The sequence below is a fragment of the Streptopelia decaocto genome, assembly GCF_964273445.1.
Source record: "Streptopelia decaocto genome assembly, chromosome: 7".
Classification (NCBI taxonomy): domain Eukaryota; kingdom Metazoa; phylum Chordata; class Aves; order Columbiformes; family Columbidae; genus Streptopelia; species Streptopelia decaocto.
In genome coordinates, this window is record NC_138661.1 from 67,112,757 (window position 1) to 67,372,563 (window position 259,807).

Sequence of the window (259,807 nt, forward strand, 5' to 3'; positions counted from 1 at the left end):
CCGGTGCACCCCCCAGCGTGTCCTGGTACCGAAAAGTTGGCAAAAAGGCTCCTTAACACTGCTTGGAAAGCGTTAAAAAGCGGCACTTTCATTGCTGGCCGCTCCAGGATCGGTTTTCCCACCGAGCGTGCGCAGGATTCGCGCTTCTTGGCATTTATTACATGTAGCTATTGCGTATTCATTTGTTTCTACTGCTTAGCTCATGCATTAAACATAAATTATCTCCATAACCATAAATTATCTCCATAACCCCACCCTTTGCCCGCAGGCCGCGTGTATTCGAGGGTCTCCAAATTAAAGTATGGTGTGATTAAGTTATGAAAGACGCGCCCATCATTAACCAATTGACGCGATAAATGCTTCTGACCGCCTGGAAAAACACGTGATATTTTTCAACTTTCAGATCCTCCTGCATGACAAGAGGGGGGCAGAAGATTAAGTAACACATTGTTTAGAAGCAGAGCGCTTAGTTTATATTTAACTAATAATTAATAGATGTATTGTAAGTGAGAAACTAAACAGTCATAACTAACATCATCAGTTATTTCTTAGTATAGATGTATGCCAAAATTTTCAAAAATTGTAAAGCATATGTAATAATTATGTGAATATAAGCAACACAAGAGCGTCCAGTCTTTGGAGCACTGATGGAAGATGATCCCCAGCTCTGATAAAATAAAAAACACCGCTTAACAGTAGAATGGACTCTGCTGTTAAGTTTGTTTCTCCGTTTCAGAACATTCCCCTTTTCCAGCTCGCAAACCAAGGCCATCCCGCTTCGCCTCTTGTCCGGTTTCTGCAGAGCTATTGTTCCTCTGTTAGGTTTCTGTTGCGTTATTCCGAGTCTCGCTGCTTTGTGCCCGGGGGTTTCCACAAGATTCTTGTTGTTCTTATCGGTCCCCGCTGCGGGACCGCGGGGCCACCGCTGTGAGCAGCACCGGCTGTTGCCGGGAGGCTGTTGCCACCCCGGTGTCCCCAGGGCCACCCCAAAGCGTGGGCTCAGCGGGCACTGCGCTAGGGGGCTCTGGGGACACTGTGGGGGTGGCACAGGGGTGTCCTGGCTCGCGGAGGGTGGCAGGGCCAGCCTGGGAGGAAGGAAAGGGGCGCAGACATCATGTCTGTGTCCCTGCCTGTCCCCTCGCCTGTGACAGTCATTAATCAGCCCCCAAGGTGGGGCCCAGGTAAACAGGCAGTGGGGACAGACCGCAGGTGGCACCGGCACTGTCACCACCTCCGCTTACCGTGCCGCGCTGTGCCACGCCGTGCCATGCCACGCCGTGCTGTGCCACACATGCCGTGTGCCGTGCCAAGCCGCGCCGTGTCGTTCCCTGTGTGCCACGCCATGTGCCATTCCCCATGTGTCACGCTGTGCCATGCCGTGCCATTCCCCCTATGCCGTGCCGTGCCATGCCACGCTGCGCGGTCGGGAATAGCTCCCCGGGGGGGTGACAGCCGCCTGGCCCCAGCCCTGACATTTCTGCTCCGCGGTGTCAGTTTTACAGCCGGCCCCGGGTGACCCCGCTGGGCTGTCCCGGTCCCCTGCCCCCCCGCAGTGGCACCCCGGCCCCGCTGGCTCCAGCTCCCCGCTGCCTCCTTGTCCCAACAGCCCGGTACCCCCCGGCCGAGGCTCCGCACCCCGCACCCCGCTCCCCGTCCCGGGCCCCCCGGGCCCCCCCGGCCCCGCCCCGATCGTCCCCAGGGCCGCCCCGCCCGGGCGGGAGGCGACACCGCCACCGCCGGGACCGCAGCGGGGACAGTTGCTGTGCGGGACGCGACAGCACCGGACACACCGACTGCCACTGTCACCGCAACTGTCACTGTCACCGCCGGTGGGTGCTGGCGCGGGTGGGAGCGGGGGGGATCCGGAGGGGTGTGCGGCGGGGGGGGACGGTGCTTTTTTTGGGGAGAGTGTATATACACACGCTGGGGCTGCTGGGGGGGGAGCAGAGCGATCGTGGTCGGGGTGTGTGTGCGTGTGCATGTGTGTGTGCATATCTGTGGCATGTCTGTGTGCATGTGTGTATGTGCATGTGTGTGCATGTTGGTGTGCACGCCTGTGTGCATATGCATGTGTGTGTTCATGTGTGTGCACGTCGTGTCGGTGTGCGTGTGTATGTTGGTGTGCATGTCTGTGTGCATATGCATGTGTGTGTTCATGCATGTGCAAGTGCATGTGCGTGCATGTCTGCACGTGTGCCTGCATGAGTGCATGATGTTTGTGTGCATGTCTGTGTGTGCATGCATGTTTGTGTGCATGTCTGTGTGCATGCGTGTGTGGGTATGTTGCATCTGTATGTGCACGTCTGCATGTGCACATGTGTGTGCACAGTGTGACAGTGCAGGGGTGCAGGGGTGCAGGGGTGGGGGTGGCTGTGCCAGGGGTAGCTGGGTGGCAGCGTGTGGGTGGCAGCGTGTGGGTGGCAGGGTGCGCAGGGCTCCCCGGCGTGGTGGCCGTGCTGGTGGCTCCGTGCCTGCCGGTGACGGTGACAGTGACGCCGTGGGCAGCCGGAGATAAGCCGGGGGACGTGCAGCATGGCAGCTCTGCCATGCTGGGGAGAGGGGGACGGGGCGGGGGGGCCAACTTTGGGAGGGGACGTGGGACAGGGACACCCCAGCACGCTGAGCCACCACACTGCAGCAGCGCGTCCCCACGGCCTCCCTGCTGTCCCTCGCTGTCTCTGGAGATGGGGACAAAGCCGGGGGCAGAGGTACAAGCCCGGCTCAGGGGGAGGGTGCCAGCGCCTGGCGCGAGGTGCCCGTGCCCCCCCGGCCGTGGAGGGGACAATGGGGCTCTGTGTCGCCCGCAGTGCCCAGCGCCTAATCCGGGGCACGGGGCCGGGGGCCGGGCACCCCGGGGTGGCGCGGGGGGGTTTAAAGGCCAGAGCTGACCGGTGTCCCCTGTGCCAGGCGTCCCCGAGCCCTCGTCCCCTGCGCGCTCTCAGGCCACCAAGGTACCCGGGGCAGGCGTGGGGGACACAGCTGTCCCAGCTTGGGGACCTCAGGGCCATCCCCCAGCGAGGGGCGGAGCGGGCACAAGGCGGTCCCCACGCTGGTGACAAGGGACACACAGATCTGCAGGGATCCCTGTGGCTGCCCCACGTCTGTGTTTGGGGGGGTCCTCGTGCTGGGTGGGCATGGGACAGAGCCATATGTCCCTTAACCCTGTCACTGGCTCCTGGCCACCCCGTGGGGTCACCCCACAGGGCTGGGGGACCCTGAGTGGGTGGCTGCAAGTGGGCAGCGCTCAGCTCTGTGCCTCAGTTTCCCTCCGTGACCAGGTGTGCCAGGCACCCTGCTGGGAGCTGGGGCACCCCACACGGGGGGCAGGGAGGCCCCGGATGCCTGGGTCCGCACCCGCAGGACACTTTGCCCCCCCTGGGCAGGGGCTGCCCCCCGGCTGTGCTGAGCTGGCATGGGATTATGCTAATCCCTGCTCGGACTCAGCCCGAGCTGCTGGGGTCACTGGGGCTGGCACCGAGGGGACAACCTGGGGTCACTAAGGGGTGCCCTGCGGGCTGCGGGGCTGGGGAGGGGGTGACGGGGGGGTGACACGTCCCCAAGGAGCCCCACTGACTCTGCTCATCCATCTCTTGCAGCCCCTCAGTCACCAGGATGGTGAGTGGCCCCCGGGTGGGGGGGTCCAGGCCGAGGTGGGTGCCCTGTCCCGCGGGGCACAGCCCCGGTGAGCCCCGGCAGTGCCGGGCACGGCCACGGGGCCGCGGGCAGCGTGGCGAGCTGTGCCCACCCGCCGCGTGACCCCACGGGGACAAGGGGACGCTTTGTCCTGGAGCTGGCGGCCCCGGCAGCTGGCACAGCCCCGCGGCCCCGAGGAGGCGGCTCCGAGCCCGGCACTCGCAGCCCCCCAGCACCCTGACCCCCACCCACGCGTGGGCAGCCTCACTCTGCACCCCTCTGCCCCGGGACAGACCATTAGCCACATGCCACCCCATGCCAGGCTCATGGCTGTCCCTTAGCTCTGTGTCACCCTGTGCCAGTCCCATACCCATGTCTTAGCCCCATACCAGCTCCATGGCACCCCGTGCCAACCCCATGCCAGTCCCTTAGCCCTATGCCACCCTGTGCCAGCCCCATATCAGTCCCATAGCCCTATGACAACCCCATGCCATGCCACGCCAGCCCCATGCTAGCCCTCAGTCCCATACCAGTCCCCCATACCAACCCCTGAGCCCTGTGCCACCCCATACCAGTCCCTTAGCCCCATACCAGTCCCTTAGCCCCATGGCAGTCCATACCAGTCCCTTAGCCCCATACCAGTCCCTTAGCCCCATGGCAGTCCATACCAGTCCCTTAGCCCCATACCAGTCCCTTAGTCCCGTGCCACCCTGTGCCAATCCCATACCAGTCCCTTAGCCCAATGCCACCCTGTGCCAATCCCATACCAGTCCCTTAGTCCCGTGCCACCCTGTGCCAGCCCCATATCAGTCCCGTAGCCCTATGACAACCCCATGCCACGCCGCGCCAGCCCCATGCTAGCCCTCAGTCCCATACCAGTCCCCCATACCAACCCCTGAGCCCTGTGCCACCCCATACTAGTCCCTTAGCCCCATACTATTCCCTTAGCCCCATGGCAGTCCATACCAGTTCCTTAGCCCCATACCAGTCCCTTAGCCCCATGTCACCCTGTGCCAGTCCCATACCAGTCCCTTAGCCCCATGACACCCTGTGCCAATCCCATACCAGTCCCTTAGTCCCGTGCCACCCTGTGCCAGTCCCATACCAGTCCCTTAGCCCCGTGCCACCCCCTGCCACCCCTGTGCCAGCCCCGTCTCTGCCCCCCGCAGCTCTCGGTGGAGCAGACGAATGCCGAACGGGCACCGATGGCGCAGGAGCAGGAGTGGGCAGGGCCCGAGGCGCTGTGCCCGGGCTGGCTGGAGGACGAGGCCCCCGATGGCGACCTGCCCGAGGACAGCGGGGACCCCGACGCTGCCACCCAGGCCTACGAGCTGCTGCAGAGCACCCTGCGCCAGGAGGGGCTGCCCCACACGCTGGATCGATCTGCAGAGCCCCGCACGGGTGGGGACACGGGGGCGGCAGGGACAAGGGTGGCACTGGGGGCATGGTGCCAGGCTGGGGACATGGAGGTGGCACTGGGGACAAGGGTGGCACTGGGGGCAGTGTCAGGTGGGGTCGCAGGAGTGGCATGGACTGGGGTGGCAATAGAGTCACGGTGTCAGGTGGGGACATGGAAGTGGCAGGGACAACGGTGGCACTGAGGACATAGTGCCAGTCTGGGGACACAGGTGTGCCAGGGACAAGGGTGGCATTGGGAGCACAGTGCCAATCTGGGGACACAGGTGTGCCAGGGACAACGGTGGCGCTGAGGGCACAATGCCAGTCTGGGGAGACAGGTGTGCCAGGGACAACGGTGGCACTGAGGGCACAGTGCCGGTCTGGGGACACAGGTGTGCCAGGGACAACGGTGGCGCTGAGGGCACAATGCCAGTCTGGGGACGCAGGGGTGCCAGGGGCAGGATGGCACCAGGGTCCCCGTCCCTTGCCGGCAGGGTTTGGCCCTCTGGACATGACCGTCTGCATCCTGGGCTCCCCCACCGCCTTCCTGCCCATCCTGCTGGAGGGTGGCACCCGCTGCCCAGGTGGGTTTGTCCCCCTTGTCCCCACCCCGTACGAGACACCCATGAACCCCCAGCGGGTGCTCCCCACGTCCCACTTGGATGCCCCAACCCTGGGCCAAAGGGTTTCCCCAACCCACCTGCGCATGATTGGGAGGGAAACTGAGGCAGGGGGTGAGGGTGGTGCCAGCTCCCCCATGTCCCACAGTCCCATTAACCCCAGTACACACCAGTACCAGCGGCAAATGCCAGCCCAGGGTGCTGGGGGGTGTTTTGGTGCAGGGGACAGGTGACGAGTGCTGCCCACACCCCTGCCCACCCGCAGGTGCCATGGTGCTGTGCCTGTCACCCACCTGGGCCAGCCGGGTGCCCTCGGAGACGTCCCCAGGCGCCTGGTCCCTGCTGCTCTCCCGGGGGGTGTCCTTCGAGGCGGGGGGCCACAGCACCCTGGACACCTTCGCCCCCCCCCGCCGGGCCAACTATGTGACCGGCACCTTTGCAACGGGGGGTCCTGAGGGGGGCTGGGTGGGCGAGCTGGCCCGTGACCTCGACTGTCCCACGGGGGGCTCGGTCCCGCTCGCCCACTGGCTGGAGGACCCGCTGGTCACCCGCTGGGTGCTGGCGGCCCGCGCTGGCCTGCCCGTGCCCCCCACCCTGGCATTTGTCCTGGCACCGAGGGGGGACATCCCCACGGAGCCGGTGGCCCCTGGCGTGAGGCTGGTGCGGCTGAAGGACCCCCAGGGCCAGGAGAAGCTGGTGCAGGAGGAGGTGGGCGCCTTTTTGGGGGGCGCCGCCATGGAACCCTACAGCCAGGTGGGCATGGGAGGCACCCACAGGGCATGTTTGGGGTGTAAGGGTCAAGGTCACGGGCATGGTAGGGTGTGCGGGGGCATCCATGGGGCACAGCGGGGACATAAGTGTGGGGCAACCTGTGGGGCACATTGGGGCATTCAGGAGCACCTGTGGGTCACACGCTAGTAGGGTGTCACTGGGGATACAGGGTGGCTGTTGGGGTGGTGGTGGCACAAGGTGATGCGTGCAAGTGGTGGGATGGCAGAGGGTGGCATGTGGGGGCGGCTGTGGCATGGGGTGACATGGAGATGTCCGCAGTTGGTGGGGTGGCATGGGGTGACACGTGTGGGTGGCGGGGGTGGCCACAGCATCGGGTGACATAGGGATGTCTGCAGGTGGTGGGGTGGCACGGGGTGATGGGGGTGACCATGGCGTGGGGTGACATGGAGATATCCGCAGGTGGTGGGGTGGCACAGGGTGACACGTGGGGGTGGCCACGGCGTGGGGTGACGGGGATGTCCGCAGGTGGTGGGGTGGCACAGGGTGACACATGGGGGTGGCCACGGCGTGGGGTGACGGGGATGTCCGCAGGTGGTGGTGCGGCCGGCAGGGTGGCGGTGGCATGGGACGGGCGCCCGCAGCACCCACGGGAAGGAGGAGGGGACAGCGGTGGCACAGGCGGTGGGCGCGCGGCTGGGCGGGCTGCGGGAGGAGGACAGCGTCCTGCTGGAGGCCCTGGTGCCCACCGCCCGCCTGCCCCTGCCCCCCCCACGTAAGACCCCCGCCCTTGGGCGCCCACCACCCTGGGATGGGAGGGAACGGCCCCCCCGGGCTCCCCTGGATCCCTGTGGCTGTGCCGGCCACGTGTCCATCCCCGGGGATGGGGGGGTGGTGGCCAATGGGGCAACCAAACTCCTGGGCTCCTTGGGCAGGGCATGAAGGTGTCTACCCTGAAGCCCCAAAGTCCCCTGGGTTGGGGAGAAGGTCACCCTGGTCCCCCATGGTCACCTGGAGTAGGGGTGGGAGAGAAGGTCACCCTGGACCCCTGTGGTCCCCTGGGGTGTGTGTGGGGGGAAGGTGGCCACCTTGGTCCCCTGGAGCAGGGCAGGGTGGTGGGGTGACAACCTTCAACCCCTTACAGTCTCATAGGTCTGGGGGTGACAGTGGCCACGCTGGACGCCGCAGTGCCCTGGGATTGGCCAGGGCCACCGCGGTGCCACTTGGGGGGGGTCCCAGAAGCCCATGTGGGGGTGGGGGTCAGGCAGGGTCCCCCGTCCCTGGCCTGCCCTGTCCCTCGCCCCCCAGGCAGCCCAGCCCCGCGGCTGCCGATGTCCCTGCGCATCTGCACCCTCGTCTGCAGGTCCTGGGGGGACCGGCCCCAGCTCTGCCAGGTACGGCCCCGCCTGCACAGGCTCCGCCCCTTCGGGTGGGTGTGGCAGGGTGGGTGTGGCGTGGGTGTCCCCACCCGCAGGTGGGGCACAGCTGGGTGTGTTCCATCGGGTTATGGGGTGGTGGCATGTGTCCCCATGGCCTGATGGCCGTGTGTGTCCCTGGGCTATGCTGGCCAACCATGCCCCCATGCCCTGGTGGCCATGTGTGTCCCCAAGCCCCGGATTAGTCTCTGTCCCCTTGGCCTGGGTTGCACCCTGTGTCCCCCCAGGCTATAGGGTGGTTATGTCCCCATGCCCTGGTGGCAGTCCATGTCTCTGGGCTACAGGGTAGCAGCCTGCGTCCCCATGCCCTGAGTCAGTGTGTCTATGTCCCCATGCCCTGGTGGCAGTCAGCAACCCCAAGCTACAGGGGGGCAGCCAGTGTCCCCATGCCCTGGTAGCAGCCCACATCCCCAGGCTATGGGGTGGCAGCCAGTGTCCCCATGCCTTAGATCAGTGTGTCTATGTCCCCATGCCCTGGTGAGAGCCCATGTCCTCATCCAACGCAGTGACAGCCGGTGTCCCCATGCAGGTGGCGTGTGGCGTGGGGCGCGCGGAGGCTCCGGTGCGGCATGGGGCAGCGCTGCCCCAGGGCCTGGACTCCAGCCTGCAGCAGTGGGGGGTGGTGGCCCCGGGCCAGCGCCAGGCACTGGCCAAGCGGCTACAGGTGGCTGCCGAGGCCGCCATGACTGCCCTCCTGGCCACTGAGGCCAAGCTGAGTCCCCAGCAGCGCGGTGGCACCCGCGCCCGCACCGACCTCCTGGGTGAGTGTTGGGGGGACAGCACCGGTCCCCAAGGCCCACGATGGTGGCACTGACCTGGGGTGCTGAGTGCGGTGTCCCCATCCCTGTCCCCAGGTGTGGACTTTTTGCTGGCGTGCGTGGATGACGCTCTGGAGCTGGTGGCCTTGGCCACCAACAGCCAGCGGTGCCTGGAGACCTGCTTGCTGGCCGAGAACATGGGGCGTGCCGTGGGGGAGCCCCCCGGTGACCTGCCCCGGCTGCTGGCCGAGGCCATGCTGCACCGGGCACAGTGTCACCTGGTCGAGGGCAAGGACATTCTGCTCATTGGGGCTGGTGGCGTCAGCAAGAGCTTCGTCTGGGATGCAGCCCGTGACTACGGCCTGAGGGTGAGGAGACTGGTGGGCGCTGCCGTCAGTAGGTTTCAGAGTGAACACTAGGTAGCAGTGCCCACGCCTCGGGTGGTCCCTCACTGTCCCAGTTGGTGGGCTGGGTGGCACAGCCGCAGCACCAGGTGTTGTGTGTCCCCACTCTGCCATGGTGACACCTCTCTGGGGACACAGATCCACCTGGTGGAGTCCGACCCGGAGCACTTTGCGGCGGGGCTGGTGCAGACCTTCCTGCCGTACGACAGCCGCGAGCACCGGCGGGACGAGGAGCACGCCGAGCGGGTGACAGAGCTGGTCCGCGCCCGGGGGCTGCGACCCCACGCCTGCCTCTCCTACTGGGACGACTGCGTGGTACTGGCGGCACTGGTGTGCCAGCGCATGGGGCTCCGCGGCTGCTCCCCCTCCGCCATCCGCGTGGCCAAGCAGAAGAGCCGGACCCACCAACACCTCCAGCGGTGCTGCCACGGCCGCCCACCACCCGCCGCCTTCGCCGTGCCGTGCCGCCGGCTGCAGAGCCACGGGGACGTGGAACGGGCGGCCGGCTCCGTCCCCTTCCCCGCCGTGGCCAAACTGGAGTTCGGGGCGGGCGGTGTGGGGGTGCGCTTGGTAGAAAACACCGGGCAGTGCCACCAACACGCCGCCCGGCTTTGGCGTGACCTCCGGGACGACGCCGACCACCCGGGGATCGGCTTGGGCTGGGGGAATGCCATGTTGCTGATGGAGTACGTGCCGGGCACCGAGCACGACGTCGACCTGGTGGTGTTCGAGGGGCGGCTGTTGGGCGCTTGGGTGTCCGATAACGGCCCCACGCGCCTGCCCGCCTTCCTGGAGACCGCCGCCTGCCTGCCCTCCTGCCTGCCCGCCGACCGGCAGGCGCAGCTGGTGCGGGCAGCCCTGCAGTGCTGCCTGGCCTGCGGGCTGCGCGACGGCGTCTTCAACGTGGAGCTCAAACTGGGTCCCGCCGGCCCCCGCTTGCTGGAGATCAACCCCCGCATGGGCGGCTTCTACCTCCGCGACTGGATCCGGGAGGTGTACGGTCCCGATTTGCTGCTGGCGGCCGTGCTGGTGGCGCTGGGGACGCCGCCGGTGCTGCCCGCTCGCCCCGCGCCCCGCGGGCACTTGGCCGGGGTGATGTGCCTGGGCTCGGAGCACGGCTGGACGCTGGGGGGCGGCGGGGGGCTGGCGGCGCTGCAGGCGCTGCAAAGCCGGGGGCTCGTCCGGCTCAACCGGCTGTTCGAGGAGACGGCGGGGGACGGCGAGTACGAGGAGCCGTGTCTGAGCGTTGCCTGCAGCGGGGAGACGCGGGCAGAGGCTTGTCTGCGCCTGCTGGGGCTGTGCCAGGCGCTGGGCATCGACTCCCCCCGCTACCCCGTCGAGCATTTCTTGTCCCATTTTAAATAGCCACGGGCAGGCAGCGGGGCCGGCGGGGGAGCGGGGGGCACAGGGACAGACCCTCTGCCCTGGCACCCCCTCCCGCAGCCCCGCCGCCCCGCTCCCTGGCATCCCCCTGGCACCCCATCTCCTGCCATCCCCCGACACCCCGCTCCCTGGCATCCCCCTGGCACCCCATCTTCTGCCATCCCCTGACACCCCGCTCCCTGGCATCCCCCTGGCACCCCATCTTCTGCCATCCCCTGACACCCCGCTCCCTGGCATCCCCCTGGCACCCCATCTTCTGCCATCCCCCGACACCCCACTCCCTGGCATCCCCCTGGCACCCCATCTTCTGCCATCCCCTGACACCCCGCTCCCTGGCATCCCCCTGGCACCCCATCTTCTGCCATCCCCTGACACCCCGCTCCCTGGCGTCCCCCTGGCATCCTGTCCCATGACATCCCCCTGCTCCCCCTGGACCCCAATTCCCAGCCTTGACACTCCACTCCCCAGCATCCCACCCCCCCATCTTGGCATCCCATTCTCTGACATCCCCCCTACTCCTCTGGCATCCTATGTCCTTGTCCTGACACCCCATCCTCTGGTACCCCCCCACGCCATCCTGACACCCCATCCCCTGACACCCCATCTCCTGGCGTCTCCCCATCCCCTGGCACCTCATTTCTCTGTTCACCAACATCTCCCCGGCTCCCCTGACGTCCTCCCCACTCCTTCCTTGTCCTTCCCCATCCCCCTGCACCCCATCCCTGGGCTCCCTGTCCCCCCCCTGCCCTGGCACCCCCAAACCTTGCTCCCAGTGTCCACTTGTCCCCGGAACTGGGGGGTTTGGTGCCCCTCCCATGCCAGGGGACACACAGGGGGACACCAACCCCCGATAGGGGGTAGGCAGGGTCCCCCCTTAATGAACCTTTGCTAATGGGGGGAGGGCAGCCCCCCCAGAGGCGCCCAGGCCACCCCACCAGAGCAGCAGGTGCAGCCTGGTGATGGGGAGACCCTACAATAACAAACCTGCCTGGAGACACCCTGCAGTAATAGACCTACGTGGGGAGACCCTACAATAACAAACCAGCGCAAGGGAGACCCCACAGTAACAGACTGAAGTGGGGAGACCCTGCAATAACACACCTTGAAGGGGAGACCCCACAATAACAAACCAGCACGGGGACGCCCCGCAATAACAGACCTGTGCAGGAAAACCCTACAATAACAGACCTGCACAGGGAGACCCTACAATAACAAAGGAATACCCGGGGACTCCCCGTGGTAGCAGAGCAGCTGGGAACACCCTCCAGGAAGAGCCTTGTATGGGGAGCCCTTGTGATAAAGGGCTGTCACTAGAGAGACCCTACAACAACATTAGTGACCCTACAATAACACCAGTGACTCTACAATAACACACAGCCCCTGTAGTGCCCAAGACCCTACAACACTAGTGACCCTACAATAACACCAATGACCCTACAATAACAGTCCCTGTAGTGCCCGTGACCCTACAATAACACCAGTGACCCCACAATAGCACGCAGCCCCTGTAGTGCCCGTGCCCCTACAATAACACCAGTGACCCTACAATAACACACAGTCCCTATAGTGCCCACGACCCTACAAAAACGTCAGTGGCTCTACAATAACACACAGCCCTTGTAGTACCTGCGACCCTACAATAACACCAGTGACCCTCCAGCAACACGCAGCCGTGTCAGCTCCGCGGTACCACTAGTGTCCCCCCCAAAAAACGCGCGTGAGCCCCGAGGACTCTCCGTCTCTTCCACGGGCGCTCCCGCCCCCTTCAGCTGTCGTCACGGCGGCGCCGATGATGTCACAGTGACGCAAGGGGGTGTGGCCGGGCGGGGGTCCTCAGTAAAGGCTGTGAGCGGCCACCCTGGCTCTGTCGTTGTCCCTACGCGCCCCCCCGGGATCCCCCCCGTTCCCCGGGATCCCCCCGTTCCCCGCGGGACTTCACTTCCCGGCGTGCTCCGCGCCGGGGATCCCGGGGTACCCCTGGTGACGTAGAGCGGGGCGGGGCTGGAGGGGCGGGACCGGGGGCGGGGCCAGCGGGGCGGGTCCCGCCGGGGTCCCGGTGCGGCGCCGTCATGGCGGGGGTGTTCGATATCGACCTGGAGACCGAGGAGGGCAGCGACGGGGACGAGCCCGAGCTGGGCGCCGTGAGCCGCCACCGGGGCACCGGGACCGGCTGGGGACGGGGAGCGGCTGGGGACGGGGGGGGACACCGGAGCTGGCGGAGCGTGGAGCGGGGATGGGGACGGGGCGAGCGGGATAGGGACGGGGACACCGGGAGCGGCTGGGAACGGGGATCGGGACGGGGACGCTGATGGGGGGTGAGCGGCGCCGTGACCTGGTGAGGACGGGGGGATCGAGGGCAATGGGGGAATGCGGGACAGAGAGGGGACAGGCGGGGGACAGGGGACAGGCAGGGATCCCGGCGCAGCTCCGCCGGTACGGGAGGGCAGAGGGAGGTTCCCGCTGGGCAGGGCCCGATCTCAGCCCAAAAACATCCGGCTGGGCCGGTGCGTGGCACCTCGCCCCGCTCTGCCTGCTGCGGGCGTCCTGCCTGCCTGCTGACTGTCCTGGGTCCCTGCCTGCCCCCTGTCCCCTCTCTGCCCTGAATCCCCTGCCTGCCTGCCATGTGTCCCCTGCCTGCCATGTGTCCACTGCCTGCTGTGGGTCCCCTGCCTGCCCTGAGTCCCCTGCCTGCCTGTCCTGGGTCCCCAGTTTGCCATGTGTCCCCTGTCCGCCCTGGGTCCCCTCCTCCCCATAACCCCCTGCCTGCCACTGACCGTGAGTTCCCTCCTGCAGGAGATGGAGCTGGAGCCCCGGGGGAACGGCCTGGAGTAAGTGAGGGACAGGCAGGGGACAGGCAGGGGGCAGGCAAGGGGGTCTGTCCCCACTCACCCCCTCTCCCTCCAGGCCCGTGGGGCACTACGAGGAGATTGAGATCTCGGAGAGCAGTGTCAACAACGGCCCCGAGCACATCGGTCCCCACTGCTTCGAGCTGCTCCGCGTCCTGGGCAAGGGTGGCTACGGCAAGGTCGGGGGGGGCACAGCAGATCAGGGGGTGGCTTTTGGGGGTGCTTGGGGGGGACCCAGCCTTGCCTGATGTCCCCGGCCACATCAACTCCATCCTTCTAGGTATTCCAGGTCCGCAAAGTCCAAGGCACCAACACAGGGAAGATCTTTGCCATGAAGGTCCTGAAGAAGGTAGTGCCACCCTGGACCCCCCCAAGACCCCCCCGGGGAGCCCCCCGCTCATTGCATGTCTCCTCCAGGCAAAAATCGCCTGCAATGCCAAGGACACAGCGCACACCCGGGCCGAGAGGAACATCTTGGAGGCCGTCAAGCATCCCTTCATTGTGGACCTCATCTACGCCTTCCAGACGGGTGGCAAGCTCTACCTCATCCTGGAGTGCCTCAGCGGTCCGGGAGGGTCTGGGGGGGGACACAGTGGGGACAGGGATGGCTCAGGGGGGTCCCACTTGGGGTTGTCACCTTGCAGGTGGAGAGCTCTTCATGCAGCTGGAGCGGGAGGGCATCTTCCTGGAGGACACTGCCTGGTAGGGAAGGGGTGAGGGGGCTGGGGAGGGGGGTTGTGGAGGGGGGCAGGACCCCAGTGCTGCTCACAGCTGCCCCCCCACTCCCCAGTTTCTACCTGAGCGAGATCACGCTGGCACTGGGCCACCTGCACTCCCACGGCATCATCTACCGCGACCTCAAGCCGGAGAACATCATGCTCAACAGCCAAGGTGGGCTGGGGGCTTTTGGGGTGGTGGTGGGGGGTCCCCAAGGGTGACACTCACCCCGACCTCCTCCTTCTGTAGGTCACATCAAGCTGACAGACTTCGGGCTGTGCAAGGAGTCAATCCACGACGGGGCTGTCACCCACACCTTCTGCGGCACCATCGAGTACATGTGAGCCAGGTTCAGCGTGGGGGGGAATATAGGGGACCCCCTCCCACTCAGGGACCCCCCCCGTGTCCCCCCAGGGCCCCTGAGATCCTGGTACGCAGCGGGCACAACCGGGCGGTGGACTGGTGGAGCCTGGGCGCCCTGATGTACGACATGCTCACAGGATCGGCAAGTCCCACTCCTGCTCTTTCCTTCCCCGGGGAGGGGGTTAACGTGACCGGGGGGGTTCGTGGGTGTGCGTTTGGGGGGGTCCCCAGCGGGGTGATGCTGAGCCTTCCTCGCAGCCCCCATTCACTGCCGAGAACCGCAAGAAAACCATCGATAAGATTCTCAAGGGGAAGCTGGTGCTGCCGCCGTATCTGACGCCCGACGCGCGGGACCTGCTCAAAAAGGTGCCCCCCCCTCACCCCATTTTATTTGTGTAGGTCCTACCATAACACACCCCCCCGTGCCCCACTCTATTCCCCTTTCTCTTCCAGTTCCTCAAGAGAAACCCTAACCAGCGGGTTGGGGGTGGCCCAGGCGATGCGGCCGATGTGCAGGTACAGGGGTGGGCACGGGGGGGGTGCCAGGCGGACCCTCCACCTCCCTGACCCCCCTGCCTGCAGAAACAGCCCTTTTTCCGTCACATCAACTGGGAGGACCTGCTGGCCCGCAGGCTGGACCCCCCCTTCAAACCCTGCCTGGTAGGGATGGGGCGGGGGGGAGGATAGGCAGGGTGGGTGTTGGGGAGCACCCATGGGAGCATCTATTGCCCCCCACCCCGCAGCAATCGGAGGAGGACGTCAGCCAGTTCGACACCCGCTTCACCCGCCAGACGCCCGTTGACAGCCCGGACGATGCCGCCATCAGCGAAAGTGCCAACCAGGCCTTCTTGGTACGGGGGGGACAGTGGGGACCCCTCCCTGGGTGGGGTTGGGGACCCAGCCCCCCCGTGACCCCCCTCTCTGCCCGCAGGGCTTCACCTACGTGGCCCCCTCGGTGCTGGAGAGCATCAAGGAGGGGTTCTCCTTCCAGCCCAAGGTGCGCTCCCCCCGCCGCCTCAACAGCAGCCCCCGCACTCCCGTCAGGTACCTGCTCATCTGGGGGGGCACGAGGGGACTGGGGGGCTGCTTTGCAATGGGGGCATTGGGGTGGGGGGTGTTGGGCACAAGGGGACAGGGCTGATGGCACAGGGGTGCCCCCCTTACCCCACCATGTGTTCCCCCCCAGCCCTGTGAAGTTCTCCCCCTTCGAGGCGTTCAAACCAGGGGAACCGATGGAGCTGGGGGGCAGCCTGCCCCCCCCCCAGCCCGAGGGCACGGCCCCGCTCCCCATCAAGACCCCCGTGGGTGCCAAGAAGCAGAAGGGGGGACGGGGGCGGGTGCCCAGGTAGGGATTGGGGGCGGGGGGGTGGGTGTGACCCAGGGAAGGACACCGGGTCCTGGTGGCGGAGGGGCCCGGTGCCCCCCTCATGGGGTTGGGGGGCGCACAGGTGGGCCCCCCTGCCCCCCGCTGCCAGGCAGGACTGGTTTTGGGGGTGCGGGGACACCCTGGTGTGGTGATGGGGGTGTGGCCCCCTGGGGTGTGGCCCTCGAAGGTGTGGCCCCCCCAAGGGTGTGGCCCCAGCTGCTGGGTGTGTGCCAATTAAAGGACTTGATGAGGTCACGGTGGTCCTGTGCTGGGGGAGGGCAGTCCCGGGGGGGCGTGGGGGCGGAGACTGGCTGCCCCACCCGGGGTGTGGGGGGGTCAGGCTCCACCCCCTTGCACTGTGCCCCACCCCTTCCCCAGGCTCCTCCCCTTCCCCATGCTCCACCTCTTTCCATTTGACCCACCCATTTTCTTTGGCCCCACCCACTTTCCCCCAAGCCACGCCCCCTTCACCCCCTAAAACTGCCAGCCACAAATGGGCAGAGCTTTTTTTTTAATTGGTCAGTCTCCAGGCTTGTGCAGCCAATCAGGAGGCGGGCAGGGAGGGGTGTCACAGGGCAGTGATGTCACAAGGCAGTGATGTCACAGGGTGGTGATGTCACAAGCCAGTGATGTCACAGGGCAGTGATGTCACAAGCCAGTGATGTCACAGGGCGGTGACATGGGGCCGCGTGTCCCCCCAAGCTGCCGTCCCCGAGAAGGCGTGGAGGTCACTGAGCAGAGCCTCGGCGCTGCCCCCCGCCACCTGCCCCCCACTCGGGGGGCTCCCCCCGACCTCAGGGGCGGCTTCAGCCTCTTCATCCTCCTCCTCCTCTTCCTCCTGCTCATCCTCATCCTCCTCCTGCTTCTCCTCTTCCTCCCGCGGCCGCTGCTCCTGGCTCCAGGGCATCAGCTCTTCCTCCTCCTCCCTTGTGGCCACCGCCGCCACCTCCCCGTCCCCAGCCTCCTCCGTGGTGTCACCTTGTCCCCGCAGCCGGTGCCACCGTCCCCGCAGCACTGCCAGCGCCCGGCGGCCCAGGGGCCGGGGGTGGTACCGTCCGGCCGAGAGCCGGCAGAGATGGTGCCAGGCCAGCGCCAAACCCACCACCAGGCACAGCAGGACCCCCAGCAGGGCCCCCACCGCCCGGTCGTTGCGCGTCCCCGCCGGTTCCCCCGCCGCCACCAGCCCGGCCACCGCCAGCAGCGCCGGTGCCAGCGCCGCCGCAGCCTGCGGGCGAGGGCAGCGGGGTCAGCACCCCATCCCTGGCACCCCGCCCGGCGCCTTCCCGCTCCCGGGGCCGCCACCTCGTCCCGGAAGGTGGGGTATGGCCCGGGGGCGAAGGGCACGTGGGGCCCTGGGCTGTGTCACCCGCGTCCCCGCCCCGGCGGCGGGTGCTGCAGCACCTGTGGGGGCTGGGGGAGAGGAGCCGGGTGCTGCCGCCCCCGCGCTGCCTGTGGGGCTGCCCCATAGCAGCTCTCTTCCTGCTCCCTTCCCACAGAGCTGCAGCCCCATAGCACCCCCCATGGCTCCAGGCTCCCCCCAGCCCCACCACGCTGCCCTCCCCCCTCCCAAAATCCCCCCCTACCAAGCCCTGCACCCACAGTCTCCAACCTGAACCCCTAGCACCAAACCTTCCCCCCAGTACCCCCCCCAGACCCACCATGGTGCCCTTATCCCACCCAAAATCTCTCCCCACCAAGCCCTCCACCCACAGTCTCCAACTTGGACCCACCACCCGCAAACCTGCCCCCCAGACACATCACATTGCCCTCACCCCCCTCACATGCCCCCCTGGCCTCGCTGGACTGCCCTTGTCCCCCCACCGCCAAAAACTTGTCCCTCACCCCCCACATGCATCACTGTGCTGCCCTTGTCCCTCCAACCCCCCCCCCCAAAACCTGCCCCCCAGCTCCAGCACCTCCAGGCCCTGCTGCCCCCCACCCCAGCCCCGCTGTGGGAGGGGGATCTACCCCAGGGACCCCCCTCCCCGCCACCTCAGCCCCTCAACCAGGAGATGCGGGGAGGCCAATTTGAATGAAGCACAGCCACCCCCCCGAAGATTCAGCAAGGAAACTGAGGCTGGAGAAGGGCCTGCCCCCCCCCAGCTCGCTCTCATTTTAGAGGGTGGCCCCCCACCCAGGTCTCAGACTCCCCCTGCCCCACCCTGCCCAGTTTTGGGGTGCTCACCATCAGCGGGTGCTGCCGAAGCGGGTGCTGGTGCGGCGGGTGCTGGGGGGGCCCCTGCGACGCTTCCTGCCCCCGCGCAGCGGATGTATCAGTGCGGGGGGAGGCGAGGTGCTGCACCCCCCGCCTACCGAGACAAACCCAGAAAACCCAGGGGGACTCCCAGCTGTGGGGACCCGCTGTGACCACCCCCAGCTGTCCCCTGCTCCCCATCACAGCCCTGGGGTCACTGGAGCACCCCCCCCCATCCTGGGAGCACTGAGCCCCCCCAGTGAGCTGTTTAGGGGGGGCATCCCCTTGCAGACAATCTGTTTGTGCTGCGTCCCCCCGTTTCCTGCGCGAGGCGGGTGAGCTGGTACCCGTGACCGCTGCGCCTTCCTGTCCCCCCCGCAGCCGGCAGAGCTCCCTGGCCCCACAATGCGCCCCCCCAAACCAACAGCAACCCCACACAGAGCCTCCCCCCCCAGCATCTCTGCCCCAGCCCCTGGCCTCACACAGCACTTTTCTTATAAAGTCCTTTATTTGGAGTGAAAATATAGTTTTTGACCCTGCACTGTAAGGTGGGAGGGGAGAGAGGGAGAGGGAAGAAGCCCCCAAAATATAGGGGGGACAATATTCCACAGTTTGGGGATGGGGGGGGAGCAGATCATGCCCAGTCCCACAGGAAGGGGGCGAAGACCCAACCCCACCCGGGCGGGGAGGACAGGGTGCAGGGGGTGGTGTTTGATCCCAGGAGCAGCCCCCAGCCTGAGGACATGGCGAGGAGCTGGGGGGAGAATGGTCCATGATTTTGGGGGGGGAGATAATGGTCCATGATTTTGGGGGGGCAGCACCCAGTAAGGCAATGGGGGTGAGGGGGGGAGCTGCCAGAGGGGGCGGCCAGCCCTCCGACGGGAGAAGGACCCGGCAGTGGGGTGGGGGGGGACAGACCCCAGTTGTTGGGGGACAGACCCCAGGGAGGAAGGGGAAGGCTCAGGGGACCCTGGGGTGCAGGCGTGGTCCCTGGCAGGTGGGGGCGTCCCTGGGGATGGGGGTCAGTGGTCCCTGGGTGGGGTCAGTGGTCCCTGCTGGGGGTCAGCAGTCCCCGGGGGGGTCCCTAGACATGGCCGTTCTCGAGGCGGCTGAGCTGCTCCTCCAGGCGGGTGATGCGCTGTCCCTGCTCCGCCACCAGCGCCCGCAGAGCCGCCACCTCCTGCAGCACCTCTGCCAGCCGCCCGCCCCCCTGCGCACCCGCGTTAGCCACCCCCACCGCCACCACCCACCCGTCACCCCAGGCTGGCCCCGCCCACACTGACCACACCCACACTGACCACACCCACCGTTCCAGCCTGACCCCACCCACATCACAGACCCCACCCCTGCTTAGACTCACCCACTGCCCCACCCACAGAGACCCCGCCCACCACCCTGCCTTAGCCACACCCATTACCAATTGCCCCGCCCACCTTCCCCAGCTTGGCCCCACCCACTCCAAGGAGCCCACCCATTGCCCCACCCTATAGACCCCACCCACTGAGACCCCACCCACCCACAGACCTTACCCATCTAAAGACCCCACCCAGAGAAACCACCCACTGAGAGCCCACCCCGCACATACCGTGGGCGCAGAGGGGCCGGTGCCCAGGGCCGCGGGGGCGCTGAGGCGGGTGGGCGCGGGCGCGGCGGGGGGCGCGGCGGGCGGTGCGGCGGGGCTGGCAGCGGCGGGGGGGCCGCTGTCGTGCAGCAGCGAGCGGCGGTTCACCTTGAGGTCCCTCTGCTTGCTGGGGACATAGGCCTGGCGCAGGGACACCAGCACCGGCCCCGCCGTCCGTCCCGCCACCCACTCCTCCGCCTCCATCGCCGCCTCGGGGCCCGCTGTGTCGGGGTACAGGTCATCCTGGAAAAGGTCCGACTGCACCCCCCCCCCCCAAAAAAGAATGTCAGAGGGGCTGGTGGGACCCACCTGGGGATCCTCACAGGGACCCCCACCCAGCCCCCATATCCCATCCAGGGACCCCCACACAGCTCCCCCAACAGGGAGCCCCACCCAGCTCCCTGTCTTGCTCTGGAACCCTTATCAGGACCCTTGGGGACGACCCCCTACCTAGCCTGATTAGGACCAGGCACCCAGCACCCAGAGACCCCCACTCAGCCCCCATGTCCCACCCAGGGACCCCTATGAATGCACTTGAGGACCCCCCCACCCAACCTGATTAGGAACCTCCACCCAGAGACCCCCACATCCTACCCAGGGACCCTACTCAACCCTCAACCAGCCTGGTTGGGGACACCCCCTCAGCCCCCTCCCCCTGCCCAGGGACCCCCACCCAACTCTCATGTCCCAAGGAGTGGGGGGTGTCCCTGTCCCCCCCACCCCACACCCCCCAGTCCCCACTGACCTTCCTTGGCACCGTCATGATGATGGGCTCACACTTGCGCTCGTGCAGCTTGTAGAACCTGCCAGGGGGCGCACAAAGGGGGTCATGGGGGGTCAGCGGGAATGGGGGCACCCCGCTTGTCCCCCGCCATGTCCCCACGCCCACCTGGCGATCTCGCACTTGCTGACGTCCAGCCCGCGCTTGGGCATCCAGCCCATGCCCCGCTGGGGCTCCTTGCTGGTGAAGGTGTTGAGAAAGTGGATGTAGGGGGGCTCCTCCGTGATCTCAAAGTACCGGATGCTCGAGTCACCCTGGGGACACGGCATTGGGGGGGTTCACAGGCTGGGGGGGCGGACACAGGTGATGGGGGGGTCACTGTGAGGCCGTACCTTGCCGCAAACGTAGACAACGTTGGTGTCGGGGTCGTAGAAGGGCAGCAGAGCCCCATTGCTGGAGTCCAGCTCCTGCAGCCCCATGGGCTCCTCCAGGTTCTCCTGTGGGGCAGGGTGTCAGCGCCGAGGGACAACGACCCCATGGGACCCCCCCGACATTGTCCCACGGACCCTGCGGGGCGCTCCTCACCGTGTCCCACAACGCCAGCTGCCGCTCGCTCATGCGGCTGAAGCCGGTGGTGAAGATCTTGCCGTCGGCCAAGAAGATGGCGCGCATGGGCCGTGCCCCCTCGTGCGCCCGTTCCTTCTCCTGGGGAGGGGACACAGGGGTCGGTGACACCATCCTGGCACCCCAGGGAGGAGCAGGGGACAAGGCCACCCAAGGGACAGCGGGGAGCACCAGGGGACAAGAGCAGGGCTGGGGGCGGTTCTCCCCCTGAGGACCAGGGCAGGATGGCGCCTTGGGGACACAGGCACGGTGACAGGTCCCCCGGGGACTCACGGCCACCACGGTGCCACGGCGGGGGTCGATGACGCGGACGCTCTTGTCCTTGCAGGCGGTGCAGAAGCGGGAGCCGTCGCGGCTCCAGCTGACGCTGTAGATGAGGTCGGGGTGCAGCCCCTCCAGCCGGTACAGCTCCTCCGCCGTCCCCACATTCCAGATCAGCACCACGTTGTCACAGCCTGGGTGACAACACGGGAAGGGTCACCTCGGCCACATACCCCCTACAGAACACCCCCCGGTCCCGCAGTCCCCCCCATACCTGCGCTGAGCAGGACGTTGCGGGCGGTGGGGTGCCAGGTGACAATGCCCACGCGCTTCGAGTGTCCCTCCAGCACCACCACCGGCTCCGTCAGCGGCTGGCTCAGCCCGTTCTCGGGGATCTGCCACACCTGCCAGGACACAGGGGACAGTAGGGACAGTGGAGGGACACCTGCCAACGCCCCCAAACCCCCGCCGTCCCCTCACCATGACAGTGCAGTCCTCCGAGCCGCTGGCGATGACATAGTCGTTGTGGGGACACCAGTCGATGTCAAGGACGGGACCCGTGTGCCCGCACACCGTGGGGTACGACTTGTCGATGCGCCCGGTCTGGGGACAAAGGGACAAAGTTGAGGCGGGGGGTCACCCACCAGAAAGGTCCCCAAGTCGGCACCCCCCCGGTGTCACCTTGTGCAGGGGGAGGACGAGGAAGGCGCCGCCGCCGCTGGCCTCCACGATGATGGCGACGAAGGAGGGGTTGACGGCGCAGAAGGTGCTGTCCCAGGTGACACGGGACACGCGGATGTCATCGTAGCACTGCTCCGTCTTCACCGGCTGCCCGAAAACGTGACGGAACTTGCTCTGCCGCACCACCTTCCGAAACGACATGGCTGGGGGGCACCCCCCTGCGGGGTCAGCGCCGGGGGAGCCCGGCCAGGGACAGGGGAGGTGGCACTTGGGTCGCCAGCCCTAAGGAGTGGGGGTGTCCCCCGCTAGGGGTCATGGGATGTCAGGGGGGGTTGTCCCTGTCCCCCGCCCTGGGTAAAGGGCGGCTCGGCCCCTCCCGGGAGCGGGAAGTCGGGGTGCCCTGTGCCTGCCGGGCAAACAAACCCCGCCCTGCCCCGCCCCAGTGTGGGGGGGACAAGGGACATCCCTCCCCGGATGGGGACAGGGGTGGCCCCTCCAGAGATGGGGACAAGGACAAGGGTGTCGCCATGGGTTGAGGGATGGGGATTAGAAAGGAGGACGGGGACAGCGCTGGTGGGTCAGGGGACAAAGACAGGGATGGGGACAGGGATGGTCCTGCCGGGTAAGGGGACAGGGATGGGGATGGGGACAGGGATGGTCCCACTGGGTGAAGGGACAGAGATGGGGACAGGGATAGTCCTGCTGGGTAAGGGGACAGGGATGGGGACAAGGATGGCCCTGCTGGGTAAGGGGACAGCGATGGGGACAGGGATGGTCCCAGTGGATAAGGGGACAGGGATGGGGACAGAAAGGAGGAACAGGAACGGCTCCATCAGGTTAGGGGACCAGGGGGACAGGGGTGGGTACAAGGACGGGACAGGGATGGCCCCACTGGGTAAAGGGACAGGGATGGGGACAGAAAGGACAGAGACACGGACGGGCTCACTGGGTAAGGGGACAGGGGTGGGGACAGGGAGGGATGACGCCCAGGGGACGCGGATGGGGGGGACCCCGGGGGTCAGGGCTGGGGACGATGATGGGGATGGGGCCGGGTGGGTCCCCCCAGGCCGGGCCCCGGGGTCGCCCCATCCCCGCGGTGGGACAGCGGGCCCGTCCCCGCACTCACCGGCGGGCGGGCGGGGCCGGGCCGGTGGGAGCGGGCGGCGGCGCGCGGGGCCGGTGCGGCGGGAGGGGGCGGGGGCAGGAAGTGACCGGAGCCCCGCCCCGCCCCGCGCGTGCGCACCGGCACCGGGAGGGGGGGGCGAGGGGGGAGCCGGTACGGGGGGCGGGGGGAACCGTGGGGATCCGCGATCGTGGGGACAGCGGGACCCGGCGCGGCACTGGGGACAGCGGGGTCACCCCGTGGGACACGGTCACCCCGTGGGATAATGTCACCACGTGGGACAGAGTCACCCTGTGGGATAATGTCACCACGTGGGACACGGTCGCCCCGTGGGCACGGTCCCCTGGGACACGGTCACCCCGTGGGATAATGTCACCACGTGGGACAGGGTCACCCTGTGGGACACGGTCCCCGTGGAACACGGTCACCCCGTGGGCAGGGTCACCCTGTGGGACACAGTCCCCATGGGCAGAGCCGCCCCCTGGGGCACAGTCACCCCCTGGGGCAGGGCCAGCCCCCCACGTGGTGTCCGGGCACAGGTCCCCCGTGAGGAACAGTGCCACAGGTCCCCCATGTCCCCACAGGTGGCTGTGCCCCACCGAGGCCCCATCTGCGTGCGTGGATGAAGGGCTCAGCCCACACATGGGGCCACGGTGGGGATGTCCCCAGCTGGGGGCACAGCGGGGACATGGGGAACATGGCCCCATGCCACCCCACAGCCGGGCTGGGTGGGGACAGGAGGGACAGCTCATGGAGATGTTGGTGGGGACCCTACGGGTGCTGGTGGGCGGGTGAGCGTGGTGGGTGGCACAGAGGTGATGGCAGCAGGTGGCACAGGGGTGACAGTGGTGGGTGGCACAGAGGTGATGGCAGCAGGTGGCACAGGGGTGACAGTGGTGGGTGGCACAGAGGTGATGGCAGCAGGTGGCACAGGGGTGACAGTGGTGGGTGGCACAGAGGTGATGGCAGCGGGTGGCACAGGGGTCAGGGTGGCAAGTGACACAGGGGTGATGGCAGCGGATGTCTCAGCGGTGACAGAGGCAGGTGACCCGGGGGTGACAGCAGCAGGTGACACGCAGGCAAGGACAGCCCGCGGCATGTGGGCCAGGTGGTGGCTGGCGCGGGTTCCCAGCAGCAGGTAGAGCCAGGGGTTGACGCAGCTGCTGAGGTTGATGGCCAGTCCCAGCAGGTACAGGAGGTGACCGAAGTGGTCGGGGGCCACCAGCTGCAGCAGCTGGGTGACCTGGAAGGGCAGATGCAGCAGCACGTAGGCGCTCAGTGTGGCTGCCACGATCCGCTGGAAACGGGTCAGCGGGCGGCCGCGCTGCCACCGTGCCACCACCAAGGCGATCCCGTGACACGCCACCACCACGCCGAACGGCACCAGCCCCTCCACCATCACCTCCAGCCACCGCAGGGGCTCCTCCCAGCTCCCCCTCTCGCTGCGGCAAACGGCCCCGCCGGGCCACAGCTCCACAGCCGACGACATGGCCGTGTCCGGCACGCCGCACACCGCCGCCGCCACCCACGCACCCACGCACAGCAGCACCGGTAACCGCGCTGGCCGCCGGCACCGGTACCAGAGCGGGGCGGCCACCAGTAAGCACCGGTCCACGCTGATGGCCGCCAGCAAGAAGAGCCCGCTGTAGTAGCCCAAAGCATAAAGAAACTGGTGGAGGCGGCACAGAGGTGTCCCCAATGTCCACCGGTCACCCTGGGCCACCGACCAGATCTGCAGGATCGAGTTGGTGAGGAAGAGGAAGTCGGAGGCGGCCAGGCTGAAGATGAAGGTGGCCAAGCCCCGGCAGCGCAGCCGCCAGCCCGTCAGCCAGAGGGTGAAGGCGTTGGCCGGCAGCCCCAGCACCGCGCAGACCACCAGCAGCTGCCCGTCCCACGGCAGGGGACCAGGGGGCGGTGGGGACGGCAAGGGGGACAGGGTGACATTCGGCAGCTCCATCACCCCGGCTCCTGCGGGCAGCACGGGCAGTTCAGGGCTGCGGGAAAGAGTGTTACCCTCCCCGTGTCACCCCCTCCCGTGTCACCCCCTCCCATGTCACCCCGTCTCACGTCACCCCCTCCCGTGTCACCCCCTCCCATGCCACCCCCTTCCATGTCACCCTGTCCCATGTCACCCCCTCCCATGCCACCCCCTTCCAAGCCACCCCATTCATGTGGTGACCACCCTGATCCTCCTGACCTGGCTTTCTCCTGCCCTGCCCTCACTTTTGGGGTTCCCCCCACTATGGTATCCCTGTCCTCGACTGGCTGTGTCACCCTGTCCCCACTGTGTCCATCATGCCCCTAGGGACACCCCACCAGTCCTGCCCCGGGGGGTAAATAAAGTAGGACCTACTTGAATGGTGGGGAGCGCTCGGTTGGAGGCGGCGGGCGGGGGGGACCTGGCTGTGGGGTGCCCTATATGTGGGAGGAGGGGGGAGGTGCTGCGGGTTTGAAGCTCCACCCACTATCTCACCCCCCTTCCCCTGGTAGTGAACCCCAAATCTCTCACCCCCCAGCACTGACTCTGTCCCTGTGGGGAGCTCTGGGGCAGCACCTTGGGGTGGCCCCAGCTGTGTCTCAGTTTCCCCCCCTGGTACAGGGCGGGTGCAGGGGGGCCACTTCCCATTGCTGGGCAGCGCAGAGCGGAAGGGGCCCCACTGTCACTGCCCAGGGACGGTGACACGGGGCAGGGGGGCAGCCATGGAGCAGCCCCCCACCTCACCCATTTCTGACCCTGCCCCGGGGCATTGGGTTGGGGGTCCCAGGGCAGCAGGGACCCCCCTGGGTGGGGACATGGGGACATTGGTGCTCGGACAGCGAGTGTGAGCAGGGGCCAGAGTGTCCCCACGATGGCATCTCCCGCCATGCACTGACTTCCTGCTGTCACCCGCCCGCAGCTGTTGCGTCTGGCGATGGTATCGTGGGGACACGGGGGCCACGGGGGGGCCCTGCACCTGCCATGGCACCCACGTCTGTCACGTCCCCGCGGGGGGGACAGGTCCCCAGGCTGGGGATGGGGGTCTGGGCTGGGGACACAGGTGGTGGCCATGGGGTGAGAGCACTGGGGACATGGGCTGGTGCTGGGAACACGCTGGTGGCCACGGGGTGAGTGTTGGGGACATGGGTTGGTGCTGGGAACACACTGGTGGCCACGGGGTGAGTGTTGGGGACATGGTTTGGTGCTGGGGACACCTGTGGTGGCCATGGAGTCAGTACTGGGGACATGGTTTCGTGCTGGGGACATGCTGGTGGCTGTGGGGTGGCAGTGCTGGGGACATGGGCCAGTGCCAGTGCAGGGACACAGCGGGTGGCCCCGGGACACTCCCTGGGGACCCATCCGGTGGCTGGTGGCCAGTGGCCGGTGGCTCTACCCGGGCGTGAGGCCACGGAGGGTGACAGTGGCCATGGGGGGTGACAGTGGCTGGTGGCCGGTGGCCATTTCCTGCCACTAATCAGCACTAATTGGCTTTGCCCGGGAGCCCGCGGGGGGGCCGGGGGGTAAGAGGATTTCCCTGTCACCTCCTTCGGGCTCGGCCGCCGCGGGGTCCCGCTCCCTGCCCACCCATGCCACGCTCCCGCGGGGACAAGGGGACCCCCAAGGACACGGAGACCCCCAGCAAGGGGAAAGGTGGGGGGGAGGGGGGTGAGAAAACCCCCAAACCCTCCGAAACCGGCAGCCCCCCCCCGGCTGGCAGCAAGAGCCCCGGCTCCGAGTCCCGGCACGGCGGCCAGAAGAGCGGCAAGAAGGGACAAGGGGACCCCCACGCCGCTGCCACCAAGACCTACTCGCCCTTCCTCAACACCGTCTTTGGCAAGGTGGGGACAGCTGGGTGGGGACACTGGGTATGGGGGGACATGGTTGGGGATGGTCGGGGAATGGAGGGGACATGGGGGTTCTGGGGTTGGGGACGGGGACAGTCCAGGACCCAGCAGATGGAGGGGACATGGGGACAAAGTCAGGGGTGCTCTACAACCCTGGGGATGGAGGGGACATGGGGGCACCGGGGATGCGGACAGGGACGCTCTGGGATCCTTGGGATGGAGGGAACTTGAGGACAAAATTGGGGGTGCTCTGGGATCCTGGGGATGGAGGGGACATGGGGACAACGTTGGGGGTGCTCTGGGATCCTGGGGATGGAGGGGACATGGGGCCACTAGGGATGGGTACAGTCCGGAACCCTACAGATGGAGGGAACACGGCGACAAAGTTGGGGATGGTCCGGGAGTCTGGGGGTGGAGGGGACACAGGGCATTGGGGATGGTGCTGGGGACCCCCCAGGGCCCTGGGGATGGAGGGGACACCCATGGGGACACGCTGGCTGTCCTCCGCAGGGGGACACATGGTGCCTCCCCATGGGGCACCCTGGGCAGCACCCATGGGTGCTGGGCAAACCCTGGGGGTCCTGGGCAGCTCTGGGTGTGGTGGCAGAGGGGACACAGGGGACAGGGGTGCGCAGGGGGCAGCGAAGGGCTTTGCCTCCAATCCCTCTAATCCCTCCCGCCGGAGTTAATTTTGGCCCCCGCTTAACGAAGGTGACACTGCGGGTTGTGGGGGGTTGGGGTTGAGTTGGGTCTGATTCTGTCCCCACCCCGTGTGTGTCTGTCCCAGGAGCGGGAGCTGTCACCAGAGGAGCTGGATGGTGAGCAGGGGAGGGGACAGTGGGACATGGGGGGCTGGCGTGGGCTGGGGGCATGGGGGGAGCTGACATGGGGACAGTGCCATGGGGACATATGTTGTTGGACAGATCCACCATGGGGTGCAGTGTCATGGGGTGCAGTGCCATGGGGTGCAGTGCCATGGGGACACATGCCAGGAAGGGAAGTGACATGGGGACAGTGCCATGGGGACATATTGTCATGGAGGGATGTGACATGAAGACAGTGCCATGGGGGCACGTGCCACGGAGGGATGTGACATAGTGGCAATGCCAAGGGGACACGTTGTTGGACAGATCTACCATGCAGTGCAGTGTTGTGGGGACACATGCCAGGGGGGAAAGTGACATGGGGAAAGGGCCGTGGGGACATGTGCCATGAAGGGATGTGACATGAGGACAGTGCCATGGGGATATATTGTCATGGAGGGATCTGCTGTGGGACATGGTGCCATGGGGACAGGTGCCATGGAGGGATCTGCCATGGGGTGCAATGCTGTGGGGACACATGCCATGGGGACAGTGCCATGTGGCACAGTACCACGGGGACCCCTCTCATGGTGGGACATCCAGGGAGGAACCTGCCCTGGGCTGATGCGGTGCCGGGGTGACCCCCACACCTGACGGTGTCCCCGCGTGTCCCCAGAGCTGCTGGACGCCTTCAAGGAGTTTGACACGGACCAGGACGGGTACATCAGCTACAAGGACCTGGGCGCCTGCATGCGCACCCTGGGCTACATGCCCACCGAGATGGAGCTCATCGAGATCTCCCAGCACATCAAGATGAGGAGTGAGTGGCTGCCATGGGGACAGGGAGGGGACCGGGGGGACAGGGGACGGGGTGTGGGGTGCTGAGGGTGTCCCTGTCCTGTGCGCAGTGGGTGGCCGTGTGGACTTCGAGGACTTTGTGCAGATGATGGGGCCGAAGCTGCGGGAGGAGACGGCTCACATGGTGGGCGTGAGGGAGCTCAAGATCGCCTTCCGGGAGGTACGGCCACCGCCGCGGGGACCGCGGCCACGGGAGGGACCGTGGGCACGAGGGGACCACGGGGGTGGAGGGGACGGCGGCCCTGGAGAGACCATGGTGGGGACAATGACCATGGGGGTGACCACAGCTATGGGGGGGACAGTGACCACAGGGCAATGGTGATCAAGGGGGTGACCACAAACATGGACGGGACAATAACCACGGGAAGACCATGGGGTGGCCATGTTCACGGAGACGTGGTGACCGTGAAGGTGACCGTGGGCATAGAGGGGACAGTGACCATGGGAAGACCATGGTAGAACAATGACTATGGCGGTGACCATGAGAAGACCATGGGGTGACAGTGACCACAGGGAAATGGTGACCATGGTGGTGACCACAGGCATGGAGGTGACAGTGACTATGGGAAGACCATGGGGCTGACCACAGGCATAGAGGGGACAGTGACCATGGGAAGACCATGGGATGATGGTGACCGTGGGGCTGACCACAGGTGTGGAGATGGTGACCACAAGGAGATCAGGGGGTGACTGTGACCACAGGGAAACAATGACAACGGGGGTGACCACAGGCATGGAGGGGATGATGACCACAGGAAGACCAGAGGATGACAGTGACCGGGGGGAACAGTCACCATGGGGGTGACCATGGTTGTGGAGGGGCTGGTGGCCACAAGAGGACCACGGGGTGGCCGTGGCGGGAGGGGAGGGTGACCCCCCGCCCATGACCGCCGCAGTTCGACATGAACGGGGACGGGGAGATCAGCGGGGCCGAGATGCGGGCGGCCGTGGCGGCGCTGCTGGGGGAGCAGCTCAAGGCGCAGGAGGTGGACGAGATCCTGCAGGACGTGGACCTCAACGGGGACGGGCACGTGGACTTCGATGGTGAGGGGCCCCCACAGTTCCCTGCAGCCCCCCCTGCCCTCCCATAGGGGCCGTGAGGGGGACTCAGTACTGGGTCCCCTCACACCCCCATCCCTCCTCCCGCAGAGTTCGTTATGATGCTGTCATCCCGGTAACGAAGCTTTGGGGCAGGAGGAGGGGACCCCCCACCCCGTCCTTGTCAGGAGGAGGGGACCCCCCCACCACCTCATCCTTGTCAGCAGGAGGGAACCCCTCCACACACCCCATCTTTGTCAGGCGCTCCCTGCTCACACAACCAGCCCAACCTCTCTGCCACCATTAGGGTTCAGAGTGAACAGCCAGAGCTGTGCCCGTGTCTGGGAGCTGGGCAGACACGAGACCCCCCCACCCCAACAGCCCCCGGGGGTGGCGGCAGCGCCGGGGGGGCGCTGGGGGAGCCAATAAACCCCCTTGATCAGAGCCGGAGGTGTCTGTTGGTTGTTGGGGGGGGGACACGGGGTGGGACGTGGGGTGGCACCGTTCCCAGCCCTGACACCCCGAGTCACCTCTGCCCAGGGCTGAGCACGGGGGGGACACAGGGGAGGTCCCAACTGGGGATGCCCACAAAAGGGGGTCCCTGGGCACCCCCAAAAAGCCACATTCAAGCAGGGAGTTTTGGCTCCACTGGGGCTTGAACCCAGGACCTTCTGCGTGTAAAGCAGACGTGATCACCCCTACACCATGGAGCCGGCCAGGGGGGGCTCCCTCAGCCCCCCAATCCAGCAGGGGACCTGGGGAGATACTGGAGACACCCCCCAAAATCCCTGCCACTTTGGGGTCCCAAGGGAAAGTGTGTTGGGTTCTTAATGGGGGGGGCAAATGTTGGGGGTTCGAGTCCACCAGCCTTTGCTGGGGAGGGGGGGACACACACAGGGACCGCCAGGACAGACCCCCCTGGGTCAGCACGGGGGGACTGGGGGACAAACACCCCAGGGGCTGTGGGGTCACCCTGTGGACAAGTGTCCCGCCATGGGTTTGACCCCCACGGTTCCCTTTTTTGGGGGGGAAGTGGCAACAGCGCCAGGGAGCCCCCAGGGCAGGGTGGCACTTGGGGGGGATGGACAGGGGGTGCTTGGGGGTGGAGCCATGTCCCCAGGGTGGGGGGCAAGGTGGCACCTGGGGACTTGCAGCGATGGGGGGGACAAGGACGCTGGGCCCCCACAATAGCATTGGGGGACACATTTTGGGGGGGCCCATGATGGCAGCACATCTATGAGAAGGAAGGAGGATGAAGGCTGGGGAGTATGTGCCCCCCCAGACACCCCCAGAGCTGCCTGAGTAGCTCAGCCAGCAGAGCATCAGACTTTTAATCTGAGGGTCCATGGTTCAAGTCCCTGTTTGGGTGCTGCTCCCCCCACTTTTTTGGGGGTGCAGGGGGGGCCCTCAGCTCCCCCCTGTGTCCTGGTAACATGGCCCACCTCCACCCCCCCCAATCAGCACCCACCCCCCCAACAGAACAGGCACAGCCAGGCTGGGGCATTCACAGATTTTAATTTAGTTGTTTTCCTGGAGGGAGGTGGAAAAAACCAAATAAAAAGAAAGAAAAAAACAAAAAAAAAACCAAAAAAAAAGGCATCATATCCCCCCCCACTTTTCAAGTTTGGGGGTGCAGAGTCACCCCGCCCAGCCTTCCCCCCCTCCCAGCCCCTGTAGTGTTTGGGGTGCAGGGGCCCGCTGCTCCCCGGAGATGGATGGGAGAGACCCCCCCAAAAAAACCCAGGACCTCCCCCTGCCCTACACAACCTCTGGGGAAGGCACCTGGGGGGGGGGACACCCCCAAAGTGTGTGTGGGGGGCCGGGTACCCCCTCCCCGGAGTGCTGCAGGAAAAGGGGACCCTGGTTGCTCTCTACATATATATAATATACACCTATAGAACAGACTGTGGGGCGGAGTCTGACCCCCCCCCCCCAGCACCCCAAAGCCTGGGGGAGGGGGGCAAAGGGGACATGAAAAGAAAAGGGGGGGGCAGAGACCAAGGCCAGCCTCGGGCTCACCCCGCTGCACCCACCGCCCAGGGGGGCCGTGCCCCCCATCCTCGGGGGCTGCTCAGGGAGAGAGACACCCCCCCCCCCCCCTTAAAAATCAGGCCGGGGAGCAGGGGGGCTGTTCCACCACGGCATCAAGGTCAGTTTGGATGGGCTAAGGCAACCCCGGCAGGCGCTCGCGGCCACGGACAGACGGACAGAGTGGGGGGGCCGCAATGAGCGCCCCCCCCCAGCATCCGCCTGGCTTTTTTGTGTGTCCCCCCCCCCCAGCTCAAAAAATGTCCGGACACAAGCTCCAGTCCTGCTTGTCCTTGCTCTCCCAGTACCCCCCCTTGTAGATGTGCGCCAGCTCCTGCGTCACCGGGTCCTTCCTGCGCTCGAACCACAGCGGCTTGTAGGGGTCGTAGGGTGTCCCTGGGGGGCACAAATTGGGGTGAGCGCCGGGGGGGCACACAGGGAGCTTGGGGAGGGGGGGAAGCCCTTTTTTACCGTCCTCGGTGGCGCGGGCGGCTTCGGCCTCGCGCTTTTTGCGGGAGAGCCGCTGTTTCTCCTCCAGCCGCTGCTTCTCGGCGTTGGCCTCGTCCCAGCGGCCGTTCTCCATCAGGCGCTGGTCGGGGCGGCGGCGGCTGTCGGTGGGGGCCGTCCCGCTCTCGGGGGCGTTCAGCGTCAGCGCCAGCTCCGAAAAATAGTACATGTTCTCCGCGTACTTCCTATGGGGCAGGGACGGTGACAAAACTCAGCCTCGGGGACAAGTCTCACTCCCAAACAAATCTCAGCGCGTCCAGCAGCAGTATTTACACCCAAACCATCCAAACCAGCCCGCCGCCGCAGCTTTGGGGACACTTTGCGTTGTGTCCCCAGCACTCACGGGAGGGGGTTTCTCTTCCACAGCAGCACCCGGGTGTCCTCGGCGTCGTGGGGTCTCTGCCGTCCCTCCACTGCGCTGTCCCCAGCGCCCATCGGTACCTTGTAACACTCCATCTTCTCGTCCCACGTACCCATGAGGACAAAATGTACCTTCCCCGCGGGGTCTGTCACCTCCCCGGTGACCTGCGGGGACAGGGGACAGCCTGAATGGGGACACCCAGGAGCCAGCAGCACCCCGGCGCGTCCCACGTTGTCCCCCCGTCCCTACCTTCCTCGCCACATCCCGTGAGAAGTAGCTGTAAGGGACAAACTTGAGGTTGCACTTGTCACCCGTCTTGTGGTTGACGATCTCGATTTCCCCCGACTGTGGAAGAGGAGACGCTCAGAGAGAGGAAACTGAGGCACAGGGGGAAACTGAGGCACAGAACCAGCACAAAGGGGTTCCCGGGAAGCCTCATCGCCGCATTTTTACCCCACCTGGTCTATCCAGAGCTTCCCCACGATGATGTTGTGCACGGTGGTGGTGACTTTTTTCCACGTGTAGTGGTTGCCCGAAGAGTGGAAGACGCAGTGGATGGTACCTGAGGAGGGACGTTGAGTTAGGGACAGTCCCTTCAGTCCCCAAACCCTGACATTTCCCCCTCCTGAGTGTCTCCCCGCTCACCCAGAGGCATGATGGAGAGATATTTGCCCCGAAATTTGCTGGTGATTTTAATTTCCTGACGAAGCGTCCAACCGTTTTTGGAGTCGGCGTGATGAGCGGCGGCTGGAGGGTGGTGGCTCACCTGGGGGGACAAGGGGACAAAAATCAGCGCTGGCCACCCCCATGGCAGCGGAGGGGGTGGGAGAAGCATGTTTGGGGGTACCTGCTCGCACAGGGAGCGATAACCGTTCTCCTCCAGCCGATCCAGCTCAAAAGTTTCCCCCAGAAGGGGGTTGAAGGGTTTGCTGGTGCGGAAAACCGTGGTGGAATAGGAGGAAACGGTGAAAGCCGCCACGTAACACAGCTGCTCCAGAGAGCTCTCGCATTTGGCCGCTCGGTCCAGCAGCTCGTGGTACTCCAGGTCCTCGGTCAGACGCTGCAGCATGGACAGGGGCTCGTTGAAGTTCACCTGGAGGGGACAAAGAGGTTAATGGGGGGTCTCTGTGTGCCCCGTGCCCCACCAAGAGCCCCCGCTCCGCTCACCGGCATCGGGATTTTGGACAACTCCTTCCCGATGCAGTTTTTCATGATGCTCCAGAGGTTGAGGCTGTAGTTGGGTTTGTAGGGGATGCGGGTTCTCTTCTCCTTCTTAGTGTCTTCTACCTGGTGCTTGTACTGGGGACGGGGTGGAACAAAGGCTGTTGTGACCCCCCCACGGGAACTGGGGCTCCCCCCGTTCCTCTGCGACCAGCTCTGCTCACAGCACCCCCGGTCCCACCTGCTCATCCAGGCTGATGTCGCTGCTGGTGCCGCTGATGTTGCTGCCGGTGCGTCTGGGGGGGGTGAGAGGGGCAGAATCAGTCCTGGGGGGGCAGAATCAGCCCCGGGGGGGGGTACAGAATCAGTCCTTGGGGTGCAGCCCCACAAACCACCACTTACTTGTGGCCCATGCTCTCCGGCATGGGGATGATCTCTGGGGCATCAAAGAACTCGTTGTCATCGTCCTCGTCGCTCAGGTCTCCTTTTGCGGCGCAGCACGGATCTGGGGAGGGGGGGACAGGGGCAGGTGAGCTCAAAATTCCCCCCAGAGGGTCCCCTGTCACCTCCCGCCAGCTGAGGGGACACTGAGAAGGGACAAAGAATGTTTAAGGAGGAGCGAGAGCAAAGTAAATGAGGTTTTGCAGCTGTAGGTGCCATAAGCCATGCGGGAGGGACCGGACAGCCCTGTTGCTTGGGGACAGCGATGTGACAGCAGCTAAGCTGCGCTCAGGAGCAGGATGGGGAGCAGCCGGTACCTTTGGCAGAGCCGGCGGTGCCGGGCGCGGTGGCGGGCAGGACGGTGGCGCCGCGGAAAGCCCTCTCCAGGTGGTTGTGCTGCTTGGCAAGTTGCTCCAGCGTCTCCTCCAGCCAGATCCGCTGATCCCGTTCGTGCTGGAGCGATTTTTGCCACTTCTTGCTGTGCGTCTGGGCCAGCAGCAAAAAATCCCGACAAGCCTGCGGGGAAACGGAGCCGCGTCACCGTCTGGTCCACGTTTTAGGGGTGAAACCCCCCCCCAGGGCCCCCGTGGGGCGCGGGACTCACGTTGATCATGGCGTTGGAGGTGATGCGGAAGAGGGTGGCTCGTTCGTTGACCTGTTTGATCTTCTCGGTGCTCTCGGCCGGGAGGCGCAGGGTCTCCAGCTCGCTGAGCGAGCGCTGCAGGGCCGTGCCGTGCTTGGCGATCAGGTCGTTGCAGGTGCTCAGATCCTCCACTTTGCTGGACAGGGTGCGTAACGTGTTCTGCAGCTCCGTCTTGTCCGTCTGTGACACCGACTCGTCACCGGAGTCATCTGCCAGCGGGAAGGGATGTTAGCGAGGCTGCATGGGGTATATCGGGAACAATTTCTTGCCCAAAGGGCTGTGGGGCATTGGAACAGGCTGCCCAGGGCAGTGCTGGAGTCACCATCCCTGGAGGGCTGGACAGATGGACATGAGGTTCTCAGGACATGGGGCAGTACCAGGGGTGGGGGAACGGTTGGACTCGATGGTCTCGAGGGTCTTTTCCAACCAAAACACTTCTATAATTCTACGGTACTCTTTTCCCAACAAAGGGGGAAGAAGGAGAAGCTGCACACTGGGAAGAAGAAGCCCCCAAATTCCCCCACCGAGGGCTGGGAGCCACACGTGGGTGCTCCCGGTGACTGTCACAGCGTCCTGAACGGCGATGCCAGAGCAGGGAGTGCCAGCTCGGAGCAGATGGTCGATGTCCTGGCACAGCAGTGATTGCGCCAGCGAGCAAACATGTGCCAGGGCTGCCGCGGCCAGAGCCGGGCAGGGGGAAGGCGGCTCCGCACCGGCGGGCAGGAGAGCCCTGACAAACCGTGCGGGAGGGGCAACGGGGGACAACAGGTTTGGAGGAGGTTTGGGAACAGAGAGGGGACATGGGGACATGTCTGGAAGCAGAAAACAGCCCCCGTGTTCAAGGAGAGGGACCCACCGGGATGTCTCTCTCTACAACTATCTGAAAGGATTTTGGAGCCGGGGGGGTCGGGCTCTGCTCCCCAGGAACAAGAGATGAGAGGAAATGGCCTCAAGTTGCGCCAGGGGAGGTTGAGGTTGGATCTGGGGAACAATTTCTTCCCCAAAGGGCTGTGGGGCATTGGAACAGGCTGCCCAGGGCAGTGCTGGAGTCACCATCCCTGGAGGGTTGGACAGACGGACATGAGGTTCTCAGGACACGGGGCAGTGCCAGGGGTGGGGGAACGGTTGGACTCTGATCTCGAGGGGCTTTTCCACCCAAAATGATTGTGCCGCAAGGTCTGACACACTGCCCGGCTTCGGGGGAGCAGGGGACACCCCGGGGTGGTGGCTGTACCTGACTCCTCCAGCATCTTGACGGCTTTGGCCTTGGCCAGCTCCAGGGCGGTGACCCAGCGCTGCCGCTCCACCTCCGAGCTGGCCTTCAGGTGGTAGGTCTGGGCCCCCCCGTTGGAGATGATGAAGTTGCAGGAATCCTCCACCGTGATGTTGGCCGTGGCCAGGTTGATGGTGCCGCGGCAGGTGTGCCGCATCTCCGCCTTGGAGCTGCGCGCAACGGGGGGACGGTGAGGGACGAAAGGGGGGAACCAAACCCCTGGGGGGGCCCTGGCGCTCCCCACCCCATCCTGGGGCTATTAATAGAGCAGCGGCGGGTGTGCCAAGGCGTGGGGTTTCACGGCCGGAACGTGGCCAAGGTTCCGGCGCCGCTTTGGGGGGAGAACACGGAGAGGGGGCACAACCCTGACCCCCCGCGCTCCCCCCGGTGCCTCCGTCCCCGTCCCGTCCCCCGGCGGAGGGCGCAGTCCGGGCGCCGCGGGGCCGTGCCGGCCCGGCACACCCTTCCACGTCACCGCGGCCGCTGGGACGGATGCGAAAGAGCCGCCCGGGACCCCCCAGCCCGGCCCGGTGTCCCCCCCGCCCGCGGGCCTGTAACCGGAGCCGGCAGCTGCTTCAGGGCTCCGGTTCCCTCATAAATAACGGAGGAGCCCAGAGCGACCGGGCTCGGGTGTCCCCGCGGGGACCGAGCGGTGACACGGGGCGGGGGGGCCGGTAACGCTGCTGCCCCCCCCGCCTGGTTCCCACCCCCGGTGTCCCGGCGGGCAGGGGATGCGGGGAACAGCCCCGGGACCGCCCGCTCCGCCCGGGCACGGAGGGACCGGCCCTGCCCGCCCACCGGCACCGGCGGACACACCGGCCGGGCCCAAGGTCACGGGGGAGCCCCGGGGGGGCGGCGGGGCCGGGTCCCGGTGTCGGGGCGGGTTCCCCCGGTTCCGTACCGGTAGTAGCTGAGGAGGCCGTTGCTGAGCACGAACCAGCGGCGCTGGTAGCCCTTGATGTAGTTGGTCCATTTGAAGAGCCAGCCCTCGCGCGCCGAACCGGACCCGGTACCGCCCGCCCCGGAACCGCCGCCGCCCCCCGCCGCTGCCACCGCCCCCGGGCCCGCCCCGCCGCCCGCCGCCGGGGAGGGCAGAGCGGGGGCCGCCCCCGGGGCCGCGGGCAGCGCCATGGGCCCGGGCAGCGCCGTGGCCGCCGCCGCCACCGCCGGGCCGGGGCCCGCGGCCGCCGCGCGCAGCTCCGCCATCACCGCCGCCGCCACCGCCCCGCCGGCGTCACCGCCCCGCCCCCCCGGCCGCGCCCCATTGGCGGAGGCGGCCGCCGCTCGCCCCGCCCCGACGGGAGGATTGGTGGAGTCGCCGGCGCGGGGCGGTGCTTGAGTTTCTATTGGATGCTGTCACGCCTGCGCTGAAGGCGGCGCGGCCGCGCCCCGCCCCCGCATTCTCACTGGTCATTTGGCTTGTCTGTCTCCTCGGCGCGCCAATGAGCTGAGGAGCGCGGCGCCGCGCGTCACTGACGCGAGGACGCCGCTCGGCTGGGCTGGGCGGCTCGACGGAGCGGTGACTCATCCCACGCCCCATTGGCCGCGGGGGCGGGCCCTCACGCTGCCATTGGCTGAGACAACGATCTGTCACCTGGAGGTGGGGGGGGCGGTGACCTCTGCCCTTTCCCCGTGGCTGTGGGGGATTCCCGGGGGGTGACTGTCCCGTGTCCCCCCGGTAAAGGAGCGGAGGATTCCCGGCAGTATTACACAATTCATCTTTATTTACAATCCCCTATAAAAATGTAAATTTTTTAGAAACTTTTTCTTTTTTAATTCTCATTTTGCCAGAACCAAAAACTGGAGGAGGGGGGGGGAAAGAACTTTTCACTTGATCAGTGGGGATGGGGGGGGCGCTGGTTAATGCCAGGGAGGGAGTTACCGGTTGTAAAACCCCTAAATGTGCAAATCTCTTGGTTTTTCTTCTTTTTAAAAGCCAAAAAAAAATTAATTAAAATCCCCCCCCCCCCAGCACATTCCCATAGAGCAGAAACAGCAGAATCCACCCGACTGAGCCCCCCCCGGCACTGCTGGGCCTGACCCCGCGGGGGGGGCAGCAATTTTTGGGGAAGACAGAGGCAAATGTGCAAAAAAAGGTGTGTGCGGGTGGGGGGAACCTCAGTGCTCGGGGGGGGCTGGGGAGGGGGTGCGGGGGGGCTTGTCCCAGACGCCCCCAACACCTTCCTCAATGGTGGGGGGGGAGCAGCAGCGTTTGGGGGGGATGCAGCACTTTGGGAGGGGTGGGGAGCAGCCAAACACCCCCAAACCGGATCACTGAGGGGGGGACACACCGTCCCGCCACGCTAGGTGTTGGGGGGAGGGGAGAAGTGTCTGTTCCCCCCCCCCCAATCCATCTTCTGGAACATTCCGGAGCCGCAGCGATGTCCTACCGGATCCCGTGCACCAAGCTGGGACCGGGAAAAAATTAAGGGAGGGGGTGTCAGTGGGGCCCCCCACCCCTCTTGTTTCACCCCTTTATTTTTGGAAGGGCGGGGGGGAACTTACTGCAATTTCGTCTCCAGCAGGTTCAGCTTCTGGGGGTCGACGTAGCGGGAGAAGAGGGCGAGCAGGTTGGAGGGGGGGGCCACGGGTTTGGCCAGAGCCCCCGCCGGGATCCGCAGCAGCTCCCGAGTGGCCATGAGCATCAGCTCCGTCCTGGCGGGGGGGGGTGACACACTAATTAACCCTTTTTCTTCGTTAATTCAGCCCCCCCCCCGCGGAGTGAGGACTCACCACTGGTTGTCCCGCAGCAGCTCCGCGTTGGTGTCCGAGCTCTGCAGTTCCTCCCCCCGGCTCAAGGTCAAGTACAGGAGGGACAGACCAAACTGGGGGACACACACACATATAGGGGGGGTTAAAATGTCCCCCCGGGGCTGTCACAAGTCACCACTGTCACCCCAAGGTGACAGGGAGCTTTTCTCCCGCCCCTCCGAACGTTTTTTTGGGGGAGCAAAATGAGGAGCGGGGGGGACAGGCAGCTTGGGGGGGTCAGCACCTTATTTTGGAGCACGGCGGTGAGGTGGGGGTTGGGGGGGGCCGTTGCCCCCCCCTTCTGAGGTAGGTTGGTTAACTGCTGCACCAGGCTGGTGACCGTCCCCAAGGGCAGGTGATACAGAACGTGGGAGAAGGGTCTCAGCAGGCAGGGCAGCACCTGGGGGGGGACAGGAGATGTGACACAAAGGGACACCCCGGACACCCACAAAACACCACAGAAGCTTCCAGCCCCCGCCACGCTGGGGTGTGACCTTCCCCCTCCTCCCCACAGCGGCTTTGAATTCACCCAAGTTTCTTTATTCCTCCTTAAATCCTCATTTTTCCTCAAAATAAGCTGTGATTTATATTGCAGATACCTGCATTTTCGTTATATATATTAAAAAAAGGGTCTCTGGAGTCAAAAAAATGCTCACAAAAGAGCTGGGCTCATTCAAAAACATGTATTATCTATCAAAAAATCCTCTGTGGTGACAGCGTGACAGTGACAGCAGCCCAGGAGAGGCAGAAATAACCATTTTTTAACACAAAACGCTGTTTTTTCCTGCTAAGAAGAGAAAATTTGGGTCCAAACCTTCCAGAGGTGGGGATCTCACCTCGTCCTGAGCGTCTTTTTTGATGAGGAAGGGCAGGTTTCGGGCGGTGGCCATGAGGACGTCGGCCGCTTGTTCGGGTGACAAGAAGGGGACGATGCGGGCGACGAGGCGTTTGCCTTTGCGGATGCACATGATCTGCATGAAGTGATCGTCGCTGGGCCTGGACAGGGGCAAAAAACGGTGCTGAGGCTTAAGCCAGGCATAAAACATCCCTCCTGCCCCAAAAAATACCCCTGGGGAGAGAATAATAACACAAGAGCGACACCCCCAGCCTGATATTCTGCCCAGCTGCGGGTCAGGGAAAGGGGTGACAGGCTTGAAACCAGGTATCTAGAGATGGGACAGGCTTAACCAGGCACCTGGAAATGGGTCTGGCCTAAAATCAGGCAGCTGGGGATGTGCCAAGCTTAAAACCAGGCACCCAGAGATAGGAGACACTTAAAACCAGGCACCTGGAGATGACCCAGGCTTAAAACCAGGCACTCCAAGATGGAACAGGCTTAAAACCAGGCACTCCAAGATGGAACAGGCTTAAAACCAGGCACCCACAGATGGGCCAGGCTTAAAAGCTGGCACCTGTGGGTATGCCAGGCTCAAAACCAGGCACCCAGAGATAGGAGACACTTAAAACCAGGCATGCAGGGATGAGCCAGGCTTAAAACCAGGCACTCCAGGATGGAACAAGCTTAAAACCAGGCAATCCAGGATGGAACAAGCTTAAAACCAGGCACTCCAGGATGGAACAAGCTTAAAACCAGGCACTCCAGGATGGAACAAGCTTAAAACCAGGCACCCAGAGATGGGCCAGGCTTAAAAGCAGGCACCCAGAGATGGGCCAGGCTTAAAAGCAGGCACCTGGGGATATGCCAGGGTTAAAAGCAGGCACCCAGAGCTGCAGGGTTCAAAGCTGTTATAGTATCATAACCACAGCAGGTAATCGCATGGGGAAAATGGCTAGAAAAAAGGAAAGAAAGGGCTACTTCAGCTCTCAATGCAGCCCTGGAAGAGCCAAGTCTAACCCTTCCTCGGCAAACAGCGCCTGGAAAAGCCAGTTTTAGCAGGTGTGAGTGCACACGGCCCCTCGGAGCTGCGCTCACCTCTCCTGCCCGGGCGCTTTCCCCCTCAGGTTATCGTACATGTCGCAGATTTTCTGCTTCCTCTCGCCCATGAGCGCCGGCCGGTCGCCTTCCAGGCTCAGGAGGTAGCGGCGCTCGTAGTCCTCCACGTCCAGAAGGAGACTGTACGTCTGCAGAAGGACAAACGTCACCGTGGGGATCCCTAATCCTGCTCGGGGACATCCCCAGACCCCCCTTGTCGCCTTTGCCACTCCAGGACGCCCCCATCCCATAAACACGACCCTTTGTCCCCAATTTGACATCCAGAGGAGTTAATCGCCACCACATCGTGGTGTCCATGGCCAATCCTTCCCCCCAGCCCACCTGCTTTGCAGAGTAAGTCGAATCAAACAACCTTTTAAATTAAATTCTATTATTTTAGCTGTATTTTTTTGTTTGAACAACCTATTTTCAGCAAAAGGAGCCAAACTTAGCGAGCGGGCCAGGCTCGCTGGAATTCCAGGCTGTATATCATGAACTTATCATGACCTGAGTGCTGCCTGAAGGATGGAGAAAGAGAATCCAACAAAAATAAACCAAAAAACCCCAGACCAGAATTAGCACCGGACCAAAAGGTGCATGGGCAGCACAGGAAAGAGGTCGCGCAGATATTTTGCGGGTTTAAAAGCCCAAATCTCTTTTGTTCTGGGTTAACAGGCACCCAGTCCTGACTGTTTGTTTGCTGTAACTTTCAATGTATTTATTTTTATTTTGTCTTTTTATCAAATTATTTTTTTAAGATATCTGAGACTGCGCTACAGGTCAAGAACGTTTCCTTAACAGCAGAATTTTGAGGTTCGCCACGATCTCCCCACCTCAAACTCACCTTCTCGATGGTGACGAGGGTTTGCCGTCTCTTATCCCGAACCTGCTTCTCCTTCGTCTCCTACCGAGGAAGAAGAAGATGTCAGAGATGCAGCGGGGGAATCCCATGGAGTCAGGACGGGGGGGACAGAGCCCCAAAACTCACATCATCCTCCCCACGGGACGTCACCACCGCGTCGATCATCTTCCGAGGGTTGTTGACGCTGGAGACCGTGAGTTTCCCGAGCGAACCCTCGAACTGCACTGCAGGAAGGGGCGGAGGGGGGAAGGAGAAGCAAAAAGGGTCAGTTGGAGTCCAACATCCCCTTTATTTCACCCCCGGGGGGCTGCGGGGAGCGAGGAGCCGTTACCTGGCTTGTAGGTGTGCTCCAGCTTGGCCACCTGGGGGGTGATGAGTTTCGTCCGTTCCTTTTTGGGGCCATCGCCCTGAACTTCCTCGGCCGCAGCCAACTTCTCCAGCTTCTGGAAATAATTCTGAGAGGGGGAGAGGGTGAGACCCTCCAAAAAACACTTGAGGGAGGATGGATGTGAGATGTCCCCCACCCCGGCCTGTGCTCCAGCCCTCGCCCAGCGCTTACTGGTCTTCCCAGCGTCACCAGCAGCATTTTAAACCCTTACTGGTCTTCCCATGGTCACCAGCAGCGTTTTAAACCCTTACTCGTCTTCTCATGGTGACCAGCAGCGTTTTAAACCCTTCCTGGTCTTCCCATGGTCACCAGCAGTGTTTTAAACCCCTACTGGTCTTCCCATTGTCATCAGCAGCGTTTTAAACCCTTACTGGTCTTCCCATGGTCACCAGCAGCATTTTAAACCCTTACTGGTCTTCCCATTGTCATCAGCACCATTTTAAGCCCTTACTGGTTTTCCAAGCACCACCGGCATCATGTTAAACCACGGTTCTTCCCCACAGTACACAACAGCATCCTCCTCTCATCATCCCTCATGACTAGTGCTCGACGTTCCTCCTCAGCCCCCTCTTTCTCAACAAAATGCCGGATCTGCTCTCCCTGCAAGCTCCCTGGCTCCCAGTCCCTCCCAGCACACACCAGTTAGCCCGCCTTGCCCTGCCAGCACTGTGTGGCTGGAGCCTTCCCCATCGCTGCTCACGTGCTTTTCCCGGCCAACATTTGGACTCTTGTGCAACACCAGAGCTTTGTTGGCTCACAGTCTGGCTGCAGCTGCACCAGTTCCTCTTGTCTACTGGGAACCAGTTCCTCTCCTCTACTGGGGACCAGTTCACCCCCCTGCCAGGCCCTCCTCCTCCTCCTCCTCCTCCTCAGGTAGCTGTTCCCGATGCTTTTTACACTCAGTGGCTTCCCCATCGCCCATTCTTGGTGGTCTTATCCAACCGCTGTCACACACAGCCACTAAATCTGTCCTGCCAGTGTCCCCCCCAGCATCTCCAGTGACCCCTGGGGATCTCATCTGAGAAAAGGAAGACAGTTCTTCCCCTGCTGCTGCTCCATTTCCTTTTTCCTTTTCTTGTCTTTCCTTTCCCTTTTCCCTTTCCATTTTCCTCTCCTTTCCCTTTTCCCTTCCCTTTTCCTTTCCAGGACACTCACTCCACGCCATCCTTCCACCTTATTCCTCACGATTTAATCTCAAAATGCTTCCTCTGCCACATCACCCTCAACTCCATCACCCCCTTCCCACCCAGCACCCCTCGGCACAGCGGCCACATCAGGAAGACACCGGGACAGGCAGGGGAGCAGGTTTGGCCCCCAAATACCTGGTAATAATAATCATCCAGGTAGGGATCAGTGCTCTGCAGCTGCATCATCTGGATTTTGGCCACCCAGTCCTTCTCCCGCTGCAGCATGAGGTTGGCGTAGGGGTCTTTCCGCGCCTGCTCCTGGTGACCGCTCCGGTGACCCCCTCGGTCCCCCACCGAGCCGTTGAGGCCGCGGTGTTGGCTGGCAGGAGGCAAGAAGGGCACCCGTGAGCACACCGGAGCTACAGGAAGGGACAGAGAGTGGTGGCACAGGCTGGTGTCCCCCTCCCAGCAGCCGAGGGGACGTGCCACCCCCCTCCCCTGTCACCAACACTCACTTTCGGTTCTGCTGCTGCCGCTGGTGCAGGAGCCGGCGGTGCTGGGGGTGCAGGTGGGTCGTGTCCGGCCGAAACATTTGGGGCTGCGGCCTGGGGAAGAGGCGCGAAGGTTCAGAAGTGGCGGCAGAGAGCGGGGAAGGGGATTTTGGGGGGAAAAACACCCACCTCAGGCTCTGCAGGTGGGATCCGGGGCCCGGCGGGGGCTGCGAAGGAGGCGGAGCAGGGGGAGCCCCAAAAAAGGCACGAAAGCCGCTGGCCGGAGACATCATCTGCCCGACTCTGCCCTGGAGTAACTTGGGGTTGACGGAGGGGAGGGGGTTCCCAACCAGACCGGAGACCCGGGCAAACTGGCTGGGGGACATTCGGCCGGCCTGGGGGGACACAGAGGGCACCCCGAGTCAGCTGGGGCAAGATTTAGGGGGGTCCCTGCCCATGGGGGGGCCGGGAGGGAGTGAAGGAGGGTTTGTACCTGGGCTCCTCCAAGCAGCTGCGCTCGCTGCAGGTGGGTGAGGACAGGAGAGACGCTGTGGGGGAACGGGTGGCCCAGGATGGAGGAATTCTGGGGAAAAACAACAAAAAAGAGGGACCCGGGTCACCACTGATGATGGGGGCGGTTCTGGGGAGGCTGGAGACCCCAAATTCAGCCCCCACGAGGAGGACTGTGGGGTCAGTGGGTACCGGTACGTTGCAGAGCTGGTTTGGGGACATCCTGTCGCCGTAGGGAGGGGGATAACGCTGCTGCACGGCCGCTCGGATGTGGACGGGCTTTGGGCACAGGATCTGGGGGGAGGGAAGTGGCACAGACCCCTCGTTAGTCCCCCAGGGACAAACCTGCAGCCGTTGGGCCATGAGTGGGGCTGGGGGGAAGGTACCTGCTGGTTGAAGTTGGGGGCAGCAGCTTGTTTGGGTGGGGTGCCGATGGGGACAGCCCGGACAGGGGGGCTCCCGATGACAGGGGACGAGGACCGGCGGGGTAAGGCTCGCTCCGAGGGGTCCCGCTCCTCTTCTCGAGGCTGGGGGGGTCTCTGGGGCAGAGCATAGTCCAGCACGGACACCGATGGCATCTCCTGCAAGCGGGAGGGGAGAGAAAGGTCCCCTCAGGATAACGGGGACACTGGGGACATTCCCAGGAGGTGACAGCCACATCCTCCCTCCTGCCAGGTCTCCTTTGCATCCCCGGGAGCCGCACACGATGGTGGGGGTTCCTGGGGACCCCCAGAGCACACATCACTGCCAGGACACCCGTCTGGGGTGACAGCGTGGGGTGGGAGCTGTGTCACCGCCACGCAGCCGCACGCACGCTCGGTTCCCGGCCCTCGTCAGCCCTGCGGAGCCGGCAGAGGGTTGGCCGCACACTGCGCTCCGCTTGCACTTAAAACCCTGACTCTTAATTAAACCGCAACAAAAAAAATCCTCTGCCTGGAGGCGCTGACATTCCCACACCCTGACAGGAGCGCCGGCGTCTCTCAGACAACGCCACGAACTGCGGATCTGCGAGAACCCCCCGCCCGGCTCTCTGGACCCCGAGTGGGGACAGGAGGTGACACCTAGAGGGTCTACAAAGAAGCCAAACAGTGGCCACCCAGACCCAGCCCAACCAGCAGAACCCCCTCTAGTCCCAGGCTGATCTGGGGGTGCTCCCCAGCACCAATAAACCCACAGGAGTCCAGCACATCATCCCTCAGGGCCCAATTTGCTGCCACAGGGGTTTAGGGAGGACATTAGGGAAGCCACCCGCACCCCAGCACCCTACCTGAGTGAGGAGCGGCCCCCGGATCCGCCGCAGGACGGCTGAGCTGTCCCAGATGCTGGAGTTCAGCCCTCCAGGCTGCTGGAAAACCAGTCGGGGAGTCAGCATGGAGCTACCGGGTCCTGTTGTGTGCCCACCCAGCCCCAGTCCCACCTGTGCAGGGACCCTGGTCTGCACGGCCTGCATGATGGCGGGGTCCTCCAGCTCGCTGTCGATGACCAGCCTGGTCAGCCGCTCCGCCAGCACATCCTCGGGATCCCCCAGCAGATCCGCCTCCTCGTTACCAGCTCCATCCTGCTCCCTGGTCACCGCCGGTTTCTCCTCCAGCTCCGCCAGCCGCTCGTGTGCCTCCTGCCAGTCGTCGTCTGCGAGGGACCGGCGGTGAGGGAGACGCTTCAAGAGGGTGGGAGGGGAACAGCGAGGCGGGGGGAGGCTACAGGAGGGGTTTCACTCACCAACAGCCCCGGCTCCAAACGTGTCATCGTTAAACTGATCAATATCTTCATCTTCCTCCCCCAGGGCCTGGAAAGCGTCTTCGTCCTCGTCCAGCGGACAGTCCTCCAGGGACTGGGGGGAAAGAGAGAGACGGGAATGGCGGCGGGGGTCAGATCGGGCATTACAGCTTCACAGTGACCCCCCCCGTCTTCCACAGGCCCCGGTTCCTCCTCAGGCCTGCGGGGGGGGCGGCGGGCCGGGGTGGGGAGGGGGCGCGACGGGCCGGTTCCCGGCCCGTCGCGCCCCCTCCCCACCCCGGCCCGCCGCCCCCCCCGCCTCCCCGACCCCATTTGACCCCCCTCCCCACCGACCTGGTACCGGAACATGACGGAGGAGGCGGCGGCGCCCCCCGCCCGCAGGCTCCGTCCGGGCCGCTCCGGTCCCGGGCCCCGCCGCGCATGCGCCGCCGCGGGCGCAGACGCATGACGTCACCCCCGCCCCCTCCGGCGGGAAGGCGCGTGCGCGGCAGCGAGGCGCGAATCGGGGGGGGGCGTGGTCAAGCGTTTAGCCACGCCTCCTTGTGGAATTAAAGGCGCCGCACCGCCCCAATCCCGGCTGGTCTTAAAGGGGCAGCGTGACCTTTTCTCCCCGAGGGTGTTGACACGGCGGTCGCAGCGTTGTCCCTGTCCCGGCGGTGTCCCCAGCCATATCGCGGATCTGGAGCTGTGCCCCCAGCTCTGTGACTCTGACGGGTCCCCTATCCACAGCCATGTCCCCCCAGCTGTCACCCCATGCATAGCCATGTCCCCCCAGCTGTGTCTCCCGTGATGGGTCCCCTATTCACAGCCATGTCCCCCCAGCTGTCACCCCGTGCATGGCCATGTCCCCCCAGCTGTGTCCCCATGACGGGTCCCCTATCCACAGCCGTGTCCCCCCAGCTGTCACCCCATGCATAGCCATGTCCCCCCAGCTGTGTCCCCATGACGGGTCCCCTATTCACAGCCATGTCCCCCAACTGTCACCCTATCCATAGCTATGTCGTTTCTGCTGTGTCCCTGCTGTGTCCCCAGCTGTGCCCTCCCCAGCTGTGCCCCCTGTCCCCAGCAGTGACCCATAGCCATGTCCCCCCAGCCATGTCCCCTACACCCCATGTCCCCCAGCCATGTCCCCAGTCATTCCTCCCAGCTGTGTCCCCCAGCTGTGACCTTTACCCCCAGCTGTGTCCCCCATCCTCAGTCATGCCCCTCAATTGTGTCCCCTGTCCACAGCCATGTCCCCCAGCTGTCCCCTATCCCCAACTGTGACCCACCAGCTGTGACTGCTATCCGTAGCTGTGTCCTCAGCCGTGTCCCCCATCCTCAGCTGTGTCCCCCCAGCTGTGACCCTTATCCATAATTGTGTCCCCCAGCCATGTCCTCTGTCCCCAGCCGTGTCCCCCATTCCCAGGCATGTCCCCCATCCCCAGCCATGTCCCCCAGTGAAGCCACCCACAGCAGGGAAGGACACGTTGGCGCATGACACTCATGGGGACAAACTTCCCCATCGCTTCCGAGCTGGGGCCACCCCACATCCGCCCTCACCTCACTGTCACCTCCTGGGGTGACAGGGGGCACCCACAGCCATTGCCGGTGTCCCCAAGTGTCCCAGGTGAAGGGTGGCTCCAGATTGTCCCTCCCCTCGGAGCCTTCCTTGTGCCCATCACAGGGGATTAGCGCAGGGACAGCCCCGGGCTTGGGGACAGGGACAAGGGACAGGGCCACCCGCCACCTCGCCTGGATGTAGGGAGGACCAAGGGCGACACCCCCCATCCCTGCGGTGGGCGAGGACGGGGACGCCCCCCGTGCCCCGCCAGCCCTTGGGGACACCATGAAGGACCGGCTGGAGCAGCTCAAGGCGGTGAGTGACCCCGAGTGGGGTGAGGGGACAGGGGACACCTCGGGGGGTGGTGGCGGTCCCCAATGGAGCTGGGTGTCACTGGGATGAGGGTCCCTGAGACCCCATCCCATGGTGAATAGGAGTGTCATGGGAATGGGGGTCCTCAAATCCCAGGTCTGTGGTGGATAGGGACATCACAGGGATGGATGTCACCAAACCCCCTCCCCACGGTGGATGGGGGTGTCACACGGATGGGGATTCCTGAAACCCAGGTGGATGGGGACATCGCAGATGTGGATGTCATGGGGACAGGGGCCCTGGGACCCACCCCACGGTGGATGGGGGTGTCCTGGGGACAGGGGGACCCTGACACCCCCAGCCAAGCTGGATGGGGACACCACGGGACTGGGGGGTCCTGAGAACCCCCGCAAGCTGGATGGGGACATCACAGGGCTGGGGGGTCCCTTAGAGCACCCCCAAGTTGGATGTGGACACCGTGGGGACAGGGTCCCCTGGGACCCACAGCACAGTGGATGGGGGTGTCACAGGGATGGGGGTCAAATGGACACACCAGCACCCCCCGGGCTGTGTGGGGTGGGGGAATCTGTCCCTCAGGGGGGGTGGGAGCAATGTGGGGTCCCCAGGGGGCCAGCACCCCATCCTGCACCCCACACCCCTTCACCCCCCCGCCACCATTGCCACTTCCTCCTCCCTCTGCCTGCCCTGCCACGGGGCCCCACTGTCCCCCTGGCTCCCGGGGGGGTCTCCACCTCGTGAGGGGGTCCCCAGCCGGTGGGGGGTCCTGGCAGCCCCCCACCCTGCACCCCAGCCGCAGTGTGGGGCGGGCGGCCGCGGCGGGAGGCTTGGCGGGGATTTAGCGCGGATTACGGAGCCACCAGATAAAACCCTTGGGGGGGAGAGAAGGGATTAATTTTATTTTTACTCCAGTAACAAGGTGGGGGGGGGGCGCTGGGGCTTGTCCCCCTCCCCAGGGACACCGCAGTTGGTCAGTGGGTGTGCTGAGGGGGGCCAGGGGGGCGATGGGGCTGGGGGTGACACCCCAGGAAGGGACAGAGTGGGGAGCCCGTGGAGGGGGGCAGGCGTGACACCGGGGTGATGGACCCCCCCAAACCCCAGTGCTGCTCAGACCTGCACAGTACGAAGGTTGGGGACACAAAACCGTGTCCCTGTCCCCATCCCTGTCCCCTCCCTCCAGCCAAGCCCAGCAATCCCTTAATTCCCCGGCCAGATGTGCGATGCGCTCGTCCCCCCCTCCAGCTGCAGATGTCCCCCCCCATGCCACCGCGTCCCCACAGCTCCTCCCACCGCGTCCCCCCCTGACCCTGCAGAGCTGGTGGCCCTGCTGACCCCATGCGGTTGATGTCACTTGGGGTGGTCCCTGGGGATCCCCCTGAGTGCTGTGTTGTCCCCCCCCGCAGAAGCAGGAGGCGGACGATGACAGCGAGGAGCTGGAGATCGCCATCGACAACACAGCGTTTATGGACGAGTTCTTCTCGGAGGTGACAGTGTGGGGACACACACACAGGGTTGGGGGTCTGGGTGTCCCTTCTCTGTCCCCCCCTCATCCTCATCCCCCATCTGGCTTGTCCAGATCGAGGAGACGCGGCAAAACATCGACAAGATCTCTGAGAACGTGGAGGAGGCCAAGAAGCTCTACAGCATCATCCTCTCAGCACCCATCCCCGAGCAGAGTGAGTGTGGTGGCTGCGTCCCTCCCTGTCCCTGTGTCCCCTTCCTGGGGGTGTCTCCAGGATGTCCCCAGCTCATGTGTTGTCACCCTGCAGAGACCAAAGACGACCTGGAGCAGCTGACGACAGAAATCAAGAAAATGGCCAATAGTGTCCGCAACAAGTTGAAGAGTGAGTGGCCGCGACCCCACCGCTGTGTCACCCAGCCCTGCGGGTCCCCCCTGTCCCCACGGGAAGGGCGGGGTGTGCTGGGGACACGGGGACCGTGGGCTCTGAGGGGCTGGGGTCCGGCTCTCGCCAGGCATGGAGAGGAACATCGAGCAGGATGAGGCACGATCCTCCGCTGACCTCCGGATACGCAAGTCCCAGGTGAGCCCTGTCCCCAGGACCTGCCACCGGGGATGTCCCCTCCCAGCACCCCCACGTCCTGAGCGCCCTGTCCCACCTTGTCCCTGCGGGATGGAGATGTCCTGGTTGTCCCCAGGTCTCCCATCTCTGTCCCAATCAGCACCACGACTGGGTGCTCCCCGGCTTTGTGTCCTTCTGTCCCATCCCCAACATGCTGTCCTGTCCCCCGTGGGCTGGGACATGCCATTTCCTGGGTCCCCTGCGTCTCATGTCCCTGTCCCCAGCCCCAGCACCTTGTCCCGCCCTGTCTCCTGGGGCTGGTGACGTGCCATGCCCAGAGTGTCACTGGTCTGACTCCTTGTCCCCATCCCCAGCATGTCACCTTGTCCCCTGGGCTGGGGCTGTGCCGTGCTGAGGGTGTCCCCAGTGTCACACCTCTGTCCTTGCTTCTGTCCCCCAGGGCTGGGCTGTGCTGTGCCCAGGGTGTCACCATGCCCCGGGTGTCCCAGCTCACACCCCTGTTCTTGCTCTTGTCCCCTGGGAAAATGGCCCACGGGGACATGCCATGCCTGGGGTCTTCCATGTCCCCACCCCTGTCGTCAGCACTGGGTCCTGTCCCCTGGGGTTGGGACATGCCATGTCTGGAGTGTCCCATGTCCCTGTCTCCATCCCCAGTACTCGGTCCTGTCCCCAGGGGGTGTGCCATGCCCATGGCGTCCCCATCCCCATGTCCTTGTCCCTGTCCCCTGTCCCCTGTCCTCAGTCCTGTCCCCAGGGGGTGTGCCATGCCCGGGGTGTTCCTAACCCCATGTCCTTGTCCCCAGCACTCGGTCCTGTCCCGCAAGTTCGTTGACGTCATGACCAAGTACAACGAGGCGCAGGTCGACTTTCGGGAGCGCAGCAAGGGCCGGATCCAGCGCCAGCTCGAGATCAGTGCGTGCGCCCCGCCCCCTCAGGCCCCGCCCCTTGGAAAGAACTGGGCGTGGCCTGCCCCATAGACCCCGCCCATTTAGTTAAGTGGGTGGGGCCAGCCCCTACAGCCCTGTTCCATTGGCAAAGTGGGTGGAGCCTGATCATACAGACCCCACCCCTTTGGTAAAAGTGGGCGGGGCTTGGGACTAAAAACCCCCGCCCCTTTGGCAAAGTGGGTGGAACCAGCCCCTACAGATCCCTTCTTTTTGGTAAAATGGGTGGAGCTGGGCACTGAAGACTCCGCCCCTTTGGCAAAGTGGGCGGAGTCAGGTCCTACAGGCCCCGCCCCTTCAATTGAGTGGGCGGGGCTTGTTCCTACCACTGGTCCCACCCGCAGCCGGCAAGAACACAACAGACGAGGAGCTGGAGGAGATGCTGGAGAGTGGGAACCCCTCCATCTTCACCTCAGGGGTGAGCACCAGGGGGGACCGGGAGGGGACATGGGGACAAGGACACCCACCCCTCTGATGGTCCCCACCCCGCTGTGTTGCAGATCATGGACTCGCAGATCTCGAAGCAGGCGCTGAGCGAGATCGAGGGGCGGCACAAGGACATCGTCCGGCTGGAGAGCAGCATCAAGGAGCTGCACGACATGTTCGTGGACATCGCCATGCTGGTGGAGAACCAGGTGTGGGGACAGCGGGGGACCTGAGCATGGGGACAAACAGGGACCAGAGCTTGAGGATGAATGGGGACAAACAGGGACCTGTGCAAGGGCTGCATGGGGATAACCAGGGACATGTGCACAGGGACAAACAGGGACCAGAGCCTGCGGATGAATGGGGACAAACAGAGACCTGGGAATGGGGACAAATGGGAACAACCAAGGACCTGGGCACGGGGACAAACAGGGACCAGAGCTTGAGGATGAGTGAGGACAAACCTGTGCAATGGCTGCATGGGGACAACCAAGGACCTGGGTGTGGGGACAAACAGGGACCAGAGCTTGAGGATGAATGGAGGCGAACAGGGACCTGGGAATGGGGACAAACAGCGACCTGAGCATGGGGACAAGCTGGGACATGTACAAGGGGACAAGCAGGGCACCTGGGCATGAAGCCACGCAGGAACTGGCAGGAAGGGCAGCACAGGGACCCATGGGGACACAGGGTGGCACGGGCTGCACGGAGCCACCCAGTGTGGCACAGGGACACACACAGGGACACCCAGGCATGGAGCCACACAGGGCTGGGTGGTGACAGGTCCCCATGGGGCCACCCAGCACCTGAGCCTGTGGGGGTCTACAGGGAGGGACACAGAGAGGCACCCACACTGTGGTGGCTCCGGCCACTCTCTCTGTCCCTCTCTGTCCTCGTGTGCCCCCCAAACCCCATAGGGATCCATGATCGATCGCATCGAGAACAACATGGACCAGTCCGTTGGCTTCGTGGAACGGGCTGTGGCCGACACCAAAAAGGCCGTGAAGTACCAAAGTGAGGCCAGGAGGGTGAGATGGACTGACATGTCCTCAGTGTCCCCCAGTGTCCCCTCTGTAGCCCCCAGCATCCCAAAGGTACCCCAACGTCCCCTTCACATCTCCCAGTGCCCTCAGTATCTTCCTGTATCTTCCAGTGGCTCTGAGACCCTCTTGTGTCCCCGAGCCCCTTCTTGTGACCCTCAGACACCCCTTGTGTCCCTTCATAGCTGCCAGCATCCCAAAGCCACCCACAGTGTCCCCTTCTTGTCCCTAAACATTCTGTCACATCTCCCAGTGCTCCCAGTACCCCCCATATCCTCCAGTGGCCCTGAGACCTCCTCATGTCCCCAGCTACCCCTTGTGTCCCTCAGCCACTCCTCATGTCCCCCAGTGTCCCATCCACAGCCCCCAAAATCCCAAAGCCACCCCCAGTGTCCCCCTCTTGTCCCTCAGCATGCTGTCACATCTCCTAGTGCCCCCAGTATGTTCCCATATCCTCCAGTGGCCCTGAGACCCCCTTTGTGTCCCCCAGCCACCTCCCATATCCCACAGATGTCCCAAATGGTTCCTACCTGCTCCCAGTGTCCCCCAGCCACCCCTTGTGTCCCCAACCTGCCCCTCGTGTCCCCTGGCTGTCCCCAACAGCTCCCACCCACACTGGCTGTCCCCCTGCTCCCACCAGCCAGCCACCCCAGCTGGTCCCTTGCTCCTCTCTTGTCACCTCCATGGGGCTATCAACTCTGTCCCTCCCTGTCCCCCCCGCACCAGCCCCAGCCCTGAGCCCCCTCCTGCCCTCAGGTGTGATGAGCTGGTGGGGGCTCAGCCCCTGGGTCTGCAGCTTCTCTGGCTCTTCTGGGCTCCTCTGTGCCCACCTCTGTCCCCTGTCCCCCTGCTACACCGGGCAGGTGTCACCGACCCCGCTGTGTCCCCTCTCGTCCCCTCCAGAAGATGCTGGTTTTGGTGGCGGTAGTGCTGCTCGCGCTGGGGACAGTTGCACTCATCATCGGCCTTTCCCTGGGGCTAAAAAAGAAATAACCCCCCCCGTGGCGGGGGCTGTGGCCTGTAAGTGTCAGGGGGGGCAGGGGAACCCCCTGTGGGGACACGGGGACCTTGGGAACACTGAACAGGGACGGTGGCCTTGGGTCTGCAGGCTCTGTGATGCTCAGGGGTCTGCAGTGCTCGGGGGGGTCTGGATTTCAGCTGCGTGTCTCTCCCACCTCCCCCACAGCCCCTCGTCCCCCTCCCCGCTGTCCCCTCTGCCTGGGGGGTGACATCTTCCCTTCTCCCTCCTCCAGACACTGTCCCAGCGGCGACGTCACCTTGTGGGACCCCCCCAGCACCACGGCTCAGTCCCCTCCTCTCCCTGCGTCCCCCCGGCACCGACTGTCCTCCTGTCACCGGACGCTGTCCCCCCGCCGACTGTCCCCTGCTGTCCCACCGGTCCCCAGGCTTTGTCCCTTGTGTCCCCTGTGGGAAGGCGACAGGACTCTATTTATTTTTCTTGTCCTCCCCATCTTTTGGAGGGGGCCACCGTGGCACAGTGACACTGCAGGGATGTGGCAGCTGGTGCCACATTCCCCGTGAGAGGGGACAAGGTGACCTGGTCACCTGCGTGGATGTCCCATGGGGATGAGGGATGGGAAAACGGACAGGACAGGGGGTTTGGTGGCACCAGCAGCTGCTGGTGGCTCTGGCCACACTTTGCTGTCTCCACAAACAGAGCCACCAGGGATCTTGTCCCCTTGTCCCCTTCTGGCTGTGATGTCTGAGGCTGGCATGTCCCCAGGAGGGGAGGACGCGGCCATTGTGGTTATTTGGTTATTTAATCCCCACTACAATAAAATCCCGGCTGCCGCCCACCTTGCGCCTCTCTGCTCCATGCACAAGGTGAAACTGGGGACAAATGGGGACAAGTGGGGTGCTGGTACCCTCAGACACCTGACATGGTGGGGCTGAGGACAGCTCAGCTCGTGACGGTAGTGACATCGCAGCCGCATTGGTGGCTTTGGCCAAGGTTTTCAGGGCCTGTAGTGACACCATCCCTCAGGGTGGAGAGGTGACAGCGGACAAACCACCTTTCCCTGTGATTTTGGGTAAGTCACTGTGACGGGGACGTGTCCCCTTGGCCATGGGGACACTGGCACAGCCACATCCCAGTGCTGCACAGGGCCAGCTCACACCTGCCCCACCAGCCCCTGTCCCTTGGCCACCCTCCCCAGTCCCTGGCCCTCATCCCCAGCCCCTGTCCCTTGTCCCCAGCCCCTGTCCCTTGTCCCCAGCCCCTGTCCCTCGTCCCCAGCCCCTGCCCCTCATCCTCAGCCCCTATTGCCTCTGCCTGGCCCCTGTCCCTTGTCCCCTCTCCCCAGTCCATCCTTTGTCCCTTTTCCCCACTCCCCAGCCCCTGTCCCTTGTCCCCGCTCCCCTGCCTCACGTCCCCTCTCTCCCCTCGCAGAAGAAGATCATGATCATGATCTGCTGCATCATCCTCGCCGTCATCCTGGCTGCCAGCATCGGGAGCATCTTCGCCTGAGTCCTCCCCCCGCTGCCCTCCAGGTGACAGGGGATGTGGCAGGAGGGTGACCTTGGGGTCCCCGGTGCCACCCCTCACCCGGGGGGTGGGTTTGGGCCACGCTGGGTGGGATTCACCCCCCTTGGATTTGCCAAAAGGCACTGGTGTAGAAGGGGTGTCCCCAGGGGACACACTGGGGAGGGACTGGGATAGCCACGTCCCCTTCCTCATCCTCATCTTTGTCCCTGTCACAGGTGGCCTTTCCCCCTCCTGCCCAGACGATCTTGAGGGTCTCTTCCAACCAAAATGATTCTATGGTTTGGTGATTCTACGATTTCTCTGCCTCGCTACCCACGCCGGAGCCTTCCTCCCGAATAAAGAGATCCCCCACATTCTGCTTTGGGGAGCTGTGTCATGTACGGGGGGTCTGTCACCTCTGGGATGCTCCCAGCCCCGTCTTTGCGCCTCCGAAAAACCAACACGATCAACACAAGTTCTTGTGAGGTTTAATTAATGCAGCTCCCAGCCCCGCTGCTCATTACACCCGGTGTTTTAGGAAGAATTTCCCCCAGTAACGTCCCTGGAACTTCACGTCGTAGGGGCTGAGGTACCGGCGCATCCCCAGCATGTTGGCGGTGACGATGCGCTCGAAAGTCCAAGGGTTTTGGTTGTTGAGCTTCTTCTCCTCCTCCTCGCGCCGCAGCTGCTCGAGGCCGTCGCGGCTGATGGGGACGGCGGGGAAGGGCAGTTTTTTGGCCACTTGCGTGAGGAAAGGTTTCACCTCCTCGAACTCGCAGCGCCCGCCGATCTCCACCACCAAGCGCCCTGTCTTCACCGCCGTCACGTAGTGGTCGATGGGGCCTTTGCCACCTCCCATGCGGTGGCCCAAGCTCTTCCGCGTCACCGGTTTGTACGGGGCCGGCACCCGCCAGATGGCAAACATGGTTTTGGGGTTCATGCTGCGGCCGATGGTCAAGCGGATCATCTCAAAGTGGCCCCAGTGGAGGTAGCCGCCCCCCAAGGCCTGCAGGGGGAAGGACAGGGTTCCTCAGGGACAGACAGAGGGACAAAGGGTCCCCTGTCCTGTTCCCCTGGCGTCACACGTGCTTTTCGGGGATGTCTCAGAGCCTCCTATCCAATTTAAGCTCGGTCTTACATTCCTTATCCCCTCGCTGGGGAAACTGAGGTACATGCCGTGAGCCTCAGTCAATCCAGCTTTTTGGAGACAGTTTGTCACTGGTCCCCTCCGGCCACTGCTTTATTTGGTGGCTTTACCACCCAGGGGAGAGCTCAGCGCCAGGCACGGGGGTCCCCACACCTGTCCCCCTCGTCACCCCCGCTCACCAGGATCCCGTACTGGCCCTGGGTGAAGTCGGTGGCCTCCCGGGACGGCCCGCGGATGTCACGCAGCTGCCGGGGCTCCCGCTTGACCTTGGGCACCGCCGGGACCTTGTCCATGAACTTCAGCTTTGTCTTCTCCGGGAGGGTGACACCTGTGGGGGGACACGCATGGCGGGGTCACCCGGGACACCCCGGTGTGGGGGTGGCAGATCGGGGGGTGTCCCTGCCATCCTGGGGGGTGGGTTCTCCCTCTTACCGCTGTAGTCCGGGGGGATCACCAACTTCTTGAGCCCGGCCCGGGGGACGGTGACACCGCCGGGACCTGGGGGACAGAGCGGGGGTCAGTGCAGGAGGGATCCGCGGGTAGCATGGGGAGGGACCCCCCGCGGGTAGCAGTGTCCCCCCGAGACCCCAGTGTCCCCCCACGGAGCCCAATGTCCCCCCCCGGGATCCCAATGTCCCCCCCCGGAGCCCAATGTCCCCCCCCGGGATACCAATGTCTCCCCCTGGAACCCAATGTTCTCCCCCCGGGATCCCAATGACCCCCCACGGAGCCCAGTGTCCCCTCCCGGGATCCCAATGTCCCCCCACGGAGCCCAATGTCCCCCCCCGGGATACCAATGTCCCCCCATGGAACCCAATGTCCCCCCCCGGAACCCAATGTTCTCCCCCCCGGGATCCCAATGTCCCCCCACGGAGCCCAATGTCCCCCCGGGATCCCAATGTCCCCCCACGGAGCCCAGTGTCCCCCCGGGATCCCAGTGTCCCCCCACGGAGCCCAATGTCCCCCCGGGATCCCAGTGTCCCCACGGCCGCCACAGCCGGCCGGTAATACAGACGGCCCCGATCCCGGCGGTGCCCCCCCCGCTCCCCGGGACACGCTCCCCGGGAAGGGGCGGCCCCGCGAAGCGCCGCCCGGGCTGCCCTGACCTGCTCCGGGCCGGAGCTGCAGCGGGAGCCGCCATGGCCGCATCGCCCCGGCCGGAAGTGCCCGCGAGGGGCCGCCATGGCGGGGACACGTCCGGTCCCGGTCCGTCCCCAAAGCGCCCCCGGGAAACGCGGACCCGGGGCTGGAGTTACAGAATCACAGACTCACTTTGGGTGGAAAAGCCACTCGAGATCATCCAGTCCAACCGTAACCCACCCCTGGCACTGCCCCGTGTCCTGAGAACCTCATGTCCGTCTGTCCAACCCTCCAGGGATGGTGACTCCAGCACTGCCCTGGGCAGCCTGTTCCAATGCCCCACAGCCCTTGTTCTTGCAGAGCCGTTTTGGGTGGAAAGACCCTCAAGATCGAGTCCAACCGTTAACCCAACACTGTCACTAACCCACGTCCTTAAGAGCCTCATCCCTGTGTATTTTAAACACGTCCCAAGGAGCCAGCTCAGACACACACGCACATACACAGAGGTTTGTGCTACAAATGGCTCTTTATTGACTCCATGGTGGTCCCTCGGTGGCTTCAGTAGGTGCTGAAGACGGCCTGGACGTGCTCCCTGTTCTGCGGCTTGTAGGTGCCAACCCCTGCGGTGGAGGGACGGGGTGAGGTTGGGGTACCATGGACCCCATCATGGACCCCCGTACTCCCCACCCAGCTCCCCACCTTCCTGGAGGGGGACCCCGCCGCTCAGGAACTGCCAGTAGGTCCTTCTGTTCTGGTTGGCAGCCAGCCCGTGGATGGAGACCACCATGGGCCCCCAGGACGTCTGCTCTGTCTGGAAGCTGCCGGGGACACGGGTGGGCTCAGGGGTGGGTTGAGGGATGCCATAAACCCCCAAAAAACCCCAAAACTGCCCAGCTGTCACCTAAAGATGTCAGGTTCCTTGTCCTGTGCTACCTGCAGCACCTGGAGCAGCACGGAGCCGTCTGGGACCTGCACCTCGGTGGTGTAGCTGAAGTGTCTTCCCTGCAGCGTGTTGGTGATGGAGTAGTGAACCGTGATGGTGGCTGCTGGGAGGGGAGAGGGGCAGGGTGGGCACCCGCCACGGTGCCACGTGGGTCTGCGAACATCATCCCCACGGGGTCGGGGGGCAGCGATACCTCTGTGAACCGCGGCTGTACCCAGCTTGGGGGACAGGGACGGATGTAGCTTTGGGGACAGGGTTGACTGTAGATTTGGGGACATCCTGGTGGCGCAGTCCAGGTCAGCCGCGTCCAGGTAGGACCTGTCCACCAGCGCGGGCAGGACCTGGGCGATGGCCATGGGCAGGCGGTAGTCGTGGCGGGACACCGCGGCGAAGGCTTGGGCGCAGTCCCACACCCGCGGGGCGTAAAACTTGCCCGTGGCCACCAGCGCCTGTGGAGGGGACAGGAGGTGGCACCAGCAACTCCAGGAGCAGGACCAGGTGGCCGCGGTGGCACAGCCTGTCACCCTGTACCTGAAGGGCCAGCCCTGTGCTGTAAATGTTCCCGATGACACCGTCCCCCTCCTCCTGCTCATCGAGGAAGCCGTTGGCCACAGCCGATAGCGCTTCCCACAGCAGCTCCTGCAGGTCCTGCAGGTCCGTCTGTCCGTACGTGCACGTCATGGCCAGCGCCGCCATGGCACGGGTGTCTAAGGGACACTGGTGTCACTGCCAAGGTGGCAGAGGGGGGACACAGCGGGGCCGGAGGGGTCCCTTACCCACGGAGAGGTGGCTGTCGGGGCTCAGCACCTGCTTGGCCAGGATCACGGATGCCCCTTGGTAGCCACCTGCCCCGGCCAGGCACAGGGCCAGGGTGCCCAGGCTGACACCGTACAGGGTGGTTTTGGGGATCCCCTCCTCCTCTGCAAAGCCAAGAGCGGTGAGTGAGGTGGGGACAAGGGACTGGTGTTGGGGACACCTCCCCGGACACCCCGCTGCCTCCCGCCGTACCCAGCATGGCCATCTCCTCATCCATTTTCTGCTGCAGGACCTGGACCAGGTCGACGGTCAGTCCCAGCGCCTGGACGTGCCGGGGGTCCCGGCAGGAGGAGAACAGGGACAGCACAGACAGAGCCACCTCCCCCGACGTCATGTCTGTGGGGACAAGAGAGCAGCCGGCACGCCGGGAACTGGGGAGAACCGGGGGTGCCGCAACAGGGGAGACACCCCCCACCCATCCTACCTCTTTGGGCTCTGGTCACAGCCTCCTCCTGGATCTCCTGCAGCAGCCATTTGTGGGTGTTGCTGCCTGTGGCCCCAGCCAAGTTCAAGGCCAGCAGGACACTGGGGTTCGGCGTCCCCTCCGCCTTGATCGAGTCGTCCATGCGCTGCACCAGCTCCGAGACCAGTTGCTGTGGGGCGACTGGGAGGAGAGAGGATGGACACCCCGCGCCGGGAGGTCACTGGGGGTGTCCCCTCCGTGTGGGGACACCTGTCCCTCCGCAGGAGGGCTGGCACTCACCGCAGCCCCGCACAGCCGTGCCACCGGACAGGGCCAGCAGGACCCCAATGCCAAAAGCCACGTTGAGCATCCTTGTGTCCTCAGGGCCACTCAGGCCACCAAAATCTCGTGGACACTGGTTTCTCCACTTGTCCCCTCTGCTTTTAGCTTTACCCGGTGCCCTTCTCCGGTTATTGACCCTCCCGCAGCCGCCCCGGCACCGCCAAGCGCCGCTGGTGTATCCAGACCAACACACACACACACAAATAGGCTTGTAAGTTCCAGGAAACTCCGGCCCCGCTAGTGTCACCTCAGTGCCAGGAACAAAGGAGTGAGGAGGTCACCCAGGGCGGTGGTGGAAAGAATTTAAAGAATAAAGCCATCACTGGTGGGGATTAACCGAGGGAAAGTCCCGTTGAACTGGTTCGATATCCTGGTGCGGGAAGGTCGCCCACCTCCGGGGTGACGGGAAGGAGGCGGGTGGTGTTTTTTTCTGGATTTTAGGAAGGTTTTGGAGCCTGTTCCTCAGCATCCTTCTGAGCCCCATCCCGCGGCCGTGGGATGAGCAGGGACAGGGTGACAAACCAACTGGACGTGGCTCAAAGGGGTGGTGGGAACAGGGCTGCAGCTGGCTGGAAACCAGCCCCTGCGGTTGATGCCAAACTGGGAGGTGCTGGTGGCTCTGTGGGGGGACAAGAGCCCCGCAGAGGGATCGGCCTGGCTGTGCCTCAGTTTCCCCAGAGGCTCTGCAGTGGGATGGTGCCCCAAGGACACCCTGTGTGCAGGGACCAGCCTGGTTTTGGGGTGAGGAGGGTGTCACATAGCCAAAGATTGACACTCCCCAGCTTCTCCATCACCCCCCAGGCAGGGACAGGGACCAGGAGCAGGGCTGGGACAAGGACAGCGACAGGGGCTCTTGTTCTGGCCCCGGGAGGAGGAGACGAGCCCCAGGTGGGTGCGAGGGGGTGGGTGATGACCCTGGCCCAGGTGTTAAAGCCGTGGGGGAGGCAGCTCCTCCTCTTCCTCCCCCCACGCGATGAAGGCTCTTGAGGGAAGGTGCTTTCTGCTCTTTTTTGTCACCGCAGCCTGGGCACGGGCTGCCTGGGGTAAGGAGTTGAGGCAGGATTTGGAGGGAGGGGAGCCCCAGGGTGGCTCCTGCATCTCTCTGTGTCCCCATTGGGACCCTTCAGAGGTCACATCGGTGCCCTGGGGTGTCAGCATGAAGTGGCTCAATCCCCCAGTGCTACCTCCTTCTCTGTCCCTAAAGCTGTAAATGCTAAAATGGGGGGATTTTGGGGGGACACTGGTGCTGGGGGTAGCCTGGGGGTCCCTGGCAAGCTGGCTCAGGCTCCCTCTCGTTTCCCCACCAGTCTCAGTGACATGTGGCCACACGTGGCTCTCGGTGACGGTGCCATCCAGCCTCCTGGGGAGCCCAGTGACTGATGGGGAGCTGACGCTGGGACACAGTTGTGGGGTGACCAGCACTGATGGGGACCAATACCAGCTGGAGCACCCTCTCGGGGGCTGCGGGACCACCCTGGAGGTGAGGAGCCGGGGGTGACAATGTGGGGTGTCCCCCTCGGGGGGCTGTAGGGCATCCCACAGGGGAGGGACAATGCTGGGGTGTCCTTGGCTGTGGTTGCTGAAACTTCTGCAGTGGGGGGAGGAAACCATGTGGGTGCCAGTGCCATCATTGTCACCGAACCCGTGTGGTGGGGGAGCCCCAGGTCCTGCTGTCCCCATGGGGAGGGTCCCACCTTCATACTAGGGTGGGGGCACTGATTAAAGCGAGTGGGGCTGGTACTGGTGAAGTGACACCAGCTCTTGCCATGTCACAAGGAGCTTTCTGGGTGCTGGGGACAGGGAGGTGACACCTGCTTGGAGCCAGGTGATACCTCCAGCCCCATGTCCCCCCCCAGCTCCTCCCAGACAGAATCCACTACAGCAACGTCCTCCATTACCGCCCCATGCTCGGGGGGGCCGTGGCTCGTGCTGGACCCTTCACCCTCCCCATCCACTGCTACTACCCCAGGTATGTGGGTGCCCCGTGGAGCCCCCTGGGTGTCACCCACCATGGGACCCCTTGGTACTGGGTTCGTGGGGGCACATGGCAGGCAGGGGTGTCCCCAGGAGGTGTCACCCCACTCAAGGACGCTCTGCAGGACGGGCAGCGTTTCATCCGGGGGTGTGCAACCCACCTGGGTCCCCTTTGGCTCCACTGCTGCTCACCGGAGACGCCTGCGCTTCGCCCTGGATGCGTATGACAGTGAGTGGGGGACCCCAAACCCACCCATTCCCCTGTGTGGGGGTCCCCTCTGCCTGGCTGGGGCTCTGGGATGATGTCCCCAATGTGTCGCCCAGGTACCTGGTCCTCCCACCAGCACCAGGCCACCTATTCCCTGGGGGACATCATCAACATCGAGGCGTCGGTGAGCCCCGACCCGCCCGTGTCCCTTAGGGTTTTTGTGGATGAGTGCGTGGCCAGCCCCAGTGTAGTGACACAGCTCAAGTTCAAGGTCATCGGTGACAATGGGTGAGCACCAGGGCTTGGGACAGGGGAGGAAAGAGCCTGGCTGTCCCCAGCGGGGTGACAGTCCCGTGTCACCCTGCAGGTGCCTGCTGGATGGGCAGTTTGGTCGCTCCCGCTTCCTCCCCCGGCGCGGTGACGGTTCCCTCCGCTTCCAGCTGGACACCTTCCTCTTCCTCAACGCCTCCGGCAGCCAGGTCCGTGTCAGGGGTCTGGGGGTGCGGGTGACCCCCCACACCTGCCCATGTGGTGATGGGGTGGCTGTGTGACCAGAGCCACCGGGCAGCTCAGAGGAGGTGGCAGGAGGATGTTTGATCCCGCAGATCCACCTCCGCTGTCACCTGAAGGCTGTGGCGCAGGGGACCGCTGACACTTTTGGCAAAGCCTGTTCCTACGACGGCACAGCAGCCGCCTGGCACTCCCTGGACGGGGCCGACTGCTCCTGCTGTGACTCCCCGGGGGGCTGCGGGGACCGGCGACAGCGACGGGCGGCTGGTGGCCAAGGTGAGACCCCCCCTTGGTGACACCCAAGAGCCCTGCGGGTGACAGCAGTGCCTGATGGGTGTCTCCTCACAGGGCTCCTTGGTGAAGCCACCGTCCAGCTGGGTCCCCTGGGGCTGCTCTCGGCTCTGCCCAGCTCGTCCCCTGTCCCCTCCAGTGTCCCCACGGCACTGGCACCCAGCACAGCACCTCCTGGCCACCCCTCGGTCCCCGTGGTGCGGGGGGAGAAGAGGGACCCAGGTGAGTGTGTGTGTGTGTGTGTGTGTGTCCCCTGGGGCTGGGGGTGGCTGGGGTGACCCTGCTGTCCCCCTCACCCCTGTCTGTCCCCCCAGGACCAGCTGTCCCTGGCCCCACGCTGGCCATGGTGGCCATGTGCTCCATCCTTGCCGCCGTGGGCATGGCCGGCTGCTACTGCTCTGTGCGGAGACACCGGAGCCAAAACCGGCTGGAGGGGGGTCCCGAGGCAGCCCCCGGGGAGCCCCGAGCTGTGGCCATGGGCCCCACCGCCCCAGGGACACCCCCTGCTCCTCCGGTCCCTGCCATGGTGTGAAAATCCTGGTTTTAGAAATAAACCTGAGGCAGAAAAGGCTGTGCCAGGTCTGTGGGGGTTTGGGAAGACCATGTACCCCCCTGGGTGTGAAGCCACCGCAGTGGGATGGGGGACAATGACACCAGGACTTGCTTTGAATCCCCTCTGCCTGTCACCTCCTGCAGCTGGGGACAATCCCTGTCTGGGGAAGGGGGGCATGGGGGTCTGCTCCCCACGATGTGGGGGGATCCTGCAAGACGCGGCTGTGAGGGTGAGGGTCCCCATGGGGGCTGTGTGGGCATCTTCCCCCCCACCCCTTACTGTGCGGGGTCAAAACTCTATTTTCACTCCAAATAAAGGACTTCATAAGAAAAATGCTGGGGGGGCTGAGGCAGAGGCAGCCTGGGGAGCTCTGGGGGGGTTGCTATGGGGTTGGGGGGCTCGTTGTGGGGCCAGGGAGTTCTGGAGGCTGCGGGGGGGCAGCAGGGCACAATGGTCACGGGAATGGGGCACCCCCTCCCTCACGTGTCCCTGCTCCTGTGCAGGGAGGAGGCGTTTGTGCCTAATGGCCTCTGATGGATCTTTTTTCCAGGAACTCGCTGCAGAGAGGCTTTTAATTTCTTTTCTTTTTTTTTTTTGGTTCCTTTTTATTCTCCTTCTGAGCTGCTGTAAACAGGCCGGGGGCGGGGGGCAGAGTCTGTGTATTGGGACAGTGCTGCCCCCCCGACACCCCACTTTCCTCCCCCACTTTGCTGTGGGTGGGGGTCTGAACATCCTGCCCCGTGGGGCCACAGGGCACTGGGCCCCTTCCCTGAACTGGGGGAGCAACAGTGAGCAGCCCCCCCTGCAGCTGGGGTGTCTCTGTGAGGGTTGTACCCACTTTCCTCTCCCCACGGGGGCTGCAGCCATGGGTGGGGTGGGTTTGGGCGTGTGGGGGCTGCTCTTCTTCCCCCTTGGCACCCCCTTTTCCATCTGTGTCCCTCGGCCACCGGTGAGTGGGCAGAGCTGGGGAGGGGGCTCCACCTGCAGGTCATGAGGATATGCATGAGTCATGGGGACACCTGTGGGTCTTGGGGACACCTGTGGGTTATGGGGTCCAGCTGTGTCTTTGGGATACCAGTGGGTTGTGGGGTCTAGCTGTGGGTTATGGGGACATGCATAGATCGTGGGGGACATGCATGAGTTGTGGGGTCCACCTGTGGGTCATGGGGACACCTGTGGGTCGTGGGGACATGTGTGAGTCTTGGGATCCACCCGTGGGGATAGGTGTGAGTTGTGGGGACACCCGTGGGTCATGGGGGACATGCATGTGTTGTGGGGTCCACCTGAGGGTCATGAGGACACCCATGGGTCGTGGGGACATGCATGAGTTGTGGGGTCCACCCGCGGGGACACCCGTGGATCCTGGGGTCATGAGGACACGCGTGAGCCTTGGGGTCCACCCGTGGGGACACGTGTGAGTTGTGGGGGCACCCGTGGATCCTGGGGATGTGCATGAGTCATGGGGACATGCATGAGTCGTGGGGTCCACCCATGGGTCATGGGGACATACATGAGTTTTGGGGTCCACCTGTGGGGATGCACGTGAGTCGTGGGGACGCCCGTGGGCCTGGGGGTCCAGCCGTGGGTCGCGGGGCCACCCGTGGGCTGGGCGGTGGCCCGAGGATGCTGCAGGCTCTGACGTCAGCCGCGCGGAGCCAATGGGAGGCCGCAGGGGCGGGGTGGGGCGGGGTGGGGCGGGGGCGGCCCCGCGGGGACCGAGCGGGGCAGCTCCGGGGGCCGGGGCGGGCGGGGGGTCCCGCTGCCCCCCGCCACCTCCATGCAGGGGATGGGGAACCTGCGGCTGGGCAGCCGCGCTGTCATGTACACGGCCGAGACGCTGCCCAAGGGCAAGAACCGAGTGATGGGGGTGAGTTGTTTTTTGGGGGGGGGGTGACTTGGTAGGGGGTGGTACCCCTGGAAAATACCCCCCCTGCCCCTTCCCCGGGGGGTTCTGCCCCTTCCCTGGGGATTTCTGCCCCCCCGGACAGGCCCTGGAGCAGCGGGGGGACAGGGACACCCCCATCCCCAGGGCGGGGCGGGGGAAATGTCACCCTGTCCCATCCCCAGACCATCCAGATCATGACGGGCTTCATGCACATCGGCTTCGGCATCATCCTCACCACGCTCACCAAAGTCTACACCTCCGTCTTCGTCATCGGCGAGATCCCCTTCCTGGGCGGTGTGTCGGTGCGTGGCACGGGAGGGTGTCCAGCGGGGTGGGATACCCACGCGGGGGGATGTCCACGAAGGGGGATGCCCACTGGGGAAAGATGCCCACGGGGGGGGATGCCCACGGGTGTCCCACAGCTCCCAGGGATAGTGGGTTCTGGTCCAGCAGCCTTAAAACTCCAGGACTGACAATGCACAAAGTGGGGGTCACCGTGCCCCCAAAAGCTGTGGGCAGGTTGTTGATGTGGGTGGGGTCTTGGGGGGCTCGGGGTGACCTTGGTGGCAGCTGATTGTCCCCGTCTCTCCTGGCACAGTTCATCATCTCCGGCTGCCTGTCCATCGGGGCGGAGAAGAGCCCCACGGAGTGTGCGGTGAGTGTCCCGGGGGGGACACTGCGGGGGGGTGAGCGGGTGGGGGCAGCTCATCCCTGGGTAAAACCCATCAGAGCAAACCCAAATGTAAAGCTCGCGCAGGGGTTATTTCTGTCAACGAGCAATGGGAAAGAGAGAAGGAAAAAGACCTTGAGGGCAGCCTGAGCTGTGACCTGTGTCCAGACTCCTGGGGGGGTGTCCCCACGGGTTTTGGGGTCTGCCATTGTCCCCAAAACCTCTGGGCACCCACAGGTGAAGGGCAGCCAGACCATGAACGTCATCAGCGCCATCTTCGCTCTGCTGGGCATCGTCGCCTTCATTGTAGACCTCAACCTCAACGGGCTCTACCGCTCCGGCCTCGACTACTACAGCTACCTGGTCCTGGTAAATGGGGGTACAGCCCCCCCAGTCCCTGGGACCCTCCCCTTCTCCATCCCTGGCCCCTTCTCCATCCCCACCGAGGGCTGTTCTTCCTCCCCCTGAGCCCTCCAAGGGGACAAGGGAGCTTTGTGGGGCTCAGCCCCATCACCCCTGGGGATCAGGGACCCCATGGCCAGTGACACCCCGACCTGGGCCCGTCTGCCGCCGCGGTGCCGTGCGCTTGACCTATTTTAGGCTGGTACCTCGGGAGATGACTCACGCCCTGGAAATGCCCATTTCTCTCTATAAGCCGTAAAAACAGTGAGGTGGGGGGGTCTGGGTGAGACCTCAGCATCCCCAAAGCCAGGGCTGCGGTGCTTAGGACTTGTGGGAGGAGGTGAACCCCAAAATCCTTGCCCCAAAACGTGAGGGGGGTCCTGTCCTGTGGGGTTTCCTCCTCCTGTGTGCTGCTGATGTTTTGTGGTTTGTTTTTCCCCCCCCTGGAGCTCGCAGGGAACGGCATCTCCATCGTCTTGCTCATCTTCACCATCCTGGAGTTCTGCATCGCTGTGGCCACCGCCAACTTTTGGTGCCGGGCCACCCGCCTCAGCTCTAACGAGGTAGGGCAAGGGGGGCACGGAGGGGCTGAGCCCCGACCGGACCCCCCCCCAGCACCGTCCCAACCCCCTGCTGTCCCCCAGGCCATGCTGATCGTCCCCAGTGCCACCCAGGGGGACCTGGCGGTGCCGCTGACGGAGCTGCCACAGCCACCCAGCTACACCGAGGTGATCTACGACCCCAAAGAGCAGCCCAGTTAAAGCGGAGCCGCGGCCGGGCTGGTTCCCAGCAGCATGTCACACCTTCTCCCATTGCCACCAGTGCCTCCCGCCCCGGGAAAGCATGTCCCCCCCAGCCCTGACCCCCCCAAAAAGCAGCAGCTCTTGGGTTTCTTTGCATCCCCAAAATCTCGCCAGGTGCTGGCGCTGAGGATTTGGGTACGGGGTCCTGCTTCTACTCTCCCCAAACCATCCCCAGCGCTGCAGCATCCTCCTCCCGCCACGCTGCAGGCTGGGACATGCTGGTACCCCCCAAAAAGCCAGCGAGCACCCCAAATTTGCCCCCTCCCTGCCCATCTGCTGTGTCTCAAAGCGGGGCTCTGCCTGCCGGCTGCTTTGGAGAAGGGATTTAGTGGGGGATGCTTCATGGGGTGTTTCTGCCCGTAAATCCCCGGTTGGCTGCTGGGGTTTGTTCATTTTGGGGTTCAAGGGCTTCTCGGGGTCTGGTGGCCACGTTGCAGACACCCCATAGAGCCCCTGATGTGTGGGGGCAGCTGGAGCATCTACCTCGGCTCCTACCCGCCCAGCTTGAATTATCTTCCAAATAAACGCTCTGCCCAAGCCTGTGTCTCCTCATTCGGGGGGTTTGGGAGCTCAAAACCACCGTGCAGAGCCACTGTCCATCCCATTCAGGGGGTCTCTTATGTCCGTCACCCTCATCTGGTCCCACCTACCCCCCTAATCCCCCCCCCATACACATCAGAGCACATCTGGCTATATATAGCGCTGCTGGAGCAGCTGGGCAGCCGGCGGCGATGACGGTGACAATGATGATGACACCAGCCCAGGAGTTGTCCCCAGGCTGGGGCTGCTCCTTGGGGTGACACGGGGACATGGGTGACACACGGTCCCTGTTCCCCACGTGACGGGGACAGAGCCGGGGGGCACAATGAGCGCTCACCCGTGCAATGACCCCTCACAAATCACTTATTTCGGGGGGGGGAATTGAGCCCAAAGAGCTCTCGGCCCATTTTTAACCAGCAGAGAGGTTTGACAAGCTCGTTACTGACTCCCATCATTAATTACCCCACAGTGGGGGGGATGTTTGAGGAGCTAACGAGGAGTAAGGGCGGTGATGAGCATCCAGCAGGTTATTTACAGAGCAGCCCGAGAGTTTGGGATGGAGATGAGGAAGGAGAAGCCGGTGCCGATTTTTCAGAGGGGTGGGAGCATCTGGTGAGTTATCGATACCCTAAGGGGGGGTCTCTGGCTGATTTTGCTCCCCCACCACCATTTGGTGACAGTATCCGCCCCCAAATGTCACCTCCGGCCCCAGTGCAGGGAATGCTTGTTGGAACCATCTCTTTAGTTTTTGGGCCAAATTAATGTGTGTGTGTGTTTTGTTTGCTTGTGTGTTTAGTGTTTTATTTTCTTTAGCTTATTTTTAATTTCTTTATTATTATGCTATTTTTCCCGTTCCAACAGCCCCCGCCCTGCCCTGCCGGCGCTCGGGCTGCTCAGCCAGAGCCTCATGGATTATTCACTCGCTGTCAGTTATTTCTGGTCCCGGCTCTGAAAAAATAATGAGGCGGTTGGGTAGAAAAAGCCCCAGAGATTGGGGGAGCGGGATGAACCGGCTCTTTCTGCTCACCCCAAGTTCACGGCCCATTATGGCTCCACACTGTCCTGCATCTCCAAGGCAGACGGGGGGTTCTCCAGCCCCGGAGGGGTCACCATGTAGCCCTGACACCCCAAATCCAGGCTGGCGGGTCCCTCTGTGGGGTCCCCTCCTGGCTCATCCCCTCCCAGCATCGGGGTCTATTTCCCCCCCAGAGCATCCCCGTTGTGGCTTCAAAATGCCCCTTCCCGGGAAATGGGGTGTTAGGATGACGATAACCCAGAGCCCCTTAAGCTTTGAATCTAAAGCTCCTCAATCTTTAAACCTGGAGCCCCTCAATTTTTAAACCCAGAACCTCCAAACCTTTAAACCCAGAGCCCCACTAGTTTTAAACCCCAAGCTCCTCAATTTTTAAACCCAGAGCCCTTCAATCTTTACACCCAAAGCTCCTCAATCTTTAAACCCAGATCCCATCAATCTTTAAACCTGGAGCCCCTCAATCTTTAGACCCAGAACCCCTCAGTATTTAAACTCAGAATCTCCCAATCTTTAAACCCAGAGCCCCTCAATATTTAAGCCCAGGACCCCTCAGTCTTTAAACCCAGAATCTCCCAATCTTTAAACCCAAACCTCCTCAATTTTTAAACCGAGAACCCCACAAGCTTTAAACCCAAAGCTCCTTAATCTTTAAACCCAGAACCTTTAAATCCAGAGCCCTTCAGTTTTTAAACCTGGAGCTCCTAAACCTTTAAATCCAAAGCCCCCAGTTTTTAAACCCAGAGCCTCTCAATCTTTAAACCCAAAGCTCCACAGTCTTTAAACCCAGAACCCCTTAATTTTTGAACCCAGAACCTCCAAACCTTTAAACCCAGAGCTCCTCAAGTTTTGAACTCAAAGCTCCTCAGTGTTTAAACCCAGAGCCCCTCGCTATTTAAACCCAAATGCTCTCTCTCCTGGATTTCAAGGTTTTCTGCTGCTTCATTGGTTTTAGGTGCAGTTTTCCCAGGAAATGCAGGAATTGGGTGTTTTAAGTCTCTGTAGAAACAGGTTTATTTTCTATATGTGTATTTCTACACAGCCCTGAAACCTCCTATGGGGGAGCGGGTACCGCTCAGGGTTGGGGACAGCAGGTGACAGGGACCAGAGAGGGGCTGGGGGCAACGCCTGGGGACACTTGTCACCTTCACGCCCCAAAAAACAGTATAAACCCCCCCCAAAAAGCCTTTAGGGGGGTTCACAGGAGCCGTGTGCCCCAGGGGTTCCCCATGGCACAGCACAGGGAAAACGCAGCTGCTTTTTAATAGTAAAAACCCCTAAAAAACGTGTTTTTTCTCATTCTGGAACCAGTACGGTGAGAGCCCTGTGAGAACCAGAAACATTTGGAGGCAAAGCACAATGTTGACTTTGGGGTGTTTTTATGGGGATATAAAGTTGTTTTCCTTTCCACAGGAAGCACAACTCGCTCTAAGAACCATTTCTGTTTTCTTTGGGAAAAAAAAAAAGGGCTTTTTTGGGGTTGGAAAAGGACTGTTTGGTTCCACCAGGCTCATAAACTTGTGCTGTGCTGGTGGGAAGGGATTTGGGGGGGGGGGTTGCTGAACGCCCATGAACCTCAACACCCCGCCAGGCTTCCCCCATCCATCCTGTGACATCCTGAGGGACAAGGGACACTTTTGCTGGTGCCACCGCTGTGTGAATCCGCAGCCATGGGGGGGTCATGCCAAAAATCGCGCTGGTGGGGTCGAAGTTTCATCCGAGCGGCTCCAGGGGGGATTTAAAAGCAAACCCAGAAATATTGATAAAAATCTCATTGTTGGGAGAGCAAAACTCAACCTAAAGAAGAAATCAAACCCCAAGGAACGTGTTGTTTATATCAGCGAAGCCAAAAATTCCTGCAAACAAAGGGCTGGACGGCTCCAGCTTTGCCACTTCCCGCGTCTGCTTAAAAGCTTCAGCTCCTCTGGCATCTGCTTCCAAAATAAACTATAACAACCTGCCTTGGGCTCCTGCCACCCCCAGCTGGACCTGTCTTCGTTTGGAGGAGAGAAGGGGGCTGTTTCCACGGATACCTCGCTCGGAAAGGGGGTTTTCGCTCCCACGACCCGGCCACGGTCACGGCTGTTTCTGCCTGAAAAGCTGCGGCTTCGGGAATGGTTCGGGAACCCGAAAAAAGCGGATTTGGGAGGAAAATCCCTCCGTAATGCTTTTGGCTGGGAGCATAAACCCATTTCTTGTCTTAAGAGGGGATCTCGGTGTTACCGCGGGGCTCAAGCGTTCGTTACCCGCGGGGGTGGAACGGGGGACGCAGTGATGAGAAATGGAAGATGAAAAGGTATCTGGGTTCAGTCTCCTCCGGCTCTGGAGGAGGTTTGTCCCCCAAACCAGGTGTCTCAGCTCCCTCTAGGGCCGCAGGAAAGGAAAAGGCGATGCCCAAAACCTGCTCCTAAAATGCTCAGGTGGGACCAGCCTGGGGCTGCAGCGGGGACAGGTCCCTAATCCTGGTGACATCTGCGGTGGCCACACTGAGATACCAGGAGCCTGGACCGGAAATATCCTTTTTCCACCAAAAAAAATGATGGTCGGACAACTGATGCACCCAAGGGAGGAAAAAAACCCAGTGCTGCATCCCCAAACCACCTCCTGTGTCCAGGTTGTGTCAAAACTCGTCCCCTTTGTCCCTTGTCCCCTTCTCCAGCCCAGCAACTGGGGGGACCCACAGGAGGAGACCCAAGTCGCACAGAGGAGGATGAGGATGAGCGGGGACGGCACCAGCACCCACAACATCCCACCCCGTGCCCCTTGGGCGTCCCGGGGGTCCCCGTGGAGACCCCCAAACCCCGCTGAGCAGATGGGGACGGCGGCCACGAAGGAAACGGCCGTTTTCTGGCAGGGGTCGGAGGGGCCCCGGGGGCTCCGGGCCATGTGCGGTGGCTCCGTTCCCAGGCTGAGCTCTCATTTCCTATTGGAAACCACTGTGGCTCGGTTCGGCGCCCCACACCGGGCTGTCACCCCAGACCGCGCTGTCACCTCCCCCGGGCTCGCTCCTGCGGGGGGGATGTCCCCACTGGGGACAGATCCATGGGATCCAGGCACTCACACAGGAAGGAAAACCCCAAAGATAATAAAAAAGGCAATAAAATAGTTTTCTTGAGACCTTTATAGAGCAGCGGGGTTTATAATATTTGTGTTGTGTCCTGTTTTCCTCCCTTTATTCCCCATCTTGAGGTACGCCCGCCCAGCCCCTCGCGGGGTGTTTCCCAAACTCTCTCCCCTCCGTTGGCAAAAATCCCTCGTTGAGCAAGAGGAGCCTGACGAGATTTCCATCAAAGGAGCAAAGGGCGGCGGGATCGCGTCCCTGCCGGCCACCACCTCCCGGGGACACTCGGGGAGCGAAGGGGCCGCTATGGCAGCCGCGGCGGTGACCGACTCGGGCGGCGTGAGGATCATCACCGAGGTGATCCCGGCCAGCGATCCCCGCGCAGCACAACTGGCCGCCGGCTCCCAGCCCCCCGCGCCCGCCGGGACGTCGTTTCGGGTCCGGGGCTTCCGCAGAGCTCAGCCCAAAGTGCTGGGGGTGAGATGCGGGGTCCCCTGCGGGGGGACGGGGCACCTCGGGGACAAAACGGGGACTGAGGATTGTCCTGAGGTTCTCCCCGGCGGGTGGTTCTGGAGGTTCTCCTGGGGAAGATGGGATGTTTGGGAGCAGCTCGTGCTGCCGTGCCCAGTGTCACTTGTCCCCGGTCCCTTCTTGTCACCGTGGTGTGATGGTGGCATCGGGGTGGGACACGGCCAACAGCAATGGTGACATCCAGACGGGGGGGCCCTTCTCACTCGTCCTTCCCCCAGATCATCCACATCTTCAGCGGGATCGTCCACATCTGTTTTGGGATCATCCTGACGCTGGCGGAGCACGGGAGCCCGTCCCTGCCCGTGGCCAGCGGGATCTTCTTCTGGCTCGGGCTCCTGGTGAGTGGGGACATTCCCGGCTGTCACCCCCTCACCGTCCCATCGGGGACCAGATCCTCTCATCACCAGGGTGTCCTCTTACCCCACATCTTCTGGCTGTCCCCTCCGGGCAGCCCCAAACACCGGGAGGGTGCTGGGATGGGTGTCTCGCTGCTGACCCCCTTCTGTTTTCTGAGCAGCTCCTGGTCTCAGGCTCTTTGCTGGTGGAAAGTGAAAAACGAGAGAACATTTTGCTGGTAAGTGGGGGGACAACACATTCCCCTGTTGCTTCTACCACCTCTGTCCCTTCCCTTCCTACCTGAGGCCTGTCTTACCCTTTGGAGGTGCCCGAGTCCCCCCCATCCAACAAACCTTCATGCTTCAGGGTCTCCACAAGACACTTGGGACCCTGTGGAGCCACTCGCGGGTGATGGGAGCAAAAGGTGTCACAGAGGGTGGCCGCCCCAAGTGGCTTCTCCCCGTGTCTGTGACACCTCGCAGGGGTTGGGGTGGGTGTCACGCTGTCACCCGCATGGCTCCCAGCAGAAAGGACGGAACCGCTGGTGGCTGATGTGACACGAGGTGACACCCCCGCCCAGGTGAAGACTTGCTGTGCCGTCAACGCAGCCGTCGCGCTCAGCACGCTGGTGGCCATGCTCCTCCACGCCACGGCCATCAGCCGCAACGTCCCCGGCTGCGACAAGATGCTGCCGTATCAGCCAAAACCCGAGTGGTGCTTCAACCCAGAGAACAAGGTGGAAACTCCCGGTCCCTGAGCCTTGTGCCACTGTGGGGATGTGGCCGGGGAAGGGGACAAGGGATGCTGGCAGCAAGTGGGATCCATGGGTCCTTTTCTTCTTCCTTCCCCTCTATTCTGCTCTGATGAGACCACACCTGGGATATTGTGTCCAGTTGTGGCCCCTCAGTTCCAGCAGGACAGGGAACTGCTGCAGAGAGTCCAGCGCAGGGCAACAAAGATGCTGGAGGGAGTGGAGCATCTCCCGTGTGAGGAAAGGCTGAGGGAGCTGGGGCGCTGGAGCTGGACAAGAGGAGACTGAGGGGTGACTCATTCATGGGGGTCAATATGGAAAGGGGAGTGTCAGGAGGATGGAGCCAGGCTCTTCTGGGTGACAACCAGTGACAGGACAAGGGGCAATGGGTGCAAACTGGAACACAGGAGGTTCCACTTGAATATGAGAAGAAGCTTCTTCATGGTGAGGGTGGCAGAGCCTGGCCCAGGCTGCCCAGGGGGGTTGTGGAGTCTCCTTCTGTGCAGACATTGCAACCCCCTGGACACCTTCCTGTGTAACCTCATCTGGGTGTTCCTGCTCCGGGGGGTTTGCACTGGATGAGCTCTCCAGGTCCCTTCAGCCCCTGGTGTTGGTGACTCTGTGCCTCCTCCTCTCCTCCCGGCAGATGCTGAGCAGCGGGCTGGACTCCATCTTCGTCCTCTTCAGCCTCCTGGAGTTCTGCGCGGCCGTGGCGGCCGTGGCGTTCGGCCGGGCCGCCGTCCAGCAGCACAGCTACACGCGCATGGTGAGGGGGCGACGGGCCGGGGGGTCCCTCTGCATCACCCCAAAAATGGGATTTGTATCTCCCTTTTTGCTCCCCCAGGCAGTGTAGCCCGGCCCGAGCCTGCAGCCACGTCCTGCCCAGAGCCACCGCACGCACACGAGGGGCCGGAGCCCGGGGGGACCTCCCCGGGCCTCACGGGAGAACCGGAGCCCGACACCCCTCCGGTGCCCCCCGGCCTGAGGCGCCCCCGGTGCCCCCGGGCCTGGTCCCTCTCCCCTGCGTGGCCCCCAATAAAGGCCTCTCCCCCCAGCTCAGGCCTCGCGTCTCTCCGGGGCTCCCCCACGGGGGCCGCACCGGGTGGGAGTTGCGGGGAGTGGAGGACACCGGGCACAAGCCGCGGTCGCAACGGGATAACGGGCACCGGTACACGTCTGCCCGGAACAAGCATGGCGGCCTCTGCCCGGAACAAACATGGCGGCCACCCGCCCTGCGCCATCGGGAGGGAGGGAGGTGTTGCCCGATACCAAAATGGCGGCCAGGGGCTCGGCGTGGCCGCGCTTCCGCTCTAAGCATGCGCGGAGGTGGTGTTGGTGCGGCGCGTCTGTGATGTCATCGCGCTGCGCCGTCGCGGGAAAGGGACCACGTGGAAAATGGAGGGGGAGAGCGGGGCGGCCCCGGGGCCCGAGGGACCCAACGGGGCGGCCCCGGTACCGGCCCCGGCTCCAGCCCCGGCCCGGCGGCGTCGTAAAGCTGCGAAGAATCGAAAGGAAGCGGCAGCGGCGGTGCCTGCGATCCCGCGGGGGCGGCCCAAATCGGGGAGGGTGTGGAAGGACCCGGGCAAGAAGAGGTGGGAGCGGGGGGTATCGGAGTTCGGGGGCGGTTTCCAGTGTTCGAGGGGGGTCTCCAGAATTCGGGGGGTATTCAGGCTTGTTGGGGGGGGTCTCCAAGTCTGTGGGGAGGTCTCCAGGGTTTGGGGGATCTCCAGGCCTCTGGGGGGTCTCTTTTGGGGGCAGGTCTGATGGGGGGTTCTTGGTCTCCTGGGGGAGGCTCTGTGGGGGGACAGTTTTGGGTAACGGGGCTGTTTTGGGGGTGGGTTGAGTTGGGCTGCGTTGATGCGTTCATAGGGTGGGTCTGGGGCTGTGAATAGGTTAGCGGAAGGGCTGAGCTGGGGGTTTGTGGGGGGTTCTGCCCTGACGTGGCCTCTCTGCCCACCCAGGTTCTCACACATGATCCAGGACAAGGCCCTTCGCTCCTCCTGGGCGAGGAAGATGAAGGAGCGGCAGGAGAAGAAGCTGGTCCAGGACCTGGCACGGCAGCTGCAGGAGGCGAAGCAGAGAGAGAGAGAGGTAAGAGGAGTCAGAGAATCGTGTTGGTTGGAAAAGACACCCAAGATCATGGAGTCCAACCGTTCCCCCACCCTGGCACTGCCCCATGTCCTGAGAACCTCATGTCCGTCTGTCCAACCCTCCAGGGATGGTGACTCCAGCACTGCCCTGGGCAGCCTGTTCAATGCCCCACAGCCCTTTGGGGAAGAAATTGTTCCCCAGATCCAACCTCAACCTCCCCTGGCACAACTTGAGGCCATTAGATGATACATCAGAGATATAAATATATTTAAAACCAAAGCTACAGGCATCAGAATTTCACCGTGGTGTTACCGCGGTGAGCACAAACCCCAGCTGGTTTATTCCTCCTGCCAGATCCCGGCTGCAACACTCACATGCTGCGAGTCACCGACTCGGAATCGACTCGCTCGGGCAGTTCAGACCTCGTGCCAGGGAAACAAAAGCTGCTGCCTTGGCTCTGTGCAGCGGATTTAACGCTCGGGCGGGTGTTGCTGGTGCTGCCGCAGCCGCGGGGCGACACTGGGTTGGGTTTGAGCCCAGAGGGACCCGCGGGGAACGTTTTGGTGCCGTTTCCTGCAGGAGAAGAAGCGTCGCCGGGAGGAAAACCTGAAGCGGCGGCTGGAGAACGAGCGGAAAGCAGAGATTGTCCAAGTGGTGAGTGCCTGGGGACACCCCGCTCATGGCTGGGGACACCGTGGTGACCTCCAGAGCCTGGGAACTGGGCTCCAGTTTGCTCCAGTTCCTTTCCCTGTCGAGCAGCACTGGGAGAACTGGGGAGTTCCAGCTACAGCGGGGGGTTCGCTCCTCTGCCAAGGGTGCAGTTTCTGTGCCTGAAATCCCCTTTTTTCCCCTCCTCATGCAGATCCGTAACCCGCTGAAGCTCAAACGGGCCAAGAAGAAGCAGCTGCGGCGGGTGGAGAAGCGGGACACGCTGGCCCTGCTCCAGAAAACGCCCGTGCGGCGCAAAACAGCCGCGGATTGAGACGGGGAGCGCGGCACCACGGGTTTCGGCGGGTCACCCCGCTCAGTGTTGGATGGACATTGGGGCAGGAACCGGCTGCTGGACCCCCCTGCCCTGTGTGGGTGACAACCGGGGGCTGGAAGAACTGCTTCACCTGCCCAAATCTGCTTTTTCTTCATAAAAATGAAAAGGAACTGAGCTGGACTTGCCTCCGAGGACTTAGGGGGCTGGTGGCTCCACTTTGGGGCTCCCTCAGCCATCCTGGGGTCACAGAGCCTCAGGTCCCCTTGTCCCCTGAGCCTGTTACCCCCTGTCACAAGGAGAGGGACACCTGTCACCTTCTCTGGGAGTGCAGGCTGGATTTCTGGGGGGGGGTGCAGCTGGAAGGGACTCGGGAGGGGAAAACAAGAAGGATTTCTAAATTTTCCTGGTTTTTCTTGTTTTCTAAAGGCCCTTTTCTGCATTCCTGCTGAGGGCTGTGTCTGAGCTGGCTGGGAGCCTGATGGGTGGGCCGGGGTGGACAAGGGTGTCACTTTGGGGGGGCAAACAAGGCTGATACGTGGGCCCAGAGCTTCACCGTGGGTGGGGGGGACACAAGCTGGTGGCCCCAGGGTGAGCAGCAGCCATGGGTGGGGTGGGGTAATATCCTGATAACCCGCTGGGCAAGAATTGGGGGGTTCCCAGTGAGCGGTATCCTGGGCAGGGTGGGGGGAGTTGGTGGAACTGTGGGGGGGCCCAGCGGAGCCGTGGGGGGGCAGGCATTCCGGTCACAGGCCAGGAGGGCTCTGCCCCCGCCACCCCCCGGGTTAATGATTACCGAGGCGATAACAGCAGCGGGGGGCGGGCAGAGTCCTGTCCCCCCCGTCCCGCCCAGAGCCGCGGCCCCAGCCCAGCCTGCGCCTACCGGGTAAGGGGGGGCGAGGGGCCCGTCCCCGTGGGCTTGGGGCTCCGGGGGGCTGTTTTCCTGCTTGGGGGGACGTGGGGGAGCGAGGTGTCTCCTCCCGGACTGGACTCGGGCCAGGGCTTTACTGGGATCGGTCCCGCGGCCTGGCTGCTGAAACGGTGAGTGTGTGGGACTGGGGGGGGTCCTGACCCCCAAATCCCTCCGCAGGTCCAGCCCTGGGGTGCAGAGGGGGAGGACGGGGTGGGGGAACAGAAGGAAAAGGGGTGTCAAGTTTTGGGGGGTGTGGGGGGAGGGTCGGGGATGGGGGTGCTGGGGAGGGTGCAGTGCTGTGTGTCCTTGGGGGGGAGCAGGGAGGGAGAGGCGGGTTATTAACTAAATAATTTATGGAATATTATTTACCTTTATGAGCTGCTGCTTCAAAAGTAGCGTTGGCTGGTTTAACCCACTGTAAATTCAGGCCTGAATTGCATCTACAATGGCTTACCTTGCTGGGCTTTTTCTACAGCAGCCATATAAACATTTCTAGACATTATCCTCGAAGAGGTATAGATATCCAATCCATAACTGTGATTAAGATAATTTACATTTAAAGGAAAAATCAACTAAACATAATAATGAGAATAACTGAACACGACAGCCATGTCAATGTAGAACAAACGGTGTTTAGACTCTTGTAGTTGTGATAAGAAACAGACACCCCAGATTTTTATGAAAGACTGAAAAATGATTACACGTAGCAGAATTAAAGAGTACGATGTGAAAGGTGACTGAGTACCCAGTTGTGAGCCCCGTGGTGTGCTCGCCGTGTCCCCAGCGTCCCTGGGGAGGAAGGGGGACACCCGACCGCGCTCCCCGAGCGGTGACACCCGCCTCCATCCCCAGGTGCGCCATGGTGGAGGTGACGGTGACACCGCGCTCCTCGCTGGCCGACCGGCCGGTGCAGCTGCACGTTCGGGGACTGTCCCCGTCCCAGCTCGTCACCCTGCGGGCATGGCTGGCGGACGAGCAGGGCGACGTCTTCCAATCTCGGGCTTTCTTCCACGCCGACGAGGCGGGCGAGGTGGACCCCGGCCGCCACCCCGCCCTGGGGGGCAGCTACAGCGGCATCTGGCCCATGGGGCTGCTCTGGTTCCTGCAGCCCGACACCCTTTTCCGACGGCTGGTCAAGCGCGACGTAGTCGGCAGCCCCTTCCTGCTGCACCTCGAGGTCTTCGATGGCCTCTGCTTGGTCACTGGTCCCCAGGACCGGCCGCTGGCGTCCTGCGAGGCCGAGCGGTGGTACGTGGGTCCCGGCGTGCAGCGGGTGCCCATCGCGGAGGGACGTGTCCGCGGGGCCCTCTTCTTGCCACCTGGTGAGCGTCGGGGTGCGGGTACCCTCGGTTGGTTGTCCTTCTCCCCAGCGGTGACACCCTGGGGTGGCACCAGTGGCTCCTCTTCCCCCTGCAGTCACGGTCTCTCCCGCAGGACCAGGACCCTTCCCGGGGGTGATCGACCTGTTTGGGGGTGCGGGTGGCCTCATCGAGTTCCGCGCGGGGCTGTTGGCCACCCGGGGTTTCGCCGTGCTGGCCCTGGCTTTCTTCGCCTACAAGGACCTGCCCCGCATGCTGGCCCAGCTCGACATGGAGTATTTTGAGGAGGCGGCTGAGCTGCTTCTGCGGCAGCCCAAGGTGAGCCCTGCGGCACAGCGGCTGGTACCGGCAAGATATGGGGACATCCTGGTGAGTGGGATATCCTGGTGACCAGGGACATCTTGATAAGCAAGATGTTCTGGGGACATCCTGGTGAGTGGGACATGCTAGTGACCAGGGTTGTTCTGGAGAGCAACATGTCCTGGCGACGTTGTGATGAGTGGGATGACCTGTGGATATCCTGATGAGCAAGACGTCCTGGGGACATCTCAGTGAGTGGGATGTCCTGGTGATGGGGGATGTCCTGGTGAGTAAGATGTCCTGGTGAGCAGGGACATCCCAGGGAATGGGATGTCCTGGGAACATCGTGATAGATGTCCTGGTGACACCCCAATGAGCAGGATGTCCTGGTGACCAGGGACATCCCAGGGAGTGCGATACCCTGGTGATTGGGGACATCCTAATGAGCAGAATGTCCTGATGACCAAGGATGTCTTGGTGACCAGGGATGTCCCAGCCGTTGGAATGTCCTGATGACCAAGGACGTCCCAGTGAATGGGATGTCCTGGTGACCAGTGGCATCCTGATAAACAAGATGTCCTGGTGACATCCCAGTGAGCAGGACGTCTCGATGACCAGGGATGTCCCAGCCAGCGGGTTGTCCTCGTGCCTGGGGACATCCCGGTGACGTGCTGGTGAGCGGTGCTGCCAGTTGGCTCCATTTCCCCGCTGCCACAGGTACGAGGCCCCGGCCTGGGCGTCATCGGAGTTTCCAAAGGCGCAGAGGTGGCCCTGGCCATGGCCGCCTTCCTCACGCAAGTGGTGGCCACGGTGTGGATCAACGGCACAGCCTTCCTCCATGGCAACCCCCTGCTCTACAGGGACCTCCACATCCCCTCCATCCCCTACTTCACCGAACGCGTCGTCTTCACCGAGATGGGGGCTATGGACAACTCAGCCGTTTTTGGGGACCCCCAGGACCCCATGTACAGCTCCTCGGCCATCCCCACTGAGAAGATCCGCGGGAAGGTCCTTTTCGTGGTGGGGGAGGCCGACCGCAGCTTCAACAGCAAGCTCTTTGCCCAGCTGGCCATGGCGCGGATGTCACCCGCGAGCTGCCGCCTCCTCTCCTACCCCGGGGCCGGGCACCTGATTGAGCCCCCCGGCTCCCCGCTCTGTAGCGTCTCCAGCATTCGGGGCACCCCCAAACCGGTGATTTGGGGGGGTGAAGCCCAAGCCCACGCCAAAGCGCAGGAGCATTCGTGGCAGGAGATCATCCAGTTCCTGGAGCTCCAGCTGGGTCCCACCAGCACTGTGAAGCTGTGATGGCTGCGGGGGGGAAAGGGGCCAGGGTCACCCCGTTTGTCACCCTACTCAATAAAATGCACCCTGCTCATGGCGCTGCCTGTGCCCATGGGGTGGGGACAGCAGGTGACAGCACGTGGGAGGACCCCAATGTGTCTATAGGTACATCTATAGGCGCGGGGCGGGTTGGGGTGCCACTGAAGCTGATATCGCTTTTAATGAGGCTGTTAAGATTTTTGGGGGGGCTATAGCCAAACCCCCAGCTCTGCACACCCTTTCGCTATAAACCGGGGTTCAGCACCAAGAGATGGTGGGATTGGGGTGGGTTTTTCCCCCCAAAACACCGAGGACAGTGACTCCCATGGGGCAGGGGGATCGAACCCCCCAAAACGTTGGGACAGGGGATGGCACAGGGTCACGGGTGGCACGTGCTGGGGCAGGAGGTGGCCGTGACCGTCACAGCGGCACCGGGGCAGGGGGTGACTTAGTTTAGTCTGTAATCAAGATAAAACCCAGAAAGGAAAGTTCTGGAAAACAGGGGGAGAAGAAACCCCCAAAGCAGCCACCCCAGGGGACAGAGGTCCCTTCTCCCGGGGGACAAAGGGCCCTGTGGAGGATATTCTGTTCCCGGTGGCACTGCCAGCAGGGTGTGCAGCCACCAAGGGGGGGAATTGGGGACAATTACCCCATTGTCTGCCCACAGACCTCACCGGAGACGTGACGTGCTCCAGATGTCCCCCGATGCCATCGCTGTCCTCACCGGCTCGTGGCAAGGCGGGGGGACACACAGCAGCCCCGTCCCGGTTGGTGCGGTCCCCGGTCCCCGTTTGCAGGACAATCTCTCCCGCCGCGGGACAAACAGCTTCGTGTCCCTCCCTGGTGACCCCGGCACGGCCACGGGAGGTGACAGCGCGGTCGGGGGCACCGAGGTCGCCAGCGGCAGGGGAGCGCGGAGCCCTGGCCGGGCACCGTACCGGCACGGCCCTCCGGTCATCTGACCCCCCCGCCACGTCCCAGCCCTATAAATCCCCGTCCCCAGCGCCGAGTCACAGACCAGCCCCGGTGTCACTGTCACCGCCATGGGACGGGGCTGCTCCCTCCTCCTGCTGCTGCTGCTGCTGCCCCCGCGTCCCCGAGCCGCCGTCTCGCTCCTGCGCTACCGCTACGACTGCGGGGACCACGGGATGCAGCTGCTGGCGCATCCCCCCCCCGGCCGCACCGTCCGCTTCAAGGTCCTGGGTGAGAAACTGCCCCCCCAGGTCTCCTTTTGGGGTGACATGTGCCAAAACCTTTAGGGTTACCCCAAAACCTGAGTGCTGCGGGGTGCTGGCGGGGAAGATCCCATCCTTGAGGGGATCAGCCTGATGGGTTGGGTGTGATTTTTGGCATGGGGGGGGGGGTTGTGAGCATCGCGCCGCGCGGTTGTGTCACCTCACCTTCCCACCGTGTCCACGCAGATGAATTTGGGACCCGCTTCGACGTGGCCAATTGCTCCATCTGCCTCCACTGGCTCAACACGGGGACAGACGGCACCGTCACCTTCTCCTCCGGCTACGAGGGCTGCCATGTCCTGGTCAAGGTGATGTCCCCGTCCCTCCTGTTGTCCCGTTGTCCCCTCCCTTTGCCAGCAGGCTGGGGGGTGACAGCCCCTCCTGTCCCGCTGCAGGAGGACCGGTACGTCCTGAGGGTGCAGCTGGAGGAGCTGCTGCTCAGCGGGGTCCTGGTGGCCTCCTACCAAGTCAACATGACGTGTCCGCAGGCGGCGGACGACGAGATCGTCAACACCCGCACCGAGCACCGGCCCGGCCGCGGTGACACTGGCCACCGGCCCCAGACCAATGTCCTTGTCCCCCTGTCCCAGCCTGGCCTCCTGCACCACGTGTCCCAGTCTGTCCTCGCCCACCAAGGCCCCCAAATCTCTGCCCAAAGCCACTCGGAGCGGGGACATCCCATAGCTCAGACCCAGCCTATCCTACTGCACCCAGGGATCCAGTCCCAGCCTAGCCAGGCTCGCCCAGGGCTCCAGCCCCATGGGGGCTTCATACGCCCGGGCATGCAGCTCCCAGCCCAGCCTGGGCTTCAAAACCCAAACCGGGCTGGTTTGGTGCGCCCTGGAGCTCAAACCCAACACAACTTCCTTCGCCCAGGGGTTCAGACCCAAAATCAGCTGGGACTTGTGTACCCTGGAGCTCAAAACCAACCAGGTTTTCTTCGCCCAGGGGTTCAGACCCAGAATCAGCTGGGACTTGTGCACCCTGGAGCTCAAAACCAACACAATCTTCTTCGTCCCGGGGTTCAGACCCAAAACCAGGCTGGTTTGGTGCACCCTGGAGCTCAAACCCAACATCTCCTTCGTCCATGGCTTCAAAACCAAATCCAGCCTGGGCTTGCGCACCCTGGTCCCCAAAACCAACACAATCTTCTTCGCCCAGGGGTTCAGATCCAAAATCAGCCTGGATTTGTGAGCCATGGAGCGCAAAACCAACCAGCTTTTCTTCGTCCAGGGGTTCAGCCCCAAAACCAGGCTGGTGTGGTGCACCCTGGTGTCCAGTCTGGCTTAACACATGCTGGTGCTCAAACTCAAACTGGCTTTGTACGCCCAGGAGCTCAGCCCCCAAACCAGCCTGGTTTAACTCGCCCCAGCCTTCAGACCCAGTCCCAAACTGGTCTCCTCCACCCTGGGCCCCAGAGCCAAACTGGGCTGTCTCACCTTAGTCCCCAGTCCGGTTTAGTCCACTCAGCTCTGCAGAGCCAAACTGGGCTGGTCCATTCCCAACCCAGCCTAATGCACCCGGGTCTCCAGTCCCGCCCAGGTTTGGTCCACCCTGGGTTCCAGGCTCAGCCTCAGCCGGGTTTAGTGAGTCCAGGACTCCAGCCCCAAGCCCAGCCTGGCTTACTGCACCCTGGGCTTCAGTCCCCGCCTAGGCTGCTGCAGTCCACGGCTCTCTTCTACCCCTCTGCAGGGGCAGGTAAGGACACCGAGTGGGACAGAGGGGACACTCTGGTAGGGGGATACTCAGGGTGACAGTGTCCCCTCTGTGCCACCGCAGGGACGCAGCTGACGCGGGAGCAGTGCCAGGTGACGGTGGGGAGGATGGCGTGCGTGGCCCCCCCGGGCCGGGAGCCATGTCTGCAGGCGGGATGCTGCTACGATGACATGGACCGCGTGGCGCCCTGCTACTACGGCAACACAGGTAGGACGTTTGCGGGGGTCCCTGGGGACACCCCGTCTTCATCAGGGGGTGACAGGTGCTCACAGGTCACCCCCTCGTGTCACAAGCCACCGTGCAGTGCCTGCTGGACGGTCACTTCGTGCTGGTGGTGCCGCGGGGACTCGTCACCCAGCCCTACAACCTGGACAGCGTGCGGCTGGCCAGCGCGCAGCCCGGCTGCCAGCCCCTGCGCGTCACCGACGCCTTCGTCATGTTCCGCTTCGCCGTCACCCAGTGCGGCACCACCGTCCAGGTACGGGGGTGTCACCCCCCCAAAAAGCCGCTCAGAGCGTTCTGGGGACACTGACACGTCGTGCGTGTCCCCCCCCAGGTGATCGAGGACCAGCTGGTCTATGAGAACCAGCTCATCTCCACCATCGACGTCCAGGGGTCCCCCCGTGGCTCCATCACCCGCGACAGCACCTACATGTAAGGGACGGGGGGGAGTAAAGCTGGGACCCCCCCCTCAGCAAAGCCTGTCCTGTTCCCCATCCACCTGCAGCACCCCCAGACCTGTACCCCCACTTGCTGCCACCAGGACCCCCAGGCAGGTCCCCCCTTCCTTGGGGACACTGCGGGGTGCTGGAAGATGCCGGGGGGGACACCCAGTTCTGCTCTGCCCCCCCAGCCTCCACGCTCGCTGCATCTACAACGCCAGCGACCTGCTGCCGCTCCACATGGAGGTGGCCGTCCCCCCCACCGTCACCCCCCTGGCCATGCAGGGGCCGCTGGGGCTGCAGCTCCGCATCGCCACCGGTGAGCACCCACCATGTCCCTGCCGTGTGTCCCCTCCATGTCCCACTCACCCCCTCGTCGTCCCCGCAGACGAGAGCTACAGCTCGTACCACGCCGAGGGCGACTTCCCGCTGGTGCGGGTGCTGCGGGACCCCGTCTACGTGGAGGTTCGGCTGCTGCACAAGACGGACCCCAACTTGGTGCTGGTTCTGCACCAGTGCTGGGCGTCCCCTGGCACCGCCGGCACTGCCGAGCCCCAGTGGCCCATCCTGGTGGATGGGTGAGTGGTGGGGGGGCAGGAGGAGGGTGTGGGGGGGTCACTGTTCCAACCGAGGGTCCTTCTCGCACACCCAGGTGTCCCTACACGGGTGACAACTACAGGACGCAGCTGGTGCCGGTGGGACCGGCCACGCCGCAGCTGCCCTTCCCCAGTCACTACCAGCGCTTCGTCATCTCCACCTTCACCTTCGTGGAGCCGCCGTCCATGGCCGCGCTGGAGGGAGAGGTGGGGGGCCCTGCAGCATCGCCCCGGGGGTGGGCAGGGGCTTCAGATGTCCCCGTTGTCCCCTGAGCCCCCCGGTGTCACCAATCCCCCGCCCCACCACATTTTCAGGGTGCCAGTGCCGCGTCTTCCTCTCCCAACTCCACAACTGCAATGAGGACCCCACTCTTCTTTTTTTGGGGGGGGGTCACAGCCCCTTCTCGGGGTGGCTCCCAGCCCTGCTGAGTCCCACCCCCCGTTCCCAGGTGTACATCTCCTGCAGCGCCTCGGTGTGTCACCTGGCCCAGCCCGAGCCCTGCCGGCCCTCCTGCCAGCTGGGAGTGCCCTCGCGTGAGTCTGGGGGTGCCTGTCACCCCCCCGCCTGTCACCCCCTCACCTGTCACCCCCCCAGCTTCCCACACCCACCCCCTGCCCCTCCGCAGGAGCCCGCCGCTCTCTGGGTGACAACAGGACAACTGAGGCCATCGTCACCTCGCAGGGACACATCATCTTCCCCAAGGTCCCCAAGGCACAGAGAGGCTGAGGCCAAAGGGACGGGGTGAGTGTCCCCTCCCCTCTCAAACTGTCCCCCCGCTTCATCCCCACTCTAACTCAACTCTTCCTCCTCCTCTTCCTCCAGCCAGACACCGCTTGACATCCCCCAGAGCAAGCTGGAAAAATAAATCGGTTCATACCGCGGTGGCTGCGGTGGTGGTTTGTCCCTTGGGGACAGTCCTTTGTCCCCATCCCAGAGCTGGTGGCACCCAGAGCTCCTCTCAACCCCCCCGACAGCCCCCCCTCTGCCTTCCGTACCCTGCGGACGACACAGCGCTCCCGCGAATCTTTCTTTTATTTCCTTACCGAAACTAGATCACTGCTTACAAAACCTGCACGGTGTGTCCCCCCCGCCCCGAAATTCCACCCCCTGCCCCCCTCCCTGGCCACAAACACCCCCCAGCGCTGGGGCTGGAACCTCCCGGTGCGCGTTACAACTGCAGAACAGAAACTAAAAGCAGAAAAAGACACAAGCGAAACTCAAAAAGGAGAAAACTAAAAGGAGAAAGCGCAGAAGGTGATGAAGAAGCAATAAACCACTTGCCCCCCTCCCCACCCCAAAATTCCCTCCCCGACCCCCAGCGTGGCAGCGAGACCTCCCCGCAGACCCCGTTACAGGCTGTAGAACTTGAGGCTGCGGTCCATGCCGGTGGAGGCGATGAACTTGGCGTGGTGGCCAAAAGCCACTCCCGTGGTGAGGCCACTGTGCTCTGGGGGGGGGGAAAATAAAACACAAACAATCCCGTGGTGTCTCTGCAGTGATTGGGGACACCCCCCGCCCAAGGGTCTTGCTGCAGGCAGAGGCACTTTTCATCCCCACAGACCCCAAAAAGCTATTTTCTATCCCCCCAAAAGCCACTTTCTGGCCCCAAAAAGCCATTTTCTAGCCCAAAAAAGCCATTTTCTGGCCCAAAAAAGCCATTTTCTGGCCCAAAAAAGCCATTTTCTGGCCCAAAAAAGCAACCTAGAGGGCCCCCCCAAACCTCTGCCCCTCCTCACCTGTGAAGTGGAGGATTTCCGTCCACTGCTTGCAGATGTAGATCTGCACGTCTGTCCCGCCCAGCGCCAGGTAGGTACCGCTCTGGTCGAAGATGAGAGACTTCACCTGCGGACAAGGGAGTGGGGCTTCAAATTTGGGCCAAAAAGCTCCAAAAATATGGGTTTTTTTGGGGTGCTGGGGGGGTAGCACCACTGCATGGGGCTCCCCCAAAGCAGAAGACAACGGTCAGGAGAAATTCTGGGGTGGTGGAGAGCAGGAGAGCAGACCCATCACGGGGACAAGGGGACGGTGCCGCACCTCGAAGTTGTTGTCCAGCTGCAACGTCTTGAAATTCTTGAGTTTGCGCAAATCCCAGAGTTTGACGGAGGAATCGTCGGCCGCCGTGGCCAGGTAGTAGCCGTTCTCCGAGAAGGCGATGCTGGTGATGGGGCCCGAGTGGCCAGGGAAGTTGGCCACGTTGGTGCGTTCCTGGGGATAAAACATTTAAAAGGGTGAAGCAACCAGTGACAAACCCTCCTTTCTGTCACCCCTTCTCTTGGGGATGCAGCAAACGCTTTATTGTCGCTTGACAAGACCAGAAGCAGCCGCTCTTGAGCTGAAACTTTGTATTTTGAGAGAAAAACTCATGAGAGTTTCCCCAAAATGTTGTACCAGCGTCACACCTCGGCCTCGCCGCTCTGCCGGGCACTGAACCCCCAACATGTCACCTCCCTGTCCCCCCCATCCCTCCTACCTTCAGATCCCAGATCTTGATCTGAGAATCCATCGTCCCTGTTCCAAAAATGAGCCCGTCCGGGTGGAACTGGGCACAAGTGAGAGCTGCAAAGACACGGGGGGGAGATTGGGAGGGTTGGGGAGATTTTCTGATTTTTAGCAGCCCCCCCAAAGCTATTTTGAGCTCTGAGCTCAGAATAGCCCCCCCAGGGTGGGGAGACTCATCTTACCGCAGCCAGAGCTCTCGTCTGTCACCTTGGTGAGGACACGGCCTGTCTGGATATCCGAAAAAGCCCAATACTGGAAAAAAAAGAACAAAAACGTTGAGCAGAGAGAGAGGAGAAGGCGGGAGGGGGGTCTGTGACTCCGGGAGGGTCTCACCTGGTCGTCGGAGGAGCTGAGGAGATAATCGCCCGTGGCGTGGAGGCTCAGCCCCGTGACAGAGCCCTCGTGGGCACGGACGACCTGCACGCAGGAGGCGTTGGGGACAGACCAGATGCGGATGGTGGCATCGGGAGAAGCCGAGAACACCAAATCCTGAAGAGGAATGAGGCAGAGATGTTGTTAACACACACAAAAAAGTCATCTCTCCGTCTGAGGGAGGTTTTGACAGGCCCAGCACCAGAAATGGGCCCAGAAAAGCAAATCTGGTTGTGATGGAAGAGGCAAAACGCTGGGCTAAGCGCACCTGAGATGGGTGGAAGACGACGCTGGTGACCTTCTTGGTGTGTCCCTTGAGCGTGGCCAGGATCTGCTCCGAGCTCTTGTCAAAGACGATGACGTTTTTATCAGCCCCGCCTGGAAAACAAAGCAAGAAGTGGTGAGAGACGCATCCGTGGCAACCAAGACCAAGTTCACCCACTTTTCCTGGCAACCACCATCCCCAGCAGCTCTGCCCTGAGCCCAGAGAATCCCTCGCGCCCCTCTGCGCCACCTCTGTCCCCCAAAAAAAGCACAAAGGGACCCACTCCCAGGCACACACAAGCTCTTGGTGACACCACGTGAGTCCCCGCAAGCGGAGGAGCTTCCCTTACCGGTGAGGATCTTGTTGGTGTCGGAAGGACAGAGGTCCAAGGCGAGAATTCCCGGGATGCTGGCGCTGTGCAGCCCCTGCGCGACGGAGGAGGATGCCAGATTAATGCCACAAGCAAGAAAATTCATGCCAGGAGCAAGAAAACTAATGCCACAAGCAAGAAAATTAATGCTGGGAGCAAGAAAATTAATGTCATGAGCAAGAAAACTGTGGGCTGTTGCACAGAGTCACCAATCTGTCACTTATCGACGCTGCGAAGCGGCACAGAGGGGCCAGGGGGATTTTTTGAGCCCCTGACTGTGTCACAGCACTCACCACGTGCGAAGCAACCTGCCGGTATTTGCTGAGCTCCTCCGGTTTCACCAGCTCCTCCGGCACAGTCTTGCCTCTCTGCAAAAGGAAAACAGCGCAGAGATAAACACTGGGGGCTCTCGCAGCACAGCTCGGCCACCACGGTGTTTTCGGAACAAAAAGGGGTCACGTACCTTCTTCCGCTCTGTGGTCAGCACCGTCGCCTTGTCTTGAAGCTGTGAAACAAGAAGGGGGTCACAGTGGGGTTTTCATGCGGGGAAGAGGGGAAAAACCACTGCTGGGGGCTGGAGTGGCGCAAGTAAAGAGCTGTTACCTTCTGGATGATCTCGGGGGTCATGCCTGCGAGCTCACCCAGGTCCATGGACTCGCCGGCTCCCTGCGCGGATGGAAATGGGGCTGGTTAAACCCAGAGAGGGGACGAGGGGACATCGGCAGCCAGAGGGAAAGCACCCAGAGGGGCAGTGGGGACTCACCGGCACGTTGGGCTGCGAGGACGGCACCGCCTGCGGCACGATGAGCCCGGCCTGTGGCTTCAGAGTGGCCAAAGCTGCGGGGGAAGAGAAAAAACACGAGTTCACAAGGTGCTTGGAGGGGAAAGGAGATGGTGTCTGCTGCGGTGACAGCCACCGAGACCACCCACATGCCCGAGACCTGCAGCCCCCACCCCGTGTCACCCCACGTCACCTTCTCTGGCAGCGGTGACCTCCTTGGTGAGGCGGGCGATGACGCGGCAGGCGGCGTCGTGCTGGTAGAGCGCGTGGGACAGCTCCTGGCGAGTGGTCTGGAGCTGCTGGCGCAGCGTGAAGCTGTGCAGCATGACGGCGTCCTGGGGAACACGCACAGTCAGGAAGGGAAAAGTGCGGGCAGGGAGAGGAACAGGCTTGGGGACGAATCCTGGGGTCAGTTTTGGGCCCCTCACAACAAGAACGCCCTTGAGGTGCTGAGTTGAGAGAAGGGAACGGAGCTGGTGAGGGGCTGGAGCACAAGTGTGATGGAGCGGCTGAGGGACCTGGGGGGTTCAGCTGGAGAACAGGAGCTGAGGGGAGACCTTCTGATCTCTGAACTGCCTGAAAGGAGCTTGGAGCTGGGGGGGTCGGGCTCTGCTCCCCAGGAACAAGCGCCAGGAGCAGAGGAAACGGCCTCAAGTTGTGCCAGGGGAGGTTGAGGTTGGATCTGGGAACAATTTCTTCCCCAAAGGGCTGTGGGGCATTGAACAGGCTGCCCAGGGCAGTGCTGGAGTCACCATCCCTGGAGGGCTGGACAGACGGACATGAGGTTCTCAGGACATGGGGCAGTGCCAGGGGTGGGTTAACGGTTGGACTCAATGATCTCAAGGGGCTTTTCCACCCAAAACACTCCTGTGAAAGCCCCAGGCTGCTGCTGCCCCCGTTACTCACCCATTCATCCTGCAGAGCCTTGAGGATGGCCGGGATGCTGGTGGCGGATGGCGGCTTGGGCCGGATCGGGTGGGCAACTGGCAACGAGACAACACCGTCACCCTCCCAAAAACCACCTCCCGCACCCCCCGGTCCCCGCAGGGCGGGAGAACCGGCACAACCCCCCCTCCCCAGCGGTACCTTTGATGTCGATGAGCTGCTCCTCGGACAGGGGCTGGTTGTTCACGGGGTCGGTGCCGTTCTCCGCGATGTATTTCTCAATCAGCCGCCGCTCGTAGACGTGGTTGGAAACCGGGGAGACGCAGGGGTGCTCGGGGACCTCGTTGGAAACTGCGGCGGGGGAGGGGGAGGGGGGTTACGGTACAGAACGGGGGTTTCGGTACCGAGCGCAGGCTCACGGTACAGAATGGGGATTACTGCCCGGGGGTTACGGTGCCGAAAGTGGGGTTACGGTATGGAACGGGGGTTACGGTACCACCCGGGGGTTACGGTACCGAGCGGGGGGCTACGGTATCCCCCGCGGGTTACGGTAGGGGATGGGGGTTACGGTACCGCCCGGGGGTCACGGCACCGAACGGGGATCACGGTAGCGAACGGGGCCTCCCCGCCCGGTGCCCCGTCCCCCGCTCACTGGAGCAGATGAGGGCCATGGCGGGGCCCGGCGGCCGCGGGGCTCGGCCTGCGGGCCGCGCCGCCTCCGCTCGAAGCTCCGCTGCTGGTTCCGGTTCCGGGCGGCGCTGGCGACGCTCCCACCGGCTCACGCGGGCGCCGCCGCCGCTCCGCCGCCACCGGAAACGGAAGCGCTCCCGGCGTGCCCCGCGCCAACGCCCCCCAACCCCCCCGAGTAACGACGCCTCCCGGCGTGCCCCGCGCCCCGCCCGTTGTTATGGCGACCGTGTCCCAGAACGCACCGCGCGCGCGGCGGTTCCCCCTCCCTGCGGACTACAGCTCCCGGCGTGCCCCGCGGCGGCTCCCGGACTACAGCTCCCGGCGTGCCCCGCGGCGGCGGCGGCCGGTGGGTCTGTGCGCGCGCCCCGGGCCCGCCCCGCTCCGCAGCGCCCCCGCGCGGCGGCGGTGAGCGCTGCCCCCCCCGGGGGGCCCGGGCGGGTGGGGAGGGGGCGGGGGGAGCGCGGGGGCGGGGGGAGCGGGACTCGGGCGGGAATACACAGGGCAAAGGGGACGGGGGGCTGGGGGGGGTCCCAGAGTGGGGGACACGGGGGTCCCGGCGGGTTTGGGGGTGTCCTGGCGGGGGGAGCTCGGGGGGACGAAGAGGGAGGGGGGGACTGGGGTGGTAATGGGGGGGGAAGGGGTGACACCCCGCTCGGGGGGACACCCCGGGACCGGAGGCGGACGGGGCGGGTGGGGGGGCGCAGAGCGGGGGTCCCGGGGGTGCGGGGTCCCTGGGGGGACAGCGGTGGCTGCGCCCCGTCCCGCAGCCCCCGCGCCCCCCGCCGGGACGGGGGGTGTCACGGTGTCCCCGTGTCCCCCCCAACCCGGGCCCGTGTCCTTGGGCAGGGCGTCCCGGTGACGTCCGACCTAAAGATAGCCGGGTGGGGGGGACACAGGGGACAGCGGCCCCAAAGCCGCCCGGAGGTGGCCCCGCCATGGCGGGGGGAACGTGTCAGCAGCGCGGGGGGGTCCCTGTCCCCACAGAGCCCCCGGCCCGGCGGCGGGACACACGCGATGGGGGGTGACACGGGGCGCCGGGCCCTGCTGGCCGTGCTGCTGTGGGTCCCCGCGCTCGGGGTGACAGCGGGGGACAGCCAGCACGCGGCTGGGGGGCCCAGCGCTGTCCCCCCCGATGACCTGTTGTCACGGCTGGGCCGAGCCGCCTGGGACACCCTGGAGAGCTGGGTGGGTCCCCAGCCCCTGCGGCTGGTGGCAGAGGTGAGGTCTGTCCCGGTGTCCCCTCCTCTAGGGACACGGCGGGGCTGCCACCCACCGCCACCCCTTTTTGTCCCCGCAGAGCCTCTCCGCCACCCTCTGGCTCGTGTCCTCGGGGATCTCGGTGGCTTTGACCACGCTCTGCGGGATCATCGGTGACCTCCTGGCCGCCTCCGGTGTCACCGGTGAGCGTCGAGGGGACTGGGGGGGATCACCCCGGCTTCATCACCCGCACCGGTGACACCGGTGACACTTTCCCGCAGGTGACCGGCTGGTGCGTGCGGCAGCGCTGGCTCCCGGGGAGGTGCAGCGGGTGCTGCTGTGGGGTCTGGTGGCCCTGGTGGGGTCCTGGGTGCTGTCACGGGTGCGGGGGCTCCTGCTCCCCACCCTGCGCTGGGTGACACTCTGCTGCTTCCTGGGCGCCTTCCTGCACGTCACCGCGTCCCCCGAGAGCCCCACGGCGCAGGCGGGGATGCTGCTGGGGCTCTGGGTGCTCTACACCCTTTTGGGGAGCCTCTTGGCCCCCTCAAGCTCCAGCGCCCGCCTGGACGCCGCTGTGCGCAGCCTGGAGTGGAAGGTGGAGGAGCTGCGGCGGCGGCAGAAGTGGGGGGGCCCTCGGAACCAGGAGGAATGACGCCCCCACACCTTGGGGCGTCCCATCAGCTCTGTACCCCCAATTTTGCGTCCTCCATGCTGAGCACCCTGTCCCCCTATCTCTGCCCACTCCCGATCCCTGCCCTTGTGAGCCCCCCCCACCCCGCGGTGCACACCAGCCTGGGAGCCCCCCAATATCACCGGGGGTCCCCTTATCCTGCTGGGGGCCCCCCCCCCAGTGCAGCACCCCAAAAACTGGAGCTCCCCTCCTCGCACACACACCACGGTGCCTTAACAACAGCCACGAGTGCCTTCCCCTAGGGGGGGTCGTATGGCCCCTGTGTTCCCCCAGCCCCAAATCCAGCCTTACCACGGTGGGGGGAGCACCCCATTCCCCCCTTACCACAGTGAGGGGGTTACAGGGACACCCCAATCCCCCCTACCATGGTTGGGGGAACAAGGACACCCCAATTCCCCTTCACCCACCCTGGTTTCTGTTGTGCCCATCAGAGGGGACCCAGCTCCTCACTCCAGGCATCACCCCAGCCTAAAATGGGGGGGGTCTCTGCTCATTTGGGGGGACTGCAGCCCCCACCCCGGGCCTCATGCTGTCGGTCCTTGGGTTTTCAGCTGCTTTTTGGACTGTTTTGATATGCGGTTCTGAATAAAGGTGGTTTCACCGTGGCCTGGTCGTGTGCTGTCCCTGTGGGGGTTCCCCTTGGAGGCTGCCTGTCCCCCCACACCCCACTCAGGCTGGGGGACACGGGTGGCACATTTCAGGGGCACAGGAGGGTGTCACACTTGCCCTACACTTGTCCCTCTCCCTCTGTTTGCTGAGGAGGAGGAGGGGTGGGGGTTGATCCGTGCCAGGATCCGTCCCCTTCTCCGTGTCCCCATCGCCCTCCAGTTGTCCCCGCTGCCCGCTCCGCCTGTCCCCAGCAACAGCGACCCTGCGGTCCCTCCCGTGTCCCCAGTGTCCCCCAGTTGCCCCAGCTGGGGTAAGACAGGGAAGGATGGACACGAACTGGTGTGGGAGCCCCCCTTGTGTGTGCGGGGTCCCACCACATGGCCAGTTGTGTCACCTGGGGGGGACGGGGACAGGGTTAGAGATAGAAATAGGGAGAGGGACGGGGACAGGGGTGGGGAATGGGATGGCGACAGGAATGGGGACAGAGGTGGGATGGGGACAGGGATGGGGACGGGGACAGGATGGGAGTGGGAATGGGGATAGGGAAGGGGTCGGGGACAGGGATGGGGTCAGGAATGGGGACAGGGATGGGGCTGGGGACGGGGACGAGAGTGGGACAGGGACGGGGACGGGAGTGGGACAGGGATGGGGACAGGAAGGGGGCCGGGGCGGGAGCCGTGCCCGGCGCTGCCCAGGGCCGGTGTTTAGGACCCGGCGGGACGAGGCGGCGCCGGTGCCGGTCCCGCCCCGGCCCCATTGTCTGGGCGCGGAGGCGGAGGGACGGGAGCGGCGGCTGCCGCTGGCACGGAGGCTCTGCGGAGCCAGCCCCGGCCATGGCCCCCGCACCGGCCCCGGTACCGGCTCCGGTACCGGCCCCGGGGACGCGGCTGGCGCTGCTGGCCGCCGCCCTGCTCTGCGCATCAGGTGAGTGCGGCGGCACCGGGACCGACACCGGGACCGGCACCGACGCTGGCACCAGCACCGGGACCGGCGGCAGCCCCGCGCCGGGTTCCGCACCCGATCGCGGGGGAAATCCCCGCCATCCCGCCCGGATCCGCTCCCACCGGGGGTCCCGCGGTCCCGGGCGACCTGTCTCGCCGCATTCGGGATCGCCGGGATCCGCTCCCCCCGGGTCCTCCCCGCCTCCATTTCCCCGGATCCCCCAAGATCCCGAGGGGATCCGCTCCCCCTCTGCCACATGCGATCCTCCGAGGAACGTGGGATCTGCTGTGATCTCAGGGGGTGGATCTCCCCGCCATCCACACGGGATCCCTGCGGCCCGAGGGGATCTGCTTCCCCTGCCCTGTGATCTCCCCACTCACCCGATCCCCCGCGATCTGCCCGCGGGGGGGAGCCGCCCCCTCCCCTGCCCACGGGGAGCTGTGGATCGGGCGAGATCTGTCCCCCGTGGGGAAGGGGGATCCTGGCGGGATCTGTTCCCTGCGCATGGGGAACCCGGTGATCCGGATACCCCGATTCAGGATCCCACCCTGGGGGACCTGTCACCATCCCTGTCCCCAGGAGGGGAGCGGGTCCCCACCCCGCTGACACAGCCAGGGCAGCATAACGAGTGCGGCTTCGTTAGTGGGGAGCAGCCAGGCATGGGGGGGAACCACGCTGCACCCCCCAATGCTGACCCTGGCATTAGTGGGGTGTCACTGGAGGGGCACAGGGGTTGCGATGGGGCAGAATCCTGGGGTGCAGGGTGTCCTTGTCCCCAAGAGCGCAGGGGTGGCCAGGTGGGTCCCGGAGTGGGTCCTGAGGGCAGAGGGAGGGAGATGGTGGGGTCTGGAGGGGTCCTGGGTGCAGAGCAGCTCTCACCAAGCTGCAGCATCAGACTGTGGGCTCGGAGACCCCCACTCACCACCCCCCGGCACCCCTTGCCCTCCGAGGCCACCGAGGCCAGTGACACGGCCCCTGTCCTCGCAGCAAGAGGTGATGGGGACCCCCTCGACCCTGTGTACCTACCGGCGGATCTGGAGGTGCTGGGGGTGCCCGAGTATTACCGGCTGCAGCGGGCGGACCAGGACGTGCCCCCCAACGCGTCCCTGCACACCCACACTGAGACCTTCCTGCTGCTGCAGCGCGGCCCCCCCGCGCACCCCCTCGTGCGGGCCACCTACCCCCCCTTCAGCACCCGCCAGGTAAAACCGCCCCCACCGCCCCCGCCGACCCTGGGGCAGCCCAACCCCCCAACTCCATCCCTGGATGTTTTTTGCAGGAGTTGCCCACGGAGCCCCCCCCGGGGAGGGACGGCCCCTCGGCAGCGTGGGCCATCCGCGCCGTGTCCCTCGAGAGCGCCGTGTCCCCCACCGAGCCCGTCGCCCGCGTCCTTTTCCATCTGCAGGGTCCCGACTGGCTGCTGGGGCAGCGGGACCACCCCTGGGACCACCTTGGGGTGCAGGAGCACCCTGGGGAGCACCCTGGGCAATGGGAGCACCCAAGGGAGCGTGACCACCCTGGGCAGCGGGAACACCATGGGGTGCGGGACCACCTTGGGCAACAGGAGCACCCCAGGGAGCACCCCAGGGATCGGGACCACCCCGAGGAGCGGGACCTCCCCTGCGTCGCCCTCCATGCGCACCACCGTGGCCGGGTGGCCCGTGGGACATGTCGCCTGCAGGTCAGTGCCACCCACCGGGGCAGGACCCCCCCATCCTGGGGACCACCCCGCTCATTCCCTGCTGACCTGCGACACTGTTTTCTGTCTCCTCCAGGCACCCCTGGGCGTCTGCGTGGTGGAGCTGGAGATCCCCCCGCGCTGGTTCTCCCCATCCCCACGGGCAGCCGATGCCCCCGGGGAGCCCCCCGAGCCCGTTGAGCTGCACTACGGTGTGGTGGGAGCGGGGGAGTGCGGCGGCGGGGGGGGCCGGGAGCGGAGCCGCCGCGGAGGGGATGCACCCCAATACCTGGGGGCTCTGGAGCTGCGGGCGGCCGAGCCGGCGCGGCGGCAGGAGGTTCGGCTGGATGACAAGGTGCTGCTGCGGGTCCCCGATGCCACCTTGCGCCCGGGACAACGCTTCACCGCCACCCTCGCCCTGCGGAACAACTTCACCGCCGACCAGCTGACGCTGCGGTGAGACCCCCCTCCATGGGCAGGGGATCCCCCGTGGTGGGTGACGGGCCGTCGTGTGACAGGGGTTTGGTGACAGGATCAAGGCGAAGAAGGGGCTGCAGGTGGTGGCCGCCCGCCCCGGTGTCCCCAGCGCCTGGAGCGCCCAGCTGGAGCGCACGCGGGGTCCCAAGCACTCCACGGCCGTGGTGACGTGTCGGCGCAGCAGGGACAACCGCGGCGGATGGAGGTGGGAGCGGCGTGACACCCCGGGGGTCCCCGGTGTGGGAGGGGGCTCCTGTGTGGGGGCCCAGTGCAGCGCAGTGGTGCCCAGTTAGAGCAATGGGGTCTGTGCATGGCACTGCCTCCATCCCAGTATGGCCCAGGTGGAGGGAGGTGACCTGTACTGTGCACTGCCTCCATCCCAGTATGGCCCAGTTGGAGCAGGGGGAGCTGTGCATCACACCACTCCCATCCCAGTATAACCCACGGGGACCTGTGCATTGCACCATTCCCATCCCAGTATAACCCACGGGGACCTGTGCATTGCACCACCACCATCCCAGTATAACCCACGGGGACCTGTGCATTGCACCACCACCATCCCAGTATAACCCACGGGGACCTGTGCATTGCACCGCTGCCATCCCAGTATAACCCAGAGGCATCTTCATGTTGCGCTGCTTCCATCCCAGTATGACCCAGCCAGTCCAGGGTGACCTGTGCATTGCACCAGTCCCATCCCAGTAGGTCCCAGTGGGGGAACTGGGAGGCACAGGGCAGCCCTGACCCCCGTGCGGTGACACAGGGTGGCCGACTCGGCCACGTTCCTGCACCTGGAGCTGGCGGTGGAGAACGGGACGGGGGGGCTGGCGCCGGGGGGGCTGGCGCGGCCCCTCACCTGGCAGGTGGAGTACCCGGGCCAGGACCCTGAGGCCCAGAAGGACAAACTGGTTTGGGAGATCCAGGTGTCGGAGCGGGACGTCCGCGCACTCGTCCCCCTCGTACAGGTGGGTACCCGCAAACCAGACCCCCCCACCCCGGTTATGGGGGGACCACACACTCACCCCCATTTACCCACCAGGAGCTGGAGATCCTGAATACTGCCCTGCTGACCGGGGTCCCCCGTTCCGTACCGGTCAAACTGGTGATGGTGGAGGCGGGGGGTGGCGTGACCGAGCTCCCCGAGCCGCCGGGCTGCGAGTCGGCCGACAAACAGGTGCTGCAGGTGAGTGTGACCCCCCTGTGTCTCCCCATTGTCCCCTCGCCCCTCTCGGGCTGCCTGCTCCCCCACTGCGTGTCCTCCCCCAGGTTTCGGACGCCTGCGACGCTGTGTTCGTGGGGGGCAAGGAGAGCCGTGGGGCGCGGGGGGCGCGGGTGGATTTTTGGTCGCGGCGCCTGCACGCTTCGCTGCGCTTCACCGTCTGGGCGCCGCTGCTGCCGCTGCGCGTCCAGCTGGGGGACACGGCGCTGGAGCAGGTGCGGGGCTGGCGGCTGCCCGGTGGCCCCGACAGGTGAGAGCAGTGACTGGGGGGGACGCTGCTGCCACCCCCTGTCACCGTGGCAGTGGGCGAGGGGGGAGCTGGGAGCGGGTGCTGAGTCCCACCGCGCTCGTGACGCGTGTCCTTGTCCTGCTGAGCCCCAGGGTGTTTGGGAGCATGTCCCCTGCCCTGCTGAGCCCTGGGGGACTTGTGACACATGTCCCTGTCACGCTGAGCCCTGTGGGACTTATGACATGTGTCCCTGCCCCACTGAGCCTCATGGCACCCATGAGATGCGCCCCTGCCCTGCTGAGCCCCCATACACTCGTGACACATATCCCTGCCCCCTTGAGCCCCCACATGCTCGTTACGTGTCCCTGCCCCACTGAGCCCCATGGCGCTGTACACCCCAGCCCCTCCGAGCCCCCACGCGCTCATGACACCCCCCAGCAGCCCCGCGGGGCTGGTGACACCCGTGTCCCCGCAGTGTCCCGGCGGAGGCAGATGAGCCCGGGGAGGACGGCGACCGGCGGGCGCGGAGCTGCCACCCTCAGTACCAGCGCACGGCGCTGAGGGTCCTGGCGCACTTTGTCGCCCACCCCCTGGACGGTGGCCGTCACCTCGCCTACCTGCCCGGCCCCCAGTGGCTCCTGGATGTCACCCACCTGGTGGCCAGCCGGACCCGGGTGCAGGACCCCCGGGTGGCCACACTGGAGGGGGACACTGTGATCGGCCGGGAGCCGGGGGTTACTTCGGTGGAGGTAGGTTTGGGGGGGGTGTCACCTTTTGGAGGGGTGCAGGGGTGGCCCTGGGGGGAGATGGGGGATTGGAGGGTGTCCTGGGGGCTGGAGAGAGGGACAAAGTGGGGCTGGGGACCAGGACAGGGTGTGGAGAGGATGGGGACACAGAGGCCATGCAGTTTGGGGCTCACAAGGTCCCCCCCGTGTCCCCCCAGGTCCGCTCCCCACTCTCTGACTCCATCCTGGGGGAGCAGATGCTGGTGGTGTCAGAGGAGAAGGTGACAGTGACAGCGCTGCATCCCCAGCTGGTGGCCGGGCTGTCCCTGACGCTGCGCCCAGAGCCAGGTCACCCTGGTGTTGTCACTGCTACCGCCTTGGGGACAACCACCCTGCGTGCCCCCAAGCAGGTGAGAGGCGTGGGGGGAATGCTCGATGTGCCCGGTGTCCCCAAACCCCAGTGTCACCCACCTGGTGTCCCTGGCAGGAGGCGACACTGTCCGTCTGGCTGTCCTTCTCCGACCGCACGCTGGCCCCGCTGGAGCTGTATGGGCAGGACGCAGCCTTGACCTTGACCTCGCTTGACCCCGCTGTGGTCACCGTGTCACCCGGTGTCCCCGCCACCCGCCCGCGGGTGGTGGCAGAGGGCGCGGGGCGGGGGGCTCTGCTGCAGCTCAGCCTGCACCCCCCGGACGCTTGTCGCCGCGGCCGGCACCGCGTGGGCGCGTTGGCCACAGCCACCACCTGGCTCGAGGTGGGGGACAACCGGCGCGTCCCCACGCCCCGCGGCGGCCGCCCCCCCCGGCCCAGCCCACCCTTCCCACGCGCCGAGGGGGCCATGTCGGGGGAGGCGGTGACGGTGGCCACCGAGCCGCGGCGGAGGGTCCCCGCTGGTGTGGGACCTTCCTCCACCAAGCTCCAAGGGTTGGGGTCCTCCTCCGAGGAAGAGGAGGAGGAAGGTTACGGCCACGGCCGCGCCACCGGGGACGAAGAGGAGGAGGAGGATGAGATGGTGAAGGCTCCACAGCGGGTGACTGACCTGGAGATCGGCATGTACGTCCTGCTGGGGGTCTTCTGCCTCGCCATCTTCATCTTCCTCGTCAACTGCATCTTCTTCGTCCTGCGCTACCAGCAGAAGGAGCTGCCGGACGCTGGGGCCACCTCCCCGGCCCCCCAGCCCCACAACTGGGTTTGGTTGGGCACCGACCAGGAGGAGCTGAGCCGGCAGCTGGACCGGCGGCAGCCCGAGCCCCCGGCCGCCCCCGCCGCGGCCACCGACACCGGGCGCTGCTGCTGCGACGCCCCTGACGCCAACACCGCGCCGGGTGACCAAGCGGGCGTCCCCCCAGCTGGCACCGCCACGCCACGCAAAGACACCCCGGGGGGCGGCGGGAGGAGGAAGCGGGTGGAATTTGTCACCTTCGCCCCACCCCGCGTCCCTGAGGAGCCCCCCCAGCCTGTCCCCAACGTCCAGTCCATCCTGGTGGCCGGTGACGATGACATCCGCTGGGTGTGCGAGGACATGGGGCTGCGGGACCCTGAGGAGCTCCGCAGCTACATGGAGAGGATCCGGGGCAGCTCCTGACCCCCAGGGGGGGCAGCCCCCAGCCCCCCAAACCAGTAAGGGACCCACCTCCTCCTCGTGTCACCTCGGGAGGGGACATGTCCCCCATTCCCCAGGACCGCTGCACATCCCTCTTGGTGGCCTGAGCCACCTGAGGGACCAGCCCCACATGGCGGGGGGGTCTCCACCCAGCTCGGGGTCCACACCAGCCCCCCCAAACCTCAGTGACGTCGGTGTCCCTACTGCTCGGGGTCTCATTGCGACATTGTGTTCATAGTGATGATGATGATGATGGTGACGAGTCCTGTGGTCTGATCCCGGGGAGGGGCCCGTGCCCCCCCCACCTCACCGTTTTGTACGACTGACATTTTCTGCGCCCCGCCGCGGGGGGGCGGCCGCCGGGGGCTGCTATTTATGGCAGGTTTTTAAAATTCTGACGTTGTTACAAAAAAATTAAAATATTTAAAAAAAAAAGACAAGTGTCCTGTCATTGTCCCCGGGCTGGGGGGGGGAGTTGGAGACACGGTGAGGGGACCAGAGAGGTGACAGAGATATATATAGATATAGATATATATATCTAAAATGGGTAGGTGAGAAAGACAGGAAGCTCAGAGGAGGCAGACGATGGGCAGGGACCCTGCCAGCCCTCCACACCCCCCAACTTCCCCCCCAGACTACGTTTTCTTTCATGATTTTGGGTGAAAACAGGTGGCACATCTTTGGGGTCACCATGGGGTGTCCCCTGAAGGTCCTTGGCCATGATGTCGCAGCTGCCGGTGGCCACAAGAGCATCCTCCTGCCCCAAAAAACAGGGGAGATGGAGGGAACCCCATGCTCTGCGCCATCACCCCACGGAGCTTGGGGGACCCTGAGGTGCCACTGGGGATGTTGTCCCATGAGGTGCCACCGCTGATGTCCCAAGCCCGTGACATGGTGACTCACCAGGAGCTGCCAAATCATGGCTCCCATAGGATCCATGTCCCCCAAGGGCTGAGGGTGACCTGGGGTGGCACCACCAGGTCCCCAACGGCTCCCGTGACCCCCAGGGACAGCGCAGACTCATGGCGTGTCCCCAAACGGATCCCACCCCGCTGTGACGGTGCAGGATGGGGCCACCCCATCGTCACCCCCGCCCCACGGCGCTGAGCTGCTTCCTGCAGCCACCACCCGGGAGCGGGTGACAAGCAGCGCACGGAGACACCTCCGAACCATGTCCCCAGGCTGCTGACAGAGGTGGCAGGAGGACAGGACCCCCCTCAGCCCCCCAGCTGCTATGGGGCTGCCCCACGGCCGCTGAGCAGGATGGGGGGGCTCTGCCTGCTCTGGGTGGCTCTCGCCGCTGTGGCACCTGGACAAGGTACGTCAGTGTCACCTCCCTGTCCCCTCGCTGTGTGCCAGGACCCCGGGGTGACAGCTCAGAGCCGGGTACCTGTCACCCCCCCGGGCTGGGGGTGCTGGTGCGGGGACATGGGTGGTTCAGCACTGAGGATGCTCTGGAGGTAAATCCGCAAATTTGAGCTTTTCCCCCCAATGCGAGTGAGGGCAAAATGTCCCCGTTGGGGACTGGGGACACTAAAAAGGGCTCTTGGGGACATCCCACCCCCCCAGCTCCCACCCTCATGGGGAGGGGGTGATGGTCTCTGGGAACAGGGTGATGCTTTCCTGGTACAGGACAAAAACTTACCGACCCGCTCGTGTCACCAGCGTCACCCGGGAGGGTTTTGGGGACAATGCCACCTGCCCCGCAGGGTTTGGGGTGGTTTTTGCAGTGAAATGGCTGCCAAGAGCAGCCCCGAGGCCTTGGACGGAATGGGGAACCAGCGCCATCGTTTCTGCCAACGTCACATTCACCAACACCAGGACCTGCCAAACTCACCCCCATGTCCCCCGCTCCCGCACTCACCCCTCACCTTCTCCTTTAATATCATTTTCCTTTAATATTTTAATTTCCTTTAACATTATTTTCCTTTAAGATTTTTATTTCCTTTAATTTTCCCTCTAAGATTTTAATTTCCTTCAATATTTTTTCCTTTCAGATTTTAATTTCCTTCACTACTTTCTCCTCTAAAACTGTATTTACCTATAGACATTTGATTTTCTGCATCCTCAGCCATTCTCCTTTGCGCCCCGATGCGCGAAGGTGCGAGCGGGTTCGATCGGCACCGCGGGGCTGACGTAGCGCTTGCAAAAAATAATGCCCTTTTTTGGTCAGAAATCGTTATGGCAATAATTACGTTATTGCAAGAATTGCGTTATCAACCCCGTGCAGCTGGGGGTACAGAAAAAGCCGTAATGTTGGAAGCGACGATGTTAAACGCACCTCATCTATGGGCAGTGAATCTTTTGCCCTTGAATAGCCAAGTAATTAATTTTTGGGGTGATAACCGTGGGAGATGGGGGACAGGGAGGGTGGGACGCTGGGGTGCAGGCGGGAGCAGACAGACCCTCTCTGTCACCAGGGGCAGTGAGCCGGGGGGTGACAGCGACAGTGACACCCCCGATCCGCGATGTGACCCCGCCGTACCGCGTCCCCACCGGTGAGTTGTGTCCCAAAAATCGCCATATTTAGGCCCAAATTCTGCGTCCCCCATCCCGCCAGCAGACCCTGTGCCAGGAAGTGTCCCCAGGGCAGGTGTCCCCCCCAAAAAGGGATGATGTGGGGACATGGGGGTTGGTTATTAGGGGTGTCCCAGGCTTGGGGTGGGTCCCCATTTTGTGGCAGCTTGGGGACGCCATTTTGGCTGTTCTTCCCAAAATCAGTGTCACTTTTCGGGGCACTGGGGTGTACATTTCTGCCCCCCACCCTCTCTGTGGCCACATGCTGGGGTGCCACATCCCCCCAGTTTGTCACCTGTGAGCAGCCGGAGCTGGTGGCAGTCTGTCTGTCTGTCCTGCAGTTGTCACCCCCCTCAGATCACAGAATCACGCAGATGGGACATTTGGTGCCAAGGGGGGGGGTCTCGGTGGGCTCAGCCCCTCATACCCCCCACCTCTCCCCCCTTGCAGCCCCCACGGAGCTGACAGGACCCCCCAGCGCCGCAGCTGGAAACATCTCGGTGACACCAGGTGAGGGTCGGGGACCTCCGTGCACCCCCGTCTTGGTGGGGACCCCATCCTCCCGGAGCCGGTGGTGACACTGGGGACAGCACCACGGTCACCCGTCCCCCGTGTCCCCCCAGGGCATGGCTTAGTGCGTCTGTCCGGCGGGCGCAGCCGGTGCGAGGGCCGCGTGGAGCTGGAGCAGGGGGGCGTCTGGGGGACGGTGTGTGACGACGGGTGGGATGTCACCGATGGGGACGTCGTGTGCCGCCAGCTGCGCTGCGGCTGGGCCGTGCGGGTCCTCGCCAACAGCGCCTTCGGCCGCGGCACCGGCCCCATCCTCCGCGACGACGTGGGGTGCGAGGGACACGAGCAGCATCTCGGGGACTGCCCGGCCACGCAGGACCACGACTGCAGCCACAAGGAGGACGCCGGCGTGGTGTGTTCAGGTGCGTCCGGCACACACTTTTGTCACCATCAGGCATCGGTGGGATGTCCCCAAACCCTCCCTTTTTCCCCCCAGAACACCAGGAATGGCGGCTCACCGGTGGCATGGACGGCTGTGCCGGGCGCGTCGAGGTGTTTTACCATGGGACGTGGAGCACGGTGTGTGACAACGCGTGGTACGCGGTGGAAGCCGATGTCCTGTGTCACAGCCTGGGGTGCGGGGTGTCCCTCTCGCGTCCCTCCTTCGCCCACACGCTGCCCACCAGGATGCTGTACCAGTGTGGGGGCCACCAGCCCTCCCTGGCCCATTGCCACTGGGTCTACAATAAATCAGCTCCGTGTTACCAGTCCCAGGCGGCTGGAGCGGTTTGCAACGGTGAGTGACCCCCCTGGGGTGTGGGGGTGCCCTGGAGACGAGCTGTGACCCCATTTCTTGTGCCCCCCCCCCCACCGCCAGGCTCCCAGGGCTTGCAGACACCCACCCCGACAGCCACGGTGACAACGAGCAACGTCACCCTCCTGAGCAGTGAGTGTCCAGAACCATCACCCGGGTTTGGGGGGAGCACCCACCTCACCCCCGCCACCCGTTACCTGGAGTGAGGTGTCACGAGCTGTGACCGCTCTCCGCCCCAGCCGAGGTGTCCCCAGCCGCAGGGACACTGTCCCCTCAGCACACGCTGCTGTTTGCGCTGTGCCTGGTGCTGGCAGCGCTGCTCCTGCTCACCGTGCTGGCCTTCACCGCCGCCCTGCTGAGGGTGAGGAAGAGGAGTGGTAAGGACCCCCCGCGGGGGACATGGAGGGGGTGACACCACCAGTGGGGACGTGGCGGGGGGTGACACCACCAGCCCATTGTGGGACGTGGCAGGGGTGACGCTGCCACCCCACTCTCTGGGCTGAGCTGTGCCGTGGGGCAGCTGAGCGGGTGCACCCCCTGTGTCCCCGCAGCCCACGCCGTGTCCCCCCTGGGGCTGGCTGTCCCCGTGCTGGTGACCCACAGCGCACAGAGCCCCGACGTCCCTTCTGCGACCCCCAACGACTACCGGGAGATGCCCCCCAGTCTTCCCAAAGGACCAGGTAGGTCTGGTAGGTCACCGTCCCATCTTGAGGGGCTGTGGGGGGCAAGGGGTCCTGGCTGGAAATGGTCCTATCCCCATGTCCCCCCCAGACCCAGCTGTCACAGCCCATCCCACCACCAAGGACTCCAGCTCCGACTCTGACTACGAACACTACGATTTCAGCAGCAAACCGCCCGTCGCCCTCTCCACCTTTTACAGTGAGCACCCCAAAGGGCCCCGGGACCCCAACACTCAGCCGCGGGGTGTCCCCACTGATGTCCCATCCCTGTCCCCTCCCCCACAGACTCACTGCGCCGGCAGCCCGGGGACCCTCTGCTCCCCAGAAAGGACGGGATGGAACCGTTCCCTGCCAAAGGTGCCACACGACAGGGTGTCCGTCTGTCCGTTCTGCCCGTGGCAGGGTGAGGGGCCATCCTGACGTGACTTCCATGTCCCATAGTGCTGGGCCCCCCGTCTTGCGGCAGCTCCTCCACCTCCTCCTTCTCCTCCTCCGAGCCCTATTGCAACGAATCCGGGCCCCCCCCGCACCCCTGCCCGTCGCCCCCCACCCATGGCACCCACCAGCACACGGCACCCACCGCCCATGGCTGCACCAGCACAGGTGGGCAGCATCAGAGGGATGTGGGGTGCCAGGGACCGGGGCAGGGGTGGGGACAGCCCTGGGGACACCAGCAGGGACGGAGAAACCCCCAAGGGCAAGAGAAAGGGACAGAGAGACTCCAGGGAGAGGGACATGGATGGGGACAGCCCTGGGGACAGGAACAGAGGTGAAGAGACCCCAGGGATGGGAGAAAGGGATGGAGAGACCCCAAAGACTGGGGCAGGGATGGGGACAGCCCTGGGGACAGGAACAGGGGTGAAGAGACCCCAGGGATAGGAGAAAGGGATGGAGAGACCCCAAGGACTGGGGCAGGGATGGGGACAGCCCTGGGGACAGGAACAGGGGTGAAGAGACCCCAGGGATAGGAGAAAGGGATGGAGAGAGCCCAAGGACTGGGGCAGGGATGGGGACAGCAGCAGGGATGGAGAGACCTTAAAGATGGGAACAGGGATGGAGAGACCCCAGGGATGTGAGCAGGGATGGGGACAGCCCTTGGGACAGAAGACACTCCAAGGACAGAAGCAAGGGATGGGGACAGCCGTGGGGACAGGAACGGGGATGGAGGGCACCAGGGGGTGTGAGCAGTGACAGAGGCACCAATGAGCCACCCTGCTTCCCCCAGTTCCCCCAGCAGCAGCCAGCGTGCCCGCCCCAGTGCTGTCCCCACCGGCGCCCCCAGCAGAGCCCGACCCCACCGACAGCTCCAGCACCTCCTCGGGGGAGTGGTACGAGAACGTCCAGGGCATGGAGCCCCCAGGGGACCTGTCCCCAAACCCTGGTGAGGACCTGTCCCCAAACCCTGGTGATGTCCCCATGCTGTGGGGGTGACACAAGGGGGCCCAGAGCTCCTCTGTCCCTCAGCATCCTCCTTCCCGTCCCCGTCAGCTCTGCCTGATGGACTCTGTCCCTCGCAGGGTGGCCAAACCCCTCCTGTCCCTCGGGGGGACACACACAGGACCCCGACTCCTCCGAGGGCAGCGACTACGATGACATCCAAGGCTCTGCCTACTGAAGCTGCCAGGGACAGAGGGACACAGCAGGGGGACCCGACACTGTGTGGCCGAGGACGTGCCATCCCACTGCTAACATCACCTCTGGACTTCTTGGCCACCTCCTCCGTGCGGAGATGTGGGGACCGGTCCTGGTGGCACCTGGGGGGATGTTTAGACATTAAAAGCTTTACCCAGTGGGTCACCGTGTCCCTTGGCCATAGAGGTGGCTGTCACCTGCCCCGCAGCGAGGCTGGGTCACCAAGAGTTACCCAAGGGATAAGTGACCCAAAGATGTCCCTGGTCTCGGCTGCCAGCAGATGTTGTCCCCTCTTCCCACAGAGCTGTCCCCAAGCTGGGCAGGAGCAGCTGGAACCCCTGTCCCCAGGGAGGGGGGTGGCAGGGCCCCATTTGGCTACACGGCCCCGTGGCTGGGGGTGACACCCCCCATGGCTGGCAGGGGGTGGTGGTGTCCCACAGCTGTCCCCAGCGCCCTGTGACAACACAGCAATGGATATAGAGTCTCAGGAGCTTCCCTGCACTCCTCCAGACCATGGTCCCCCAAATCCTGGTGACATGCTGGCCACTGTCCCCATAAACTTGGGGCAATGGTAGGGAGGGGTCCTGGACCTTCTCACATATCAACCTGGGAGGTGGGACAAACCGGGTTTGTCCCCATCCTCCAGGGGTGGGATACAGCCCCTGATGGGGAGAAAGCATCCCCCATTTTGGGGTGGAAGCTGATCCAAACCCCACGATGCATCTTCCCCCCCCAGCACGTTTCCACCCCCCCGGGCGCAGCGCCGTGGAACCTCAGCGGAGATTGGGGGTTCAGCCCCACCCCCGTGGAAAATTCACCCCCCCGCCACATCCTCCAGCTGTTTATACCAAGGCGAGAGGCTCCAGCGGCCCCGAAACAAAAGGGGCTGCACCGCAACAAGGGAGGAAACACCAAAATAGCAACCAAACCCCAGACAAAGGGGAGAGGAGCGAGGCGAGAGCAAGGAGCTGCTGCTGTGAGCAAAGCAGGGATGGGGGGCGGCACAGGGGGTGCCCCCGGCTGCATTCACAGCTCCCTGTGCCAGGGGAGGACATGGTGACACTTTTTTTGCAAGGGGACCATGGGGGATGCTGATGCCTGTGGGTACCAGTGTCCCAGGGGGGATAACCCAGGGAAGGGGGCGAAGGGTCCCTGTGTCACCTTCACAAGACAGGGACATCAGTGGCAACCGTCACCGCTCCCGCCCGCGGTGACAGGCGCCGGGGAAACGCCACTTCCAGCATCATTAGGGCTGACAGCGGCATGCCCGCAGCTGACAAGCCCCTTCCCGCTCACACCAAAGCAGCTCCTGCCTCTTCAAAATGCTTCTCACATCAGGCGGCACATCCCAGCGCTCCCCCCCCCACCCCCCCAAAAAAAGAAATGAACCCTGCGGAAAGATATTACAATCAGGCGTATCTGTCGCAGCGGGCAGAGGATGCTGAGCTGACGCACAGAGATGCTCAAACCGAGCTGCAAACCTGCAGACTCCAGATGTGGCTCATTTGGGGGGGGTCTGGACCCCCAGCACCCCCATCCGTGGGGGTCAGACACCCTGGGATAGCAGGGGGTGCATCTGTCTGAGGGGTGAAGCATCCCAGGATGAATCACTGATCTCGTAGTGATTTGGGGTGAGGGGGCTCAGCTGAACCCCCCAGCAGAACCCCCAGAGCCCATGGGTGGGTGGGAGGCAGCACCAGGACCCACAGTGTCCCATGGAACAGAACTGGCTCCCATCACAGCACCAGCCTCATTTTGGGGGTCGGTGGGACCCCCAGAAGGGGATGGGAATGGGGGGGTGCAGGCAGCAGCCCCAGCCCCACCTGCCCCCCCAGCATCCCTGGTGCACCAGGCAGCCCCGGCTGCCTGCAACCCCGGCTGCCTGCAACCCCCCCACCCCAACCGGCTTCCTCTTGAGTCATGGAAAATCTGCAACCGGAGAGAGATTTGGGGCAGGAAACTCCCGGCGGAGCTGAACCCCCACCCTGGGGTTGGGCACCGGAGCACCCTGTGGCTCTGGGGTTGGGGACAGTGGCACCTCACCCAGCAAGCCCAGCCTCACCAACACCAGTGCCCAGGCCCTCTCAGCAGAAATACCGGTGGAGTCAATGGAAAACAGCTGCCTTCGTTAGCATGCATGACCTGGATTTGCAGGAATTAATTAGGACGCAATCAATTAACGCTTCGTCCATCACCGCCTGTGCCCCACGTGCCCTTGCAGGGATACACGGTGGCCCTGGGGTGGCAGAAATGGGGATTGTGCTGGCATGATAGTGCCCCGGTAGCCATCAAGCGGGACATCACGGTGCTGCCGCGGGCACGTGGTGGCTCGGTGTGACATGGCGGAGAATCACAGAGCTGTTTGGGGTGTAAAAGCTCCTCGAGATCATCGAGTCCAACCGTTCCCCCACCCCTGTCCCTGCCCCATGTCCTGAGAACCTCATGTCCGTCTGTCCAACCCTCCAGGGATGGTGACTCCAGCACTGCCCTGGGCAGCCTGTTCAATGCCCCACAGCCCTTTGGGGAAGAAATTGTTCCCCAGATCCAACCTCAACCTCCCCTGGCGCAACTTGAGGCCGTTTCATCACTTGTTCCTGGGGAGAAGAGACCCGCTCCACGCTACAGCCCATGCATGGTGTGACACGGTGTGACAGTGCGACATTCACCATGTCCCTTGCAGGTGCCAGCAGCCGCGTTTCCTGCCCCGCTGCAGCGGTGCCGCTCGCCCGGTGACCGCAGCGGCCGTGCCGGTGCCAGTGCAGCCGCGGCAGAGCCCGAGCAAGCGGGCGAGGAGGAGGAGGAGGAGGAAGGAGCCACCGCTGGCACCAGGAGGTTATTTTTGGCAGGTTCCTTTGGGTGCCCATCCCGGGGTCTCGCTTGGCCACGCCGCCTTCCAGCTTTGTGGGGACACAAGGGACAGCTAGGCTCCCCCCAGCCTTGGAGACATTGACTGTCCCGCCGGCATCACCCCCGCTGCAGAGATGAGGGTGATGCCACCATGGGGGTGCGGTGGGGGCTGAGCCCCCCGGTTTTCTGTCCCCGTGCCGAGGAGGCAGCTGCCGGCTCAAAGGGCTTCAAACGAGCGTAGACGTGACGCAGAAAACCACAGAGGGAGGAAAAACAGCCTGTTCCTGCCCGGCCCCCCCCCTCACCCGAGCCGGGGAGCAGAGGCGGCCGTGCCCCCGCCAGCGCCGGGACGGACGGACAGACAGACGGCCGCTTGTGCCCATGGCTGCCCGCCCGCCCGCTCTCAGCCTCCTGCTGGCCCTGGGGCTGTGGGGTGAGTATGTTGGGGGCTCTGAGGGGTGGGGGGTGCCAGGGCCGCGCTCGGGGGGGACCCCATCCCGCCACACCCTGCAGATCCCTGAAATCCCATGGCGAACCCCCCCTGCTGCTGGGAATGTTTTGGGGCGCTCAGCCCTGTGCCCTTGGCCATAGGAGCAGTGGGGTGTCCAGCTCAGTGCCGGGGTCCCATGTGTCCACCCATGTTTTTGGGGTCCCTGAGATGCTTGTGACACCCCAGGAGTGATTCTCAGGTGTGGGGGGGCCACCAGCTGTCCCCCCATCCTTGTCCCCTTGATCCTTACGGCACCGCGCCGGCTCGCTAAGGTGATAGTGGCACCATCCAGGACCGCTTGGCCATGTCTTCTTCCTGGTAACGATGCTGGTTAGTTAGCGGTAATTAGCTGGTGGCCTTGCCTGTTTTTCCTTCAGCCATAATGATCACTGGCAGAGGGGTGGGCAGGCAGCGCTATGGCCAGTCACATGCGTTCATTCATAACTATTAATTTTAATTAAAGGTGTGAGGAGGAGGAGTGAGAGCAAATCCCCCGAGAAAGCCAGAAAATGCTCTTTTCTTGCCAAAAAAATACCCAGCCTTGTCCTCTGGCCCCTGTGGACACACAGCCAGCTCAGGGCTCTGTCCCCAACGCTGAGCTTTGGGGACAGAAGTGTCCCCCAGTGTCACAGAGCGCGGCATGGCCAGGGACAACCAGCAGCATCTCTGCCCTGGCCTGCGCCCCAGAATCGCCTTTTTTCCCCAAAAATAACCAGCGACAGCCCAAGGGCCAGGAGCTGCTGCCCCAGCCTGGGGGGACTGACACTTTGTCCCCCTCTCTCTTGCAGTTGTCCCCAGAGGAGCCACCCTGAGCTCTGGAGGTGAGTCTGGGGGGCACAGCACCTTGGGGACCCCCCCAGTGGCTTCATTAACAGCTCCTTGGCCACGGCTTCATCACTGTGGCGGCTGCCTGGGTGGAAATATCCCACAAAGGGAAGGAAAACCCCGAACTCCCGTGTTTTTCCCCCAGAAGCCAGCGTGCGGCTGGCCGGCGGCGGCTGCCGCTGCACTGGGGTGCTGGAGGTGCAGCTGAAGGGCCGGTGGAGCCGCGTGTGCCGGGACAGCGTGAGCGAAGCCAGTGCCAAGAGCATCTGCCAGCGGCTGGACTGCGGCCCCCCCGTCCCCAGGCCCCCCCGGCTCACCGTCACCGGTGGGAAGGAGCTGACACACACCCGGACGCTGCGGTGTCCGGGGCCAGCGGACACGCTGGCGCAGTGCGAGTGGGTACCGGCGAACTGCACGGAGCACGCGGTCCTCGTGTGTAGCGGTGAGAATGGACCCCCCGCCACACTCCCACACCCCCACACCCCAACCACCCCAACCTGGCCCCGTCTTTTTGTTCTAGAGCCGGTGAAAACCACCCCCGAGCCCCCGCCGGCACCCCCGACCACCACCCCGGAGCCCACTGGTAAGAGCCCCATCCCTGCGGCAATGGCTGAACTGGGGGGCACACACAAAGCGAACTGTCCCCCAGCCTTGCCAGGTGGCCTGGTGTCATTGATAGTGATTGTGGCGTCAATTAAGCTTTGGATGTGGCGGGCTCAGGGACTTTCTGCTCAATAAGAGAAAGAAAAGTTGTCCTGGTTTGTAACGAGATGGTTTTATGACTTTTCTCCCCCCCATCCCTCGGCAGGACCCCCCCGGCTGCGGCTGGTGGACGGGGACATCGGCTGCTTGGGCTTCGTGGAGCTGCACAGACAGGGGCTTTGGGGGGCTGTGGCGGCCACCCCAGAGGTGTCACCGGCGCTGGCCACCCGCCTTTGCCACGCCGTCGGCTGTGGCGTCGCCATCGATGGCCATGGCCACCCCACGCCGGAGCGGGGGAGCCACTTGCCGGTGCGGTGGGAGGTGGCCGAGCCCTGCAAGAGCGATTTGGTCCTCGACTGCTTCAACAGGACCAGCGCCCGGCGGGGAAATGCTCCGGCCTTCATCGTCTGCTCGGGTGAGAGCTCTTCCTCGCACCCTCGGCGCGGGGATGCCCGGCTGGTGGCCCCAGCCCTGAGCAGGGTGACAGTTGTGTCCCCAGCCGCCCCACGCACCCCATCCTCCCGCTCTTCCTCTGCTGCGTGCGAAGGCAAAACAGAAAACCTCCCCAGCGCGCCGGCTTCCCGGCAGCAGCACCCGCGGCCCCGGGGCTTTGAACACAGAGGAGGAAAAGCTGGGCAGTGCACGGCAAGCGCCGTGTCAGCACCCCAAAAATCAACATGGGCGTGCGGGGTGTACTGGCAGGGCCCAGCACCCTGCTTGTCTGCGTCTCTTGGATGCTTGACATGAGCATCGCTTGCCCTGAGCATCTCCGTGCTACAAGAATTGCCCTGTACCGAGCATCCCTCATCCCGGAGCATCCCCCCTCCCCGGCATCCCCCATTCCGGAGCTTCCTCGTGTTCCAGGGATCATTCTATGGAGCATCCTCCTACGGAGCTTCCCCCATTCCTAGGCGTGCCCCATCCCCGAACATTCCCCATCCCCGAACATCCCCCTGTCCCCAAGCACCTCCATTCTCTGAGCACCCCCTTTCCCTGAGCATCCCCCATCCCTGAGCATCCTCCACCCCCGATCATCCCCCCGCCCTGACCATCTCCCCACGGAGCATCTTGGTGCACGGCACGAAGGCCCAAACCACACGGTGAGGAGCCAGTTTGCCGCGGGTGCCGCCATCTGCCCGAGCTCGGAGCCCTCCCGCGGGATTCGGGGGTTCGACGCCGGGCAGCTGGCAGAGCCGCCGTCCCCGCCACATCCCCCACGGGGACAGCACAAAGCCCCTCAACGCGTGGCGCTGGTACGGTCCCCGTGGCACAAGGGACACCGTGAGCATCCCCGTGCCGCGAAGGACCGTGCGCTGCAGGACGCCGAGCCGCAATGTCCCCCCGCGAGTCTGACCCTTTCTGTCCCCCAGGCTCCCGTCCCCAGGCCCTGCGGAGGCTGGCGAGTGGCCCCACGCCCTGCGAAGGGGACATCGAGGTCTTTGCCGAGGGACAGTGGCGGGTGCTGTGTGACAACAGGGCACAGCGAGCCAAGTGGGGCCAGCAGCTGTGCCGGGAGCTGCACTGCGGGAACCTCTCCTCCAGCGCCGAAATCCAGGACCCCCCCTCCATGGGTGTCACCTGCCGTGTCCCCACCCTGCACCTCTGTCACGACAAGCTCGGGGTCCCCCAGACCTGCTCCCGGACCAGGGTCACGTGTAAGTCACTGTGCCGGGTGTAAGACCTTTTGGGGCTCTCTGCAACCCCCCCAGCTGGGCGGTGGGTGCTCAGGCTCCCAGCCTGGGGACAAGGGGCTCACCCGGTGACACCCATCCTGTCCCCAGGCCAGGACTCAAAGCCGCAGCCCCCCGGTGTGGCGGCCGGCACCATCGTGAGCATCTGCCTGGCCCTGCTGCTCTTCGCCATCCTCTTCCTCATCTGCGGCCCCCCCGCCTACAGGAGGCTGATGAAGAGAAGTAGGTGCCGAGCTCTGGAGCTGCTTCTCCTCCTCATCTTCCTCTTCCTCCTCCTCATCTTCCTCGGGCTCTGCCATCGCCACACTCCCTGCATCCATCCCTGCTGCTCCCCCCATTTCCTCGAGGGGAACACATGCTGCTCAGTGTGACAGGCCCCCCCCGCCCTGCTGTCCTCAAGCCTGCCTTGTCGTCCGTCCCCAAGCATGCCCTGTTGTCCCCAAGCCTGCCCCATTGTCCCCAAGCCTGCCCCACACGCTGTCGGCACAAAGAAGGGGATGCCGCAAGGGGGGATTAGGCACCGAACAGGCACAAAAGAGCAGCTGGAGGGGCTTGTGGGGGGGGATTATCGGGTGGGGGAGATTATTTGGGATGACATATGGGGTCGGCGGGGGGGGACACATCCTCGGTAAGAAAACCCCCTGCTTGTCACCCCCCCCTTTGCCTTCCAGTCTCCAAAAAGAAGCAGCGCCAGTGGATCGGCCCCACGGGACTCAACCAGACGGGTGAGGAGAGTGTGGGGTAACCCCCCCCCCCCCCCAAGGCTGGATTTTTGGGGTGGGGGGTGCTCACCCCCCAGCAGGCAAAGGTGTGAGCGGGCTGGTCCCCAGCCCCGCTTCTTGCTTCCTGCCACTGCGTTGACTCAGCGTCGCGATATTAACTCACCCGGGAGCACAGAGCCCCGTCTCGGGGTGCGGGAGCGGCTCCCGCTTTTACTCAGCTCCCCCCCCAGCAGTGGGGGGGGGCCCATCACCCCAAACCTCTCGCTGCAGTCCCAAGATCCTCATTTTTCTCCAACTCTTCCAGTCTCCTTCCACCGCAACAGCACGGCCGCCCCGCGGGCGCAGGGGCAGCGGGCGCAGCGCGGGGACAACGACTACGCGCAGCCCCCCCAGAGGAGCTCCCAGCTCTCGGCGTACCCGGGTAAGGCACGAGACACCGGCAATGTCCCCTCTGTCCCCAAAACCCATCGGGGGACAAACCGCCCCGGCAAGAGCGTCACAACGAGACGTTGCCAACGCCGGGGCGGGGGTGACCCCTGAGCCCCCCAAAAAACAAGCCGTATCCCCCCCAGCCCTGGAAGGTGCTTGCAGAACGTCCATCCCCATGGACAACTCCTCCGACAGCGACTATGACCTGCACTCCACCCGCAGACTGTGACCCCCCAAACTGTCAGAGCCGGGACCCCCTTGTCCCCTCCCCATCACCCAGCACCGTCCCAGGCTGCTGCAATTGCTGAATTAGCGGCTTTTCTTGCACTAGTTTTTTGCAAGCCACCTCGTTTCCGTCACCAGGCCCCTTCCCGCCCTGCAGGCAGCCCAAAAAAGGTACATTTTGAGCAACCTGGACATTTTGAGCAGTTTAATCTCGCGAAAGGCGTCCCCGCCCATGGTGGGGGAGAACAAGGTGATGTTTGAAGGTTCCTTTCCAACCCAAACCCTTCCGCGATTCTGCACAACGAACTAAACAGAACTGACGGAAGAAATGACACAAACCTGCGCTGCTCACCTCGGAATAAACCCACCTGTGACCCCCCCAGTGTGATGGGGAACCTCCAGGACCCCCAAACCCACCTGTGCTACCCTGTACCAGCACCCAAAAAACCTTCCTCCTGCTTTTTTCTTGCAGCGTGTGAGGTGGGAGATGTTTTAAGCTATTTGTGTAATGGGAGCGGCAGCTGCGTGGCAGGGGGGTTGGTACCCGCACGGCGAGCGGAGCAGCTGCGCTCGCGGCCGTTCCGAGGGGGTTTGCCGGCTTTTCCCCCTCTGAAAATGGGATAAACCCCATTCCTCGTCCTACCCGGGCCGGGCTGAAAGCGAAATCGGGTGCTGCTGGGCGATAATCGGGGTGCTGAGCATCACAGAATGACTGCGACATGTCTACGTGGGACGAAATGAGATTCGGAGAGACGTAAAGAAGCAAAGCGAGGATGCGAGGAGCACAGAGTGGGTAGAAATACTGAGAAAAAAGACCTGAGATATTTAATAAGCAATAACTGTTGTAATAAAATGGATTTTTTTCTAGTAATTACGTCTTGTTCTCTTCCTTCTAACACTCCCAGTTCCATTCCTTAGGCCATTTACTTCTATCCAGGGAGGGAAAACTCAGGACGGTGCCAGAGAGACGAGCTGATCCAGAAGAGCCGCACGCAAATGGGCCCCTTAGGAAAGACGAAAACCAGCAGGAAGGATGAGCTGGAAGAAGCTGGTCCTGCAAGACGGTGAAAGGTTTTATTGACAAAAACCAAAAGGAATTTAGTGTCAAGACGCCAGTACGGCATAAAAAGATCAATAGAAAGCACCGTTTCCGAAAGCAACCACTGCCGTGACCTTGCGTGCAATTCATCAGGTTTTATTACTGTAATTAACCGCCGCTACGGAATCGTTCCCATCAAACGCCACAAGCATTTGCCTTGTCCTAGTCCATTAGTAAATCTTTCCTTATAAATAACTTACGGAGATACAGGCAGGATTTGTAGGATAAAGTGCTGAGCAAAGCAAACCCCGTCTCTATTAACGTTAATTTGTCGCTCCTTCCGTTATTTAGTGTTTCCTGAGAAGGGGGAAGGCCGGAGCCCCCTGCACCCCAAAAAATAAATCACCAGACGTGCCCCCAGAGCAGCCGCAGCCCGAGACGTCGTGCCAGCCCAGTTTACTTCAAATAAACCTGAAATATCCACATGTGGAACTCTGGGGAGTTACCAGAGCCTCGGTGAGCTCCGTGCTGGAAAGAAGCAGCAGCAGAAAGGTTTTTGTATCCCCAGTGAGCTGGGAGCAGCTGAATCCTGAAGATTTGGGGAAAAAACCCTGTGTTTTGGAGCACGCTGGGACTCACGGCGCAGGCGGAGCTTGCAGACAGCCCGGAACAGCTCAGACGGCGTGAAAATGCAGAAATCTCGGGGCTGTGCTCAGCCGAAGGGTTTGAATCACCCACACGCTGGGCCGGCTCTGCCTCCGGCTTCCAGGAAAGTCCTCGGGAAGCAGCGAGTTCTGATTTTGCGTCAGAAATATCGCCCAGAGATTCTCGTCGTGTCTTTTGAACGGCTGTGAGAAGGCTCAGAACGACGCGAACGACGTTTGGCGCTCGCCCGCGCAAACGAGGGGGCCGCAATTAGCGACCGTGGTGACTTACGAGGAGACGATTTGGAAGCCAACGTTTCAAACCCATCAGCCACCAATTTAAATCGAACCTAAAGAGTCCCAGCTCGCCAGGGCGGCGGCGTCCTGCCCCAAGCCTCTGCGCTTCTGGGTTGAGAAACGACGCTCTGGGCTCGCTCTCCTTCCTCAGTCCACAGAAAATGAGGGGGGAAGAAGAAAAAATGCCCCCCAGGAGTCCGGTTTTAGTAGCCAGGCCAAGCAGGACGCTGAGGATTTGGGGGTGGGGGGTACCCAAAGGGTGGGGGTGCTCCCGGAGGGTAGGGGGGCTGCGGGGGGAGAGGGAAAGCGGGGAGAGGGGGCTGGGTGGGGTAGGGGCACGCGGGTCTCCCGGCCGCGGGGGGGATGTAGGGGGGAAATCCGGGTCTGGGGGGGGGAGGAGAGGGCTGAGAGGCAGCAAATGGGGGGGGCTGAGGTGGGGCCCGGGATGGGGACCAGGAATAACCTGGAGTTGGAGCAGAACCCCCTGAGGGGGGTTGGGGATACCCCGGCACGGCGTCGGGAGGTGGGTAGGGAAAGGGGGGTTGGGGGGGGGCAGCGTGTCCCCCTGGGAGCGGGGAGGCGGAGAAAGGAGCGGGAGGGAGAGCCCCGCGCGCCGTGGGGCCGAGAGGCGCGTTTGGGGCCGGGCTGTAGGGCAGGGGGAAGGATGGAGCCCCCGGAGGGAAGGGTTGGGGTTTGGGGGGGTCGGCGGGTACGTGAGGAGGCGGCTGAGGGTCCCCCCCGGCTTCCCGCGACGTTTCCAGCTTCCTCAGGATCTCCTGCAGCTTTTCCACCCTCACTCGGCGCAAATGGGACAGTTTCCTCATAACAGAAAACTGCTCGAGAAACGTCTCCAGGGGCACTTCGCCCTCCAGGAACTTCTCAGCCATTTTCTGGAAGAAAAGAGAGATTTTGGGGTTGAGCGCCGCGTCAAGCCCGGCTCAGGATTTACATCTGTCCTGCACGACCACAGCACCACACGCAAACAAACAAAGCAGAAGCCTTTGTTTTTGTTTTTTTGAGAAATAACACCAAACTACAAAGAGATAATCCTTGATTTAAGGGATTAAGCTTGGGAGCGTAACCATAAGTCTTTTCAGCCTAATTAGTTGACTTGCTAATGGATTTAAAGCTGAAGCTCACCTCAGACTCCTCTTCGATTTTCTGGCTTTCCACCTGCAGGAGATCCAGCAAGGTCTGAGGATGCATCGCCGCGGCAAATTTCTCTGGGGAAACAAAAGAAAGCAGTAGAATGAAATATTAAACACAAAACGGGGGAAAATCAGGAGCGTCCTGGAAACTCCTGATGTGAGGAGAAAATTCAAAGAGGGAAGAACTTTAGTCACTGCCGCACTAGAAAGGTTTTTTCCTGGGACGATGTCTTCATTTTTCCAATAGAGTTGGACCAGAAAACAGGAAGACAGAGATTTTTATAAGCAGCAGAGTCCTTTCTGCCACCACCCCAAAGGGTTTTTCCGCTCGGGCAGAAGCAAAAGGGAAGGATGTTGCGTTAAACTCCAGCCCACGTGACATCAGGTTGCCCAACGCTCACCCAGTTTGGCTTTCTGCTCCTTGCAGCGCTCGGCCAACTGCTGCAGCTCCTCGTATTTACTGGAGAGGTCGGTCCGACCCGTCTCCAGCGGCGCCTGGAACTTCAGGTTCTGCTCGGCCAAGCTGCGGTTGGAGGCCAGGGCCATCTCGCGCTCCAGCTGCAGCTCCTGGACCTGTGGGGAGGTGACAGTGACCACCAGCGAGGTGACAAAAGCCCCGGGGAGCGTCGCGATGTCCCCACCTACCTCCTGCGACTCCAGGGCCAGGCGCTCGATCTCCTCGGCGTTTTCCTGCAGCTCCCGCAGCTCCTCCACCGTCCGGTTCCTCAGCGTGTCCATCCTGCCTCGAGAAGCCGCGGACGCCTATGACGGGGAAATGAACTCAAATAAAGCCGAGGTTTATAAAGCCCAACTGCAAAGAGGCAATAATCCTATTAAGGATTTAAAACCAGACTGCTTGAAACACAGAGATTCTCCCTCTGCTCTAAAGAACCAGCGAGACTGAGAAGGAAAACACAACATTTCCACTCATTCCTGCTTTGGCAACGGATTTCTTTCCTTTTCACAGCATTTTTGGAAGGATTTCTCATGTGTGCTGGGCAGTTTTGTCATGGAAACACCTACTCAGAGCCACTCGATGTCACACTGACTCTCCCTTCACCGTCTTGTTCCATGTTCCTCCTCTGCTGAGCAAACCTCACGCATCTACTCACGTCCAACTGTCCCCACAGCCACCAGTGGGATCGTGGTCCCCTCCCATGTGTCCCCAAACCTTGTCACCTCCCTCGTTCCTCAGCTCCCGTCTCTCTGTTGCATTCAATTTCTACGTATTTCCCTTTCTAGCCACACTGTGTCAACTATTTCCCTCAACTATCACTTAGAAAACATTAAGTGATGGCATTAATGTGGATTTGATGCAATACTTGTGATTCAAAAAGTCAGTTAAATATTACTAAAATCAGCAAAATAACGGATTTTTCTGCACTGCCCATGGCTTATTCCAAATAACCCGGGCTGTCTGTTAATATTTATCAAATATCACACATTGATGCCCTGGGTTCTAAGAGGTGGGACGCAATGATGTGGGGGGAAAAAGGGCAATAATAATATGCTGAAAAACAGAAGAGAAACAGGGGAGGGGTGAACCCTACGGAGAGGGAAAGGGACGTACCCAGTGGGCGACAGGGATTTCGGCAGCGTTTGAATCGTTTGTGGCTCTTCTACCTCCGCCCCGGGCAAAACATCCCAAGGGTCTCGTGCTCAGAAGGTCCCGTCAGTCTCTGTACGAATGCAGAACGACACGGGAACATTCAGAGTTACCCAATTGCTTCTCCCAGGATCCAGCTGAGCGTGTCTGACTAAAAAACACCTAAAAAGCAGGAAACTAGGTCCCCTGTCACACAGGTGCGTAGATAATTTCAGTACTCTGCAAGGAAAAAGAAAGTTATATTCTTTAAGTCCCTTTTCCCACAATAACGTTGAGTTTTAACCCATTTATCAACCCCTTTATGAACAAATTGTCCTTGATCGGACCATAAGCTCCCTACACATCCTACCTGTGTCATGCCCTAACGCACCATCCCTTTTAATTGACTCTTAACCAGAGTTTTGTGCCTTCCTGGAAGAATTGTCTTATTCTGCTTAGTTATTTTGTGTTATTATTGATATTATTCATAGAAGATACCTGAGTGTGTGCTGAACTTGAGCACTGCAAGCAACAGATTTGTCACATCCACCTGTCAGTTCTGGGTGGGTTTTTTTGTTATTAATAAGGGTCACAGAGGGTATGGTTTTCACAATAAACTTGTGAACTAAGTAAAAAAAAACCCAAGACAATTAAATTAAAGAGTATTCCCTGAAAATAAAACTGTTTCAGAACAAATATGAAGCCTTGGTACTTATTTTTTAAAAGTTCTTTAAGCTTCTATGATTGTTTGCTGCTGCCCTTATCCACAGTCATGCCAAATAAAGCTACAGCTAAACGGAAAGTTAAATGCATTCACCAGGTGTTAATGTCCACATCTTATTATCTGCAGCTTCTTAGAGAAAGCAAAAGTTACTACAAATATCCCTGTGCCAGAAACTGGTTTCTTGACCAACAACGTTGCTCAGCGTGCGATGAACTGGCTCATTCTAAAGCGGCCACAGCTGCTGACGATAAGAGGTTTTGTATCTGAATCAACACGTCTTTTAGTCTGTGCGAAAACAAGTTTGAACGTTAAATGTTTTACGACGCTTTGGAGTTACTGTTGCGCTTGCCATTCGCTTTAGTTCAAGAAGGAGAAGAAGGAAAAATGCTGAATAGTGGCAAACGGGGAGCTCGATCCCCATCGCTGTGCGGGGGGGAGGGTGGGGAGGGTCTGTGGGAAGCGCCCAAAATGAGCCCAGGAGGGGGACACAAAGACCCGGGTACCGGGCAGGGGCTCCAGCCGCACGGATCCCGGCGGTTTTAGCGGCGTTCGGTAAAACGAGGTGACACTCGGTCCCTTTGAGGGGCCCCCGCGCCTCGTCAAGGCCCCGCCAGGGAATCCCCCGGGACTGTCACTCCCTCGGTGCTGTGTCCCCGCTTGGGGACAGGCCCCAAAGCCCCGGGGGTGCCCACCCAAGGCCGGTCCCACCCCACCGGGACACGGCAGAGGCTGCTCTGCCGCCGCCAGGCCCGTCTTAGGGGAGCGGGGAACGGCAACCGAGAGGCCGCGGCCCGCGGGACGAGGCCTGGCCCGGCTGAGCGCCCCCCCCGCGGAGGTGCCGCCGGGTAACGGCTGCAACCGCCCATCGGAGGGGCCCTGAGCAGCGGGGGAAGCGGCGGGACGCGCCCGCCCCACCTGTGGAGACACCGGGAGCGCCACCGGCCCCGCTCGGGACTCACCGCCGCGCAGCCGGTACCTCCTTCCGCCACGCACTTCCGGCTTCCGGCGCGGGAGAGGAAGTGGGAGGTACCACCGCGAAGTTGGGGCGGGGGGGTAGACACGGCGCCCCCCGTAGCGCGGGAGGAGGAGGCGGGTGGTACGTTCCGCCGCCGCCATCTTGTGTTTGAGGCTGTGCTTGATGAGTATTATGTATTTTTTTTTTAATAAATAGATGTGCTTTCCTGCTGGCGTAGCTCTCTTCGAGCTTTCGTCTGCTCGAGCCTTCACATCATAGAATCGTTTTGGGTGCAAAAGACCATTAAGATGGAGTCCAACTAAGCCGATGGTGCCAAGCCCAGCACCAAATTGTGTCCCCAAGCACCACACCTGCAAAGAGTAAATTCAAACGCAACTCAGTTCATCCTCTCCTCAGTCCTGGCATTTTATACAAATTGTTAATTAACTCTGCTCCAGCCCTTTGACAGCTTCTCTTCAAAATACTGATCTCTTTGGGAAGTCTCTTTTCTCGCAATAACATTGAGTTTTAACCCATTTATCAACCCCTTTATGAACAAATTGTCCTTGATCGGACCATAAGCTCCCTACACATCCTACCTGTGTCATGCCCTAATGCATCATCCCTTTAAATTGACTTTAATTAGAGCTTTGTGCCTTCCTGGAAGAATTGCCTTGTTCTGCTTAGTTATTTTGTGTTCTTATTGATATTATTCATAGGAAACACCTGAGTATGTGCTGAGCGTGAGCACTGTAAGCAACAGATTTGTCACCTTAATATGTCAGCACAGGGACATCGAAAAGCTGACGGGACGTTCCCCTGGTCGCCCCTCGCGGTTTGGAGCGGACGTGGCCGCTCTGCTGGTTTTAATACATTGATTTAAAGTCTCTCTGCAAACCCTGAGCAGCAGCCGCTTGTCTTTCACCAGCTCATTCCAAAAGGCGTAAAACCATCGAGCTGCAAAGATGGGGCGAGATTAATCACCGCGGCGCGGGTTACAACAGATCTTAGCGTCGTGTCTCGGCAGCTGGTTGAAATTCAAGCGTAACGGGTTTGGGGTTGGATTTACGGGGAGATTTGAAGCTATTTGTGCCTTGTCGTGACCTCGTCAGCACCGGGGCCTCCCACCCAGGCGGCCGGCTCCTGCATCTCGTGGGGTTTGGAGGTCTGAGAGCAACAAAAGCCGCTGCAAAGCCACGTTGTTCCCTGCAGGTCGTGGCGTGGAGAGTAGCAGCTGGTGTTAGAAACGCTCAAACGCCTCTTGTTTCGGGGGATTTGGAGCTGGGTCAGCTGTAATCCTGGTAAATCCAGCCCTGGGAGAAATGAAAATTAAATTGGGACTTCCTTGGTGGGTAAAGGGATGGAGGCAAAGTGAGCGTGGAGGTGGACATAGGGGATGAGAGTTGGTGGAGGTGCAGGAGAAAAAAAGACACCAAGGCAGTACGTACAGACCTCAGAAATGTGCCAAAAATTAATATAACGACATTTTTTTTCCAGGTGGCATCACTGGAACCAAGAGATAAAAGCAAATCCCACTTGAATACCTGCGTTAGCTCTTCCTCGCATGAAAATGGAAAGTTCCCGAGCATCGTGAGGCAGAAGAAGCTCAAATCCCGTCGCCACCTTTCACCCGTCCTTCAACATTCCCGCAGACACAAGGAGGGTTCAGGGTTGTGATAGGATGGGAAAAAGCTCTGTGTTGCAGGATAGGACACACTGGAGGTGCTGTGGGGGAAGAGGAAGGTGATGGAGGCTGGACAAGGTCACCCATGTGTCCCCAAAGAGCCACGTCCCGGGGAAAAGCACCTCTTGTCCCTGCCCAAACTGCACCACATGAGGCCAGTTGAGCCTTGTATAATAAATATGAGTCATGCGAATCCTAATAGGCAGCTTATGGTCCCGATCAAAGGTGATTTGTTCATAGCGGGGTTGATAACGGGGTCAAAACTCAATGTTACTGCGAGAAAAAGGGGCTTGACTTTCCAAAGAGATCGGTATTTTGAAGAGAAGCTGCAGGCACAGAAGGGCTGGAGCACAGTTAATTAGTAATTTATGTTGAACTGTGAGGACTGAGTAGAGGAGAAATGAAGTTTTGTTCAAATTTGTTCTTTGCAGATGAGGTTCTTGGAGACAGTGCTGGGTTAACAGTTGGACTCAATCTTAAAGGTCTTTTCCAACCAAAACTTTTCTACAATTTTATGATTCTATGAAAGAAGAAGCAGAAAAGTATCCAGTTAAATGATAAAAGTGTTACTCAGCAAATCAAGAATGCAATAAATGGGTATTTTCTGGTTAATGCTCAAGGTTTTGCTCTTTATCTGCTTACCAACATCCTTAATTTGTCTAAGAGATGGTTTCAGCTGGTCACAGTGATACATCGCACAAGTGTTTTATCAGGTGAAAGGCCGATATCCAAAACACACTGTGAGTGAAAATGACTGAAAATGGGTGAGTCAAATCACACCAAGCACCAAATATTGAGCATAGACACCAACTGAGCTGTTCTGGACCAACAAAACACTCGTGGCTTGGGACAAAACCAGCAGAAAGGAGTACAATTATTTCAGTAGGAGCACTGAGCTGCAGAACCAGGTTCTGAAGCAGCTTGAAGCCTTAATACCTTGAGAAAAATTAAACTGTGATCCAGAAAGTGTTTTGGGGTGAAATGGAAGCTTTCAGAGCTCGCTATGGGTGCAGGGGCTTGTTGGTTTTGCTGATGAGGTTTGCGGCTCCTCCGCATCCCGAGGCGGGTAGAGGCCACAGGGCCAATTAACACACGACCAGCAAAAGGTTAAAAAAACCTCCTCGTGTGCAAATTTAATCTGGGCAATCCCAATCCTTTGTCAAATTTCACCTTTTGTTTATTATCTGGCCAAGTTCATTTGTGGTGAAAGTTCCTTCCCAGCCCAGGAATCAAAGGAAATTTGGAGCGTTTCCCAAAACAAAAAAAAAAAAAAAAAAAATCAATAATGTAGGTTTTTTTTCTTGTAATGTTTATTTTGCAGACAATGCCACCTGTGTTCCTCACCAGGGAGGATCCAGACAGAAGAGCCTTTTCTTGCAATCCCACCCATCTTTTTCTCCTCAGAAAATACCATTTCTCGTGGCTTTTCTCTGCGCCATGTCACCATTGTCCCCTGGCTCCCACAAACCAGCCACAACCAAACCAGCTCCTTCCCTGCGCTCACCCATTTCACAACAGGGAAGATTTGTGGTCCAGCCGCTATCTGGGTAGAAAATAACCTTCACTGATTCACCAGCCACACACCGAGGCCACCAAAGGTGTTTGTCACCACCCACAGCAGGTCACGAGAGCTGGTCTGACCACCCCGAGGTCCTGCTCCACCAAAAATCCACCCACAACCTCAGCCTGCACCTCTAAGGGCTTTCTCGACAATGTAATTCAATGTTCCTACACCAAATCTTGGAGGTTTGACACCTCAGGAGCTACCAGCCTCCATCTTCAAGGGCTTTCTTGATACTTTAATCCAATATTCTTACACCAAATCTTGGGGGTTTGACACCTCGGGAGCCACCAGCCTCCATCTCCAAGGGCTTTCTTGATACTTTAATTCAGTATTCTTACACCAAATCTTGGGGGTTTGACACCTTGGGAGTCACCAGCCTCCATCTCCAATGGGTTTCTTGATACTTTAATTCAGTATTCTTACATGAAATCTTTGGGGGTTGACACCTTGGGAGTCACCAGCCTCCATCTCCAATGGGTTTCTTGATAATTCAGTATTCTTACATGAAATCTTTGGGGGTTGACACCTTAGGAGCCACCAGCCTCCATCTCCAATGGCTTCCTTGACAATTTAATTCAATATTCTTACACCAAATCTTGGGGGTTTGACACCTCAGGAGCCACCAGCCTCCATCTCCAATGGGTTTCTTGATAATTCAGTATTCTTACACCAAATCTTGGGGGGTTGACACCTCAGGAGCCAGCCCACACCTCCGAGCGCTTTCTCGATGACTTAAATCATATATTCTTACGGGGCATCGTTGGGTTTGACAGCTCAGGAGCCTCGGACCAGGCTTTGGTGCCTTTCACCTGACGATTCTGATAAATCTGTCCCAGCTCCGATAACGCCTTGATGGAAGGGACGGGGAAAACCAGGAACAGGGACGAGAAAACAAGTTTGTTTCCTTAATCTGCGGTTAGGAAGATAAGGGATATCTCTATAAGGCGATTTTTTTTTCGGGCGGACCTTTTCAAGCCTGCGCCGATAAAGTTGGATAAAGCTGTTTCTGAGCTGAGTCAGCAAAGTCCTTTCCCGTACAGAAAGCCTAAAAATTCACATGGAGCCGTGTTTAACCCGCGGGGTGAGGCCTGTGGCACCTAAACGCAGCCTAACGGTTGATGCTTAATCTTGTGTGGTTCCTGTTGAGACTTTCGGGCACCTGGACGTCGGCATCAATCATATAGAACCTGGGGCTGTTGCATTCCTGACCGGGATCCACGCCCTGGGGTTGATTTATTTGCCACCTGGGGTTGATTTGGGAGCCAACGCGGCTTTGGGAGGTGCCCGCTTCGTGTTGTTCGTGACCTGGATCCCGTGAGTTACCTCCAGGTGCACAAAACCTTTGGAGGAACGCTCTCTTCATGCACAAATTAATGCAAATTTTGGGCAGTAAAGCCTAAAATATTCCTGTCACTAGTCCTGTATCTCTTTAGTCCTTTTCTGCAGGGGAAGGTCAATGTCACCACTCAACTCTTCTTGCCTTTCAAGTCAACCACAACCCCTTCAACCACTGCTTTATTTTAGTGCTTTTTTTAAAAGTTGTTTAACGTTTCTGCATCGCCCAAGCTCATCACAGAGCCTCTGCACACAGGGACTCAAACCCAGCCTTATTTAGATATAAAACCAACAGATATTAGCATTAAAATATTGAATTTTTTTGTCCACGAGCACGAATCTCGGGGGATTTTATGTGTTTGTTTCCTAACGCAGCCACAGCGGCATCGGGAAGAGGCAAAGCAGAGCTAAAACCCGCCGGATCCGTCTGGTTTTTGGAGAACATGCGGAATCTTTGGGAGCTCTCCCCATCGTTTGGTGCCCTCTGCTGCCAAGGGCCGTGACAGCAGAGCGGCCGCCCCTTGGCCACCCAACCTCCCCCCTTTTCCACGTTTTATTCTGTTTTTTTTGACCATTTTAGTGGCGCCAAATATTCGTTCTGGTGCTGAATCCCACAACCGCTTCGTTCTATATATAACAGTGCATCCAAAAATCTGAACACGCAGCTTTTCCGTTGGCTCCCGATGATGTGATCTGTTGACATAAGCATGAGCTCATTGCAAACCTTCCCCTCATTTGACAAACTATTTATTTTCATTAAAAAAAACCAATCAAAACATGTCACCCTGATCCTCAGTGATTACACATAGAGCTCCATTTCAGCAACAATCATGCAGGAAAAGGTTGAAAAATTGCCTTGAACCTTTCTGACGTGATACAGCCCCCAAATCTGGGAGACAGTTTGGGTGTTCAGAAGAAGCCGGCTCACCCCAAACCCTGCATATCAGCCCAAAAACACAGAATGGACCTTTTTTATCCAAACGGAGCAGCTTCTGCAGCTTCTCGTGTCCATTCGCTGCTCTGAGCAATGAAAATAGACCAGGTTTTATTTAGCGTATGTTACAAAATAAGCTACATTTCACTCAAACACTGGTCCTGAGCATGAGGCTTCTTGTGTGGGTTTTTTGTTTATTATGTTTTGGTTGGTTGGTTTTAATTTGATTGGTTGTTTTGTTGTTGTTGGGGGGTTTTTACTAAACACAAGGAGAGCATCCAGCCCAAACAGCCTCTTCTTTGCACCGAGAGGTTTATGTTTACATCATTATGTGGGAAAAAAATATATATACATAAACAATCCTTGAAAAACTTGTCACTTTCTTTCCCTCTAATGTTCCAGCAAAAGAAAAGAAAAGCGAAACTTACCAACCTCAAAACCAGGGAGCCCAGATTTCAGCTCCCAAAGTCCAGCTCTTGTTCTCAGGAAGAATTTAGCCCCCGAAACGCAAAGGGCTCCCAGCATGGGGCAATCAAACAAGGTTTGGGCAAACCCAGCAAACCCCAGTTCTGAATCTCCCTTATAAACCACTGGGATCTGCAGCAGCTGTTCCTATTTCTGCAGCAGCCCCAGCAGATCACCCCCTGTCACCTGTCCCTGTGGAGCAGTGACACCTGCGTGTGCTGGGGGAAACAGCAGAATAAGCCTTTTCCCTGTGTGCACACACACGCTTTTTGGAGAAGAAAATGCAATTTAGCCCATCAGAGCGGTCCCAAGGCAGTTTCCCACAGCAGCTTCCCCTGTCGGATGCATCCTCGAGCGCTCGGCTCCGATAACATATAAATAAATGTTTTCCATGTGTTCGCAGTGAATCAGCCCCTTTCTAGGATTGCTGCTTATCTGAGCTCGTGTTCATCACAACACGTCGCTGCCTTGCACTGGAGCGAAGTGAGAAGTACCTGCTGTTGTCTGATGTCTGATTTTCGGCAGTTCCCAGCTCCCGGGGCACAGAGCGGCTCCCGAGGCTGGAGGGACCGCAGTGCCAAGTCTCCATGGGGGGTTTTCAGGCTGTGACCTCCTGCCAGGTCCAAATTTTCCATTATTGAGGGTCAGCCAAGACCTTGTCCTTTCCAGACCCCAACCTGAACGCATCAAACCTTCCCTTCCTCTTGGGGAAAATTCACTGTTTCATCCATTTCTCCCATCAGATCCCACCACGTTCTTATTCATTTCATTCCCCTGCTGCACTTTAGCTCCAGTCCTTAATTTTTTATCATTTAGACCTGAGCTGAAACTGGTGAGGGGGGGGTTTCCCAGCCTTCTGGGCAGACCGGTGCCCAGGTTGTCACCATGGGGTCTGACGTTGTTTTCCTCCAGGCGCTGGGACAAGGTGACCACGCCGGCAGCCGCATCAACCACACGTGGGGCTGTGACGGGGACCAGGACGCCGGGTCCGATGCTGGTGCCCCTGACCTTGGCGTCATTCAACCATCCTGAGCTGCTCTTTCCCCTTGACTAGTCCCAGTTTGACCCCCCAGTTGGTCCCAGTTCTGCAGGGAAGAGCCGTGATGGGGCTGGAGCACCTTCCCCATGGGGAGGGGTTGAGTTGGGGATGTTCAATCTGGAGAATGCTCCAGGGAAAATGTAGTGATAGGACAAGGAATGATGGTATTAAACTGAAAAAATAATGTATTTAGTTGAGATATAAGGAAGAAATTCTTCCATGGGGAGGGTGATGAGACCCCGGCCCAGGTTGCTCAGAGGGGTTGTGGATGAACCATCCCTGGAGACATCCCAGGCCAGGCTGGACGGGACTCTGAGCAACCAAGCTGGTGAAGATGTCCCTGCTCATGGCAGGGGTTGGACAAGATGGTCTTTAAGGTCCTTTGCGACCCAAAACCAACCAGGGGCTGCAGGAAGGGGCCCCCAGTGTGACAAGAACCGTCCGGAGCAGCCCCAGGGCCTTTCGCACTGGCGCTTGCAAAAATGTCACCCCCTGCGGTGGCAGATAAAGCCAACTGGAAAATATATCTCACTGGAAAATGAATATTTTTCTCTATGGTTCTCCCCCAGGCTGTCACCAGCATCTCTGCTCTGACCCCGGGGAAGATGGAGAGCCCCGAGCTGGACGTTCCGCCCCCCATCCTGTCTCCCGTAAGGACGTTGTGATAACCTCTCCCAGAGCCGTTTGCCTTTCTTATCGGGGCCGCTGGCCAAACAAGCCGGGTTTGGCATATAAGGGGCCGGGCTGGGGCCGGTGGCACACCTGCTGTGTCACTTCTCTTGGGTCACTTGGCTGGCAGAAGGCAACCATGAAGCTGCTCCTGCTCCTCACGTTGGTGGCCCTGGCCCAGTGTCATGTCACCAGGTGAGTACGAGGGTGTTGGGGTGACCATGGGGACCCCCACGCTGAGAGAGAGATGCAGCAGGGATGTGGCAACAGCCAGCAGCCCCCCAGCCGTGGGTGCAGCTCCCTACAGCAAGGATGGTCCCCATGTCCCACAGGAGGGGTTGGGGGACAAGGTGGCCCCCCAGGGCACATCCCCTGGCCGGTTCCCAGTGACAGCTGGTGTCCCCTGTCCCCAGGATCCCTCTGAGGAGGGGGAAGTCCCTGCGGCAGGTGCTGCGGGAGAACGGCTTGCTGGAGCAGTTCCTGGAGCTGCACCCCTACAACCCGGCTGACAAGTTCTTCAACATCTTGGGCTCCTCCGAGCCCATGGTCAACTACCTGGATGTGAGCACGCCAGGCAGCCCGTGGGGCCACTGGCCCATTACCCATCCTGCTAGCCCCTTACCTGACCCACTGGCCCCTTGCTGATCCTGCTTGCCCCTTACGTGACCCACTAGCCCCGTAGTTGTCTGCCTAGCACCTTATCTGACCCAGTAAACCCTTACTGATCCCACTTGCCCCTTAGCTGACTCACCAGCCCCTTACCCATTCCTCTAACCCATCACCCATCCCGCTAGCCACTTACCCATCCCGCTCGCTCCTTACCTGACCCGCTAGCTTCTTCTCCATCCTGCTGGCCTCTTACCCATCCAGCTAACCACTTCCACACCTCGCATCGCCAGAACGAGTACTACGGCACCATCTCCATCGGCACCCCAGCCCAGGACTTCACCGTCATCTTCGACACCGGCTCCTCCAACCTCTGGGTGCCCTCGATCTACTGCAGAAGCCTGGCCTGCAGTAGGTGTCTGGTAGCCCCGTGGCCACCTGGGCCGATGCTGGGGAAGCCCATGGCAGGGCAGGGACAGGAGGACAGCTCTGCCCTGTCTCTCTCAAGGGACACGGGTTGATGTGGGAACACTGCGGGGGGTCACCCTTGGTCCCCAAGGACAGGATGGACTGTCACCGTATACTTCCCATACCCGCAGGTGACCACAACCGTTTCAACCCCACAAGGTCCTCCACCTTTATTGCAACAAACGAAAGCCTCTCCATCTACTATGGCACTGGCAGCATGACCGGCGTCCTGGGCTACGACACCGTCACCGTAAGGCGGGGGGAAAACCAACCCCTTATTCCACAGGAGCAGGGATATCATGGAACCACCCACTCAAACGCAACCATCCCCCTCTCTCCTCATCTCCCCGACCAGGTTGCAGACATTCAGGTCCACAACCAGATCTTTGGGCTGTCTGAGACTGAACCCGGCGATTTCTTTTACTACTCCCCCTTCGATGGCATCCTGGGGCTGGCTTTCCCCAGCCTCGCCTCCTCCGGAGCCACCCCCGTCTTTGACAACATGATGGCACAACATCTGGTGGCCAGGGACCTCTTCTCCGTCTACCTGAGCAGGTAAGTCCTGACCAGAGCAGAGGATTTTCTCCCGTTCTCCTCCCACCGGGGCTCTGGCCACTGCGATGCCCAGTGGCTCCTGGGAACATCAGCCCTGGTGGGGGATGATGGCAGCAAAGCCATGGGACCCCCACCTGATGTCTCCCCCTTTACAGGGATGGGAGGAGCGGCAGCTTTGTCCTCTTTGGTGCCATCGACCCGCGCTACACCCTCACTGGCATCAATTGGATCCCTCTCTCTGCCGAAACCTACTGGCAGATCACCATGGACAGGTAGTCCCAGCACAACCCCCAGCCCCAGTGACTCCCCTTGCCCCCACACGCTGTTTTTTGGGGATGCAGCCCCTCACCCTGTCCTCCTCTCCCCAGGGTCTCCATTGGTGACAATGTGGTTGCCTGTGACTACACCTGCCAGACCATTGTGGATACGGGCACCTCACTGATCGCCGTGCCCGAGAGAGCCTTCCAATCCATCCTGTCCAACCTGGGTGCCAACTCTAATGGATATGTGAGGCTCTGGGGGGCACAGAGGGCTTTGGGGACACCTGGGGCTCTGGGGAGTCACCGGCTGGACCCTGGGGCTAGTCCATGGGGTGCTAGTCACCATTGATCCATCCCCATTGCTGCTCTTTGGCAATGGTCCCCATTGCTCCTGGGGACACATGGTGCCTCTGGGGTGGCCACTGACCCCACCTGCCACTGTCCCCCTCCAGATCAGCTGTGACTCTGTCTCTTCGCTGCCTGACATCGTCTTCCACATCAACGGCCACAGATTCCCCGTGCCGCCCCGCGCCTACGTGATCGAGGTGAGCATCACACCGGGAGGGGACTGGGGGGACTCGGGGGGTCCAGAACTGGTACCCAGCGTATTTTTTGGTGCAGAGCCAAGGGTCCTGCAGCCTTGGAATCCAATCCATGGGTGTCCCCACCGAGTCGGGCGAGCTCTGGATCCTTGGGGACGTCTTCATCCGCGAGTACTACGTCATCTTCGACAGGGCCACCAACCAAGTGGGGCTGTCCCGCCTGCTCTGAGCGTGGGGGACAGGGACAGGCAGCTGTCCCCGCTGTCCCCGCTGTCCCCAGCCTGGTGGCTGGCAGAGCTGGCCCTGGCCCCTCTTGCTGCTGCCACCAACCACAATAAAGCTGTAAAAAAGCATATGAGCATTGTGTGTCTTTGCAAAGGGCTGGCGCTGCCACCACGTCCCTGGGGATGTCCCCCCTGTCCCAAAACCCTGCTCAGGCCAGACAAACTCCCTTCTTGTCATCCCATTGGGCCACTCACCTCAGATATCCCCTAAGATAAACCCCTATGTCTCTCCTCCCTGCAAGGGAGGAACAATCTGGGGTTCATCTCAGGGGGCAGGAGATGGAAACATCTGGCGGTGCCGGCGCAGCCCTCGCCAGGCAGATGCAGCTGAGACAGGGGTGGAGCACGGAGGGGAAGGTCTCGTTGGTGTGGATCACACTGTCACACCCCTGGCCTGCCACCTCGTTTCATCCAGCCCAGCACTAAAGTTCATGCATCTGGCCAATTTATCAAAAAGTTGAATGAAGTGTTTGCACAGTCGTGAGTACCCATTTAAGAGCAGCCCAACCCTGCGTAATTCTTGCCTGTCTTGTCTTTCAGTGCCCCAAAGCAGTTACCAGTGTCCCCATCAGTCTCCCCTATTGCTCTTCTTGCACAGGCTCATCACTCTCTTGTTCCTATGACCGCAGCTCCTGCAGCACAGTGTGTGTCACACACGCTGCACAGTGACCAGCGCTGGCAGGACCTGGGGACAAGGACCGGGGACAAGGAGCTCAGCATCGCCACCAGGTGGAAACAAAGTGCTGGGCTGGATGAAACGAGGTGGCAGGCCAGGGGTGTGACAGTGTGATCCACACAACGAGACCTTCCCCTCCGTGCTCCACCCCTGTCTCAGCTGCATCTGCCTGGCGAGGGCTGCGCCGGCACCGCCAGATGTTTCCATCTCCTGCCCCGCGAGCTGAACCCCAGATTGTTCCTCCCTTGCAGGGAGGAGAGACATAGGGCTTTGTCTTAGGGGGGATCTGAGGTGAGTGGCCCAATGAGATGACAAGGAGGGAGTTTGTCCACCCTGAGCAGGGTTTGGGGACAGGAGGGACATCCCCAGGGACACGGTGGCAGCGCCAGCCCTTTGCAAAGACACACAATGCTCATATGCTTTTTTACAGCTTTATTGTGGTTGGTGGCAGCAGCAAGAGGGGCCAGGGCCAGCTCTGCCAGCCACCAGGCTGGGGACAGCGGGGACAGCGGGGACAGCTGCCTGTCCCTGTCCCCAGCGCCGTGGCGTGCGCTCAGAGCAGGCGGGACAGCCCCACTTTGTTGGTGGCCCTGTCGAAGATGACGTAGTACTCGCGGATGAAGACGTCCCCGAGGATCCAGAGCTCGCCCGACTCGGTGGGGACACCCATGGATTGGATTCCAAGGCTGCAGGTCCCTTCGCTCTGCACCAAAAAATACGCTGGGTACCAGTTCTGGACCCGCCGAGTCCCCCCAGTCCCCTCCCCGGTGTGATGCTCACCTCGATCACGTAGGCGCGGGGCGGCACGGGGAATCTGTGGCCGTTGATGTGGAAGACGATGTCAGGCAGCGAAGAGACAGAGTCACAGCTGATCTGGAGGGGGACAGTGGCAGGTGGGGTCAGTGGCCACCCCACAGGCACCATGTGTCCCCAGGAGCAATGGGGACCATTGCACCATGTCCCAGGGATTGATGGTGACCAGTGCCCCATGGAGCAGTCCCAGGGTCCAGCTGCTCACCCCACAAAGCCCCAGATGTCCCCAAAGCCCTCTGTGCCCCCCCAGAGCCTCACATATCCATTAGAGTCGGCACCCAGGTCAGACATGATGGCTTCGAAGGCTTTGTTGGGCATGGCGATCAGCGAGGTGCCCGTGTCCACAATGGTCTGGCAGGTGTAGTCACAGGCAACCACATTGTCATCAAGGGAGACCCTGGGGAGAGGAGGACAGGGTGAGGGGCTGCATCCCCAAAAAACAGCGTGTGGGGGCAAGGGGAGCCACTGGGGCTGGGGGTTGTGCTGGGTCTACTTGTCCATGGTGATCTGCCAGTAGGTTTCGGCAGAGAGAGGGATCCATTTGATGCCAGTGAGGGTGTAGAGCGGGTCGATGGCACCAAAGAGGACAAAGCTGCCGCTCCTCCCATCCCTGTAAAGGGGGAGACATCAGGTGGGGGTCCCATGGCTTTGCTGCCATCATCCCCCACCAGGGCTGATGTTCCCAGGAGCCACTGGGCATCGCAGTGGCCAGAGCCCCGGTGGGAGGAGAACGGGAGAAAATCCTCTGGCCAGGACTTACCTGCTCAGGTAGACGGAGAAGAGGTCCCTGGCCACCAGATGTTCGGCCATCATGTTGTCAAAGACGGGGGTGGCTCCGGAGGAGGCGAGGCTGGGGAAAGCCAGCCCCAGGATGCCATCGAAGGGGGAGTAGTAAAAGGAAAAGCCGGGTTCAGTCTCAGACAGCCCAAAGATCTGGTTTTGGACCTGAATGTCTGCAACCTGGTCAGGAAGATGAGGAGAGAGGGGGATGGTTGCGTTTGAGTGGGTGGTTCCATGATATCCCTGCTCCTGAGGAATAGGGGGGTTGGTTTTCCCCCCGCCTTACGGTGACGGTGTCGTAGCCCAGGACGCCGGTCATGCTGCCAGTGCCATAGGCGATGGAGAGGCTTTCGTTGGTGCTGACAAAGGTGGAGGACTTTGTGGGGTTGAAACGGTTGTGGTTACCTGCGGGTATGGGAAGTATACGGTGACAGTCCATCCTGTCCTCGGGGACCAAGGGTGAACCCCCAGTGTTCCCACATCAACCCGTGTCCCTTGAGAGAGACAGGGCAGAGCTGTCCTCCTGTCCCTGCCCTGCCATGGGCTTCCCCAGCATCGGCCCAGGTGGCCACGGGGCTACCAGACACCTACTGCAGGCCAGGCTTTTGCAGTAGATCGAGGGCACCCAGAGGTTGGAGGAGCCGGTGTCGAAGACGACGGTGAACTCCTGGATTGGGGTGCCGATGGAGATGGTGCCGTAGTACTCGTTCTGGCAAAGCGAGGTGGGGAAGGCATTAGCCAGATGGGTAAGTGACTAGCGGGATGGATAGTGGGCTAGTGGATGGGGTAAGGGACTGATGGGATGGATGATGGGCTAGTAGGATGGTTAAGGGGCTGGCAGGATGGATACTGGGCTAGTGGGATGGGTGATGGGTTACAGGAATGGATAGAGGTCTGGTGGGCCAGGTAAGGGACTAGTGGATCAGGTAGGGGACTGGTGGGATGGATAATGGACTAGCAGGATGGGTAATGGGCCAGTGGCCCTGCGGGCTGCCTGGCGTGCTCACATCCAGGTAGTTGACCATGGGCTCGGAGGAGCCCAAGATGTTGAAGAACTTGTCGGCCGGGTTGTAGGGGTGCAGCTCCAGGAACTGCTCCAGCAAGCCGTTCTCCCGCAGCACCTGCCGCAGGGACTTCCCCCTCCTCAGAGGGATCCTGGGGACAGGGGACACCAGCTGTCACTGGGAACCGGCCAGGGGATGTGCCCTGGGGGGCCACCTTGTCCCCCAACCCCTCCTGTGGGACATGGGGACCATTCTTGCTGTATGGAGCTGTGCCCATGGCTGGGGGCTGCTGGTTGTCCCCATGTCCCTTCCTCATCACTCTCTCAGCGTGGGGGTCCCCATGGTCACCCTGATACCCTCGTACTCACCTGGTGACATGACACTGGGCCAGGGCCACCAACGTGAGGAGCAGGAGCAGCTTCATGGTTGCCTTGTGCAAGCCAAGTGATGAAGTGACACAGCAGTTGTGCCACCGGCCCCTTATATGCCAAACCCGGCTTGTTTGGCCAGCGGCCCCGATAAGAAAGGCAAACGGCTCTGGAGAGGTTATCACAACGTCCTTACGGGGGCAGGACAGGGGCCAGGACATCCAGCTCGGGGCTCTCCATCTTCCCTGGGGTCAGAGCAGAGATGCTGGTGACAGCCTGGGGGAGAACCATAGAGAAAAATATTTATTTTCCAGGGAATAATATTTATTTTCCCGACAGAAATATTTTCCCGTTGGCTTTATCCTACAGCGGTGGCCACCACCGCTGCAGGGGGTGACATTTTTGCAAGCGCCCTGGGGCACTCTGAAATGTTCTTGTCGCACGGGGAGCCCCTTCCTGCAGCCCCGGGCTTGGTTTTGGGTCACAAAGGACCTTAAAGCTCATTCAGTCACCCCCTGCCATGAGCAGGGACATCTTCACCCAGACCACATTGCTCAATGTCCCATCCAACATGACCTTGAACCCTTCCAGGGATGAGGCATCCACCACCTCTCTGGGCATCCTGGGCCAGGCTCTCACCACCCTCCTGGGGAAGAATTTCTTCCTTATATCTCATCTAAATGCATCACTTTTTTCAATTTAAAACCATCACTCTTTGTCCTATCACTACATTTTTCCTGGAGCCTTCTCCAGGCTGAACAACCCCAAGTGTCTCATCCCTTCCCCATGGGGAAGGTGCTCCAGCCCCATCACGGCTCTGCCCTGCAGAACTGGGACCAGCTGGGGGGTCAAACTGGGACTAGTCAAGGGGAAAGAGCAGCTCAGGGTGGTTGAACGACGCCAAGGTCACCCGTGCTGAGCTGCGTCAGAGGCACCCACGGGTTGGACGCGGGTCCCCGTCACAGCCCCACGTGCGGTTGATGCGGCTGCCGGCGCGGTCACCTTGTCCCAGCGCTCGGAGGAAAACAAAGTCAGACCCTGCGGTGACAACCTGGGGACCGCTCTGCCCAGGGGCACCGTGCCGGCTGGGAAACCCTCCAGGCTAGCTTCACCCCAGGTGTAAATAATTAAACAAATCAGGATAGGAGCTCCTGTTCTCCAGCTGAACCCCCAGGTCCATCAAACAGTCCCCATCATGCTTGGGCTCCACTTGGGGTCCCCAGGTGGTTTGGGGAGCCCCTGGGAGAGCTCTCTGCTTAAGCCCAGACTTACTGGGCCTGGTCCTGCCTGGGGTTGCAGGCAGGGGATGCAAGAGGAATGGGACACAGAGGGGGCACAAGAGATACATAGAGGACACAGGGATGCAGAGAGGACACAGCAGAGACAAAAAAAACCCCACCCAACCAACCAACCAAACCAAAAAAAACACCACCTGAAATTGACAACCAGCTCTTGAAAAACCTGTCATTTTCATTTTGTCTAATATTCTGGAAAACAACAAATCAAACAAAACTTATCAGACTCAAAACAAGAGCCCAGACTTCAGTCCCCAAAGCCCAGCTCTTGCTCTCAGGAAGAATTCAGCACCTGAAATGCAAAGGGCTCCCAGCATGGGGCAATCAAACAAGGTTTGGGCAAACCCAGCAAACCCCAGTTCTGAATCTCCCTTATAAACCACTGGGATCTGCAGCAGCTGTTCCTATTTCTGCAGCAGCCCCAGCAGATCACCCCCTGTCACCTGTCCCTGTGGAGCAGTGACACCTGCGTGTGCTGGGGAAACAGCAGAACAAGCCTTTTCCCTGTGTGCACACACACGCTTTTTGGAGGAAAAGATGCAATTTAACAGCCTGTCAGAGCATCCCAAGGCAGCTGCTACGGCAGCTTCCCTGCTGTCGGATGCATCCGCAAGCATTCAGCTCCGATAACATACAAATGTTTTCTGTGTGTTTGCAGTGAATCATCCCCTTTTCAGGGCTGCTCCTTATCCGAGCTCATGTTCAACACAACGTGTCGCTGCCTTGCACAGGAATGAAGCAGGCAGGTCTTGTTTGACCAACCCATTCTCCTTCTACGACAAGGTGACCCGTCCAGTAGATGAGGGAAAGGCTGTGGACGTTGTGTACTTGGACTTCAGCAAAGTGTTGGACACCGTTGGACAGGGTTGGACAGACGGACATGAGGTTCTCAGGGGTGGGATAACGGCTGAACTCGGTGATCTCGAGGGTCTCTTCCAACCAAAATGATCCTGGGATTCTATGGCAAGTCACTGCCATTGTCTAATGTCTGATTTTTGGCAGTTCACAGCTCCCGGGGCACAGAGCGGCTCCCGAGGCTGGAGGGACCGCAGTGCCAAGTCTCCATGGGGGGTTTTCAGGCTGTGACCTCCTGCCAGGTCCAGATTTTCCATTATTGAGGGTCAGCCAAGACCTTGTCCTTTCCAGACCCTGACCTGAATGCATCAAACCTTCCTTTTGCTCCAGAGAATTCAATGTTTCATCCATTTTCTCCCATCAGATCCCACCATGTTCATCTGAATTTCATTCCTTGGGTGCAATTTAGCTCCTATCCAGATTTGTTTAATTATTTACACTGGGGTGAAGCTAGCCTAGAGGGTTTCCCAGCCGGCACGGTGCCCCTGGGCAGAGCGGTCCCCAGGTTGTCACCGCAGGGTCTGACTTTGTTTTCCTCCGAGCGCTGGGACAAGGTGACCGCGCCGGCAGCCGCATCAACCGCACGTGGGGCTGTGACGGGGACCCGCGTCCAACCCGTGGGTGCCTCTGACGCAGCTCAGCACGGGCGACCTTGGCGTCGTTCAACCACCCTGAGCTGCTCTTTCCCCTTGACTAGTCCCAGTTTGACTCCCCAGCTGGTCCCAGTTCTGCAGGGCAGAGCCGTGATGGGGCTGGAGCACCTTCCCCATGGGGAAGGGATGAGACACTTGGGGTTGTTCAGCCTGGAGAAGGCTCCAGGGAAAATGTAGTGATAGGACAAAGAGTGATGGTTTTAAATTGAAAAAAGTGATGCATTTAGATGAGATATAAGGAAGAAATTCTTCCCCAGGAGGGTGGTGAGAGCCTGGCCCAGGTTGCCCAGAGAGGTGGTGGATGCCCCATCCCTGGAAGGGTTCAAGGTCATGTTGGATGGGACATTGAGCAATGTGGTCTGGGTGAAGATGTCCCTGCTCATGGCAGGGGGTGACTGAATGAGCTTTAAGGTCCTTTGTGACCCAAAACCAAGCCCGGGGCTGCAGGAAGGGGCTCCCCGTGCGACAAGAACAGTTCAGAGTGCCCCAGGGCGCTTGCAAAAATGTCACCCCCTGCAGCGGTGGTGGCCACCCCCGTAGGATAAAGCCAACTGGAAAATATTTCTCTCGGGAAAATAAATATTATTCCCTGGAAAATAAATATTTTTCTCTATGGTTCTCCCCCAGGCTGTCACCAGCATCTCTGCTCTGACCCCGGGGAAGATGGAGAGCCCCGAGCTGGATGTCCTGGCCCCTGTCCTGCCCCCGTAAGGACGTTGTGATAACCTCTCCAGAGCCGTTTGCCTTTCTTATCGGGGCCGCTGGCCAAACAAGCCGGGTTTGGCATATAAGGGGCCGGTGGCACAACTGCTGTGTCACTTCATCACTTGGCTTGCACAAGGCAACCATGAAGCTGCTCCTGCTCCTCACGTTGGTGGCCCTGGCCCAGTGTCATGTCACCAGGTGAGTACGAGGGGATCAGGGTGACCATGGGGACAGCCACGCTGGGAGAGTGATGAGGAAGGGACATGGGGACAACCAGCAGCCCCCAGCCATGGGCACAGCTCCATACAGCAAGAATGGTCCCCATGTCCCACAGGAGGGGTTGGGGGACAAGGTGGCCCCCCAGGGCACATCCCCTGGCCGGTTCCCAGTGACAGCTGGTGTCCCCTGTCCCCAGGATCCCTCTGAGGAGGGGGAAGTCCCTGCGGCAGGTGCTGCGGGAGAACGGCTTGCTGGAGCAGTTCCTGGAGCTGCACCCCTACAACCCGGCCGACAAGTTCTTCAACATCTTGGGCTCCTCCGAGCCCATGGTCAACTACCTGGATGTGAGCACGCCAGGCAGCCCGCGGGGCCACTGGCCCATTACCCATCCTGCTAGTCCATTATCCATCCCACTAGTCCCTTACCTGACCCACTAGCCCCTTACCTGGCCCACCAGACCTCTATCCATTCCTGTAACCCATCACCCATCCCACTAGCCCAGTATCCATCCTGCCAGCCCCTTAACCATCCTACTAGCCCATTATCCATCCCATCAGTCCCTTACCCCATCCACTAGCCCACTATCCATCCCGCTAGTCACTTACCTATCTGGCTAATGCCTTCTCCACCTCGCTTTGCCAGAACGAGTACTACGGCACCATCTCCATCGGCACCCCAATCCAGGAGTTCACCGTCATCTTCGACACCGGCTCTTCCAACCTCTGGGTGCCCTCGATCTACTGCAAAAGCCTGGCCTGCAGTAGGTGTCTGGTAGCCCCGTGGCCACCTGGGCTGATGCTGGGGAAGCCCATGGCAGGGCAGGGACAGGAGGACAGCTCTGCCCTGTCTCTCTCAAGGGACACGGGTTGATGTGGGAACACTGTGGGGGTCACCCTTGGTCCCCGAGGACAGGATGGACTGTCACCGTATACTTCCCATACCCGCAGGTAACCACAACCGTTTCAACCCCACAAAGTCCTCCACCTTTGTCAGCACCAACGAAAGCCTCTCCATCGCCTATGGCACTGGCAGCATGACCGGCGTCCTGGGCTACGACACCGTCACCGTAAGGCGGGGGGAAAACCAACCCCCCTATTCCACAGGAGCAGGGATATCATGGAACCACCCACTCAAACGCAACCATCCCCCTCTCTCCTCATCTCCCTGACCAGGTTGCAGACATTCAGGTCCAAAACCAGATCTTTGGGCTGTCTGAGACTGAACCCGGCTTTTCCTTTTACTACTCCCCCTTCGATGGCATCCTGGGGCTGGCTTTCCCCAGCCTCGCCTCCTCCGGAGCCACCCCCGTCTTTGACAACATGATGGCCGAACATCTGGTGGCCAGGGACCTCTTCTCCGTCTACCTGAGCAGGTAAGTCCTGGCCAGAGCAGAGGATTTTCTCCCGTTCTCCTCCCACCGGGGCTCTGGCCACTGCGATGCCCAGTGGCTCCTGGGAACATCAGCCCTGGTGGGGGATGATGGCAGCAAAGCCATGGGACCCCCACCTGATGTCTCCCCCTTTACAGGGATGGGAAGAGCGGCAGCTTTGTCCTCTTTGGTGCCATCGACCCGCTCTACACCCTCACTGGCATCAAATGGATCCCTCTCTCTGCCGAAACCTACTGGCAGATCACCATGGACAAGTAGACCCAGCACAATCCCCAGCCCCAGTGGCTCCCCTTGCCCCCACATGCTGTTTTTTGGGGATGCAGCCCCTCACCCTGTCCTCCTCTCCCCAGGGTCTCCCTTGATGACAATGTGGTTGCCTGTGACTACACCTGCCAGACCATTGTGGACACGGGCACCTCGCTGATCGCCATGCCCAACAAAGCCTTCGAAGCCATCATGTCTGACCTGGGCGCCGACTCTAATGGATATGTGAGGCTCTGGGGGGGCACAGAGGGCTTTGGGGACATCTGGGGCTTTGTGGGGTGATCAGCTGGACCCTGGGATTGCTCCATGGGGCACTGGTCACCATCAATCCCTGGGACACGGTGCAATGGTCCCCATTGCTCCTGGGGACACATGGTGCCTGTGGGGTGGCCACTGACCCCACCTGCCACTGTCCCCCTCCAGATCAGCTGTGACTCTGTCTCTTCGCTGCCTGACATCGTCTTCCACATCAACGGCCACAAATTCCCCGTGCCGCCCCGCGCCTACGTGATCGAGGTGAGCATCACACCGGGGAGGGGACCTGGGGGGACTCGGGGGGTCCAGAACTGGTACCCAGCGTATTTTTTGGTGCAGAGCGAAGGGACCTGCAGCCTTGGACTCGAATCCATGGGTGTCCCCACCGAGTCGGGCGAGCTCTGGATCCTTGGGGACGTCTTCATCCGCGAGTACTACGTCATCTTCGACAGGGCCACCAACAAAGTGGGGCTGTCCCGCCTGCTCTGAGCGCACGCCACGGCGCTGGGGACAGGGACAGGCAGCTGTCCCCGCTGTCCCCGCTGTCCCCAGCCTGGTGGCTGGCAGAGCTGGCCCTGGCCCCTCTTGCTGCTGCCACCAACCACAATAAAGCTGTAAAAAAGCATATGAGCATTGTGTGTCTTTGCAAAGGGCTGGCGCTGCCACCACGTCCCTGGGGATGTCCCTCCTGTCCTCAAACCCTGCTCAGGGGGGACAAACTCCCTCCTTGTCATCCCATTGGGCCACTCACCTCAGATCCCCCCTAAGACAAAGCCCTATGTCTCTCCTCCCTGCAAGGGAGGAACAATCTGGGGTTCATCTCAGGGGGCAGGAGATGGAAACATCTGGCGGTGCCGGCGCAGCCCTCGCCAGGCAGATGCAGCTGAGACAGGGGTGGAGCACGGAGGGGAAGGTCTCGTTGGTGTGGATCACACTGTCACACCCCTGGCCTGCCACCTCGTTTCATCCAGCCCAGCACTTTGTTTCCACCTGGTGGCGATGCTGAGCTCCTTGTCCCCGGTCCTTGTCCCCAGGTCCTGCCAGCGCGGTCACTGTGCAGCGTGTGTGACACACACTGTGCTGCAGGAGCTGCGGTCACAGGAACAAGAGAGTGATGAGCCTGTGCAAGAAGAGCAATAGGGGAGACTTATGGGGACACTGGTAACTGCTTTGGGGCACTGAAAGACAAGACAGACAAGAATTACGCAGGGCTGGGCTGCTCTTAAATGGGTACTCACGACTGTGCAAGCACTTCATTTGATTTTTTGATAAATTGGCCAGATGCATGAACTTTAGCAATTTCATGTTATTTTTAAAAAGTACCAGTAAAAAGTTCATTTTGTAACCGCAGCCAGGGTCCCACTCTCGAACTCTACACTGTTCTCCGTGGACACGGCCAGCTCTGCCATATGGGAAAGGGTTCTGAAGGAGAGCTGAGCCTGTGTGAGAGGGCTGAGTGTTATTTAACCTGGTCCTAAAGTTCATCTTGGTCTATTACTTAGAAGACACATCATACTATCTTTGGTAGAACAATCTGAATCCCAAAATGTCCAGTAAGGGAAAGACTGATGCAGAAGGAAGGCAAAGTAGTGGTAGATGGGAAAGTGAACAGATGTTTGTGTTTCAAGGAGAAAAACCAGTATGTCTTTTGTGTTATGAGAGAGTGTTGGTGAAAAAGAAGTGCAGTGCACACAACCGAGTGGTAAAAACAAGGCCTGTGGACTGAAACCTAAAATTACATCCGGCCCTTTGAAGGCAACCACGAGGCTGATGTGGCCACTGGTGAAAATGAGTTTGACAGCCCTGTTATAGCGGACCTGGCCCATGTAGGTGCAGCCTGAGAATCACAGAATCATTTTGGGTGGAAAAGCCCCTCAAGATCATTGAGTCCACCCGTTTCCCCACCCCTGGCACTGCCCCATGTCCTGAGAACCTCATGTCCGTCTGTCCAGCCCTCCAGGGATGGTGACTCCAGCACTGCCCTGGGCAGCCTGTTCCAATGCCCCACAGCCCTTTGGGGAAGAAATTGTTCCCCACATCCAACCTCAACCTTCCCTGGTGAAACTTGAGGCTGTTTCCTCTGCTCCTGTAATTGCTAAAGTTCATGCATCTGGCCAATTTATCAAAAAGTCAAATGAAGTGTTTGCCCAGTTGGGAGTACCCATTTAAGAGCAGCCCAACCCTGCGTAATTCTTGCCTGTCTTGTCTTTCAGTGCCCCAAAGCAGTTACCAGTGTCCCCATCAGTCTCCCCTATTGCTCTTCTTGCTCAGGCTCATCACTCTCTTGTACCTGTGACCGCAGCTCCTGCAGCACAGTGTGTGTCACACACGCTGCACAGTGACCGCGCTGGCAGGACCTGGGGACAAGGACCGGGGACAAGGAGCTCAGCATCGCCACCAGGTGGAAACAAAGTGCTGGGCTGGATGAAACGAGGTGGCAGGCCAGGTGTGTGACAGCGTGATCCACACCAACGAGACCTTCCCCTCCGTGCTCCACCCCTGTCTCAGCTGCATCTGCCTGGCGAGGGCTGCGCCGGCACCGCCAGATGTTTCCATCTCCTGCCCCGCGAGCTGAACCCCAGTTTGTTCCTCCCTTGCAGGGAGGAGAGACATAGGGCTTTGTCTTAGGGGGGATCTGAGGTGAGTGGCCCAATGGGATGACAAGGAGGGAGTTTGTCCACCCTGAGCAGGGTTTGGGGACAGGAGGGACATCCCCAGGGACACGGTGGCAGCGCCAGCCCTTTGCAAAGACACACAATGCTCATATGCTTTTTTACAGCTTTATTGTGCTCGGTGTCAGCAGCAAGAGGGGCCAGGGCCAGCTCTGCCAGCCACCAGGCTGGGGACAGCGGGGACAGCGGGGACAGCTGCCTGTCCCTGTCCCCAGCGCCGTGGTGTGCGCTCAGAGCAGGCGGGACAGCCCCACTTTGTTGGTGGCCCTGTCGAAGATGACGTAGTACTCGCGGATGAAGACGTCCCCGAGGATCCAGAGCTCGCCCGACTCGGTGGGGACACCCATGGATTGGATTCCAAGGCTGCAGGTCCCTTCGCTCTGCACCAAAAAATAGGCTGGGTACCAGTTCTGGACCCGCCGAGTCCCCCCAGTCCCCTCCCAGTGTGATGCTCACCTCGGTCACGTAGGCGCGGGGCGGCACGGGGAATCTGTGGCCGTTGATGTGGAAGACGATGTCAGGCAGCGAAGAGACAGAGTCACAGCTGATCTGGAGGGGGACAGTGGCAGGTGGGGTCAGTGGCCACCCGAGAGGCACCATGTGTCCCCAGGAGTAATGGAGACCATTGCACCGTGTCCCAGGGATTGATGGTGACCAGTGCCCCATGGAGCAGTCCCAGGGTCCAGCTGATCACCCCACAAAGCCCCAGTGTCCCCAAAGCCCTCTGTGCCCCCCCAGAGCCTCACATATCCATTAGAGTCGGCACCCAGGTCAGACATGATGGCTTCGAAGGCTTTGTTGGGCATGGCGATCAGCGAGGTGCCCGTGTCCACAATGGTCTGGCAGGTGTAGTCACAGGCGACCACATTGTCATCAAGGGAGACCCTGGGGAGAGGAGGACAGGGTGAGGGGCTGCATCCCCAAAAAACAGCATGTGGGGGCAAGGGGAGCCACTGGGGCTGGGGGTTGTGTTGGGTCTACTTGTCCATGGTGATCTGCCAGTAGGTTTCGGCAGAGAGAGGGATCCATTTGATGCCAGAGAGGGTGTAGAGCGGGTCGATGGCACCAAAGAGGACAAAGCTGCCGCTCCTCCCATCCCTGTAAAGGGGGAGACATCAGGTGGGGGTCCCATGGCTTTGCTGCCATCATCCCCCACCAGGGCTGATGTTCCCAGGAGCCACTGGGCATCGCAGTGGCCAGAGCCCCGGTGGGAGGAGAACAGGAGAAAATCCTCTGCTCTGGCCAGGACTTACCTGCTCAGGTAGACGGAGAAGAGGTCCCTGGCCACCAGATGTTCGGCCATCATGTTGTCAAAGACGGGGGTGGCTCCGGAGGAGGCGAGGCTGGGGAAAGCCAGCCCCAGGATGCCATCGAATGGGGAGTAGTAAAAGGAAAAGCCGGGTTCAGTCTCAGACAGCCCAAAGATCTGGTTTTGGACCTGAATGTCTGCAACCTGGTCGGGGAGATGAGGAGAGAGGGGGATGGTTGGGTTTGAGTGGGTGGTTCCATGATATCCCTGCTCCTGTGGAATAGGGGGGTTGGTTTTCCCCCCGCCTTACGGTGACGGTGTCGTAGCCCAGGACGCCGGTCATGCTGCCAGTGCCATAGGCGATGGAGAGGCTTTCGTTGGTGCTGACAAAGGTGGAGGACTTTGTGGGGTTGAAACGGTTGTGGTTACCTGCGGGTATGGGAAGTATACGGTGACAGTCCATCCTGTCCTTGGGGACCAACGGTGACCCCCCCAGTGTTCCCACATCAACCCGTGTCCCTTGAGAGAGACAGGGCAGAGCTGTCCTCCTGTCCCTGCCCTGCCATGGGCTTCCCCAGCATCAGCCCAGGTGGCCACGGGGCTACCAGACACCTACTGCAGGCCAGGCTTTTGCAGTAGATCGAGGGCACCCAGAGGTTGGAAGAGCCGGTGTCGAAGACGACGGTGAACTCCTGGATTGGGGTGCCGATGGAGATGGTGCCGTAGTACTCGTTCTGGCAAAGCGAGGTGGGGAAGGCATTAGCCAGATAGGTAAGTGACTAGCGGTATGGATAGTGGGCTAGTGGATGGGGTAAGGGACTGATGGGATGGATAATGGGCTCGTAGGATGGTTAAGGGGCTGGCAGGATGGTTACTGGGCTAGTGGGATGGGTGATGGGTTAGAGGAATGGATAGAGGTCTGGTGGGCCAGGTAAGGGGCTAGTGGATCAGGTAAGGGACTGGTGGGATGGATAATGGACTAGCAGGATGGGTAATGGGCCAGTGGCCCCGCGGGCTGCCTGGCGTGCTCACATCCAGGTAGTTGACCATGGGCTCGGAGGAGCCCAAGATGTTGAAGAACTTGTCGGCCGGGTTGTAGGGGTGCTGCTCCAGGAACTGCTCCAGCAAGCCGTTCTCCCGCAGCACCTGCCGCAGGGACTTCCCCCTCCTCAGAGGGATCCTGGGGACAGGGGACACCAGCTGTCACTGGGAACCGGCCAGGGGATGTGCCCTGGGGGGCCACCTTGTCCCCCAACCCCTCCTGTGGGACATGGGGACCATTCTTGCTGTATGGAGCTGTGCCCATGGCTGGGGGCTGCTGGTTGTCCCCATGTCCCTTCCTCATCACTCTCCCAGTGTGGCTGTCCCCATGGTCACCCTGATCCCCTCGTACTCACCTGGTGACATGACACTGGGCCAGGGCCACCAATGTGAGGAGCAGGAGCAGCTTCATGGTTGCCTTCTGCCAGCCAAGTGATGAAGTGACACAGCAGTTGTGCCACTGGCCCCTTATATGCCAAACCCGGCTTGTTTGGCCAGCAGCCCCGATAAGAAAGGCAAACGGCTCTGGAGAGGTTATCACAACGTCCTTACGGGGGACACGACAGGGGCCAGGACATCCAGCTCGGGGCTCTCCATCTTCCCCGGGGTCAGAGCAGAGATGCTGGTGACAGCCTGGGGGAGAACCATAGAGAAAAATATTTATTTTCCAGGGAATAATATTTATTTTCCCGAGAGAAATATTTTCCCGTTGGCTTTATCCTACAGCAATGGCCACCACCGCTGCAGGGGGTGACATTTTTGCAAGCGCCCTGGGGCACTCTGAACTGTTCTTGTCGCACGGGGAGCCCCTTCCTGCAGCCCCGGGCTTGGTTTTGGGTCACAAAGGACCTTAAAGCTCATCCAGTCACCCCCTGCCATGAGCAGGGACATCTTCACCCAGACCACATTGCTCAATGTCCCATCCAACATGACCTTGAACCCTTCCAGGGATGAGGCATCCACCACCTCTCTGGGCAACCTGGGCCAGGCTCTCACCACCCTCCTGGGGAAGAATTTCTTCCTTATATCTCATCTAAATGCATCACTTTTTTCAATTTAAAACCATCACTCTTTGTCCTATCACTACATTTTTCCTGGAGCCTTCTCCAGGCTGAACAACCCCAAGTGTCTCATCCCTTCCCCATGGGGAAGGTGCTCCAGCCCCATCACGGCTCTGCCCTGCAGAACTGGGACCAGCTGGGGAGTCAAACAGGGACTAGTCAAGGGGAAAGAGCAGCTCAGGGTGGTTGAACGACGCCAAGGTCGCCCGTGCTGAGCTGCGTCAGAGGCACCCACGGGTTGGACGCGGGTCCCCGTCACAGCCCCACGTGCGGTTGATGCGGCTGCCGGCGCGGTCACCTTGTCCCAGCGCTCGGAGGAAAACAAAGTCAGACCCTGCGGTGACAACCTGGGGACCGCTCTGCCCAGGGGCACCGTGCCGGCTGGGAAACCCTCCAGGCTAGCTTCACCCCAGTGTAAATAATTAAACAAATCAGGATTGGAGCTCCTGTTCTCCAGCTGAACCCCCAGGTCCATCAAACAGTCCCCATCATGCTTGGGCTCCACTTGGGGTCCCCAGATGGTTTGGGGAGCCCCTGGGAGAGCTCTCTGCTTAAGCCCAGACTTACTGGGCCTGGTCCTGCCTGGGGTTGCAGGCAGGGGATGCAAGAGGAATGGGACACAGAGGGGGCACAAGAGATACATAGAGGACACAGGGATGCAGAGAGGACACAGCAGAGACAAAAAAAACCCCACCCAACCAAACCAAAAAAAAACACCACCAGAAATTGACAACCAGCTCTTGAAAAACCTGTCATTTTCATTTTGTCTAATATTCTGGAAAACAACAAATCAAACAAAACTTATCAGACTCAAAACAAGAGCCCAGACTTCAGTCCCCAAAGCCCAGCTCTTGCTCTCAGGAAGAATTCAGCACCTGAAATGCAAAGGGCTCCCAGCATGGGGCAATCAAACAAGGTTTGGGCAAACGCAGCAAACCCCAGTTCTGAATCTCCCTTATAAGCCACTGGGATCTGCAGCAGCTGTTCCTATTTCTGCAGCAGCCCCAGCAGATCACCCCCTGTCACCTGTCCCTGTGGAGCAGTGACACCTGCATGTGCTGGGGAAACAGCAGAACAAGCCTTTTCCCTGTGTGCACACACACGCTTTTTGGAGGAAAAGATGCAATTTAACAGCCTGTCAGAGCATCCCAAGGCAGCTGCTACGACAGCTTCCCTGCTGTCGGATGCATCCTCAAGCATTCAGCTCCGATAACATACAAATGTTTTCTGTGTGTTTGCAGTGAATCATCCCCTTTTCAGGGCTGCTCCTTATCCGAACTCATGTTCAACACAACGTGTCGCTGCCTTGCACAGGAGTGAAGCAGGCAGGTCTTGTTTGACCAACCCATTCTCCTTGTACGACAAGGTGACCCGTCTAGTAGAGGGAAAGGCTGTGGACGTTGTGTACTTGGACTTCAGCAAAGTGTTGGACACCGTTGGACAGGGTTGGACAGACGGACATGAGGTTCTCAGGGGTGGGATAACGGCTGGACTCGGTGATCTTGAGGGTCTCTTCCAACTGAAGTGATCCTGGGATTCCATGGCAAGTCACTGCCATTGTCTAATGTCTGATTTTCGGCAGTTCACAGCTCCCAGGGCACAGAGCGGCTCCCGAGGCTGGAGGGACCGCAGTGCCAAGTCTCCATGGGGGGTTTTCAGGCTGTGACCTCCTGCCAGGTCCAGATTTTCCATTATTGAGGGTCAGCCAAGACCTTGTCCTTTCCAGACCCTGACCTGAATGCATCAAACCTTCCTTTTGCTCCAGAGAATTCAATGTTTCATCCATTTTCTCCCATCAGATCCCACCATGTTCATCTGAATTTCATTCCTTGGGTGCAATTTAGCTCCTATCCAGATTTGTTTAATTATTTACACTGGGGTGAAGCTAGCCTGGAGGGTTTCCCAGCCGGCACGGTGCCCCTGGGCAGAGCGGTCCCCAGGTTGTCACCGCAGGGTCTGACTTTGTTTTCCTCCGAGCGCTGGGACAAGGTGACCGCGCCGGCAGCCGCATCAACCGCACGTGGGGCTGTGACGGGGACCCGCGTCCAACCCGTGGGTGCCTCTGACGCAGCTCAGCACGGGCGACCTTGGCGTCGTTCAACCACCCTGAGCTGCTCTTTCCCCTTGACTAGTCCCAGTTTGACCCCCCAGCTGGTCCCAGTTCTGCAGGGCAGAGCCGTGATGGGGCTGGAGCACCTTCCCCATGGGGAAGGGATGAGACACTTGGGGTTGTTCAGCCTGGAGAAGGCTCCAGGGAAAATGTAGTGATAGGACAAAGAGTGATGGTTTTAAATTGAAAAAAGTGATGCATTTAGATGAGATATAAGGAAGAAATTCTTCCCCAGGAGGGTGGTGAGAGCCTGGCCCAGGTTGCCCAGAGAGGTGGTGGATGCCTCATCCCTGGAAGGGTTCAAGGTCATGTTGGACGGGACATTGAGCAATGTGGTCTGGGTGAAGATGTCCCTGCTCATGGCAGGGGGTGACTGGATGAGCTTTAAGGTCCTTTGTGACCCAAAACCAAGCCCGGGGCTGCAGGAAGGGGCTCCCCGTGCGACAAGAACAGTTCAGAGTGCCCCAGGGCACTTGCAAAAGTGTCACCCCCTGCAGCGGTGGTGGCCACCGCTGTAGGATAAAGCCAACGGGAAAATATTTCTCTCGGGAAAATAAATATTATTCCCTGGAAAATAAATATTTTTCTCTATGGTTCTCCCCCAGGCTGTCACCAGCAGCTCTGCTCTGACCCCGGGGAAGATGGAGAGCCCCGAGCTGGATGTCCTGGCCCCTGTCGTGTCCCCCGTAAGGACGTTGTGATAACCTCTCCAGAGCCGTTTGCCTTTCTTATCGGGGCCGCTGGCCAAACAAGCCGGGTTTGGCATATAAGGGGCCGGTGGCACAACTGCTGTGTCACTTCATCACTTGGCTTGCACAAGGCAACCATGAAGCTGCTCCTGCTCCTCACGTTGGTGGCCCTGGCCCAGTGTCATGTCACCAGGTGAGTACGAGGGGATCAGGGTGACCATGGGGACAGCCACGCTGGGAGAGTGATGAGGAAGGGACATGGGGACAACCAGCAGCCCCCAGCCATGGGCACAGCTCCATACAGCAAGAATGGTCCCCATGTCCCACAGGAGGGGTTGGGGGACAAGGTGGCCCCCCAGGGCACATCCCCTGGCCGGTTCCCAGTGACAGCTGGTGTCCCCTGTCCCCAGGATCCCTCTGAGGAGGGGGAAGTCCCTGCGGCAGGTGCTGCGGGAGAACGGCTTGCTGGAGCAGTTCCTGGAGCTGCACCCCTACAACCCGGCCAACAAGTTCTTCAAAATCTTTGGCTCCTCCGAGCCCATGGTCAACTACCTGGATGTGAGCACGCCAGGCAGCCCGCAGGGCCACTGGCCCATTACCAATCCTGCTAGTCCATTATCCATCCCACCAGTCCCTTACCTGATCCACTAGCCCCTTACCTGGCCCACCAGACCTCTATCCATTCCTCTAACCCGTCACCCATCCCACTAGCCCAGTATCCATCCTGCCAGCCCCTTAACCATCCTACTAGCCCATTATCCATCCCATCAGTCCCTTACCCCATCCACTAGCCCACTAGCCATCCCGCTAGTCACTTACCTATCTGGCTAATGCCTTCCCCACCTCGCTTTGCCAGAACGAGTACTACGGCACCATCTCCATCGGCACCCCAATCCAGGAGTTCACCGTCATCTTCGACACCGGCTCTTCCAACCTCTGGGTGCCCTCGATCTACTGCAAAAGCCTGGCCTGCAGTAGGTGTCTGGTAGCCCCGTGGCCACCTGGGCCGATGCTGGGGAAGCCCATGGCAGGGCAGGGACAGGAGGACAGCTCTGCCCTGTCTCTCTCAAGGGACACGGGTTGATGTGGGAACACTGGGGGGGTCACCATTGGTCCCCAAGGACAGGATGGACTGTCACCGTATACTTCCCATACCCGCAGGTAACCACAACCGTTTCAACCCCACAAAGTCCTCCACCTTTGTCAGCACCAACGAAAGCCTCTCCATCGCCTATGGCACTGGCAGCATGACCGGCGTCCTGGGCTACGACACCGTCACCGTAAGGCGGGGGGAAAACCAACCCCCCTATTCCACAGGAGCAGGGATATCATGGAACCACCCACTCAAACCCAACCATCCCCCTCTCTCCTCATCTCCCTGACCAGGTTGCAGACATTCAGGTCCACAACCAGATCTTTGGGCTGTCTGAGACTGAACCCGGCGATTTCTTTTACTACTCCCCCTTCGATGGCATCCTGGGGCTGGCTTTCCCCAGCCTCGCCTCCTCAGGAGCCACCCCCGTCTTTGACAACATGATGGCAGAAGATCTGGTGGCCAGGGACCTCTTCTCCGTCTACCTGAGCAGGTAAGTCCTGGCCAGAGCAGAGGATTTTCTCCTGTTCTCCTCCCACCGGGGCTCTGGCCACTGCGATGCCCAGTGGCTCCTGGGAACATCAGCCCTGGTGGGGGATGATGGCAGCAAAGCCATGGGACCCCCACCTGATGTCTCCCCCTTTACAGGGATGGGAAGAGCGGCAGCTTTGTCCTCTTTGGTGCCATCGACCTGCGCTACACCCTCTCTGGCATCAAATGGATCCCTCTCTCTGCTGAAACCTATTGGCAGATCACCATGGACAAGTAGACCCAGCACAACCCCCAGCCCCAGCGGCTCCCCTTGCCCCCACACGCTGTTTTTTGGGGATGCAGCCCCTCACCCTGTCCTCCTCTCCCCAGGGTCTCCCTTGGTGACAATGTGGTTGCCTGTGACCAATCCTGCCAGGCCATTGTGGACACGGGCACCTCGCTGATCGCCATGCCCAACAAAGCCTTCGAAGCCATCATGTCTGACCTGGGCGCCGACTCTAATGGAACTGTGAGGCTCTGGGGGGGCACAGAGGGCTTTGGGGACATCTGGGGCTTTGTGGGGTGACCAGCTGGACCCTGGGACTGCTCCGTGGGGCACTGGTCACCATCAATCCCTGGGACATGGTGCAATGGTCCCCATTGCTCCTGGGGACACATGGTGCCTCTGGGGTGGCCACTGACCCCACCTGCCACTGTCCCCCTCCAGATCAGCTGTGACTCTGTCTCTTCGCTGCCTGACATCGTCTTCCACATCAACGGCCACAGATTCCCCGTGCCGCCCCGCGCCTACGTGATCGAGGTGAGCATCACACCGGGGAGGGGACTGGGGGGACTCGAGGGGTCCAGAACTGGTACCCAGCGTATTTTTTGGTGCAGAGCGAAGGGACCTGCAGCCTTGGACTCGAATCCATGGATGTCCCCACCGAGTCGGGCGAGCTCTGGATCCTCGGGGACGTCTTCATCCGCGAGTACTACGTCATCTTCGACAGGGCCACCAACAAAGTGGGGCTGTCCCGCCTGCACTGAGCGCACGCCACGGCGCTGGGGACAGGGACAGGCAGCTGTCCCCGCTGTCCCCGCTGTCCCCAGCCTGGTGGCTGGCAGAGCTGGCCCTGGCCCTGGCCCCTCTTGCTACTGACAGCGAGCACATTAAAACTGTAGAGAAACACCTGTGTGTTGCGTGTCTTTGGGAAGGGCTGGCGCTGCCACCGCACCCCTGGGGATGTCCCTCCTGTCCCCAAACCCCACGCCAGTGGGACAAACTCCCTCTTTGTCATCCCATGGGGCCACTCATCCCAATTTCCACCCCAAGGGGAAGTCCTGTAGCTGGGTTCTGGGTTCAGCTCATGGAACAGGAGGGACGGGACATAAATAACAGGGTGACTTTATTGGTGACCGAGTGGCACTTTGTCCCCTCCCAGGGGCACATGCTGCAGTTTGGGGCTGGCTTGGGACACCCCAGCCCGGCCAGGAGCATCCCCCACGCCACCTTGTCTCCTTGGCACCCCCTCCCCAGCCACCCACCCCCCGGGGGGACCTGCTGGGCCAGACCTGCTGGTCCTGCACCCCCCATCCTCATCCTCCTCCTGTGTCACCTGGGTCCTAGGGAGCCGGTGACACAGCAGAGGGTTCTGTGTCCCCAGGGGGTCCCTGATCCTTGGGCCTGGAGCTGCGGGGATCTGGGGGAGCAGTGGCCTCAGAGGGGGTGTCGGGGGGGCTCAGGGTGGTCAAAGGGTCTCTGGGGGGGCTCAGGGTGGTCGGGGGGGGCTCCCCAGCCCCTTCACTCCCCAGAGAGGGAGCGTGGGGGGTTGTGTTGGGGAGCAGGAGCTGGGCCAGGCGGTTGTAGGGGGGCCGGGTGGTTGTCGGGGGGCTGGGGTGTGGGGTGTCACCGTGTGAGTCCCCGTGGGATGGGGACAGGGACACGTTGCTGCTCTGGACATCTGCAGCTAATGAGAGAAGTTTTTGGTTAACACCCACCCCCAGGACCCCCCCACCCTGTATGGGGGCCACAGTGTGGCCATGTCCCCCAGGGCAGGGATGTCTCCAAGTGTCCCTGGTGTCCCCGTTACCTGGGCAGGGGGGGCAGCAGGCAGCGGGCAGCGCGGGGGGCTCCGCGCAGGACCGGGGACAAAGCCTCTTCTCGCAGCTCACCTCCCCGAGCTGGGGGCAAAGGCGGGGTCAGCCACCCCCTCCCGGTCCCCTCTGTCACCCCACAGGTCCCCCCGTCACCTGGCAGGTACAGCGGGTGCAGGGCTGTCCCTCGGGGGTGAAGCTCTGCCCATTCACCACCTTCCGACCCTGGTAGTTGCAGTCTGGGGGGTGCAAAGCACAACTCAGCCTGGGGCGGGGGGATCACAGGGTGCCAGGACAGGGTCCCATGGTTCCCCCCCGGCTCCTACCGTTACAGACGGGGCAGCACTCGCCCTCGGGGTGGAAGGGGTAGGTGCAGAAGATGGCACAGTCCACGGGCGAGCAGGCCACCGAGCCCAGCTGCGAGAGAGACACCAGGGCGTCAGAGCCCTCCCGGGGTGGGGAAAAGGTGAGGGGGGCAGCCCCGAAATACCCAAGAGCTTTTTCCTGCAAGGGAGGAACAAACTGGGGTTCATCTCAGGGGGCAGGAGATGGAAACATCTGGCGGTGCCGGCGCAGCCCTCACCAGGCAGATGCAGCTGAGACAGGGGTCGAGCATGGAGGGGAAGGTCTCGTTGTTGTAGAAGATCCGGCCCATGTAGGTGCAGCCTGAGAATCACAGAATCACACAATCATTTTGGGTGGAAAAGCCCCTCAAGACCATTGAGTCCACCCGTTCCCCCATGCCTGGCACTGCACCATGTCCTGAGAACCTCATGTCCGTCTGTCCAACCCTCCAGGGATGGTGACTCCAGCACTGCCCTGGGCAGCCTGTTCCAATGCCCCACAGCCCTTTGGGGAAGAAATTGTTCCCCAGATCCAACCTCAGCCTCCTCTGGTGCAACGTGGGGTCACCAGGTGGCTTGGGGACCCCTCAGGATTGCTCTCTGCTTAAGCCCAGACTTGCTGGGTCTGATCCTGCCTGGGATTGCAGGAAGGGGATGCAGGAGGGATGCAGAGGGGACACAAGGGATGCAAGGGGGATGCAGAGGGGACGCAGAGGGACACGGAGGGGATGCCTGGGGGACACAGGGAATGCAGGAGCGATGCAGAGGGGACACAGAGGGGACAGAGGGGGGACACAGTGCCCCCAGCACTCGTCACCTGCGGAGCAGTCGGGGCAGCACTGCCCGGGGGTGCGGATGGGGTAGGGACAGGTCTCCACGCAGTCCGTGCGCTGGCAGCTCACCGACCCGTCCGCCTGCGGGGAAACACTTGCCAGAGACCTCGGGCTGCCCCGAACCGCTGCGTTCGGAGCCCACGGAGCCGGGGAGCTGCTGGGGAGCGTGGCCACCAGCAGCCCAAGGGACAGGGGACAGGAGCCGGGGCTGGGGGCAGGCAGGGGGTGAAGCAGAGCAGGTTCTCATTCACCTGGCAGATGCACAACTCACAGGGATCGCCCGGAGACCAGATCTGTCCCACGGGAAATGCCACCCCGTTGTCATCCACGGAGCAACCTGCGGGGACAGAAGGGGACATGGGGACCCCCAGCCCTTCAGGTGCCATCCTGTGCCCCCTCCCCACCTCCAAACCCCTGTGCAGCCCTCCCAGCCCCCTGCCAGTCCCCATGCACCCACATCCAGCTCCCCACATCCCCTGCCCATCCCCAAGTGTCCCCTGCATCCCATCCTCCTTGTCCCCAGCTGTCACACACAACCCACCCTCCCTGTGCCCACATATTCCCAACCTCCCCATCCCCAAGTGTCCTCCCCATCCTGCCCTGCCCATCCCCAGGTGTCCCCTGCTCCATCCTCACTGTCCCCCACGTCCCCCTCTACCTGTCCCCAGGCGTCTCCCACATCTCACTCTCCCCATTCCCCAAGTGTCCCCCAAGTCCCATGGCTCCTGTCCCCCAGCTGTCCTCCCATCCCACTCTCCCTGTCCCCAGCTGTCCCCCAGCGCGGGCTCACCGGTGGGAGCGGGGGGGTCCCGGCAGGTGACACAGCACTGCCCGGGGCCCAGGTGGCGCTGGTGCTGGGGACAGTCCAGCATGGGACAGGGGGCGAAGGAGCACTCCACCTCACCGCCCTGGGGACACGGGGACACGTCAGCTCCTGCCTCAGCGCCCAGCAAAGCCTGGCTCCCCCCAGCAGCAGGATGGCGTGTGGGGGCCTGGAACATCCCTGGGGACCCCCCAAGCCCCCCGGGACCCACCCGGCAGATGCAGGTGGTGCAATCGTCCCCGTCCAGGCTGAACCGGGCACCATGGGCATACGTGCGGCCCCGAAAACTGCATTTTGCTGGGGAGAAGAAAGACAGTGGGGCTGGGGGCAAGCCCCCCATCCCCAAAACCCATCCTCTGGGCTCCCCCCAGCTCAGATTTGGGGGTCCCGGGGACGCACCTGGCTGGCAGGAGCAGCAGTCCGTGGGCGAGGGGCTGGGGCAGGAGCCGGGGGGGCACTCGGGGGAGATGCAGGAGACGTTCCCAGACTGTGAGCAGAGCGGGGGGGGGTCACGGGGCGGCCGGGGGGGTGACACTGGGGTATCACCCACCCCAGCACGTCCCGCTCCATCACCCCGGAGCTCACGGCTGATGCTGCTGCCCCCCCCGGGATGATGGGGGCTCACCAGGCAGACGCAGACAGTGCAGTTCTCATCGGATGGGCTGAAAACATCGCCCTCGGCCCGGGACACCCCCTCGTACAGGCAGCCTGCAAAGCAGGGGGGTCAGGGGGGGCCATCCGGGCGGCGGGGATTGGGGGGGGTCCAGGGCTCACCTGCGCAGCTGGGGCAGCAGCCCCCGGCCGGGGGGGGCAGCGGGTGGGAGCAGGGGACGGGGCAGCTCACGGCTTCGCACAGAACTCGCCCCCCCTGCGAAGGGCACGCACCAGTTCAGCCCCACGTCGTACTGGTGCCGTGGGGGGGACATGGGGGGGCTCACCTGGCAGGTGCAGCTCCGGCACCCCGGTTCTGTCCAGCGAGCGCCGGGCTCCCGCGGAGCCCCCCGGTGCCAGCAGTGAGGGGACGATGGGGTGGCGGTACCGGGGGGTCCCACCGCCCGCGGGGTGGCCGGGGAGGAGGGGGGGATTTGGGTCCCGGGAGCTGCAGCAGGGAAGTGGGGTGAAGGGGACCCCCTGGGGACAAGGAGGGGACCCCCCGAGCCGGGAGGAAGCAGGAGGAGGGTGGGCGGATGCTGCAGGGACTGCAGGATGGGCGACGGGGCCAGGATGGATTTGGGGTAACCTGGAAGGGAAGGAACAGACGTCACCGAGGGCAGGCGGGGATTCGGGGCGTCCCTGCCCGCAGGGGGACCCCGGTACCTTCGCAGGAGACCCTGTCGCCGCTGAGGCGGTACCCGGGGCGGCAGGAGCAGAGGAAGCTGCCCGGGGTGTTGTGGCAGGAGTGCTGGCAGGCTCGGCGCTCGCCCGCCCACCGGCATTCGTTGACATCTCGGGGGGGGGGACACGGGGACTTGTCAGTGGCCGGGCAGGAGGTGCCGCCACCCCGGGAAGCGGCACCGAGCCACCCCCTCCAGGATGAGGACAAGGTGACAGCGCCCTCCGGATGGGCTCAACCGTCACCTCTGTCCCCTGGGTTTCATGGCACGAGGGGGGCTAAGGGGGGTCGCGGTGCTCACCCACGCAGGAGTGCCGGTTCCCGTGGAGGTGGTAGCCGGGCCGGCAGGAGCAGCGGTAGCTGCCGACGCTGTTCTTGCAGCGGTGCTGGCACGGCGTGGCCAGGCACTCGTCTGTATCTGAGCGGGGGGACACAGGCTGAGCATCAGTGGCCCCCGCTTGTCCCCCCGCCACCCCCGGCCCCCGCACCCTGGCAGCTGTGGCGGTCGGCGGAGAGCTGCATCCCGGGGCCGCACTCGCAGACGAAGCCGCCCTCGGTGTTGACACACAGACCCTCGCAGGCAGCGCTCAGGCACTCGTTGATGTCTGGGGGAGAGAGGGGACAGCTGGAAATGGGGGGGTCACCGCCACCGGGACACCCCCCGCCGGCCCAGCGGGACCTCCCCAGCCCGGCTCACCGGTGCAGCGGATGCCGTTGGGTGTCTCCACCATGGAGAAGCCGAGGGGACAGACGCGGGCCACCTCCTGGCACCCGCCGTGGTTACAGGACAGGTCGCAGCCGTACTCCCCGCACGTCCCCGGTGGCTCTGGAAGAGGGACAGGGGGTCCGCAGGGACACCGATGTCACCCCAGGGCCCACCCACACCTCCCTGCATCCTCAAGGATGCGCCCTCCCCTGAGAGCGTCCCTGCCAGGGACGGGGATGGCACCGGGCGATGCCGCAGGGCGAGGTGACAAGGAGCGATGGCCCCTGCCAGGACAGCCCGGGGGTCTCGGGGGGGGTACCTGGGCAGGTGATGCCCTGCTCCCCATCCGGGCAGGAGCAGAGGTTGGGGGCGATGCACAAGCCGCTGCCGCAGCCGAAGGAGCAAAGCGCTGCGGGGAGCGGGAACAGGTGGCCGTCAGGGGGACAGGGCCCCCTGCTTGTCCCCGTGTCCCCAGAGCCCGTACTCACGCAGGGTGCACTGCCCGCTGCCCGGGGACAGCATCCACCCCGGGCAACATCCGCTGCCGAAGCCCGAGAAGCAGACGTGGGGCCCCACGCGGCGCCTGCGGGACAGACGGACGGACAAGAGGCTGAGGCCACCGCGTCCCCAGCCCCCCGGGCAGGGAGCAAAGGTCCCGGGGGAGCCTCCGCCCCGGGAACCGCGGGGACAGGGGGACACACGACGTGTTGGCGGCCGGGTGGCAGAATGGGGATGCAGGTGGAGGGCAAACCGGGGTGCGATGTGACCCCAAAACAAGGTGGGACAGAACCGTGTCCCAGCCAGCCCGGACACCCCAGTACGTGGGGACAGGGGGAAACGTCCCCAGCAGCACACGGGGAGCAGGACAAGGATGCGAGGAGTGGGACAAGGATGCGGGGAGCAGGACAAGGATGCGGAGAGCAGGACAAGGATGCGGGGAGCAGGACAAGGATGCGGGGAGCAGGACAAGGATGCGGGGAGCAGGACAGGGGTGTGGGGAGCGGGACAAGGATGCGGGGAGCAGGATGAGGATGCGGGGAGCAGGATGAGGATGCGGGGACAGGACTCCTGCGAGGGTCACTCCGCTCATCCCGGCCACCCAGGGCAGAGGGGGGACACACGGGGTACCAGCCCCTCCCGCCGGGATGGGGGGTGCGGCCGGAGCCCCGAAGGCAGCCGAGGGGACAGATGGCCAGAGCTCGGCACCGTCCCCAGGTGTAGCCGGGGAGAAGGAAAAGGGAAGGGGGGAGGAAACCCGGGCTACCTCTCCACGGCAAAGCTGGGCGGCTTCTTCCTCCCGGGGTACACCCTGCCCTGGCCCCCCGGGAGCAACAGGGACACACAGGCAGCCTGGAAGAGCAGCTCCGCCAGCATGACAGATGGTTCCAGCCCCTGCCTGCTCTCCTGCCCGCTCCCTGCCCGCCGGCCCTTGGCCCCGCTCCTCCTCCTCCCGCCCAGAACAACGCGGGGGGTGCAGGGGGGGAGCTGCGGGGGGACACTCGCTCTCCACCCCCCCATCGCGGGGACACCCTGCCCGGGGGACGCTCCCCAAAGCTGGGGGCTCTGGCACACGAGGGGCTGCATCCCGGGGGGGTGGGGGCTTTAGGATGATGGGGTGGGGGGTCCCAATGTGACGGAAAGCGTGTGTGTCCCCCCCCTTCTCTCCTTTCCCACATCTGGCAAAGCTCCGGCATGGCCTCTCCCCTCCTCCTCCTCCTCCTCCTCTGGGCCGCCTTCCCAGCCCTGCACAGGGCCCCCCCCAGATAAAGGGGCCAAAGTGGAGCCCGGATGGGGGGGTGGCACACCCAGGATGGTGGGGGGCACCCAGGATGGTGGGGGGCACCCAGCAAGGAGAGGGCACCCACTGCAAAATGCAGTTTTCGGGGCCGCACGTATGCCCATGGTGCCCATCCAGGGCACCCACGCCGCAGTGTCACCCCGCTGCGAGGTGCAATGTCATCCCCCCAAGCCAAACCGCCCCCTCCAAAGCCAACCCCCCCCTCCACACCTCAAACCGCCCCCCCGGGCCGGGGGCCAAAGCGAAGGTCACAGTGGGTAAATGATTGATCCCAGGGAGCAAAGGGCTGGCGCAGGGATGGGGGGATCCCTGCAGCCTCCTGCTCACACCCCAGGGGGAATTTCCCTTCACAAAATACACCCCAGACCAAGGGTTGGGGTCCCCACACACAGTCCCCCCCCCCGGCAGGACCTGGTGTCACCCCCAGCACTGTCACCCCTCCCCGCACACTTAGAAATTCAGTGTTAAGGGGTGCTGGGGTGGGCACAGCCAATTCCAGGGGTGCAGGACCCCCGGTGCAGCCCTGGCGGGGACACAAGGACACCAATCTGGGGAGGACGTGACCACCAGTGCTGGAGTGTGGCCAGTGGCCCGTGACCAACACCCATTTCTAATGCAGCTGCAAGAGGCTTTTTGCATTAAAAAAAACGTGGGGGGGGGGGGCTGCCAGCATCACATCAGCACCAGTACCCCCAGTTTTACTGGGCTGGGGCGCTCCCTGTGACCCCAGCATTCTGGGGAGAAGCCAGAGAACTGAGCAACTCAGGGGAGGGGACATGGAGCCCAAAGATCCCTGCTCATAAACCCTCCGAGCTCATAAAGCCCGGGCAGCACCAACACCCAGTCCAGGCTGGTTGCAAAAGGGTCACAGTCCGTGTCCCCCTGTCCCCAGCAGCCTGTCCAAACACAGCCCTGGCCCTGTCACCTCCGCAACACCAGTTCAGGGGTGGTAATGGAGCCCCAGGATGCCATCAGGAGGCTGCACCCGCCCGCACCGCTGCAGGATTTGGGGAAAAATAACAACCCTGTGCTGATACCGACCTGCCCGGAATGGGATGTGGGGTCTTAAAACGGTGGGTGAGATGTTGGGTGGCTCAGGTGGGGACAGAGCCATGGAGAGGAAGGAAAAGGAAAGAAGGAGGAGAAGGAGGAGAAGGAGGAGAAGGAGGAGAAGGAGGAGAAGGAGGAGAAGGAGGAGAAGGAGGAGAAGGAGGAGAAGGAGGAGAAGGAGGAGAAGGAGGAGAAGGAGGAGAAGGAGGAGAAGGAGGAGAAGGAGGAGAAGGAGGAGAAGGAGGAGAAGGAGGAGAAGGAGGAGGAAGAAAGAAAGAAGGAGGAGAAAGAAAGAAAGAAGGAGGAGAAGGAAAGAAAGAAGGAGGAGAAGGAAAGAAGGAAAGAAGGAGAAGGAAAGAAGGAAAGAAGGAGGAGAAGGAAAGAAGGAGGAGAAGGAAAGAAGGAAAGAAGGAAAGAAGGAAAGAAGGAAAGAAGGAAAGAAGGAAAGAAGGAAAGAAGGAAAGAAGGAAAGAAGGAAAGAAGGAAAGAAGGAAAGAAGGAAAGAAGGAAAGAAGGAAAGAAGGAAAGAAGGAAAGAAGGAAAGAAGGAAAGAAGGAAAGAAGGGCAGGCAGGGACTCCTCTGCCACCCTCCCGCGCATTCTGGTGGCAGTGACCCGGGGAAGTCCCCGTCCCCAGCCCGGGCCAGCCCCTGGCTCACACCATTTCCACCATAAATACACAAACGGAGAGCAGGAGGATAATTATCAACGTGTGTGCCAGAGCTGCAGCCTGGCGGGGAGCAAATCGCCCCCATGCTGCACTTGTGAGGGGTGTGTTGGCCAACACGGGGCTGCAGAGGTGCACGCCGCCCTCGTTAGCGCTAATTAATGCTTGAGGAGGATAAACCCGAGACTCCGCATCTATCAGCCTCACCCGACACCGGCTCCTCCGCCACCTCCACGCGAGCACCACAGACGCACTGTCCCTCTTGGACTACTTTATTTGGTAAAACTCCAAAAACCCCCCGTGGCTGGAGCTCCCCCGGGACTCCCCTCCCTGAGGAGCGCGCTGTCCCGCTGGGCTCCGGCGCCCCGATAAAATCCTCCCCGACTCCGCGCCCACACGTCTCACCCCAGAAAGGTCCTCCTGCCATTGCCCTCCGCTTCCAAAACCACAGCGAATCGAAAAGAATCAAAAAACAAAACCAAAAGCAAAATAAAAAGGTACTGAAGACAACGGTGAGGAGTGGATCCAGGGCAGCGCTACTGCTGGGTCACCCAGTAAAGCCCAGTCTAGGGGCAGCAGTCGAGTCCGCGCGATTCGGGAACTGACGCAGGCGATGCCACGGTGCCTGGGTGACACCCCCGAATATCCCCTGCCAGACCCTTTCCCCGCGTCCCCTCGGTCCCCGAGCTGCGGGTGGGGACAAGATTCTCTTGCTCGAGGCGGGGGAAAGGATCCCCAGATCCTGCTAATGGATGCGGGTCAGCTCCTCCACGATCTTTATCAGGTCGTCCACGGTGGCTTCTCTCTTCATGCCGCTGCCGTCGTCGATCTGCGAGGAGAAAAAGGCATCAGAGCACGGGCTGAAGAACATTCTCGAATTATCGCCTGGTGGGAAGGCGGGAGTTTAGGATTTCCTGGTTTAGCTCAGCCTGGATGCCTGCACGGGGTCGTCTGGAAAGGGTTAAAGCTCACGCCACCCGTCTCACCTGCAAATTCGCCACCACCTCCTGCATCTTGGGCCTGCTGATGTCCAGGAAGCTTTCGATCAGGTCCCCGTCGATGAAGCCCGTCGCCGGTTCTGTCTTGCGTTCGGTGTGAAATGATCTCCAGGTGCTGCCGTCAAGGAGCCAAACCCACGGGAAGGAACCGCTGACAGGCGCACCAACAGCCTGACAGTGCTGTTGCAGGATTTAAGCCACGTTTTAGGGCTGGTTTTAGCCAGATTTAACCTCAAACGCTGTGAGATAAACTCCTCTCTGCCACAGGCACCTTCTCTTTGAGCGCAAAGCCCTGGGCACACCGCAAACATGCTCCCACCAGAGACAAACCCAACACCCCAGCCCACACCCGGTTCAGGCCAAATTCACGAGCCAAACCCCGGAACTGACTGGCCCAGGCTCTCAGCTGGACTACAGAAGGATATAAGGAGTGTTCAATCTTGCCCACGCTCTTGATGACTTTGTTCAACCTGTTCTGCATGTCCAGCAGGAGGTTGTACCAGCTCTCTGACAGCGAGGTCACCAGCCCTGCAAAGGGGAGAACAGAGATGAAGGTGCTGGGCTCATCCCAGTAGCTTCCAGTAGGTTGCTGGGACTGGAGTTGAGCTCGGAGAGCTGGGATAAGGAATAACCAGAGCGTTTTCCTTTCCTGGAAGCAATTTGGGGAGAAAAGGAGGTTTCTGAGGGGAGCACGGCACAGAGTGGGGAACACAGGGGCACGAGGGACCCCCATGAGTGGGGACAGGGACCTGTCACCCCCAACCCCAGCCCGGGGAACCCTCACCCTTACCGATCATGCCGTTAACCGTGCCGAAGAGAACCGAGCCCTGTGTCGGCGTGGACGTCTCGCCCAGGTTCTGCATGACCAGGGAGCCGTGACAGAAAACGTTGACGAACTCTCCCAGGTGGGACAGTCCCACCTCCTGCAAGTGCTGACGCTCCTCGTCGGTGGTGGCCGCGCTGAAACACAAAGTGCCCGGCTCAGGATGTGCTTGGGAGACGGAAAAGCTCCCCCAGTTCTCCCCTCGCTGCTTTTGGAGCTCGGGACGCTCCTCCCACGCTGACACACATCTCCACGGAGCGTGGAGGAGACCAGAGGTCCCGTCACTGCGTCCCTCCCGTCACGCGCTGCCACAACCCCCCGGCAGCCAGCTCACCTGTCCTTCTGGCACACGAACAAATTGAAAGCGTTCTCTGCTCCCAAGAAGTTGTCGTCGTCCAGGATTTCCACGGCGCTCATCCAGTTTGGATTGAAGTCCCGGGCAATCTGGAAGGGGACAAGAGAAGTGGAAAAGTGCCCAGATGGATCTTCATCCCACCCCCAATGTCCAGGTGGGATCTGGTCTGTCCCTCTCGGCTCCATATGAAGTGAAAAAGGCACCGAGGACCTTTGGGAGGTGGCCCTGACCTGAGTGGCACATGGGACAATGCCAAGACACTCCCTGGGCAAACGCAGCCCGTGCCAAAGCCATGCCCAGAGCCACTCGAGTGATTTAAAGCGCACAGATTGTCTCGGTGCCTCCAGCTACGCCGCGTTTGCTGCCAGAGAGGCAGCGACAGCAGCACCGAGCCGTTCCAGCCACCCAGATGGCAGCTCCACCCCGGCAGGCAGCAACCACGCACCAGCACCCGCTCCTGCCCAGGTTCCTGATTCATTGCCCGATTCCTGGAAGCCCGGGGATCTGTCCCTCCAGAAACCACGGGGATCTGTCTAAAAACACATCCAGGTGGCGCTGCACAGCCCTACAGCCTGGTCTTCAAAGGTGGGGTGAGCCAGGCTCAGTCTTTTATCACCTTAAACACTGTTTTCACTCCCGACAGCCTCTCGCAAGCGGCCTCACGAGCTCCCAGCACGCCTTCGAGCAAGACCATTTAACAGCACCGATACCTCCTCAAAGTTTCCTTCCATGGGCTTGTAGGCCAGGAGGAGGACGGAACGCATCAGGTCTCCCACGAGGATGAAGTCACCCTTGGTCTTCAGGTAGAGCGCCATGATGTTGTTGTAATGGTTGCACTCCGTGCGCAGCTCCTTCTCCGCCGTCCACTCGTACAGTCGCACCTGAGGGGAAGGACAGAGCTCTGAGCCAGCCAAAACGCGCTCCCCAACAGAGAGCGGGGACCTGGAGCAGCTTCCAGCTTGGAAACGCACCCAAAAAATCAATGAGGGTGTTACGAGAGCCCTACCGTGCTGTTGATGCTGGCTAAGAGCTTCCCGTTGAACTCCACCATGGAGTACACAGCGCCCTTCACCTCCTTCTCGGCCAGGCTCTGCAGCTTCCCTGGAACAAACCCGTTATTGCCCCATTATTTGTCCTGCTCACCCAAAAGTGTAAGCCCAGGGGGTTCAAAACAAAATCACCCTCCCTAGAAATGTCTCGGAGGATCTGTGGGCAGGTAACGCAGGAGTGACATAAATCATAGAATGTCCTGAGATGGAAGGATCAAGGATCATCGAGTCCAACTCCTGTCCCTGCACAAGACAACCCCAAAATTCACACCATGTGTCTGAGGGTGTTGCCCAAATGTTTCTTGAACACTGTCAGGCTTAGGGCTGTGACAGCTCCCTGGGGAGCCTGTTCCAGTGTCCAGGACCCTCTGCGTGAAGCAGCTTTTCCTCATGTCCAACTGACCCTCCCCTGGCACATCTTCCCGCCATTCCCTGGGGTCCTGTCGTGACCAGAGGGGCAGACACATGCAAAGCAAATCCCCAAACCCCCCTCTGGCGTGGGATTCTTGGGCATCTGCGAGTTCTGTGGGGTCTGAGAAGCTCATCTTCGATCGTTGCCACGTGAGAACACCTTGTTCTTACCGTCAGAGTAGTGGAAGACGACGATGCGGCCCTGCTTGGGCTCTGCCTCCTCTGGATAGACCATGGCAGTGCCCACGATGAAGTAGGTGTTGGGGTCCTTGCCAAGCTTGCAGGAGACCAGGCTGAGGGCGTATTCGTTCTGCAGAAACTGGTGAGCGTGAAGCACTGCGCACAGAGGAAGAAGGCAGAAAAACAGGGTCTTAAGACGTGGCCAAGATGCCTGCCTGGAGATCCCCTCTCCTGTTCCCCAACACCTTGTGCCATCAAAAAAACCCCACACTATGTCTTAAACTATGTCCTATGGTGGATACTCCTCTAGAAAAAATGCTTTGACTGAAGGACACCTGCAAGATCAGAGATGTCTGCGAGTCTGTGAATCATGGAGTCATAGAATTTTGGTTGGAAAAGCCCTTCAAGATCATCGAGTCCAACCGTTGCCCCACCTCTGGCACTGCCCCATGTCCCTGACAACCTCATCTCCACCTGTCCAGCCCTCCAGGGCTGGTGACTCCAGCACTGCCCTGGGCAGCCTGTTCAATGCCCCACAGCCCTTTGGGGAAGAAATTGTTCCCCACATCCAACCTCAACCTCCCCTGGCACAACTTGAGGCCGTTTCCTCTGCTCCTGGCGCTTGTTCCTGGGGAGCAGAGCCCGACCCCCCTGGCTCCAAGCTCCTTTCAGGCAGTTCAGAGATCAGAAGGTCTCCCCTCAGCTCCTGTTCTCCAGCTGAACCCCCAGGTCCCTCAGCCGCTCCCATCACACTTGTGCTCCAGCCCCTCACCAGCTCCGTTCCCTTGTCTCAACTCACTCCAGCACCTCAAGGGCTTTCTTGGAGTGAGGGGCCCAGAACTGCCTCCCAGGATTTGAGGTTTGGCCTCCCCAGTGCCAGTACAGGGGGACAATCCCCACCCTGGTCCCAGTGCAGATCCCAAGTCTCAGCCACACGCTGACACGCTTGTGCTGGAGGAGAACATTGGCCTAGGGTAGGGCTGGCATTTGGGACCGGTACCTTCGAAGGTGTGCTGGTCTATGATGAGCAGGTTGTGCACCTCCACCTCCTCGCCGAAGGATGTCTCGTGTGGCGCCGTGCTGCTGGAGAACAGCTTGCTGGTGCTCACGCTGCTGGACAGGGCCTAGGACACAGGGAAACGGAACAGAATAAAAATAAACACCCTCACGCTGTTCCACGAGGGCTGAGGCAACTGGGGAGGGGAGAATGAACAGGAGAGGAGGTGGAACAAGGAGCTGTCTGGGCCTGAGTGAAGGGATACACTCCCTGCGCCAACAGCAGCAGGTGACATGCGTGGCAGGGGTGGCAAAGCATTAACAAGAGTTTATAAAGTGTTGTGCCTGGATCCATGGGAGAAAGAAACCACTTGAGACCCAACAGATGCCTGTACAGGAAGACAGATGGAGCAGTACCCACAACCAAAAGTGATCTGACAGAACAGCGAGCAGCACAGAGCCCTTCTCACCCCCACGGACAGATCTCACCACCCCATCTCCTCCCAGGCTGCCAAAGGGAGCGTTTGCACTCAGATAAAAGGAAAAATCCGCATCACGGTTTGGCCTGAGGAATAGGAAACGGAGCAGCTGCCTCTCACCTGGGTGCTGGCGCTGGGCCGGAGCGCTGTGGTGCCCCCGCTGGCATCCTGCACCTCGATGCGGCTGGAGAGCACGCCGAAACACTGCGAGACCTCTTGGTAGCAGATTTTCCTGCGGAAAAAGCAGCTGTGTGAGTGGGAGAGCCAGGACAGGTCGCCTTGAGGAGATCACAGAGGCTCTGGAGACAAGAGACAGAGCTGTTCAATTCAGCCTGTGTGTTGAGCATACAGCAGGGACGCTGACTGCAAAAATCTGTCCTCAACCCTGTTCCACGTGTGGGGTCCCCAAACCAGGCTCCCTGCCCCCCCGGCTCAGCTCACCTGGGCGATTCGTAGAGGGGAACCGTGCGGATGTGCAGCTTCTGGATCTCGTCAATGGTGCCGATCGTCAGGGTGCTGTTGTTGGCCAGTGCCAAGCTGTACAGGGGGGAGAAAAATTAAATCCATGAGCAATGACACTTGCAAGGTGGGTGACACAGCAAGAACCTCCCTGTCCTCTGCAAACTGCTGATCCTGGATCCCCTTGCTTGAGGCGCTGGAGAGAGTTCAGAGAAGGGAACGGAGCTGGGGAAGGGGCTGGAGCACAAGTGTGATGGGAGCAGCTGAGGGAGCTGGGGGTTCAGCTGGAGAACAGGAGCTAAGGGGAGACAGGAATACAAAGAAACGGCCTCAAGTTGCGCCAGGGGAGGTTGAGGTTGGATCTGGGGAACAATTTCTTCCCCAAAGGGCTGTGGGGCATTGGAACAGGCTGCCCAGGGCAGTGCTGGAGTCACCATCCCTGGAGGGCTGGACAGACGGACATGAGGTTCTCAGGACATGGAGCAGTGCCAGGGGTGGGGGAACAGTTGGACTCAATGATCTTGAGGGGCTTTTCTAACTAAAATGATTCTGTGATTCTACGCTTCTGTGATCCCAGGACCCCCTTTGCAGTGTCCAAACCTCTCCCACCCCACGTCACGCATGGCGAGGCGCAGGCTGACCTGTCAGGATACCCATCGGAGTTGAGGGGACACATGTAGTTCACTTCCTTCAGGTTGACGTTGGAGAAGACCAGCTTGTGGTTGCTGCTGTAGATGACGGTGGGCCGGTCAGAACAGGCAAAGACGTTGGTGGTGGAGAGAGAGCGGAACGTCCTCAGGACAGTGGGCTGGGTCCCAAGGGTCACCTTCTTTCGGTCACTCAGCAAACCTGCAGAAAAGGAGCATTGGTGTTGGGAGATGCCGCAACGGAGCTCGGAAGAGCAGGATGGCCGAGTGCAATGCGGCTGCAAGACCTTGGGAAGGAATGAGGGTGGGGAAATCATCGTGCGGTCAGCAAAGGAGCCCACTGGAGAAATCCAGCAACTCCCAGTGGCCACGGCCAGTCCCACAAACCCGTCACAGTGAAAAAGTCAAGAAAAAGAGCAATATCTCCAGAAGGATGAAAGAAAATCCGTCAAGCGAGTAAGAGAGCAGGAGATCAGCCGGGCCAGTCACCTGTCTCGAGGCTGAGGCCGAAGTAGAAGAGAGCTCCGTCCCCCAGGGCACACAGGAGGTAGTGGCTGCTCTCAAAGGTCGTCATCAGGATGGAGCGAGGGATAATTTCTGCAGGGAGGAGGAGAAGAGAAGGTTGATGTCCCTCACGACACAGGTCAGGGACCGCTGCCACCCCCCGGGACACCCCTACCTCCTCCCAGCATCTCTTTGTGCAGCAGCTCAAACGAAGGCAGCTTGAGGATGCGGGCGGAGATGTCGGTCCAGAGCCCGATGGCACAGAGCGGGGACATGCCGTTAGTGTCCCCCAGAGGGGTGATGTCCAGGCAGGCCACTTCGTGCTCCATTTCTGTGCAGCTGGCAAGGAGGAGGAAGCAGACAGAGGTGTCAGTCTTGAGCACAAATGGCCAAATCTGAAAGCCCTCGGGTCAGGATGAACGACGTGCACGCACCTGATCTGCCGGAGCTCCTGGGGCCGGATCTCCAGGTAGTAGAGCGCTCGTCCCACAGCCACCACCACCTGGCTGCTGTTACAGGAGGCCACGCTGATGTTCTTGCCATTGGGCTCTTTCCACTCGCTCACCAGGGCTTTGGGTTCTTGGCTAACGAGTCTGACAGAGGCAGAAGTGATCTGGGGAGAGAGAAAACACCTTTGTTCAGTGCCAGAATGACACATCACTCCTGACATCGGCCCCGGGAAGCACTGCAAACCCTCCTCCAGATAAACAGCACAGATCTACATCAGCACCACAATCAATACGGGCTGTAGGGTCACCACAAGATGACATATCTGCATTTCCCTAGAATTTGCATTACCTGGATCAATTGCTGATGCGCCACGTTGCCGCAGAAGAAAGTCTGCTGATCATCCACAAACCCTGTGAGCTCCGTTTCTTCCACCTCCTCTCCGTTTAACATCAGAACCCTGAAAAGGAAAGGCAGCTCCTGTTATATCATGCTCCCACATGTGGCTGAGAGCCTGGCTCAGCATTAAGCCCAGCTTACCTGGTCTGACCGACAAAGGACAGCACCAGCATGTTGTCTGTCTCACGGTGAGCGTCCGACCTCAGAGGCCATAAACCTGCGATAAAGAGCAGCCACGTTTGCTCACTGTGAACATTCTAAAAGCAAGTGGGTGGTGGCAAGTTCCCTGTCACACACCCCAACCTCACACAATGCGGCCCCAGCTGGGCCTTCTTGGGCTGTGGGTTGTTTTTGACAACACAGAACAGCTCATGCACCTTTAATTCCCGGCAGGTCGATGCTGGCGTGTTCGTGGATCCCGATGCCGTTCCGGATGATCCGCAGGGAACCCTCTTTAAATGCGCCCGAGCATGTGACCAGCTGGAGGAAAAGCAGACAAACTTTACCAGCCATTGCTGGGAGGGTTCCCCACTCCTCCTCGCAGTGATGCGCTCTCTAAAGCAGTTTTTGGCAGCTGATCTTTCCCCACTGCGCAAAGGCAACCGCGGCCTCCCTGCTCACACCACTCTTCAGTGCAAAACCTCAAAACCATCCCTGCACCTGGGTAAGACTTTGAGACTCTCCTTTTCCTCCCACGGACAACCCGCGCGCACATCCGGCTGCCCCAAACATCCCCCGTGCTGAGAAAAAAGCAGAATGCACGTTACCTGCCCTTGGCCTTGTCTTTCCAGGTCTACCACACACATGTCGACGATGGGCCCCAGGTTGGTGAAGGTCTCCATGGCCACCACGTAGGAGCCTTGCTCGTTGCTGTCCACGTTGAGCTGCGAATAAACGCAATCGTCGGCTTTTGATGAGCAAAACCGAACAAGTGGAAAGGGTGCAGGGCAGAAAGAAAGCGAAATGTACCCACATCCACATCTTGAGGCCATGGTGAAAATAAATATGTACAAAACCCTGTCTGGACACACAACTAAGGCAGAAGACGGTTGTCACGTACCTTCACAAGCTGCGAATCGCCAAGGCGAGAGCCGACAAACACAACTCCGTTGTCCAGGTAGGTCAAGCACTCTGCAATGGATGTCTGGGGATTGAGAAGATGCAGATGAAGCACCGTGGGCACAACAAGGACCCGGCAGCGCCCCGCACACACCACAGCTCAGCTGCAGCCCGGCGGGAAGGCTCACGAGGGGAATTTCATCCCTTTACAAAACCCACAGAGAGTCCAAGCGTCTCCCAGGGACAGCGCACGAGCCCCAGGCAAAACCCCAGGCACGCGGTGCAGACTTTCAAATGCCCAGATAAAGAATTTCCCAGCGACCGAGAGTTCAGAGATGTGACAACATGACACATCGCCCCACCCCGCGCTCCAAAAGCGTCACCGTTCCTGCCACCCGGGAGAAGTGACAGGGACGCGTCCCACCTCGCCAAGCAGCTCCACGCGCAGGTCCTTCAAGGTGACGGTGCCGTCCATCTGCTCCTCCTTCTCCAGCAGCAGCATGAAGAGCCGCCCTTCCATGTCCCCCAGCAGGTAACGGGACCCGTTGGGATCCACGCGGTTGTGGCACACGATCGTGCTTTGCTGCACGGAAAGGAGGAGGGAATGTTTATTAGGAATCTGTTGAAATCGCCCCAAAAGGGCGTCTCATCCAGCAAGGACCATCTGTGTGCACATCATACAAGAACAACCACATCCCAGGCTGCTTCAATAAACTCTATCAGTGAACACAACCAGAATGTGGGGTTAAACATTCTCAGTTTGGTCACTAGGAACTGCCTCATGCCCCTGAATTAAATTCCACATCATTAGCGTGTTCACAGCCCATGAATCACACCATCAGAAAGCCTGCTTTCCCCATGCTCGGCTTTCCACAGATGCAGGGGTGTTATTTGGGAGCTGCATCTCCAGCCCCCAGCCCTGCAGACATTTTGCTCTGTGCAGTAGATGCTGCCTGGCCTCCTGTCAACGTATTTGCTTTAAAATCCTGATTTTCGCAGATCTTTATTCCCGGCCTCGAGTACAGACGGGCCTGTGCTCTGCTCACAGGTCAAGGCTCACATCCGTACGTCAGCTCTGCCTGCTCCAAAATAAGACTTTCCATCACAGAGCACCACCATTCACAACAATATTTGTGTTTCTTTACCAAAGATTTATAGCTCTTTTCTAATCTGGCATTATTTCCATTTTTAAAGGACCTCCTGGTCCCAGCTCAAGCCTCTGCCGGCCGCGCCATTTGTGCTTCCTGTGGCATTTAAATGTGGGCACCGTCCCGTTCCTCTTACAGAAACCACAAGCTCAGCTTCTGTCACAAACTCTGAGTCTTTTTTTTGCTTCTGAACACGTGTCCCAATCATACACCGGTGGACTCGAGTCTGCTGCCTGAAATAAAACCCGGCTATGGCCTGGCCACATGCCCAAGCTGTGTGCTGCCTCCTAATTAATCCCATTTTCTGGGGCCCAAATGAGATTTTACTGTTATTGTGGCATTTCTGAGCACTCCACGCAGAGCAGAGCCACGCGCTGTGGCACAAACACACGTACAAGCATCACACACATCCCTCAGTCCCCAAAAAACATCGTACTCACCAAACCTCTGTGAGTTTTGGGAGTAAGTGGCCCTATTAGGCTACACCTGGAGACATGCGTGGTTTAAATTCATGGAGAAATTCCACAAGATGCACTTTTAGAACTCATCAGTCACTCACCTTGATGATGGGTGGAGCTATGGCGAGATATTTATCTCCATTGTGATAGGTGATGGACTCCTGCCCGATGATGATCGCGCCTCCAAAAGGCTCCGGCACTGCGCAAGGGGGAAGACAAACATTTAATTTATCAGGGAACCTGTGCAGCACGATGAGAAGGAAGATCTTTTATAAAAGACTAACCTGCGATGACCATGGAGGCTTCGGCCTCTACGTTCTCCTGTTTCCAAGGCCCCTTGTTAAACTCCTTCTCGCGCAGGGACACCTCGTATGTCTTGACGTGTCGACCCTGAGGGTCCTGAAAGAGAAGCCACGTGCGCTAACAACATCTCGTCTGCTGCAGAAACACCAGCGAGCTGCCGCTGTTCCACCCTGCCCACCCCTCTTCAGCCTTCCCCAAACCGCACACGGGGCTCAACACCCACCACAACACTCTGCCCAGGTTGATCCGTATCTTGAACAACCTCTGAAGAAACCCCTGTGCCAAAAAAAAAAAGGCTGGAAACTATTTTATTGCATTTTTAGGCATCGCCACCACCTCCAGCTCCACGTTCAGGGATTGGGGTGGCAGAGCAGCTGACCTCCCGCCTCAACACTCCTCTCGCCTTCCAGCCCTTTTATGTCTCAAAAGCTGAGATGAGGCTCTAAATCACAGCGAGCTGGGTTTTCTTAGGCACTACTTCAAAAGAGCTGTTCAGCTTTATATTTACTATGCCTCTCCGCTTTCCAGATCGGAGGAAAAGTGGGGGTTTTTTGCACCTCCTGGCTCCCGCCTCGCAGCCTCTGCCGCTTGGCAAACAAACCTCCTCCCCAACAGAGCTCCGGAGCCTGGAATTGTGGCAAAGCCCAGCGGTGCAGCCGCAAGGAAAGCGAAGAGCTGAGAGAGAAGGGGAAGGCAGGAGGAGAAACAGCTCTGCCGGGAGGAGAAATTTGAAATTAAAATGGCAGCGGAGTCATTAATGAAGCTTTGGATGTTTCTGGACCACAGCGGCTTTCAAGAATATTTCTTTTTTATGCGTGTCCCCTTTTTGTGGTGTCTTCCTCTGATTTCAGAACTACACCAAAATTATCTCAGACACTGATATTCAATTCAGTCCAAATCATGTGATAATGATTAATAAATTGAAAAGGAATCAAAGCAGCAGCTTGGAAACGTTCCCCTCTCCGCACACACCCAGGGACCAAAACAAAGTGAGACTTATGTAGAGCCTAATGAGTCAGAACTTAGATCTCGCTCCCGCTACAAGGATCAAGTTCATATCGAGTGTTAGACGCGAAGCAAGCTGTTAATTTACTTTATATTTGTATAATATATGTTTATAGTCAATGAGCTCTTAATAGATTTGCTCTGATTTAATCTGTAAAGATGTCAGAGGTTGAGATAAGACCTTTCTTTATTACGCTCTTGAGCGCTGAGTGGAAACCGCTGTGCTCCCATCCCCACCCTGACACCGAACTGAAGAGTTTGTCCAAATGACCATCCCTCTCTGCCTCAGTTTCCCCAGCACGTAACAGCAGCGGCACTAAGCAAACTCAGGGGTACGCTCAGCACCTTCCGGAGCAGCATGCTCATGTTTATAACAAATAAACTATCAGCAGATTTGCTCTAAAAAAAAAGAAAAACTCCTTTGTTTTTTCCAGGTAACCAAACCCCTCCTTATTTTCTCATTTTTTACACACACTGTCAAATTGTTAAGTGTCTGCGAGGTGGGGAGGACACGTGACAGGTGAGGACACATCTCAGCACGCTGAGGTTTGTTGAGGTGACAAGGGAGAGCACCTGTCACCCACAGGACAGGGGACAAGCACTGTCCCAACCCCTGGTCACCTGGTGACAAAGTGACTTTTTGCACCCTCTCACTGTCAGGGGGGTTCAGCAGCACCCACCCCTCCTGAAAATAATAATAGTGAATTCGATATAGAGAGGGAATAATCAAGTTGCTGCAGCTGTGTGGTTTGTAGCGGCAAATTCACACCGTGAGAGCTACGAACTACATTAAAACGGAACTAAATTCACACCAGGGCCTGCACTGCCATCCCCACTCGGCCCAGGCTAAGCTTGACTTTGACAAAGCAAAGATAATCCCTCACTCAGCCAGCACAGCAAAGGCTCTTCGGTTCAAAACAAGCGTTCAGAGAAACGCTGCATCTGGGACAGAGCACCCCGTGATCGGAGAGGTTACAGCCCTTCTTCACGCTCCTGACGGGCCTTTCAAATCCCAAATAAAGACATACTGTTGTTTTTTTTAAGAGGAAGGCTCAAATATCAGAGCAATGCCTGGCTCTGGCTCCAGTCCACCTGCTCAGTGCTTGCGGGAGAGATCCACACTCTCCTCCCGGGCATTCTACAAGGGAATGGTCCCATCCAAAGCACCGGCTGCCCAGCTCTCCAGTGGGAAAGCATTGCTCCCCTCTCCCAGAAACGGACAAAAAGGCAGCGCTAAGGAAAACAGACTTTCCTCAGCTGCACAACGAGCCTGCAGGAGCCAGAACCGTCTCTCGCTCGGCCCAAATCACTTTTTTCCATTGGTTCCAACACGCTCCTGCTGCTCCAAGGCCTTCGGAAAACCTTCAGAGACCCTGGCTGGTGCCTCAGAACAAGGTACCTGGTAGACGAAGCAGATGGTGGGAGCCTGACAGCCGTAGAGGAACTTGACGTCGATGACTTGGAGCTCCTCCAGGCGGATGTTAAAAGCTTTTAACTCCTTGTTCTCCCGGTCCAGGGGAATGACCTTGAAGAGGCCGTCGTAGAGCCGCAGGCCAATCATCCGGCACTCGGGGTCGATGATGCCGATGATGCCAGTCTCCGAGGGACGACCGATGCGATCCTGAGTGAGAGATCAGCGCAGAGGGGACAGAGAAAGGGCAAAGAGCGTCAGAAAAAGATTTGAGAATCGGAGATGTGAGTTACTGCCCCTTGGGGGAGGAAGGACTCTCTCCCAGCAGGTTTAAAACGCCGCCTGGCAAGGAAATGGTGATTCAGGCACCTCAACAGCAGCTCTTCCACCTGAGAGGCAGGCAGAGCTCCCACAGTGCACAATTCCTCCCTCCCAGCCACCCTGAAACATGTTTTCTAATGCCAACTCTCTGCTGAATGACCTCAGAGAAGCCACATCGCCGTCTCCGCTTTCTATCGCAGATGGAGAGCGATGTTCTCCCGCTGCTGTGAAGTGCTTTGAGCCCCACAACCAAAAATCACCCTCTGGAAATCCAGCACCTTATCGGCCCCCACAGACAGGGTCTGATATCAGCACCTGCCATATGGCACAGGGCAGAACTGTGGCACGGGAAGATTAAGCCCTTTTCTCCCCAAAACATTAATGTGTTACTGGACTTGCCCACCTACATCTCCTGCCCAGCTCCACCAACACTTGGTGGAAGCTCAGCACCTCGAAACAAAGGGAAGATGTTCTAGATGGAAATCATTTGGCTAATGACTGATTAAATCCAAAGAGACGTGAATTTCTGACCTGCTCACAAGGAGTGATTCTAATCCACATACACCAAAACAATAGAGGACATCTATAGTTATTAACAACGTTGTACAGCCATGATGGTAACTTCAGAAGTTACTCTTCTGGTGTAAAGACCAGCCACAAAATATTGCAGGAGTCACCTCCCAGGGAAAGTCCTACCTTACACTGAGTTCTAAGGATTATTCTTTTTACAGTAGGAATATCTCAAATTAACCTTATTATTCTGCAAACTATCCTGAGAACAGAGTTGTAGCCGTGTCCCCAGTCCCTGAGCCCGGGACTGACTCCCCGCAAAAAAAAACACCCTCTGGAAATACCAGTGGCAGCAGGTGAACCACACCGGAGTCAGCGGTGGGCAAATAATCACAAATAACAAGGCAGAAACCCCCCACCCTCCTCACCAGGAAGGTAAAACCACCCCCGAGGACAGGAACTGGCCCCTTGGCGGTGCCACAGTTTCACCCACCTGCACGTTGCCGTGGGCGCGGGTGATGATGTCGATGCTGTCGCCGTTCTGCTTGTACTCCAGGATGCAGGCGTTGTACTTGGCCGTCAGGATGAACAACAAATCCTTGCTCTCCCCCTGCCAAAGCAAAGCAGTGTCATGAAGTTTGGGAGGGCAACAAGAGGCAGCAGCGCCACCCGCACACCCGTACCCCACTCCCCGCCCCACAGAGCACCCACCTTGGGGCGGAACAGCTCCATGACGGCGATCTTGCCATACATCCCCACCTCCTTGACGGGCCGCAGCCCCTCTGCCGTCACCACGTAGATCTCCAGGCGCGTGTTCTTGGCGATCAGCAGGTTCAGATCCTCCGCCGAGGTGAAGTGGCCTGGAAAATGGAGAGGAAAAATTGCCATTGAGTCGTACGAAGAGATGAGGCAGCACCTTGGGATGCTGTCACCATAAAATGTGCCAGAGTCTCCTGATATCGGGGGGGTCTGGCCTGCACCCCCACAGCCACAGACTCAGCACCAGCACCCCCTCGGCTGTTGCACCCCAAAACTCCAGCACCTTCCTCCCACAACACCCAGACCCCCCAGCAACTGCCTTCCCTGAGCTCCGACTTCTTTCTCCCCACACCCCCTCCCTGCAACACCCCAAAACACCTCGCAACGGGACACAGAGACAGATGTCACCAAACCAACCCCCTGCTGCTCTCCAAGCCCCCTAGGAGTGCCTGTTCACCCCACACCCCAAAACCCCACCCAGCTCTCAGAAACCTCAAGCCTGGTCCAGAGAAATCCCCTGCACCTCCAGCCCCCCAGGACCCTCAGCACAACCCCAGTGCCCCACATCACCCCCATGAACCTCAACACGTCCCCAAAGAAACTCAAGATGCCCCCAGCTCCCTCAACGCCCCACAGCACCCCCAAAAACCTTAAAGACCCCCCAGCTGCCCCTTTACACGCCTATGAACCCCAGGGCATCTCCAGAGCCCTCAGTGCTCCCGCAGCCTCTGCCATATCTCAGCACTCCCCAAAATACCACGGTGCGCTCACAGCGCCCCCCCGCAATGGACTCAGTGAACCCCTCGGTCCCCGCAGTGCCCCAACCGCCCCCTGAGTGCCCCCAAATCCCCCCAGTGCCCCACAACCCCGCCACGGGCCCCAGAGCCTCGCTAACCCCCAGGCACTTCAATGTCCCTCCGGTGGTCCCCAGGGACCTCTTCACTCTCCCCCCAGCCCCCCGGTGTCCCTCAGCCCCCATCACTCCCGCTCCCGCTCAGGCCTCGCCGCCACCGTTAGGCCCCGGGATCCCGGCGCCGCCCCGCCGCCAGTACCGGTGACACAGCCGTTCACGGCCGTCGGCTTCTGCGCCGTCACCACGTAGTTGTAGGACATGGCGGCGGCGGCGGGCGGGGGCCGGTAAAGCGGAACAGAACCGGGACGGGGCCCGGACAGGACAGGGCGCGCAGCGGGACCGCGGCCTCTCCGCCGCCGCCCACGCCTCTTCCGCCCGCCGCCGGAAGAAGCCACGCGGGGGCCGCTCTAGGCGGTTGGAGGACCTGGAGGAGCAGACGAGAGGGCAGGTGGGGATGAGGGATCCTCCGGGGGTCTGTGCTTTGGGGGATCCCCACTTAGGGGTGCACCCCCTGGTCCCCCCCAAACCCCAGGGGATCCCTGCTGGGGAGAGGATGCTCCCACCCCGTATCCCCGTACTTGGGGGGAGCAGCCCCCCTACTCCTTCCCCGGGGAAGGGGGCTGCACCCGCTGGTCCCCCCACACACCCCAAGAGGGGTCCCCTCTGGGGAGGGGGTGCACCCACCCAGCTCCCTCGCTGACAGTTGGAACGCATCCACCTTGGTCCCCTCCACATCCCAAAAAGGGAGTCCCTGGTGGGGGCTGCCCCCCTTTCCCTCTGCCCCAGGAGGGGGTCCCTGCTTTTCGGGGTGCTCCCACCCTAGCCCCCCCCACCCCAGGATGGGCTCCTTGCTCAGGGCGATTCTTCCATCTTGGCCACCCTCCCCCCGAGGGGGTCCCTGCTGTGGGGTTTGTGTCCCTCCCCCAGCCCCTTTTGGGGGTGGCACTGACCCCAGCTGCCCCTCTCTGCTCACGCACCCCGCATCCCGCCCCACGCCCGCTGTCCCGTGCCAGGCCACGCTGTCCCCACGGGGCGCCCCAGTGGGACACCGGCCTGTCCCTGCCCATGGCGAACCTTGTCCCCCCCCGGCCCCCTCCGCTCCCAACAGACTTCGGACTCGGCGCCCAGGGCTGGGATCCTCCGCTGTCCCACCGCGTCGCCCGCATGGAGGTGAGACGGGCCGGCAGGGACCCCCTTGCCACCCCTCTGGGATCGGGGTGCCACCCCTGCCCCCCCCCCCACCGCCACCCCCTGTGCCCCCAGGTCCCCAAGAAGCTGGTGAACTCGGTGTCCGGCTGTGTGGATGATGCGCTGGCGGGGCTGGTGGCCTGTCACCCCGGGCTGCGGCTGCTGCGGGGACACCGCGTGCTCCTTCGCGCCGACTTGGCCGCCATCCGAGGACGAGTGGCCCTGATCTCCGGGGGGGGCTCTGGCCACGAGCCCGCCCACGCAGGTGAGCCCCCGTCACTGCCGCCGTGTGCTGGTGGCCCCCGGCAGGTCCCCAAGTCCCCATGTCCCCTCCGCAGGGTACATCGGGAAGGGGATGCTGACCGGCGTGGTGGCCGGTGCCGTCTTCACCTCTCCGGCCGTGGGCAGCATCCTGGCAGCCATCCGGGCAGTGACACAGGCTGGCGCAGGTAGGGTGGCACGGGGGGGGACAGGGGCTTCACCCCCCGCCGCAGCTTCACCCCTTGATGTGGCTTCGCCTCCTGACACGGTGTCACCCCCTCCCGTGGTGTCACCCCCTCCCGTGGCTTCACCTCCCCAACCACAGTGTCACCCCCAGCCACAGTGTCACCCCCCATCACGGAATCACCCCCCTGCCACGGTGTCACCCCAAACCACGGCAACATCCCCTCCCATGGCTTTACCCCTTGCCATGGTGTCACCCCCCTGGCATGGCGTCACACCCCCTGCCACAGTGTCATGCCAAAATCCCAGCATCACCCCCTGCCGTGGTGTCACCCCGCTGGCCACACTGTCACCCGCTCCCCGCTGTCCCTGTCCCGCAGCCGGGACGCTGCTGCTGGTGAAGAACTACACCGGGGACCGGCTGAACTTTGGGCTGGCGCTGGAGCGGGCGCGGGCCGGGGGGGCCGACGTGCGCATGCTGGTGGTGGGGGACGACAGCGCCTTCGCCGCCCCCAAAAAAGCGGGGCGCCGGGGGCTGTGCGGCATCGTCCTCCTGCACAAGGTCTGTGGGGGCTGTGGGTGCCCGGGGAGGGGGGGATTTTGGGGGCGGACAGCCCCCTCATCACCCGGCGCTGCCCCATGGCAGGTGGCGGGGGCCATGGCCGAGGCGGGGGCCACCTTGGATGAGATCGTGGAGAAGGTGTCGGCGGCCGCCAAAGCCATGGGTACGTGTGTGGGACCCCGGGGGTGCTGTGCCGTGTCCCCCCCATCCCTCGCATCCTCGGCACAAATCAGAGCGCCCCCCCCAGCACCAAATCCCAGCAGTTTCACCCCATTTTCCCTCCCCTCACAGGTACCCTGGGGCTCAGCCTGTCCCCGTGCAGCGTTCCCGGGTCCAAGCCAACCTTCCACCTGGCTGAGGATGAGATGGAGCTGGGGCTGGGTGAGGAGCTGCGCCCCCTCCGTGTCCCCGCAATGTCCCCAGTGGGGGCTGAGTGTCCCCTGTGCCCCGCGGGGCAGTGAGGTGACACCCCCCCATGTCTGCAGGGATCCATGGCGAGGCTGGTGTGCGCAGGATGAAGGTGAGGGGGGGGTTCAGCGCCCACCCCCCAGCTCCCCGGGCCCCCCCACTCTGCCCTCACACCCCGCCTCGTCCCCCCCAGGTGCTGCCTGCGGACGAGGCAGTGGAGACGATGCTGGCGCACATGACGGACCCCTCCAGCGCCTCCCACCTGCCCCTGCGCCCCGGTGAGCCCCAAAACCCGCCGTGACCCCCCCGGGCAGGGATCTCATCCCACTTCTGAGCTCTGGTGCCGCCCGGGGGTGTCTCACCCTGTTCCCCCCCGCAGGAGCCTCAGTGGTGCTGGTGGTGAACAACCTGGGCGGTTTGTCCTGCCTGGAGCTCAACATCGTGGCTGGTGCGGCCGTGCGGCGCCTGGGTGAGTGTCTGGGGGGATTTTTGGGGCACATTTCCCTGGGTTTGGCCCTTCTGCTCCTGGGGACCCCCCCACCTCGCTGACAGACCCCCCCTGCGCCCACAGAGAGCCGAGGCATCCGCATCGCCCGGGCTTTGGTGGGTTCCTTCATGACGGCGCTGGAGATGGCCGGAGTCTCCCTCACCCTCATGCTGGTGGATGAAGAGCTCGTGGGGCTGATCGGTGAGTGGGCACGGGGGGACAGGAGGGTTCCCAGCTCCTGGGACAGCCAGGACATGCCTGTCACCTCCTGGCACTCCAGACGCCCCCACCACGGCCGCGGCTTGGCCCAACCTGGCCGCGGCACCAGCGACGAGCCAGAGACAGGAGATACCGGCACCGACGGAGGAACAAGGGACCGTGCAGCAGGAGGCCAGCACAGGTACGGGTGTCCCCAGGGTGCTTGAGTCCCCCGGGGGGCTGTCACCTCCCCGTGCCTCAGTTTCCCCGTCCCGCAGGGCCCGGCGCAGCGCGGGTGCAGCGGGTGCTGGAGCAGGTGTGCGGGACCCTGCTCCACATGCAGGACAAGCTGAACGAGCTGGACCGGGCGGCAGGGGACGGGGACTGTGGCCACACACACGCCCGGGCTGCCCGAGGTGGGGCTGGCACCGCAGGGTGACATGGGATGGGGACTGGGGGGGACAGGGGACACCAGCCACCCCCTCCCAGAAGCGAGGTCCTCCCTGGGTTCTACCCTTCTTGGGGAGCGGGGTACCCCAGGTTGTTCTTTCCAACAGGGTGCAGGATCTGACCCTTCCTGGGGGTCAGGGTTCCCCCCGACATCCCTTCCTGTGGGACAGGGTCCCCCCAAGTTGTCCCTTCTCAGGGTACAGGGTCACCTCAGCTGTCCCTTCCTAGAGGACCCCCAGCTGTCCCTTTCTGGGGGACAGGGTCCCCTCAGTTGTCCCTTCTTAGGGGACAGGGGACCCCCAGCCATCCCTTTCTGGGGGACAGGGTCCCCACACCAAAGCCACAGTCCTGACACATCTCTGTCCAGTGGCAGCTGCCTCAAAGCATTGGGGGAGAGTCCCTGCTTGTCCCCAAGGGACAGGGGACCCCTGGGACACTTTGGGGTCCCCAGTTCCTCCCTTCCTCTGTCCCTGCAGCCATCCAGGAGTGGGTGCGTGCTGGGCCCCCCCCGGCAGCCCCGGCCCCGCTGCTCTCTGCCCTGGCTGACCTGCTGCTGGAGAAGATGGGGGGCTCCTCTGGCGTGGTGAGCATGGGGGCAGGGGGCGTGGGGCTGCCTCGTCACCCCCTGGGACCCCCACTGTGCCACCACCACGGGCAGTGACGAGGGACGGTGTCCTGGCAGCTCTACGGGCTGTTCCTGACAGCGGCCGCTCGGTCCCTGCTAAACCGTGACGACCTCGCGGCGTGGGCTGACGCCGTGGATGCCGGTGTCAAGGCGATGCAGCAGTGAGTGCCGTGTGACCCCCTCGTCCCCTCCCCAGGACCCCTGAACCCTCCCCAGAACCCCGTTCCCTCCCTAGGATCCCCATCCCCTCCACATTACCCTGACCCCCCTGCACAGGTACGGTGGAGCTGCACCAGGGGACAGGACGATGGTGAGCGTTGGGGACACGGGGCAGAGCCAGGGGTGGTGGCAGTGTCACCGCGTCTCCAATTCTCAGCTGCTGTCCCCAATTTCTCCCAGCTGGACCCGCTGTGGGCCGTGGCGCAGGCTCTGGGCGCCCTGCGCAGCCCCGGTGCCCAACTGCTGCCGGTGCTGGCGGCCGCCGTGCAGGTAACAGGGCAGGGGAAGCCGGGGAAATGGCGGGGACAATGACCGACAGCCTGATTTTGTCCCCTGCAGAGCGGGGAGGCGGCAGCCGAGGCCACCAAGGAGATGGAGGCCGGGGCGGGCAGAGCCAGCTACATCGGCTCGGCGCGGCTGCTGCAGCCCGACCCGGGGGCCGTGGCGGTGGCGGCCGTGCTGCGGGCCGTGCTGGAGGGGCTGCAGGGGTGACAAGCCATCTGTCACCCCCCTGTGGCTCCAGTGTACCCCCAATAAACCTCTGTGGTCCCCTGAGCTACCCCAGAGCATCTGTCACCGCGTGAGGGATGGGGCGATGTGGAAATTGGCTGGTGGGGATGGAAATGGTTCATCCAGGATGTCACCAGTTTGCCCAGGATGCGTCCCCAGGTGCAGGGGACAGGAGCAGAGATCCAGCTGATCCTGTGCTCTGGCGTGAGGAAGAGGAAGGAAGCAGCTGAGGCAGCCACGAGCTCTCCCCAGCGGGTGCTGGGAGGGGAAACCACAGGGCTCACATGTCCCCGCGCACGGGGCTGGGAGGGGACGCTGGGACAAGGACAACAGGGGACATGATGGAGCTGTCCCCACAGCACAGGGAGACCCTTAGCTGGGACAAGGGCCTGGGGGAAGCACGGGACCAGCTGGTGGGGACAAGCGAGGTGCTGGGAGGGGACAGGGCCCGCGGGCACCGGGACCTGCTCCTGGGCACCCACCGCAGCTCCTGGTGCCCCCTTTGTCCCCAAGGATGCAGGCACAGGGACGCTGCAGAAGCCATCAGTTTATTACATGTCCATAAGGGCCCCGGGAAGCTGCCACTGCCCTGAGATGGTCCCAGCGAGGGGGACAGCAGCGCTGACAGGCACAGGGACACTCCTTGGGTGGCTTCTGACCCAGCGAGGCTGGGACAGCTCCAGGGCAGCCGGTTTGGCACCCGCCGAGGTGCAGGCACCCAAAACCAGCTGGACCCGGCAGGAACGGGCAAGCGAGGGCCCGAGGACGCGGGCAGGAGCATCATGCTGCGGCTGCCCGCATCCTCCAGCAGGCAGGGGGCCAAAACCGGCCCAAAAAGAGGCAAAAAAAGGTCCTCACTGCAGCGGTCAGCGGCGTCCTCGGGTGTCAGCGCTCGGCGCTGAGCAGGGGCTGGGGGAGAGGCGCAGTGACCCCGCTGCCTGTGCCCCCTGCTCAGCCCCCCTTCCCTCCGCACCCCAGGGCTGTGGTGGGGGGCAAGACCCCCAGTTTGGCCCCCCAAACACCCCCTGTGAACCTCGAGAGCTGATCTGGTACCTGGTGAGAGTCCGGGGAGTCGGCGTCTGGGCGTTTCCAGCTGGGCCGGGCCAGGGCGCCCAGCACCAGCACCCCGAAAAGGATGATGAGGAGCCCCAGCGTGTTGGCAAACACAGCCTCGGCCGGCAGGAGCTTGTACTCTGTCGTCCCGTTCTTCCTGGGGGAAAAAAAGGGACCGAGAGCTCTCCTGGAGGTGCCAAACCTCCCCCTAAACGCTCACACCCCCACACCTGAGCGGGGAATTGCTCACTTCCCTGCGCTCAGTTTTGCTCGATGCCACTTCTGCCATAGAGAAACACTGCCCAGCCCCAACTCCAAACCCGCCGCGATGCTCACAGGCTGAAAAACAGCTTCTCGTTGATCCCCGACACGCATGAGGCCACCGACAGCATGAGGACGGTGGCACCAAAGAAAACGTGGACAGGTTTGTAGAAGGCGCGGAGCCAGTTGGGAGCCCAGGGCAGCAGGAAGGTGCTGAAACCAGCCGCCCACTGCGGAAAGAGGGGGTGAGGGCGAGGGAAAAGAGACAAATGGGGTGCAGGGGGGTCCGGGGCAGCACCCACCTGGCAGGAGAAGAGCAGCACAGTGACCAGCCCCAGCCAGCTGTGCAGCGAGTACATGTTTGGCGTGCCGTGGGCGTTGTGGAAACGAAAAACAGCCGCCAGCCCCAGCACGGCCAGGACGAACGCGGCCAGGGCCAGCGCGCCGTGCACAACCTTCCAGGGGAGCTTGGGGCCGCGCCGGGCGGGGGGCAGGCGGTAAATCAGGGCGGCTGCGGGGCGAGAGGGTCAGGGCAGAGCCGCGCCAGGGCCGCGCCGCGCCGCGCGCCGCCCTCACCTGCGCCGTACAGCACCACCATGCCTGTCACCATCAGCACCGGGTGCCAGTTGAAGGTGCGGGCGCTGCCGTCCAGGGAGAAGCCGCCGCGCCAGTGCTGGCACCAGGCGCCCACGAAGGCGACGCAGAGCAAGCCCAGGCCGCCCAGGAGGACGCAGAAGGGAAGGAAAGGCAGATCCGGCATCTCCGCGACGGGACGGTGGCACCTGGGAAGGAATAAAATGCACAGTGAGGCTCCAACGGGTCTCCCGCTGTGTGCGGACACCCCCGGGGAGGAGCCAGATTGAAAGGGGAACCGGCACCCCGAGGGGGGCGGCTCTGTCTCAGCTGCTGCATGCACGGGGAAGGATCCTGGGGTGAAACTGGTCCCTGCAGAGCTGGGTCCCTGCGCAAGACCCGCCCTGACGCGCTGCACCGCACCAGTGACAGCAGCTGGGGTCCCACGGGGGCCTCTGGGTGTCTGCACCCCCAGCTCCCTTCACCGTCCCCAAGAACTCACTGATCCAAACCCCATCCTCCCTGTCACACACACTTTTTCCATCTCACCAACACCCCCAAACCTGCACCCCAGCCCCTTCCACCTCCCCACTGGCACCCACACTCCCTCTCAACCCCTGCAGCACCTTGCACACCCCCAGCCGAGGGCTCACCCCGGTGGGGTGCGAGGAAGCCCCCTCATACCTCCCAAACCTGGATCCTGGCAGCCTCAGCACCCCCACTCCCTCCTGCACCAGCCCTCACCCCACCAGGATTTTGGGGGACCTGCTGGCAACAGCCCCACGACCCCTGCTCCTGGCAGGAGCGAGTCTGCGCTTGTTTGCCCGGTGATTTGCATCTGCCTCCAGAAAGAGATATTTATGTTCCCCCCACGGGACCGCGAGGCAGGAGGTGGGTGGGACGCGGCCATGGCCCAGCACACGGGTCACGAGCTCAAACACCCGCTCGCTCCGAGGCCTCGTAACGCTCATCACAGTGGTGAGCGGCACCACGGCTCCCCTGGGCCCAGGGACTTGTGACCAGCCCCACAGCTTCCCCAAATCCTGGGCCACATGGTTCCCCTGGGCCTGACCCTACAGCTCCCCAAAACCCTGAGCCCCCCAGATTCCCTGGGCCTGGGGACTTGGGGCCTGGCCCCATGGCTCCCCCAAATCCTGGGCCACATGGCTCTGGGGACACAGGGCCTGGCCCTATGGCTTCCCCACAGCCAGCGCCGCACAGCTCCCCTGGGCCCAGGGACATGGGGCCTGGCCCCACAGCTTCCTCAGGCCCAGCCCCACGACTCCCCTGGGCCTGGAGACTTCGCCCCATGGCTCCCCCAAATCCTGGGCGCCACGGCTCTGGGGACACAGAGCCCAGCCCCACAATCCCCCATAGCTGGGCCCCCACAGCTCCCCTGGGCCTGGGAATGTGTGGCCTGGCCCCATGGCTCCCCAAATCCTGGGCCTCACAGCTCCCCTGGGCCCAGGGACACGGGGCCTGGCCCCGAGGCTTCCCCGAAGCCGACACACAGGGACCGGCGGCTCCTCCCGGCCCCGGGAACACGGGGCCGGTCCCGGGGCCGTACCTCAGCCCCGCCGCCCCCGCCGCCTCCCCGGGCGCCTCCATGTTGGACGGCGCCGCTCTGGCCGCTCGCCTCTGTGGTGGCTCCTGCCCAAGGCCGCCCGGCGAACCAGCGAGAGGAGAGGCCAGAGCGGCACCAGCGCGGTTCCTCCAAGCCCCGCGCTTCCGGCCCCCGCCTCGGTGGCTGCGCCGTTGCCGTGGAGACCGGAGATGGCGGCCGCAGGTCAGCGCTGGGCCGGACCCGGGTGGGGAGCGGGGACCCCCCGGTACTCACCGGCACCCACCGCCCCGGGCACTGCGTGTGCAGCGGCGGGGCGGGGGGCACGGCGGCCTCCCGGGGCGGCGGGGCTGGGGAAGCCCCGGTGGCCCCGCGGCCTCTGAGGGTCCAGGGAGCGGAGGCGTGGCGGGGGGACAGGGGGCTGCCTGGGGCCACAGGGGGGACCCGGGGACTGTGTGGTGACACAGGGGGGGCCTGGGGACTGTGTGGTGACACAGGGAGGGCCTGGGGACTGTGTGGTGACACAGGGGGGACCTGGGGACGGCGGGGTGGCTGTGTGAGGGCAGGAGGTGGCATTGTCACCCCTTTTCCCCTGTCTCCAGCCCTGTGCTCCCTCGCAGAGGAGGCAGCCCCAGCGCAGCCTCTCCGGCCGGACACGGGGGATCCCCCGTTCTCTGGGCCCCCAGCAGCTCCTCACCTCCCTCCGCGTCCTGTTCCTCCTTCCCCAGCGCTCTAGTGCCGCTGTCCCGGGCCGTGTGGCTCCTCGCGTGTCCCTCCCGGTGTCCCCGTCCCCTCCCTGCCCAGGCGGGTGCGCGGCGCTGGGGTGAGGAGGGTGACGCGGGGTCACGGCGTGTCCAAACCTGTCCCCGTAGCGTGGCCAGCTCAGCACCGCCCACGGAGCCCCGGGCTTTGTCCAGAGCTCTGAGTCCTGCACGTCTCCGAATTTCATTGAATCATAGAATCTCTTCAGTTGGAAGAGACCCTAAGGATCACCGAGTCCAACCATAACCTCACTCTAGCACTAAACCATGTCCCTAAGAACCTTGTCTAAACACCTTTTAAACCCCTCCAGGGATGGTGACTCCACCACTGCGCTGGGCAGCCTGTTCCAATGCCTGACAACCCTTTCTGGGAATAATTTTTTCCTAGTATCCCACCACATCTGTTCCCTGAGATCAGGGCGACTCTGAGGCTGGAAGGCGGGAGGGGGAGACTGAACCTGAAGGGAGATGGTTTATTTGTGAGTGCGGCTCTGCAGCTGCTGCTGCTTTGACCCAACTTTGAGGAGGTTTGTGAGGCGTCGGGGGTGCATCCCCGCCCCCAAAATAAACCTCTGCCACTCTGCAGGTCCCGGCTGAGCCCCTCAGCTTCACGCCATGAGCAGCTGGCTCTGCCCTTGGGGATGCCGGGGCTGAGAGCTCCAACCCCCGGGGAAGGAAGATGCTCCAGACCAGCAACTACAGCCTGGTGCTGTTCCTGCAGTTCCTCCTGCTTTTCTACGACCTTTTCATCAACTCCTTCTCGGAGCTGCTCCGCACGGCCCCCGCCGTCCAGCTTGTCCTCTTCATGTGAGCGCAGGGCGGGCGGGCAGTGCAAGACGGCTTGGGGGGGAGTCTCACCGCGTCTCTCTCTCCTCCCGCAGCATCCAGGACATCGCCATCCTCTTCAACATCATCATCATCTTCCTCATGTTCTTCAACACCTTCGTCTTCCAGGCTGGCTTGGTCAACCTTCTCTTCCACAAGTTCAAGGGGACCATCCTGCTGTCAGGGGCTTACCTGGCACTCAGCATCTCCTTCCACGTCTGGGTGATGGTAGGGACAGGCAGGGACAATTTAGTATCCCCCTGTGACTCCCTGCACAAATACCGGGCTGGAAGGGAGCCGCCCCGTCCCCAAAAATCCTCCTTTTCTCCTTGGGGAAGCCCAGCGGCTCCAGCTCAGAGCTGCCCAGGAGCCGGCGCTGGGCTAATCCCCGCCTGGGGCCGTGACAGCAGCTCCTGCTTTACCTGGGATTAATCCCCAGCAAACGTCAGCGGCTGGGACAGCCCCGTCCCCAGCACCGAGGGGCTCTTGGGGGTCCTGCCTCTGTCCAGACAGCATCGTCCCCTTCTCTCCTCCTAAATAAAGTCCCTTCTGTCCCCTGCCCCAGCCACCAGCCCCTACGGGAGCCACCCCCACACTGTGCCCCACACTGGGCACCCTCCATGGGGCTCTGGGTGAGGGTCTGTCCCCCCCTACTGCTCTGGGGAATCACTTTGGGCTGGGGGGCTGCACCACACCAGGGTGCTGGAGCAGGCGGTGGTGTCGGGGCTGCCCACACCGCGCGGGCAGGGGATTGCCGGGGATTTGCCAGGATCTGGAGTCTGAAGCTCAAATAGGTCCTGCTAAATCCCCTGAGCTGCTTAATCTTTGGGGTGAGGGGCTGCTCCCCCAGTCGGTGCTGCCCCCAAAGTAACGCAGGGTTATTCCTGCCTCCCGTCCGTCTGTCCGTCTGGCTCAGAACCTGCGCTGGCGGGACTCCAGCCGCTTCGTCTGGACCGAAGGGCTGCAGACCCTGTTTGTTTTCCAGCGGCTGGGTAAGGACTCCTGGTCGTGCTGGGCTCCTGCCCCTTTCGGGGGGCCCGTGGGGGTGCAGGTGGGGTCCCCCCTCACTTTGTCCCCCCCGCAGCGGCCGTGCTCTACTGTTACTTCTACAAGCGGACGGCAGTGCACCTGGGCGACCCCCTCTTCTACCAAGACTCGCTCTGGCTGCGCAAAGAGTTTGCCCATTTCCGCGGCTGATGGCTCCGCTGGGGTTCTGGGAGACCCACCATCTGTCCCCTCAGCTCCCCGGGAACCCCTGCCGTCCCTCTGCACCTCTGCGCTCCCTTTTGGGACGGCTCCAGCCTTGTCACCTTCCTCTCGGGGAGCACCAGCGCAGCTCGTGCGGGTGCTGGGGGTCGGTGGGAGGCTCACGTTGCGTCCCAGCTGCGTGGTGGGAGGCTCCATCCCAGTGCCACAGCGCCTGTTGGGATTGGAGTGTTTTAATAAAAAGTAAACAAATAAATCGGCCACGTTTTGTAATTTCTGTGCGCCCTGTGCCCCCCGGTGGTTCCCTTCCTCCCAGGGATGGCAGCTGCCATCCCCACAGCCTTATCCTGCTCACGGCAGCCACAGAACGGGGCTGTTCCCACCTCGCAGCGTGGGACGCTCGGCCCAACGGAGGCAGAACCGGAGGGAGGAACCGGGGTTCCCCCCGGCCCCGTCTGCCGGACGCGGGACTCGAACGCGCGGCTCAGCGGCTGAGTCCTCCTGAACCATAGAGAGGTCGGAGAGAGCGGCCGGCTCCTTTCCCGCCCAGCGAGGGTGGTTGCGGCGGTTGCGGCCGTTGCCATGGGGATGGAAGATGGCGCCCCCGAGTGAGTGCGGGTCCGCGGCCAGAAGCGGGGCCAGGACCTGGGGATGGGGGCGGAACGGGGCCAGGACCGAGGGGAGCAACGCGACCAGGACGGGCAGCGGGTTGTGGGCTGGGATCGGGGTTCCGCGGGGCGGGGGAGCGGCCCGTGCCGCCCCCACCCACGGCCGCCGTGCCCCCGCCAGGCCGCCAGCGCTCCTCGGCGCCGCTGCAGGTCCTGCTGTTCCTCAACGGCTGGTACAGCGCCACCTACTTCGTCCTGGAAGCTTTAATCTTCATCTACAAGGGTGAGACCCCCACCCCAGATCCCTCCCGGCTCCCCGCAGGCTGCAGCCCCCACCCCGGGCGTGGGCTGATGCGGCTCTGCCCGCAGTGCTGCTGCTGCCATATCCCTTCACCAACCTGGTGCTGGACGTGGGGCTGCTCCTGATCTACCTCGGCACTGAGGCCACACGCATCTTCTTCGGTGAGTCTTGGGGACCGCGGGGCTGGGGCAGCGTCCCCCGGGGTGACACCGGTGCTGGAGCCAGTTGAGAGAAGGGAACGGAGCTGGTGAGGGGCTGGAGCACAAGTGTGATGGGAGCGGCTGAGGGACCTGGGGGTTCAGCTGGAGAACAGGAGCTGAGGGGAGACCTTCTGATCTCTGAACTGCCTGAAAGGAGCTTGGAGCCAGGGGGGTCGGGCTCTGCTCCCCAGGAACAAGCGCCAGGAGCAGAGGAAACGGCCTCAAGTTGCACCAGGGGAGGTTGAGGTTGGATGTGGGGAACAATTTCTTCCCCAAAGGGCTGTGGGGCATTGGAACAGGCTGCCCAGGGCAGTGCTGGAGTCACCATCCCTGGAGGGCTGGACAGACGGACATGAGGTTCTCAGGACATGGGGCAGTGCCAGGGTGGGGGAATGGTTGGACTCCATGATCTCAAGGGTTTCTTTGACCCAAAACGATTCTGTGATTCTATGACACCAGACTCCAGAGCCCTCCTGGGAACTGCTAGGACCCCAATGGTGCTGTTCACCATGTCCCCCACACCACAAAGTCCCCTTTATGTGTCACCCCTCCATAACCACACACCCGCAGGCTCCAAGGGCAACCTGTGCCAGCGCAAGGTGCTGCTCTCCATCAGCCTGGCCCTGACCGGGCCCGCAGCCGTGATGGCCGTGTATTACCTGCTGCTGCAGACCTACGCCCTGCGCCTGGAAGCCATCCTCAGCGCCATCCTCCTCCTCTTCTACGCCGCAGAGGTGCTGCTGGGCGTCCTGGCGCTGTTCTCCTTCTCCAGGTACTGCCGGCCCTTTGTGCCCAGAGGAACCAACACGCTGAGCTCTGAGGTTTGGCGCTGACACGTCCCCTTTCTTTCCTTCTCGGCAGCGCGGATTCGTACTGAGGCCCCGCGCCACGCCAAAGGATGGGGCGCAGGAGCCGGCAGCTCCATTTCCAGCTCCAGCGCCCGCAGGCAGGAGTTTCCCCCTGCCTGTGCCCACGAGTGACCTGCCGGGTGGCAGCAACCCGGGACTTACCCCCCAGGGCTTGTGACACGCGGCTCAGTTCGAGGTACAGAGAATTGTTATTATTTTTTGGTTTTCTACTGCCTTCTCAGAATGAGTCACTATTTTCCAATAAATATTTATTTTTACCTGCTGCTTGGGCATGTGGGTTTCCCCTGTGAGCTTCCAGCACCACGGCCCTGAGCCGGCTTGGGGGGCCCCTCAAAAGTGTCACAGGATGGTGACAATTGGGGACGGGGCACAGCAGCACTAACAGTCCCCAAGCACCACTCATCCCTCCCACACAGTTGCCCTAAAACGCTCCCAACCCCACTTATTACCGAAAAAATAATAATAATCATAAGGAGGAAACGCAACAGAAGAACCTGACGGCGCCGTCTAAAAGATCGACAACGTCATCAAGTTTATTACACAATTTCCAACCTATCGGAAAAAGACAAACAAATCTAGTGGCTGCGAGCGGGGGGGCAGCGCCTCGCTGGGGGTTAATCGGGGGCTGCTCTGCGCTGTTGCCCCCCCCTATTTGGAAAGAAAAAAACCTAAAAATTTGTGTCGTTAAGTAAAAAAAAATAACCAGAACTGTCCCACTGAGCGCTCCCCCCCTGCGCTCCCCCCCCCCGGCACCTCGCGGTACTTTACAAGACTTTTTTTTTTAGTTAGTTAATGTGATTTTACCCTAAAAAAAGACCTCCGGAGCCGGGCTTCTCCTGTCCACAGTTCAGAGGGTGATGCCACTCGCCCTGGATGTCACCTTGTGTCCCCTCAGCTCCCTCTCCTGCCACAGGGACCCCAGAGGGGTGCGGGGTTTTGGGGGGGCTCTGCCTCCACCTCCTCCTCTTCCTCTAAAACAAGGAAGATGCTGCGGGAGAGGTGGCTCCGGAGCTGCTGTTGCAGGAGATGAGCATAGGGGTGCCAAAGCCACTGCGGCAAGTGACATCGGGGCAGAGACGCCCTGGCCACACTTCCCCTTTTAGAGGGGGGAGAAAACAGGAGCGTGGCAACTCACAGGGCTTGTCACGGGGACAGGAGTGTGGCCAAAAACCCCGCAGCAGAGTCGGGAGCTGTCCACCCTCCGAGCCCCAGTGCTGCGTGGCGCTGGGGGGGCTCCATCCCCTCCAGCCACCCCAAAAACAGGTGACGAATCCCCCTCCGTGGCAAAAAAAGCACCATTTCTCTTTGGGTCCAAGTGTCCACGGAGCGGAGCAGGCGTTCCCTGGAGCGGTGGGTGCGGGCAAGGCCACGAGGTGGGGGTGGGAGCCCCCCCGGGCACCCGGAGAGAGCTGGGGGTGGCGGGGAAGGGACGGGGGGAGCGGAGCGGCCTCGGTCACGTAGTCCTGGTCGAGGTGAGATACGAGTCCGTTAAAAACCACTTAAACTGTCAAAACTCCTGTGGGGAGAGTGGAGCGGTGAGGGGGGCACCCAAATCCTGGAGGCGGGGACACCTGCGGCCCCCCTGCCACCACCTCACCTGTCTCAGTGGTGCCGGTCCCTGTCTCTGTCCCTGTCGCGATGTCGCTCGTGCTCTCGGTTCCGCTCTGAGAAATAATCCTCGTGCCGATCGTCACCGTGGAGCAAATCTCGGTGCCGCCGGCTGCTCTCGCGCGACCGGCTGGGAGAGCGCTCCCGAGATCGGTGTCTTTTCCTGAGGAAAAGGAGGAAAAAACAACAAAAAAAGGTTTAGTCACCAATAGGGATGTCACCAGGATGCAGAGCCCCAAGAGGGGGTGCAGAGGGCCCCCCCCGAGCCACCGGTACCGGGAGGAGCTGCTGCCGGTGCTGTAGGACTTGGCCTCGATGCCGTGCAGACAGTCCTTGAGGGACGAGAGGAGGACGCGGCACCGCTCGTCGCTGGCGACACGGGACTGTTTGATGACGGCGATGGCCGTCAGGAGGGTCTCGATGGCGTCGCTGTAATCACCTGGGGGGCGGGAGAAGGGGTGAGGGACGCGGGTCTGTCCCGGGGTGGGGACATGGGGGACACACGGGGGACGTGGTGAGCGGTACCTTCGCTGGCACCAGACACTGCCTTGGAGATGGCGCTGCTGGAAATCGCCCGGTTCCTGTTCATGATCTCCTCAAACTCCAGGTCGCTCGCAGGGGGAGGGGGCAGGCTGAGCTCCCGGCTGCGCGGAGGCACAAACGGGGGTCAGCCCCCCCCCAAATCTGGTACCCAGCCCCCCTTATCACCCTGCATCACCTGCTGTGGTTGTAGGGGGCCATGGCTTTGCCGTAGGTGTCCGGTGGAGGAGCCAGCGCCGTGTTTGGGGGAGGGAAGAAGGCAGGATTGAGGTGCAGGGCGGGGGGCACAGCCCCCGGCGGGGGCACAGCCAAATGTGGGGGCAGTCGGGGCGGCGGGGGCATGAGATGCTGGTAGTGGATGCCTGGGGGGGGCGGGGGGACTCCGAAACTGGAGGAAAGGGGGGGCGGAGGCGGCATGGGTGGCGGGGGGAGCCCCATGAGGGGGAGGGCGGCGGGGGGGCGGCTGAAGAAGGGCAGGACGGAGCGGGGTTTCTCCAGGCGGGCGGGCGGTAAAGCGTTCCCCGTGGGCATGGCGCAGCCGTCCACCGAATCCACCGAGTCCCGGGAGTGGGCCCGCGGCGGCACACCTGTGAACGGCAGCGGGAAAGAGCCCTCAGCCGCTGCCGGGGGAGCCGGGCCTCGGAGACCTCCTCCTCCTCCTCTTCCTCCCCTTCCCCGTGAGATCTGACCCCGGGAGAGCTTGAGGTGCCTGGAGAAAGATCCAGGCTCCGCTTCCTCCTGCCTCGAAGCAGAGACCGGTTCTCCAGCTGCCGAGCAAGGAGGTCACAGGGAGAGAGTGAAAAGCCACAAGGAACAGGGGGAAGTCCCCAGCAAAGAGGTCACTGGGTCCCCAAAAGACATTAAACGCCCCAGAGAGCCAGAGATCCACACACGGATTCAGAAAGGCCTGAAGGTGAAGAACACGAGGGGACAGAACCCAAGTGCCGACAGCCACGGAGCTGCTGGAGGAAGGAAAACTCGGTGCTGAAGAGAGGGATGAGAAACCTTTGCTGTGTCCAAAGAAGATGAGAGAGGAGAGGGGATGATGGGGGACGCTGCCTGAGCCATCGAGCAGAGCACCGAGCCGGGGACAAGGGTTCACGTGAGCTCAGCTGTGCCGGTGGCAAAGCCCCGGCTGAAATTCAGCCTCCGTGGGATGAGGGGCCGGAGAAGAAACACGTCCTGCTCCCCCAAAACATGCAGAGGGGATGGGACGGGGTCTCACAGCGCCCGGCAGGTGCTGGAGCTGAAGGGAAGATCACAGCTGCCCCGCTACAACTCAGCCAGAGCACTGAAAAAATTGTTCCTGCGTGAAATGGGGGTCACAGGATCTACAATGAGCAAGAGAGTCCCTGCGGCTCGGCAGAGACCCCCCGGCATGAGGTCGGGGTGTCCCATCGCTGCGGAGTGAGGCCAGGACCACCTTATCGCCCCCGGGCAGGCCCCAGCTGGAATCCTGCGTCCAGTTTTGGGCACCTTACCTCCGCAGGGATGGACAAATTCTGGAGGGAGATCCAGAGAAGAAGCTACTAAGAGATATTTGGAGGGTCTTAGCTATGTTGAGAGGCTGAAGAGCTTAAGCCCATTCAGTTTGGAGAGGAGGAGGAGGAGGCTACGAGGGATCTTCGCAGTGTGGGAAGCACCTAAAAAAAGGGGATCATAAAGACTCGGGTCAGGATCTAAAAAAATCAGACTCAGCAGCAAAAGGAAAACAACCCGCAAAGACTCCTCCTGCTCCCCCCAAAAACCCTGAGGTCTCGCCGAGCTCTGCTGAGGATCTGGGGGGGCCCACAGGCAGCGTGGAGACCCCCCCGCGCCCGCCATGTCGCCTCCACTCACGTTTGCGAGCCTGCGCCTCGAACTGCGAGAGGTTCTGCCGGGTCGCCAGCCTCACCTCCACCTTCTCCCCATTCAGGATTTTGCCAGGTAAAAGCTCCAAGAGTTTGTGGACCGAGTTCTCCGAGGCGACCACCACTTCCGCATACCTGCAGGGAAGCCTGTCACCCCCTGCCTGGGGATGGGGAGACCCCCGGGGCTCCACCTGTCCTCGCAGGCAGAGCCCCCACCTCCCGCTGAGCCCACCCTTTTCCCGTGATATTTGGGGGTCTCTGCTTTGCCACCCCAGCTCCAGGCAGGGCTTGTGCCCCTCAGGACAAGCCCCCTCACTCCCCAACACACACCCAACCTGGTTCTGAGGGTCTAACCCTCTCATTTCTCCCCGCCCCCCTGCTCAGTTCTCACCCTTTGGACTGGCCATTCACTCGGTTCTCTGCGAATTTCAGCTCCACCACATCGTAAACACCGACCGAGCGGATGGTCTGGATCAGCTGCTGGTCCGTCGTCCACTGAGGGGACAAGAGGTCAGTGTCACCTCACCAAGCCCTTCGCAAGGCCCAGGTGCTCCGCATTTAAGCCAGGCTTAGCACTCAGGGGGCACTGGAAGCAAAACCACCCTCACAGCCCATAAAGGGAGTGTAAAAATCAGCCTTGAGTTTAAAACAGGCCCTGGGTGCAGGTCTCAGTGTCTCTGGACAAGACAGAGCTTTCCCAGAACAGTCCCTGTGTCTGTCACCAGAAGGGGACTCGGTCCCCAAGAAGGCAGAACCAGACAGGTTTTTCTCTCACCCAGGCTGGATCTAAAACCCCTCAAGGCTACAAATTCCTTTCCCCTGAGGACCACAGGGTCAAACCCAGTCCAGGACACCAGATTGGCGCAGATTGAGGAGGAACAACAGCCCAAACCAGGGGTGTTGCAGTCTCCTGGGGGATTCTCAGGGGGATCCCCACCTCTGTACGTGCCCCAGGAGACCCCAAAAATCCCAGGCAGGTGTGCTGGACCCCCCCACTCACCCAGGAGAAGCTGCCCACGTAGACGGCAGCTCTCTTGTTGCGCAGCCCGCTGTACGTGTACAGGATGGCGGGAGCTTTGTTGTTGGCTTTGGGAGAGGTTTCTTGGCGGATCTCTGGGGGAGGCTCCGAGCTGCTGGTGCGGTTTTCGGGGGGCTGTGAGCTGGCGGCTAACACGTCGTCATACAGATCCATCTGATCGGCATTACTGAACTCTGAATCCTGCGAGGGGAGAGAGGGTGAGAACCGCAGCAGGGGCCTTGCAACCACCCCCTGCCTGTGGGATCCACCACAGCTTTTCCTCCTGTGCAATGTGGAAATCCCACCCAGCCACAGTCACAGAGTCATTTTGGTGGAAAAGCCCCTCGAGATCATCGAGTCCAACCGCTCCCCCACCCCTGGCACTGCCCCATGTCCTGAGAACCTCATGTCCGTCTGTCCAGCCCTCCAGGGATGGTGACTCCAGCACTGCCCTGGGCAGCCTGTTCCAATGCCCCACAGCCCTTTGGGGAAGAAATTGTTCCCCACATCCAACCTCAACCTCAAGGTTGGCACAACTCGAGGCTGTTTCCTCTCATCACTTGTTCCTGGGGAGCAGAGCCCGACCCCCCCAGCTCCAAGCTCCTTTCAGGCAGTTCAGAGATCAGAAGGTCTCCCCTCAGCTCCTGTTCTCCAGCTGAACCCCAGGTCCCTCAGCTGCTCCCATCACTCTTGTGCTCCAGAAGGGAGCAAAACTCCAGGAAAATAGAACCACAAGCTTTTACCCCAATCCGGTTTGATTTTCCTCCTTCCAACTTCACCTACAAGTGGTGGAAAAGCAAAGCAAAGCAAAGCAAACCAAACCCCCTTGGCAGCGCAGCCATTCCCGGCACAAACCAGCCGCCAAGGAAGCTCCTGAGCCGCGAATTCCTGTGTCCCAGATCCGCCTGGCGATCCCCCCTCTCCCCGGTTGTATTTAATTTGGAGCGTGCCGCCAGCACTGTGTTTACCACAGACCGTCCAGACTCATCGCTCACCCCGGTTCAGCGCATGCCGAGCAGCGTTTTATCCTACAAATTACTCCGGGAGCAACGCGCAGGTCCCGTGCAGCACAAACACCAGAGATTCTGCTAATTTTTAATTTTAGGACTGCGAATGCACCTGGGACAACGTCTTCTGTTCGAGACAGCACGAGGTGATTAAATCCCCTGCGCTGCGATGCCCAGGCAACCACACAGACACAACACAGCCCCTGGTGAGCTCAGGGAAATACAAAAAATCCACCCATTTTCCCCCAAAACACCCTTCCTGACAGCACCGTCTGTTTCTAAGGCAAGTTGTAACTTCTATTTCAGCCGCAGAGCCGATGAAAAGGTTACAGGGGTTTCAGCGATGTTTTTGTGCTGTTCTCCAAACAGCCCCAGCGTTTGTTTAACCCGCCCTCCCGCGCTCCCGCCCCCACCACGGCCTGAGGCTGCAGGAATTTTGGCCTGAAAAGTTTCAGGAAGTCGAGAATGAAAATAAATAAGGGGCTGCAGGAGCAAAGCGACTTCGGGGAGGCTTCGCCTTGAAGTTTTGGGGGATCTTCTGTGCTTCATAAAGCCTCCACCTGCTCAGCCGTGTCAAAGATCTTCTGTGCCTGGTCTCCAAAGCCTCCGGTGAAATCGTTCCATGCCGTTCCATGCTCTGCAGCTCCGTCCTCTCAGCGTCCTCTCATCTTCTCAACGCTGCTTCACTTCTTTACTCCCAAAGAGCCCCGAGGGCAGACCTGACCCCTCCCAGACCCTCTCAGCTCCCCAAAGGACATTCCTACATCAATTCAAGCCGCTGCTTTTGTCACCCGTCCTGCTCCAGGCCTCCTGGTGACCGAACCTTTGCAGCAAAACCTTCCTGCGGGCACAGCAGCGACTCCGCAGAACCCTCCCGTTAACTTTGCTGCTCATTTTCCTCCGAGATGTTCCAGACTTTCCAACGGCACAGTTCTTCTCCAGAGAGCAGACACTACATCCACTTCCACTACTTCCCTTTTGCGTTCAGAGAAATTGCCGTAAGTTTTCTCGTTATTCTGCACGTTTCTAAGCTCCAGCCCAGCGACCTCCACGCGTTTCCTCAATCCGTCCTCATCCTCGCAGCTCTCCCTTCCACTCACGCCCATTTCCCTGCTTCTATTAAAAGCAAATTGCATAAAAACATCCCCATTAGGCCACCCCAAAGACTGAGCGGTCCTGTTTGGTCCCAGGATTGTTTAACACACCAGGAATTGGGTTTATTCTGGGTGTTTTTCAGGAAGGTCACAGGCATGGCAGAGCCAGAGGGCGTCCAGCTTCTACAGGCAACACAATTTGCTTTGCAAATCACCTTTCTAGCGAGATTCCCGTTATTTTTGGCAATGATACAGCCAGATCAGACCCTGCCCTGCTCCGGGGTGACTCCTCTCAGCAGGGAAATGCCAGCTCCTCGGTCCCCTGAGGCGCTTCACACCATTTCCAGCATTTCGCTTTTCCCAGAAGGTCTCCCAGGTGTCTCCTCCATGGGTTTCGTTGCCAGTTCATCCCTCTTGCCCTCCAGCACAGACCAACTTTTCTTTTCCACAGCCCTTTTTGATCTTCAAACATCCACCTTCACACATCCGCAGCAAGACCCTTGATTCCTGACTCATGATGAATTTAGGGACAGTCCCAGTCCTGGGTTCCCCCTGCCCGGGCACACTGGTCATGTCCAACCCTGTTAATCACTCTGGCACCCCGCTAATGAGTTGGCTGATGCCGGTTACGCTGCTTTGCCCCCCAAAAAGGGCATCTGCTCCCCCCGGCGGGACACAGCCCCTCACCTGGTTGAACTCCTCCTCGGCGTAGATGTCGATCAGATCCACCCCCTCGGACATAGTTCCAGAGACGGGACCGGGGCGAAGCGGCGAGACGGGGTGCACTGCGGGGGGAAACGGGGGTCAGTGAGGCACTGGGGACCTGCTGCATGTCCCCCCAAGTCTCCTATGTCCCCCCAGTTTCCCTGCGGGCACCACCCCCAGCAGCCCCTCACCCTGGGACGCAGCACAGGAACAATCGCCCCCTTGCTGAGGGGCACCTGGGGGACAACGTGGCCCCGTTTCCCCAGACCTGACTGATGCAGGGGGGGCAACAAACCACTTCAGGGGGAGACGAACTCCCTTGGGGGGCAACAAACCCCCTCAGGGTGTAACAAAGTCCTTCAGGAAGTAACAAATACACCCGGGGGACAACAAACCCCTCTTGGTGGCAACAAACCATTTGCAGGGCAACAAAATCCTTCAGGGACAACAAACACACTTGGGGGGGGGGCAATAAAATCCTACAAGGGGCAACAAACCCCTCAGGGGACAACAAATACAGCCAGGGGACAACAAACTCTTCACAGGGCAACAAAACCCCTCAGGGAGCAACAAACTCCCTCGGGGGACAACGAACACACTTGGGAAGCAACAAACCACTTCAGGGGGTGACAAATTCCCTTGGGGGGCAACAAACACACTTGGTGGGCAATAAACCCCCTTAGGGGGTAACAAAGCCCTCAGAGGGCAACAAATACAGCCAGGGGACAACAAACCGTTCAGAGGACAACAAAATCCCTCAGGGGGCAACAAACACACTCGGGGGGCGACAAACCCCCTCAGGGGGCAACAAATCCCCTCAAATAGCAAAAAACCCCTCAAGGGTAAACAAACTCCCCTCAAGAGGCAACCACAACCTGCCCCCCCGACCCCGGGAGCCACGGCCCCCCGGCCCCCTGCCCCAAACCCGGTGCCCCCCCTCACGCAGACCCTCCCCAGCACAGAGATCCCCGGGGGGGCCCCAGCGCTCCCCACACCCCGAACCGCGCCGCCCCCCGGCCCAGCGCCCTCCGCCGGGGCCGTGCCCGCCGTGTGTGCCCGGTGGGGCCCGGAAGGCCCCGGGAGGGGTCGCGGTCCCCCCGGCCCGGCCCGTTACCGCCTGCAGGCCCCGAGCGCGCCCGCCAACCGCGCTCACCGCCAGCGCCGCGCCACGCCCCTTCCGCCCCACGCCACGCCCCTTCCGGCCCCCGCCCGTGCGGCACCATAGAGTTGGCCCGCTCTCCCGTCACAGAGCGGCCCGAGTGAAGGGTAGAGCGGCCGCGGGGGAAATATGGCGGCGGTCGCGGTGAGGGGGTTGCCGGGCGTGAATGGGGGTTACTGGGGGTGAATGGGGGCTTCTGTGGGTGAATGGTTGTTATTTGGGGCGGTGGGGGCATGTGGGAAGGAGCCAAAGGCCTGGGAGAGGCGAGGAGGGCGGAGGTGAGGGAGGCCCGGGGGCTGCAGGGTCTGGGGGGGTGGGATGGGGAATTGGGGGGTTTCAGGATTGTAGAAGGGAGGTTGGGGGGTTTCAGGGTTTGGGGGGTGTGGAAGGGGGGGATCGAGGGGAACAAGGCCCGGGGGCTTTGGGATGGGGTACAGCAGGGTGTGGGATGGGGAATTGGGGGGGTTCAGGGTCTGCGGGGCTGTAGAATGGGGGTTTGAGGGTCTGGAGGGTGTAGGATGGGGTTTGGGGGGGCTATAGGGTTTTTTGGGGATGTGGGATGGGGGGAGCACGTGGAGCAGGGCCCAGGGGGGCTTTGGGATGGGGTACAGCAGGATCTGGGGGGGTTATGGGATGGGGTTTGGGGGCAGCAGTGTCTGGGGGGATCATAAGGGGAGAATAAAAGGCAGCAGGGTCTGGGGGGGCTGTGGGATGGGGGAGCATGACCAGCAATTTTGGGGGGGCTGCAGGTGCTGGGGTTGTCCCTGCTGTGCTGCCGCAGCCAGGCCTGACGTCACCTACCCTGTCCTTGTCCCTTTCCCAGCTGCGCTCCCTGCCGGGGCGGGCGCTGTGCTGGCGCCTTTTCGGGGGGGTGTCCCCGCAGCGCAGCTACCGCGGGACGTCCCCCGGGGACTCGGGGAAGGACACGCTGGAGATCCCGCTGCCCCCCTGGCAGGAGCGGCCCCACGAGCCGCTGGAGACCAAGCGCGCGCGGCTGCTCTACGAGAGCCGCAAGAGGGGGATGCTGGAGAACTGCATCCTGCTCAGGTGAGGGGCCCAGCCTTCCTCCTCTTCCTCGCTGTCAGGGCCGCTCTGTCCCTGACAATTCATCCCCTGCAGACAGGGCTGTACTTTCCAGGAGTGATAACATCAGCTAAGGGAGAAAGGCCGATCGATGTGAGGGTGGTTTAGCTCCCTAATGACGCTACAGGTTTTTAATTAACAAGGAAAAGCCCTCGAGCGTCGCAGGAGAGAGTTTGGTGGGGTCGTGCGCAGCCGTAATCCAAAATGGGAGGCGATTCGGTGTTGGTTAGAGTATGGAAGGCTGAATTGTTGAATAAATCCCCAAAAAAGCTTTGCAGAGACCAGCGCTGCCGCCGGGCAGAGCCAGAGGTGCGGGGAGCTCTGGGAGCTGCTGGTGGCTGAGCCGAAATCTTTTGGGAATTACCTGTAATTTCTGGGGTGTCTGGAGGAGGCAAAGCCCATCAGGTTTTAGGACCGGGAGTGGTTAATGGAGAGCGGGACGCCAGCCCGGTTCTTCCTCTGCTCACCCACCCTCCTCCTCCTCTGTCCAGCCTCTTCGCCAAGGAGAACCTGAACCGCATGAGCGAGCAGCAGCTCAACCGCTACGACCGGCTCATCAACGAGCCCAGTAACGACTGGGACATTTATTACTGGGCCACAGGTACAGAGCAGCCGCTCCTTGTCCTCCGCAGGGCACTGGCACGTCAGGACACGACTTTTTGCCCTTTTTCTGCTGTTTTTGCCTGCAGAAGCCAAGCCCACGCCGGCCGAGTTCGAGACGGACGTGATGGCCATGCTGAGGGACTTCGCCAGGAACGAGAAGAGGGAGCAGCGGCTGCGGCAGCCAGACCTGGAGTATCTCTTTGAGCCCTCCCGCTGATTCAGGGTGTCACCTGCTCCCCCCCCGTCCCCTGGGACAGAGGAAGGACAGAAACACGGACGCTACCACCCTCCCCGTGACTCTCCTCCCTCGGACTCAGGACATGGTGAATAAAGCCGTGGCTGCTGCTTCTGCTGCGTTTTCAGTATTTTGCTCTTTGTCACATCGACATTGAGGCGCTCAGGGGACACTGGCACGTGCCAGCTCGCCGCTGTCCCCAACTCCTACCTATCCCTTTTAAATCCTTTTTCTGGGGACCCACAGGAGGTGGCCCCACACTTGGGGGGGCTCTGATCCCCTCACAGGAGGTTGGAGTGGGACACCCTGCTCCCTGGTGACACGTCACCGCATATCCTGCTCTCCGGTGACACGTCACCGTGCTGGTTACCAGGAGACAGTGCCTGCGGGGACATTCCGCAGTCTCAGGGAGCTGCTTGGGGACAGCCCCACCATGGCGTCCGTCTGTCCCTTTGTCAATCCCCGTCCCCGTGTTAAGCTGCGGTCCTCGGCAAGGGGACAAGCCGGGGGCAGCACCGACATCATGAACTTCTACGCCACGACCTACGGGCTGGCTTACGGTACAGGGGTCCCGAGTGACTCCCCAAAAACAGGGGGGGCTCACTTTCAGGGCTGAGCCCCCCTTGTTCCCACCGTCCCCCAGGCCAGCCGTGTTTCCGTCCCCGCCTCGGCCACCACACGGGCGCTGGCTTCGTGTCCAACTACCGCTCGGATGTCCCCTCCCTCCTCCGCTCGTGCGGCACCGCAGAGTGGTACGTACCCCCACACCGGGCTGGGGGACAACTTTTGGAGCCCCTTTGTCACAGCTGTGTTGGCCTTGTCACAGCCAGGACAGCGTCTCAGCCACCACCGAGCACTTCCAGCCCCACTGGCACCCTGACGGCCGCGGCCTCCTGCCGCGACACCTGCACCAGCCGCCCAGTGGATACCACCAGGAGTGTCCCCCCTGCTGCCTCTGCGCCGGGGGGGTGAGTCCCCAGCACAGGTGGCATCACCAGGACCTCCCCAAGTCACTTGGGGAGTGTGGCGGTGGCTGCACCGAGCCAGGTAAGGGTTTGGGGGGGTTGGTGGCCCTGGGGACAGCTGTGTCCCCAGGAGGGTTTTGGGGCATCTCAATGCCAACTCCAGCCCCAGGAGGCTTTAGGGGGGGATTGGTGGTCCCAGGGCCAGCTCTGTCCCCAGGAAGGTTTGGACAGGGTTGGTGGCCCTGGGGACAGCTCTGTCCCCAGGAGGGTTTGGGGTGTCGGTGGCCCCAGGGGCAGCTCCAGCAGGGGCGTCCTCCTCTGTGTCACTCATCCTTGTGAACCCCCAAACGCAGGGAGACAGGCTGTCCCCAGTGCAGTGACACCAGGAAACGCCATGGCTGGCTGTGGGGTTGGGGACAGGGCTGGGGGACAGGGTCTTCCTCCCCATTTTTTCCCCACAGACATCCTGCAGAAAACAAGCATCGGTGCCACGGAGCCATCGGGCTTCACCAAGGCCTTCCCGCGGGGTGACAATGTCCTGCCAGCCCTGTCAACCCAGCCTGTGAGTCCCCACCCCACCATGTCCCTTGTCACCCCCTGCCAGCCCCCCAAATCCTCTCTACACCCCAGGGGACACTTTTTTCCTCCCACAGCTCGGTGTCAGTGTCACCAAAACGGATTATCTGCCCTCTGTGCGCAGCCGCGTAAGCAGGACAGGGGTGGGGACACCAGGCAGGGCTGGGGGACAGGCAGGGGACACCCCTATCCCATCTCTGTCCCCTCGCAGGGTGATGAGATGCTCCCAGAGCTGCCAGGGGGCTCTGAGCGAGGCAGCGGCTTCACCCGGGAGGTGCCAAACTCCCTGGGCACGGTGGTGAGCAGGACCCCCCTGTCCCGCTGCCTTGTCCCTGTGTCCCCTCCCCATCCTCACTCGCTGTCCCCAATGCAGGATTTGCCCGTGGTGGGTCACGCTGTCCGATTCGTGTCCCGAGGGCTGCGGGCACCACGAGGGACACAGGACAGGCTGCTGGGACGGCAGAAGGCTGGCAGGATGGTGGGTGCAGATGTGGCACTGTCCCCAACCCTGTCCCCTTACCCAGCAGGGCCATCCCCATCCCTGTCCTTGTCTCCATCCCTGTCCCCCCAACCCCTCTCCATCCCCCAGGAGCCATCGGGTTTCACCACCAACAATGGCCAGTATGTGCCCCCCCGCGCCACCATGTCCCCCACAGCGCCAGGTGAGTTTGGGGTGACTCTGGGACTGGGGTTGTCATTGCCCTGGGCGGGGTGGGTCCAGCCCCCTCACCCCGTTTCTCCCGGATTTTCCAGCTCGGTGCTGGCGGGACCCAAACCTGACGGCCAGACCCGTGGGGGGGATCCAGCCCCTGCGCCCCAGCGGCTTCAGCACCAACAACCACCCCACTGGGGTTGGGGACACTGGTGGCCAGCCCCCCGGGTGACACCAGTGGCACCCCGGGGGCCACAGTCTCACTAGTAGCCCCCGTTCTTTGGGGAACCCCAGTTCTTTGGGGACCTCCCCGATCCCTGGAAGCACACAGAGAAATAAAGACTGAGAATGATCTTCCTGGGCACAAAGTCATTGTCACCTCTGCCACCCAGGTCCCTCATTTTGGGTGATACCTGCACCCCGAGGCTGGCAGGAGGGTTTTGGGGGGTGGTGCCACCTGGCCGGCAGCCACTGGGGGGCTGTACGAGCCTGGCTTTGTGTCACCACCCGTGGGATGACACAGCTGGTTTGTGGCAGGGGACAAACCGGGGCGGGGGGGACAACAAGGAGGGGAGAGGAGGAAGGAGCCCCCCAGGCTGTCCGCAGGGTGGGATCACGTGGGGTGACAGGGTGACAAGGTCCCTCCCTGGCCATGGGGTGTGACATGGCAGTGGGGGGGTGGCTGTGCTGGGGGGGACACACCCTGCAGCACCTCCTGGGGAGTCCCACGGGAGATTACGGAGGGAGGGACCTCCGGGCCCACCCAGTTGGGGGAGATGCTGATGGTGGGTGGGTGGGGCAGGGCGGGGCGATAACGGACCAGGGTGGGGCATGGGGGCGTGGCTAGGCGGGACGAGGGCGTGGCAACCGCTCAGGTGCCGAGAGGGGGGCGTGTCTCCCGCTGCCAGGCCCCGCCCCCGCGTTCCCATTGGCTGCGGGCGGTTGCCGCGGCAACGGCGTGGGCCCCGCGGCGGGGATGGGGAGCGGCGGCTCGGCGGGGCTGGCGGTGGCCGAGGGCCCGGAGGGCACCGAGCAGCGGCTGGAGGTGCGGGGAGGCCGGGTCCCGCCGGCCCTGTGGGCGCAGCGGGGTTTACGGAAGCTTTACCTGAGCGGTGCGGGGCTGCGGGAGCTGCCGGCCGAGCTGGGGGCCCTGCGGCACCTCCGCACCTTGGCTCTGGATGGGAACGAGCTGCTGGAGGTGCCCGAGGCCGTGTGCCTCCTGCCCCGCCTGGCGCATCTCTACCTGGGCCGCAACGGGCTGCAGGGGCTGCCGCCCGCCTTCGCCCGCCTGCAGAGCTTGCGCTGCCTCTGGCTGGAGGGAAACTTCCTCGCCCGCTTCCCCCGCGCCCTCCTGGGCCTGCCCGAGCTGCGCAGCCTCCAGCTGGGTGACAACCGCCTGGCCCGCCTGCCCGCCGCGCTGCCCCGCATGGCCGGCCTGCGCGGGCTCTGGCTCTACGGGAACCGCTTCGAGGAGTTTCCGCCCGCTCTGCTGCGCATGGGTCACCTCCGCGTCCTCGACCTGGACCGCAACCGCATCGCCCACTTCCCCGACCTGAGCGGCCTCACCGCCCTGCGCCTCCTCTCCTACGACCACAACCCTGCGCGGCAGCCGCCCTGCGTGGGGGACGCCGTCCGGCTGGTGGGCGACGGGGCGCAGGAGTTCATGGAGGCGCGGCAGGAGCGCCTGCAGAGCCTGCAGCGCCAGGAGGAGGAGGAGGAGGAAGGCACCGAAGCCCTACCGGTTGCCCCCGGGGACAGCTCCCCGCTACTGGAAAACGGGGACGGCAGCTTTGCGGCCCTGCCGGGCTCCCCGGAGGAAACATGAGCCACCAGGCTGCAGCCAGACGCCCTCAGGGATGCACAGCAGAGGGATGAGGATCCCCCACTGCCCTCCCAAGGACTCCCAGCTAGAGCTGGGGAAGAAGGGAGCTCACAGCCTCCACGCAAAGGAAAATGAGGACCAGCATCTCCCAGCTGAGACAGCAAAGAGCTGCCGCTTGGATCTGCACCACTGGGATCCACAAGCCCACCTCAGAGCATCCCATGTAACCGCAGGGTGCCTTGCATGGGGGGAAACAGCCCCCTGCCCTGATGGGTGACCCCACAAACCCCCCTTGCCTGCTGGACAGGCCGCACGGTGCTACTGAGAGCCCGGTGTCCCGCAGATGCCAGCCCACGAGCACAGGGACCTGCCTACCACTGCCTCCACATGCGTCCTTTGCTCCTGGCTCCGTGGGGCAGGACAGGAAAAAGCAGCAACTTTTGCATCTGTTCCACATGGACCCCGTCACCCTGAAGAGCAGCAAGGCTCGAGATTGAAGACGCAGATCCCTTCTCACCCCAGAGATCACTGTCCTGCCCCTGGAACTGGGCTGGGGAAGAGAGAGGGCTCTGCCGGGCTGGGGAAGGAGCCCATGGAAACTCCACGGGGGCACAAGCCCATCTCAAACCTGGAAAGGATTTTGCCTCTGTACAGGAAGAGGAGCAGCTCTCCCTGCTCCAAAATGGGCACTTATCCTTCCTCTTCCCCCTCCCTGAGCTCTGTTTGCACCAAACTCAAGCAATAAAAAAGCACAAACCCAAGAAAACCTGGTGTGAGAGAAAGGTGATGGGCTCTGTTCTCCGGGGGGGCTGCGGCTGGGAAGGGGGGCTGTTTGGGAACTGCTGGCAACACGGCGACACGTCCTGGTGCAAAAATAGCGGCTCCTCTTATTTTTAAGACCCCAGGGAGCCCCATTTCCCTCCGCCCAGCTCCCTCCCTCCGCCGAGGCACCGCGGTGCCGAACGCTCCCTGCCAGGGCTGGGGTTTTGTCGGAGGTTTCAGACCGCGCATCCGCTTTGCATCGCGAGGGCTTTGGGTTTGGGGGCTGGGAGGCAGCCAGCGCTCCCGCCACATCCTCTCCCACGCTCACGAGGCTTTTCCCCCCCTCCCCGCTCTGCAGCGGGAACCGCAGCTATTTTAGATATGCCCGAGCATCCTCGTCCGCGGGATGCGCGGAGCGGCTGATGAAGCTCTTGCCTTTCCAGCGGTAACGAGGCGCCGTTTCCATTCCCGCTTGCGGAGGGTGGGTCCCAAACCCACCCAAGCTCAGCAGGAGCTCAGCTCGCCGTCCCCGCTCGGGTTTGGGGACAGGGACAGGCTCTTGGTCCCTCCTGCCACTTGGGCAGCCTTCGCTGTGGTGGTTTGTAACGGGCAGAGCATCCTGGCATAGGGCACCTTGGGGTGCACCCCATCGATCTGGGGTGCTACTGCTTTGCCTGGGGAGTCACTGCTGCTAATTAGCAGGTAATTAGCCATCACCCAGTGGGGTGCTGGCCCTGGCAGAGAGCCTGGCTGATAAGCAAGATGTGCATTTCTGCCTGGCACAGCCTGGCCGCTGTCACCTGCTCCGTGCAGACCCCTGCCAGACCCCCAGGACAAGGCGTGCAGGTGGCCCTGGGTGTCACCACAATGTCCCCACTGCCAGGGCCGGATCCAGAAGCTCCGACACCCTGGGAAGCAGCTCCCTGCAGCCTTTTCCCACCCCTGGGTTTCCCACCCCGGCTGGGGGAAGGAGCTGGGTTGGGGTCTGTGGCACTGGTGACAACCGGCACGGTGACGCGGGGAACCAGGAGCTGCCACAGTCAGCAGAAACCTCACACATCTCTGCTCTGCACGAGTATTTTTGGGGCATCGCCGGAGCCCCGGCAGCCAGCAAGGCGTGCGCGCAGCGTGCATCATCCATACGTCTGTCTCTATATATATCCCTGCCCACTCGCGCAGCCCCGCGTCGCAGCGTTTGTGGCCTCGCCGGGATCACGCTGTGATTCCCATCTGCTCCCACCGGTCGTGGGGACAAAGGGACAGGCTTGGGGGTCACTGTGGCTCCAGCCGGCTCCCCCAGGTCACTGCATGGGGCCAAGAGGATTCTTATGTTCGCTGTTTTCAACATGCAGCGCGATAAAAGAAACACGGCTCTGGTGTGACAGCCCGGACAGCAGCCCGGCGCGGTGACACCGGTGCCGTTGGTGGCTTGTTGCTGCCAAAACCTCCAGATTTGGCTCAGCTGGACACAAACCAGAGCCTGAACAGGTTGGAGAAGCAGCGACCTGACCTCTGCTGGGACACAGGAGCCAGGCAGGGGACAGCCTTGTCCCCTCCTGTCCCCCACTGCCACCAGCCGCTGGGGATCCGGAGGGACACAATCCCAGGCACAGAGGACACAGCTCTCCTGCCATCCCCAAGTTTGGAGTTTCTTTTATTTATTCAATACCAGCATTGGTTTAATTATTTAAGAGCCACTCGAGCCGCTGCGGTGCCAGCCACGTGTCCCCTGCCTGCCCAGGACACTGTCCCCCTGCTCTGTCCCCCACACAGAGCCATATCCCAGTCCCTGTCCCCATGTCACCCCCAGGGACCCAGCCCAGACCCCCGGCCTCGCTGGGATGGACACTCACCCCTCTGTCCCCGCTCTGTCACCCTCTCTGGCTGTGTCACCTGGGGCAGCGTTGTCCCCCAGGGCTGGGGGTCCCCAAAGCCCCTGCAGGGACCCTAAGGGAGGGTCCCACACCCCTCCTAGGAGCCACCTACCTGCTAGGGCTGCTCTTAATGAACCCTCATTAATTACCCTAATTACCTGCCCTGATTAGCAGGCCCAGGTGTCTTTCCTTGTCCCCTCCCTTTGCAGGGAGTGTTCCCTGCCCTGTCCTCCCCAGCACGTGTCCCCTTCACCAGGGGGTCCTCAAGCATCATCTGTCCCATTGTCCCCCCTCCTTGTACATGTTGGGGGGGGGATGCTCAGTGCTCGGGGGGGATGCTCGGTGCTGGGGGGATGCTCAGTGCTGGGGGGATGCTCAGTGTTGGGGGATGCTCGGTGCTGGGGGGATGCTCGGTGCTGGGGGGATGCTCAGTGCTGGGGGGATGCTCAGTGCTGGGGGATGCTCAGTGTTGGGGGATGCTCGGTGCTGGGGGGATGCTCAGTGCTGGGGGGATGCTCAGTGCTGAGGGGGATGCTCAGTGCTGGGGGATGCTCAGTGTTGGGGGATGCTCAGTGTTGGGGGATGCTCAGTGTTGGGGGATGCTCAGTGCTGGGGGGATGCTCAGTGCTGGGGGATGCTCAGTGTTGGGGGATGCTCGGTGCTGGGGGGATGCTCAGTGTTGGGGGGATGCTCAGTGCTGAGGGGGATGCTCAGTGCTGGGGGATGCTCAGCCAGATGCAGGTGACACTGTGACCCTCCTGGCCCACGCCCCCTGCAGTCACCGCTGTCAGGGGACCGCAGGATCTGTCCCCCGCGTCCCCCCGGCCCAGAGATGAAGCGCAGTGGCAGTTACTGACTGTCCTTTATTACCGAGAACAGGGGCTGCCTCCAGAAAACGAGGGGCCCCGCTCCCCAAAAATAGGATTCTGCAAAGAAGGCGCCCCAACCCTTGCCACCCCCCCAGCCCCCCCCGGCCTCTGCTGCTGTTATTGGGAAAGGGGGGATCTGGTCACAGCACCCCACGCAGCAAAGCCACCGGCAGGGGGTGACATCGCTGGCCGGGCACCCCCTCGCCGGCTGGTCTGGGCTTTTGTCGTTTGTTTTTATTATTATTTTTTTACATTTTTAATTTTTTTTTTTGTCTTTTTTCGCTGTATTTTACACACCAGTTGGATGTTACTGTCACATGAAGAAGAAAGATACCTGAACAAGAGAACGGCTAAGAGCTCTAGAGTTAAAAAATGAACACACGAGGCCCCGGGGGAGCCAACTGTAGACAAGAAATCCTTCCAGGGGGACAGGGGGTGACCGAGGGGCCATTTGGGGACACCCACCTTGGCACAGCCCCCCCCAGCTCGGGGGGGACCCCGGCACAACCCGCTGTAGTGCCCAGCTTTGGGGTGCGCCCCCCCGGACGTGTCAATCTCTTTTATGTTAAAAAATAAAGAGAGAAAATGATAAAAATACAAATGTCCCTAAAAGCGTCAGTTATTACTGTAGTAGCAGTAGTATGACTTCTCTCCAGATTGTCCAAAATCGGCTAAAGAGGGACTGGGGGGGCTGGCAAACCCCCACGGGACGGTCCCGCTGCCACCGTGTCCCCAGGCGGCTCGTCCCCCAGGGCACTGGGGACGTCCCCATCAGTGGGAGAAGGGACTAGCACCCTGGGGACTTTTGGGGTGTTCTGGTGCGGGATCCCCCCCACCGCGACTTGGAGAAAACCCCATGGGGGTTCAAGTGGGTGCCCCCCCCAGCATCCCATGTCCCCACGCAGTCCCATGGGGTGGCATTAACGCTCGTGGGGCTTGTGCCACCGGCTGGGACACGCTGTGGCACAGGGATGATGGTGACAGGGTGACACGCTAAAACTGGGCTGTACGCAGCCCCCCCAGGGGACAGCCCCTGCTCTCGGTGGCACCCGGGGGCTGTGGCTCGGTGGCACCCAGCAGTGGGGTGTTGGTGACCTCGGTGTCGTCCCCACGGGTGTGGGAGGGGTGACAGGTGGCAGGTGCCACGGGGACAGCAGGAAGACTGAGGATGGGGGACCCTTGGCCAGGGGAGGTGGCTCCATGCCCGTGGGCACCCAGCTGCCTTTGGAATCACTCTGGGTGTCCCCATGGGTGGCCGTGTCCTACCTGAGATGGCTGCGGAGGTGGCAGCACCCACCTGTCCCCTCCTCCTGGAGGGCTCGGCCAATGTCCCTCCATCCAGAGGGGCACGGGGACACCCCAGGAGCTGCCATGGGGACACACAGACATTGGCCACCATGTCCTCGCCTTGTGCCAGTCCTGGTGGAGTAGCTGGACACCAAGTGGCACCAGTGGCACCTGCTGGGGATGGGCAGGGATGTGTCACATCCCACCCAAGTGCTGCTGTGGTCCTGTCAGAGCCACCGCTGACCCCCCCACAGCGCAGGGCGGTGGGGACAACCAACCCCATCTGTCACCCCGACAAGTCCCTGTGTCCCATGGGGCTCCCAGGTGGGTCTGTCCCCACTTTGGGGACCCCCTGCCCTGTGGAGCAAGCAGGAAGGTCTGGGAGAGGCTGATGGGGATACAGGGGGTGGCCCAGGGGATGTCACCTCCCCAGGAAGGGGACATCACCTTCCCAGGATGGGGAAAATGGGCCTATCCCCCAGGGACCCCAGTGCTGGGCACAGGGCTCATGGGGTTGTCCCGGATTAGCCTCCAGTGCCTGGGTCACCTGGGGATGCTCAGTGTCCCCCCAGGGGCTCAGGGACCGTCCCCTGCGGGGACATGCCCAGGGTGGGGGTTACGGGGGAAGAGCTGGGGTGGTGGCAGGCTGGCGGGGTCCCCATGGAGGGAGTGAGCCCGAAAATGGAGGTAAAGCATCGAACCCAGCTGTAGGCAGTGCACTAACGAGCCCGCTTTGGCTAACGAACTGTGTCATGGCTTCCGATCCCAGAGGGCCCAGGGAAAGGGGGATGTCACCCTCCGCCCCCCCTCAAGGTGTCCCCCACCTCAGGGAGGGTGGGGGGGACAAGACAGGGCATGGGGGGGGCGGTCTGTGGCCCCGCTCGGGTGACACTGACGGCTCGGAGAGGTTTTATTGAGCTGAAAAAAGAGGGGGATGTTGCGGGGGTCCCTCTTGCACCCACAGCCTGGTCCCCCTGAAATGGGGGGGGCAGAGGGGCTCCCAGGGCTGGAAGCACTCGCAGAAGTCCTGCCCAGTGGCGGGGATGGGGACAGGGGGGTCATCGCTTCTGTCACCCTCCTTGGCTGGGGGTCCTGGCTGGGCGTCCCCCAAATCCCCGTGATGGCGAAAGGAGAAAGCGGGGAGCTGGGGGGGCTCCGTCCCGCTCCTACCGCCAGGTTCCCATGAGCCACTGTCCCACCGGTCCCTTGGCTCCTCAGAGGGGTGACGGGGGCCGGGTGGGAATTGGGGGACCCCTGCACAGTCTTGGGGTGCTCAGGCCTTCAGCTGGTGCCACTGTGCCACGGCCTGCCGGGGCCGGGCGATCATGTCCTTCCAGTGCTTCACCTCCCCAGGGCCGCTCTTCCACGACAGGTAAATCTGTGGGGACACGGCAGCACCTCGGACCTGCCCCCCCGGCCCCATCCTGCTCCCTGGAGCTGTCACCTTTGTCCCCAACCTCCTCCCTCCCCGCTGTGTGGCATCATCCCCATGCCCTTTTATCCATCTATTTTCCATATGGTGATGGGGAAAACCACATGCCAGCCCTCCCTATGGCTCAGGGAGCCAGTGCCGCTGCTCTGGCTTAGCGGATCGCTGCTGATTATGCAATTAAGAGTGATTAGGAGGCTGCCGGCCATGGTGTGAAGGGCACACTCCTCTCCTCTGGCTCCACCACTGGCAGCATCGCTTGGCTCTCACACCGTTTTGCTTTTGCACCATGATGCTCCCGGCAGCTCTAACGCAAAGCGGAGACATCGTGGGCACCATCAGTCTGTCCGTCTGTCCAGACCCCTGGCTGGCGTTGGGCTTGTGCCACTGGCGATGTCCCATCTGGGATGGGACACCTCATCCCCCTCCCCGTTTTATCCCAATTCACATGTTTTGCTTGATTATGGCACAGCATTTGGAGCTCATTGGCTCGGTGAGCGCTAATAACGGAGATTACCGCGCTCGTTTGTCATCGTTACCCTAACGAGCGGAGAGTGGGATGGACTTAATGGAAATCAAATCCAGAGGGGATGGATCCCTCCGCTCCTGTTATGGGGAGATGGTGGGTAACGCCGGCACGGGGACTGGGCTGGTGGTGGATGTGGACCCTGGGGACCCCCAGCTGATCCCCACAGCCTGTCCCTGCTGTCCTGCCCAGGATGGTGCCACCACGGGGAGGGTCTCCAGCTCCACCTGGACCGCCAGCACACAGGAGCCATCAGGGACTTTGATTTTTGCCTCATTATAAATAGGTTTTTGGCAAGTTGGAGCTCCCTCCAGTGCAGGTCAGGTCCCCACCATCCTCCACCTTCATCTCCAGCTTGAGATGGCCCCGGTCTCCATCAACCAGAGACCTGGCTGTCCCCCAGCTGCCACCCCTCAGCAGGACACATCTCTGGGTCCCACCACCACACAGAACCCACCTTGCCAATGACATCGTTGCGGCTCAGCCTGTCCTTGTCCATGACGGTGATGACAATGGTGGTCTCGCGCAGCCGCTCCGTGGGGATGTCGAAGGCGAAGGACTCGTTGAAGACGGGGTTCAGGCACCGCTTCATCACCACCGTCTTCTTCTTCTCCACCCGCTTGTCCTTGTACATCAGCCACACCTTCACGTAGGGGTCTGGGGGCGACAGGAGCTGCTCTCAGCGCCGGCTGGGCCTCTGACAGCCATGGCCGGCGTGGGGGGAGTCACAGCTCCTACCTGATGTGCCCCCGATGTCCATGGCTTTGAGGTTCCGCGCTTTGATGATGTTCACCACGATGGAGTTGGCCGAGGGGTTGTAGCACAGCGACAGCAGCAGCTCCCCACGGCTTCCCTGTGGGACCCGTGGAGGACCTCAGGTGGGGACCCCAAAAAGCCAACCCCCCTTGTGCTGCAGCACCCAGCCCAAGCACTGATGTCCCACCACAGGAGTGGGGTGCTGGGCTGAGACCCTCCCGAGCTGTCCAAGCAGGGACTTCGGGGCTGTACAGAAAATCAGGGCAGGAGGACACGGGGCCATCCCCAGTGGGACATTTTCTGGTCTTGCTGGAGGCAGGAGAAAAAGAAAACTTTTCATTTTAGATCTACCTGAACCAGCTCTTTTTGACCCCAAATAAAACATTCGCTTTGGGCTACTTAGTGCCTTCTTATAAAGATTTGGGAAGAGAAGCCTCTCCATTGGATGGCGAACCTTCTTGCAAAGCAGAAAACGTCCCTGTTGGGGCAGCAAGAGGATGGGACACCACAGGGACAGGGGGTGACCTCCTCTCAAGGGCTGTCCTAAGGGGGTGGCAGGGGGACCCTTACACTGCCATCACTGCAGGGCTTCAGATCCTTCCAGAAGGTTTGCATCTGGGTGAGGTCCACCTTGTTGAGGGGGATGGACACCTCCCCGATGGGGTCGTTACGGCTGAAGCGGTCGTAGTCCAGGACCTGGAGGTACAGCACCCGTTGCACCACCTTCTCGTAAGGGAACCCTGTGCCGGAGATGAAGGTGATGAGGATCCATCATCATCACCACCATGGCCATGGTGAGCAGCACCCAGTGCCCGTGCTGATGGGGGTATGTTGGTGACAGGCAGCGGATGGGCAGAAGACAGCACGGGACGCTTCTTGTGGCCTTGGGCCACCACGGTGGCTGGTAGCAGATTAATTCCCTGTGTGCACTCGCCCATGGGTGCCTGCTGAGGGGAGAAGGAGCCTCCTCTCATGTCCCTTTTATGGGACACAGAGCAAAATCCTTCAACCTGGCCTTGATGGCTTGGCCAACCCATGTCATCACCAATGGCCACACTGTTGGCCAACCCATCTCATTCTCGATGGGCTGGCCAACCCATCTCATCACTGATGGCCACCACATTGGCCAACCTGTCCAATCACTGATAGCCACCACGCTGGCCAACCCTTCTCATCTCCGATAGCCACCACGTTAGCTAAGCTGTCTCATCGCCAGTGGCCACCACGTTGGCAGCTCAAGCTGAGCTGATCCAGCCCAGGAGGAAGGACAGAGGATCCCACAACAGCTCCACTCCCACCCCAGTCCACTCCAGTCCATCCCAGCCCCTACCTTCAAAGAGGAAGGTCTCGTTCCAGTGCGGGTTGAGGTTCTTCCGCTTCACCTTGGTCTCCAGCTTGTGCTTCTTGTCGGGGAGCAGGTAGATCTTGACGAAGGGGTCGCTGGTGCCGCTGAAGTCCTTGGCTGGCAGCTCCTGTGCCTTCATGATCTTGACGGTCAAGGTGGACTCCTGGAAGTTGTAGCCGACGCTGAACTGGATGCGGCCCAGGTTCTCCCGGCTGATGCCTTCATGGGCCTCGTCATCCTCGGAGCCCGGGGAGAGCTGTGGCGGGGGGACAAAGCGGGTGAGCGTGGTGCAGGGGACCACCAGTGGGGTCTGCACACCCCTCTCCCCTGCCCTGTTTTGGAACCCAAACTCGGTTCACAAAAGCACCCGACCCCCATCTGTCAGAAGGCATCAGTCTCTTCCCGTCAGTGCCATCGCCTCGGATGACTCCTGGCTCCGTGCCACGCGTCCCGGGGACGGGGAAGCGCCAATTAGCCAAATTCCTCCTGACAGCCCGTCCCTCACGTCTCCGGCACCACTCGCCCGCGGGGGGACGGCTGCGTCACCCCGGCTGTGCCACCACGGTGCCCGGCTGTGACGGGGACACGGCAGAGCAGGCTGGGACGTGCCGGAGCGCTTGTGGCACAGGGAAGAGCCGGGGGGATGCGAGGAGATGCCCAGGGTGGGATGTCACCCCTGGGGACCCCGTCCCATCACCCACCATCAGCATCTCGCTGGTCAGGGAGTTGACCAGGTCGGAGACGGAGGAATGTGGCTCTGTCTTGCGGTCGGACTCATCTTGCGGTGGCTGCCCCGGCACCGGCGCTGTGGTCACCGCCTTGCCGCCGGCCGGCAACCTGCGGAAAGAGAGGCAGAGCCTTAGGGGAGAGGGGACAGAGCCGAGGGGACAGCGAGGGGCAGCATCCTCTCCCGGCGGGGACACGGGCAGAGCCGGGCTGCGGGGGCACCCAGGGATGTGCCACCGGCAGCTGTGTGGCACCGGCTGCAGCCACCAGCCTCCCGGCACAGCTGGTTCCGGTTCAGTGCCAGCCGGTGCCCTGCGGGATGTCACTCCAGAGCACGGCAGCAGGTCCCATGCCCCGGCCACGTCCCACTCCCCATGGCCACAGAGACCATGGTGATGTCACCGGCAGCCACTCAGCCCTGTGGTGACCCGGTCCCCACCAGCACAGCTCCTTCCTGCCCCAACACAGAGCTGACCCACCAGTGCTTCGTGCTGTGGCGTGGCTTTGGTGGCCTGGTGCTAACCCCCCCTTTTCGTCTGCCATCGAGACCCCCGGTGCCCTGGGTGTCCCCACACACCCCAGTTGTCACAGCCAGGGCTTGGGAACAGCCACACTGGTGGCCACAGTGCCAGGGAGGGGACAGTCGGACAGAGACGGATGGGCACGCGCCGGGGCCACGCTGCCACCATGCACAGGGGACAACAGGGGACAGGTGGTGGCAGCGATGGGGGCAGCCCTGGGTGGCTCTAGAGAGACCCGAGGGCAGAGGGGATGCGCACACAGACAGGCACCCCACGATGCACCCCCCGCGCCGAGACACGGTGACAAACCAGCAGACCAAGGGGACACACACACACCACGGCAGGTGGCACGTTGGTGGCACAGCCCCAGCAAAGCCACAACGCATGCCACGAGACACCCACTGACACGCCAAGCACACGCCAACGGGGACATGTCGGGGGGACCTGGGGACGACGGGGACAGAAGCACACCCACGCACACACATCCCGATGGGACAGCACCGGGGAGGACCGGAGAGCCCGAGGTAGCTGGGGAAGCAAAATCAGGTTAAAACCAGCGCAAAGGCAGGTGGCGGCGGGACCCGCTGGGTGAGGAGGTGCCGTGGAGCCGTGGGTGCTGGCGGAGGTCACGGACAGCGAGAAAAAGAGAGAGCGGGAGAGAGCAAAGAGAGAGGAAGAGGAGCAGCATCGTCCAGCGCCGGCCTGCGGGGAGGGAACTGCGAGAGAGGAATGGGATGGACAGACGGACAGACGGAAAGTCGCCGGGATGGGAGACACACCGAAGCGCCAGGCTGGAGCCGCTGGGGACGGGCTGCAAGGAAGAAGCTGAGAAACGGGGATGGAGGAGACGTGTCGAGGAAGAAGAGCGGGAGGGTGGGCGGGTGGGAGTCGGGGGGGGAAGAGCCGGCTGAACCCCCAATGTCCCGTGTCCCCCATGGAGACGGGGAGCAGGGGGGGACATGGAGGCGGGGGGGCCATGCATGCACCAGGATGGGTTTTTCGGGCAGCGAGCTGGGGGGAAGCGGGGAGCAGGGTCTTGCTGCGGCACAGCCACCCACCCCCATGCCCCATGTCCCGGTGCCCCGCGTCCCCATGCCACGGCACAGCGGCCGGTGTCCCCAGCAGGGACCAGCCACGCAGCGCGACGCCGGGAAAAGTGCTAAAAGATGGAGCGAAACCAAAGCCGAGCGGGGTAAAAATAGCTGAGAACGGCGCCAGTTCATTAACACGCTGAGTTTCGCGCCTCCTCCTCGCTCTGGAGGGGACTGACACCCCCGTCCTGGTAGCGGGGGGACCCTCTGCCCCCCAGCCCCGGTGCGGGATGCGCTGCAGAGGCTCCAGCACCCCAGGAAGGTGGGGGGAAGCCGGAGGCTTGCTTGGAGGAGAAGGGGGATGATGTGTCCCCCCAAGCTTGTCACACTTGCTCTGCCCCCCACCAGTGTCGGGGCTCGAGGACATGCCACCGCAGGGATGTCCCTGTGTCCCCAAAGGAGCTGCTCACCCCACCCCGGGCTGCAAACAGCCCCACCGGGCTGGGGCTGGTGGTGACATGCATCAGGATGGGACACGGCTCAGGTAGCATCGTTGCGGGGTGTACCTGAGCCTGTCATCCCCTTGTCCCCCTGCCCCGCGCCCCGCTCCCGAGCGTGTGTCCCACCCCAACATGCAGCCAGGGTTGGGGGGATGGCAGGAGAGGGAGGGCGGGGAGGGAGGAGGAAGGGATGGGGGGTGTCCTCTCGGTGTCACCGCTCCGGTGGCATAACGGTGGGGCGCTGCAGATGTCACCGTGCCCCGCTGGGCCACCCTGTGCCGCTCCAACCTTCGCACTCCACCTCCTCTTCCTCCTCCTCCTCCTCCACCCTGGGTGAAGCCCTCGTCTCCTCCTCCTCCTCCTGCGGGACTGTCCTTGTCCCTCGCTCATACCTCTTGTCCCCCTGAGCGTTCGGCTGGTTGGGCGGCTGTGTCCCAGCGGGTTGCAGGTCAGGGATATTGGCAAAGTCATCTTGTTCTGAGAGTCCCAAAACCAGGGATAACACCACCATCCGGCCTTCCCTGCCCGGGGCGGCCCCGCCGGCAGCGGGAGAGAGAAAGAAAGAAAGGAAAACAAAAAGAGAAAGAGGAGAACACAGCATCAGGCAGGGAACCCGCCGGAGCGGTGGCATCTCGGGGTCCCTGTGACAGCGAGGGGACCCCGGCTCTGGCCACCGACCCCTGCGCAGGAAACCATGTCCAGGATGGGTACAAAGGGCTGTGGGGACAAAGGTGCCAGCGCCGGTGACCCGTGGGTACCACCACCCCATTCTCCACCGGTCCAGGATGCTGAGGTCCTGCCGAGGGGGGAAAATGTGCCCGGAGGGGCTGGGGACAAGGGACAGCATGAAGGGAACAAGGTTCCAGCATCCTTCCCTGGAGGAAGGTGCCACGGACAAGGGTCTTTGCTGCTGGTGCAGCCTCCACCGGAGCCCGTAACCACATTTACACCGCGGTGCCGGGGAGGGCAAAGAGAGGAAAGAGCCAGAAGCGAAGTTAATGGCTTTGGCAAGCGGTGGTGGTGAACACCGGCGGCTCCTCGGTGGGGAAACCACCGCCGGCTCGGCACGTCCCGGCTCTGCGGCTGCTCCCCCCACAATTAAAGCTGGAACCAGCATCGGCGCTGGGTAAACACGGAGGAACGTGGCCCAGGGGATGGGTAATGAGCCGCGTCGCGACACGAGGGCGCAGCAAATGGAGCTGGCGAGGAGCCGCTCGGTGGGAATTCAGCAGCAGGAGCTGGGGGGGGCAGCTGAATTTGTGTCCCCAAGGGTTTTTTCTGCCTCACCCCGATGCAGAAGGTGCTGTGCTGACCCAGCAAGGGCAGGATCAGGCCTGTCCTCCCCACCCTGAACAGCAGCCGCAGAGCCGGGACTGAACATCCCCTTCCTTTGGGTGCCTGGTGGCAAACAGAGGCTGGAGGGAGCAGGACGACCCCGGGGAGGACGGGAGCAGCTCTGCGGAGGAGTGACAATGTCATGTGCCGAGGGACAAGGGACTCAGATCAGTCCTCGGCGTTTGAGGTTTGCAAGGCAGTGCTGATATGGAGATGGGGTTAAGCCAGATTAAAGATCACACGGGCGGAAAGCAGCCTGACAGGCAGCGATACGGGGACAGTCACCCTGTTGGCAAAGCTGCCCCCCCCTCCTCCTCCTTGGGACAATGTCACTCCTTGGGGACCATGCCAGTGGCCATCCCATGGGCTGGGACATCCCTGCACTCCCTGGGGACCAAAGGGAGCACCCACAGCAGCTGGTGATCTGCAGCAAAGCTGTGGGGCAAAGCCAGTTGGGGGGAGCACGGGAGACCCTTCTGGGGCTTGGGAGCCACCCCTGTGCCCCATGATGGGGCTACTCTAGGGGACCTGGCTCTTCCCGCTGGTGACATTGCCCCGAGGTGGTGCCAGCTGAGCAGCTGTGCTGGGGTGAACAATGGAGAGAGCGACGGAGAGAGCAAAGGAGCCATGGAGAGAGCAAGTGAAGTAAAGGGAGGTAGAGAGAGCGATGGAGAGAGTGATGGAAAGAACAAAGGAGTAAGCAAAAGAGCAGGTGAAGGAAAGAGAGATGGAGAGAGTGATCGAGAGAGCAGAGAGCGATGGAGAGAGCAGAGGAGTGAGCAAAGGAGCAAGTGAAGGAGAGAAAGATGGAGAGAGCAGAGAGCAATGGAGAGAGAGACAGAGAGAGCAGAGAGTGATGGAGAGAGAGATGGAGAGAGCAGACAGTGATGGAGAGAGCAGAAGAGAGAGCAGAGGAGAAAGCAAAGGAGCAAGTGAAGGAGAGAGATGGAGAGAGCAGAGAGGGATGGAGAGAGGGATGGAGAGAGGAATGGAGAGAGCAGAGAGGGATGGAGAGAGGGATGGAGAGAGCAGAGGAGCAAGAGAAGGAGCAAGTGAAGGAGAGAGAGATGGAGAGAGCAGAGAGCAATGGAGAGATGGAGAGAACAGAGTGTGATGGAGAGAGGGATGGAGAGAACAGAGAGTGATGGAGAGAGCAGAGGAACGAGAGAAGGAGCAAGTGAAAGGAGAGAGAGATGGAGAGAGTGATGGAGAGAGCAGAGAGCAATGGAGCAAGCGATGGAGAAGGAGCGAGCGCAGACTTACAAGAAGGACTTCATGTCCAAGCCGCGGTTGCGGATCTGCCCCACCACGTGGTCCCAGCTGCCGGGATTGGAACGGCTCCGGCCGCCAGCCATCCGCTGTTTGGAGCCGGCGGCGATGCCCTGCCGCCCCGGAGCACCGCGGGAGCCCCGCGGGTTGCCGGTGCCGGTGGAGGAGCCGCTGTGGGCTTGGAGATGCCCCAAGCTTTGGCTGGTAGTGGGTTGGCTGTGGTTGGCGCGCTGGTTGAGGGGTTGCTGGAGACTTTGCTGGCGCATGAGCGTGCGGGGCCTCTGGCATTTGGGGTCGCCTGCTGAGGTGGGGATATACTCAAGGGTAGTGGCTGTGGACAAGGTGGAGTCCTCGAAACTTAGGGAGAGGAAGGGCAGAGGAGAGGAGAGAAAGGAGAAGAAGGTGAAGGGGGAAAATTGGAGGAAGGAAAAGAAAAGAGTTAGAGAGAAGATGCCCCAGCGCAGGGAACGCTCCGGCAAGGGCCAGCGGGTGCAGCGACCGGTTCCTCTGCCTCTCGGCCCCGCTTTGGTCTCGCCGCCAACGCGGGGGTCTCGTGTCGCCGCCATCTCGCCGGGGGGGCTGTCGGGGCTGCCGGGGGGTTCGGCACCGGCTGGGTGCCCTCCCGCTCCTGCCGTGCAGCCGGTGCCTTCCCAGCACGCCGTCCGCCCTCGTTTGCCAGCTAATTAGGCTGCTGCGTGACGGTGAATCCCCCGGCGCCCGCTCACGTGCTGCCAGCCAGCCCGTCCCGTCCCCGTCCCTCCCAGCCCAGCACCGTTGGGTCTCAGCATCCCCCGGCGTGCAGGACGGTGTCGTCGGGGGGTCCCGCAGCCACGGGGGTGCCGAGCACCCCGCGGTTGTGCCATGCCACCAAGCTGGGTGTCCCCAGGGCCAAGCCAGCAGAGAGGGACCCCAATGCTGGGGGGGTCTGGTCATGCACCAGTCCCCCCCCCAGTCATGGGATGGGGACACAGAAAAGCCAAAATTCCTTCATTTCTGGCAGAGAGCGAAGAGCAGGCGAGATGCCGGCAGGGGACGCGGCGGTGGCCCATGCACCAGCCCCGCGCCAGGGTGGCAGGACATGCGCGGCGCAGCCCATGCTGCCTGCAAAGCTCCTGGCCACAAGCCCAGGGGTCCAGCCAGCCTTGGGGGTCCCCAATGGACAAGGACAAGGTCCCCACGGGCTGGGGAGTCACCTCCAGCAGCGGCCACCGATGTCACCCTTGGCTGAAAATGCGCGGCCAAGCTGTGCCGTCGTGCATTGCCAGCAGTGGGGGGACAGAGAGGGAGGGGGGGGAAGGATAAATAGCTTGAAAAAAAAATAAAGAGGTGAAGAAAGAGCAGAAGGTGAGAGAAAGAGAGAGAGGAGGGAGGGAGGTTGAGAGGAGTGGGGACGGGTCTGGCCCCACAGCCGGGGCTGGAGGCACCTGGGGGCACAGCCCCCCCCCGCGCCTGCCGCCGACCTCCTTTCACTTCCCCGTCACATCCGAAATTAGTTTCATTTACAACCTCTCAGTCACAGGAAACTAAATCTGGCTCCTCTCGGCCCGGCGCCAGCTGGAGACGCCGGCTCCTGCCAGCACCGTGCCAGGCGGCAGCGCGCCCTGCCCGTGCGCCCTGCCTGCGTTCCCTGCCCGTGTGCCCTGCCTGCGTTCCCTGCCCGTGCGCCCTGCCTGCGTTCCCTGCCTGCGTTCCCTGCCCCTGTGCCCTGCCTGAGTTCCCTGCCTGCACATGCTGCCTGCAGCCGAACCCCCCCAAACCCAAAGGCTCTGTGCCACATCGCTGCTGCAGCAGGATGCTCCACCAGCGGCACCCTCGTCCCCTTAACCCTGCCCTGACCGCCTGCACCAGCACAGCAACAGACGCCTGTGCACCCGTCTGTCCCTCTCCCAGCCCTGCCAGGCTCTGGAGCCACCTGCTGGGATGGCAGAGCCCGTCCCCACGCCAGCACCGCTGTGAGCCGGTGGCAACAGTGGCACCGAACGGCGCGTGTCCGTGGCTCTCGGCATCTGTGCGATGCCTTTCAATCCCCAGCCTTGGCACATCCCGCGGAGCAGCGCGGGATCCCGGTGGGTTTGGGGAGGGATGAAGGCTGCACGGATCCCCCCTCTTCCTTGCCTCTCCCTCTCGCCTCCCCACACACCAGCATCACGCCAAACGGGTGGCTGTGGCTCCAAATGAGGCTGAACACCCATTTTTGGGGCTCCAGGATTCAACTGAGGTGGCAGGACTGGCCCTTCTCTTTTGGGAAGGTTTTTCTCCCCACCGACAAGGCTGGAAGAAGTGGCAGGGATGGGGCGCGCCAGCAGCTTTGCCATCGTTACCGACCTTTCCAAAGGCACTGGAGCCACTGCCGGGACCCGCCGGCTGCTCAGCCGGTACCACGGTAGTGGAGAAACTGGCGCAGAGACTGGGACCATAGGACGGAGCCCACAGCCAGATAAATAAATCATTGTCATCTCCCCAGCAGAGCTATGGTCTCTTCCAGCAGCGGAGGGTCTCACCGAGACCCCCACCCAGCCGCAAGCTCTGCAGAATGTGCCAAACCCCTGGATTTCCCCTAAATTTGTTAAACCGACAATTTTCCCCAACTCTCCCTGGCATCAGGTGGTGGAGCTGCACGCGCGGTGCCAGGTGTCAGTGGTCAGCACAGAGGGACATCCCAGGGACATGGGGACAAAGGACAGCAGCTCCTGCCTTTGGGGCATCACCACCATGGTGCCCCTGCAGCACCCAGCAAAGCCACCCAAAGTGCCAGGGACAGCACCCAAGGGTGCTCCTCCTGCCCGGAGGGGGCTTGAGCTCTGCTCCCCCCAAGCCAAAACGCCGCCGGAGCCCTGGGCGTCCCCTCGGCACGGTGGCCCCGGGGGATCTCTCGGTGGCCTGTGCCGGGACGGCGATGCCGGGATGGCGATGCCGGGATGGCGCTGCCGGGCCGTGCGTGCTCACTCACTTGGACAGGCTGAGTTTCCCTGCGGCCAAGTGACTCTGCACCGTGTGCCAGCGGCCTCGCGCCGCCTTCCCCGCGCCGGGCTCGCTGTGGGCAGAGACGCTGCTCCTCAGGCCGTCCTCGCCGAGCCGCTGCTTCTCCCCGGGGCGGGCGGCGTCGTGGTCCCCCGCCAACCCCGCGGCGGCCGACGCCGTCAGCTTGGCCCCTGATAACAGAGAGCCACTGGGACGGGTGGGCGGCCAGACCCCCCCAGACAGACACGAACCAGCCGGACGGACAGACGGATGTGGTGGTTTTGGGTGGGGGGGGGTGGGGGTGGGCAGACAGACAAGAGATGGACAGACAGACAGAGAGAGAAAGAGAGATATCAGCACTGCAAAAGAAAAAAAAAAAGGGGGATCCTGGCTGGGGACGGGGGGCAACCATCCAAAATAAAAGTGGGGAGGAGGATGGGGGTCGGGGTCCCGCTTGCCGGCAGCCCGGCCCCAGGGGGGGACCTGTCCCCGCGCCGAGGGGGTGTCCCCAACGCGCAACCCCGTCCTGTGCCACCGCGGGTTTGGGGGGGACCCGTCGCCCCTGGGGGGATGGGGAAGGAGGGGTTGCTCGTCTCCATGGGGCTGCCCATGGGGGGGGTGCGGGGAGCCCGGGAGGAGGAAGAGGAGGAGGAGGAGGAAGGCGAGTGGGTGCTGCCCAAATACTCACTACACGGAGCAAACCCGGTAAGGAGAGACTCACTTGAGGGAAAGCCGGGGGTCACCGTACGGGGCGTAAGGTGAAATGTTTAGAATAAACTCCTTGGGAGGGTAGGAGCTCCATTTCTGCTGCACTGTGTTGTCATTGTTATTCCAAAAGTCTCTGTCTAGATCGCTACAGCGGCCGCAGACCAGGGAGAAAGAAAACAAAAGGGAAAATACAAGAGAGAAAAGCTGAATTCCTGCGAGAAGGGGAGGGAAAAGAACACCAGCCCCTCCGCCCCCGGAGCGCCGGGATCCTGCGGAGAGAGACGGGGAGCACAGCCGCCCACCCCGGGACACCGACACACAGACAGACGGACAGACGGACGGAGCAGGGCAGAGCTGCGGAGAGACAGGAGCTGGCTGGGGAGGAGAGAAGGATGGGGGGTTAGAAAGGTGCCGGCGAGCGCCGTGTCCCGAGCACGCGTGTCCATGCGTCCCCGGCATGTGTGTCTGTGTGTCCCCGGCACGTGTGTCTGTGTGTCCCCGGCACATGTGTCCGTGTGTCCTGGCCTCCTCGGCAGCCGGGTCCTGGAAGCGCAGGCTGCTCGGTTAACCGTGACGCTGCCGTTCACTGCAGACCCCACACTGAACCAGCCCCAGTGCTGCCACCGAGCCTGAGCGCCCCCAGCTCTGGCGAGTCCCCCGTCAGCTGTCAGGAGGGGACGTGTCCCCCTCTGGTCCCTGGTGTGGCCAGGAGCAGCTGTGCCCAGGTAGAGGGTGCCTGAGGTCACCCCAGACGCCTGCACCCCAATGACACCCTGGCAAAAAGGTGGCACCCAAGGAGTAGATTTACAACAGCCTTACTCCAGGCAGGGGCTATTTCCCTCCTGGTTGTCCTGGCTCCTCCCAAGAGCCCTGTGGGTGCCAGGGGGTGCAGGGGGCAGAGCTGGCGCTGGGGGTGGCCAAGAGAGCCCCCCCACTGCCAACCCCCACCTTGCTCCCTGCTCAGCGCCCTGAGATGGGGCGCTCGTGCTCCTTTCCCCACTGCATCCCCAGTGCCCGTGGAGCAACCTGGGAGGGGGCTCCATCATCTCTGCATCCCTGGGGACACTGCATTGAGGTCCCCACGACTCCATCATCTCTGCATCCCTGGGGACACTGTGCTAAGGTCCCCATGGCTCCATCACCTCTGCATCCCTGGGGGCACCTGCATTGAGGTCGTCATGGCTCCATCACCTCAGCATCCTTGGGGACACCATGCTGAGGTCCCCATGGCTCCATCACCTTTGCATCCCTGGGGACACTGTGCTGAGGTCCCCATGGCTCCATCACCTCTGCATCCCTGGGGACACCCACATTGAGGTCCCCAGAGCTCCATCCCACCATGCTCACCGCTTGGTGGGTGAACCAGGAGAGACCCACCAGCTCTCCCAGTCTCCCACTGGGGCTGGGGGACCTGGGGACACCCCTGCACTGAGCAGGGGTCTCGGCGATGCTTTGGTACAATGGTGGGGACCACCCATCACTCAGTGTCCCCTCGCTGTCCCCAAACTCCCTCTGCCAGGGCTGGGCACAGCCCCTCCTCGCTGGGAGCAGAGGGACGGCCACCTGTGTCCCCAAGGAGGGACCTGGGACACCACAGCCCCCTGCCCCTCTCCCCCCCGACCCTGGCACCTACTTGATGGTTTTCTTTTCGCTGCGGCCTCGGCTGGAATCGGGGGTTCCCACCGTCTCCAGGGAAGTCTTGTACCGCTTACCCTGTGGAGAGGAGAGGGTCAGGGTCAGGGGACAGCAGGGACAGCAGGGACACCCCACTGCCCCTCCATCAGCTGGAGGGTTCGACCTGGATTTTGCCCTTTTCTCTTACAGCCTCCTGGTCACTGGGCTCCATCCCACCGACCCAGGCAGCAAAATTCTCCATGCTTCATCTCTGGGCACTCAAAACCAGTAAAGGCACTGGGGAGACACTGGCCTGGCCACCCTGGCTCCCAGGCACTGTCCCCAAGGGGCTGGAGGGCCAGGGGGGGCTTGTGCCCTGTGTCACCCCAAGGACAGAGCAGCAGCCACTGCCTGTGTACCCTTCCACCGCCTCACCGGGGAAGGAGCAGGTAATTTTAGGAATAATTGAACCTGAATTAATTGAGTTCACCTTCCCCACCGAACGGGAAGAGCTGCCATATGATAATGAAGCCAGCGCTGGCTCCTAATTGGGGCTTGTAATCAGGGCACTTCGCTGCCATTTCCGACACAGGTTCAGCCTGCTGCTCCCATCCAGGGCGGACAAGAGCGTAATTAAAGCCAATTAGCGAACAATTAGGAGCGAAGGCTGCTCCGTGCAGGTGTTGGGAGGCTGAGGTGGGATGGGAACAGCTGCCGGAGCAGGCGGGGGTTGTGGACCAGCCCTCCCAGCACCGCGGCACTGGGCCTGCCAGCATCCTCCTGCCCATGGAATGGGGGATTTCTGCCCACGGGCTAATCCTGCCAGGAGGCACAGCGATGCTCAGCCTCCTTGGATGCTCCTGGGATGATCCTGCCAAGAACTGCAGGGATGCTGGATCTCCTTGGATGCCCATGGGATGATCCTGGAGGGAGCTGCAGGGATGTTGGATCTCCCTGATGCCCATGGGATGATCCTGCCAGGAGGCACAGGGATGCTCAACCTCCTTGGATGCCCATGGGACGATCCTACAGGGAGCTGCAGGGATGCTGGATCTATTTGGATGCCCATGATCTGATCCTGCCAGGAGGCACAGGGATGCTCAAGCTCCTTGGATGCCCATGGGATGATCCTACAGGGAGCTGCAGGGATGCTGGATCTATTTGGATGCCCATGATCTGATCCTGCTGGGATGCACAGGGATGCTCAGCCTCCTTGGGGGCCTATGGGCTAATCCTCGAGGGAGCTGCAGGGATGTTCCACCTCCTTGGATGCCCCTGGGGTGATCCTGGATGGAGCTGCAGGGATGTTCAACCTCCCTGGATGCCCCTGGGGTGATCCTGCCCCAGGCACAGGGATGCTCAACCTCCCTGGATGTCCTTTGGCCATCCCGGAGGGACTCAGCCCCGAGCCCAGCACTGTCCCCAGCACGGGGATGGTGGGGACACGGTGGCAGCGGCTGCTGGCCCACGTTCCCGCAGCACTCGCCGACCTGGCGCTGCCACCTTTGGCTGCGGTTCCCCGCAGCTGTTCCAGCCCCATCGAGGGCCAGCTGGGATGTGTCTTTCCATTCCCAGCCTGAACACTTTCCCAGGCGATTTATACTGATTTGTTCCTCTGCCAGCTCTGTCCTTGGGCACAACCAGCCCTTCTCCTCCCCAGCGCTTAAACCGGTGCCACCGCCGGCGTCACTGGGGTGAGCATCTCCCGTGCGGGAAGAGCCGTCGCCATCGCAGCACTTGACCCAGATTTAAATCTGATGGAGAAGGAAAAGATGCTGGTGCTGGGATATTCCAGGAAGAGGAGGAAGGCTCTGAGGCTTGGGGAGGGATGCTGGATGTCCTGGGGGTGCTGGGGGACACAGCGGGTGGCTCCTGGCACGGCTGGGGACATCCTGGCCACCTTCCCGCAGGGCTTTGCCAGGCAGGAGTGTGCCCAGCAGGCCAGGGGCCAGATCGTTACTGCTTGTCGCAAATATATATATATATATATACCCTTATATATGTATTTGGAAACTTTCCTTTATGCTGCACAAACAGTTTGGCCCAAACATTTAATTATCGCATCTCCTAAAGAGCAAAATACAAGCTGCAGCCGGCACCCGCCGCAAACCGCCTCCGCCGGAGCCACACGCTCCACGGGGGCATCGTCCCCACCCAGTGGGACCCCCACCCATCACCAAGGTGGCCAGGACATGGTGTGTCACACTTGCTCCCCACCCCAGCGCCCGGTTGGGATGGGGACACTCACCAGTTTGCGCTGGCACCACTGGCAGATCCCGCAGAGGACGATGGTGACGCTAAGGCTGACGGTGATGATGGCTGAGACGAGGAGGACGTCGCGGGAGGGAGCTCCTGGTGGGGGACAGAGCAGAGCCACCGCTCGGCGAGGGGACAGGAGGGGGACAGCACGGGCACGTGCCTCCCCCTGCTCCCAATGGCCATCATGGCGCGTTTTGTGCTGCTTCCCCTTGCTCATCCCTTCCTCTCTCCCTTCCTCTTTGCCTTCCTAATGCTCTACCCTTCCCCTTCCCCATCATTTCCTAATGTCTATGTCTTCCCCATCCCTTTCCTATCCCTTCACCTTCTCCATGCTCTTCCCCTTCTCCATCCTCTTCCATTTTCCTTTCTCTTCCCCACCTCTTCCTCTTCCCCTTTTCCTTCACCATCCCATCCCCTTTCCTCTTTCCTTCCCCTTTGCCTTCCTAATGCCCATCCCTTCCCCATCCTTTCACGTTCTTCATTCTTTTCCTCTTTCTTTCCTCCTCCCCTTCCCCTTTCCCTTCCCCATCCCATCCTCTTCCCCTTTGCCTTCTTAATGCCCATCCCTTCCCAATGCCTATCCTTTCACCTTCTTCATCCTCTTCTCCTTCTCCATCCTCTTCTCCTTTTCCTTCTTCTTCCTCCTCACCTCTTCCTCTTCCCTTCCCCTTTGCCTTTCCCATCCCTTCACCTTCTCCACCTTCTTCACCTTTTCCTTCCTCTTCTCCTCTTCCTCTTCCCCTTCCCCACCACAGGGTTTCTGCCTCTTTGGCTCAGCCAAACCCCCACAAATTCATCCCAAAGGGCAGCGCAGGCGCTTGGTGGGGACAAGGGTTGCCAGGGACGGGGTCAGGCTGTCACCTCCTCTGCTCCTCCCCAACCTGGTCATGGGGACAACTTTGGGGACCCCAGAAGTGGGGGGACAACCCTGTGCTCCTCCAGCATCATGCCCACGGGCGCTGGGGATGGTGACGGGGCCAGTGAGAGGGGTGGCCCTGGGAGGATGGATATGGACCCGAAGTGGCTTGCGGGGGACCCAGCCCTGTCCCCTGGCAGCTGCCCCGTGGTGACATCCCTGCGGGGACCCTGTAGCCGTGCCCTGGGGACAGGCCACCATCCGTGCCACGGCCAGACCAGCCTGCCTCGGAAATGTACTGCAGTATCAATATTAAACAATAATCGTTAATAATTAATTCGCCCGCAGACCTTGTTATTGTAATGAAATTTGCCAGCGGCTCCGAGGCTGGGATGAGTCAGAGTGGCCCCGAGGCAGCCAAACTGGGGGCTCAGGTGTCCCCCCAGCACATGGCGGGGTCCCTCATGTCACCGTCACCCTGGTGTGCCAATAGGTAAAGTCACCCTAGGGTTTTTCGGGGGACAGGGCAGGGGGGTCGCAGCTCCTGGGCCACGGCAGCCCCCGGCAGCGGCACACGTGTTCCCTCCAGCCAAAAACCAGCGAGGGGGGGCCCCTCCAGCCATCGCTCCTCGTGACTGTGTATAAACCTCCCGTAGCAACTGTTGCCTAGGAGGGAATTTGGGACCAGCCCTTAATTTCAAACATTTATAAAGCCCAGCTCGAGAAGCTGCTGGGGGTGTAAAGCAGCCGCGTGAGGGGGGGCTGGTGTAGGACCCCAACCAGTTCAAGTTCGGCATGTAGATTAACTGGGCAAACTGGTGTGGCTGGGAATCGGGGTGAGCCCCCCCACAAACGCTGCCTCACCCCCCATGCTCCCCGCAGCCCTGATGCCTGCTTGGGGACACAGTGTCACACCAAAAGCAGGGTACCCTGCATAAGAGACGCTCATGCCAGCGGTGACAGTGACCCCAGCATCACCCCGTGACCCCGCTGGTGACACAGGGTCCCTGTGCACGGGGACATGTTCTTCCGCCCGTGCTGGCCATGTCCCCAGCGCTAGGGACACGCTGCTGACCCCCGGGGTTGCTGCTGCCCTCAGCGTGATTTAAATGACTTTTTTTTCCGGGCAATTAGCGCTGGTTAATTAGAGAAGCTGAGTGGAACGGAGCTCCTGGCTTGTCCCCAGTATACCATGCTGCTTGACGGGGGGAGAGGGTCCCCATGCTGGGAGAGAGGGTCCTGGTGCAAGACGCCCTCCTCGGAGTGGGCACCTTTGTACGGGGGACCAAGTCACCCCCTGCATCCTTCCAAGCCCCCCTGTGCAAACAGCCCCCCAAGTCTTCGGGAAAGCGGCCAGCGGCGGTGACAGCAGCGTGCCACTGTGTGCCCGAGACCCCTAAGCCACCGCGGGATTAGCCGCGAGGGAAACACTTCAAAACCTGATCCGAGCACAAGCGGGAGGCGCAGGAATCCGGGCGGGAGGATTATTCTGCTGTCAGCAGCGGGAAAAGCCGCAGATCCTGCAGGATCGGAGCAAGGAGCTCACGGCGAGGAGCTGGCGGCCAGAACTGCTGATGCCGACGGATTCGGCACGTGGCGGAGCGCTGGCACCGTGCCGGGCTGGGGGCTGGGGTGGTGGAAGGGCCAGGTGTCCCTGTGTGGGCAGCCCAGCCTGGGGACACCCCGTGGTGCCCCAGCCAGTTGCCACCTCTTCCTGGCCTTGGGCATCATGCTGGTGGCTCTGGGCACCTTGGTGGCCCTGTGCATCCCAGTGGCTTTGTGCACCTCGGTGGTTTTGTGTATCCTGGTGGCTTTGTGCATCCTGGTGGCTTTGCTCATCTCAGTGGCTCTGGGCACATCTTGGTGGCTTTGTTCAGCTTGGCAACTTTGCACATCTTGGTGGTTTTGGGCACATCCTGATGGCTTTCTGCATCTCAGTAGCTTTGCTCATCTTGGTGGCTTTGTGCCTCTTAGTGGCTTTGCTCATCTCAGTGTCTCTGGGCACGTCTTGGTGGCTTTGTGCATCTCAGTGGCTTTGTGCATCTCAGTGGCTTTGGGCACATCTTGGTGGCTTTGTGCATCTCAGTGGCTTTGTGCATCTCAGAGGCTTCACACATCTCAGTGGCTTTGGGCACATCTTGGTGGCTTTGAGCACACGTTGGTGGCTTTGCACATCTTTGTGGCTTTGTGCATCTGGGTGGCTTTGTGCATCTCAGTGGTTTTGGGCACATCTGGGTGGCTTTGTGTTCCTCAGTGGCTCTGTGCACACCCAGCTCTCCAGGTAAGACATCACTTGAGCCCGGTACAGCAAGATCCTCCTGCTCGGGGGCAGCTACACCCCCTTCCCACCCAGTTGCCTCAACTGGGGTCCCAGGGCCATATTTTTGGGTGCAAAGCCCCAAAATGCCCAGTTGGGGGTGGGTACAGCACCTCCCCTGAGCTTCTCGCTCTTCCAGCCCCACCTCCCTGAGCATCCTCACCCAGCGGCGAGACCCATCGATGCAAAATACCCTGGCGGGGGGGAACGAAATCAAAGCTTTGCAGAGCCCCCCCAGCCCCCGCCGCCCACCGCGCTCTCTGGAAGCGCCGATGGAAGCCGCTCCCCGTGCCAAGCCGCCTGCCGGCGCCGAGCGAGCGCCCGGCGTGCCAACCCGCGCCAAACCGGCGGAAACGCGTCTGCGCCCGCCGAGGGGGGAGCGGGAGAAGGTGCCAAGTGAGCGGCGCTTCCCCCCTCCGTAACCACCAGATTTTGTCACCGCGAGCCGCCGAGGGAGGTGACGCAGAGCCCAAATGGGGATGATGGTGCTGGGGAGGGGGTTGGAGGGTGGGTGGGGGCCCGATCCTGCCCCGTGTGACACCGGTACGTCCCCTCACATGGGGGGGTGCTGTGACATGGCCGCGTCGCCACCCCAGGGGCTTCCCAGATGCCGTTTGCCTGGCGCCAGGGCCGTTAATTCCTCCTCTTCTCGTCCTCCCACTCATTTGCTAGATATTTCCCAAACCCTCTTATTTTTAGGTTGCAGCTGAAAAGCTGTGAATTTGCAGCTTCTCGCGCTCCTGTGCAGGATCCCGGGGCGCAGCGCGGGCGGGAGCGGGGCAGGAGCACGGCCAGCAGGGCAGGCAGATGTCCCCGTGTCCCCAGCGCTGGCAGAGGGACAGGAGCCGGGCATGGGGGAGATACCAGGATGCAAAAGCTCGGAGAGGGGGTCGGGGTCTCGCCGCCATCCCTGCGAACAACCCGCCGGGTGTTTCAGGGCTGCGCTGAGCCGGGTTTGGTGTGCTGTGAGGTGGAACGGGGTGGCCGCAGAGCTGAGACGGCTGGTTCTGCTGGTGCCACCTGTCCAGGGGTGTCTTGGCAGGGGACATGGGGCGCCCCATGGCCACCCCACTGCTCCTGGCCAGTGTCCCACCACTGGATGCGTCTCAGGAGACAGGAGCCACAGCTCAGCACCCCAGGCATGCCCGGGGCGAGAGGGAAGGGAACGGGCGTCTGTTCTCCATCTGTGCATCTGTCTGTTTCTCCGTGCGTCCCCCTCTCCAACACATCCATCAATCTTTCCATCCATCCATCCATCCATCCCTCGTACACATCTGCTTTCTCCATCCCGCCATCTGTCCATCCCCCGGAGCTGTCAATCTGTCTGTCTCTGCCTCCCCCACGCCGAGCCGCCTGCCCCGGGGGCTTTGCCTCCGGACTGTCACCAGGCACCGGGCGAGGAGCACCCTGTGCAGGCTCCTGTCCCCAGCACCCATGTGCCCGGTGCCACGGTGACACCAAGACACCCAGACCCAGCAAAAACACTGCGTCGAGGACAGCAGCACCCTCCCAAAACCGGGGCAGCGGGTGCAGCCAGACATCCCCTGTCCCAAACCACCACCATCCACCAACCCATCCTCTGAGGGGCAGAACGAGAAACCTGCGGGATGGAGGATGCGATGGGCTGTTAAAAGCACCAGGTCCCTTGTGCACCTATGTTTCATTTCACATTGCTGCTTGCGGTTTGGGAATGGCACTGGGGTTGTGCATCACCACATCGCCCTCCCCGCAGCCGGTGGGCACCGCGGCGGCTGGTTCACCCTCCTGCCACGAGCCGTAGCCACTGGGAACGGCTCAGCCCATGATTCCCCAGAGCAATCAGCCCCGAATCCCAGCGAGAGAATGCTCAGGGCACCCGGCGCCTCGCCGAGTCCCCAGCCCACGGCATCCCCTGCCCGTGCTCCCCAGCTGCCCGCACGCCGCAGCCGCTGCCCTGCTCCCGTATGCAACCGGCGTGCGGGATGCACGACAGGTTCACGTGCCGCTCAGCCAAGCCGCAAGGCCCCGGGTGACACACACACCCGCGGCTGTCACCCTCCCCGCGGCAGAGCAGACCCCTCGGGGCCATCGCCCGTCCCCGCGCCGGGGTGGCCGCGCGCAGGAACCGGCAGCGGAGGGAGAATTTGGCTCCTTCCCCTGGTGCTGGGCTATTTTTGGCTGAGGATTTCCGGAGAGACGCGTGTGGTTTCTCTGCCTAATCGTCCCCATCGCATCGCTCCTCCCGAGGAGCACCCGGACCCCCCGAGGGCTTTCTGCCCCCACCCCCCTGTGCCCAAGTCCTGTTGGTTTTCCATTTGCCCTCCCCATTCCAAACCACGCTCCCGACGCCGCTGTAACACCCCTCGTCCCCCGGCAAGGCAGGCTTCTGCTCCCGGGCATCGCTGCCCCAAAACACAACTCCTGGTCATGCCTGGCCCCCCCAAGCCCCCGGGTATCGCCCCCCACGCCAGTGGCAGCTCCAGCCCCATGTCACCCGGCGCAGGAGCCTCTCCCGGTGGCAGCGGCAGGAGCTGGCCGGGCTCTCACGCCGAGCGGCATTGCCAGCTCTCGCGCCGCCACCACCACTTAGCCTCTCGCCCCAGGGCCCTCCATCATTCCCGGCCACCTCGGGTGACAGCGGGAGAGAGGGTGGCAGAAAGCCAGATGCTCCGGGCGGGGGACAGGAGCCAGCAGGCTCCCTGCGCTGTACCCAGCCCCATGAGCCCCAAATTGCTTCCCCAGCTCCCTCACCCCCCTGGGTAGTGTCCCCTGGCCACAGCCACCCAGGACCCATGCCGACATTGAGCTTTGTGGCCAGGAAAGCCACCACGGGGACAGGAACCCCACAGAGAGCTCAGTGCTGGGGGGATGCTCAGCATCAGCACCCAAAGCGGGGGGAGGAAGAGGAGGGCTGGAGGAGGAAGATGGAGAAAGGCAGCTGGGAGGGGAGGAGAGAGGAGGCAGACGAGGGGAATAAAGGGCTAAGGAAGGCCCCAGATGGAGGACAGGGGACAGCTGGGACATGGAGCTGGTGGGAATCCTCCTGCAGACCCTGGTCCCTGGGCTGCATCCTCCAGTGACACCCACTGAGACCCCAGGGGAGCAGGGACAGTCACCCACTGCCCCCCTGCAGCCACCAGTGTCCCACAGCCCCATCCGGAGGGCACGGGCTGCTTGGAGCCCCCCAAACCACAGCTGCAGGGTTGTCCCCACAATGTCCCCCGGCTCGGGAGAAGGGCTGTCGCGCTGTGCCGTCCCTCCGGCTCCGGCAGCGCCATCGGCCGCTTCCCTTTCAAACCTCATTAACTCCCCCCAAGGTGACCCTCTCCCTTCTGCAGCAGGAGCTGCCTGGGGACATCAGGAGGGGACAGGGTGCTCGGGGGGCCCCAACCTCACCAGCCGGCACCCAGCACCCCTGGACCACCACCGGGCTGGCATCCACGGCGACACAGGACATGTCCCTTGGCACAACCCAGCCTGTCACCCCCTGAGCCCACCCCAGCCCCACACACAGCCCCAGCCCCCCATTCACAGCCCGTCCCCCCGCTCGACGCTTCGGCTGCTGTTCTGCCTTTGTGCACCGTCCCTGCGCCTCGGCCCCGCCGGCGGCTCTTCGAAAGCCCTTCCCCTGCTGAATCCATCCATAATAGATATTGTAGCCGAGCCCCCAGGGGCCGGGGGGGGCTGGCAGCGATATTATCTGCATCTGTCTTCGTTTCTCAGCTCCCCCCCCGCCCTTCCCCGACAGCCTGAAAAGCCGCGAGATCAGGCAGGGAAAAGCCGCCTCCGGCTCCTCTCCTGCTCCTTGGCGTTTGGGGAGGGGGATCAGGCAGATCCCCCCGCCTGGCTGTGTCCCCCCCAGCCCTGTCTTTGCTGTCCCTGGGCCACCGGGACATGTGTGTCACACGTCTGAGAGTGGGGTCCCCCTGGGCACGGGGATGCTGAAAATTTGGGAGGTGATGGGGGGAGAGCAAGAGCAGGCTGGACCCCAGCGGGGGAGCAGGAGAGACCCCGGGGGGGCTCAGCACCTGCACGGACGCCGCCCTGCCATGGGGGACAGAACGGAGCTGCCACGGGGGGACAGAAGCGCTGAGGGACGCAGGGACGGGCTGAGGCCACGAGGGATGCTCTGAGATGCAGCAGCAGCATCCCTGGGGCTTGAGTCTGGTGAACCCCAACCCTGAGCACGGCGGGGGTGCCCGGGGGGGCGGGAGCTGCCGGCACTGTCCCCGTGCCGTGCGGGACGCGTGGCTGCAGCAGGTGCCTGGCTCGCGGCGACACCGGCCAGCCCCGCACGCTGCCAACCCTCCGCTCTTTGTCTGCCATCCCCGGCTGTTGCGCTTCCCCCGCATCCTCCCCACCGCCCCCCGGACCCCCGCTCGCCCCCTAAGGGTATTTTGTCTCATTTTGAACCCAGCTCTTTGGCTTTTGTCCCAGCCCTTGAGGATCTGCTCCCAACACCGCGTCAGCGCGCAGACCTCTCCATTGCCCGCCCCGAGACAGCGCTGGGGGAAAACAAGCAGCCGCCTGGTTATTGATTCACCACCCTCCATCCATCGGGGCTGCCGCGGCGCGGGGCCGCTCGGCATCCTCCGGCCAAGTGGCAGCGACGGAGCCTGGGATGATGGGGACGTGGGGCAGGAGGGTCTGGGAGGATGGGGATGTGGGGCAGGGGGTCCAGAGATCCCCAACAGCTGTGTGATGCACTGAGGAGATGAAGCAGTCGGGGTGCAACTGTCTCTTTGGAGAGGGGACAGCTGGGGATGAATGGGGGGGTCTCATGCTGCAGCAGGGAGGAGGGAGATGCTGGTATCTCCCCCTGGAGCCAGCGTGGGTGGCATGGGGGACATTGTGCCTGTGGCACAGAGGGCACCTTTGTCTTCAGACCCAATCTCTGCTTCGCACTCGGCCACAGATCTCCCCACATGTCACGGGGACATGGGTCGCACAGGTGGTGGCCCCACCAGCGGCACAGCCCCCTGTGGCCCCCCAGCCAAGCCGCCCAGCAGGAGGGAGCTGCTTTGGGAAGCGCCTGCGCTCGGTCCCCATTTCCAACAGGCTCCCTCGGGCGTCCCCAGCCCCAGAACCAAACCTCCCACTCCCAGCATCATGTCTGAGCTCCACCTTGCCCCCCCCTTTTCCTGTGAACCAAAGTTTTCCAAATTTCCCCATAAGGTATCATCTCCCCCCATGAAACACAGCCGGTGCTGGGGGCCACAGCCACTGTCCCCTGCGTGGTGACACAGAGCAGGGGATGAGGCTGATGCTGAAGGAGACAGACAGGGGCTCAGAGGAGAATGGGAAGCGCTTCCCCAGGGATGTGGCATGGCAAACACCCGGCTCTTGCCAAACCCCGTGGGGGTGTGAGCCACCAGCACCCTCCCACCCTCCCAGCCACCACCGGTGGGGACAGACCTGCCACGCGCATGGCACAGCGGTGACACAGGAGGAGAAGCAGGGGCAGGGGAAAGGGGTGAATTCAGCAGATGGTGTCCCAGCACCAGCTGCCGGCACGGCCGTACGTGTCCCTGGCCTTGCCGTGTCACCCCACGGGCCCAGGTGCCATGGCACAGTGACTTGGGAAAACTCCCACGTGATGAAGACCCAGCAGCTGGGGACCGAGGGGTTTGGGGAGGGGGAGAAAGGGTGTCTGACCCCCAAACCCCAGCAGACTCTGCCTTTTAACCTTGCAGCCTGCCGAGCAGTGCCGGGTGGTTGGTGGTCCACCGAGTGCCAATGGTGATGGCTGGTGGAGACAAGGGGGAAAAGCAGGGGGCAAACACAAAATTTGGAGGGGAAATAATGCAGGGGCAAATCTCAGGCACCAGGAGGGAAGGGCAGCCCTGCCGGTGGGGACAGGCTGGCGTCCCCGCTCTGCCGCCAACCCGCCGGGTGACCTTGGGCCAAGCGGTCGGCGGTGCCGTGCCGCGCTCCTCTGCCCGCAGGACATCCCTGTGGGGTCTTGGGGACAGGGTGACATGGGACCGAGCTGCTCCTGGACTGCGGCGGGAGCACTCAGTCTCTGGGCAGGCGGAAACTTCACCTCGAGGGCAGCTTGTCTGGAGCTGCCAACTCCCGGGGTGGCACTGATGCTGTCACCTGCGGCGGGTGACAGCGTGTGGTCCCCAGCGCTGCCCCGACCTGCCGGCTCCCGCAGGCCTGGCGCTGCCCCAGCGACATGCACCACGGCGGTGCTCCCCGTGTCCCCGCCGGCACGTCCCCACGCCACCGCAGGACACATTGTCCTTCTGCCCTCCGGTGACCGTCCCCTGAGCCGCGGGACACAGCGGGTGACGGTTGCCAGGCCCCGGTGAGCCGCGTCGCACCGGCAGCATCCCTTCCCCTCCGCACCGGCTGCCGCCAGCCCTCACCAGGAGGCTTTACACCCAAAAATCTCGCCGGCAGCGTCCCAGATTCCTCGATACGGGGCCGAGCGATGCCTTCGGAGCATGAGCTCAGCAAATCCGCGCTGGTCAAAGCCCCTTCCCTGGTCGCCCACCCCGGTAGGCGCAGCGGGACAGTGCTGGGGACGGAGGCTTGGGGACCCCCGGAAGGATGAAGGGGGGGAGCAATGAGGAGGGGGGTGATGCGCTGCCCACTGGATGCTTGACTGGGTGCTGGCACCGAGCGGGGCTGGGGGGTCACCTCGGGGGCGGGGGGCTCGTCTGGAGGCTGGGGGTTGTCCGGGTCCGGGTGCAGCCCCGGGAGGGGGTGCTGGCCCCGCGGGCTGGGGTGTCCCCGGGCAGGGACTGTCCCCGAACAGCGGGCCGGGGCCACCGGGGCTCCAGCAGCTCTGCAGGGCGGTGACTCATTTGAAAGCGGCGGCGGTGACTTTTTCTCCCCAAACTACGGTAACTCCCGACCGGCCACAGCCGCAGCCGGGGAGGCGACGGGGAGAACCGGGCAGCGGCCCCGGGCCGGGGGGGCGGCGGCGCGGACCGGTCCCGCCGTTGGGGCCGCTCAGGGGACACCGTGCGGCGGCTCGCCCCGCTGTGTGCGTGTGTCCCCCGGTGTCCGTGTGTCCCCCCCGGTGCTCGGCGCCGCACGACGGGCTCACCTGCGCTGGCAGCCTCCGGGTGCAGGTACATGGTGGCGGGCGGCGGGGCGGCGGCTGCCCGGTTCGGCGGGGCTGTGGCTCATCAGACGGCGGCGGCGGAGGCGGCGGGCGGCGGCGGCGGGGCGGGCGCGGGGGCCGCGGGCGGCGGGGCGGCGGCGGGGACCCGCATGCGGCGGCGGCGGGGGCCGGCAGCCCCGCGAGCCCGTGCTGCCCGCCCGCTGCCTGCCTGCTGCCTGCTCCCTGCCTGCTGCCTGCCGGGTGTGTGTGTGTGTGCGTGTGTGTGCGTGTGTGTCTGTGCGCCCGATCGCGCATCCACTTGCTGCTCGCTGCTGGCGGGAAAGGAAACTGCAGCCACGGGGGAGGAAGGAGAGAGAGAAGGGGCCTGGGGGGGGGTCGGTGCTGGCTCGGCCCCACGCGGGGACACGCACGGCCCCGGAGGGGGACACACGCGGTGACACACCCGCAGTCCCGCTGACCCAGATGGGGACCACGCGCGCACACGGTGACAATCCCCGGGAGGCCCACGCGCACCCCAGGAGGCACCGCACACTCGTGGGGGGTGCCGCACCCCCGGGTCACCCCCTCCGGTGCCACCACACACGCCCCGATTCACCCCAGCAGGTTCCCGGTTGCCCCGCTCCTGCGAGATCCAGGCCGGGTTTTGCCGGTGCCGGGGCGCGGCGGCCGCCGCCGGGGCACTGCGGGCGCGGCGACCGCTGCGGGCGGTGGAAAACCCGGCACGGATTAGTGGAGCGGGTGCGAAGCGTGCGACTCGCTCCCGCTATCTCCCCCTCCCGCTCCCCGCAGCACGCAAAGGCAATTTCTGCCCCGGTTTTTATTGCGTCTTTGTCATTTGTTACAGAGACGCAGGCGAAGAGCAAACAAACGGGAGAGCTGCTCCGCCGGGGTGTGCAAACAGCGGGGCCTGCCAGGCACCAGCACCCCCAGCTTGTCCCCGGGGTGCTGGCCTGGGGGTCCCCGGGGTGGGACAGAGTGGGGCTGAGGAGGAGACGCCAGAACCTGGTACAGGAGGTGCCCGTAGACGGAGGGATCGGGCAGGGGAGGATTATGGCGGCTGGGGGGCTTTTCTGGGAGGACTGGGAGCTGTGGATGCTTCCTCCTTCTGCTGGGTGGGGGGGGCTCAGAGACCCACCCAGCACCAGGCGATGGACCTGGAACACTCACCTGGACGGTCCAGGGCTTGTGGGAACCTCGAGGGGCTCCTCGCAGGATGGAGGGGATCATGTGGAGGATCCCTGGAGTCATACTGGGCTGGGAAGAGCCAGAAAAACCACCTCCATGGACTAAACCTCGACTTTCCTTGCCCCCAGGCTGGGTTTCAGGCAGAGAATGAAGCAGAAAATATCCCCTTATAATAACTATAATACAGAAAAGCCTATGGAGGAGCCCCTGAACCAGCAAGGACTGGATTTGGGGATGGAGCTGGTCTGGGGGGCAAGCACAACCGTAGCACCGGGGGTTTCCCAGCAGCGAGGTGCCGGCACCCGGCACTGCCTGCTCCGGCAAAACTGGGGGTGATAAACCACCCAGTCTCGTGTGCCTGACTCACGCTGCGGGCTCCTCGTTGCCCATCCTGGCTCACTGCCCACAGTGGCACTTGCCATGGGGCCGGGGGCTTCTGGCAGCCCCTCGGCACGGGGCCAGCGCGGGGTGGGTGCCAGGGAAGCTGGCTGCCCGTGCGCAGGCGGCAGCCGGTGCGGCTCGCTGGGGAGCCACGTGCCAGGCAAACTTCTGCACGTACACCCAGGCGAAGCTCTTCCAGCGAGGGGGACGGGTGCCAGGCTGCTGCCAGCCCCCCAGGACCACAGGTGGGCTGGGGAGGGGGAGCAGCCCCCTGCCCCTCTCCGCTCAGGGGGTGGCAAAGCCTCTTTACAGGGACATGCATCTTTATTTTGGTTTTGGTTTTTCTTTTTCCCCTTTGTGGGAACCTTCTCATTAAACCCTTGGCACAAACCCTTGCTTTCACTCTTGCTTTTCTCCGCTCGCTTCCCACACACTCTTCAAGCAAGCTTTAAAATCCCCGTCCCCCCGCACGCACAGACATCCCGGCAGCACCGCAACCTCCCGCACCCACACTCCGCCGCCGCCCGCCGTCACTTCCACCGGGGCCAAGTGGGTGTAAAACACGCTGCTGACTCACGGCAGAGCCGGGCTCAGCGCCGCGCTCAGCACCACCCTGAGCCTCCGCCGCTGGCCACACTCGTGCCGTGGGGCCGGCACCTGGGGATGCATTTCCCTGCCCATCGGGCCACCACAGAGGGAGAAACTTGGCCAAAACCACAGCTTGCACAAAGTCGAGGAGGTGGGCGTGCCGGGAGATAAACCCCAAATCCCTGGGCAACCTGAGCTCCTGTTATCCCGAAGTTCTGAGTACCCAAATCCTTTGGCAACTGGACTCCTGGCATCCCACATCACTGGGTACCCCAAATCCCTGGGCAACGTGCCCCTGGGTACCCCAAGTCCCTGGGCAACTGGACCCCTGGCATCCCAAACCCCTAGGTACCCCAAATCCCTGGGCAACCTGAGATCCTGCCATCCTGAAGTCCTGGATACCCAAAATCCATTGGCAACTTGAGCCACTGGCATCCCAAATTCCTGGATACCCCAAATCCCTGGGCAACTGGATCCCCGGCATCCCAAACCCCTGGATACCACAACACCCTGGGCAACCATCCCAAAGTCCTGGGTACCCAAAGCCCTGGGCAACTGGACCCCTGGCATCCCAAACCCCTGAGTACCCCAGATCCCTGGTCAACTTGAACCCCTTGGGTATCCCGAATCCCTGGATATCCCAGATTCCTGGACAATTTGAGCCCCTGGAATCCCAGCCCTCTGCGTACTCCAAAGCCCTGGGCAACCCAAACCACAGCTCCCACATGGCCAGAACTCCACCAATTCAACCCAAATTTCTCCGGGAGGCGCTGGCAAAGGCAGGTTCCGCTGCCAAATTGCAGTTTTCAGTTCCCAGCCTCTTTGGCTTTCACACTGTTCAGAAAAGAGTCATTATGCTCCTTTCTTCTCTCTTTCGCTTTTATTTTGTCAATGGGGAGAAAATGGGTATTTCTTATTCTCCCTTCCCACTGAACGGGGAGAACCTTTTCTTTTTCTTTTCCCCTCGCTCAAGCCTTTTATACAAATTAATCTCTGGGCTGAGGCCAAGCCTGGGGAAATTTCATCTGAAAAAGATGAAATTTTCAGAGCCTAACGGGAGTAATTACAGGGGGTTAGAAAGCGAACTCTTTCGCAACTTTGACAAGAGCAGGCTGTGACCCGGCACTTGTTCCAGCTAATAAACATGCTAATGGCGCGGCAGCAGCAACGGGGCTCTCCCACCGCTCCGTCTTCCTCCCCGGCCGGTCCTCCTCGTCCTCGGAGGCGCAGCCCAGCGATGCGGTGCCGTGTTTGTCTTTCTGTGCAAACACAGAACCGGTTGGGCGGCTGAGCGGGGCCGGCGGCTGCCGAGCTCACGCGAGCCCCGGTGTGGCTCCAGGAGGATGCTCATCCCTGCCGTGAGTTGTTCCGATGTGTAAATAGACAAGCTCGGCAGGTCGTATATGAGCAAAGCGCCCAAACATGGGTTGTGGCTGCTCAGGACAGCTGGAAACCCACCCGAGCTGAGACCATCGGGTGACACGGGTCACCGTTCCCTTTGGCATGTGAATAATTGGCCCGGTGGCGACTGAGCGGCCTGGTGTACATTTTAATTATGGAGGGGCATCCGTCATGTGCCCCTCCCGCGGCACAGCTGCTCGGTGCCACGTTTGCCGTGGGCACAGCCATCGCCACGCCAGCGCAAAGACACAGCGCGGCCCTGCCTGCGGGTGGTGACACTGGTGCCCAAGGTGTGGTGGCTCTTCCAGAAGATGCGTCAGTGATTCCAAGGTCCTCAATCTTTAGGCTGAAGCCGTCAAGGCTCCGGATGGTGACCTGTGAGGCTCCGCTGGGATATTGCCCATCCAGCTCTCTGCTGGAGGAATTCAGCAAAGATTATTAAAATAACAAAAGAGACACAACCAGAAACATGAGTTATAATTAATGTGCAGCGCTGGAGATGCTGAGCCCTGGCTCAGCCCACGGCGAGCCCCGCTACCCCAGCCTGTACCCCGTATTCCTGCCCCAAAGTCCCTTTGGCCCTGGACGGGTAAATAAGGGAAGATCTGCAAGAGAGAAAAGCGCGAGTGGGAGCTCTGGTGTGGTGATGCGGGAGCCGGGATGGTGTTTGACGCCTCGGGGATGGGCAGCCCGGCTGCTGCTGCTGCGGGAGGGGGTGTAAAGTTGTAAAGCCCGAGGAAGATGGGGAAAGGCAGCAGGTGGAGGCTGAAGGTCACAGCTCGGACTTTGCCCACGGGAGCAGCTGCTCGGCAGGTGAGACGGGCGCCGGGGCTGCACCACGGGCTTGGGTTGGGTTCCTCCATGAGCCCGCGGCACCCGTGGGATGCAGGGACACCCTCGAGATGCAGCGGGACCCCGGGAACCTCTGTGGTGGGTTTCATCCAGGGATGCGTGAGCACTGCCCCCCAAAGCCCCACAGATGAGGTGGGTGGCTTGGGGCAGCTGCCACGAGTCCACACTTGTCCTTTTTGGCAGCACAGAACCGAAAACTGGGGTTTTCCCCTGTTCTTGCTGCACCCCGCTCATGTCAGGCAGTGTCTCCTCTCGTTTGAGATGCTATTAAATAAAGGGATAAACAATTGCTGGAGGACTCAGCTTGAAACGAAGGACGTGTGGTCACCCATCGCCTCTCAGCTCTGCACCAGGGGCTGCTGAAAGCCCTGCCCAACGCCAGCACCCACCTGGGGACAGGGGACAAGGGGCAGGGAACCGGGGGAGCGATGTGGCAGCTGCCAGCAGCCATCACCCGAGGAGGGAGTTTGTTTTTCCAGCCCTGGGTTTGGGATCAGGTTTCGATCGATGAAGAAGCGCTCGCTCCGGCCCCACTGCCCTGACTCAGCAGGTCCCCTCTGTCCGGTGGCCATCGGGGCTGGGCCACCACCGCCGGGTCCCCGAGTCCCTGGGGGTGGCCACAGCGCCTCCAGGTGCTCAGCGGCAGGGCTGGCACCGGCTGGGTCCCCTGCGAGGGGTTTGGGGTGACATCTGCTCCCGCCACCCCGATGCTGTCCCCAGGGCAGCTGGGAACGGTGACAGCGGAGGTGACAGCGGGGGTGTCTGCGGTGGCCGTGCCAGGCTCAGAACACAACCTGGGAGCGGTTTGCAGCATCATCAAGCTCACTTTTCCCTTTTCCCCCACCAAAGCCTGCTGAACCCCCATTTTCCTCCCTCAGAACCCTTTGGGGCTGGTCTCAGGGCATCTTTTTTTTATGAGCGCTGGAAGGCGCTGACGGTCGATGGCCAGGGAAGAAGATGCTCCACAACCACTGCCCTTTCTGCCTGCCCCAAAGTGCTCCTGCGATGCCAACGTGGGCCTGAGAGCTCGTGCTGCATCCAAAACAAAAGCTCTATGCGTCCCCGCATTCTTATAAAATGCGGTACACGGCTCCGTAATGAACACTGACCTCTATTAGGCATGCTATTAGTCTCATCAGGAGTTCCTAAAGTACATTGCTGGGGTTTTTATTTCATTTTTTTTCGGTGGGTAGAAAGGCAGGCGGGTTCTGCCGAGTAACCGTACAATTAGGAATCAATCATCCCCGCGACTGCAGGAGCTGATGGAGCGGAGCCGCTGGGGACGGCCGGGGGTGACGATGCGCAATTTCCATGGCACGGCTGCAAGGGCCGGAGCGAGGGCGCGGGGGACCCGGAAAAATCTGATAGAGAGGTAAAATCTGCCTGAAAACCCGAGGGAGATATCAAAGAGCCGGAGAAAGAAATTGCTGTTACGCTCATCGCCCCAACTCGCAGCAGCTCCCCGCCACGGCTGGGTGTCCCTGTGTGGCCACATGGGTCTTGCTGCCTCCCCTGGACATGTTTGGGGGTGAATCCTCCCTCCAAAGCCTCAGGGATGTTCCAGCAGTGCCACCGAACCCTTGCTTTGCCCCGGTATTAAACAAAACTCCTCTTAAGGCAGCAGCAGGGTGGGCAGAAGCAGCCTGGAGAAGAAAAAGCTGCAGGGAAGAGCGAGCTCTGGAGAATCATAGAATCATTCTGCTTGGAAGAGACCCTCAAAATCATCGAGGATCCACTAACCGAGAAGACCAGGCTCTGGAGAAGACCCTGTCTGGCAAGACCAGAGTCACAGGGGTGGGATAGTCTTGGCTTCGCAGTCCCCATGCTGGATTAGGGGCTGTTGGGTGTCCCCAAAGGGTCTGGCTCAGCAGAGCGGGGACCAGCCTGTCCCCAAAGCTGCAAAAAGGACTCATGGAAAAGCCATGAGGTGGGAACATGGTGGGGAAAATGTGCGGGAAACTCCTGGCAAGGCAGAGCACGGGGCAGGGGTGATGGAGCTTTAAACCAAACACCTCTGTTCTGCTGCTGGTGTGGGAGCAAAGGCCAGGCCAGGCGGGTGTCCCGGCTCAGGAGAATCCTCCAGCCCCTGCCTGTGATGGATCCAGAAATCCAGACCCCTGGGGCAGGGGAAAGGGGAACAGGGAGGACAAAGGGAGAAAAAGCGGGAAATCAGCTTTGCCATCCCGCCCTGGCAAAAAATACCCATTTGCGGAGGAGCGGACTCGCTAATGCGAGCGCTTAGGAGAAACGTTTCTAATAGCCGGTGAGCAAAAGGGTTTATTAAGAACAGGTTGTGCCAAACCCCTCTAATAGCCTCATTAAACATCATCGGCGATGGAGGAGAGACGGGAGCGCAGGGCACGGCAGACCAGAGTGCCCCAGGGCCAGGGGGATGCCAGCAGCCCTGCGGGGATTTGGCAGCACCAAAATTTGCCAGCGGCATCCAAAGTGGCTGCAGGGAGAGGAGACAACCTGGAGGGGATGGATGTGGTCACGGAGAGGAGCTGGTGGCCTTGTCCCTCCATGGTTGAAGGCACTGGCAGAGGCAACCAGCGCTGTGCCAGGCATGGGACCAGTCCCTGCCAGTGGCCCCGGGGACAAGGAGGAGGGGACGGTGGCTTTGCACGGCAGCTGAGCAGTCCCTGAGCGGAGATAACTGGTAATGAGGGGATTAGCAGTTATTAAATTGTACTAACCACACTCAGAGCCGAATAACAACCTCTTGTCCCCAGCTGTGCCGCTGGCTGGGCCATGGGGACGGTGTCCAGCAGCTGGTGGGACCGGGAGCCCCCGCACCTCCTGGCAGCCCCGGTCATGCCGGTGTCCGTCAGTCCTGCAGACCTGGCCTGGGACGGACATGCTGTCCTGCCTGTGACAGACCCCAGATGGAATTGTGCCACCGTGTCCATCAGCCTCCAAGGTCCCCAGCTGCCCATGCTTATCCTCTCTGCTCAGGGGACAGCACCAGAAGGGGGGACAGGCCCCCGTCCCATCTGATTTTTCCCCAACACCATCACTAGAGTCTCTGGCACCTGATTTTGTGCAGGGAAGGATTTTTGTCCTGCAGCTGTAGAGGGGGATGCCGGAGGAGGCTCCCCAAAATAGGATTGTTCTGCTCAGCACCTGCTCCCCAGCACTCAGCAACCCGCAAAACACACCAGCCCCCCCCCCAAATACAATGTGTGGGGCAGGGAGAGCTCCCAGCAGCTCCTGCGCCACACCAGCATCCCAGCCGCTTGCCGGCAGATGCTGGGGCTGTGAACACCCCGCACACTCGCAGCAGCCTGTGGTTTTCAGCATCGCTGCCTGACGCCGGTCCCCGCCTGTCCCTGCGGTCCCCAGGGCTGGCAGCAGATGTCCCGCACGGGTCCCCGCGGCTCAGCGCCAGATGGGCCGTCAGCGAGCGGCCCCGCTGCTCCAGCGCAGCGCAAGGAAACCATTCCCGGCACGGCGGGGAGCACCGCGGCGATGCTCGCGGCATCTCCGGCCGCCACAGCCCCTTATCCCGGTGCGGACGGTGTGGGACCCGTTCCACAGCACAGCAGCCTGCCCGAATTCCCAAAGAGGCTTTGAAAAGGCAGCAGCCGCCTGCCCGCGCTGCCCAGCGCCTGCTGCCTGCGGCTGGATGAGCGAGCCTGGAGCACATTTGGGGAACGGGCCATTTAAATTGCCCCAGTGTGGATTTGTAGCACTTGAGCAGCACCTGCTGCTTTCCCCGGGTCCCCCTGGGGAAGGATTTGGGGGTTCCTGCTGTCCCTCGGGCTCTGGGTATGTTCCCATGGGGGCACAGCAGCGGGTGGGATTGTGACCACTGCAATTAGGGCTGTGTGATGAAGCAGAGGCAGGAGCTGGGGGAATGGTTGGGGATGGATTAGAGCAGCACGAGGATTTGCCATTTCCCAGTTTCTGGGCTCCTGACCCTGTGGATGGGGGCACTTCAGGCTGGGTTGTGCATGAGCTGGGGTAGCGCCAGCCGTTAATTGGGGTCTAGTGGGTCTTGCCCTCATTAGTGGCAGCTTGTTGTCAAGAGAGAGGGGAGATGGATGGGATGGGACGGGACGGGATGGGATGGGATGGGATGGGTTGGGATGGGATGGGATGGGATGGGTTGGGATGGGATGGGATGGGATGGGATGGGATGAAATGGGATGGGATGGAATGGGATGGGGTGGGATGGAATGGGATGGGGTGGGATGGGATGGGATGCAGTGGGGTGGTGTGGGATGGGATGCAGTGGGGTGGGGTGGGATGGAATGGAGTGGGATGGGGTGAGATGGGGTGGGGTGGGATGGGATGCGGTGGGGTGGGGTGGGATGCGGTGGGGTGGAGTGGGATGCGGTGGGGTGGGATGGTTAAAGTGGCCCTCTGAGGAGCATCCAAGCAGGGTGTCTCCATTCATGACCAATATTTTGGGGTTCCAAATGTGGGTGAGTCCCTGCTCCCTCCTGGCCAACAGAAACACACCCCAGGGCAGGTTATTCCTGGTGGGAATAACCCCCTTCCTTCCATCCTCATCCTCTCAGCACATACCGGGCTGGCATGCTGGGTCTCCCACCCCTCAGGATGTGCTGTGGGTCCCATCCCACCCTGGGGAACTTCTCTGCATGTGACTCAACTACTGCCACTTCCCCCAGCGGTGTCCCCCTCCATGGCTGCGTGTCACCTCCCAGGAGCACTGGGATACAGCAAATGCACTGGAATGCATTTGGAGCACTGGGGTGCACTGGGAGCACTGGGATGCACCAGGAGCACTGGGATGCACTGGGAATACTGGGACACACCAGGATCACCATCATGCAACAGGAGCACTGGGATGCAATAGGATCTGGGATGCACCAGTATACACAGGGGGCACCAGGACGCAACAGGAGCACTGGGAAGCACAGAGATTCAGGATGCACCAGGAGCACTGGGAGCACTGGGAGCCGGGATGCAGTGGGAGCACCGGGAAGCACTGGGATCTGGGAATCAGTAGGTTCCAGGAAGGACCGGGAAGCACCAGGAGCAGCAGGATGCACTGGGATTCACCGGGATCTGGGTTGCACTGGGAAGCACTGGGATCCAGGATGCACCGGGATGTACTGGAATCCGGGTTGCACTGGGATCCGGGATGCACTGGGATGCACTGGGATCCAGGATGCACCGGGATGTACCAGGATCTGGGATGCAGCGGGATCTGGGATGCAGCGGGATGCACTGGGATGCATCGGGATGCACTGGGATCCGGGATGTACCAGGATCCGGGATGCACTGGGATCCGGGATGCACCGGGATGCACTGGGATGTACCAGGATCTGGGATGCACTGGGATGCACTGGGATGTACCGGGATGCACCGGGATGCGCTGCGATGTACCGGGATGCCCTGCGATGTACCGGGCTGCCCCGGGATCCGGGCTGCCCCGGGAGCGGAGCCGGCGGTGCGGTCTGAAAGCTCCTCCTCGTGGCACCCGGGGAGAACTACCGAACCACCGAACCACCCGCCGGGCAGCGGCCGCCGGCAGCGCCCCGGGGCCACGGGCCCGCAGCGGCGGGACGCGGCGCCACGGCACACGGCGCCACCCTCCTGTCCCCAGGTCACAGCCCCCGGGCGGGACACGCGGGGTGACCCGCAGTGGGACAGAGCTGCAGCCCCAAGGATGCGTATATGATCCCCACGGGGACCCCGCCAGCGCCCGCTGCGACAGCGGGGTTGTGTTTCCACGCACTTCCAGGAACGCATTAGGTTAATGCACCAAATCTGATTTCAGGCCGCGGTCCCTGGCTGGTGGGAGCGCGGGGAGCGGGGCAGGAGGCTGCGAGTGGAAAATCACTTCTGCTGCCAGCAGCAATTTCTGGTTTTATTTTCCTCCCCCCCGGCTTGCTGGCAAAGGTATTTAAAATAAAAGGGGGAGAGGAAGAACGGGAACAACCAGGACCCTCGGGGCAGCGTGTGGTTGTATTTCCAGCGCGCTGTGCCCCCGTCCCTGCACCAAACGGGCTGTGCCAAATGCATTGTGTCCCCGTCCCCACAAGCTGTTGCTTCTCCATGGGAAATGTCCCTAAAGTGCATCTTCCCAGCAGCAGCTGCAGGAATCCCTCTCTGCCGCTGCCCTGGCTGTGTCACAGCCACGGCTGGGAGCAAAAGGAGAGGGTTAGAGTGGGGTTCGGGGTGTTGGGACCCCGGGGTGGGGTTACACCTCTGCTCATCACCCTTTCCAGGTGATAACAACCGGGATTTGCTGCCGAAAAGATTGTACCTGGCTCTGCTGCTTGGCTCGCACGGGAAGGGGTGGCCGGTTCCCCCCCGCCATGCTGTACCCTGCAGTTATAGATACACAAGGAAAAATCAATACCTGGCTGAAAAAAAGAGGCAGCAGCTGTGAGTTGCTTTTTATAGCAAGCTGTCCCATTTGCATCCTTCCTCAGCCCTGACCCAGGGAGACCGACCTCTGGCTAAATTAGCTGCGTCGTCCCGAGGGAAACGGGCTTTAAAAAGCAGCAGCCAAAGACGAGGAGGTGAGGCGGGATGTGCTGGAATATTCCACCGCAGTCACCCCTTTCCCTTGCTCCTTGCTGCCCCAAGCCTGTGTCCCTCGCAGGGATGTCACCCTGGTCCCCAGCGGCTTTGTCCCCCTCCCAGAGCGGGGCTGGGCAGCGGGATGGGGTGGCCGCCAGCATCCCTGGTCCCTCCTTCCCCTGGGATCATTTTCCAGAGGATATAAGGGTGTGTGGCAGGAGCAGAGCCTGGCTCACCCTTTTTCAGGGTTCAGGGAGAGATGCGGAGCAGGGAGCACCCAGAGAGCAGGAGCAGCCCCCCGGAAGTGGGGAGAGGGATGGGGGACCCTGGGATGCAGCCCCAGGATGGAGAGGGGCTGATCCTTCCCCCCACCTGCAGAAATCCCACTGGTGTCCCCTGGATTACAGAGGTGCTGAGGCAGAGGAGCAGAGTATGCCAGTGAATCTAGGTCACCGATGAGCGACTAAATGAGCTCCCTCATTAGCTGCCTCCACATCGCACCTACGTGGGGATGGGGTGTGTGAATCGGCCTCTGCCCTGGGGAAAAGGGGATTTGGAAACCCCTGGGTGGGAGGGAAAAAACAGATGGGTCCATACCCTGATGTGACTGAAGCAAGACTGAAGGTGGGGAGCTAATGGTGGGCTGGCAGGGGGACAGATGGGGGACAGCGGGAACACACAGGCTGAGCACAAGCTCCAGCATCCTCAAATCTGCCTTGGCTCGGAGCTTCCCTGCCCTTGATCGGAATGTTTTCTGGACGGGAGGCAGGGCTGAGCCCAGCTGCCTTCACAGCCCAGGTGCTGTGCATGAGGCTCCCAGCTGCAGCAGATCAAGGATAAGAGTACCCTGATAAAAGGGCAATCAAAGCAGGGAGAACTTCTTTAGGATGAGCCTCTGGCTCTGCTGTGTCTGCAGGGATGGCTGTGACCTGGGGCTCTGGAGCTGCTGGGGCTGTGTCCAAGGAAGGTGAGTTACAGCCTGGGGATGGACCAGGGGCTTTCCTCCACTTTTTTCCCAAATAGTTTTACCCCCTTAGCACTGCCTGGCTGGGACTTGCTCTGCCTGGGCACACCAGCCTTGGGGATGGCACAGCCCTGTGCTGTTTCTCACTGAGCTGCTCCTAACCTGGTTGTTTGGTGTTAAACCCAGTAGTGTGGCCATCAAACCTTAGAGTCACTGAGTCATTTTGCTTGGAAAAGCCCTTCAAGATCAGAGTCCAACCGTTCCCCCAGCCCTGGCACTGCCCCATGTCCTGAGAACCTCATGTCCGTCTGTCCAACCCTCCAGGGATGGTGACTCCAGCACTGCCCTGGGCAGCCTGTTCAATGCCCCACAGCCCTTTGGGGAAGAAATTGTTCCCCAAATCCAACCTCAACCTCTCCTGGCACAACTTGAGGCTGTTTCCTCTTGTTCTGTCACTTGTTATCTGGGAGAAGAGACCAACCCCCTCCATGCTCCAACCTCCTTGTAGGTAGTTGCAAATGCTGCTTTTTGTGGCTGAACCCCAAACTGTGGCCATGGGCTGATTGAGCCCTGCTGTATTGTCACTGTAATGCACAAGTCGTGGCCCTCCCTGCCTCTGGGTGCTTGTGGCTGTGAGGACAAACCACTGGTGACCCAGCCAGACTCTGGTGACGAGAAGCAGGTGGTTGGCAGAGCCAGGGCTGCTCCCCATGAGCTGGGAGGAGGTGAGAAGATGCTGGGTGATCTGGGGTGCAACCAGCTGTCACCAAGTCACCATCCCTGGAGGGCCTGACAGATGGAGATGAGGTTCTCAGGGACATGGGGCAGTGCCAGGGGTGGGGGAATGGTTGGACTTGATGACCTTGAGGGGCTTTCCACCCAAAATGATTCAGTGATTCTTGTGATTGGTTGTAGTACCAGAATCTTCAGGTGATGGGTCAGCAACAGCCGGCAGCAGCTGCGTGGCACCGGGTGTTTAATTGGTGTCACTGCCAGCAGTCGAGGCTGGTGCTTTTAAGGATGAGTAATTACATCAGCCTAATTTTGAAAAAAAAAAAACACCAAGAAATGAAGCTCTTCATGTGTTGCCAAGCTCATTGCAGGACAGCCCTGTTGCAGCCGCGATGCCCGCGCGTCCCTGGCTCTGTGCCCTACAGAGGTGGACAGAGCACAACTGGCCATCCCTCTGCCCCCAAAACTGGGGTTCAGTGCCCTGTGAAGGAGGGGAAGGGAGGTCCCCATCAGCACCTGGGAGGGCTGAGGCACAAGCAGAAGGGGTAGAGGACGCTGGAGTTGTTGTGGATGCAATGGGGGGTGGGTCTGGGGTGCACAGGCAGAGGAAAGCAGAAGGCTTGGGATAGAATCCTTTATTTTTAGCCTCTTTATTTAATTTTGTTCATGTTTTTGGTATTTCAGTGGTTGTTGGGTGAGGAGAGAGGACTTGGGGAAAAATATACTTGAGTCTTCCTGTGCTTGAGTGAGCTCCAGGTGTGTTTAAAAGCTCAGCCACCTACCCACAGGCTCTCCCAGGGTCTTCTGACATACTTACTTGCTTTAAGAGCAGATTTTTGGTGGTGAGAGGTGCTGTGTTGGTGTTGCAGGGTGAGGGTCAGTGGCCCTCAGTGACAGTGTGTCCCAGGAGCTGCCAGGCTCCTTAGGTCCCTGTGGTCTTTGTGTCTTGCTCGGGTGGTGTAAATCAGTCTGGTCTCACACACATCACACTGATTAGGGGGCGATGGGGTGAGGCTGTGCTTGTGGGGCTTGTTCCCCTGGTCCAGGGCTGGAGAAGAGCTGCAGTCCCTGTGGTCTGACTGCAGATGCTCCTCTCCAAGTTCTACCACTCAAGACCCAGGCATCCCTGCTCACTGCTGCATGCCTGAATGTGAGTTTGAGCTGCTGTCATGGCACAAAAGGAGCTGACAAGGACTGGGGGGGCTGTGCGTGCCCCTGGCAAACCCCCCGTCGTCCCCTGATGTACAGGGACAAGATGTGCTGGTGACTTGTCCTCCCCGAGGAGGGGACAAGCTGGAGAGCAGCCAGCCTGGGTACAGCCTGTGGCATGTGAGCGATGCTGATATAATATATCTCCTTGGCTTGTCTAAGCATCTGTTTGTTTGTGTGGGTTTATCTGAACAGCAGCCGCGGCAGTTTGGCACGCAATATGGTGGCTGCTGCGGTGCGTGGCCTCTTGGAGCGTTGCTCCAAGATGGAGCTGCCTACATGGCCCAGCCGAGCGGGATGGGCGAGCGGCTCCGAGCTGGCACCTACACCCTCTTCTTCCTCTCCTCCCCCTGCTGCTGGCCCTGGTAATCTGTGGTGGCCCAAATCTATCTTGCGGCAAAGCCAGAGTGCGATGGTGGCACGTCCCGTGTTGTGGAATGTCCCATGTCCTGTCCTGCCATTGAGGCATCCTCCTCCTGCTGAGCATCGCCTGCCTTGAAATAGAATTGCAGAAGCATTTTGGGTGGGAAAGGCTCTTGAGATTGAGTCCAGCTGTTGCACTGCCCCGTGTCCTGAGAACCTCATGTCCGTCTGTCCAGCCCTCCAGGGCTGGTGACTCCAGCACTGCCCTGGGCAGCCTGTTCAATGCCCCACAGCCCTTTGGGGAAGAAATTGTTCCCCACATCCAACCTCAACCTCCCCTGGCGCAACTTGAGGCCGTTTCCTCTGCTCCTGGCGCTTGTTCCTGGGGAGCAGAGCCCGACCCCCCCGGCTCCAAGCTCCTTTCAGGCAGTTCAGAGATCAGAAGGTCTCCCCTCAGCTCCTGTTCTCCAGCTGAACCCCCAGGTCCCTCAGCCGCTCCATCACACTTGTGCTCCAGCCCCTCACCAGCTCCGTTCCCTTCTCTCAACTCAGCACCTCAAGGACTTTCTTGGTGTGAGGGGCTCAAAACTGACCTCAGGATTTTTATTCCCCATGTGTGTGAGAGCTGCTGGGGACACAGTGACAGAAAGCACCTGGTCCAGCTCAAGGTTTCCCAAACCCCTATTTCTGCCTGTGAGCCCTTGCACCCCTAAATCCCAGCATTTTGGCATCACGCAGCGGCATGTCTCAGTGGGCGAGCTCTGCCGCCTTTGCTGCCAAGGCTTTTTTTTCTTCAGGTTTTTCCTGTAGAGACTTGTTTATGGCCATCAGGATTTGACAGACTCTTGGCACCCCCCCCATCCCCAGCAAAGCGACGCGGTGGCAGAAACTCCCGTCCTCTCCCCGCATCCCCGTGCCCTGCGCCTCCAGACCCACTGGGGAGGGTTTGTCTGTGCAGGGAAATCAACTTGGAGACTTTATTTCTTTTTTAGAGCCAGAAAAAAGACCTGGCACAGGGATGACAGCAGCAGAAGCCAAAAGGCTCAGATGGTTTTAAATGTCAGGGAGAGGTGTAAATGTATCTCGGAGACAGCATGTCCAGGAGCGATGGTATTTCACAGACAGCTTGATCTCCAGAGCCAGCATCCCCTTGGCTTTCTCCTCTCTCTGAGCTGTGACTTTGCCCACTCGCTGTCCCGGGGGCTGCTGTCACTTGCCCGTGGGGCCAGCGCTGGTGGCTCTGGTGACGAGGAGCGGGCTGATGGCGGGGATTGCTCTGGGTGAGCTGATGTGCAAGCGCATTTGTCTCCTGCCGCTCGTGTGACCTTTCTTCATTCTGAGCTGATGTGCCCTGACACGGGGAGGCGGAGGGAAGGGACAAGCGGTCATCTTCGCGCTTGTGCTGCCGCGTTATTTGCCCGCTCTCCCCTGCACCCCCCCAAAAAAGAGTTTTAAGTCTCCAAGAGTCAGCAAGTTCTGTGTGCCAGCCCATCTGTCCCACTTCCCTTAGCAACCGCTCGTCCTTTTCTCCTTCATTAAGTATCTGAAGCAGCTCCTGACCGCCAGACCCTCTCTTATGTTCCTTTTATTTGGCTCTCTGGATCAGCCCTCTTGCTTGTCACTGTCACACAGGCTCCTCACCTAGGAACGTGCTGCCCTCCCACGCAGGGGACACGTTTGTGTTGTGACAGGCTGTGTTTGTTCACGTTCTGGGCTGGCTCTGGTTTCTGCGCCTGCCTGCTGGCTATTTCTTTGGAGCCTGATCTTTTCCAGCTCCTTCTCCTTCCGCCTCATCCCGATCCATGTGCTGCCTCCTCAGCCTGTGTCGTGATTTTTGAGGCTGCACAGGGGGTGGGAATTAACGTTATTTACGTCCCCAGCACATCTGGACTCCGACCTGCAGGGTGAAGATTAAATAGTAATTCTTGAGGAAGAGACTTTGGAGTTGTGGAGCTGTGGCACGTGCTCATGTGCTGGCTGATGATGTGGGTACTGAGCAAGGGACTTCCAGAATGAAATAGCTTACGCTGCAGCAGCCGAGGGGAATGTGCGCAGCTGGGGCGCAGGGTGGTCCCAGCGCCCCGTCTCCCAACATTTGCACGCTCAGCGTCTCTGCTTTGTTCTGGGCACGGCCAACGCAGCATTTAGTGTTGTCTGTTCAGACTCACCCTTCCTTGTGTTGCTTTTGCTCCCTGGCACGAGCCTGCAGGGGAACACAACACCCCTGGGGATGCAGCACGTCTGCTGCTTCATCCTTGCTGCTTCAATATATCTCTTCCTGCTTTGTCCTCTGCTGTGGTTTGACCCAAACATGCATGAGGAAGGACCAGCCTGGGTTTGTGCTGCTCTTGTTCCATCAAAAATGGGTTATGGGTGAGGAGCGAAGCTTCTAGAGGCCACCTGGATGCAATACCATGGCCAAGGAGAAGGGTGTTGGTGTGCCATAAAACCAAAAACTGCCCTGCATGTCTCGCTGGGGGGAGAGACCCACCAAAACTAAAAAAAAATCAAAGAGCATCTTGGAGACTTGGACACTGTGGTGGCGTCTCAGTTGCTGCTGTAACAACCTGTATTTGAGGGAGGATGCTCTGCTGTGTTTCATGGGCTTGTACAAAAGGGACCTGCTGTTTGCAAGGGGAAAACTGGGAGTTTCTCTGAAAGGATAATTATTCCGGGATATTGGTCTTTGTAGCAACCTCTGCTTTGCTCCTAAGCCCGTGGGCTGTGATCCCAACCCCTCTGTGCGCTGCTTTGTGGAGGAGCGGTGCTCTAATGCCAGGAGGAGGAGGATCTCAATGGGAAATGGTCTCCAGGCGGGAGCAGAGACTCCCCCTACGGCATTTCAGAGCTGGGCTGGGGCCAAGTGGGTCAGAAGGTCTTCGAGGTGCTGGAGAAGGGAGGGATGGCTCTGCAGCCTGCTGCGAGGAGTGGGAAAGGAGCCAGAGAGGAATCCTTAACGCGAAACCTCCTGGTTCAGTACAACTGCGTCCATCCCGCTACGCACCATGAGCTCGAGGTTCTGAGAATGGAGCACTTTTGGCCTAATAATAAAATGATCCAAGTGCCCCGGCTCCAGCTGCTGATTTTTGGTTGCGTCTGACAGATGTCCAGAGGTGTGGCAAATGGGGAGAGATGGCATTCCCTGCATCCCCCGGTGGAATTAACAGCCCCGCTTGCTTTCTAGAGAGCCCGGGAGGCTGCAGGTGCTGCTGGGTGAGAAGAGGCAGACTCTGCTCTCTCCAGCCGCTCCTCTCTCACACTGACAGGCACAACACAGCTGAACCGTAAATTTCCCCCCTCCTGCCGCAGCAATTCCTGTCGCAGGGGTTAGCGAGCTGCTGCCGAGCGGGTGCAGCTCATTCTTGGGGCGAATTCTCCCGGTTTGCTATCTCGGCCGGCGTTCCTCCGCGATGGAGCTGTGTTAACGCCACCTGACCGAGTCCCACGGAGCCAGCTCTCCGGCTTGCGGGGGTGAGCGCATCCCACACCCCTCAAAAATCCCGTTATAAATCCTGATTCATTTCTGGGCTGGAGCTTCTCCTTCCATAAGAGGTTTTAGCAAGGAGGATGGAGCCAGGGGCATTTGAAGGGTGGGCGGTGAGGAGGAATAAGAGAGCATGTAGGAATTTGGTGGGGGGGGTCAAGCAGATAAAGAAAATGACATATTATTGCACATAAATTAGGCAATGCTGGGATGAAGCTGTGGCCTCTGGGCTGCCAGCACTGCAAACACAACATCATGAGTCAGGTCCCCAGAACGGGGTTTGCATTTTTCTCCCCTCTGAGCCTTTAGGGTTCACTTCTATGCTTTTTTTCCTGCAAAACTATGAGGCTTTACAATCCAAGGCAAAAGAAACAAGTGAACTTTAGCACAGGGCAATGCGTATCTCGCTGAGAATGAGGAGTTTGTCCAAGAGGGAGCGTGCAACAGTGCTGGAGGATGATGGCAAATGTACCAAGAGCCCAGAGCACTGATTTAACCACTCACTCTGATGGAGATGCCACCTGCAGCTGCTGGGCAGGAAAAAAGCCCTGAGCTTTGCTTAAGCAGCCTCAGCAGCAGGGAGAGAACTCCAGCGAAAGGTTATTTAATGTTCCTCTTCAGTGGAGATGGCTATTTACCAGTGAGAAATTTCTGGGCTTGAAGAGTCACAGCTTGGGTAATGCTGGATAATGTCCTTGGTGGGGGGGGAAGCGCTGGCGGGATTTATAGCAAGTCTTTGAGGCTTGGCTTCCATAGTTAGATCTGGCACAAATTTAGAAAAGCAGCTGGAGGATGAGTTTGTGCTTGGAATCATTAGCAGCAAGGGCTGCACTGAATTACCAAATGCAACCTGGAGGAGAAACCGTTTCTAGGCTTTCTGTCGAGGCCAGGAAAATAACGTGTGCACACGGATGTATCTACTATGTGCTGGGGAGGTCCCATCTCTGAAATGAGCCTGAGCTTGCAGTGGGAATGAACCTGTTTGGGGGGGTTCAGGAACACAGGGTGGGTGAAGAGCAAATCCTGGGCTGCCCCATGTTAGACCAACCTCTTGCTTTCCAAAAGGCAAGAATGGGGGACAAGGCACCCAGTTTGCATTGAGTGGGAGCTCCTGTTTGTCCCCAGCTGTAAATACGCCTGTAAAATACTGATGAGCTGTATTACACAGGAGGGGGGAGATTTTTTGCAAACACGCTGAGCACAGTAGAAGCATCTTCCTCAGAACAGTGATTTTTAGTTAAGAATTGAGTAATGCTGTTTATCTGCAGCAGCTGGTCCTGCTGTGGGGGCATCAGCATCTGCTGGGCCCTGCCTTGGGAGCTTTGTGTTGCGGGGGACAGGGAAGAGGTGACAAAGGGGACAGTCTGGGAGGCTGGTGGCTTTGTGTGGTGGGATCCCAGCCGCTCCTGCAGGCACCAAGGCAGAGCAGGTTTTTGGGGAGATCTGGTGGATAATGAAGGACTTGGGTAGCCAACACAGGCACTTTGTGCTCGATGTGATGGAGACAGGGGACAGGGATCCCTCTGGCTTTGGTTTTTAGAAGTACTTCCCAAATTCTGGTTATATCTGGCACTGTCTGAAGGAAGCTCAGCGTGATGTTCCTCTGGTCCGGTGGTGCTTTTCTGTGGAAATATGGTTGACTGACATTCCTGAGAGAGCCAGAGGTGGTGGGTGTTTGTTTCTAAAGGGAATATTGAGATTTATTGTTCATTTTTGGTCATGTCCTGTCCCCAGTGACCCTCCCTTTGAGAACTACAGAAACACCTCGCCATGGCGCTTGTTGCAGTCACCCCTTTGAATGGTCACCCCAATGCTTGTTGCAGTCACCCCAATGAATTGAATGGATCTGGGGAACAATTCCTTCCCAAAGACCTGTGGGGCGTTGGAACAGGCTGCCCAGGGCAGTGCTGGAGTCACCATCCCTGGAGGGCTGGACAGACAGACATGAGGTTCTCAGGACATGGGGCAGTGCCAGGGTGGGGGAACGGTTGGACTTGATGATCCTGAGGGGCTTTTCCACCCAAAAATGATTCTGTTATTCTAATTTAGCCACATGAAGCTGCCACCCTCACCCGGAGGGTGCTCTGCGAGGCTGGAGCCTGGGCTCTCTGCTCGAGCATCCTCTGCAGAGCAGCTGTCACCAGCAGCAAAGCGATGGCTTTATTTCCTCAATGCGTGCGCCTGGAAGAAGCTGTGGGATGACGGTTTGGTGGCGAGAGATTGTGTTAATGCAGAAAGCCATCTCAAGGCGGTTTTAGCCTGCAGGGAAATAGAGATAAACCTGGCACAGCGCCTGCAGCTGCTGTGGGGTGATGGGGATCACCCCAGTTTGGGGTTTTGCGGGGCTTGGATGTCTGAACCGCTGTGTCGAGGAGGCTGATGTGCTCTCAGAAAATCCTATGTAGGCTTGTTAATATATTATGATTTTATTGTAATCCTTGTGGAGCGGTTCAGGGAGACTGGCAGGATGGGGGTTGAGGAGGAGAGGGGCTCGTTAGCATGGGAGTAACGAAGTGTCTGGCTCTGCCTGGGAGGCGAGCAGGAGCAGGATTGGAGAGCAGAGAGATTGGATGTGCTGTGCTTGGGGGCGGCGGGAACTAAAACAAACCCAATAATAATAATAATAATAAAAAGCTTCCCATGTTCACAGCTATTTTTGGTGGCTGACAGCTCCTGGGTTTTTCACATTGCAGAGCCTTGTTACTTTTCCAGTTTTTCCTGGAGAGAGGTTTGGTTTTGCTTCTAGGTTTAGGAGAACGTGATTCTCAACCCCCAAAATCCCACTGGTTTTCCTCAGGACACCAAGATCGGTGGAGCTGGGTGGGTTCTTTGATCACATCCTTCCTACAGCGAACTGGACTTTTCTCTTGTCCTGGAGAGCTGATCTGGATGATTCCATGGCGTGGCGACAGCCCAGCTCTGGGCAATACCTGTGTGGCCAAGGTCCAACACATTCCAGCGTAAAAAGCCAAAGAAATTCCCCCTGCACTTGTGTTCTGGGGTTATTCTGCAGCCAAACCAGCGCGGAATAGTCCAAGGGAATGGTGAGCGCTGGCAATTTATGAAGCCGGCATTGCTGCTGAAGGTTTTATTGTGTCGACAGGGGTGATGTCCTGATGGAGAGGACATAAAGCGGCGTTCAAGTGCCCTCCAACAGGCATTATCTGAGCTATCCACTGTGATAACTGGCTGATATATGTGTCTTTGCTGCTGTAACTCTGCTCTCCTACATCCCTCCCAAGACACAGGGCTTGTCACTGATGCGTGTTCATCTCCCCTTCATTGCCCTGGGCGCTCGAAACCAAAATCTTCCATTTTTCCCCAGGTTGGGAAACTTGTACATTAATGTTTTTTGCTGCAGAGGGTGTAGGTGGGGATGAGGTTCAACAAGGCTAAAATGGCTCTCAGGGGCTTGGCGAGCATCCCATCTCTTGCCATGCCTTCCCATTAATCTCTTAATCATGCAGTTTTTATTTCTTTTTTCTTGGCAAGCATTTATTACCCCGAGTGCTTCACCAGCCGCCCCTGCAGCGATACCGGGCAATGCCCTTCGCGTGAGGGCAGCGCCGGGGGATTTCCAAGGCGTGCTAAGTCCTTTGCTTAACACTTGAGGGAGTGTGAAGGAAACAGTCTTACACTAAACCGGGGCCAAATTTGTTGGTAAATTGTGTCACTGCCATAGAGGAGCTGGAAAGAAGTGCTGAGAGCTGGGGTGCGCTCTGTGGCTGTGCTATAAATATGGTCTGGTCCTTTTTAACCAGTTCTTTTATTCTTTTGTGGAGCTGGGTTAGATACGGACAGCTGGGGTTGCTCGCAAGCAGAAAACCCCAGCTCTGTGAGCCTAATTGCCTGTGATGACTTGTGCACACTAATTGGCAGGATCCGGGCTGCTATGTACTCTATGCCACCATTCGAATCAAAAGCCTTGGGCTTAGTGTTGTATTTTCATAAATAAAATAATCACTCATAGTTTTCCTGGGATTCTCGCTGCTTTTTGCTCCGGGTTTCGGCGCTTGCAGGAGTTTCTGCCCACCCCATCGCAGCCAACAGACCCTTAGCAGTGCCACACGACAGATAAAATGATTTGTCCAAAATCCTATATTTGTCACCAGCTTTTTCATCCAAACCAGAGGCCACTTTACACCTGCCTGGCAAGATAAAGGGACTTAAAATGAGGGTGAGTGTGGTTTTTATGCCTGAGCAGTATACAAAGACCTCAGCATAAATGAACACCAGAGCTTCAAAGCTTTTGCTGGGTGTTTTTCTACCACCTATATGCTGTCAGGCTATTTTATTTTCAAGGTAGAGCGCTATCGCTGAGCAGACCATTTGAAGGCTGCTCTAGTTGCTTTAAGGAGGAATGGCCAGATGGGTAAATGCCGCTATCTCCTGCTGAATGGGCTTAACTGTTTTCTGGGACATGGATTCCTACCCACAGGAGGCTTTTTTTTCCCTACTTTTCTAGCTTTTTGCAATAAGAGCATCCAAATGATGTCCTTGGCTGATACTTTGGTACTTGCTATGTTGAAGTTGCTGCTGTATCTGACCAGGGACACCACTGTCCTTCTTCCCACCCAAATGCCATAACCAGGAGAAGGTTTTCTTATGGTGAGTCCATCATTTTGAGGATTTCTGTTGGTAGGTTGGTGTGAGCAGGAGAAAATTGCGTTTGGATTGTCAGAGAGCAGCAGCCGCCTGGGCCATGCGGAGCTGGTTACAGGCACAAAAACCTTTATTTCCATTTCAGTCACGTTATAGTTTTCAAAGCCTTTTGATTAAAAGGGTTATTAAATTTCAAGTCTAGTGATAATAAACTGTTGCTGGGGGCTGAAAAAGGGGGTGCCAGGGGTGTAGGCGGTGGGTGATGGGATCCGAGGGAGAGGCTGCTGTGTTGTGCTGGGGGCTCTAATCAGGGAAGGGCTGCTGGGAGAGCCAGTTATGCCCCGTTTTCCCCAAAAACGCAGCGCCAGAGCTGCCCTGGGGGAATAAAGCTGCTCCCATTGCTGGAATGGGACTGGGGGGGTCCAGCTGCCACAGGCTGGGGCGGACCCGTGGCTGGGGGCTGGCAGGGGGCGCAGGTGGGCTGTGGCCCCGGTCCCAGGCAGGGGAGAGGCGGAGGACGGTCGTGAGGGGACACTGGCCAGGCTGGGGTGTCCCCGAGGTGCGAGCGGGGGCGGCCACACGTTACCGGCCACTCCCCGCAGGCCCGCCAGGGGGCGCTGCCCCCCCCCCCATACTTACGCTCTCCGCCCCCCCCGCAACCCGCCGCTCCAGCCGTCGCCATGGTGACCGCTGGGTGCGTAGCGGCCCTTACGAAGCTGACGCAGTGGGCGGCCCGGCACGGGCGGGGGCGGCCCCTGCGCGGGCGGAGGCGGTGTTAGAGAATCGGGGGGCCGCCGGGCCCCCGGCATGGAGGTGGCGGCGGCGACTCTGGGCCTGCGGCGCTGGCGGCGGCGGCGGCAGAGAGGTAAGGGAGGAAAACGGGAGGGCGGCGGCGACCCCCGCGTCCCGGGCCGGCCCCTGCGGTGGGCTGGCAGCGCCCCCCGGCAGCGGCGGGAGGGCAGGGCCGTGCGGCCGGGAGCGGAGGAGGCCGCTGCGGCAGGTGCGGGGGCTGCGAGGGGCGAGGCGGGCGGGGTGCGGGCCGGGGCTTTGTTCGGTGCCGCCGCGCTCGGGAGGCGCCGGCAGGTGCGGGAGGCTCGTTGGCCTGCGGGAGCGGCTGGGGGTTCCGCAGGGGCCGCGGTTTTCCCTCCCAGCCGCAGGGCCTGCACCCCATAGAAAGGGATGATCCTCTGCCCCAGGGAGCGCGTCAGGCTGGGGGGGAAGCTGGGAGCCGAGTCCCCAGCCCAGCTGGCCCTTGGCTGCCAGCCCCCGGTGCGGGGATCGGTGGCTGTTGCAGATTGTCCAGGAGAAGCTGCTGGTGTGCGGAGGGTGGGTGTGACACATGGATTCCTTCAGCCTTCCCGAGTTCTCCGCAGGGACCGGTGTCTCAGGCACTCAGATGGCACTAAAAGTGGATCCGTCACCGTGGGGGATGAGCCCTGAGCGTAGAAATCCCCGGTTAGGGTCACGGTGACCTGCGTGCTTGTAAAAGTGAATGATTTATCACTTTGAGGTCTTAGAGCTGGGATTCATTACTCAGCCAGAATTCGCGCTGTGCCCGTTCTGGGAATTGGTACCTGTGTGTGTGTGTTCGGGACAGGATTCAGTGGCCTCTTGGAACACAGGACTGGTGACAGCGGAGTGTGCAGGTGCCGTACGCGGGACAGCGCTCACAGCCGGCGTCAGGTAGGAAACAGCGGCTGGTTGCCAAAGATAAGATTGATATACACGGCTCCTGGGACGCGGGAGTGTTGCGGACAGAAAGCCGCAGATCTGTTTGATGGATTAGTTGCACCTTAAGGAAAATGGTTCTGGAAGGAAGAACAACCTCTGGCCAGGTGGGAAGGGGATGACTCGCTGGCCGGGATGGAACCCGGTGAGGTTACCTGGTGGTGAGTTGCTACATCCTGCTGAGTGTCGTCTTCTGGTTGAATGGGGAAAGTGTCTGAGCTTTTGTGGTCAGGCTGAGTGGTTTTAAAATAGTCATGGTTGGGAGATAATGAAATTGGAGGAAGTGGCTTTTGCAAAGGCAGAGTCTTTAATCTCTCGGTTTTATGACATAGGTGAAATATGTGGGGAAGCGTCTACACCGTTAAGGAGGTTATTTTGTGATTGAGGAGGAAGGAATATCTATCGGGCACTGCTGGAGAGCTGTCTAAATAGAAAACGTTATCTGGGGGAAGGTGTTTGTTGTCCTAGGTGTTAGCTTTCTGTGTCATAAAAGTTTCAGTGGGCTCTTAAAGCCACTGATGAGATTGCTGCCCGGCCCGCTGGATGTGTCGGGCTGCAATGGTAACGGGGACAGGGAACCTGAACAGCACCCGCTACGTGGTTAATAATGCATAGAGCCTGGAATTTCTGTAACCAGAACCCTTTGGAAAGAAGGAGGAGAAAGGTTTCCCTTTCGTTTGTATTTAGATAAAAGAACAGATTTGGGAGCTACTGTCTCTTGTACAAATTTTTACTCCTATAACATGCCATAGACTCAACGTACAT

At 61.6% G+C, this 259,807-nt stretch overlaps 39 protein-coding genes and 1 long non-coding RNA gene across 67 annotated transcripts in view; 23 read left to right on the plus strand and 17 right to left on the minus strand.

Annotated features, from left to right (window-relative positions):
- Positions 1-1,610: 1,610 nt before the first annotated feature.
- On the plus strand, positions 1,611-11,990 carry CARNS1 (carnosine synthase 1). The gene is made up of 10 exons (XM_082058653.1): positions 1,611-1,829; positions 3,597-3,615; positions 4,803-5,034; positions 5,526-5,615; positions 5,917-6,404; positions 6,975-7,155; positions 7,689-7,774; positions 8,346-8,577; positions 8,671-8,942; positions 9,117-11,990. Exons 2-10 carry the CDS (start codon positions 3,613-3,615, stop codon positions 10,341-10,343), a joined length of 2,811 nt encoding a protein of 936 aa, XP_081914779.1. The 5' UTR covers positions 1,611-1,829; positions 3,597-3,612; the 3' UTR covers positions 10,344-11,990.
- RPS6KB2 (ribosomal protein S6 kinase B2) lies at positions 11,990-15,898 on the plus strand. Of its 2 annotated transcripts, none has more exons than XM_082058655.1 (15): positions 11,990-12,332; positions 13,155-13,189; positions 13,266-13,386; positions 13,488-13,556; positions 13,625-13,772; positions 13,852-13,909; positions 13,998-14,098; positions 14,174-14,264; positions 14,339-14,429; positions 14,546-14,653; positions 14,741-14,803; positions 14,870-14,947; positions 15,031-15,138; positions 15,219-15,331; positions 15,474-15,898. In XM_082058655.1, the coding sequence occupies exons 2-15, from the start codon at positions 13,158-13,160 to the stop codon at positions 15,634-15,636; spliced, it is 1,344 nt and encodes a 447-aa protein (XP_081914781.1). In that variant the 5' UTR covers positions 11,990-12,332; positions 13,155-13,157; the 3' UTR covers positions 15,637-15,898. The 2 variants fall into 2 exon arrangements, with proteins under 2 accessions (XP_081914781.1, XP_081914780.1); XM_082058654.1 differs by lacking the exon at positions 11,990-12,332 and adding an exon at positions 12,386-12,502.
- A 105-nt stretch (positions 15,899-16,003) lies between these two features.
- Positions 16,004-18,280, minus strand: PTPRCAP (protein tyrosine phosphatase receptor type C associated protein). Its single transcript, XM_082058656.1, has 2 exons — positions 17,839-18,280; positions 16,004-16,878 (listed from the first exon to the last, which is right to left on the minus strand). The coding sequence occupies exons 1-2, from the start codon at positions 18,046-18,048 to the stop codon at positions 16,318-16,320; spliced, it is 771 nt and encodes a 256-aa protein (XP_081914782.1). The 5' UTR covers positions 18,049-18,280; the 3' UTR covers positions 16,004-16,317.
- A 62-nt stretch (positions 18,281-18,342) lies between these two features.
- CORO1B (coronin 1B) lies at positions 18,343-22,947 on the minus strand. The gene is made up of 11 exons (XM_082057442.1): positions 22,882-22,947; positions 21,756-21,958; positions 21,555-21,677; positions 21,349-21,478; positions 21,087-21,268; positions 20,775-20,894; positions 20,582-20,686; positions 20,358-20,503; positions 20,214-20,271; positions 19,433-19,726; positions 18,343-19,057 (listed from the first exon to the last, which is right to left on the minus strand). The coding sequence occupies exons 2-11, from the start codon at positions 21,954-21,956 to the stop codon at positions 18,932-18,934; spliced, it is 1,485 nt and encodes a 494-aa protein (XP_081913568.1). The 5' UTR covers positions 21,957-21,958; positions 22,882-22,947; the 3' UTR covers positions 18,343-18,931.
- Positions 22,948-22,990: 43 nt separating this feature from the next.
- GPR152 (G protein-coupled receptor 152) lies at positions 22,991-25,269 on the minus strand. Its single transcript, XM_082057443.1, has 2 exons — positions 25,232-25,269; positions 22,991-24,846 (listed from the first exon to the last, which is right to left on the minus strand). The coding sequence occupies exon 2, from the start codon at positions 24,833-24,835 to the stop codon at positions 23,627-23,629; it is 1,209 nt and encodes a 402-aa protein (XP_081913569.1). The 5' UTR covers positions 24,836-24,846; positions 25,232-25,269; the 3' UTR covers positions 22,991-23,626.
- Positions 25,270-25,833: 564 nt separating this feature from the next.
- On the plus strand, positions 25,834-29,828 carry CABP4 (calcium binding protein 4). 3 transcript variants are annotated; one of them, XM_082058092.1, is made up of 7 exons: positions 25,834-25,983; positions 26,574-26,694; positions 27,488-27,518; positions 28,180-28,323; positions 28,412-28,521; positions 29,258-29,405; positions 29,511-29,828. In XM_082058092.1, the coding sequence occupies exons 1-7, from the start codon at positions 25,838-25,840 to the stop codon at positions 29,537-29,539; spliced, it is 729 nt and encodes a 242-aa protein (XP_081914218.1). In that variant the 5' UTR covers positions 25,834-25,837; the 3' UTR covers positions 29,540-29,828. The 3 variants fall into 3 exon arrangements, with proteins under 3 accessions (XP_081914218.1, XP_081914220.1, XP_081914219.1); XM_082058094.1 differs by having other exon boundaries at positions 25,856-25,983; positions 26,556-26,694; XM_082058093.1 differs by lacking the exon at positions 25,834-25,983 and having other exon boundaries at positions 26,151-26,694.
- Positions 29,829-30,967: 1,139 nt separating this feature from the next.
- On the minus strand, positions 30,968-37,019 carry OSBP (oxysterol binding protein; the record flags this gene model as incomplete). Its single annotated transcript, XM_082057866.1, has 14 exons — positions 30,968-31,823; positions 31,899-32,119; positions 32,278-32,459; positions 32,545-32,640; positions 32,754-32,857; positions 32,941-33,061; positions 33,143-33,388; positions 33,463-33,594; positions 33,698-33,752; positions 33,859-33,961; positions 34,215-34,413; positions 34,502-34,749; positions 35,775-35,983; positions 36,715-37,019. 14 exons carry the CDS (start codon positions 37,017-37,019, stop codon positions 31,681-31,683), a joined length of 2,364 nt encoding a protein of 787 aa, XP_081913992.1. The 3' UTR covers positions 30,968-31,680.
- Positions 37,020-37,519: 500 nt separating this feature from the next.
- On the minus strand, positions 37,520-46,061 carry PATL1 (PAT1 homolog 1, processing body mRNA decay factor). 3 transcript variants are annotated; one of them, XM_082058547.1, is made up of 19 exons: positions 45,946-46,061; positions 45,595-45,706; positions 45,293-45,504; positions 45,143-45,217; positions 44,262-44,456; positions 44,068-44,169; positions 43,859-43,948; positions 43,555-43,760; positions 43,390-43,479; positions 43,070-43,253; positions 41,691-41,814; positions 41,486-41,583; positions 41,342-41,401; positions 40,498-40,646; positions 39,401-39,560; positions 38,809-38,964; positions 38,547-38,638; positions 38,319-38,468; positions 37,520-38,221 (listed from the first exon to the last, which is right to left on the minus strand). In XM_082058547.1, exons 1-19 carry the CDS (start codon positions 45,958-45,960, stop codon positions 38,200-38,202), a joined length of 2,292 nt encoding a protein of 763 aa, XP_081914673.1. In that variant the 5' UTR covers positions 45,961-46,061; the 3' UTR covers positions 37,520-38,199. The 3 variants fall into 3 exon arrangements, with proteins under 3 accessions (XP_081914673.1, XP_081914672.1, XP_081914671.1); XM_082058546.1 differs by having other exon boundaries at positions 45,143-45,220; XM_082058545.1 differs by having other exon boundaries at positions 45,143-45,504.
- A 1,057-nt stretch (positions 46,062-47,118) lies between these two features.
- On the plus strand, positions 47,119-54,796 carry STX3 (syntaxin 3). Of its 4 annotated transcripts, XR_014184549.1 has the most exons (12): positions 47,119-47,470; positions 48,889-48,969; positions 49,062-49,161; positions 49,255-49,329; positions 49,460-49,527; positions 50,331-50,439; positions 50,816-50,889; positions 50,972-51,106; positions 51,815-51,925; positions 53,191-53,988; positions 54,348-54,448; positions 54,659-54,796. XR_014184549.1 is itself a non-coding variant. In XM_082057690.1 (11 exons), the coding sequence occupies exons 1-10, from the start codon at positions 47,441-47,443 to the stop codon at positions 54,423-54,425; spliced, it is 861 nt and encodes a 286-aa protein (XP_081913816.1). In that variant the 5' UTR covers positions 47,120-47,440; the 3' UTR covers positions 54,426-54,448; positions 54,659-54,796. The 4 variants fall into 4 exon arrangements, 3 of the variants coding, with proteins under 3 accessions (XP_081913816.1, XP_081913815.1, XP_081913814.1); XM_082057690.1 differs by lacking the exon at positions 53,191-53,988 and having other exon boundaries at positions 47,120-47,470; XM_082057689.1 differs by lacking the exons at positions 53,191-53,988; positions 54,659-54,796 and adding an exon at positions 52,841-52,957 and having other exon boundaries at positions 47,120-47,470; positions 54,348-54,446.
- A 97-nt stretch (positions 54,797-54,893) lies between these two features.
- Positions 54,894-56,753, minus strand: MRPL16 (mitochondrial ribosomal protein L16; the record flags this gene model as incomplete). The annotated part of the gene is given in 5 exon segments (XM_082057691.1): positions 54,894-55,428; positions 55,749-55,897; positions 56,002-56,067; positions 56,676-56,721; positions 56,724-56,753. Coding segments are annotated over 5 exon segments (777 nt in total). The 3' UTR covers positions 54,894-54,942.
- A 380-nt stretch (positions 56,754-57,133) lies between these two features.
- CBLIF (cobalamin binding intrinsic factor) lies at positions 57,134-59,239 on the minus strand. Of its 4 annotated transcripts, none has more exons than XM_082058793.1 (9): positions 59,112-59,239; positions 58,833-59,012; positions 58,601-58,744; positions 58,369-58,512; positions 58,124-58,299; positions 57,786-58,041; positions 57,551-57,695; positions 57,349-57,467; positions 57,134-57,269 (listed from the first exon to the last, which is right to left on the minus strand). In XM_082058793.1, exons 1-9 carry the CDS (start codon positions 59,179-59,181, stop codon positions 57,208-57,210), a joined length of 1,296 nt encoding a protein of 431 aa, XP_081914919.1. In that variant the 5' UTR covers positions 59,182-59,239; the 3' UTR covers positions 57,134-57,207. The 4 variants fall into 4 exon arrangements, with proteins under 4 accessions (XP_081914919.1, XP_081914917.1, XP_081914918.1 ...); XM_082058792.1 differs by having other exon boundaries at positions 57,157-57,272; XM_082058791.1 differs by having other exon boundaries at positions 57,551-58,041.
- A 5,181-nt stretch (positions 59,240-64,420) lies between these two features.
- LOC309442591 (membrane-spanning 4-domains subfamily A member 12-like) lies at positions 64,421-66,885 on the plus strand. Its single transcript, XM_082058560.1, has 6 exons — positions 64,421-64,556; positions 64,757-64,876; positions 65,173-65,229; positions 65,482-65,613; positions 66,096-66,209; positions 66,291-66,885. The coding sequence occupies exons 1-6, from the start codon at positions 64,467-64,469 to the stop codon at positions 66,405-66,407; spliced, it is 630 nt and encodes a 209-aa protein (XP_081914686.1). The 5' UTR covers positions 64,421-64,466; the 3' UTR covers positions 66,408-66,885.
- A 4,250-nt stretch (positions 66,886-71,135) lies between these two features.
- Positions 71,136-73,837, plus strand: LOC309442604 (membrane-spanning 4-domains subfamily A member 15-like). The gene is made up of 5 exons (XM_082058583.1): positions 71,136-71,557; positions 71,830-71,949; positions 72,129-72,185; positions 72,528-72,683; positions 73,345-73,837. Exons 1-5 carry the CDS (start codon positions 71,387-71,389, stop codon positions 73,549-73,551), a joined length of 711 nt encoding a protein of 236 aa, XP_081914709.1. The 5' UTR covers positions 71,136-71,386; the 3' UTR covers positions 73,552-73,837.
- LOC309442605 lies at positions 71,839-73,357 on the minus strand. Its single transcript, XR_014184638.1, has 3 exons — positions 73,239-73,357; positions 72,032-72,149; positions 71,839-71,946 (listed from the first exon to the last, which is right to left on the minus strand). It is a non-coding gene; the product is annotated as an uncharacterized lncRNA (long non-coding RNA).
- A 233-nt stretch (positions 73,838-74,070) lies between the features above and the next one.
- On the plus strand, positions 74,071-75,948 carry CCDC86 (coiled-coil domain containing 86). The gene is made up of 4 exons (XM_082058126.1): positions 74,071-74,290; positions 74,660-74,789; positions 75,369-75,443; positions 75,652-75,948. The coding sequence occupies exons 1-4, from the start codon at positions 74,094-74,096 to the stop codon at positions 75,769-75,771; spliced, it is 522 nt and encodes a 173-aa protein (XP_081914252.1). The 5' UTR covers positions 74,071-74,093; the 3' UTR covers positions 75,772-75,948.
- Positions 75,949-77,537: 1,589 nt separating this feature from the next.
- On the plus strand, positions 77,538-79,608 carry LOC309442589 (acyl-coenzyme A amino acid N-acyltransferase 2-like; the record flags this gene model as incomplete). Its single annotated transcript, XM_082058558.1, has 3 exons — positions 77,538-78,006; positions 78,119-78,321; positions 79,021-79,608. The coding sequence occupies exons 1-3, from the start codon at positions 77,544-77,546 to the stop codon at positions 79,606-79,608; spliced, it is 1,254 nt and encodes a 417-aa protein (XP_081914684.1). The 5' UTR covers positions 77,538-77,543.
- Positions 79,609-80,666: 1,058 nt separating this feature from the next.
- ZP1 (zona pellucida glycoprotein 1) lies at positions 80,667-84,559 on the plus strand (the record flags this gene model as incomplete). The annotated part of the gene is made up of 11 exons (XM_082059251.1): positions 80,667-80,826; positions 81,045-81,166; positions 81,254-82,556; positions 82,638-82,781; positions 82,868-83,052; positions 83,131-83,228; positions 83,428-83,555; positions 83,625-83,814; positions 83,889-84,039; positions 84,282-84,366; positions 84,459-84,559. The coding sequence occupies 11 exons, from the start codon at positions 80,667-80,669 to the stop codon at positions 84,557-84,559; spliced, it is 2,667 nt and encodes an 888-aa protein (XP_081915377.1).
- Positions 84,560-85,123: 564 nt separating this feature from the next.
- PRPF19 (pre-mRNA processing factor 19) lies at positions 85,124-89,828 on the minus strand. Its single transcript, XM_082059446.1, has 16 exons — positions 89,658-89,828; positions 89,207-89,356; positions 89,027-89,103; positions 88,314-88,455; positions 88,103-88,176; positions 87,943-88,005; positions 87,803-87,844; positions 87,633-87,707; positions 87,319-87,394; positions 86,973-87,082; positions 86,666-86,821; positions 86,515-86,584; positions 86,304-86,389; positions 85,868-86,038; positions 85,570-85,675; positions 85,124-85,280 (listed from the first exon to the last, which is right to left on the minus strand). The coding sequence occupies exons 1-16, from the start codon at positions 89,674-89,676 to the stop codon at positions 85,183-85,185; spliced, it is 1,515 nt and encodes a 504-aa protein (XP_081915572.1). The 5' UTR covers positions 89,677-89,828; the 3' UTR covers positions 85,124-85,182.
- A 69-nt stretch (positions 89,829-89,897) lies between these two features.
- On the plus strand, positions 89,898-92,188 carry TMEM109 (transmembrane protein 109). The gene is made up of 4 exons (XM_082059447.1): positions 89,898-90,041; positions 90,680-90,913; positions 90,993-91,095; positions 91,174-92,188. Exons 1-4 carry the CDS (start codon positions 89,913-89,915, stop codon positions 91,542-91,544), a joined length of 837 nt encoding a protein of 278 aa, XP_081915573.1. The 5' UTR covers positions 89,898-89,912; the 3' UTR covers positions 91,545-92,188.
- Positions 92,189-92,969: 781 nt separating this feature from the next.
- On the plus strand, positions 92,970-99,487 carry TMEM132A (transmembrane protein 132A). Its single transcript, XM_082058078.1, has 11 exons — positions 92,970-93,116; positions 94,122-94,336; positions 94,414-94,815; positions 94,910-95,268; positions 95,345-95,494; positions 96,053-96,254; positions 96,329-96,472; positions 96,556-96,758; positions 97,213-97,486; positions 97,681-97,872; positions 97,950-99,487. The coding sequence occupies exons 1-11, from the start codon at positions 93,026-93,028 to the stop codon at positions 99,045-99,047; spliced, it is 3,330 nt and encodes a 1,109-aa protein (XP_081914204.1). The 5' UTR covers positions 92,970-93,025; the 3' UTR covers positions 99,048-99,487.
- Positions 99,488-100,202: 715 nt separating this feature from the next.
- On the plus strand, positions 100,203-105,372 carry CD6 (CD6 molecule). The gene is made up of 13 exons (XM_082057828.1): positions 100,203-100,383; positions 101,486-101,563; positions 102,033-102,092; positions 102,206-102,514; positions 102,589-102,888; positions 102,970-103,038; positions 103,146-103,283; positions 103,458-103,586; positions 103,678-103,785; positions 103,872-103,943; positions 104,028-104,189; positions 104,812-104,967; positions 105,104-105,372. Exons 1-13 carry the CDS (start codon positions 100,329-100,331, stop codon positions 105,199-105,201), a joined length of 1,734 nt encoding a protein of 577 aa, XP_081913954.1. The 5' UTR covers positions 100,203-100,328; the 3' UTR covers positions 105,202-105,372.
- Positions 105,373-108,376: 3,004 nt separating this feature from the next.
- CD5 (CD5 molecule) lies at positions 108,377-114,483 on the plus strand. The gene is made up of 10 exons (XM_082058974.1): positions 108,377-108,498; positions 109,344-109,376; positions 109,526-109,822; positions 109,901-109,963; positions 110,189-110,497; positions 111,453-111,737; positions 111,864-111,995; positions 112,445-112,498; positions 112,800-112,916; positions 113,068-114,483. Exons 1-10 carry the CDS (start codon positions 108,447-108,449, stop codon positions 113,151-113,153), a joined length of 1,428 nt encoding a protein of 475 aa, XP_081915100.1. The 5' UTR covers positions 108,377-108,446; the 3' UTR covers positions 113,154-114,483.
- A 146-nt stretch (positions 114,484-114,629) lies between these two features.
- On the minus strand, positions 114,630-119,586 carry VPS37C (VPS37C subunit of ESCRT-I). 6 transcript variants are annotated; one of them, XM_082058980.1, is made up of 6 exons: positions 119,546-119,586; positions 117,848-117,956; positions 116,923-117,039; positions 116,679-116,850; positions 116,270-116,352; positions 114,630-116,019 (listed from the first exon to the last, which is right to left on the minus strand). In XM_082058980.1, exons 3-6 carry the CDS (start codon positions 117,013-117,015, stop codon positions 115,333-115,335), a joined length of 1,035 nt encoding a protein of 344 aa, XP_081915106.1. In that variant the 5' UTR covers positions 117,016-117,039; positions 117,848-117,956; positions 119,546-119,586; the 3' UTR covers positions 114,630-115,332. The 6 variants fall into 6 exon arrangements, with proteins under 6 accessions (XP_081915106.1, XP_081915101.1, XP_081915102.1 ...); XM_082058975.1 differs by having other exon boundaries at positions 117,848-118,871; positions 119,546-119,566; XM_082058976.1 differs by having other exon boundaries at positions 117,848-118,824; positions 119,546-119,561.
- A 7,711-nt stretch (positions 119,587-127,297) lies between these two features.
- On the plus strand, positions 127,298-129,891 carry LOC309442245 (pepsin A-like; the record flags this gene model as incomplete). Its single annotated transcript, XM_082057899.1, has 9 exons — positions 127,298-127,426; positions 127,645-127,792; positions 128,131-128,248; positions 128,437-128,555; positions 128,661-128,860; positions 129,016-129,132; positions 129,229-129,367; positions 129,573-129,665; positions 129,742-129,891. The coding sequence occupies exons 1-9, from the start codon at positions 127,371-127,373 to the stop codon at positions 129,889-129,891; spliced, it is 1,140 nt and encodes a 379-aa protein (XP_081914025.1). The 5' UTR covers positions 127,298-127,370.
- A 1,228-nt stretch (positions 129,892-131,119) lies between these two features.
- LOC309442919 (pepsin A-like) lies at positions 131,120-133,644 on the minus strand. The gene is made up of 9 exons (XM_082059252.1): positions 133,588-133,644; positions 133,223-133,370; positions 132,807-132,924; positions 132,502-132,620; positions 132,196-132,395; positions 131,929-132,045; positions 131,694-131,832; positions 131,403-131,495; positions 131,120-131,325 (listed from the first exon to the last, which is right to left on the minus strand). Exons 1-9 carry the CDS (start codon positions 133,641-133,643, stop codon positions 131,176-131,178), a joined length of 1,140 nt encoding a protein of 379 aa, XP_081915378.1. The 5' UTR covers position 133,644; the 3' UTR covers positions 131,120-131,175.
- Positions 133,645-137,236: 3,592 nt separating this feature from the next.
- On the plus strand, positions 137,237-139,712 carry LOC309442920 (pepsin A-like; the record flags this gene model as incomplete). The annotated part of the gene is made up of 9 exons (XM_082059253.1): positions 137,237-137,293; positions 137,511-137,658; positions 137,957-138,074; positions 138,262-138,380; positions 138,487-138,686; positions 138,842-138,958; positions 139,055-139,193; positions 139,392-139,484; positions 139,563-139,712. Exons 1-9 carry the CDS (start codon positions 137,238-137,240, stop codon positions 139,710-139,712), a joined length of 1,140 nt encoding a protein of 379 aa, XP_081915379.1. The 5' UTR covers position 137,237.
- Positions 139,713-142,038: 2,326 nt separating this feature from the next.
- LOC309442921 (pepsin A-like) lies at positions 142,039-144,612 on the minus strand. The gene is made up of 9 exons (XM_082059254.1): positions 144,542-144,612; positions 144,177-144,324; positions 143,761-143,878; positions 143,455-143,573; positions 143,149-143,348; positions 142,877-142,993; positions 142,642-142,780; positions 142,352-142,444; positions 142,039-142,275 (listed from the first exon to the last, which is right to left on the minus strand). Exons 1-9 carry the CDS (start codon positions 144,595-144,597, stop codon positions 142,126-142,128), a joined length of 1,140 nt encoding a protein of 379 aa, XP_081915380.1. The 5' UTR covers positions 144,598-144,612; the 3' UTR covers positions 142,039-142,125.
- Positions 144,613-148,176: 3,564 nt separating this feature from the next.
- Positions 148,177-150,656, plus strand: LOC309442922 (pepsin A-like; the record flags this gene model as incomplete). The annotated part of the gene is made up of 9 exons (XM_082059255.1): positions 148,177-148,238; positions 148,456-148,603; positions 148,902-149,019; positions 149,207-149,325; positions 149,432-149,631; positions 149,787-149,903; positions 150,000-150,138; positions 150,337-150,429; positions 150,507-150,656. The coding sequence occupies exons 1-9, from the start codon at positions 148,183-148,185 to the stop codon at positions 150,654-150,656; spliced, it is 1,140 nt and encodes a 379-aa protein (XP_081915381.1). The 5' UTR covers positions 148,177-148,182.
- Positions 150,657-151,232: 576 nt separating this feature from the next.
- VWCE (von Willebrand factor C and EGF domains) lies at positions 151,233-157,116 on the minus strand (the record flags this gene model as incomplete). Its single annotated transcript, XM_082059256.1, has 20 exons — positions 151,233-151,576; positions 151,700-151,790; positions 151,860-151,942; positions 152,030-152,120; positions 152,287-152,369; positions 152,865-152,961; positions 153,132-153,217; positions 153,671-153,788; positions 153,915-154,000; positions 154,103-154,190; positions 154,329-154,411; positions 154,478-154,571; positions 154,642-154,943; positions 155,021-155,149; positions 155,338-155,454; positions 155,525-155,641; positions 155,734-155,862; positions 156,062-156,151; positions 156,231-156,325; positions 157,007-157,116. The coding sequence occupies 20 exons, from the start codon at positions 157,114-157,116 to the stop codon at positions 151,233-151,235; spliced, it is 2,433 nt and encodes an 810-aa protein (XP_081915382.1).
- Positions 157,117-159,512: 2,396 nt separating this feature from the next.
- DDB1 (damage specific DNA binding protein 1) lies at positions 159,513-175,205 on the minus strand. Its single transcript, XM_082057723.1, has 27 exons — positions 175,030-175,205; positions 173,930-174,078; positions 173,712-173,828; positions 172,376-172,597; positions 169,953-170,067; positions 169,770-169,867; positions 168,487-168,645; positions 168,064-168,147; positions 167,771-167,887; positions 167,381-167,483; positions 167,145-167,220; positions 166,956-167,064; positions 166,592-166,770; positions 166,333-166,496; positions 166,143-166,250; positions 165,648-165,855; positions 164,989-165,084; positions 164,668-164,779; positions 164,073-164,196; positions 163,064-163,228; positions 162,439-162,533; positions 162,143-162,313; positions 161,412-161,521; positions 161,045-161,214; positions 160,680-160,782; positions 160,243-160,366; positions 159,513-160,085 (listed from the first exon to the last, which is right to left on the minus strand). Exons 1-27 carry the CDS (start codon positions 175,088-175,090, stop codon positions 160,002-160,004), a joined length of 3,423 nt encoding a protein of 1,140 aa, XP_081913849.1. The 5' UTR covers positions 175,091-175,205; the 3' UTR covers positions 159,513-160,001.
- A 4-nt stretch (positions 175,206-175,209) lies between these two features.
- On the plus strand, positions 175,210-179,960 carry TKFC (triokinase and FMN cyclase). 2 transcript variants are annotated; one of them, XM_082057725.1, is made up of 18 exons: positions 175,210-175,278; positions 175,939-176,000; positions 176,094-176,283; positions 176,357-176,467; positions 176,843-177,024; positions 177,109-177,187; positions 177,316-177,405; positions 177,510-177,544; positions 177,626-177,710; positions 177,812-177,901; positions 178,004-178,120; positions 178,200-178,319; positions 178,396-178,533; positions 179,044-179,150; positions 179,250-179,353; positions 179,469-179,502; positions 179,592-179,681; positions 179,751-179,960. In XM_082057725.1, exons 2-18 carry the CDS (start codon positions 175,995-175,997, stop codon positions 179,901-179,903), a joined length of 1,731 nt encoding a protein of 576 aa, XP_081913851.1. In that variant the 5' UTR covers positions 175,210-175,278; positions 175,939-175,994; the 3' UTR covers positions 179,904-179,960. The 2 variants fall into 2 exon arrangements, with proteins under 2 accessions (XP_081913851.1, XP_081913850.1); XM_082057724.1 differs by having other exon boundaries at positions 175,260-175,278; positions 175,844-176,000.
- Positions 179,961-180,451: 491 nt separating this feature from the next.
- CYB561A3 (cytochrome b561 family member A3) lies at positions 180,452-183,535 on the minus strand. Its single transcript, XM_082059533.1, has 6 exons — positions 183,376-183,535; positions 181,812-182,017; positions 181,538-181,746; positions 181,311-181,465; positions 180,975-181,131; positions 180,452-180,830 (listed from the first exon to the last, which is right to left on the minus strand). Exons 1-6 carry the CDS (start codon positions 183,414-183,416, stop codon positions 180,807-180,809), a joined length of 792 nt encoding a protein of 263 aa, XP_081915659.1. The 5' UTR covers positions 183,417-183,535; the 3' UTR covers positions 180,452-180,806.
- TMEM138 (transmembrane protein 138) lies at positions 183,466-186,303 on the plus strand. Its single transcript, XM_082059534.1, has 5 exons — positions 183,466-183,594; positions 184,717-184,937; positions 185,012-185,183; positions 185,872-185,947; positions 186,040-186,303. The coding sequence occupies exons 2-5, from the start codon at positions 184,810-184,812 to the stop codon at positions 186,150-186,152; spliced, it is 489 nt and encodes a 162-aa protein (XP_081915660.1). The 5' UTR covers positions 183,466-183,594; positions 184,717-184,809; the 3' UTR covers positions 186,153-186,303.
- A 425-nt stretch (positions 186,304-186,728) lies between these two features.
- On the plus strand, positions 186,729-188,400 carry TMEM216 (transmembrane protein 216). Its single transcript, XM_082059535.1, has 5 exons — positions 186,729-186,769; positions 186,951-187,052; positions 187,139-187,231; positions 187,841-188,042; positions 188,132-188,400. The coding sequence occupies exons 1-5, from the start codon at positions 186,757-186,759 to the stop codon at positions 188,145-188,147; spliced, it is 426 nt and encodes a 141-aa protein (XP_081915661.1). The 5' UTR covers positions 186,729-186,756; the 3' UTR covers positions 188,148-188,400.
- Positions 188,401-188,616: 216 nt separating this feature from the next.
- Positions 188,617-197,089, minus strand: CPSF7 (cleavage and polyadenylation specific factor 7). Of its 4 annotated transcripts, XM_082059529.1 has the most exons (10): positions 197,076-197,089; positions 195,944-196,041; positions 193,138-193,356; positions 192,529-192,632; positions 192,127-192,272; positions 190,466-190,874; positions 190,273-190,391; positions 190,024-190,186; positions 189,737-189,910; positions 188,617-189,655 (listed from the first exon to the last, which is right to left on the minus strand). In XM_082059529.1, the coding sequence occupies exons 2-9, from the start codon at positions 195,995-195,997 to the stop codon at positions 189,742-189,744; spliced, it is 1,383 nt and encodes a 460-aa protein (XP_081915655.1). In that variant the 5' UTR covers positions 195,998-196,041; positions 197,076-197,089; the 3' UTR covers positions 188,617-189,655; positions 189,737-189,741. The 4 variants fall into 4 exon arrangements, with proteins under 4 accessions (XP_081915655.1, XP_081915657.1, XP_081915656.1 ...); XM_082059531.1 differs by lacking the exon at positions 197,076-197,089 and having other exon boundaries at positions 190,273-190,358; positions 195,944-196,825; XM_082059530.1 differs by lacking the exon at positions 197,076-197,089 and having other exon boundaries at positions 188,617-189,602; positions 195,944-196,825.
- A 57-nt stretch (positions 197,090-197,146) lies between these two features.
- On the plus strand, positions 197,147-199,153 carry SDHAF2 (succinate dehydrogenase complex assembly factor 2). Its single transcript, XM_082057854.1, has 4 exons — positions 197,147-197,264; positions 197,944-198,167; positions 198,695-198,804; positions 198,893-199,153. Exons 1-4 carry the CDS (start codon positions 197,250-197,252, stop codon positions 199,021-199,023), a joined length of 480 nt encoding a protein of 159 aa, XP_081913980.1. The 5' UTR covers positions 197,147-197,249; the 3' UTR covers positions 199,024-199,153.
- Positions 199,154-199,304: 151 nt separating this feature from the next.
- On the plus strand, positions 199,305-201,575 carry SAXO4 (stabilizer of axonemal microtubules 4). Its single transcript, XM_082057853.1, has 9 exons — positions 199,305-199,601; positions 199,685-199,793; positions 199,868-200,088; positions 200,468-200,568; positions 200,660-200,710; positions 200,794-200,880; positions 200,956-201,060; positions 201,172-201,244; positions 201,336-201,575. Exons 1-9 carry the CDS (start codon positions 199,475-199,477, stop codon positions 201,464-201,466), a joined length of 1,005 nt encoding a protein of 334 aa, XP_081913979.1. The 5' UTR covers positions 199,305-199,474; the 3' UTR covers positions 201,467-201,575.
- A 635-nt stretch (positions 201,576-202,210) lies between these two features.
- Positions 202,211-203,333, plus strand: LRRC10B (leucine rich repeat containing 10B; the record flags this gene model as incomplete). Its single annotated transcript, XM_082058795.1, has 1 exon — positions 202,211-203,333. The coding sequence occupies one exon, from the start codon at positions 202,211-202,213 to the stop codon at positions 203,057-203,059; it is 849 nt and encodes a 282-aa protein (XP_081914921.1). The 3' UTR covers positions 203,060-203,333.
- Positions 203,334-206,667: 3,334 nt separating this feature from the next.
- On the minus strand, positions 206,668-235,172 carry SYT7 (synaptotagmin 7). Of its 2 annotated transcripts, XM_082058396.1 has the most exons (13): positions 235,038-235,172; positions 224,818-224,921; positions 222,589-222,668; positions 220,969-221,100; positions 220,237-220,455; positions 217,281-217,643; positions 215,075-215,203; positions 212,606-212,741; positions 211,890-212,160; positions 211,130-211,299; positions 210,542-210,656; positions 210,261-210,460; positions 206,668-209,226 (listed from the first exon to the last, which is right to left on the minus strand). In XM_082058396.1, the coding sequence occupies exons 1-13, from the start codon at positions 235,066-235,068 to the stop codon at positions 209,122-209,124; spliced, it is 2,055 nt and encodes a 684-aa protein (XP_081914522.1). In that variant the 5' UTR covers positions 235,069-235,172; the 3' UTR covers positions 206,668-209,121. The 2 variants fall into 2 exon arrangements, with proteins under 2 accessions (XP_081914522.1, XP_081914523.1); XM_082058397.1 differs by lacking the exons at positions 215,075-215,203; positions 217,281-217,643; positions 220,237-220,455; positions 220,969-221,100.
- Positions 235,173-258,048: 22,876 nt separating this feature from the next.
- DAGLA (diacylglycerol lipase alpha) overlaps positions 258,049-259,807 on the plus strand; it is a 61,553-nt gene continuing 59,794 nt past the window's right edge. For 6 of the 7 annotated variants that reach the window (XM_082059403.1, XM_082059398.1, XM_082059400.1 and 3 more), the window contains exon 1: positions 258,049-258,179. The gene's annotated coding sequence lies outside the window, so the exon portion shown is untranslated. Of the gene's footprint in view, positions 258,180-258,911; positions 258,998-259,807 lie in introns of all 7 variants that reach the window. The other variant, XM_082059399.1, reaches the window with a different exon arrangement.

Bases quoted from the DNA above. Each gene is read 5' to 3' on its own strand.
- GPR152 (XM_082057443.1), bottom strand. From the start codon at position 24,835: ATGGAGCTGCCGAATGTCACCCTGTCCCCCTTGCCGTCCCCACCGCCC.
- CYB561A3 (XM_082059533.1), bottom strand. From the start codon at position 183,416: ATGGAGGCGCCCGGGGAGGCGGCGGGGGCGGCGGGGCTGAG. The intron at 181,466-181,537 runs GTGGGTGCTGCC...CTCTTTCCGCAG, and splicing joins TGCTGCTCTTCTCCTGCCAG to TGGGCGGCTGGTTTCAGCAC. The intron at 181,132-181,310 runs GTGAGCATCGCG...TTTTTCCCCCAG, and splicing joins GAGAAGCTGTTTTTCAGCCT to GAAGAACGGGACGACAGAGT.
- RPS6KB2 (XM_082058654.1), top strand. From the start codon at position 12,431: ATGGCGGGGGTGTTCGATATCGACCTGGAGACCGAGGAGGGCAGCGAC. The intron at 14,265-14,338 runs GTGAGCCAGGTT...GTGTCCCCCCAG, and splicing joins TGCGGCACCATCGAGTACAT to GGCCCCTGAGATCCTGGTAC. The intron at 14,654-14,740 runs GTGCCCCCCCCT...TTTCTCTTCCAG, and splicing joins CGCGGGACCTGCTCAAAAAG to TTCCTCAAGAGAAACCCTAA.
- CPSF7 (XM_082059529.1), bottom strand. From the start codon at position 195,997: ATGTCCGAGGGGGTGGATCTGATCGACATCTACGCCGAGGAGGAGTTC. The intron at 192,273-192,528 runs GTGAGAACTGAG...GCTTCCCTGCAG, and splicing joins GTGAATGGCCAGTCCAAAGG to GTATGCGGAAGTGGTGGTCG. The intron at 190,187-190,272 runs GTACCGCTCACC...CCCGCCCCCCAG, and splicing joins AGTGTCTGGTGCCAGCGAAG to GTGATTACAGCGACGCCATC.
- CABP4 (XM_082058092.1), top strand. From the start codon at position 25,838: ATGGCACCCACGTCTGTCACGTCCCCGCGGGGGGGACAGGTCCCCAGG. The intron at 25,984-26,573 runs GTGAGTGTTGGG...CCCGGCTGGCAG, and splicing joins AACACGCTGGTGGCCACGGG to CAAGAGCCCCGGCTCCGAGT. The intron at 26,695-27,487 runs GTGGGGACAGCT...TGTCTGTCCCAG, and splicing joins TCAACACCGTCTTTGGCAAG to GAGCGGGAGCTGTCACCAGA.
- SYT7 (XM_082058396.1), bottom strand. From the start codon at position 235,068: ATGTACCTGCACCCGGAGGCTGCCAGCGCAG. The intron at 224,922-235,037 runs GTGAGCCCGTCG...GTCCCCCACCAG, and splicing joins CCCGGAGGCTGCCAGCGCAG to GAGCTCCCTCCCGCGACGTC. The intron at 215,204-217,280 runs GTAAGTCTGCGC...CGCCCCGGGCAG, and splicing joins TTGGACATGAAGTCCTTCTT to GGAAGGCCGGATGGTGGTGT.
- CARNS1 (XM_082058653.1), top strand. The intron at 7,156-7,688 runs GTAAGACCCCCG...CTCGCCCCCCAG, and splicing joins CCTGCCCCTGCCCCCCCCAC to GCAGCCCAGCCCCGCGGCTG. The intron at 8,943-9,116 runs GTGAGGAGACTG...CTGGGGACACAG, and splicing joins CCCGTGACTACGGCCTGAGG to ATCCACCTGGTGGAGTCCGA.
- TMEM109 (XM_082059447.1), top strand. From the start codon at position 89,913: ATGGCGACCGTGTCCCAGAACGCACCGCGCGCGCGGCGGTTCCCCCTC. The intron at 90,914-90,992 runs GTGAGGTCTGTC...TTGTCCCCGCAG, and splicing joins CCCTGCGGCTGGTGGCAGAG to AGCCTCTCCGCCACCCTCTG. The intron at 91,096-91,173 runs GTGAGCGTCGAG...ACTTTCCCGCAG, and splicing joins GGCCGCCTCCGGTGTCACCG to GTGACCGGCTGGTGCGTGCG.
- TMEM216 (XM_082059535.1), top strand. The intron at 187,053-187,138 runs GTGAGACCCCCA...CTCTGCCCGCAG, and splicing joins TTTAATCTTCATCTACAAGG to TGCTGCTGCTGCCATATCCC. The intron at 187,232-187,840 runs GTGAGTCTTGGG...ACACACCCGCAG, and splicing joins GGCCACACGCATCTTCTTCG to GCTCCAAGGGCAACCTGTGC.
- DDB1 (XM_082057723.1), bottom strand. From the start codon at position 175,090: ATGTCCTACAACTACGTGGTGACGGCGCAGAAGCCGACGGCCGTGAAC. The intron at 169,868-169,952 runs GTTAGTCTTTTA...CCCCTTGCGCAG, and splicing joins AGCCTCCATGGTCATCGCAG to TGCCGGAGCCTTTTGGAGGC. The intron at 168,148-168,486 runs GTGGGACGCGTC...CTCAATCCCCAG, and splicing joins GCGTGGAGCTGCTTGGCGAG to ACATCCATTGCAGAGTGCTT.
- CD6 (XM_082057828.1), top strand. From the start codon at position 100,329: ATGGGGGGGCTCTGCCTGCTCTGGGTGGCTCTCGCCGCTGTGGCACCT. The intron at 102,515-102,588 runs GTGCGTCCGGCA...TTTTCCCCCCAG, and splicing joins CGCCGGCGTGGTGTGTTCAG to AACACCAGGAATGGCGGCTC. The intron at 102,889-102,969 runs GTGAGTGACCCC...CCCCACCGCCAG, and splicing joins GGCTGGAGCGGTTTGCAACG to GCTCCCAGGGCTTGCAGACA.
- LOC309442604 (XM_082058583.1), top strand. From the start codon at position 71,387: ATGGCAGCCGCGGCGGTGACCGACTCGGGCGGCGTGAGGATCATCACC. The intron at 71,950-72,128 runs GTGAGTGGGGAC...TTTTCTGAGCAG, and splicing joins TCTTCTGGCTCGGGCTCCTG to CTCCTGGTCTCAGGCTCTTT. The intron at 72,684-73,344 runs GTGGAAACTCCC...TCCTCCCGGCAG, and splicing joins GCTTCAACCCAGAGAACAAG to ATGCTGAGCAGCGGGCTGGA.
- VPS37C (XM_082058980.1), bottom strand. From the start codon at position 117,015: ATGGACACGCTGAGGAACCGGACGGTGGAGGAGCTGCGGGAGCTGCAG. The intron at 116,353-116,678 runs GTGAGCGTTGGG...TTGTTTCCCCAG, and splicing joins GGAGCAGAAAGCCAAACTGG to AGAAATTTGCCGCGGCGATG. The intron at 116,020-116,269 runs GTGAGCTTCAGC...CTTTTCTTCCAG, and splicing joins AAATCGAAGAGGAGTCTGAG to AAAATGGCTGAGAAGTTCCT.
- PTPRCAP (XM_082058656.1), bottom strand. From the start codon at position 18,048: ATGGGGAGCAGGGGACAGCTGGGGGTGGTCACAGCGGGTCCCCACAGC. The intron at 16,879-17,838 runs GTGAGCACCCCA...CCTCGCCCGCAG, and splicing joins TTCGGCAGCACCCGCTGATG to GCTGCGGCGGCGCTGGCACC.
- SAXO4 (XM_082057853.1), top strand. From the start codon at position 199,475: ATGGCGTCCGTCTGTCCCTTTGTCAATCCCCGTCCCCGTGTTAAGCTG. The intron at 201,061-201,171 runs GTGGGTGCAGAT...TCCATCCCCCAG, and splicing joins GGCAGAAGGCTGGCAGGATG to GAGCCATCGGGTTTCACCAC. The intron at 201,245-201,335 runs GTGAGTTTGGGG...CGGATTTTCCAG, and splicing joins CATGTCCCCCACAGCGCCAG to CTCGGTGCTGGCGGGACCCA.
- LOC309442921 (XM_082059254.1), bottom strand. From the start codon at position 144,597: ATGAAGCTGCTCCTGCTCCTCACATTGGTGGCCCTGGCCCAGTGTCAT. The intron at 143,349-143,454 runs GTAAGGCGGGGG...CTCCCCGACCAG, and splicing joins TGGGCTACGACACCGTCACC to GTTGCAGACATTCAGGTCCA. The intron at 142,994-143,148 runs GTAAGTCCTGGC...CCCCCTTTACAG, and splicing joins TTCTCCGTCTACCTGAGCAG to GGATGGGAGGAGCGGCAGCT.
- CORO1B (XM_082057442.1), bottom strand. From the start codon at position 21,956: ATGTCGTTTCGGAAGGTGGTGCGGCAGAGCAAGTTCCGTCACGTTTTC. The intron at 21,269-21,348 runs GTATGGGGGGGA...GTTGTCACCCAG, and splicing joins CAACGTCCTGCTCAGCGCAG to GCTGTGACAACGTGGTGCTG. The intron at 19,058-19,432 runs GTATGTGCGGGG...GCGGGTGCGCAG, and splicing joins CCGGCCCCTCTGCGCCCACG to GGGGGCGGGCGGCTGGCAGA.
- LOC309442591 (XM_082058560.1), top strand. From the start codon at position 64,467: ATGCAGGGGATGGGGAACCTGCGGCTGGGCAGCCGCGCTGTCATGTAC. The intron at 64,877-65,172 runs GTGCGTGGCACG...CTCCTGGCACAG, and splicing joins CCTTCCTGGGCGGTGTGTCG to TTCATCATCTCCGGCTGCCT. The intron at 65,614-66,095 runs GTAAATGGGGGT...CCCCCCCTGGAG, and splicing joins ACTACAGCTACCTGGTCCTG to CTCGCAGGGAACGGCATCTC.
- TMEM138 (XM_082059534.1), top strand. From the start codon at position 184,810: ATGCTCCAGACCAGCAACTACAGCCTGGTGCTGTTCCTGCAGTTCCTC. The intron at 184,938-185,011 runs GTGAGCGCAGGG...CTCCTCCCGCAG, and splicing joins GTCCAGCTTGTCCTCTTCAT to CATCCAGGACATCGCCATCC. The intron at 185,948-186,039 runs GTAAGGACTCCT...TCCCCCCCGCAG, and splicing joins GTTTGTTTTCCAGCGGCTGG to CGGCCGTGCTCTACTGTTAC.
- STX3 (XM_082057689.1), top strand. From the start codon at position 47,441: ATGAAGGACCGGCTGGAGCAGCTCAAGGCG. The intron at 49,330-49,459 runs GTGAGTGGCCGC...GGCTCTCGCCAG, and splicing joins TGTCCGCAACAAGTTGAAGA to GCATGGAGAGGAACATCGAG. The intron at 51,107-51,814 runs GTGTGGGGACAG...CAAACCCCATAG, and splicing joins CCATGCTGGTGGAGAACCAG to GGATCCATGATCGATCGCAT.
- CBLIF (XM_082058790.1), bottom strand. From the start codon at position 59,181: ATGCTCAACGTGGCTTTTGGCATTGGGGTCCTGCTGGCCCTGTCCGGT. The intron at 58,745-58,832 runs GTAGGATGGGTG...TTGTCCCCACAG, and splicing joins TGTGACCAGAGCCCAAAGAG to ACATGACGTCGGGGGAGGTG. The intron at 58,513-58,600 runs GTACGGCGGGAG...TTGGCTTTGCAG, and splicing joins TGAGGAGATGGCCATGCTGG to AGGAGGAGGGGATCCCCAAA.
- LOC309442919 (XM_082059252.1), bottom strand. From the start codon at position 133,643: ATGAAGCTGCTCCTGCTCCTCACGTTGGTGGCCCTGGCCCAGTGTCAT. The intron at 132,925-133,222 runs GTGAGCACGCCA...TCGCTTTGCCAG, and splicing joins CCATGGTCAACTACCTGGAT to AACGAGTACTACGGCACCAT. The intron at 132,396-132,501 runs GTAAGGCGGGGG...CTTCCTGACCAG, and splicing joins TGGGCTACGACACCGTCACC to GTTGCAGACATTCAGGTCCA.
- CCDC86 (XM_082058126.1), top strand. From the start codon at position 74,094: ATGGAGGGGGAGAGCGGGGCGGCCCCGGGGCCCGAGGGACCCAACGGG. The intron at 74,291-74,659 runs GTGGGAGCGGGG...CTGCCCACCCAG, and splicing joins AAGGACCCGGGCAAGAAGAG to GTTCTCACACATGATCCAGG. The intron at 75,444-75,651 runs GTGAGTGCCTGG...CTCCTCATGCAG, and splicing joins AAGCAGAGATTGTCCAAGTG to ATCCGTAACCCGCTGAAGCT.
- PATL1 (XM_082058545.1), bottom strand. The intron at 43,949-44,067 runs GTACCCACTGAC...GTTTTTCCCCAG, and splicing joins ACCAGCTCTGCAACGTACCG to AATTCCTCCATCCTGGGCCA. The intron at 41,815-43,069 runs GTATTTGGGGGC...TCCCCCTCTCAG, and splicing joins TGGATGATTATTATTACCAG to AATTATTTCCAGAAGCTGGA.
- SDHAF2 (XM_082057854.1), top strand. The intron at 198,168-198,694 runs GTGAGGGGCCCA...TCCTCTGTCCAG, and splicing joins GAGAACTGCATCCTGCTCAG to CCTCTTCGCCAAGGAGAACC. The intron at 198,805-198,892 runs GTACAGAGCAGC...TTTTGCCTGCAG, and splicing joins CATTTATTACTGGGCCACAG to AAGCCAAGCCCACGCCGGCC.
- TKFC (XM_082057724.1), top strand. From the start codon at position 175,896: ATGGCGAACCTTGTCCCCCCCCGGCCCCCTCCGCTCCCAACAGACTTC. The intron at 177,902-178,003 runs GTGAGTGTCTGG...CTGCGCCCACAG, and splicing joins TGCGGCCGTGCGGCGCCTGG to AGAGCCGAGGCATCCGCATC. The intron at 178,121-178,199 runs GTGAGTGGGCAC...CTGGCACTCCAG, and splicing joins AGAGCTCGTGGGGCTGATCG to ACGCCCCCACCACGGCCGCG.
- CD5 (XM_082058974.1), top strand. From the start codon at position 108,447: ATGGCTGCCCGCCCGCCCGCTCTCAGCCTCCTGCTGGCCCTGGGGCTG. The intron at 109,823-109,900 runs GTGAGAATGGAC...TTTTTGTTCTAG, and splicing joins CGCGGTCCTCGTGTGTAGCG to AGCCGGTGAAAACCACCCCC. The intron at 112,499-112,799 runs GTGAGGAGAGTG...CAACTCTTCCAG, and splicing joins CACGGGACTCAACCAGACGG to TCTCCTTCCACCGCAACAGC.
- TMEM132A (XM_082058078.1), top strand. From the start codon at position 93,026: ATGGCCCCCGCACCGGCCCCGGTACCGGCTCCGGTACCGGCCCCGGGG. The intron at 93,117-94,121 runs GTGAGTGCGGCG...CTGTCCTCGCAG, and splicing joins CGCCCTGCTCTGCGCATCAG to CAAGAGGTGATGGGGACCCC. The intron at 96,255-96,328 runs GTGGGTACCCGC...TTTACCCACCAG, and splicing joins CACTCGTCCCCCTCGTACAG to GAGCTGGAGATCCTGAATAC.
- PRPF19 (XM_082059446.1), bottom strand. The intron at 87,395-87,632 runs GTGAGTGCTGTG...TCCGTCGCGCAG, and splicing joins GGCAGGTTGCTTCGCACGTG to GGGCTGCACAGCGCCAGCAT. The intron at 87,083-87,318 runs GTAAGGGAAGCT...TTTGTTTTCCAG, and splicing joins CACCAACAAGATCCTCACCG to GCGGGGCTGATAAAAACGTC.